Source organism: Abramis brama, assembly GCF_963993115.1.
Source record: "Abramis brama genome assembly, chromosome: 14".
NCBI classification, from domain to species: domain Eukaryota; kingdom Metazoa; phylum Chordata; class Actinopteri; order Cypriniformes; family Leuciscidae; genus Abramis; species Abramis brama.
In genome coordinates this window covers 19,882,939-20,171,296 of record NC_139976.1, presented here as the reverse complement: position 1 = coordinate 20,171,296, position 288,358 = coordinate 19,882,939, and the positions used below count along the sequence as shown (strand labels likewise).

At 39.7% G+C, this 288,358-nt stretch overlaps 7 protein-coding genes and 4 long non-coding RNA genes across 16 annotated transcripts; 7 read left to right on the top strand and 4 right to left on the bottom strand.

Moving 5' to 3' along the window:
• Nucleotides 1-40,160: 40,160 nt before the first annotated feature.
• LOC311095903 lies at nucleotides 40,161-40,693 on the bottom strand. The gene is made up of 3 exons (XR_014608920.1): nucleotides 40,633-40,693; nucleotides 40,396-40,485; nucleotides 40,161-40,205 (listed from the first exon to the last, which is right to left on the bottom strand). It is a non-coding gene; the product is annotated as an uncharacterized lncRNA (long non-coding RNA).
• A 28,400-nt stretch (nucleotides 40,694-69,093) lies between these two features.
• On the top strand, nucleotides 69,094-75,626 carry LOC311096598 (uncharacterized protein). Its single transcript, XM_084135856.1, has 17 exons — nucleotides 69,094-69,296; nucleotides 69,463-69,592; nucleotides 69,722-69,787; nucleotides 69,869-69,922; nucleotides 70,017-70,400; nucleotides 70,515-70,616; nucleotides 70,706-70,938; nucleotides 71,037-71,209; nucleotides 71,318-71,411; nucleotides 71,730-72,077; nucleotides 72,211-72,328; nucleotides 72,564-72,655; nucleotides 72,908-73,025; nucleotides 73,181-73,285; nucleotides 73,549-73,716; nucleotides 74,106-74,279; nucleotides 74,507-75,626. The coding sequence occupies exons 1-17, from the start codon at nucleotides 69,156-69,158 to the stop codon at nucleotides 74,746-74,748; spliced, it is 2,742 nt and encodes a 913-aa protein (XP_083991982.1). The 5' UTR covers nucleotides 69,094-69,155; the 3' UTR covers nucleotides 74,749-75,626.
• Nucleotides 75,627-78,273: 2,647 nt separating this feature from the next.
• LOC311096474 (uncharacterized protein) lies at nucleotides 78,274-156,753 on the bottom strand. 3 transcript variants are annotated; one of them, XM_084135647.1, is made up of 9 exons: nucleotides 155,500-156,753; nucleotides 83,991-84,748; nucleotides 83,668-83,824; nucleotides 81,506-81,610; nucleotides 81,247-81,399; nucleotides 81,090-81,167; nucleotides 80,490-80,981; nucleotides 79,927-79,970; nucleotides 78,274-78,493 (listed from the first exon to the last, which is right to left on the bottom strand). In XM_084135647.1, the coding sequence occupies exons 2-9, from the start codon at nucleotides 84,192-84,194 to the stop codon at nucleotides 78,365-78,367; spliced, it is 1,362 nt and encodes a 453-aa protein (XP_083991773.1). In that variant the 5' UTR covers nucleotides 84,195-84,748; nucleotides 155,500-156,753; the 3' UTR covers nucleotides 78,274-78,364. The 3 variants fall into 3 exon arrangements, with proteins under 3 accessions (XP_083991773.1, XP_083991774.1, XP_083991775.1); XM_084135648.1 differs by lacking the exon at nucleotides 83,991-84,748; XM_084135649.1 differs by lacking the exons at nucleotides 83,991-84,748; nucleotides 155,500-156,753 and adding an exon at nucleotides 91,813-91,968.
• On the bottom strand, nucleotides 98,868-109,738 carry LOC311095892 (uncharacterized protein). The gene is made up of 3 exons (XM_084134742.1): nucleotides 108,314-109,738; nucleotides 107,713-107,787; nucleotides 98,868-107,622 (listed from the first exon to the last, which is right to left on the bottom strand). The coding sequence occupies exon 3, from the start codon at nucleotides 106,248-106,250 to the stop codon at nucleotides 100,614-100,616; it is 5,637 nt and encodes a 1,878-aa protein (XP_083990868.1). The 5' UTR covers nucleotides 106,251-107,622; nucleotides 107,713-107,787; nucleotides 108,314-109,738; the 3' UTR covers nucleotides 98,868-100,613.
• LOC311095780 lies at nucleotides 119,897-123,637 on the top strand. The gene is made up of 3 exons (XR_014608908.1): nucleotides 119,897-122,768; nucleotides 122,899-122,990; nucleotides 123,083-123,637. It is a non-coding gene; the product is annotated as an uncharacterized lncRNA (long non-coding RNA).
• Nucleotides 156,754-157,395: 642 nt separating the features above from the next.
• Nucleotides 157,396-177,870, bottom strand: kcnj19b (potassium inwardly rectifying channel subfamily J member 19b; the record flags this gene model as incomplete). Of its 3 annotated transcripts, XM_084135682.1 has the most annotated exons (3): nucleotides 176,891-177,870; nucleotides 168,557-168,773; nucleotides 157,396-158,330 (listed from the first exon to the last, which is right to left on the bottom strand). In XM_084135682.1, the coding sequence occupies exons 1-3, from the start codon at nucleotides 177,554-177,556 to the stop codon at nucleotides 157,693-157,695; spliced, it is 1,521 nt and encodes a 506-aa protein (XP_083991808.1). In that variant the 5' UTR covers nucleotides 177,557-177,870. The 3 variants fall into 3 exon arrangements, with proteins under 3 accessions (XP_083991808.1, XP_083991810.1, XP_083991809.1); XM_084135684.1 differs by lacking the exon at nucleotides 168,557-168,773 and having other exon boundaries at nucleotides 158,262-158,330; XM_084135683.1 differs by lacking the exon at nucleotides 157,396-158,330 and having other exon boundaries at nucleotides 168,552-168,773.
• On the top strand, nucleotides 165,293-167,359 carry LOC311096492. Its single transcript, XR_014609045.1, has 3 exons — nucleotides 165,293-165,415; nucleotides 166,176-166,210; nucleotides 166,517-167,359. It is a non-coding gene; the product is annotated as an uncharacterized lncRNA (long non-coding RNA).
• LOC311096493 lies at nucleotides 173,926-174,652 on the top strand. The gene is made up of 3 exons (XR_014609046.1): nucleotides 173,926-173,994; nucleotides 174,344-174,395; nucleotides 174,588-174,652. It is a non-coding gene; the product is annotated as an uncharacterized lncRNA (long non-coding RNA).
• A 1,694-nt stretch (nucleotides 177,871-179,564) lies between the features above and the next one.
• On the top strand, nucleotides 179,565-191,773 carry znf281b (zinc finger protein 281b). 2 transcript variants are annotated; one of them, XM_084134852.1, is made up of 7 exons: nucleotides 179,565-179,925; nucleotides 182,031-182,443; nucleotides 182,551-182,664; nucleotides 185,321-185,444; nucleotides 185,570-185,653; nucleotides 185,736-185,854; nucleotides 187,475-191,773. In XM_084134852.1, exons 2-7 carry the CDS (start codon nucleotides 182,072-182,074, stop codon nucleotides 189,176-189,178), a joined length of 2,517 nt encoding a protein of 838 aa, XP_083990978.1. In that variant the 5' UTR covers nucleotides 179,565-179,925; nucleotides 182,031-182,071; the 3' UTR covers nucleotides 189,179-191,773. The 2 variants fall into 2 exon arrangements, with proteins under 2 accessions (XP_083990978.1, XP_083990977.1); XM_084134851.1 differs by having other exon boundaries at nucleotides 179,566-179,925; nucleotides 182,548-182,664; nucleotides 187,475-191,772.
• Nucleotides 191,774-194,394: 2,621 nt separating this feature from the next.
• On the top strand, nucleotides 194,395-205,068 carry muc13b (mucin 13b, cell surface associated). Its single transcript, XM_084135717.1, has 13 exons — nucleotides 194,395-194,574; nucleotides 196,047-196,169; nucleotides 197,740-197,838; nucleotides 201,410-201,526; nucleotides 201,787-201,893; nucleotides 202,064-202,122; nucleotides 202,383-202,510; nucleotides 202,636-202,767; nucleotides 202,860-202,902; nucleotides 203,302-203,339; nucleotides 203,450-203,537; nucleotides 203,634-203,829; nucleotides 203,927-205,068. The coding sequence occupies exons 1-13, from the start codon at nucleotides 194,511-194,513 to the stop codon at nucleotides 204,065-204,067; spliced, it is 1,335 nt and encodes a 444-aa protein (XP_083991843.1). The 5' UTR covers nucleotides 194,395-194,510; the 3' UTR covers nucleotides 204,068-205,068.
• A 5,699-nt stretch (nucleotides 205,069-210,767) lies between these two features.
• lrp2b (low density lipoprotein receptor-related protein 2b) lies at nucleotides 210,768-274,279 on the top strand (the record flags this gene model as incomplete). Its single annotated transcript, XM_084135734.1, has 79 exons — nucleotides 210,768-210,837; nucleotides 218,368-218,478; nucleotides 218,618-218,740; nucleotides 218,836-218,952; nucleotides 220,393-220,503; nucleotides 220,611-220,724; nucleotides 221,020-221,136; nucleotides 221,256-221,399; nucleotides 223,066-223,182; nucleotides 223,903-224,031; nucleotides 224,372-224,541; nucleotides 224,632-224,855; nucleotides 224,953-225,159; nucleotides 226,001-226,203; nucleotides 226,306-226,446; nucleotides 226,572-226,781; nucleotides 227,141-227,336; nucleotides 227,494-227,619; nucleotides 227,808-227,938; nucleotides 228,085-228,222; nucleotides 229,577-229,855; nucleotides 229,941-230,180; nucleotides 230,374-230,496; nucleotides 232,071-232,187; nucleotides 232,734-233,111; nucleotides 233,216-233,464; nucleotides 233,768-233,976; nucleotides 234,106-234,290; nucleotides 243,185-243,413; nucleotides 243,530-243,707; nucleotides 243,800-243,928; nucleotides 244,027-244,193; nucleotides 244,367-244,510; nucleotides 245,041-245,150; nucleotides 245,238-245,415; nucleotides 245,511-245,724; nucleotides 246,063-246,299; nucleotides 246,904-247,092; nucleotides 247,195-248,115; nucleotides 248,210-248,375; nucleotides 249,349-249,507; nucleotides 249,607-249,896; nucleotides 250,294-250,497; nucleotides 250,584-250,826; nucleotides 253,062-253,187; nucleotides 253,335-253,454; nucleotides 253,534-253,665; nucleotides 253,750-253,951; nucleotides 254,051-254,346; nucleotides 255,370-255,886; nucleotides 255,982-256,134; nucleotides 256,220-256,390; nucleotides 256,630-256,853; nucleotides 256,934-257,111; nucleotides 257,235-257,431; nucleotides 259,184-259,429; nucleotides 259,518-259,646; nucleotides 260,211-260,330; nucleotides 260,425-260,541; nucleotides 260,882-260,998; nucleotides 261,100-261,237; nucleotides 261,438-261,560; nucleotides 263,323-263,451; nucleotides 263,535-263,666; nucleotides 263,866-263,991; nucleotides 264,066-264,209; nucleotides 264,590-264,755; nucleotides 265,976-266,104; nucleotides 266,329-266,549; nucleotides 267,419-267,601; nucleotides 267,790-267,909; nucleotides 268,128-268,215; nucleotides 268,317-268,381; nucleotides 268,508-268,655; nucleotides 269,521-269,590; nucleotides 270,447-270,581; nucleotides 271,485-271,619; nucleotides 272,751-272,813; nucleotides 274,039-274,279. The coding sequence occupies 79 exons, from the start codon at nucleotides 210,768-210,770 to the stop codon at nucleotides 274,078-274,080; spliced, it is 13,839 nt and encodes a 4,612-aa protein (XP_083991860.1). The 3' UTR covers nucleotides 274,081-274,279.
• Between the last annotated feature and the right edge of the window lie 14,079 nt (nucleotides 274,280-288,358).

The following is a 288,358-nucleotide window of genomic DNA, read 5'->3' as shown; positions in this document are numbered from 1 at the left end:
TTCTGGGGTCTTCTCGGCCAGAAGAGCACCAGATGATGAAGAGTTTCCATTCAAGGCATCGGCATGCTGCACGGACAATGCACTCTAGCGGAAGTGATGGTAGCCACCACCCGAGGGTGCCAGAGGGTGCCCCATCTCTGAGAAAGGAGGTTCTTTCTCAGAGGAATTGGCCAGGGAGGGGCTGTCACGAGGAGTACTAGTTCAGAGAACCAGGTCCGGGTGGGCCAATGAGGCGCAACCAATATGACCTGGTCCTCGTCCTCCCTGATCTTGCAAAGGTCCTGTGCAAGAAGGCTCACTGGGGGAAACGCATATTTGTGGAGGCCCCGCGGCCAGCTGTACGCCAGTGCGTCCGTGCCGAGCATGCCCTCGGTCAGGGAGTAAAACAGGCTGCAATGGGAAGAGTCGTGGGAGGCAAACAGAACTACCTGTGCCAAGGGTACCGCCAGCAACTTGAGGAAATTGACATTGCCAAAGGCACTGGGGTCCTGTCCAGGAGCCCGCGGCAGCTTGTCCATTGCACATGGCACCCCAGCCCGTGGTGGAGGCATCTGTTGATACAACAACATGCCTGGAAACTCATTCTAAGGGCACTCAGGCCCGTAGAAAGCAGAGGTTCGTCCATGGAGTGAAGGTCTGACGGCAGTGTGCCTAGTTGCCATGCCCACCTCGGGACTCGATCGCGAAGCCAGAGCTGAAGCGGTCTCATATGAAGCAACCCGAGCGGCGTAGCTGCGGCTGCGGATGCCATATGCCCCAGGAGTCTTTGAAATAACTTCAGTGGAACCGCACTCTTGCCCTTGAACTGTCTCAGGCAAGTCAGCAGTGACTGCGCGTGCTCGCTCGTAAGCTGCGTGCACATGACGACCGAGTCGATTTCCATATCGAGAAAAGAGATCCTCTGCACGGGGGAGAGTTTGTTTTTTTCCCAGTTGACCCGAAGGCCCAGGCGGGCTAGGTGCGGAGCACTAGGTCCCTGTGTTCGCAAAGGTCTAACCAAGCTCCCAAGAACTGTACCAGCGGGGTCATGCGAACCACAGACGTACCCTCAATGGGACAGCGAGACGGAATGACTGGCCCGGATGTGAGAGGCATAACGTCCCGGTGTGGGGGCATGGTCATTTGCTGCGTCCTGACAGAGGAGGCCAGGGAAGGACCAGCGTTCCACGGGGGCCTGCTCTGCCAGGGGTCTGGCGACAGGGGGACGAGAGTGACGAAGCTCGTGAGTGGCGCGCACTGTCATCCGAGACCTCTGGTGGCTCAGAGATGGGTGTGTCAGTTCTTTCTTTAACCACATTAAGGTGCTGCAGAGCGCCGGGGGGCGAGCAGCGGGGGGTGGAGAACAAAAGACCGGGGGAAGGAGTGGCCCTGCTACCATCTCCTGTGAAGAACTGATCGTCATCTCTGAGCAGCCCGTCTCATGGGCGCCGCTTAGCCTGGTGTTTAGCGGGGCGCGGGGCCCGGAGCGGGTTGGGACACCTTCCTGCGACCACCTCCCGGCGCGGCTCGGGTGAAGGCTGGTGCTGGGGCCGGGGGGGAGGGGCGGGAGCTGCAGTAGGGCGCCCTCGGTGGCAAGCAGGTTGAGGATTCTGTGCCGACGACTGGGTGGTGGCCGCAGCAGGCCGTCGGGGCAGAATGTGTTTAATAGCCTCAGTCTGCTTCTGGGCGGTCGAGAACTGTTGGTCGTCGAACTGTTAGTCCTTGACCGTGCCGCTGAAGAGGCCAGCCTGGGATATGGGAGTGTCGAGGAAACGAGTTCGCTCGGCATCTCTCATATCGGCCAGGTTGAGCCACAGGTGTCTCTCCTGGACCATGTTAGTGGACATCACCTGGCCCAGGGAGCGTGCGGTCACCTTCGAGCGAGGTCGGTGGCGGCACACAGCTCATCAAAGAGCCCTGGGTCAGTCCTGCCCTCGTGCATTTCCCTGAGCCTCTGTGCCTGATAAACCTGCAGGATGGCCATGGCATGCAAAGAGGAAGTATCGTCGGCACTTTGTTCCACACCGTCACCCTCAGGTCACCCTGTCCACCAGTCAAAGTACCACCTTTAGGGGTAGATCGGGGTGTGGATGAGGGGACTCTCGCTCTAGTGAGGTCATTGAGTCTCGACCGCAGTGTCGCGATGGTCATGTTCCCGCAATGAGAACATGAGTCATCCACAAAGGCTGCCTTAGCGTGATCTAAGCCCAAACACGCAAGGCAGCGATTGTGCCCATCAAACTGAGAAACAGTCCAACTGCAACTAGAAGTGCACGGGCGAGACATCTTTAAAAAGACGTGCCATGTGCAAGCTCATTTGTGAGAGGGAAAAACAGAGTGTTGAAGCGACCAGGGAGAACACACGACTGGCAGATCACTGCACAGATCAGCAGGCAACGTGAACTCACTGGAGATCGCCGTCACACCAACACCTGGAGAGTAGCTCGTCTCGAAGAGTGAAGAGAGAAGATATCAGAATGGCTTGTGGAGTGAAGAATGCTCTTGGCTCCGAAGCGAAAACATAACTGCATGTTGCCAGCGTACTTCCTTATATATCCATGAGGTGGGGCGGAGTTACGCAATGCAAATTCTGCAGACCTATGGCATTTTCTTGCCATTGGCTCATTTTGTATTCTCGAAGGTGAGAGGCTTTCTAAGTGAAACCCCATTCGTTGTCACGACGTAACTCGTAGTGACCACAAACGGGAACAAGAGTTCTGTGCTCTTTCATTTGAGCCTCATAAAAACGTTGATGGAGTGAAAGACAACCCAGGTTAGGGCTTCTTAATTAGGACTGGGTCAGAGATGAGCACTCACAGAGGTTGAGATTTGAGTTTAGTTTCTCTCAGAGTTAGAATGTTGGGCATGACACAGTTTAAATTATAAATGCTTTTTATTAAAAGAATGCTACAACTAAAGCAAAGTCAATTTTTTTCTGATATTGTAGAGCCCCAATCTGCAGGACTGAGGATTTTTTGCTACAAATACGGTCCATGTTCTAGAATGTAGAATCTAGAATCTATATAATGGCATTATCAGCATACTATATCGTAAATGGCAGAAAAAAAGTGCTTAATGAAAAAATATAGATTTAATTTGAAACCTTCCTGTCTGCTCTTAATTTACTAACATTATGCTTAGATGCATGAACACATGATCACGTGGGACTACATGATAAATGGCCATGTCCCCTTTAGCTGATTCATAACAGCTCTAAAAAACAGTTCACTTTCATTAACCTCCTCCCACTCAGTATTAGATCAAATGTTCTGAAAACATGCATTATTAGTTCACTGAGATGGACCACCAGCTTGTGCCTCTATGAGGTCTCGCAAGGTTTCTCATGTAACTGATTGGTTTTAAGATTTCATACACTACTGGCCAAAAGGATCATGGCTAAATGATCATCAGAAAACAATTAAATATTCAAATCAGTGCTTGTTTTTTGACTCACAGTTCTCATTAATGAATCTGTAATGAGCACAGTTTATGACATGTCATATCTATTGTGAAGACATTTCAATGCTAGGATGCTAATCAGCAGTTTAAGTCAGGTCATGCATATTCAGTTGACAATCACAAGCTAAATGATAATGTAATTAACAATTACTATAAAAACTATTATTATAACAGTTACATTCCTTACATTTTATTTTCAGTCTGTATATTAGTGGAAGGGATTTTACAGCCACTCTTTCTGCAAGCTACATCGTAACGCCAGTAGGTGGCGACAAGTGGCAGGTTTTTATGAGCAAGTAATTAAATCGTTCATTCAACTACTTCTTTTAGAACACTGATTTGTTCAGGAAGTGCTTTGCTAAACAGTTTTGTTGCTATTGAGGAGGGATATGGTTTAAGGAAAGATTTTGTGGTATGGTTAGTCTAAAGGCTGGATTAAGGGGTAGGAGCAACAGAGAATGAATGAATGAATGAATGAATGAATAGAATGAATGTTTAATCACATTGTGTAACTACAAAAATTAGATCACATTATAGATATGATTGTATCTGTAAAATTCAACTAAAAATACAATGTAAAACCTGTATGTACACAATAAGTGCATTGTATCAAATTATTAATCTGCCACAGAGTGGCTGTGATGAAGCACACAATGAGGGAGGATTCAATACTCAGTCTTTAATAACAAATTTAACAGGCAGAAAAATTCAGGACATATATAACACAACCACATTTAACATTGACGACACGGAACAATGAACAGAGAAGCAGAACAGGGAACAGAATGAAATGAAACCAAAACAGAACAAGACAGTTATGGCGCTTTTCCACTGAATGGTACGGTACGGCTCGGTTCGGTACAGTAGCTCCCCCTCCTAAACTATAGGAGATGATAGAAAACCAGGGCAGTGATGATGGTGGGAGCAGCCAGGAAGGAGACGAGAGCTGGAGGAGTCAGGTGGGGACCCAGAAAACAGCCAGGACCAGGACCAAGGCCTAAGGTGGAGTAGAGAGATGGAGAAGCCATGGTGGAGACTTGGTAGGTAGACCCAGGGGGACGACAGACTTGGATGGATTCGATGGAGGTGGAGACCCCCAATGGTGCTGAAGCGTCAATGAGCTCAATTGACACTGATGGATCTGGAGACTGAGGCCGAGCCGGTGGGACTGAGGACCAAGGCAGAGCTGGAGGGATGGTGGACCCTAATAAAGCTGAAGTGGCGGAGGGACAATGCGCAGGTTAAGGCCTGGAAGTTCATGGCGCAGGCAGAGCAACATCTGACCAAGGCAGAGCTGGAGGGACGAGGGAGCCTGTCTGAGCCATAAGGACGACAGCCCCAGGTGGAGCTGAGGGAGGGAGGAGCCAAGGTTTGGCTGACTTGTCGATGAGCCGAGGTGGAGTGAATTGTTCAGCAGCAGGAGGCAGAGCCAGTGGATCCCCTTGCCAAAGCGAAGCTGGAGACCGGAAGACCCGAGGCAGATTCAAGTAACTGGTTGGAGCCAACTGTGGAGGAGCCAAGGGACTGAACCAGCGGAGGGGGGGCCGGAGGGCTGGCTTGCTTTTGTAGTTGAGGTGGGAGAGGGAGGTTGGGTGGGATCAAAGGAGACGCAGGAGAATCGGAGCTGGGCGGAACCAGCAGATACACAGGAGACTTGGGAGCTGGTTGGGACCAGCGGAGACCAAATCCTAGTTTGCAGAGGCCAGCTGCAGCTCACCCTCATTGACGGGAGTATGGGGGGGGGCTCCATTCCATCCCCTCAAACTCCGCAAGCACACTCACTGGCACAGTATTGTTACGTCCACCTGGCTCAAGGTGAAGCAACATAATAACGGGGAGGCCACACACTCAATTTAACAATGTTACGTCCAAAGACGTATATTTTTGTGAGCTACATGGTACTGTGGTATGTTTCTTCTTTTGTTTTGTTTTTTGTGTGTGTCTCTTGCTATCCTTTGGCTCCTCCCACTCTTTCCCTCTGGCAGGTAGCTGATTGTGTCCCCAGCTGCACCTGCTTACCATCCAGGAGGGAAGCAGCATAAAATCCAGCAGAACTCTCAATCATTGAGAACTCTTCTCCAGAGCATGGTCTGTGTCCTGCCCGGTCCTGTTGTTTGGAGTTGTTGTGCCCTTGTTGTGGATCTGTGCTGTAGCCTGCTCATTGTTGAATGCTGTTGCTTCATTGTGAGACGCCCCAGTCTAGAACCTTTAAATTGTAAAGCCACCTTGTGATTTGCTTTTCCTTTTAAAGTTGTTATTCTCCTGATTGTTCGTTGTTACTTTTTTTTTTTTTTTTTTTTGTTACTTGGGAACTGTAGGGAGGTGGGCACCATTTTATTTTGTAACCCCCTTTTTCTCCTGTTTTGTGGCTAGGTAGGGAGTGAGCATAGATTTCTGTTATTTATTTGTCATATTCTTTAAGCTTATTAAGAATTTAACTACGAGGTAGATCTGGCTTTTGTTTATTATTTTGGCATTGCCCCCTTCCGAAGCCTTTGTTTCCTCCCTAAAGCTTTACTTTCTGAGTAAATTGTTATATGTTAAGAGCCTTCGAATAAAAGAGTTAAAAAGAATCTTGTTGTGGTGCTGTGGCAGGGCCCAGACAAATGCTCTTTAAAATCGTAAAATATGTTACGTTCTGTTAAAAAAAAAAACCTAGTGTAACGATGAGGCAGGAATGAAGCGGAGAGAGAATCCACATGCAAGCACTACTTTAATAAAACAAACATGTAATACAGGGCAAACAACAGAACTCAGGACAGGAACATGAAATAGGAAACAGCTACAAGCTACAACGACCGACAAACAACAACTGAAGCACAGAGGTTTAAATACACAGGCAAACAAGCTAAACAAGATAACAAGGGGGTGTGGTTAATCAGAAACACCTGGGGAGACTAATAAACAAGAAAAACTACAAAGGACTACAAAACATGGCACAGAACAGGAAATAACAAAAGTGCACACAAGACAAGGGGAACACAAGACAGGAATCATGACACCTACACACTCATAGGACGTAACAACAAATAAGCATTTAATAGAAAAATATGTCAAATCAATAATACAACAACTCAAGAAATAAAGAAAAAAGAAGGGAAAACAAGCTGGAACTGAAGAGGAAAGATGAACGGCCTCAGTCCAACTCCATCATTCCTTTTGTACTCACTGTCTCTTGACGCAAGCGCAATCACCGGTAACTCACCACACCTCTTTCCTGAAACTCATTCTAGAACACAGAACAACGCCACCTGGTGGAAAAACATTGTAAGCCGTAACAATATCTATATATCCATTTATTTCTTGGTTCCAAAAAAGTGCATGTGAGTGTAGACCAATACATTTGTGATAGTTATTACTACATAAATGAATACACTATAAACTCTGCTTCTTTGGAATGTAAGGCACAGTTTTTTTTTTTATTAGGACAACAGACATGATAGATAAGAAATCTATTGGCTAACAAATGTATAGGCTAAACAATAATTATCTTTGATTGTGAAAAACAGTATGAAAGGCTCCGGTGCAGAGCGGCACAAAAGTGATCATGCACATTCTGGGCACATGATGATGTGCTTTAAAGTAACATATATTTTTGAGTGACCTAGTCACTGAAATTATTCAATGGTTTACTGAGTTTTCATCATCAGGTTTTTAAATTCTAGTTATTATGCATGTGAATGACGAGATTAATTCATTCCCACTCCGGTGATCTCATAATGCTGCCCATAAAATACAATACAAATTTCAAAGTTGTTGGAATGCTGTTCTTTTCACACTACAGAACTGTCAGTTGTTGACGTTGTCAGTTCCAGTCAAAACACATTTCACACTACAGGACTTGGATTGCAGACAGGTCTAGATATTTTAACCTGCTGAATATCTCTCGCGATGCATCAGAATTTCGCTCAGCTTGCGTCCTTGAGAATTCAAACACAGTGATTGTCACTCATGTGAATGAGCACTCATTTGCCCCAGATTTTGGGCTTTTGCAATGGTCTCCATTAACTGCCTGTGAGTGTAAAGTCAGGGCTAAAATCATGTAGTGTGTGGGTGGCATAACAGACTCCCGATAGCGAGTAACACACCATTCAGAATCACCAATAAACTCCAACAAAATACAATCAAAAGCACATAACTTAATGTTCATATTATGCATTCTAATGGTGCGTTCACACCGGACGCGAATAGCGCGTCAGGCGCGAGTGATTTCAATGTTAAGTCAATGCAAAGATGCATTACGTGCGTAAAAAATTCCTGTGGCGCGAATGGGGCGTAGAGCGCGGCGCGGTAGACGCGAATACGCCCCATTCGCGCGTCAAGTTCGCGCGAATGGCGCAAATTGAGCGTCTGGCGCGTTAAGCGCTTTACGCGCGAATGATTTTATTAGTGCTTTTTGTGCATTCACGCGTTTGACACGAATTCGCGTCTGCTGCCCGAGTTGAAAAATCTGAACTTCTGCGTCAATTCGCGCCGCGTTAACCAATCAGGAGCCTGCTTGCTGCTGTCACGTGGTGAACTGACAGTTTATAATGTTATTTTATGTTTGGCCTCAATATTTTGTAATATGACTAAAATGCACAACAAAGCAAATCTTTCACATAAAAAACTCGATTTCAATATGAGAGATACTCATTTTGTATTGAATGCTATTTATTCCATATCTATTCTAGATTATATGGAACTTTATTAATTTAATGTAAAGACAACAAACACAATTTAGTGTATAAAAACTTTTAAAAAAAAATCACAGGACAGGTTTCACTTTTGGAGGCTGGCTCCATTTATTATCAAAACAAAAATAAATGACAGATTACGTGTGGGCGAGGGTGAACCTCGCGCCGGGCTGTACAGCGCGGGCTCGTCATGCAGCGACCACTCGAGGCCGAGGCCTTATACGGCCTACGCTGTCCTCGTCAGCGTCCTCACCGTTAGGTCCACCAAACCTACCTCCTGGAGCAAATTGTGAAACTCCTGAAACCCTCCGGAGGGTTTGGTGGACCCGAGTACAGCGACGATGTCCCCTACGCAGCTGTTTCTGCTCTCCAGAGCATATACGAGCGGTGACTCTCTCGATTAATGCTAATGCTAATGCTCGATAAACATCTAAAAAAGATGGCCGCCAACAGGTTTCGAAACTTTCGCCTCCGACGCGCGTGATGCGCGTAAATTTCGCTTCAAACTTTTGATTTTACGCGCGTCAATTTCGCTCTTGATGCGCGAATGCACACAAAGTGGTCACGCGTATAACTAGACGCGGCAGGCGCGAATTTAGACGCATATTCGCGTTTGGTGTGAACGCACAGTAATGGTAACATTGGAACATCTTGAAGACAGTTTTACCATGTAACCGAATGTGAAATGCTCTTCGAATGCTGAATGGAGAATGAAATGACTGTAGCGGAGGGAAGATATTCTGTGATCTTTAACAACCTAATATACTGTCTGTTCCTCAAATAAAGCTATCAAATGACATGGAACATAGTTATGGTGCTTTTATAATAGCCTACTTTTATACAAATTTTTTTAGATTAACAGTAACAACCATAATGCACAGTACCGATACCTGATCCTAAAAAGGTCCGTAATGGTCTGGATACTGATTATCGGTTCCCTTTCAGTCGAGAACGTCATATGTAGTCGACGTCGACTGAATGGGGATCACGCTTGGGGATCACGCTTAGGGAGCCTGTCTTCTTCGTACTACTATTTTAATCAAGCCAATTCAACATTGGCGTGCGTGATTACACGCTCCGCCCCACAGCGCGGGTATAAACACGGAAGCGGACGCACGCACAAGTTGCCTTTCGCTTCAGAGCTGATCGGATGTCTCTGAAGAGTACTATTGTTTACACAACAAGCGAGTGTGTCGGTGTTCTTGCTGGAAGACCTCCCAGTGTTGGTGTTTCTACAGCGTGAGTGCAGCGGTGATCGCAAGCTTCTCAAGCTCTCAACTGCTGTTTTAACAGCATCAAATTTCTATTTGTTTGTGTGTTTGACGGTTGGTTAGAGAGCTTCACTGTTTCAGTTCGCTGATTCAGTGTTGCCGCGGTCATTCCCTGTGTGCTCCGGCACTGGTGACAGTCACATTTCCTAAAAGAGCAACACGGGTGCATTTGCGTCTTTAAAAAAAAACAATTGTCATTCCGCCCGTGCGTTTCTGGATGCATTTGTTCCCTGTTTGTTCACAATTGTTGCATCACGTGTTTGGGCTTACAGCACGCTGATGCAGCTTTTGTGGACAGTTCATATTCCCATTGCGGGAATATGACTATCGCGGTGTTGAGGTCAAGACTTGCCTTGGTCCGCGAAGCGCGAGTCCCCATTACCACACCCGCCTTCGGGTGCCGCGTGGGGTGGGTGATAGGAGGATTCCCTGTGGGCTCCTCACTCCTCCCTTCCACCGCAGCCGGTGGAGTCCCCCGTGGAGCGTGCTGGTCCATCTGTAATGGGTAGACAGGCAGTTTCATCCGGGGCTCCCCCAGAGGACAGGACGCCGATTGCAGCATCGGAGGGTGAGCTGGCCTCTGGAGATGATGACTCAACTGCGTTATCTCCCTCTGGGAGCGTAACGTTGTCCGAGCCGGATCCAAAACTGTCAGCTATGCTGAATTGAGTGGAACCCTCCACCGTGTCCCGCTCAGTCTCGGTTGGATGATTGGTATCTCGGGGTGATACCAATCAACCAGTGCTCTTCTTTCCCGAAGTGTATGGAGAGCTTACTAGGTCGTGGACGGCACCTTTTACTGCTGAAAACTGCCTGAGTGGTTCTTCCCCCCTCGCTACCCTTGAGGGAGGAGCAGTGAAGTGTTAATAGGCTATCCCTCCAGTGGAGCGGTCTGTTGCGACACACCTGTGTCCAACAGCCGCTGCATCTGCGGGATCCTTGTCTCCCCTCGCAGGCCTGTGAGCTTGCGTCAGGTTTGACGGTCAGAGCCTACAAAGCTTGCGGCCAAGCCGCCTCCTCTTTGCATACCATGGCGTTGTTCCAGGTCTGTCAGGCCAAGACACTCATGGACATGCACGAGGGTAGTCTAGACCGTGCACTCATGAGTGAGATCCGCACTGTTGCTGACCTCGCCCTCACGGGCACGAGCGTTGCATCGTCCGTGATCGGTCTAGCGATGTCCACCCTAGTGGTCCAGGAGTGGTCCAGGAGTGGTCCAGGAGCGCCATCGTTGGCTCAGCCTGGTTGAGATGGCGGATGCGGACAAGGTTCGGTTCCTGGACTCCCCAATTTCCCAGGTTGGGTTGTTTGGCTACGAGGCGCCCACAGCTCTCCGCCACCCAGGCGCAGGCGGAGGCCACCCGACACATCCTGCCCCGGCAGTCCGCTGTTGCCTCCACCCCCCGCTGGTGGCAGTTCCTCCACCTGCTCGTCGCCGAGGGCATCCCCCGCAGCAGCCTCCACCCAGGCCCCAGCGTAGAGCCAGCAGCAGGAAGGCCACCCGGTCTGTCTCAGGCACTGCCAAGCCAGGGGGCAAGTGTCAAATGTAGCGTCCCTGAGACAGGCCACCCAGGGATGGGGGGACGAGCTCTTAAGATGGTTACGGTTCCGCCACTGGCTCCCCGGAGTCCAGTGGTACCTGAATTGTTAAGAGAGCAAATTCCTCCATTCCTGGGTCCCAGGAGGGCGAGGCTGGCGGTGTGTGACCCTGTAGGACTGCCTTGCCCCCCTCAGCCCCCTCTTGTTCGCCAGCCGGCAGCATGGTGCGTTCGAGGACCCGGTCATCCGCCTTCTCACGCATCACCTGTTTCCCCGTGGAGACAGGTAAGTATTCACCGCACACTCAGACCCCGCTTCGGGCCGCCCCCCGGGCCTTCCGAGCCAGGTCCCTGTCCTCCACCTGGCTGCCCTACCTCGGGTACGTCTGTGGTCTTCTGGGCCTGGTTCGTAGAAGTGGAAAGAGCTACCCAACTGGTCCGGACCAGACTGTGACCATCACACTCGACTATGCGATTCATTATCGCTCGGCGCCCGCTCAAGTTCAGTGATAATCACCACACTAGGTGTTGAGCAGAAATGCTCCTGAAAGCTCAGTGATATTCATCGTGATATAGCCGCTCCCTCCAGCCGATGTGAAGGCCAGTTTTTATAAACTCGTTCTTCATGTACCTAGTATGTGGTGGGTCGTGACCATCTTGGCCATGTGTCACTTGAAACGGGCCCTTTTTCAAAAGCCTCCGTCCAAGTTGCTACACAGAGAGGCATTTTTCAGAATGCCCCACCCCCAAGCTTGGTCTGCAGCGTTTGACCTGAATGACATGTACTTCAGATCTCTAGCCTTCCGCTCCACAGGCTATCCTGCGTGTTGCGTTTGAGGGCTCGAAGTATCAGTACAGAGTCCTACCTCCATAGCCAGTTGGGTCTTCAGGTCAACTGGGAGAGAGTAATCTCGCCCACGGGCTGAGTATCTCTTTTCTGGTATGGAGATGGACTAACATGCCTCTTTAAGAAGAGAGTGTGTCCGGTTGGTGTTATACAGAAGTGAGAAAGGGTCCCACTGAAAGAACTTTCAGAGGCTCCCGGGGAATATGGCAGACGCAGCCATATGGCTTCCTCCATATGAAGACCGCTTCAGAACTGGCTTCATGGTCGAGTCCCGAGGTGACCGTGGCAGAGTGGCATGCCCTGTGTGACAACAGATCACCCTGGCCTGCCGCCAAACCCTCAGCCCGTGATCAGACCTTTCGTTTCTCCGAGCCAACAGCTCCTAGAACGAGGTCCACTAACACAGACCGAGGAGCCATGTACAAAGGGCATTCTTTAACAGAGGCCTGGGCGACCTCCGACTGCATTGGCATTCATTGCCTCCAGTTGTTGCAGTTCACCTCGCTTTGAGCCACCGCTGCTCAGCGAGCTGGTACTGGTCTGAAAAGACATCACCGCGACCATTGGGCTAAGCTTCCCTCGCATGTCACAACTCGCCCCTCACCTCCTCCTTGGAGTCAGAAGCTTCTGAGGTCGCTTCATTCCACTATTTCTTCCGGCCTGCTCAATCGTGCTGCAGACGAGGCTCACAACAGCCAATGGCCAGGGAGAGTGGAGACTCCATCCCCAGGCGGTCCAGCTGGGCAGGGACCACTTCAGGGCTGCACAGTTACATCTGTTTGCCTCTCCGGATTCGTTCCTCTGCCAGTTGTGTTATTTCTGTCCGAGCGGACAACCCTTGGACAGACACTGGCTCTCAGCTGGCCCTGGGGCCCCGCAGAAATGCGTTCTGCGTTCGCAGAAATGAACCAGTGAGCCTTCTAAAAAAGCAGCAATGTGATTCATTGTCACTTGGCACCTGCTGAAGTTCAGTGAATTATATCACACTCAGCTGTTGAGTAGAGATGCTCCTGAAGCTCAGTGAATTTCATCACACTCAGGTGTTGAGCAGAGATGCTCCTGAAGCTCAGTGATTTTCTTTACACCTAGTGTTGAGCAGTGCTCCTGTCTTGTGCGCGCATGTCGCTTGCACGTACTGTGCTAGGTCAGGAGTGGAGCAGGTCTTGATAGTTGCCCCTTATTGGCTCAACCAGACCTAGTTCCCCTCGACAGCCCTTCCTGACTTTCCCCTCAATACATTCTCAGGGACAGGGCATGAAGGCACCCGCATTCAGACCCCTGGAGAATTTCCAGGCCACCGCAGGATTATGTGGTAGTCACCATCACTTCTGTGAATGCACCCCTAAGAGGAAGTGTTGCTTACGCCAAATAGAAGTGGAACCTATTCGTTGAGTGAGTCTTCTCTCTGTGAGGAGATCCTGAAGGTGTTCGGTCATTTCAGTGCTCTCTTTCTTGCAAGATGGGTTGGAGTGAGGGCTGTATCCTCCACCCTCAAAATTATGTTGCCTCTATTTTTTCATGATGCAGCAGCATGGGAAGCACGTCCTGATCGTCAGGTTCCTGAGGGAGCAAGAAAAGCCTTGCGCCCCTCTTTATCCTCTTGGGCCTAATCTCTGGTGCTACTGCACTGTAGAGACCACCCCTGAGCCACTGCAGGCAGTGAGTTAAAAATTCTGTTTTTAAAGAAACAGTTCTCCTGCTTGCGTGGTCTCTACTAGAGAGTAGGGACTTGCTTGCTTTCAGTCAACGAGTTGTGCCTGGAATTCGGGCCAGCTAACTCTCACTACCTGAGACCCCGGCCTGGATATGTGCCCAAGGTTCCTACCTCTCCCTAAAGGTGGGACCAGGTGGTGAGCCTGCAAGCACTGCCCCGGAGGCGGCAGACCCAACCCTGGCTTTCTCTGTCCGTCCGCTTCATTGCGGTTATACGTGCACAAGAACGCAAGCCTTAGGACCTCAGACCAGCTCTTGTCTGTTAAGGAAATCCGCAGAAAGGGAAGGCTGTTTCCAAGCGAGTCTGGCCTACTGAATGGTGGCTGCCTTCATCTTGGTGAAAATCCCGAGATGCACGTGTCCACTTAGGTGGTGAGCTCCTCTGAAGTGAGTGTGTGCTCCCGCCTAGGCGTTGACACAGAGTGCTTTGCTGACAGATATTCTAGATTTGGGGGCTGGGCGACACCTATAGACAAACCGCTGCTTTTTGTGGGCTCCCTTCTCATGAAGCCAGTTTCACTTGAGCCCGGTTCGAAGTGTCGGCTTGCTGCGCCATTCCCCTCCTATGGACTGGATACGTCCCAACTGGACTGGAGCGCCCAAAGCCAGGCCTACCACTCGTATGCACTGGTGGAACTTGTGCTAGGCTGGGTCCATATGTTGTGTATTCTTCCACGACACGGCTCCCTACGGCGAGCCTGTGTCTTCCCTTGGCAGAGCTTTCTGCCGTCACTGTCTGGTGAGTAGCTCCCCCCGTTTATAGGCTGGAGCCTCCCCAGTGACATTCAATATGTTGTACTGCCCGTCAATTCGCCCAGTCCATATTTACCTCCCTGTGAGCAGGATGTGGCTTCCGCAGCGTCCCTTCCTTCCATGTACAGGGAACAATTTTCCAGTGGTCCTGTAGGAACAGCAGTGACTTCCCTGGCCTAAAGCCCTGTCCCTTCTCCGCCTTAAATCGCAGGGGGATCAGGAGGCTTCTTTCTAGGCACTGGAAGGTGGCAGCGCTAGTGGCGTTTTCAATAGATCCCCATTCAGTCGACGTCGACTACGTCTGACGTTCTCGACTGAAAGGGAACGTCCTGGTTCCGTATGCAACCCACCGTTCCTTGAAGGAGGGAACGGAGGACGTGGTCCCCTCGCCACTACTGCTGGACCGCTGACTCTGGGGGCCGCTTGGCTCCTCAGCGAAAAAGCAACTGGTGCGTGCGTCCACTTCCGTGTTTATACCCGCACTGCGGGGTGGAGTGTGTAATCAGGCACGCCAATGTTGAATTGGCTTGATTAAATAGTAGTACGAAGAAGACAGGCTCCCTAACCGTGATCCCTATTCAGTCGACGTCGACTACATCCTCGGTTCCCTCCTTCAGGGAACGGTGGGTTGCAAATGCAACCAGGATGATCAGTGTGTCACTACTCAATATTATCTTCTTGATTATTGAATCATATTACAAAATAAACTATTCACTAACGTGTTGTTGATCTGTATTTGAACACGGCTGTGAATCAGCTACGTATATGCATGAGGCCATCATTTATTTATATAATATAATATAAATATATTATATTATTTATATAATTATATAATCACTGATGTCATATTTATGTAGTAGAAAAAAATACTATTTTATAGAACTGTCTTTAAAGTCAGCATAAAATGAAAATTCACCATATTTTAAATGTGCGTTATAGATCTTATTGTCAACAATTCATCTGTGCATGTTTCTTTTTTCTTTTATTTTCTTTCTTTTTTCTTTAATTTGTTTGTAATTATTTTAAATGTTTAATCAAAATATAAAACTGGACCTTCAGGTGAAATTGACAGACTTCTCTCAGAGGTGACATATGTGATATCTTGCTTTGTCTGCGAGAGCTGAAAAGTGGCGTACTATTGGGTCAGTCAGGATGAAATAGTACAGAGTCTAATCCATCTGCTCCATCTTCCCCTGTGATTCCACCCATGAAAGGGCTCTAAATCACCCAACAAACAGAGTGAGACTGAATGCATGCAAGATTCATAGATTTATGTTTACAGATTCATAGAACATGTCTGTTTTAAATTTAAATGACTCCTAGGATGTCAATTCTTAAAAGGATAGTTCATCCAAAAAAGAAAATTACCATACTTTTCAAAATGTCAAACCACAGAAGATAGAAAGTCAGTCAGGTTTGAAATGACCTGATGGTTGATCTTTACTGGGGGTTAACATTTTCTTATAGATCTTATGCGCCAGATAAACAAGGGCGCCGCCATCTTTAGAATATTGTCTTTGAACTTCCGTTTTTGCGGTCGCTCTGTATATTTCTATGGCATTGCTGTCCAGGAGTAATTAGCTTTTGAGGTAGATTTACTTAATGTAAAGTTAATGAAAATTATCATGAGGACTGTAATGTTTAAAGCAGATGTCTTAACAAATGTCAGTTGACCAGGAAGGTTTTAAAACAAGCCATTCATTCATAAATAGAAGATCGCTGTGAAAATACAAACCGGAAGTCAAAAGACAACGAGCGCAGCACTGAAAAGGGGTGGGGCTACATAAAGGTCTATAGGATTGGTAAGAGTTTGGAAATATCCATTGCTGTTGTGTTGAATATTGAGAGTGGGAAAAATACAATTTCAGTTCCTCAATATGGTTTAAAGAGACAATTCACACCCAAATGAAAATTATGTCATCATTTACTCACCCTCATGTACTGTATGGAGCACAAAAGAAGATATTTTAAAGAATGTTGGTAACCAAACAGTTTTGATGCAAATTGATTTCCACAGCATGCAAAGTGTATGAATTCAGCTTCTGCAAAGATATGGATGTGGTAATGGATGTATGAAATTTTGAATAATAGATGTATGAATTATTGACATAGTTCTCTCTGTCTGTAATGAGGGTGCCTAATCAGCTGCCAGAACTTTCATTAAACTACTTCGGGTCATTACAGACATGTCCTTGAAAGAAACTTTTAATTTTATCTAAATGAGGGTAAGGGACAGGACTCGGAGCCATAGTTTAATGATAATGCAAAACCTAATTAGGATTTTAGATAAACTGGGGTAGAGATTTTATAGTTGGGACTAAAAATGAGGTCTTTTGGCATTTTATATTTGTCTTTTATCACATACAAAGCTTTTTTCTAATCAGTGCTACTTTTTTCTCACTATAATTGTTAGTTGCATAAGGAACATTTAGGATTCAGAATTCTTAAAGATTCAGTAAAATGTTATCAGCTTGTTGAATAAGACATTATGTTGTGTTTAAATATGTACAATTATAATAAAACAACACTACCCAAAAATCCCAGCTGCAACCTGATGTGAAAGTTGACGTGCTCTCTCCATCCATAAGCAACATAAAGCTTTCCGCTGTCCTTCATGAATACAGATAAGCGAAGGAGGAGCTGGCATCTGTCCTCGTCCCTCCAATCCTCTCTCTCGCTATCTTTTTCTGCTGTGACAAGTGTATAGCTCAAAATATGCTTCAACCTTCCATTCACTGATTGGATTCTGAGTCAGAACAGACACACATTCCTGCAATTTCTTCAGTCATTGTGGGTTGCAGTTGTTCGCCCATGTCCTGTTTTTTGATTGATCAGTTCATACAGCGGTCAGCCTGGGAGGCTTAATTATAGTGAAGATTGTGTAATGGTCATTTTGGAGGTTTATATTGGTTCTGATGATGCTTTGACAGGATTTGAATGAAAAGAAGGTTCTATTGTGCGTTTAAAAATAACTACTTTAAGCCTTAATATTCACTATACACTAATATTCAAAAGATTTTTTTTTAAAGAAATAATAACTTTTATTCAGCAAAGATTAAATTGATCAAATGCGACAGTAAAGGTATTTTTAATATTACAAAAAAAGTGTATATAGGCCTACCAAATAAATGCTATTCTTTTGAACTTTTTATTCATAAAAGAATCTTGAATTTTTTTTATCATGGTTTACACAAAAATATTAAGCACCACAACTCTTTGTTTAACATTGATAATAATAATTATTAAAAAAAAAATTCTTGAGCATCAATATGAGTGGTGCTGGTATCACGTCACTTTGTAGGCCAACCGGCAGTTACCATCACATGGTCCCCTCGACAAAAACCCAATAGGATTCTTCCATAGGCTTTTGGATTATCGCAAAAGAATAAAAGCTCTGTGATCAACAAAAATGTATGATACTAACACGTTTTGTCCATCAAGGTAATTTTCACAGATGAACACAACTTTTATGAATTTTGAAGCCTAAATGCAGTTGCCAGAAGTAAAAAGCTAAAGATAGGCTATAAAACGAACCACACCATGGTCCCACAACGTCAACGTCACAACCACTAAGCTTCCGACAACTCTTTCAGTCTTTATTTAAAAAAAACTTTTCCAGAAAGTTTGAATAGTTTATGAGCACAATAATAAGCATAACAAGGCAGTAAAATTGGACTGAGCTTACCTGTTCAGCATGATGACTATCAATGTCCCCGACAGACTCTGTAGTGCCATATAGCCACTTATTAGCAATCGCCTTTTTCAAGACACGTAACAGCTTAAAAAATCACAAGTGGTGGTAATACTGATGTATTTTATGTTGTAGAATAAAACACGAAAGTGTCTTGAGCTTGAGTTCCCACAGACCGTATTTCAAGCATTTAGCCAAAAACCCATTCAAAAAATCTGTTGACTTCAGAATACTGGAACCGGAAGTGTTAAAATGCTAACTTGTTTCCGCGTTTTGGCCTACAAAGTGATGTCATACCTGCACCACTCTATTAGAATGATTTTTGAAGAATCATGTAAAACTGGCAATCAGTGCAACCAAATAATTGCATAATTGCATGGTTACATGCAACCAAATAATCCTTTCAAATAATCCGATCGGATTGAAAGGGGTGGTTTATTCCCCTTCTTATCCGATTGAGAGAACATGTAAACACTTGATTGGATTGAAAACCGAAACTGAAAGGACTGCACATGTGCAATGACGTAGAAATAGTGTAATGACGGATTCTCATCCACACCCAGAGGAAAATGTATTGCTCAGTGGTTGCGTTTCCCAAGCTCACGAGACTTAGTTGTGATTCTCATATATCCATCATTTTAGTATCATTTTTAATTCCTTAAGAGAAATGAGGCTAGAAACAGCTGAGAAATTAGAATAATATCTGAGAGAAAACTGAGAATGTGGTGGACATAGAACATCTCTTTATTGTCTTGCCGCAGTCTCTTTCAAGACTCCATTATAAGAATATTTTATTGCTCAGGGGTTGCTCTTTTTAAGCTCAGTAAACTTAGTTGTTATTCTCAAATATCTATCATTGTAAGGAGAAATAAAAGTAGACACAACTGAGACATGAGAAAGTTCTGAGAGAAAGGAGTCCAAAATGAGAAACGAGAAATATGGGAGATCTCTTTATTGTCTTGCTGTAATCTCTTTCAAGACTCCATTATAAAAATATTTTCAGAGGTTGCTTTTTTTCATGACATTGGAGTTTTTCAACTTTATTGGACAGGATTGTAGGACAAGAAGGGAACAGGAGCAGGAAAGCACCTTTAGCTGGGACTCGAAGTTGTGCTGTCCGAGGCGCTGCTGTGACTCAATGTCGATGTGCTGCCCACAATGCTATGGCTCTGACAGAGGTTTCTCTAAGATCAGGATACTAAGGGCTGATTATTCTCTTATAGTCAAGTTAAGTCACCTTCATTTATATAGCGCTTTTAAAGATCCCGTATTATGCCCCTTTTCACAAGATGTAAAATAAGTCTCTGATGTCCCCAGAGTGTGTATGTGAAGTTTCAGCTCAAAATACCCAACAGATCATTTTTTACAGCATGTTTAAATTGTCATTTTTTGGGGCACAGAAAAACGCGCTGTTTTAGTGTGTGCCCTTTAAATGCAAATAAGCTGCTGCTGGACGACCCAGGGGGCGGAGCTTCATGAGCTCGCGCTCAGTCTCTCAGGACAATTTCATCTCACGGAATGATGATAATATCAGAAACTCTGATAACAGTGTTCATTTCGAGTCGGACAATAATGCCTACAGAGTCAGAGTGCTGTATAGAGATGAAACAGGTATAGTTTAGTAGTTTAATTACGGTTATTATAACGTATTTGTCATCTGCTTGTATGTATCCATTATTTATTATATATATATATACTGATGAGTTTAATAAAGTTTATTGTACATCACACAAAAGATGAAGCGTCAGTTTTACTTCAGAAAATCACCGTAAGAGCTGAGTAAACACAGTAAGTTATAAGAAGTGCGCAAGTACATAAACGAATTTCGGTAGAGTTGAGGGAGCATTCCTGTGGGCGGAGGTTAGTCAAAAAACGGTTCTAGTGAGGTCATTAAAGAAGGAAGTAGAGGGATGTAGTCCAAACGGGCCGTTCGATGTAGGCGACTTCTGTTAAATAAAATATCTCGCTTGGCATTGAACTTTGAGCTTTATAATTTTACAGATATTATTTATGCTCTAACAGCAACATTACACACTAGCTAAAGTTTGAAACATGGGATCACGAAGAACGGGACCTTTAACAATATGGATTGTTTCAAAGCAGCTTTACAGAGATAATAGGAAATTACCGTAACAGATTGTTTAGGCTTCACAACAGCTCTATGATAAAGTTATTGTCCAGCTAAAGTTTTAATTGATTGATTCAATTCCGTTGTGAAGATCATTAGTTATTAACTATGGGGCCGCTAACACAACACCGTTCTAACAGGAAAACCTTAATGTGCTCCTGCCGCCCATCCTCGAGAACGCACTCCCTGAAATAGGTTAGAAGATGCAAACGATTATCCATTATCTCTGTGCAAACCTCAAAAACGCAAACCCGCGAAAACACAGACATTGCGCGCATGCGCATTACGTGTTCAGTCCAAAGGTAAGCGCGTTTGAATATATATGTGTGCAGGCGTGTAGTCCTTCTGTACACATCAACCCTCAATAAACTACTTGTGTGGCCTTAAAAATTTATAATACAGAAATGTTTTATACGTCTCCTTTAGGTATCATCTTTGTCTTCTGCCAGTTGCTTAAACTTAGCATAGTTGCATAGTAACTTAAAAACTAGTTTGACTAAGTATCAGTTAACCAAAGGGCAATCAGTCTTACTTTTTAAATTCAAATTAAACAGATCTAACTTTTTATGTAAATTACTTTAATTTAAGAAATTATTACCATACTTAAGGAAAAACATTTAGAGGACTAACTTTTAAAACATTTGTAAAAAAAACCTTTTTAAAATTTTTTTTGTAGGAGAAACATGTCCAATTTTACATTTTATTAATATTATAAATACTGAAACATCATTTAAATAGCATATTGGGCAACTACAAATTGAAGAAGTCGACAGCTTCATCTATCTGGGAAGTGGCGTGGCCAGCGATGGGGATGCAGAACGCGATGTGGTCTCTCGAACTGGAAAGGGTTTCGCAGTTTATCAGCAGCTCCGCCCCATCAAGACTTGGAAAATGACAGCAAGTTTTAAACGTCGACTCAACGTTTTTCACCAACGCTGTCTTTGCTGCATCCTACGAATATCATACCACAATCACATAACGAATGGTGAAGTTTACTGCAGATCATCATCACGGCCCCTCAACAGACATAGTTACAGAACGCCATACGGCGCTGGAGGAACTAAGAATACATTTCAGAATATCAAGGGTTTCTAGTTTAAATTTATCTTCAGTGTCCTGCATTGTATATGCAGCACATATTCCAAACAAGGGATTAGACAAGTGTAAGATGTTTAGTCTAAGATAAATACATTATTTTTTAACAAATGTAATACTAGTGCTCAGATTTTTTTCTCCACAGCTAGAGTTTCCGAATCTCTCACATTTGTCTCCTACAAAGTTTCAGAAGAGATCTCAGTAACATCACACATTGTGCTCAGATTTGTTTCCTTAGCTAGAGACTCTGGAACTCTCAGATGTGTCTCCTTTAAAGTTTTAAAAGATATCTCAACAACATCACACACTGTGCTCAGATTTTTCTCCTTGGCTGAAGACTTTGAAGCTCTAATATTTGTCTCCTCGAAAGTTTAGATGAGATCTCCACAACTTAAAAAAAAAAAGAAAAAAAGAAAAAAAAAAGAAATCTGGCTTATCCTTGACTAATTTGATTATATCATATTATATGGTAGGAATGTTTGAGTTCACATTGAGACATTTGACTTGGTATACACTTTGCAAAGTTGTTTAGATCACTTCTAAACTTTAGAGGAGACAAATGTGAGACCACTGGAGTTGGTGGGCCCAGACATCTTCGTGACATGGCTGTTGTAGTTGTCTGTGGCCAGACTGTCTGTCATGTCCAGCGTGGTGGTTAGCTGGAAGGACATTAGAGGGACAGTAAAGATGGCTGAAACCTATTGAGAGGTCCGGCCTGCTGTCCTGCCATTCCTCAGGCAGGTGGGATGCCCTGGGCCAAGCTGTTTTGTTGGCACAGGCAAGTGCTCGGTCAAAACCCTAATGGCTATTTATATCCTTTTCCCTGTCGTAATGGAAAAAGGACATGGAAAAGGGACATTATAAGGTCAATTTGCCTTTCAGCAGATTTTCTGAACAGTTGCTGTCTTTCTAAAACATAACAGAACACCCTTCCTTGGTCTAGGTTTCATAATCAATATAAATATTTTTTTATGAAAATAAAGGGAACAGTTTATAGCTTTTTTTTTTCATTTACATAATATATAATATACCTCATGTATTTGGTTTTAAATGGTTTAATATAATTAATGTTTCAAATGAGAAATGTCAGAAAATATGTTTTATAGTTCACCCTCTTCCCAGCATGCACATGAATAATTAATATCAACCTCTGCACACACATTGGCAATTTTTTTTCTTTTTTTTTTCATCAGACCTTTGACACTCAGCTGGCATCTTGAGTTGTCTCAAGTTTTTACTTGTATATTCTTTTTCATTTATTTTAATTTAATTTAATTCAGATATCATAATTAATTATTAATTTGCAAGGTTTTAAACAGTGTTTTTTTTTTTTGTTTTTTTTTTTAGCTTGTTCAATAAACCATAAACAAAAATATTGCACATGCACCTGTGGAGCAGTCCTTAAGACACTAACAGTTTACAGGCAGCAGACATTTAAGGTTTAACAAATTGGCTCAAAGAGGAACTATGAATAATAACTTGTTATGATTAATTATGAATATTTGGATCAGTTGATCTGATTAACTTGATGTAGCTAAATTAATATTACAATCTATTAATCAGTTCGTCAAGCGAACACTTTTGATTATTCATTAATTCTAAGAAAAGGGTATTTTACATGGCTACAGAAAAATATTTTCTTAGAATTTTCTTACAGCGTGTAACAAGACCAGAAATCGTTAAATTGACTTTTCTGCAAGCAGAGAATCAGAACCAAATACACAAGTGCACAAGTTTTATTAACTAAATCACGAACACAACTAATCTAAACAAACACATACACACAATCACACTGTGGCAAGGGGGGTGTGGTTCAGCGAGGTCTGTGATGGGAGGGAGAGAAAGGAGACGAGTGGCGCGTAAGTGGGTCAAGGGCATATGACAAACACCTGTGTTTCGTTTCAGTAATTGGCATGAAGAGACCGGATAAAAGCCACCTGGGAGATGTGAAGCGACAGAGAGGGACTGGCTGAGACTCGTGAACCAAACTAGTGGGAAGAGTTGGACCGTCTGCAAAGCTCGGAAGAGCGCTGGTGGAAAGAGTTATAAACCGAGTTATGAGAAGCACCCACAGCACGGATTTATGTTATTGTGTGATATACTGTTTCTGAAATAAAGTCACGAGTCTCAGACAAGCCGACCCCATCTTCTTCCTTCACCTTTTATCTGAATCTTACTACAGTGGTGCCGAAACCCGGGAAGGAAGAAGCAGCCGCCGCCATGCAATCTCCGTCAGGGACGCCACTTGCGGATGTCATCCTATCCCTCATGGTCATCCATCAAGAACAGCACCAGGCCTTACTGGATCTGAGGACCGATCAGGAACGTCGTTCCAGGCCATTGTCCAGGCCCAACAGGAGGGCCGCGAGAGGTCCCGGAGCTGGATGGACCGGGAGGTTCAGGCAGAAGCCATGGCACGCCACACCACTCCCACCCACCTGCCGTTTAATAAGATGGGGTCTCAGGACGAGCCCGAGGTCTTCTTAGACCTCTTTGAGAAGACTGCGGAGGCAGGTGGGTGGCCACGGGACCAATGGCCTGTGTGCCTCATCCCCCTTCTGTCTGGCGAGGTGCAAGTAGCTGCTCAACAACTGCCTGTCCAGAACCTCCTGGTCTTCGACGACCTGAAATGGGCCATCTTACAGCGGGTTGGCCGGAGCCCAGAGCAACATTGCCAGTGGTTCCGTTCCCTGGGTCTGGGCGAAAGTGGCCGACCCTTCGTGATGGCCCAACAGCTCTGGGACTCCTGCCGCAAATGGCTCCTGGCTGAGGGAAGCGACGTTGAGGGAATCATCGACCGAGTGGTACTGGAACAATTCATAACTCGCCTGCCCAGGAAGACTGCAGAGTGGGTCCAGTGCCACTGCCCGACGTCGCTGGACTCAGGCATCCAGCTGGCGGAGGATCATATGGTGGCGTGCCCAGGGGTCGGCGAACCCCTCCCAGCAGTCTCTCTCTCTCCTTCTACTCTTTTTTCCCTCTTCCCCTACCTCTTCCCCTCGACCCATTTCTCTCCCCAGGTCTCGTCCTCCAGGCCCGCCGAGAGTTCCACCCCAAGGACGGGGTGGCTCCAGCCTGGACTACGCTGGTGGCCTGCGAGCTCCGACCAATGCCGCTTCATCTCCCCCGTTCTCCTCACGCCAATCGCTTGAGCCACTTCCTACCACTAGAGTGGAGGGTAGGTCTGGGCCCGGCCTATTGGCGTTGCGGGCCACAGGCTGCCCCCGGTCAGGCTGACTAGTACTGTTGGAGAATTTCCCTTGTCTCATGTAAAAGTCTGAATGCAGTAATACCAAGCAGAAAATAGGTCACAAGGATAAGAGAATGGAAAAGTACCCAAAAACCTGTAGGAGGGATGCAGGTGTTGGGAGGCACTGGAAGAAAAATGTGTTATATAAGATGTTTTGAGATGTTCCACCAATAGAAGAAGGTCTAGGGGAAGATGTTTTTAATGGTGGCAAGAAGTGGCAAAAAAGAAGATATAGATATGAGGGTGCCCATTGAGCACCTAGCGATAAGAAAAAGGTATAAGACATGAGGACTGGGAATGGTAACTTTAGATGTCCAGATGGCCAGCTGGCATCTCACTTTGTTGTTTGTACAATAAAGTTAATTCTTTTGACCTGGAACTTCGACTCTGAGAGCTTTTTTGAGACCTGAACCAAAGAGGACTTTGAATTTGCCACAACAGTACCAAATACCTGTGAGTATTAAGGGGGGGGGGGGACCTATCTGGCTCTGGTGGATTCAGAATGTAACCAAACCTCGATCCATCAGAGCCTGATTCAGCCCGAGGCATTGAGCCGCATGGTTCAGGTACGGTGTGTGCACGGGGACGTGGTGAAATATGCTGTAGTGACCGCTGTTATCCATTTTAGGGAACAAAAGCATAATGTAGAGGTGTCAGTTAACAGCACCTCCGACTTCTGCTAATTCTGGATACAAATTGGCCTGCTTTTAGTGAATTACTGAGGTATTTATGTGTACATGTCTCTTGTGGAGATAAAAAGCAGGAAAGGGGTGTGGCAGTGCAGCTTGGAGAGGCGGAGCCGGGACCACTGAGAGAGTGATGACTTTCCCCTGGAGCAGTTGCAGGATGAGTCATTAAAACATGCGTTTGAACAGGTCCGTTCTATCGACGGTCAACCCCTCCAGCCTGCTCGTCTGCTCTCCTATCCATATTTTGCTATTTTAAAGGATCGGTTGTATCGAGTGACAAAAGATGCTCAGACCAAACAAAGTGCAACCCAGTTATTAGTACCAAAAAGCCGTAGGGAAATGCTTTTCCAGGCAGCTCATGGTAATCCCATGGCAGGACACTTAGGACAAACAATATAAAATCGTCTCCTGGCTCGTTTTTTTTTTGGCCGGGCATTCACGAGAATGTACGCAGATGGTGCGCATCTTGTCGTGAATGTCAGCTGGTAAATCCGCCGGCCTCCCCAAAAGCGCCTTTGCACCTCCTTCCGTTAATGCAGGTCCCCTTCGAAAGAATTGGCATGGACCTCATCGAACAATCCGCATGGGGGCATCGCTTTGCATTAGTGATAGTGGACTATGCAACCTGATACCCAGAAGAGTGTCGCGGACGCACTATTTCACTTGATCTCCCGAGTGGGGATCCCGAAAGAGATCCTCATTGATCAAGGCACGGCGTTTATGTCACGTATGTTACACAAACTGTATGAATTATTGGGCATTAAATTGATTCGAACCAGTATTTATCACCCACAAACAGACGGCCTGGTGGAACGATTTAATCGCACATTAAAGACCATGATTCGTAAGTTTGTTCACGAAGACGGCAAAAATTGGGATAAGTGGTTGGAACCCCTCTTGTTTGCTGTACGCGAGGTCCCACAAGACTCCACGGGGTTATTCCCCTTCAAGCTACTTTATGGACGTCAGCCCCGTAGGGTGCTAGATGTCCTGAAGGAAACTTTGGAGGAAGGACCTTTGGAAAGTCGAAATTAAATTCAGTATGTCCTGGACCTGAGAACAAAACTCCACACATTGGGGTGGCTCTCGAGCGAAAATTTGTTACAGGCCCAGGAGATCATCTGTCGCCGTCCCAGATCACAGATGTAGCCAGGTTGTAAGCAGAATTTGCTGATGTGTTCTCGCCCCTACCTGGTTGAACAAATCTCATTCAGCACTATATTGAGACTGAGCCGGGTGTGGTGTTGCGCAGCCAGCCGTATAGGTTACCGGAACACACAAAAAAGTGGTTCAGACTGAATTAGAGGTGATGCTCAAGATGGGGGTAATAGAAGAATCCAACAGTGATTGGGCCAGCCCAATAGTTTCAGCACCTAAAACCGACGGCTCGGTTTGTTTCTGTGTGGATTACCGCAAAGTTAATGCTGTGTCGAAATTCGATGCGTATCCAATGCCGTGGGTTGACGAACTGCTTGATCGGCTAGGCACCGCTCATTTTTATTCGACACTGGATTTAACTAAAGGTTACTGGCAGATCCCCTTATCGCCTCTATCCAAAGAAAAGACAGCCTTTACTACGCCGTTGGATTACACCAATTCGTAACGCTTCCTTTCGGGTTGTTCGGGGCTCCAGACACGTTTCAGTACCTCATGGACCCAATTCCCCGGCCGCATGCTGCATATGCCACTGCCTACCTAGATGACATCGTCATTTATAGTAATGACAGGCAGCGTCATATGGAGCATGTGCGCGCTGTCCTGAGAGCGCTGAGACTGGTTGGGCTGACGGCCAACCCAAAGAAGTGTGCGGTTGGGCGCGTGGAGGTCAGGTATCTGGGTTTCCACTTGGGTCAGGGGCAGGTGCATCCCCAAACTGATAAGACCACAGCAGTTGCAACGTGCCCGAGACCCAAGACCAAAAAGGAGGTGAGACAGTTCCTGGGGCTGGCGGGATATTATAGAAGGTCTGTAGGCAGAGGACAGAGAAACAGGGAATTAAGCTATGGAAAAGATTAATTCAATTATGAAAAGAACCATCAGCTTAAAATTTTCAAAGCCTTGTAAAAGGGTTCACAGCTTATTACTAAACCTCTGTTTAGTTACTTAAATGTACGATACTTGTATTGCCATTTGAAGACTAAATTTTTTTTATCATTTAATATTGTTTTTAGTATTATTATTATTTTGTATTAATATTCATAATCAGAAGCTGGAATGAAGACCTTTGTTTGGTCCATTGTGTTATGTCTTATATAAAAATAAATAAATAAGATATCTCTTGACAGAATAACTGGTGTTCTGTTTCCATGAAATTAAACAACAGGGGAAAAGCAAGATTTTTAAACAATTTGGCATCACGGAACAGGATTGCATATCCAGGCATTTGTCTCAATCATTTCAGGTAAGACTTTTTTTTCTTATAAAATAGTTATAAGTTATATAATAGTTATAGTTATATAATAGTTATAATAAGTCTGCCTGATGATTAGAGACAGTGTCTGAAACTGCTGAAAAGAACTGTGTTGTTTAAAGCAGTGGTTTTCAAACTGTGGGTCGCGACCCACTTGTGGGTCACACAGTGAGAAAAGGTGGGTCGCACAAAGGCACTTAGCTGCAGATAAATTTACGTTACGATGAGTGAAACGAAACCAGTCCGATTAATGACCAAACGACTCTTAAGCACTAGCGGCGCCAGGATTTTGATTGTAGGTGGGCCTCCAGAAAACTGGATGGGCCAGTTAAAATAAGCCAAAAAAAAATAAATAAAAACGGGTTCCCCTTCATCTCCGTTTCAGCGCTTTTCTGCCCCACTGAGGACAGCGACTCAGTAGCCTACCTGAATTTAATGCGTAATTAGCATAGGTAAAAAAATAAAATAAAATAAAAACTTAAACAGGAATTTTTTGTTGCTTTTTTTAATACAATTACAATTCCATTTAATTTATTGTTTAATAAAATTATAGGCCAATTATTTTTAGTTTATTAACAGCAACAACAGCTGTAAAGATGAAGTTGATGATCGCCATCTCCGTAGTGAACGCGCCTATAGAGAGAAATGCACATCATGGATTACATAATCAGAGAGTAGCCTATTTCTTTTCGTTTTCGTATGTCTGTGAGGCATACGCTGATTTTCGTTAAGTTAGGATGAGATGCGCTCCAGTTCACGAGCAATGCAACGCCTCCATGATTATATCTTCTGCTATATTTGCTTGGCAATTGGTTGATTAAAAAAAATATTAAAATTAAGATACAATTTATACAAAACGAAATTCACTTAAAAAAAGGCTTTCTGCAAAACAAAACTTAATTAAGTGGTCAAAATCATGTCTGACCCACTCTATGTCTCTCGATATATTGCGCATCCTATCTTACTCCTGCGGTTCACTTTTTATAATCAACATAGATGAAAAAATAACATTATAATATTTTAACAAATATGAAACTAAATGAGCTTATTTAATGGCTACAACACGTATAGTAGGCCTACAGACTCTCTATTTGTACAAATTGCTGCACATTCATTTTATTCTGAATTTTGCACACATAAGTTGAAAGGCATTTGTTTGTGGATGCATAGTAAAACATATCTGCAACATTTATCAAGTTCACTGATAATTATGCTTGCATTTATTAATTATTATCTTAATGAATAATGTAAGGACGAAGCATGTAAACTGCGTTGTTTGTTTAGAATGGAATGGATCGCAAATAGATCCGAATGAAGAAACGTACAAAACCATAGTAGAAAATGGGTGGGCCCGGACCTAAAATGCCCACCCGGACCCAATGGTAGCGCCGCGGCTGCTCTTAAGTGACGATTTTTTTAAGGATTTTTTTTTTTTTAAAACACACACATACATACATAAGAATCAGAAATCTCAATCAACATAGCATTCATTGAATGACTCACTGAATAAATCGTCTGATTCATTTGAGTTGAACTGTCACGTGTCTCTAGGCCTACATCAGTACAAATAACGTTACAGCATTCAATGACCATGCACTCCGCGTAGCGTATGTAAAAAAATGGAAAAGGTTTTAAAACTAAAGGCATCACAGACCTGTGAGAAGTCGTAAGAAACAAAAAAAATCTAAAAAGGAGCCACGGAGAAAATATGACCAGTCCTACCTTGATCTTGGTTTTATTGCCTGCGGAGGTCCAGACGGTGAGGAAGTCCCTCAATGTCTTTTATGCTTAGAAAGGTTGGCCAGTGCTAGCATGAAACCCTCAAAACTTAAACGGCACCTCACAACAAAACACTCTGCATAAGCCAACAAGGGGCGATCGTATATTCTTCTAAAAAAAGAAGAGTATCTTCGTCAGCAAAAACTGATTAAAGGTACAGCCAGCATCCCTGAAAAAGCAATGCGAGCCTCATTTTTAGCTGCATATAGAATCGCAAAATCCAAAAGGCCACACACCATAGGAGAGGAGCTTCTGCTGCCAGCCTGCATAGACATCGTTGAGGAAATGCTGGGCAAAGAAGCTGCAGGAAAGATCGCTAAAGTTCCACTTTCTGATAACACAGTACAACGGCATATTGAGGAAATGTCCTCTGATTTACACGAACAGACAAGTGACAAAATCCGGAGTAGTGTTGCATTTGCTCTACAACTGGACGAAAGCACAGATGTTGCCAAATGTGCACAGTTACTGGCTTATGTCAGGTAGGCTACGTTGACTCCACTGACATCGTTGAGGACTTCTTATTTTGTGAAGAACTGAAAGAACGAACGACAGGGGCAGATATTTTTGACTGCTTAAATGGATTCATAACGTCCGAGGGCTTCCAGTGGGAAAACTGTGTGGGCCTCTGCACGGACAGTGCGGCTGCAATGACAGGCAAGAAAAGTGGTCTTGTTGCTCGAGTAAGGGAGCTGGCTCCATTAGCTACTTTTACCCACTGTTTTTTACATCGAGAAGCCCTTGCCAGTAAGAAACTGCACCCGGAGTTAAACGATGTGTTGCAGACTGCCATCAAAATAGTAAATGCTATCAAGGCCGGGGCACTCTCCTCACGACTTTTTACATCGCTATGCACTGAAATGGGCTCCGAACATCAGCACCTCCTGCTTCACGCCGAGGTCAGGTGGCTATCACGGGGTAAGGTGTTAACTCGTCTGCTTGAGCTGCGAGAAGAGGTCTCGCAGTTTTTAGCAAATGTTAATTCTCCTCTTGCTGTACATCTGTCAGATGAAGAATGGTGCGCGAAGCCTGTCGGACATATTCACTCATATAAATGTACTGAATGAAAGCATGCAAGGTCCATCATCATCCATCCTGACCTATATGGACAAGATCACAGCTTTCACCAGCAAGCTGAAATTGTGGAGATCCCGAGTGGAAAAAGGAGTGTAGGACATGTTTCCATCACTGTGCGAGGTGTGCGCCAATGACGGTGAACGCATCCGAGACGCTGTACATTCTCACCTCGGCGCACTCATTCAGAAATTCCACGAGTATTTTCCTGATATTAGAGGTAAGATATATATTTTTGGTTCTATTATTATTATTATTATTATTATTGTTTTATACATGTTAAACAGAAACACTCTTATCAGTTGAATTCATTGTAATAGTAATTTTATCTTTTTCTATCAAATCAATCATCTGTAGATATGACAGAATGGGACTGGATACGGGATCCTTATTGTAGTGAGGCAAGAGAGCACTGTGTCCTAACAGGAAGAGCTGATAGATGTGGCTTCAGACAGGAGCCTTCAACTGCTTTTCAGAGAGTCAAAGAGTCTTGGACAGTTCTGGGTGTTTGTTTCCAAGGAATACCCCACATTAGGAGCTGCTGCACTCAAAGTTTTGGTACCCTTTTCTACCACTTACCTATGTGAGAGTGGATTTTCTGCTCTGACTGCAATGAAAACAAAATACAGATCAAAAACTGTTCTAGTGACGTCATTAAAGAAGGAAGTAGAGGGATGTAGTCCAAACGGGCCGTTCGATGTAGGCGACTTCTGTTAAATAAAATATCTCGCTTGGCATTGAACTTTGAGCTTTATAATTTTACAGATATTATTTATGCTCTAACAGCAACATTACACACTAACTAAAGTTTGAAACATGGGATCACGAAGAACGGGACCTTTAACAATGCACTAATTTTAAGATTGCACCCCTGTGTTCATATTTTTCATAAGTACCCTTTTCTGAAAAAAAAAAAAACTTAAATAAAACTTAAATAAAAAAATACAAAGTAAGAAAGTTAATACACACATGTTTGCTGAAATGTATTGTGCTGTTGTTGTTAACAAGCCATGGTTAATTTGCTCTGCCTTAGGATTGAACAAATTTGTCCTGGGACAGGTGAGGGTGTGAGTGGGAAGCCCACTGATGAAATTTGGCCCTGATTTGTCCTCATGGATGAGGTGTTGCACTGCATGAAAAGTGGGATTTTCGTCAGTAAGCGGCACTGTAGATTGTCGTGGAAGTTCAGGTTTACGACTGCACACGGCAATTTGCAGGCAACACCGAAAACTGACGTGAATTGTCGGAAATTGACGTGGACCTTGCTTGGCAGTTGTCCCCCCATGACCCCCCTCCCCCTAATTCAAGGGGAGGCTTTAACATGTAAATGAAAATGCTGTGAGCTATACAAATGCAAATCAGGGCAGGGGGAGTTTTACCCCAGGTAACATTTTTCTAAACCGTATTTACTTCATTCTAAGAAAATCTCTGGTATAAATAGATCAGGCTCAGTATAGCCTAATTATAGACTCTTCAATTTTAGCTTAAATTGATATATTTAATGAAAGTAGCTAGATTAGTTACTGTGTCATTAGCAATGGCCAATGTTATGTAAAAAAGACACAAAACAATTTATTTCAACAATTAATTTCAATCAGGCTTTGCCACAAAGGTAAAATGTGCATTCCATGCAAACAGCATCACAATCTCCTAGAGCTCAACCACTGTGCATAATACAACTGTTCACGAACAGAGGATTGTATTTGACTCATACTGCATACACATACGCAATGGCAATTATGCTTACTGTACATATAGAGTTACAACTACGATTAGAGTTGTTTGCATAAAATTTACTGTGAACATTCACATGTTTGCCCTGTGATAGGCTACAATTTATCTCTATAAATACTATTTTCTCAATTCTGCGCATATATTTTTACTTACTTAGATCAATTGCTATGTCTGCAAGTCCAGATTTACATGATGCTGATAATGACGACATTGTGTGTAAGTAACTTTTTTACTATTGTGGCCAAGTAGTGTAAATATACCTCGTTTCTATTTTGCATTAAAAAATGTTTGTGGCCCCTTTAAGAAATCCCTCTCTTCTCGCGATACTATTCACTTGTGCTGGACGCGTGCGCGCGACCAGAGAAGCCATTTTTCACTGCTCAGGAGAGCTCCATGTGGTTGTGCGTACATTGATCGGATTTACATACGTTCTTCTTTCTTGGTAAGTATTACTCCAATATCTTTAATATGCACAAATAAGTTGTGAAGCGAAGTTAAAAGAACATTTGATGTGTACATTTTTGTTTATAGATTTATTTGGAGCGCATGTGTAACGAGTGAACCTCGTGGTGATCGGTAAAGGATTGTACGTTTCATGGTTTATGGGGTAAAATACTGATGCCATGTTTATTTGATAAATCTGTTAATGAGTTTAATCTATATTCTGTGATTATACAGTATAACTGTATGGTTTAATGCATATTTCTGGTTCAGCATGATTAATATGTGAAACGTGGGTTGTGGCTTTGTTAAAGTGCTTTTATTTCTCTTGTAACTTAGGCCTACCTCAGCCACTGCCGTATTCCAGTTTGTGTTATCGTATTTAATTGTAACATATTTTGGTTTGGAGAAATCGATTTAAATCTGACCTGTTGCAGTGCATTACACTGTAACATTATTTCATTTTGAATTGAGTTAAGTATTCTGTGGATTTGGGCATTGATCCACTGGTTAAACTTTTTGTGACTTTTGATTATATTTCATCTTCAAATTTACTGTAAACTGTTTCTACAATTTCTTTTTTGTGTGTTTTTTTTTTTTTAACTAGTGAAATCTAATTTTTTTCTTGTGAAATCTCTTCGAACAAGGCAAACTTTTTTCTTAATCATACTTTTATCTGTTTAATTGTGCTTCCATTGACCGCTGTCACTTATTTTAAACAGCAGTCAGAATAAAACCCCAATTTCAAAAAGCATAGTTTGCTTCCGGTGTGTATTTCTCAATTTCACCCGGTTGCATTTTTTCTGCTTTATTGTTTAATTTTACTGTGACTTATGTTGTTCTTATTAATATCACTCTCATTTAATTTTTTTCTAGCTGCCTTTAAGACATATTACGCGACAGTGCGTAGGAGCTTCAGGTACAAACAACCAGATCTTGCATTGCAGGTGTAAGCTGTGAAGAATTCAGCTCGGAGTCGAGCGAGAAGAAAGAGGGTAAGATTTATTAGATTAGATTTGTTTTTGGTCAATGTGACTATTTTTCAGGTGCATTAATAGATGTGTTGTGTCCATACGCAGTGCATTGCGCAGTACTGATTGTCTTTATTGTTTTTTACTGCTGGTAGAAGCGAGACATAGTGTGCTAGCTGAGGATGAGGTGGGCCTTTGGAAGTGCGCTACCATAGACCTGATGTCTGATGAGGAAGACGGCATCGTCGGCGGGGTGTCTGGATGGATTGTGCAACCTCCGTCCTTTCTCAGCCAGGAGCTCACCGAGCTCTGTGCCACGCTGCAGTCGAGATTAGAGGCGACTCCAAAGTACAGGGCAACGCACCACAGACGTCTGCAAAATGGACCGAATTCAGACAGAATGCCGCTAGTTACCTACAGCTTCGAAGCAGAAAACAGACACTTCACAGTGCTGTAGGATTTTGTGCTTCTCGTGAGCTTCTCATTTGTTGTGTGGGCAAATCTCCTATGCTTTGTACATATATGATACACTTGTGTGTTTGTGTTTGTGCTAATAAAGCTCTTTCTTTGAATAAACAGCACGTCCCTGGCAAATTTTCCTGTCCTCAATAAATTCATTAATTTCCTTGATGATGGTAATAGTGTAGTCCATAGGATAACGATGACATGAATATACAACATAATATCATATATATATATATATATATATATATATATATATATACATACAAATAATTTTATATATTAATTTTATATTTATATATAATTATTATATTTTTGGGGTGGGGGTTAAATTTATAATGACCCAGGGTGACCAATAGTAACATCTGCCAACCAATCACGAGTGATTTTTCTTGTTTAAATGTAGTGGTTTCAACCAATACTGAGTGAGGAAATTCAAGCCATTCTCTGGCAAGGCGCGGGCGCTGCTATTCATATGCTAATTAGAGCCATTATCACCTCCGCGAGCTCTCCACATACGTCATGGTTCGTTTCCGTCAATATGTGGCACAGACGAACGCGACGTTCACAGGCTGTAAATTGTCGTTAACTGCCGAAATTTATGGAGATTTACGGCCGTTTACGGGGACGAAAATCCCACTTTTCATGCAGTGTTGGGAGAGAGGTATTGCACCAAGCCCCCCTGTCCTCATTGCCTCATGGTCGAGGAAGTTGCACATGGTTTGAAGTGTTAGGCCTGCCGGCCCGCAACTGCGTGGTCGGACTAGGTTTCCGGTCCACACGTGCACAGCAACCAGCAGAAGCAGGAAGAGAGGGAGGTCACTGTGAAGTTGGCTTTTAAGTTCCACAGAGGTCACACCTCTGGAGTTTTGGCTTGACTAATGGGAAAGGTGCAATTTCCAAGTGGGAAAATTCCTCTGTTGGGAGGTTTTATGGCTCTCTGTCTCAAGTGTGGTTAGGAATGGGCCTGGCAGTTTGTGTCCTTTTATACCTAATATACCAAACACTTCATTCTATGAGGAGGTGATGTACACTAAAGTGTAAGTCATTAAATGAGTATTAATTCAATAGGAGACACGGTACAGGAGGGGTTACATTAACTAGTAGTTCCATCACAAAACATACATAAAACAAGATACCATACAAGAGACACTACACAAGACAGTAATAATCATACACACAATTGTTTGCTTATTATAACACATGTAATGTGGAACTGCACCACTAGGGGCTCTAGTGGTGAATTGTAATGAAATGAGTAATGAAAAATAAGAAGAATAAAGTTGGAGTGTTGGTTGTACACCGCATGGAGTGTGTTCTGTGAAAGAGTGAAAATACCACAAATTGGCGACAAGGATGAGCGCTTCAAGTGCAGAGCCCACCCCCGTTTCTTTCTGCTAGTGGGGAATCACCAATTCCGTTTGAAACATGGCAGAAAATCTTTCACAATTACATGATAGTAATCCAGGCAACCGGAGATGCATGGCCGGAGACGAATGGTCTTGTTCAGACAACGTGTGCAAAGAGCGGTGAAAGAAGGGTGCACGCTCAACTAAGCAGTTACAGGCTGCTCAGAGACGATCAGAGGATCGAAAACAAACAGTGACCGGTCAGCAACATTGACAGTGCTTCAGATGTGGATTGGACAAACATCTGTTAAATTATAAAAACTGCCCTGCTGCTAAAGTAACATGCAGATACTGAAAAAAAGGTCACTTTGCTAGAGTGTGTAAAGCACCCGTGAGTGAAGTAAGAGAGGTGGTAGTGCCAGACGTGACTGTACTCTGCGTGGATAATATTAAACAATCTGCTACTGCCAATGAAAAGATCACCTGTGAAGTGAATATTGAAGCACCAGGTGGTAATAAACACAATTTACAACTGGTTGTAGATACGGGCGCATCAGTTTCCATGCTCCCAGAAGCTGTGTATAAGAAACAATTTTCACAATGCACACTGAGTAAGCTTAAAATCAAACTTGTCACTTACGCAAAAGAGAACCTACCAGTTATTGGCTGCTTATCAGCATTAGTGGGTATATCAACAAATGACAACATAGTCCCAGCTATTTTTTATGTAGTGACTGCAGGATTTCCCTTGCTTGGGTTAGATTTAATTAGACTGCTGAACCTGGACATTGTAAGCGGAAAAGTAAAGCACATGGACAATGATAGTGAAATTTCACCTGCAGCTCTTCATACGACTGAGCATTCCACATGTCCTGTGTACACAGTGTTACCTGTATCTGCTACTCACCTTGGATGTGTGAAAGGATTCATCCACAAAGTGCAAGTTAATTCAACAGTGACACCAGTACGTCAAAAAATGAGACGCTTACCTCTCAGCATCCGCAAGGAGGTGTTCACTGAGCTTAATCGTCTCCTTACTGCAGGCATAATTGAACCAGTTGATGCTTCTGAATGGGTTAGTCCGTTGGTGGTGGTACAAAAGCGTGATGGACACATTAGACTGTGTGTAGACCTCCGTGAACCCAATAAGAGTGTGATTATGGATTGCTACCCATTACCTCACATGGAGGATTTGTTTACAGAACTTGCAGGTGCTTCACATTACAGCCAAATTGATCTGAGTTCTCCATACCACCAGCTGCCTCTCCATCCTGACAGTCGTAATCTAACTGCGTTCATAATGCACAAAGGTCTTTTCCGTTTCACTCGGGTTCCATTTGGACTGGCTTCAGGGCCATCAGTCTTCCAAAAAAAATTATGCAAACGGTCCTAAGGGAGCTGGAAGGTCATTATAGTGTCTGGTAATTCTCAGGAGGCCCATGATAAGCACTTTCAAGCTGTTCGTCAAAGGCTAAGGAGTTAATTCTTTAGGATCTCTGGCATCTTCAGAAACTGTTGTTATAGGTCGGTCGTTGAGAATGGCCTCAATTTCACAAAGCCTTCATCATCTAGAGTTTGTTGTCTTGTGATTGAATAGAGAGACTTTTTAATGAGACGAATGAGTCTTTCCCACGCACCGCCTTGATGAGAACCATACGGAGGATTAAATGTACACTTGATCCTCCGTCTAGCATCACATTCTGAATCTTGCTGGTATTAAGATGAGCAAGCGCTCTTTTTAGCTCTCGTTCTGCTCCTATGAAACTTGTTCCATTGTCAGAGACTATTTCTTTGACTTGTCCTCTTCTACAGATAAATCGTCTTAGAGCTGAGATGCAAGAATCCGTATCCAGTGAATAAACAACTTCAAGATGTACGGCTCTAGATATAAGGCAGATAAAAAGAGCCTCATATCTTTTTGCTAGACTCCGTCCTCTTTTCACTTCTATGGGTCCAAAATAGTCTAGGCCGTGAGTGAAAGGAGGCAAATCCGGTGTAATACGACATACTGGGAGATCTCCCATCTTCTGTTGCATTGCAGAAGAATTCCATCGTCAGCACAGAAGACATTCACGAATGATCCGTCTTGCTGCTGAATTGGCCTTAACCCTCTGGGGTCTGAGGGGTTTTCTGGGCCCTGGAGGTGTTCTGACATGCTCTGACATTTGTTTTGTTTTTCAGTTATTTATAAACATGTTAATGACAAAGGTGTAAATTCACTCTATATAGCACAAACAGGGCTACCATAATATCTGATCAACATGCTTGTAAATCTTTGTATTTTTAAGAGAATAATGTTTATGCGTGGTTATTTGAAAAAATAAAAATGAAAGTTGCTGAAATAAGACCACAAAACACATACTAAATATGTGTCCACAAGACTTTTGTATGTTGTCGCTTCGAGTTCTGGCTTCAAAATGATGTGAAAATCATCCTGCCTAATCGTTCTCATAAAACAATACATTTATTTAAACTTTCTAAAACAGTTTTTTTGTCAGAAGAGATTTATGCATGGGAGGTAGCCTGGGAAAACCCAGACTACTTCCGGCGAATTTTAATTATCTCTCCAGGATAGTCTGGAGAAGAGCCCATTCAAACTCATTTCTGTGCCGCCGAAATCGCGGCACCAATCAGAAACGTTGGGGGAGGGATTTACATGATGACGACAGCGCAGCGACGCTGAAGGAGATTTCATTACAAAGATGGATGCCGCCGTGGAACATCACTCGTTCGAATCAGTTATCGCGTCTGTTTTGAGTGATTTAAACTTACCGTTTTCGTTAAAACCGGAGCAAAGAACAACAGATGTTTCTCCGTCGCTCTGCATACGTCATCTCCTTCATCGATCTGATTGGTTTTAAGACTATCCAATTGCGCCCAGAGGAATTTGAGCTACGTCGGTTGGTGACGCCCCTTTGGAAATGATTTGTCTACATAGCTTCGCCAGACCCTACACTCAGTTTCAACTGAGAAGGGTCTGGTTTTAACCAGGCTACATGGGAGGGGTAATGGCCCATCAATATTAATGAGATTCAGACCAGGGGTGTGACATAGACACTCCCCCAATGGCTAATGGGCCATCAAGTGAGGCAGCCTGAACAAAGAAGTAGAGGAGATTCAAAGGTTTTGTTTTTCAATCTGTTTTATTGTAATTCCTCTATGTGGAGGAACTAAATGTTCTAAATTTGCAGGTATCTCACAGTAAATGCTTATACCCCGTTGATGCGGGCTCTAAGCAAAATAAAGCAAATTAATGCAAAATGAGCAAAATAAACTAAAATAAAGGCAGATAGAATATAGTTACATGTCTTGGTGCCATTTTTGAAAACAGTTCCTGTTCAACTGAAGACACAAGTGAACATTACATGACTGGCATTTCCAAGCTGTGTCCTGCCTTTTACCAAGCTGTCCTTTGCAAAGCACACAGATCTTGTGACCAACTGTGCAAATGTTTTTTGCATCTGAGCCCAGCTCAGCTCCTGGAACCGGCACATGGTCACTACTGGTTTGTTTTGGTGCTACTTTCTGTGACACACCACAGAGCTCTGCAATAAGCTGTTCCATGAACTGTTTATGGGTCATGTTACCACATAGCTCTTTGTGGATAAGGAAAGCATTGGTGGCAGCAATGTCCAAGAAGTGTAGAAAGATCTTTCTTTACCACTTCATTGTTTTGTGTTGTGCAGTGTAGTACTGTAAGAGCTGATCGGACAGGTCCACACCTCCCATGTGTTTGTTGTATGCAGTCACAGGTGCAGGACATGGAATTGTCTTTGTCCTCCATGCATCTTGTGTTTTCACCCTCCTCTGCACAGTCTCACCAGTATAAGCAGATTGAATGGTGGAACAGACAGACACCTCTCGTGTGTCCATCCACTTCACAAATACAAGAGGGCCATCCCAAATCCACCTGATGGATCCTCTGGCCTTTTGGAGAGTGAATTAGTTGCATCACGTGGGCAATCCTTCCTGTTATCCCTGTAAGTCCCACATGCACCAAACTTCTTTGCAAACAGGTCTTTGAGGAGCTTTGGGCTTGTGTAGAAATTGTCCATGTACACATGGTACCCAGAGCCTAAAACTTTACAGTCCAAAAGAGATGTTACAGCACCATGTGACAGTCCATGGCCTGAAGGAAAGTTGTTATTTCCTGTGTACACAGAAAAGTCCAAAGTGTATCCATTTGATGAGTCTGCAAGAACAAACAACTTAAAACCCCATCTGGTTGGTTTGGCTTTCATGTACTGCGTCATACCTGTGTGTGCTTTGCATGCCACCATTCTCTCATCGACAGCTAAGTTTATTTTAGGATGATAGATGGCTTTACAAGCATGACGGATAGTGTCCATGAGAGGTTTGACCCTGAAAAGCCGGTCATGTTCAGGTGTGCCCCTCTTTCTGTCATTCTCCTTATCTGCATCTGGGTGACTCATGTGCACATTCCATGAAATGGTGCGGTATCTGTCCCGGGACATGATTGTGGCAGGAAAAGGCAAAGAGAAAAGACTGTCTTGCCGCCAGTAGTCGCTGATGGAGCTGATCTTCACCATAGCCATGTAAAAAAGCAGCCCAATGTAGCGGTACATCTCACTGATGCTGACATCAGTCCATTTATATTTGCAGCTTTTTGCAATTGCACCAGCAGCTTGAGCATTGGTGTTGTGGCACAGAGTTGACACTGCATTCTCAGAAAAAAACATTTTGAAGAGACTCAGAGGAGTGTGTGCGTCAGCAGGACTCAGCTGTGGGCCAGGTTTCCGTGCAGGCAGGAATCTCAGAGTCTGTGGAACCATATCAATGTCAGTCTCTGTTTTCCATGACTGCTTGTTGCTTGTCTGAATGTTTGTCTTGGCCCTCTTTGCAACAGGTGTCTGATGATCACCATCACCTTTATAGCTGTAAAACAAACAAACAACTGTGAGCATGTTATTACACAAAATATAACAACTGCATTTCAATCATTAAAAGTAACATTGGCCAGATACAAAGCCATACAGACACATAATGTTTGTATGGACTATGTAAAACCAGAATATGTAAACAGAATTATACTAATATCTGAAAGAAAGGGAATAAGTGTACTTACTTTTCAGTTGTTCTCAAAACTGAACGACACCTGTCGCGTGCCCTCCCAGTGCGAGTTGCAGGTGAGGCTGAGAGTGATGCTACCACATTCCTATAAAAATAAAAATAATAATATTAATATTAATAAAGGTTGAACAAAGTACTATGCCAGCACATGCATAACTGATGGACAGTCAGCATGTTGATAAAACAACATCAGGTCTAACATCTGTAAAATAGTGGGTAAATATGTACTTACTCTTTCTGATTTCTGTCTATGTTGCTGCGTGCCCTCTTAGTGCGAGTTGCAGAACCTACATCATTCCTTTCAAAAAAAAGTTGAAAACTATTATTATCATATATTTTAGAGTACTATTCCAGCACATGCACAACTGATGGGCATTAGCATGCTGATAAGATAACACAAAGAAAAAATATGTAACATTATCAACCAACCTCCAAAAATAAATAAAGTCATACAGGCTCATATTGTAATAAGTATATAAACAAAATTTAACGAACATGGGTAAATATGTACTTACTCTTTCTGATGTTCGACTGTGTTGCTGCGCGCCCTCCGAGTTGCAGATGAAGGTGATGCAGCTACATTCCTTTTTTTTAAAGCTGAAAACTATTTTAACATAAATATTTCAAAGTATATTACCATTAGTCTATATGAATAACTGATGCGAATAATTGTAGACACGTGCTGTAGGCATATATTGCGTGTCAATGGGCCATTACGGAGATAGCACAACACAAACATTAAAACATTTGCAATTCATCAGCTGGGCATATTTACACATTTCAGCACATACACACATTTGCAATAGATATTTGCAAGCACTCTTCGTTGATGATAATGAGGCAGCATAAACACTAGTCAAAATATAATCTAAACATACATAATATTTTCTAAATTAATTTCAAAATTCTAACTTTCATACAGGCCTATGATCTAAACATATCATTGTACATATTATACAGCATGTCTAGGCTATGCTGTATAAAGTCTTCTGAAGGCACGCGCCAAAACGCGTTTGTGCAAATACGTTTATTTATGCATGAAGCCTCTCTCCTACTTTATACAGCATAGCCTAGACCATTTAAATATAAATTACTCTGAATGACAAGTATGGAAATGGTCCAACCAGTAAAATATGTAGCCTACGTTTATATAAAATAGCTTGTCAACTAATGCAAGTAAATTTAAAAAGACTTACTCATCCGAAATATTATCCACGGCTGGATCAAGTCGCTCTTCAAAATACAAACGTTCGTCGTCAGAGTCCCGCTCTTCTTCTGAGGAAAATGTGAACTCTTCATCACTATCCAGGACTAGCTGAAGGGCTTCCTCACCAGTGAATCGTGTCATCTTCCAACGGCGCAGGAAAGTGAATGAATGAAACTTGCTGGTTTTAAGGCATTTCAGGGGGCGTTTACCTTATTTTGCATAGATCACCTCAGCACATTATCTTATGAATAGCGCGCTCTGCGAGTGGGTGTGAACTCATTACAGATAATTAGATGAGACGGGAGAAACTGTACTTCTCTTTAGTTTCATACAGATTACATTGCAGGAGAATATTTGTTTTGAATGTGAATTGTTTTATTTAAAAGTAGAAATTTAAAGCTTTCTTTAGACGCATGTTTCATGGTTGTGTGATAAGTATTAGCTGAGTTTCAGTTCATTTTCCAGACTTGTTTCAGAAAGATTTTTGCGGAGACAGAGTGAGCTGAAAGCGCACCCCGTTTATTTTATTTATTTAAAAATAAAAACAAGGTTTTAATGTTAATGTGAGTGTACACAAAAAAAGAAGACCCTCTATAGTTTATAATCATGTATTTATTTTATTTATATGACCATAAATGACGGATTTTTTTTACGTTTATGTTGCTGCTATGTGAAAAAAATCCAGCAAAACACGCCGGCGCGTTTGCCGACCTCAGAGGGTTAATGATCCAGTATTTCTTTCTGAGCATAGATAAAATTTGGTTCCATACACAATGACCTACCTTGGAGTGAATGTGATTCAATAGTAGTTTTGACAGATAACAATCATTAGAGAGAATGGCAGGATGTATTATCTCATCAGGCATTGCAAGCTTGCTTATTCTTCCTCCGACTCTTAAGACACCATCCTTGAAGACTGGGTCCAACTTGTAGATTTAACTGCTCTTCTTAACATTGCTTCCTCTTTTTAGTGATGCTATTTCATCACAGAAAGAGTTCTGTTGGGCGTGAATCACAAGTGCTTTCTCTGCATATTCAAGATCCTCTAGGGAGAGGGTTTGGGGACCAAGCTGTTTTTTTTTTATTTGTCATTAGATAATCTGTCTGCTGCTTGTGATTAGGATCTTGTAAAGAGATTGATGACATGATTTATTTTCTTCTTTTATTCAGAAGTCTAAGAATAGACTTGAACTTCAAAATCCATGCTGCCATCTTTCTCAGGCGATCCCAGGATGAGAATCTCTTAATAAAATGGGTGAGTGGATTTTCATTCTGTGTAACAGCTGCAGTAAATGTGACAGCTGTTTTCTTGAGCTCTGGATCATTATCTACTAGAGTAAAAGGTTCATGAGGAAAATCTGGCCAGTTTGTTTCAGGCTGTCTGAGAAAATCTGGGCCCTTAAACCATTGCTCTCTGTTGAGAAAATAATGGACTACCAGTCCTCGTGATGCATCATCTGCGGGATTCAAAGTTGTCTGCACATATTTCCATTGGAATTTTTGTGAGAGGTCTCGAATAATGCTTACTTGATTTGCTACATAGGTCTGAAACCTTCTGTTGTCATTAAATATACTTTGCACAGAACAGCACAGAAGTACTGTCCATCCAAAAAACTGAATTTTGTACTGGTAGCTCAAGTTCCTGTTTCAGCATTCTGTCAATACGAGCTGCTAGAACAGCAGCTGCAAGTTCCAACCTTGGAATCCTGTTGGAGGTGGCATACAATCGACCACCATTCATGTTTGTGCTCAAAGGACCATTAATAAGCCATCCTAGGCATGTTTGGACTGCGTAAGGTCCATCTCCTTGGATGTTAATAACTTTTAGAGGCTCCATTGCCTTTCGTCTGAATTTGCTGATTTTGTGAAAACACAGGGAATAAAGCACCAGTGTTTATCACCCTCAGGCTAATGGTACCATTGAACGGTTCAACAGGGTGCTTAAAGAATGTCTTCAGGCAGCTGAGATGGCTCGTAAACCCTGGAAATCTGCAGTTTGACCATGCTGAAGAGCTATCGAGCAACTCCCCATGCTACAACAGGTGAGACCCCTTTTCTGCTTTTAAGGGGCCGACCTATGAGAACAAAGCTACATGTTCTTCTGCCTGAGAATAGCCCTGACCAATTTGCTCAGGTCAGACCTCGTGTGACACAAAGACAGAACAAAAGTAAACAATACATTGATCGTAAGAGAGGAGCTAGATTTCCTAAAATTGCGGGTGGAGATAAGGTGAGAGTGAGGAAGCCATTTCATGTGAAAAAAGGAGAAGCCCGGTTCACTGATCCATTGTCAGTACAACAACAAACAGGGCCGAATACTTTCATCTTAAGTGATGGGAAAAGATGGATTTCAGCATGTCTTTCACTATACCCAGACAGAGAAGAAAACTGCACAGGATGAAATGCCTGAAAGAGGCTGTACAACAGAGAAGCCTGCTTTGAGTCTGAATAGGGGCTTAAGACAGAGATGCTCACCTGTGTGGACTCAAGACTATGTGATGGAGTAATGTGTCTGAAGAGAAAGAAAAAAGTCAAGCAAAGATACAGTATGTAAAGGGTGCAGATGGATCTCTGCCCTATCAAAAAAAAAAAAAAAAAAAAAAAACAATGTACACTGAATCCTGAAATGTTTGATGAATGTGACCCTGCCTGTGAAAACCCAGCTAAAGTCATTTTTTTGTGATTCAGTGTTTTTTACATAAAATCATCCTACACAATGTAAAGAACATTCTGTGAAAATATAACCTTGATATCTTTAAAATTGACTGAGTAAGGCCATGTCAAAGATTTGCTCAAATTCGGCCTCAGAAAATCATATTTTTGAGAAATTCCAATTTAAAGATAAGTTATTTTTTAAAACTGCAACACATTTGATCCATAGTTATCCTGCATATGTGACTTATAACACATTAAAGCTGAGATTCTCCCCTTTTTAGTGATATATGACACATCAGTGGAAAAATTCTTAAAGTTTTGTAAAACAGATCTATTTATTATGATGTACATGTCCAAAAAGCTAAAAGCATAAAAACATTGAAAACGAATGGGGGTACCACAAGAGCTTGATCGTAGCAACAATTACCATGTCAATTCAGTGGAATGATTTGTATAACTTTATTAGTAAAATGAAATATCAGTCAAATGTCAATAATATATCAATTAAATAACATACCATTTCTCATTCTCTGAAATTATCATTCTCTTACTGGCCCACGGTGTAACATTGAGTAAATCTGGAGTAAAAAATAAATAAATAAATAAAATTTCAAGGGATAGTTTACCCAAAAACTACAATTCTGTCATCATTTACTCACCCTGATGTTGTTCCAAACCTGTATGAGTTTCTTTCTTCTGCTGAACAAAAAATAAGGTATTTTAAAGAATGTTTGTAACCAGACAGTTGACAGCACCCATTGACTTCCATAGGTGCGCCAACTGTCTGGTTACCAACATTCTTTAAAATATCTTATTTTTTGTTAAACAGAAGCAAGAAACTTATACAGGATTGGAATAACATGAGGGTGAGTATGAGTATGAGTAAATCATTTTTGGGTGAACTATCCCTTTAACAGGTCAGTCTCAAACTTTGTACACATTCTAAAATTGTCTAGATGCAAAATAAAATCCTGAGTGACAGCAACTCTCCCTCCTTGAAAAATAAAGAACACTTTTCCCCATTGAAATACTTGCAGTTGCAAGAGAAACTGATTTTCAGTTTCACATCTGGACTTCCAGCATTCGAAGCAAATTCTTCTTGCTGGTGTTCCCTCTTCATGTTCGCCAGACAAATAGCTTGGGGTTCAATCACCAAAACTGGCTTGTCCTCCTCATCATGTTGGTCACTGCCTGAAAAAGCAAAGATAATTTTTTTTCAATTCAAAGCAAGATACCTAAAAACATGATTGTGTAACATGCAAGAATGGGAAGTGGGTTTAATTCCACATTTAAAATTGATAACAAAGCATTTTATATGAAAATATCAGAAAATATTTTTTTCAGTTTAGTCAGACTGGATCTGATTAATTGAGGGGAGGGCATAGGAACAAGAAACAGCCAATAGGTGGTAAGCACGCAGACTTCAATTCAGAGTGTAATGAAACAAATAAACATCATGCCATAAACGTAATTAATTTAAACTGACTAAATCCCAATCAACAAATGTAATAAACATTTAAATCCACTATTTTTGCATCACAGATATGTGTTAGCATTACATTGGCTGGACACTGACAGTATACATTTACATATTTAGCATTAAAAAAAATAATAACAAAAACTTACCGTCAAATTCCTCGTCAGTTTCGTCAAAGAAGTGTCCTGTTCATCATCACAATCATCCTCCAGAAAATAATCCGCAATAAAACCGGTTAAATCATAATTTTGGGCAATTCCACCGAGATTAATATCAAGCTAAGTTAGCTGTTTAAGCAAGCAGCTATTTTCCGTTCCTGCTCATACTTCGGTGTCGCCGGCGAAGCCATGGCCATGTCAGATGTCAAAACAACGCATTAACGTTACCATCATCCAGCAAATAACACGTAGCAGGCCAAAAATGTCCTTAAAATAAGTTTAATATTATTGGCAGAATACTAAGCTACAAAACAAATAAGCAGTTCTTAAAATATTGGCCGATTGAACCGATTGATATACAAATCAGCAGTGTTGTTGCGCGAAATAAACCCAGAGACGACTGAAATCAATGTTTAGGAAGCCCACGTCCGTTTTTTTTTTTGCGCAAAAGTATAACGTAGTGTCAATAAAATCATTAATTTCAGTATTTATCATGTTATAAATGAAAATGTAAGTATTGCATCTCAAAACCATTGGTATAATCTATCATTTACAGCAATAAACACACATGGACTATTTTTGTCATTTTTATGGCTATGATTACTTTGACGCTCGTTAACTCATAATTCGATTCTGCGACTTTAGCCGGGGTTTCACAGGCGGGGTCACAATGTGTTTTGTTAAAAGTATAAAATTGTGCTAGAAGATTTCATTATGCTCCTTTGAAATGCCTTTTTGAAATAGACTGTTGCTTGAATGCATAAGAGTTCGTTTGAATATGCTTATTTGAGATAAGTTGTTGTTTAAGTAAATAAGACTTGAATAAGGTAATGATCTTATAAGAGAAGCAATTCTGTTTGAGTAGCAGGGGATGTTGTGTTGAGAAGTATACAATACGTGATGTTCAATTCATAATAATTGCTTACTATAACACATGTAATGTGGAACTGCACCACTAGGGACTCTAGTGGTAAATTGTTGAGTAATGAAAAAAGAAGAAGAATTAAGCTGGAGTGTTAGTTGTACACCACATGGAGTGTGCATTTATTGATCAGTTAATCTATAAATTAATGCAGGAAAGTCTGTTTTAAGGGCAGTGGGTCTTTCCAATGACCCGATTCAAATGTCTTTGGAGGTCTGCATTCTTTTAAAGGGTTAGTTCACCCAAAAATGAAAATTTTGTCAGTAATTACTCACCCTCATGTTGTTCCAACCCCATAAGACTTTCGTTCATCTTCGGAACAGAAATTAAGATATTTTTGATGTGTAATTACTGACAGCATTTTCATTTTTGGGTGAACTAACCCTTGTGATGGATTTTTTAACTAACATTTGTTTTTTCTCGCAGACACAACATTCATATGCTTTTAAATGTATGTTCCCCTTTGACGAAAACTTGTGACTTTGGTTGTGTGAGTAGAAATAACAAATATGGGAAATGAAACTAGATAGATGACTAGGTTTGAAACCTTGTGATTATGAAGAAATCATTAAAACAGAACTTGCTCCTACCTAGTAACAGAAGGGTTTGTCTATGAAAACCAATCAAATTGTAGGGAATTTATATAATGCATCATGTCATTTTCGCCCATTCTCCTATTCTATAAAAACTGTTGTATTTGTGTTCCCTGGTGGGATTCTCAATGGAATTTGTCTGAGATTCTCCAGCCGTGCTTCTTCTTGGGGGAGATTCTCTGAGAACTGTTAGGGATCTCTCCCGGCCGTGATTAAAGCATTTAAAGGACATCTGCTGAAGTCTATCTGTTTATTATTGCTGCAGCAAGCTAGTTAGGGGAACAAGTTAGGGTTAGGTGACTCGGTCGACGTCGACTGTAGACGCGCTAGAGTATAAATATACTAAACATCGACTGTAGACGTTAGGGGACGTCGATTGTAGACGAGACACAGATAGACTAAACGTCGACTGTAGACGTTAGGGGACGTTGATTGTAGACGAGACCCAGGTACGTAGTTAGGTTTAGGGAAAAATCTACCACACCCTTTAAGTCATTAAAACACAGCAACCAGAGGCCTGGTTTCTATTACTTTGGGGGTTTCACTGATACCTTGTTTTGTAGTTGGGGAGGGGTTTAAAAGATTATTTGTTAAATATAACAAATACTTGTGTCTGATTTGTCTCAGTCGTTACAAAGGTCACAGTTACAATAACTTGGCACACCAAAGAGACTTTTCTACTGACTCTGAAAAACACCAGAAGAAAGATGCCCAGGGTCCCTGCTCACCTGCATGAGCATGCCATAGTCTGGCTGCATGAAGGCATGAGGACTGCAGATGTGGCCAGAGCAATAAACTGCAATGTACATAAGGTAAGACACCTAGACAATGCTACAGGAAGACAGGAAAAGCAGCTGATCATCCTTGCAGTGTAACCATCTGTTCCCCCATCTGTTTGAGAAATTGCAAGTGCCTTGATGGAAGAGTGAGGTCACATCTCACAGCAAGACCTGGCAAATCTGGTGCAGTCCATGAGAATGTGAATTGGGATTATATTGGTGGTTTGCGGTGGTGTTTTACAATGTGAAGGCAAAGTCCTCACATTTTTATTTGTATACATATCAAATGTAAATGTATGTCTCTAGCCGCGTTTCCATTACCCTTCAAATTGCGCAAATTGAAATTGCGAATTGAAAATACGCTCAATGGAAACACGTCAATTTCGCAAAAACTCCCATTTATCGCAAAAAAGTTTTTACGCTCACATGAGGTGGTTTTTCAGGCAATTCGAAAAAGAAATATTTCGCAAAACTGCAATGGAAACAGTTTTTGCGCATTTACAGGTCACCTGACTTAGAAGGCGCTGTGTGTTTGGACAGAATACGAGACGGAGTTCTTTATTGCATTCATAAAAGACAAAAGAATGACCGAAATACTGGATTCTAAATCTCAAAGAAATGCCACAATCAAGACCTCGGAGCAGAAATGAGTGAGAAAAACCCAGAAACACTTCATATGTGCCGCTCACAGACACAGTATAAGGGTCTTTCCTTGCCATTAATGCTTGGATAACACGCCTATGTTTTCTTCCATTAATAATAATAAATCACAGCCACGTACCGCACTAGACATAGTGCGGTACGTGGCTGTGATATATAAACCTACCAATGTCCGTTGCCATGATTTTTGGAATGATTTATCGCGAGAGGAAAAAATGACGTTTTAGTCGCATAACATCGGTTAATGGAAACGCCGTCATTTCGCAATAGTTTTCTATCGATATTTAAAAAAAAAAAAAAAAAAAAATCTTTAATGGAAACGCGCCTCCTGTTACACTTAATTTTCCTGGTTAAATAAACATTACATAAAAAGAGAGACCAAATACAATTATATTTTAACTATATAATAACTATGCAAGTGTCAGGGTGCGGTGCTAGCAGAAGAAGATGAGTCGTCAAAAGTTCCAATGCAAAACATTAACAGGTACAGATAGGCAGAAGGTTCACACACACCAAATACAACGGAGAACGGACAAAGACTGACTGAACAGAAGGAACTTAAATACTAACACAGATGAACACTGAGTAACAGAACACAGGTGATGTAGAAGAAGATGATGATGATGATGATAATGATGATAATTAACTAAACCCAGGTGATACAGATTAACTGATAATGATGATGACACGTGACATGAAGACAGACAGACAAGTCCAATGAAAACAAACTAAATAGAACACAACTGTGACAGCAAGGTTCTATTTATTGAAACCAAGTATAAATTTCATCAAGTTAGTGTTTTTACAAATTTTTACATTTATTCCAAAATATAAAACTAAAGGCAGTAACAATTTAAACAATATATATTATTTGTGAACTAATGTTCAGCTTTTCTTTTTAATAGTCAACTTATTTTCAGCAGTAATAAAGCTTGTAGTCTACACACTGGTCACAAATATAGAAACGAAGATGTACTTTTATTTTCTCCAAGCTGATTGCTCACTAAAAAAACCCCACAGTCATTGTGTTTTTAGGCCATGTCAAGTTTGATTTTGACATGTCATAAAGCGTTGATATCTAAATGGCTCAATTGGTTACTTACTTTTTAATTAAACTTCCCATTAACACCACCATTGTCTTCATTCAGGCCGATTCGAGAAAGTGCATGAAAACAAGAGACGGGATTTATCGCACGAACCAATCATATCCAGTCACAACCGATCATATCTAATCTTTTTTTATTTTTTTAAGGAGACACTGCCTCTCTTCCCTGGGTTGTATAATCATATTTTCTCTACCTGGTAAGAACTTTCGCAACTGTAGCTTGTTTGAGAATGCAGGACAACCACCTAGTAATGTGTTGCAGTAATCCAGAAACAGATAACATGTTCCATAGCGTAGCGATGTTTCTGAGGTGGAAGAAGGTTATTTTTGTAACATATGAAATATGATTTTCACAATTTGCTGTCTAATGTAACACCCAGGTCTTTAACTGTAGATGATGAAGTAACAGTACATCCTTTTAGATGCAAATTGTATTCTAAGAGATTCTGTGTACAGATTTTTGGTCACTAAGTTTAATAGAAGAAAATTAACACACTCTGTCAACTTGGATAGTTTAGAGATTTCCTCTGGTATCATCAGCATAACAGTGGAAACTAATTCCATGTTTTCCAATAATATTACCACAGGGCAGCATGAATATTGAAAATAGCTGATGGCCTAAAACAGTCCCTTGTGGCACTTAATTTATAGCTGTAGCAACTGAGACAGATCAGACACAATTATTTGTTATATTTAACAAATAATCCATAATATCCCTCACCCAACAAGAAAACCATGCAGTTAACTGCAACTAACACACAGGCAGAACCAGGTGTCTGGTTACAGGACACATGAAGACTGATAAGACTGTTTATGAACCAAAAGAATTAGAGGTTTGACTCTCACTTATTTCTTGTTGAAAAGGACAAATACACCCGAGTAAACCTATATATTCTATATACCATATTGTTCCGAATGTAAGACTTTTTTTTTTCTTGGAAATACATCTGAAAAAATGGGGTCGTCTTATATTCAGTGTCTAAACATTTACATGTCAATAATACACCCGCAAGAATAGGGAGCGCCAAATACGAGTAAAACGAGTGTTCCGCCCAGGACTGATAAACGCGGCAGAGTCATCAAACAACTCTCATTAAGCAGCTAAGAAGCTGACACACTGTGTCAGAGTGTAATGTTAGAAGATGGCGAGCCCAAAAAGACAGTCTTAAAAATGCTAACAGTCAAAGTCAAGTCAAGTCACCTTTATTTATATAGCACTTTTTACAATACAAATTGCATCAAAGCAGCTTCACAGTGATAACATGAAAATAATACAACAAAGTTTGTTTCTAGAAGAAAATTGCATCATCGTCCACCCTAAGTAAAGCAGATCAATAATATTGTTGGATATTAAATGTTCCCAACTAAGCAAGCCAAAGAAAAGCTTATCGCGGTAAAATTGTGTCAGTAAGTAGCCGAAAAAAATAAATGAGAGGCTGCCCATAACCAGAGCCGTCATCCAGCTGAAGGCACTGGATATCACCAAAAAGCTGAACTTACCCACCATCGAGGCCCATAATTTCTTATTTCGGCTACTTACTGACACACTTGTCAATATCCTAGAAACGGCCGCTTTGATTAGGCATAAGAATGATGTGACGTAATGGAATAGCGCTTGCCCTCCGACTTCAGGTAGAAACTACTGTCTTTTCAGCGCTATGTGGTAGGCCCAAGGAAAAAAACATTCATATCCCCCCTGGATGAGATAGGTAATGCTGATCTTCTGTCAATGTACATAAAAAGGTGAGAAATCAGTCATAGTGAAATCTACTGGAAATTAGTATTTCAGGTCATTTTTATGGTATCTGTGCTTTAAAGTGTTTATTTCTGGATGTGATTGTTGTTGGTACATTTTACCAGTATTTACTTACACTGAACAAAACCCTCCACATCCAGCATCTTCACCTCCAAGATCGTCTGAGACCAGCCACCTGGACAGCTTCTGCAACAATCGGTTTGCATAACCAAAGAATTTCTGCACAAACTGTCAGAAACCATCTCAGGGAAGCTCATCTGCATGCTCGGCGTCCTCATCAGGGTCTCGACCTGACTGCAGTTCGTCGTCATAACCGACTTGAGTGGGCAAATGCTCACATTCGATGGTATCTGGCACTTTGGAGAGGTGTTCTTCACGGATGAATCCCGGTTTTCGCTGTACAAGGCAGATGGAAGACAGCGTGTATGGCGTCGTGTGGGTGAGTGGTTTGCTGATGTCAACGTTGTGGATCGAGTGGCCCATGGTGGCGGTGGGGTTATAGTATGGGCAGGCGTATGTTATGGACAACGAACACAGGTGCATTTTATTGATGGCATTTTGAATGCACAGAGATACTGTGATGAGATCCTGAGGCCCATTGTTGTGCCATTTATCCACGACCATCACCTCATGTTGCAGCATGATAATGCATGGCCTCATGTTGCAAGGATCTGTACACAATTCCTGGAAGCTGAAAACATCACAGTTCTTGCATGGCCAGCATACTCACCGGACATGTCACCCATTGAGCATGTTTGGGATGCTCTGGATCGTCGTATACGACAGCGTGTTCACCGATCGCACACAGCGCCTTCACCGTATCTCAGTACAGCATAAAAAAAAAGTCACTCAAATCAGTAGTTCTCTTTGTCTCCGTCTCTCAGTCCGTGTGCACGAGTTCCCAGGTCTCTCTCTCCCAAACACTCTCAATCACTGCAATCAGACACAGGTGTTCATCATTTGCACTTGACCCACTTACGATCCGCTCGTTTCCTACCTCTCTCTCTCGCTGCAGCACCTGCTGGACAACGCCCCCCTTGCCACATACCCCCCACGCCACATAGAGCAGCCTTTACTTGGGTGAAAGCCTGCTGGCACTGCTCCGTCCACTGGACCGGATCTGGTGCCTCCTTTTTAGTGAGGTTAGTCAGCGGGCTGGTGAGGTCCAAATAATTAGGCACAAACCTTCTATAATATCCCGCCAGCCCCAGGAACTGCCTCACCTCCTTTTTGGTCTTGGGGCTCGGACAGGTCGCAATGCCGCTGTCTTGTCAATTTGGGGATGCACCTGCCCGTGTCCCAAGTGGAAGCCCAGATACCTGACCTCCACCCGCCCAACCGCACACTTCTTCGGGTTGGCTGTCAGCCCCGCCCCTCTCAGCGACCTGAGGACCGCCCGCAGATGCTGCATATGGCGCTGCCAGTCATTACTATAGATCCACGGTTGTCAAACTGGGGTACGCGTACCCCCAGGGGTACGTGGACTGATTTCAGGGGATACGCGATAAAAGATCTAAGTCATATGCCTTTTCAAACGTTTTCTCTGTCCCACGGTGGTAACTTCTTAAGCCATCCTTAAAAATATTTTGGTTTGCCGTAACAGCCAAAAAAAAAAAAAAAAAAGGATCGGTAGGTCGGACTATATTTTTTTTTCAAGATTCAATGTAAAAAAAAAAGTACAATTTTGGTCATGGTGATTACGTAGGTATGAATTTAAACAAATTTGCATATCGGGGCTTCACTGACAGAATTTCGTGCCAAGTTAAAGAGGTGTCGAGAAAAAAAAAAGAGAGATTTTGATAAAAAAAACAAAAACAAAAAAAACATTTATATTTATATATTAAATAACAATTAGAAAACCTGTATAAACTGAACACCAAAGAATAATATTAACTATTGACCGGTGGGGACGCGTTCATGTGTAAGGGTGGCGCTGCCAATAATGCACCTAAAAGCTGTCACAAAGAACTGGGAAAAGTAATGATTATTAATATGTCAAATATATCAAGGAGACATTTCAATTGTTTACAAGTGTATAATTGAATAAATAAACAAATAAACAAGTGTTTTCTGTGTCAAAGATGAAGTTGACTATGCTGACTCGCGATCTTCGCAGCAGTGAACGCGCCAGAGAGAGATGCACATTTCATAGCCTACGGATTACATAAGCAGAGAGCAGTCTGTTTTCTTTCGTTTTGTTACACATGTTTAAGTACACATTTCATGCTTTCTATATATATATCTCTCAGGTCTGTGAGGCAAGTAGCTTATACGCTGAGTTTCGGTTCATTTAAGAGACGATCTCCAGTTCACACGCCGGCGACTCCGTGTCCTGATTTATTGCCTGCTAGGCTGTAATTGGTTGATGAAACATTGATTAAAATTAAGATACAATTAATACAAAACGAAATTCACTTTAAAGAAAGGTTTTCTACAAAAACAAACTCAATGAAGCGGTCAAAATCATGTCTGCCCACTCCATTTGTCTCTCGATATTTTCGGGATCAACTTATTCATGCTTTTCACTTTTCATATAATCAACATAAAATAAAATAAATATATATTATTTTATTTAAACATGAATATGAAACTAAATCGTTTTTTAATGACTGGGCTACAACGCCTACAGGCCACAGAGAAATTTAATGTCGGAGCGTCTTACCGGTGAGCATGTGGGGGGAGAGATACGATTTTCGATCAATCATCGAATATTATTTTGCTTGATATTCCAATTCTTAATATTTGGTGTATTAAATGCCTGTTTGAGATCTCTGTGAAAGTTTTAAAGCAATCTTGTAGTGCCGCTTTCAGAGCGGTCACGTCCGTATAGCTATTGTTTGTTCCTCATAAATGCGAACAAAATAAAATGAATATATTATGTTCTGTGGAGAGCCAACCCTTCTTCATCCGGTGGGTATATTACTTTAGGTTTGCCAGTGTAATTCATAGAATTACTACTAAAACATATTCCACCACCTAAAAGTTAAAGATTTTTTGTGTCAAGTCCGGCCCGTAACGCAAGTGTTCCCTCTTCTCATATTAAATATAAAACGCATGTGTATACTGATATTTTTCTAACGTCTGGACTCCTTTATTAAGGGAGTATTCAAACAGACGTTTCAATATATTAGTATTAAACGCATTTTCTGATGAACGCATTTCGCATATAGGCCTATCCTACAACCCTTATAATCATAGATGACGCCACAGGTTTTTTTTTTTTTTTTTAAAAAGAGCCTAGCCTATGTTTGTATGTAGGAGTATGGGCAATTTATATTGACAATACTTACTAAAATATAATTAATATCATTTTATTGCATTTGTATTAGTTGTTTGAAGAGTAAAAAAAAAAAAAAATCATTATATTCAGCACATTTGTATCATATGTTGACTTTTGATGAGATTTGTATCATATGTTTATGATTCTATTCACTATTCTCGACAAAATTGATAAAAATAAATATTAATAAAATAAAAAAAATTGTTAACAATTGGTGGTGTTGGGGGTACTCCAAAGATGTATAATGTCTCAGGGGGTACATGCCTGTTAAAAGTTTGGGAACCACTGCTATAGATGATAATGTCATCCAAGTAAGCAGCGGCATATGCAGCATGGGGCTGGAGGATCCGGTCCATGAGCCGCTGAAAAGTGGCCAGAGCTCCAAACAACCCGAAAGGAAGAGTGACAAATTGGTGCAATCCAAACGCGTGGTGAAAGCTGTTTTTTCTTTGGATAGAGGAGATAAGGGGATCTACCAATATCCTTTAGTTAAATCCAGTGTCGAATAAAATCAAGCAGTACCCAGCCGATCAAGCAATTCGTCAATCCGTGGCATTGGATATGCGTCAAATTTCGACACAGCATTCACCTTGCGGTAATCCACACAGAATCGGACGGAGCCGTCCGTTTTGGGTACCAAAACTATCTGGCTCGCCCAATCACTGTTGGATTCCTCTATCACTCCCATCTCTAGCATTGCCTCTAATTCAGACTGAACAACCTTTTTTTTTGTGCTCAGGTAATCTATATGGCCGGCTGCGCACTACAACACCTGGCTCTGTCTTAATGTGGTGCTGAATGAGGTCCGTTCGACCAGGCAGGGGTGCGAACACATCCGCAAATTCTGCTTGCAACTTGGCTACATCAGTGAGCTGGGACGGCGAGAGGTGATCTCCTCCCAAAACCAGAGCCAAAGATTGAGGTTTTGTGCATGCTTCTGGCCCGAGATCTTCCTGATGTGCCCCACCCCGGTCTGTGCGAACCACCTCATAATTGAGATTTCCGACTTGCCGTGTGACCTAAAAGGGTCCTTGCCACTTTGAGAGTAATTTCGAGCTAAAAGTGGGAAGTAATACGAGTACTTTCTCTCCCGGTGCGAATTCGCGTAATCTAGTTCCCCTGTTGTATAGCCGGCTTTGTTTGTCCTGAGCCTGTAACAAATTCTCCATGGAGAGCCGCCCCAAAGTGTGGAGTTTTGTTCTCAGTTCCAGGACATACTGAATTTCATTTTTACTGTTCGAAGGTCTGTCCTCCCAAGCTTCTCGCAGGACATCTAACACCCCGCGGGGCTGGCGTCCATAGAGAAGCTCGAACGGGGAAAACCCAGTGGAGGCTTGCGGGACCTCGCGCACAGCAAACAAGAGGGGTTCCAGCCATTTATCCCAATTTTTGGCGGCTTCGTGAACGAACTTACAAATCATGGTTTTCAAAGTGCGATTAAATCGTTCCACCAGTCCGTCTGTTTGTGGGTGGTAGACGCTGGTGCGAATCGATTTAATGCCCAATAATTCGTACAGCTCGTGGAGAGTCCGTGACATAAACGCCGTGCCTTGGTCGGTGAGAATTTCCTTTGGGATTCCCACCCGGGAGATGAAATGAAACGGGGTGTCTGCCACACTCTTCATAGAGATGCTGCGGAGTGCCACTGCCTCTGGATATCGTGTTGCATAATCCACTAAGACTAATGCAAAGCGATGCCCACGTGCAGACCGTTCTAATGGCCCGATGAGGTCCATACCAATTCTCTCGAAGGGGACCTGCATCAAGGGGAGAGGGCACAAAGGTGCTTTTGGAGCGACCAGTGGGTTTACCAACTGACATTCACTAAGCACACTACCGGCGTACATGCTCGTGAATGTCCGGCCAGAAAAATCGAGTCATTAGACAGTTGTCTAAAATGACCAGCCATTGGATTACAGTGAGCCGCCTGGAAAAGCATTTCCAGACGGCTTTTTGGTACCAATAATTGGGTTGTATCCTGCTTAAGGCGAGACACTACAGGTGAATAGGGTAAAATTGTTAACTTACAGATATCACCATCAAACTTTACCAGTTGATTACTCACATGAATAGGAGAAAAAAAATGCATTGAAAGTTTTCTGTAATTTTATTTTTAAATATGCTAATGAGGCTATATCTAATTAAATATGCGCTAATTTGCATATATTTTGAAGTGACGAATCTGACCATTGAAAAAAAACAAGGTTCAAAATTATTTTTGCATTTTGTTGATATATTCAATGAAAAGACATTTTCAGAGGGGATTATGAATATCCCCTTTTGTTACCCTGTAAATCAGAAAATACTGGCAATAGCCTTAAAAAATTGATTTCCGCCCTCTTTTTAGGCATAAAATGTCATATAAATCATGCCAAGAATGATATATCAACAAATCCCTCTGAACAAATCTTCACAATATAGTTAGGAATACGACTGTAAAGTTTGGTGTATGTAGGTGCTACAGAAGTGGAAAATCGTCACTAGGAGTGCAAGAAAAAACTCATTTTGAGAAAACGGAGAAAATTTTTATGGCAAAATTCCACTAATTTCTATTGAAAGCCATGAATTACAGACAAAATATGCTTTAGGTCCAAGTCAAATCCATGTATCACACTTTTTAATATCCAAAACTCATTATTGCTTCATCCATCACTGATCATAACATCCAAATCAACAGTCCATCACACAGGTGGAATGGAAAAACTAAATACTGGTATATCACAGTCCCTCAGGCAGATACATATTTAGCTGTCAGTGGAGCTGATACCCTCTCCTTGGAGAACTTCCAGCTTCTTTTCTGGTGCTAACTTTGGGAAGTTTTATTCTTTTGGCTATTTGTCCAAGGTGTAAATCACTTAGTGAAGATACTTTTTCCAAGTGGAGGAGGAAGTGCATCTCTGTCTGACCCAGTTGGTAGTCACTGAGCCTGTATTTAGTCAGGATCCGTCTCTTCTTCTCCGACAGTGTGCAGATACTTAGTGAAGATACTTTTTCCCAGTGGAGGAGGAAGTGCATCTCTGTCTGACCCAGTTGGTGGTCACTGAGCCTGTATTTAGTCAGGATCCGTCTCTTCTTCTCTGACAGTGTGCAGATACTCTGTCAAATATCAATTTAGTCTACTTTGTTTGCTTTCTCCAATGTTCTAAATATTGATATTTTGAATGATTCATAATCAGTTTTGTTCTGTTGAGTTGTTTTGAACCAGTGCTGAAGGGAGCCTGGTTGGTTAGCTTCACCATCAGCTGACTGAGGGGACTGTTTTCAGGATTTGGCTTGTGGGTTTTAAGTGCTTTGAAATGTAATGTGTCTTTTTGACTTACATTTAGATGTGTTCAAAATGTTACAGCTTGTTCGTAACGCATCGACGCACTATGGTTACTCATTGCACGGCTTGCGAGCCTCGTGCGGCCCGCCAAGCTTTAATTTGTGGCTCGCATGGCTGTAAAAAATACGGCGATATCATGCAGCCAGTCACTACAGATATTTCTTAAAAACATTAAAAATAAGTAGGGCTATAACATAACCCATTACAAACTCAAAGTGTCAGCTATATTACAAATAATTTTGATCGGATTGAAAGAGGTGGTTTATAGAGAGAACATGTAAACACTTGGTCGATTGAGAACCGAAACTGAAAGGACGACGTATGGCTCTCCTACTGACTTGTCCTATCAGTGCGGCTCTCATGAAAAAAATTGTGAAGACCCATATGGCATTTCATCATCTTTTGTCTTTGTTGGTAATCCCTTGTGTCTTCTAGCTAATGACAACTGTTTTCGACTTCTCTGAGAGAATTTTACACGCATATCTTTCGACATTTTGAACTACTGCGGAAATGTCAGAGCGCGTCACGTGACGATTCTGGACGAATCACGTTGTCAGAAATAGGCATCAGCCAATGAGATTGTGCATTTCGAGTTAAATCACCTGTTTTACTTTCATGATTGGTTGCTGATAGACAGGAAATGACCATATTTGGATCCAACAGCATTGTACAGAAGAAAGAGAGCTTTCCAACAGTATATGAGATGAAGGGGTACAGAGAGCGATCGCGGAGCAGCGGGATGATTTAGAACGCCAACTTTTGATGAATTTAGGCGAAATCTGCACACTCAAACAGACAAAGTGTAGTAAAATAAAGACCTAAATGTGTATTTTGGACTTTTTTTCAGCACAAATCTGAAAGAATACATGTTATTGAAGACAAATAACCCAAAATCTCAAAATTGACCAGTGAAAAAAAAAAACGATGTTTTTGCCTGTCGTGTCTCGCCTTAAGCTGAGTGTCTTGGGTCACTCGAAACAACCGAAACTCGAAACAAGCAAAATAAGTATAGAAGAGCAGTCGATCCGGTTGGAGCAGATGACCATCGATAGAATGGATCTGTTCAAAAGCATTTTTGAGCGTTTCATCCTGGGACTGTTCCAGAGGAAAATCATTGTGCTCCGTGAGAATGGTTCTCTCAATAGCACTCCGTTCCCCTGAATCAGTAACCAGTGGTCCTGGTTCAGCCTATCCCACCTGAGCGACCGCCCCCCTTCCCTGCTCTCTATTTTCCCAAGAGACATCCGCACCTAAATATCCCAATAATACAATAAATATCCCCTAAAACCCGGCCAATTAGTTCCCAAAATGAGCAGATGTCGGAGGTGCGGGCTAACCGCCACCTCCACACTATGTTTTTGTCCCCGAAATTGAATATCCACTGGTACTATAGGATAACTTACCACATCCCCGTGCACACACCGTACCTTAACCATGCGGCTCGTATCCAATGCCCCCGATTGAATCAGGCTTTGATGTATTGAGGTTTGGTTGCAGCCCGAATCCACCAAAGCCTGATAAGTACCCCCCTTAATACTCACAGGTATTTGGTACAGGCCAGCTTGATCGGGGGCAGCCTGTGGAGTGTCTGGGACCCGGACCAATGTCCCCACCTCCATCTCCGGACAATGGTCAATAAAATGCCCCGGGTCCCCACACCACCAACAGACCGGCCCAGGCCTACCCGCCGCCCTAGTGGCAGGAAGTGGGTCAGGGGATTGGCGTGGAGAGAGAGGAGGAGGAGAGCCGGACATAGAAAATCCGCCGGGTGGTCCTGAGCCCCTCGGCGGTGCGCGCTGGCCAGCCGATAGTCCTGCTGGTGATCCACTTCTCCAGCGGGGCATGGGACGCGGCAGGGCGTCTGGCCAGGACAAAAGGGTAAAGGGATAGGTTTAGAGGGGAGAGAGAGACAGATGGGAGGGGTCCGCCAATCCCGGGGCACGCCACCATCGGCAGTTTCCCTTGGCAGACAGGTGACGAGCTGCCCCAGTACTACCAGGTCGAGGATGTGATCGACGTCGCTCCCCTCGGCCATCAGCCATCTGCGGCAGACGTCCCGGAGCTGTTGCGCCATCACGAAGGGCCGACCGTTTTCCCCCAGCTCCACAGACCGGCACACAGCGCCTTCACCGTATCTCAGACCAGCATAAAATAAAGTCACTCAAATCAATAGTTCTCTTTGTCTCCGTCTCTCAGTCCGTGTGCACGAGTTCCCTGGTCTCTCTCTCCCAAACACTCTCCGTGGATCCTATTTATCCTGTCTCTCCACACCAATCACTGCAATCAGACACAGGTGTTCATCATTTGCACTTGACCCACTTACGATCCGCTCGTTTCCTACCTCTCTCTCTCGCTGCAGCACCTGCTGGACCATGCCCCCCTTGCCACACACATGTGTAGCATGTTTGGTATCAATGAACTCCAGTTTTCGTTCTCTATTTGTTAATTTACATGACATTTTGCTAACTCTGTGACACATTATAAGAATCTTGAAGGTTCTTCTCTTAAACACCCAATCAAATTACATATGTAAATGTGCAAATGCCCTGCTAGAACACAAAGAGTTGTACATTTTCCCTCCAAAGGAACAATTTCTTATTGGCTCACACTACTCCAGAAGGTGTGACATCTTCACATTTTAAAAGATCGCTGATCACAAGATCATGCCCCGGTTCTGAGAAATTCTGATGTTAATATGATGCTGAGCTAGAAGTCTTCTAAGGGCCCCTAAGTTTGTGCCAACTTGCGGCCTTGTCTTTCCATTCCCCTGACTCAAACTGGTTCTGTCTCATTAAGACAGCATCAGCAAAGATCAACTGGAGCCTCAACAAATTGCATCAGGACTGTTTTATTCAAATGGGTCGAGACATGCAAGTATCAAACTTAGTCTCATTATTTGATACATTAAGTATCCCTACCCCTTTTAAGAAGGGCGTGTTAGAACTAAAGACTGATGGTTTGCTCAAGGCTGTCGAACTGCTGAATTTCAAACAATGCTATAACTTATTGCTTTCCTTTATTCTGCCTCAGCTCTCTCTCCATTGCTAAGCTGTATGCATGTATGTGTGTATGTTAGATTAGTCTAAGTGTTTAGTTAGTTAATAAAGTCTTGTTCGTGTCACATGTAAAGTTGTTTGTGGTTCATGCTCAAATACTGGAGTCCCTAATCATGCAGATTTTGAAAACAATTGATTCTGGTATTAATTCTGCTACATTAAGATAATTCTATTAACTGATCCAGATAGGTTCGGTTCTTCGATTCAGTTCTAAACGAATTCTCGTCCAACGTGCGATGAGTGGGGGCAATACTTCCTGTGCATCAATCTGCACTTTGGATTCTGACCGGAAATAGTAGACCATCCAGGTATCTTTGGAACACTCATTTCAACATACTACGATTTGAGATGTTGTAGCTCACACGTTCCACAGCCTAAGCATAAACCACTTTTTAATGTATTGGACCAGATCAGAAGACTACATTCAAGACAAGGGAAATAACCACAGAGACAGGTATAGTTGAAAAGGTAAGTATTTTTTCTTTTATACTTCTTTGAATGAATTTGTTTCAGTTTGAGGAGAAAAAAAAAAAAAAGAAGTTAACAGCTTCAATGAAACAATTCACAAAACCATTTAAATGAACTTCTCTTGTGCTCAATAGTTCTGTAGTTAACTCTTTTGTTAGTCTGTTAGTTTATTTTTACTTAGTTCTGAGATTCCTTGTTTATTTGGTTTAACTAAATTAGTGCGTAGCTTGTTTTAGTTATAGCCTAGCTATTTACTCTTAATTTCCTTAGGTTCTTTCCTTTTCATGTAAATGATATACCCAGTTCACACTCACAACCCAAATTACAATTATTTAACTCAGTAACCTCTGTATTCACCTCTTTTCAGGAAAATTTCAATAAAAGATGGAAAATAAAAATAAAAAAACAACAATGGGGACAATCAATTTCAGATAAAATGTCCAATGACACACCAAATCGGAGTCAGGATCAGAAATGACTCAAGCGAGTTTAACTCAGTTCAATGTCCTTTGCACCAGTTTCAGTGTTTCAGTTATAAAATGCAGATATGCAAACTCCGAGATTGACGAGTGAGAGGAAAAAAAATACTTCTTGTTCACAGATGCAATAATGTCCAGGGAAGAAAAAATGTATACGTGTGGTCCTACCACTTCGATGAAACATGAAATGTTGTCCGAGTTCAGGAAAAAACAGGTTGGCCCGCCAGTTTCCACCAATGTTGAGCACTCCTCGTTGATGGCAGATACAGTTCTAACTCAGAACTCCTTGTTCACTTTCAAAGAGAAATATCAAGGACGGGAACAGACAAAATAGAGAGAAGAAAAAAAAAAAAAACCTTGCAAAGACAAGGCAGAAAAATAACAATTAATTACAATTAATTCTCTGTAAACAATGTTAATACTTCAAATGATGATTTTTATCACAACAAATCCTTCAAAATGAATATATACATTTACCAGTGCTTATTATCATTTTAACCCTAATAGAAACACAACTATTGGCTAAAAATGAAGAAAATGACTTCTTAAATTGACATGCATTCAATTAGCTAATAGCTCGTACCACATGGCTAGCAAAACTTGAGCTGAGCTGCATTACACACACATGAAGTCAACAAAATGTGCATTAACACTTTTAAGCAGTAAATTAATTCTTAATTTATCACTTCAATCACATTTTCTAAATATGTATCTCAAAAATTATAGAGCACAGTATCATTTAGGACCACAAAAGACTGAACAATACACAAATTATAACTAATTAAGGTAGTTTATGAACTCACTTACCAAGAATAAAGTGCTAATGACTAGAAATGATCTCAGATGAATCAGGAAAATCTGTCCGAACGCAGTTTTTGTCAGATGAATCAGCTCAACTTCTCATTTAATCGTTCTTACAGGACAATTCTGGTGAAAAATGAACCTAGGGGTAATTAACACATGGTTACCGAGTCGATCGTTCCCTGGGATGCGTTTTCATGAAAATCGAATGTAAAGAGTTTTATCTCTAAAAACAGATTAGCTTATAACGCTAGTATATGGGAATTGTCCTTTAACTTTACAACTGCAAATGACGTGCGTCACTGCTCCAGCGGCCATTTCACTTTTCTCCGTGACGAGAGACTCTCACTTCTCTAACCCGCGCTAGTAATGACGCAAGCCACTGAGGGCGGAGCTAATCCGAATTGTTCAAATTATTTATTTTTCTAGTTTGTTACATTTACTGTTATTTCTTCAGCAATATTTAATATCTTAAACATTAAAATAAAGTAATAAAATATGTATATGTAAATCTTACTTTTGTCTTTTTTTTTTCATAGGTTTGATATGAGCATTAGTAACTTGGTTACACTCTCCCCTCTGGAATATATGCACGTCCCGTTGCATCTACACGTGAATTACAAGGGCAACAACTGACTCTTCTAAAGAAGAACTAAAAGCTTCATTTAGACCAGGGGTGCCCAATCCTGCTCCTGGCGATCGACTGTCCTGCACAGTTCATCTCCAACCCTAATCAAACACACCTGAAGCAACCAATTAAGGTCTTCAGAGCACGACAGGATCACTTGAAAATTAAAGGCAGGTGTGTTTGATTAGGGTTGGAGATGAACTGTGCAGGACAGTCGATCGCCAGGAGCAGGATTGGGCACCCCTGATTTAGACCCTGCAACAAGGACTGAATCACTAAGGTAAGTGGATTTCCTAACTGGGGATATTCAAACTTTTTAGGGGGACGTCTCTCTCTCTCTCTGTGAACGTCTGGGGGCAACATTGTCCTCAGGCTCAGTTCTCCTTTCTTCATTTTGAGTGTCTTCAACACAACTCCTTTCATTTGAGATCAGATATCTTTCTCCACTCCCTAACTCAGAACTGATTGCCACTGTCTCAACCAATTGAGTAGGGTACTCATTCAGGGGCTTAGAGGATTGCTCTGGTTCTGGTATTTGTTCCACTGAGACATCTGGTTCAGTACAACGTGATTCTGGCTCATCCGCACGTTTCTTCTCCTACAGGCTCATCCGATTCTCCCTCCACAGGTTTCCATTCATGTAAGTACTCCCTTGCAGGTTCTTCAGTGTTACTCTCCACAAGTTCCTGAACAGGTAAGTTCTTCCTAATAGGATCAAGGACAGGTAAGTCAGATGCAACTTCTTGAACACAAGGTAGGTGCTCAGGGCCTGTAATAATTTGAGTTTCAGAGCCCAATGTTCTTCCAGGTACATAACAGGGAATTTGCTCATCCTCAGACTCTGAGCATTCACTCCTTTATCCCTTCATCATCAGGACAAGCTCTGGTTCAAGGCCTTCGAACTTCTTTCTGCTTTGGTTATTCCTCAGAGTTGCTTGGCCGCAAAAACCCACAGGGAAGCAATAAATCTCGGTGCAACGTCCAGAGAGGACCACATTTTCTCTCTGGTTGGACAGTATATACTGGCAGATCACGAACTTTTCTGACAACCACATGAACATCTTGTTCCCATTTATCAGCCAGCGTATGCTTTCCTCTCAATCGCACATTTCTTACAAGAACTCGGTCACCCTCCTCCAATGTTGAAGCAACCACACGCTTATCAAATCTTCTTTTATTACGCTCGGCTACCTTCCCAGCATTTTTAGTAGCCACCTCGTAACTCTCATGTAACCGATTCTTAAGATCTCGCACGTATTGAGAGTGGGACTTGATGGGAGTGTCTGCTGGCAATCCGAAAGCCAGATCAACAGGTAGGCGGGGTTGTCGCCCAAACATGAGTTCATAAGGAGTGTACCCAGTAGTGTCATTGCGGGTGCAGTTATAGGCATGCACTAAGGGCTTTACGAACTCCTTCCACCGAGACTTCTTTTCATTTTAACTTAAGTCGCCTCTCTTCGACTTTGGAAGGATTTGGAGCGTTCTCGCAATTGATAGCCAGGTGCCCATCCTCTCCGCACCGGAAACAGTACCAGGGTCGTGGTCTGTTAACTCTCAGCTGGCCCATCCTGGGACTTCTGTCCGTTTCTGTGTCAAGCGGTCTCTGAGTGTTAGAAGCTCGAGGCATCTTACGAGTGACACTTTGAGTTTGAGCTCCGCAATCTGACGTTGGAGCCTAGAAATATCTAACTCTTCTGCGTTGTTTTGTTTCAGTCCCTGGGTGACCGATGCTTTTACCGCAGCTACTTGGGTGCATAATTCTTCCACCATCTTCTTTAAAGCGGTCAACTCAGCCTTTTCGGAATGACTCTTTGGATTCTTCCGATCAGGAGACTGCTTTAAGGCAGTAACTTGGGCTTGGATTTCTGCAACTTGTTTCATTAGAAGACTGGTTTCAGAGCCATCAGAGTTGGGCACATCACATGAACAGGCTGATACTTGGTTAGAGACTGCCCGTGACTTTGGGTAGGCATTAGGGGGCTTTGTCATCCCAAGATGCTTTCTCATCCGTTCCTCAGAGGTGTGTTTGTCTTCCTGGGTTCGAATAAGCACTGCTATTTCGGCAAAAGTGGGTGGTTGGACTTCTCTTTTGTCAAGCTGAAGGTCGGCAATGAGATGATTGTCCCAACACCCTCTGCAGAATTGTTTTAGAAGGTAACGGTCATGTTCACCTTCTGCTATGCCACCTCGTCTGATTGCAGCACTCAGAATAACTTGTAAACGGTGAAGGTAGTCTGACGGTTTCTCACTCTGATTTTGTAGAGTGCCCATGAGTTTGGCCAACAACTCGTCTCCGTCCTCGACAGAACCATATACGGACTCTAACAGCTTAAGATACACAGCAGGTAGGGCTGAAGGGCGCACATGTTTTACAATGTCGGCAGCTGGAGGTAAGAGACTGTCAAGGATTTTTCGCGTTCTGTGCAAGTCAGAGATGGAAGGGTCATTTAACAAGAAGTCGACACTCGCACGCCAGGTGTCGAAATCTGGTTCATTGGGGGGGCGTGGGACTCTCCCTGAAAAAACCCTCATACGGATTGAGGTTTGCTGTGACAGGGTAGCTTCACTTGTTTTCACTATGTGTTCAACCACCATTCTCTGAACACTGGGTGGGTCCACAATATTTGTGGGGAACACAGGGCAGGTTGTCACAGTAATATCATCAGTGGTAGTTTCTGGAGAAGGGGGAGACACAAATGTTGTTGTATTCTTGGTTGGGTTTTTAGGTTCTGAGCTTTGAGTTGGTATCACTTTTGAATTAGTCAGGGGGCTACTTATTGACGATGGGGCAGTATCCTCTGTACTCTGGGAGTCACTGCTAGAACCATGACAGCTCGCTTGCTGAGATTCTGCTGGAGCTTGATTTTCAGAATGGGTTTCTCTGAGTTTCTCCAATTCCTCTTGAAGCACACTTTGGAAAGACCTTCCACTTTCTTTAGCAATAGCCTTCAATTCCTCAAGATAACCTTCAGTGGCAGTGCAGATAGAAGGTTGAGTGTAGACAGTGGCTAAGGCACGCACTCGGAAGGTAACACCTGGGTAAGAGAGACTCCCCAAAGTCAAGGGTAAGAAAGGGAGCAAATTTTGGATTGCTGAGTTATGATTATATTCTATGATGGCATTTTGGTGAAACACTGAAGCTGGGTCATCAATGATAATATTACGGCTAATTGAACCATATCTTTCTAGGTACATTTCCAGCTCATTGTCTGTTTCGGTTAACGTAAGACCTCCGACTATGAGCGCATTTGCTACGTCAACGTTTTCCCGCTTCACGATATCCATTATAACGGTTGAAAATGTCAATAACTCGTTTCTCTTGTTTTACTAATTTCCCTTCTCTGTTTCTTTAACAGTTACCCTCGCTGCAAGAACTGGCTCCTGGCTGGCTCACCAACTTTTATGTAGCGCACGCGTTCCACAGCCTAAGCATAAACCACTTTTTAATGTATTGGACCAGATCAGAAGACTACATTCGCTCTTGAGCCAGTGTTGCAGCAAGACAAGGGAAATAACAACCCTATCTCACGGTGAATTCGTACTAATTCGCACGATTTAACCAAGTGGCTAAATCGTACGAAATCATACGAGCTGGCTCGTACGAAATCGTACGATTTTGTTCATCGCATTTAATACACCCCTGTGTAACAGCGAATTCGTGCTAAATCGCACGAATGTATTAAATCGTACTTTATCATACGATTTTGATCATCGCATTCAAGAAGCGTGACCCAATTCTCGTTCTCACAACATCGCGTTATTTATCAACAGTTTACGCACGCGGCGGCACGCCACATCTCGGTGAGTAGGCTATACCAGACGGTGTTTCGATATAAAGTTCATTATATGTGCTTTATTAATCCATATCGGCTTCTAAATGTTCTCTGAATTGTATTGGAGCTGGCTCGTGCGAAATCGTACGATTGGTTCATCGCATTAACACATCCCAGTGTATCAGCGAATTCGTGCTAAATCATACGAATTGTTTAAATCGTACTATATCATACGATTTTGTTCATCGCATTCAAGAAGCGTGACCCAATTCTCGTTCGCACAAACATCGCGTTATTTATCAGCAGTTTACGCAGGCCGCACGCCACATCTCGGTGAGTATAGGCTACCAGACGGTGTTTCGATATAAAGTTCATTATATGTGCTTTATTAATCCATATCGGCTTCTAAATGTTCTCTGAATTGTATTGGAGCTGGCTCGTGCGAAATCGTACGATTGGTTCATCGCATTAACACATCCCAGTGTATCAGCGAATTCGTGCTAAATCATACGAATTGTTTAAATCGTACTATATCATACGATTTTGTTCATCGCATTCAAGAAGCGTGACCCAATTCTCGTTCGCACAAACATCGCGTTATTTATCAGCAGCTTACGCATACGCACGCGGCACGCCACATATCTCGGTGAGTATATACCAGGCGGTGTCTTTTTGTTCGATATAAAGTTCATTATATGTGCTTTATTAATCCAGATCGGCTTCTGAATGTTCTCTGAATTGTATTGGTCATCAATATTACATTATTTTTGTTCAAAATAAGTTCAACCCACCCAACATATTATCAATTAGCGGGTGACTGCTAGCATATCAGCATTAACTTAACGTGACAGATCTTCGATCATTTTATTATATTAATATTTTTTTGGAATTAATGGAAGTAGTAACTACCACTGTACTTCCACTGTGGTATTTGTGTTTGGTACACAAATCCTACCATGTTTTTACCGCAGTTAGCCCACTTCTACTGTAACGTTACTATTTTGTAGTAACTTACTTACAGTAACAGCAAACGTTACTTTGCTTTTACCACAGCCTTGTTATACATAGTAAAAACAGTTACAACAACACTTACCATGCTTTTAATACATTTGATGTACAATTCAGAAATCTTGAAACTTTCAGATCCTTCTTTTTTTTATCAGTTTTATTTTATTGCCATATTATTTATTTATTTATTTTAATATAGTCTTATGATTGTGGGGGGATCTCGGGATTTGTTGTAAATAGTTATACACACAAAATGTTTAATAAATAAAGATTCAGAAAATAATATCCTAAAGTTGTAACTCTTTTTTTTTTTTTTTTTTTGTCTTGCAGTTTCTTCACATACATCTCTTACTCCATCTACACGCGCTCTACATTTAAACCAACGGCTCTTTTAAGAGCCATCACTTGCATAACTTGCTCTCTCTCGCTATCTCACTCACTTACTTACTCACACACACAAACAGACACACACACACACACACACACACACACACACACACACACACACACTCCCAGACACCCCCCCCCCCTGTCTGTCTGTCTGTCTGTCTGTCTGTCTTTCTGTCTGTCTTTCAATTTTTCTTTGCCTATTTCTCTTTGCATTCTTTCTCTTCTTTTCTTCAATATGGCATCTTCAGGTTTTGACCAGTTATGTCAGGAAGCTGCAATTATTTCAAAGGATCTTAAAATGAAAGCTGACAATGCTGAACTTGAAGCGGCTACCAGGGAGGCTGAACAAATTCTACAAACGTTCAATCCTCCACTGGTAATGTTAATAACATTTCAGTTTTCTTCATTTAATTACTTATGTATTTACATTAAGTTGCTTTAATACATGTATATTGTTTTATCTGTCAATAGATTTCCAAGTCCTTACTTTCAATCACTTTTAGCAATTTCTTTCAACATGTTTATTTATTTATTTTTTTCAGCCGAAAAAGAAGACCAAACGAGCCAGTGGCACTCTTCTCAAGCCGGTCTGTTTTGTGGAGAGGGATGAGTATGGGCATCTTGTGCCTAAACGGAGAAGGCCAATATCTGCAAAGGCAAAAAAATTAAATGGTATGTCTTATATAATTTGCACAGTGTATTTTAGCACTTCATACCATTTTCTCCCTTTGATAATGTGTATCATCATCATTTGTCTGTACTGTATATTTCTAATAATCTCTAATAAATCTCTATTTGTAGCTACAAAGATCAACAATCCAGTCAGTACATCATCTTTGGAGTCTGGGCAAGGATACATTGATCATGGTGAGTAATAACACCAACAATTTTCACAAATCATGCAGAGGTTATAATTATTAATTATTTGTTATGTCTCATTGTTCACAGGTGAAAGGCCATCACTGTCTGCTCGCACTGTTTGGTCAGCTGTTGAAGATATAGGTGTGTATTATTGTGTCATTACTGCTTTGTAATGATCAATCTAACTAACTGGCATGTACTGTACACTATATTGTGTTAGTTTTTTATTTTACAGAAACTCTTCATCAAGAGGTAGAGGATCTGCTAGCTGATAGTGAAGACATTCAGTACACAGATCCGACTTCCTCAAACACTTGGTCTATTCGCATGGACCAGAGTAAGAAGAAGTGGGCAGCTTTGAGGCCAGAGATAGTGGAGTCGTTATTAACGGCAGAGTATACAGAGATCCAGCAGTGCCAGCACTGCAGACTAAAGCGATCTATTATCCGCTGTAAGGACTGCATTCCTAAACAGCTGTACTGTGCAGACTGTGATATACTGGCCCATGAAAGGAAACTTCACAACCGAGAGACAAATGTGAAAGGATTCTTTCAACCCCTATCCCCAACAACTTTGGTCAAGGTGGATATTGAAGGCCAATTCCAATTTGAAGAAAAAAGTATGTTATTTTTTTCCAGAATTATAAAACCTTAGAATCTATCATGTGAATTTCATGTAGTCAAAATAATAATGGAACAATGTTATTTACGGTAGCTTAATTTCTTTTTTCTAGATTGCCTTTTGCATCTTGAGGCTCCTGAGCAAATGTGCCAATGTGCCACTGATTCCATTGAGGTGTCAGAAGGTAAAAGGGCCATTCTCATAGGAATCGATGGTGAGTCCAGTATAAAACAAATATTTTAATTATTGTTTTTTTTTTTTATATATTGCAAATACATTATAAATACATTGTTATTTCAATAGGTCGCTACAATGTCAGCTTGCCACACTTCAAATGTCCGAAATGTCTTGTGAGCAGAAATACCAGCGTCCCGCAACTGATCAAATCTGGTTACTGGCCTGCCACAGCAAGCTGTGAAACATTATATAAAATAGATGTATTTGTTTCCTATGACCACATGAAACTGACTGCCCCTGGAATGTCTAGACAGTCCTTCACCAGTTTACTAGAACAGCGGACAGAGTTTTTTGGCAGAGTATGAATTGAATTAATTACCAAATAATTTATTTTCTTTTTTGGCAGTGAGCTATTTCTTATATTGTTTTTGACTTTTATATTGGTTTTGTTTTATAGAATGGAAAGATATGCGCAGATGCTTTTCAACGAAGTTTTTTCGAATGGAGATACTGCCAGTTCGAAATCGATCAGCTCTGTGGACTGAAAGTGTTTGACTGTCCAGCCTGTTCTCCATTTATGCTTGCTGTGGCAGTAGATGGTAACAGAAAAATGTATCGCTTCAAAAGAGGGTAGGAGAAGTTATATATCTGTCTTTCAAAAAGCATTTCAAAATAATATTTTATTCCAGTTAGTTTTTCATTAGATAATTAAATGAAGCCCTTCTAATTATCTTCAAGGGATGAAGATCATGGCTTGTTTAAGGGTGTCTTTGTCTGTGAGGATGACGATGTTTCCAAGTTTGTGGACTACATTAATGAGAAGACAAAGCATGTAAGTTGTTTTGTCTGTTTTGTCTTAATGATCATTGAAATTGTATCCTAAACAAAAAATAGGAATGCAAATTTTTACTTAACTACAATAGCAAAATTAAGAACAATGCATTGAATTGTAAAATCTTGCCATCTTGCATGGCTTGAATTTCCAGTAAAGCAAAAATTCACTTGTGGGAATTTGAAATGTGTAAAAAAAAAATGCTAACAGGCTGACATATCTTTACACATATTTATTTAGACATTTATCCTAAAGGAAATTTAATACTGTGTTAAATCATCACATTGTTTTTCTTTCACTTTATTGTCATCTTGATAGTCAGTTAGAAAAGGTGTCTGTGGAACGAGTCAGTGGACTGCAGCACGGGAGTCCGTCCCGAAGAAAGTCAACAAGTTGGATGAGGAGGGCATGGAGGTGGCTGTCTGTCGACATGGTGTGCTTCTGAGGAGTCTAAACATGATGAGGGGAGAAATATTTGCATATCCCATGTATCTACAAAAAGAGATGACTCCAAAGAATGTGCAGTTCATGTGCACTGATGTAATCTGCAAGTACTGGCCATACCTACAGAGAGTGGTTAATGATTGTCCAGAGCTCTCTCCTCTCCTGGACATGAAGCCATTCCTGTCAGTGATGCATGCAAAGGCCCACTCTTGGAAATGTGAGGTAAACTGTTTTACAGAAAATAAAGATAACAATTTGCGACTTCTTTATTTATTTTTCAGTAATTGCTACTTATATTCTAAAACACAATGTTGAGATTATTTTAACCCTGTTAAATATTTGATCCATGAACAAGATTAAGTGGGGAGGTCGAAACCAAGATGGAGCAGGCACCACCCTGGGTGAAGAGGTAGAACAAGTTAATAGCTTCTTGTCAAGAACTGCTATATGCAGCAAATACATGACCAAAGGAGGTAAGTGTAAGCTGCAAACATACAATACAATACAATACAAAGTTACCAAATATAAGTTAAAGCTACACATGAAATACAGAAGAATTAAACTTTTGCCTGATCCTGTATCCGTGCCAAGAGGTGTTAGCGCAAGTCCAAGACCATTTTTATATTTGCATTCTAAATAAATTGAAAATGAATAAAGTAACAATTGATTTTTTTTAACACTTGATTTGTTTTTCTCTGTATTGTTTAGCTAGAACAGACCTGATTACCATCCAGGCCATGGCATGGAACAAACGCAAGATTGAGAACCTCGCAAAAGTGCTGTCCCGAAGATTAATGAAGGTATATTTCTAAATTGCCCTTTTCTTTTACAGGTGAAGTTATTTTTTAGTTTTTAATTATGTCTGTCTCAGTTTGTAGTGCCAACAATTAGGTAAGTGGTATGTGGAAAAAACTTTAGAAAGTCAAAACTCAATTGCTACTTATAATTTTTTTATGCAGTTTTCCATGCCCATGTTTATGAATCATGTATGCATCTGTCAGTAGTTTTTATGTTTTAATAAATGCACTTAATGGTGTTTTGTTATTCATTAGACAAAAGCTAAAATTCAGGAGGAGTCCTTAAACCTTGATGCAATAAAGAGAGAGCTGACAGTAACAGACGATGAGCTTCAAGGGTGGATCAGTGAAGTCAAGCAGTGGGCTGATACAGGTAGTCATGTTTTAGATTACCTTATCAGTGTACTTAAAAGAAAACTTATTGTTTTTTATTTTTCACAGACTGTAGTGTCATGTATGATTTAAGCTTCATCCTTATACCTCTGATGTAATCATAGATGTACATTTTTATTTCTATCAATAATTAAGCAACAATTGAGGAGAGCGCAGACAGTCAACAGGGGCTGGAGAAGGTGATTGAGACGCTTTATGTGAGCATCAGGCAGAGGAAGCAAAACCTTTACCGTCAAACAGGCAAGAGCACTTTAAACATGAAATCATTTTAAAGCTTTTAACAATTTCAACATTAGGTTACATTGTTTTATAATAGTGAGACCCTGGATAGCACTAAATTTAAGATCTTTGGGCAAAAAAAAAGTTATGCCTTTCAAACATTCATTATAAGAAAGCAGTATGCAAAATGCATATTTAAATACATACTTTTCTTGTTTATATTTAACTTTTATTTTAGAAAAGTCTTAAATAGAACATATTATGGCATGCTTTTTTCTTTTTAGATGGAAACAAGAGAAGACATAAACTCCGCAGAAAAATTTTGGAGGAAAAAGCCAAACTTAGTGCAGCTGTAGAAGAATACAACAATGCAGCACCTGAAAAACTGCAGTCAGCTGATGCAATTCTGGCATCTGAGAGTTATGCATGGCCATGGCTACTGGATGAGCGTGGTATGTCTTGTTGTTACTCATTTAAATTCTGATATATTGACCTGCTTACAGTAGATATTGTGTATGCCTATTGTGCATCAGCATTTGTCTCAGCTATACCTAGTTATCACTTGCTCTGCAGCAGTGTAAGCATTTATAGTCCCCCAAGACCAAATGCAGTAACTTTTCCATCATAACTTGTATCTATAATATCAACTTCTATCAATATACTATAAACTTATTTTGAAAGTAGTCATTAATGAAATGTAATACATTCACTAAAACTCAATTGTAGCTATGCAATTGTCAAAATATATATTGGTTAATCTGTCATTTATATATTTAACAGACTTTGTACAAAGTATATTTATACACTATTCCTTGCATTATTTTTAAAAACATCTTCACAGATAATCTTATAACCAAAAAGAAGGCCTTTGACCAAGTTATGATCCTGAACCGGCTTACTGAAGAGGAGTGCATTGTCTTGAAGGAGATCAAAAATCATTGGAAAAGCCTCAAAAGAGAATATTCTGTTCTAAATGATCATTCAAGACACATTGATATTGAAATGAAAAAGAACAGTAAGTGCTACATAATTTCCTGTTTATCTTGTGTAAGCAATAATAACACCAATACAGTATATCCACAATATCATGCACTTTAACTGAATCAGTGGTATTTAGCCATAACTGCTGCTCTGTACTGGTAAATAAGTTAATTGATGCTGTAAATTCAGCAGAAAATTACAGCAGAGCAGTACTTCATTAAAATGACATAATTTATGTTGTGGTTTTTGTGTTGCTTGCAGAACAGGGCTGTGGATTTTCTGAAAGTGGAATTCTAGGACTTCACTCTCTACTTCTGAAAAGACTATCCTACCTCAAATGTCACATCTCCTCTGTTCGTCAGCTGTACAGTAGTGTACTTGACAATTGTGAGTTGAAAGAAGACGATTGCGCGGATGAGGAGGATATCCAGTATGGTGTGGAGGAGGAGGAGGAGGAGGAGGATGATGAAGACGAAGAGGATTTTTTCTCACAATCAGTATAAAAAGTAACCACTTTTTGTATAAAACTTCTTGACTTTTGGCAACTAGCGTCAACTTGTCCAGACTTCAAATCGACACACACATCTAGCCAAAAGTTGTATTGTGTATTCCAGCCTTTACTGTAGGTGTAGGTAGTGAAGGGTTACAAATTTTAAATCTATTTCAAATATGCTTCCATACATAACATCACGGTAAATAATATTGTATTTAGAGTTTAAGGTTGAGATAATGATTCTCCTCAGCAAAGATGCAATTCCTGTTTTCTCCTTATTGTCTTTAATGGCTCTTGGTGTCCCAGTTTCACTCGGAGCCACAGCCCAGACGTTGAATCGTTGAGCTGATTGGATTAGTACATATGCGTTGGAATGGTTATGCTGATTGGATTGAGACTGGTAACACGCTGGAGTCGGGCGGGTTCCTTAACCTGTTTACTTAATATGCTGGATGCTTTGTTCAACCTCAGTGTAAATCCCTCCCCCTAAATGTCTATAAGTTTGCAAGGCACCTGTGTTTCAGGTCAGACTTTGGAAGAACTGCAGCCATGTCAACGCGAAGTCTTCAAAGAATAACTTCTTGAACGTGATCCCAACATCTCCTGGCCTCTGCTTTGAAGAAGAAAAAGTTTCCTACAGTAGCAAAAACTTGTGCAAAGTTATCAAAGATCAAAAACTTTGCTGAATTTTTGGTTTTCTTTTTTTTCTTATGTTTTACCAGAATGTGGTTAACACATGATACCCTTAACACACCCTGAACATCAAGAATATACTGTCATTTCCATTAAAACTGTCTTTGTTACATGATGAAACACTGACAAGGTGTGCAAATATGTATTTGTACAGTTAAGTTCTTATGTTTGTATATTCAAATTCATAATTTACATTGTAAAACATTACTAAGATTACACACTATTGTTATTTTACTGAATTAAAAAGCTTTTTGATGTAAAAATTCATGACCCTCTGAACAATGTTTTACCAACTTGTCATTGTATATTCATATCTGCCACAAATAAAAACTTATTAATTTTTTTTTTTACTTTATGTTTAAAGTTTATTCTATTATTATCTAGTAATTCTAGTATTATCTCAACTCCTGATTAGTCCCATAGTATCAGTTATCTAGGTAGCCTTGTGTTGTCAGGTCAGATTTTAGGATTAAATTCTCATCTCGTTTAACACATACCAGCAAATCTATGAATATTGCTGCACCATTGTGAAACAGTAAATATCATTGTAAGTTAGGACTATAGATCAAATTCATGCTTACCTTCTAGCAGAATCTTGTCCTGGATACTTCGTTGAGTAGTGGTAATATAAGTTAAACAAAAATGCTCTTTATATTACTTATAGAACTGTCTTTGTAAGATGAAGTAAAAAATAAACAGTACTTTAAAAAAATAAATTGTATTTATACAAAACATAAAATACTGTTTACACAATGCAAAAATATTTGTAGCAAAATATTAAAAGGTTACAGGTTAAAATACTTCAGCTAATCCCATATCAACAGGGCAGTCCTGTCCTGTATGAATGGAAAATTACAAAGGCTATTTACCTTGTATGCAGTTCAAGCAATATGTAAAAAATTACTTGTCTTTGTCCTAATTATTCAAGTTATAATACAACAAAGCAATATAAGCAAAATGTATCTTAGTTAAAACTAAGCTGAAGAAGAAATAAATTCTCTCCAGGGAAGCACACAACATCAAAATGTGACAACAACACAATGAAAAGGAGTGGTGTATAAATAGGATCTCGGTTACATTTGTTCCTATGCAGAATCTTGTGGGTTTTTTTGTTTTTTTTCAGAGCATGTAAACCATGTGCCATCAGCCCTCCATTGTCTTACTGGTTTCCATATATGGACATCCCTTGCAGTTGCAGGACTGTTTAAGTGTGTGCATGATCCTATCAATAATGATCATATATGGATAAGGAAGTGTGGCAGCCCTGTTAAACTGAGTTAGGGTTAGGGTTAGGGTTAGGGTTAGCAATTGGCTGCCCAGCACCGGCATGACTCTCTCTGGTTGTATTGTCTATCATCCCCTTTTAAGAAGTGCTTCGTGTTCCTAAATACATTTGCTGTTATTATTACATCAATATTATCAAGGGCATAGATTTGGTTTAAATATTGGGGGGGGGGTTATCTCTCCCATATTTTATCTCTAACATATTTTGTTGATCCTGGATTAACATTCCTGCCCCAAAATTTAGTCCTAACCCTATTCCTACCCATAAGCCTAACCCTACCCAAACTTTTCCCTAAAATCTGAGGGAAATGACAGGCGAATAACACTGATGTTGAAGCACCTCACCCTGGTTTTAAGCCTAAACTTGACATAAAACTGTAAACTTGTTCCTCAAATCTGAAGTTGTTCCAGGATCAACAAAGATGTTGATCCAGGAACATGTGGTACTTGGTGAAATCACGTTCACGGTACAGTGATACGTTCTACACGTTCACGGTAGAGTGACCAAGCCCTTGGGTAAGGTAGTTTAGAATTTGTTGGGATTCAATTAAATAAACTATATCCTTTATAAAGAAATTATTTTCATATATATGTTAATTGGACAAACCTCTGTAAGATATATGAGAAGTATGCTGAAATTTAGTATTTTACTGTGCACACTTTTTAAAAAACATTTATACCACCTTTCCATACATGTCTGGCAACTGTGTCCAACATTATTTATCAAGTATAGTAGGCTATTAGTAGTTTTCCTCCCAAGTTTCTTTTAAATACACTTAGAATCTGATTTACAGCCAGTTAAGAAGTTAATTTCTTTGCCTGACAGACACCTGCTAGCTTAAATCATGAGCATATAGAGGGACATTTATAACCTAATTTTGTAAAAATGTATAGGCTACAGATAGATTATCTCTTTATATTTCTTTCTTTGTTTTCTTAAACATGGTAATGGGTGAACCTGCAATAACTTGTCATTATCCAATTCATATTTAACAGAAATAAAGCCTTTATTTTTATAGTGCTTTATACAATACAGATTGTTTCAAAGCAGTCACTCTCGCAGTAATAAACTAACAATACTGCAAAAATAACAGAATGATTCAGTTCAAATATGAGACAAATTTAAAATGTCATGTAAATCAGCTCTAACAATAAAAGTTTCATTATTCAGCTAAATTCATTTCAATAACTGATGTGTCAAATTCAGCAATTATGAACTGATTTCAAAGACCTAGTTTATAAAATGTCAACTCTCCATCTTCATCATTTGCTGGACATCAAAGTAAAATGTGTGTTGATTATTCAAGTTGTGCCAAAAGTGTAATTTTAAGCACCTTCCATTCATGAAACTGAAACTTAGCATATTTGCCACACCATATTTGCTATAAAATGTTGGTGCATTATTGTCCCAATTGTCATTATGACTATAAAAAAATGTCTCAAGTAAAAAAAAAAAAATAAATAAAAAAAATATATATATATATATATATATATTTTTTTTTTTTTTTTTTTTTTTAAGAAATCAATCAAGAAATGTATGTATGGTTTTATACTTCAATTCACAATATTCACCACACTACACTCCACAAACATAACTTTATTGTAGGATACACTTTATGATACACAAGTTGTTTAAATAATGCAAACAATTAGTACACATACTTTATTTCTTTATATGTATAGTCATACTTATGTATGAATTTAAACAGACAGTATTGCCCTACAGTAACTACTGCATAGCTTCCTCGGAGACCCAGGTACTCCTCCACTTCTTGCCACTATGGAGAAAAAAAAAAGACAGAAGTGATATTATCAAATAACCCTTTGACAAAAGGTGTGTCCACACAGTCTGTGTATGCTTCACCCTTATATTTTCCTATTTGGGAAGTAACAATGAGAAATTGTTTTTTACAATGGGAAAATTACAATTTGGCTTAATTTCTCAGTTTTTCTTTTTTTATACATATTGGTTTAAGACTTATTTCATTCTGACATGTAGGAGACATAATTACTCTTATCTTATTGGTCAAACTGCCCCATATTCTCTACAGCATGAATTATCTCGGGCAAATGGGAGATAATACGGTACTGCCAAGTCAAGTCATCTTTATTTGTGTAGCACTTTATACAATACAGATTGTTTCAAAGCATCTTCACAGTGAATAACATCAAAATAGCAGAATCAATTATGAAAACTCAATTACGAAGTTCAGAACAAGTCAGTGCCAATGTGTTTACACTTGACAATATTGTTGTGAACCACCACTTGCTGTTAACTACACTTTTTTAGAAAAAAAAGGAATATGTTGCCGGGCACATAGTGCTGCTGTGACTTGCCAAGCATTGCCTTCAAGTATGATGCACGAGACATCGCAAGCAAGAGGCTACAGTAGTATGTAGTAGGCTAGTTTTATATTTAGTAACATGTTATGATTTAAGTAGTTCAATGTTCAATGTGTTTCCACTGATAAATGCAATGAAAATAGTTCCTTGACATTGGATAAAAGTCAATGTTATTAACTATAAAAATAATACAAAACAATATACAAAACTCTGTCAGCATAGCGACATATATCTGGTGTGAATTTTTCGTGATGGCATGCATATGTATTTAACAGTGATTGGTAGTCCACTACAATATTTTATTAAATTGTAAGCATACTAGCAGGGCCATAACTACTCTTAGTGAAAATAAAGCTGTTTGACCAATCAGATGAAAGAAGCATTTTAGTTTATGGAAGCAGTTTAAAGAAGCAGTTTAAAAAACTGAGTTTTCTGAATAATTGTTTTCCATTTGTAAAACTAAACAAAAAAAGAAAATATACTTCTCATTGTTTACAAAAGATTTATTTTTTAAAGAGAGAAAGTGATAAACCTTTAGATCAAAATTACCCTAAGGATCATGAAAGGGGAGTTTCTTAGATGAATAATAAATTTTTTAATTATTAAAGGAATAGTTCACCTCAAAATTAAAATTGTGTCATCATTTACTCACCATCAAGTTGTTTCATACCTGTATTCTTTCTTCTGCTGAACATAAAGAAAGATATTTTGAAGAATGTTCTTCAAAATATCTTTCTTTGTGTTCAGCAGAAGAAAGAAATTCATACAGGTTTGAAACAACTTAAGGGTGAGTAAATGATGACACAATTTTAATTTTGAGGTGAACTATTCCTTTAAATTAAGCTACTAAAAATATGTGTATACTAACCAGGATGCGCAAGGCTGCCATCGGAAAAGAAATTCTTTTCTTCCCTTTAAAGAACAGAGAGACAACAATTTATCAATATCTGTTATATAATCAAATTTAAGCCCATTTTCAGGCTATACAGCATAAGGAATAAAAGGAACTGATTTATGATACTTATATTTGTCTACCTAACAATAATACAAAAATACAGATAATATCCTGGATTGGGATTTTCCTAATTACAATAATTTACTGAAACTGCTTCATTAGGAAAAGACATGTAATATTGTAATTATTTTGAGGGTTCTAAAGAGGAATAATCTATAGTAATGAAGTGGCTTTTTTCTTTTTTGATTCTGACCAACCTCCCTAACTCTCTCCCTCACAACCTCTCCATGGTACACATCCTGGCTGTTGTGTGAGCATTCTGCAATGCAACAATACACATCTGTAATTGCAACTGAATTAAAAAATAAGAATAATAATAATAAACTAACAAATAACATTGAAAAAACTTTAAACAAAAAAATGGGCTGAGTGTAGTTTAACAATTCGCAGCATTATAAAGATGGAAAAATAATTACCATTATTTGTTTGTCTACGCTTCCTTTGCTTTGGCATGTAGAACACATTGGCAGCAGAGGCGGAGTCATTGGCAGCAGAGGCGGAGTCATTGGCAGCGGAGGCGGAGTCAATGGCAGCAGAGGCAGAGTCATTGGCAGCAGAGGCGGAGTCATTGGCAGCAGAGGCGGAGTCATTGGCAGCAGAGGCAGAGTCATTGGCAGCAGAGGCGGAGTCATTGGCAGCAGAGGCGGAGTCATTGGCAGCGGAGGCGGAGTCATTGGCAGCGGAGGCGGAGTCAATGGCAGCAGAGGCAGAGTCATTGGCAGCAGAGGCGGAGTCATTGGCAGCAGAGGCGGAGTCATTGGCAGCGGAGGCAGAGTCATTGGCAGCAGAGGCGGAGTCATTGGCAGCAGAGGCGGAGTCATTGGCAGCGGAGGCGGAGTCATTGGCAGCGGAGGCGGATTCATTGGCAGCGGAGGCAGAGTCATTGGCAGCAGAGGCAGAATTGTTGGCTGTAGAGATTTAGGGAAAAAACGTTCTTAGAAAAATACTGTTTCATTTATAATTAAACCTATTATATTTAAATTTATTACAATTATAAATATTACAAAAATGTTTACAGTCCAGGCTGGTGGCGGCAGAGGAGTCGTCATTGGCCACAGAGACGGTCTCCACAAACGAAGAGGTGGAGCCATTGACTGTAGAGGTTTAGGAAAAAAAACATTCTTTAGAAAAAAAGGGTTCATTTTTTATGATTCACATCAAAAAATGTTTTACAGTCCGGGCAGGTGGCTGCAGAGGAGTCATCGGCCATAGAAGTAGAGTTGTTTGACATAGAGGCGGGGTCCACGATCACAGAGGAGTCGTCGTTGGAAGCTGAGGTGGAGGCCACAGAGACGGTCTCCACAAACGAAGAGGTGGAGCCATTGACTGTAGAGGTTTAGAATAAAAACATTAAGAAAAAAACGGTTAATTTTTTATAATTAAATATATTATATATTGATTTATTACAATTACAAATCACAAAATGTTTTACAGTCTGGGCTGGTGGCTGCAGAGGAGTCATCGGCCGTAGAAGTAGAGTTGTTTGCCATAGAGGCGGGGTCCACGATCACAGAGGAGTCGTCGTTGGCGGTAGAGGCTGAGTTGTTCCAGGGAGAAAATACATTCATCTTAGAAAATTATAAAAGCGCTATTAGATAAGATTAAGATTAAGATTATAAGATTGTTATCCTAGTGGTGATTTAATAGTTTCAAGCAACTTGGTGTCGGCTTAACTGAATACACAATGTTTACTAACCACAAAACATGCAATATACTATAGCTGAATATTCCTGCCATATGCCATACATTACTTTGACAATCACCCATGGCAGATAAAATAATATTTCCTAATTGCAACATAATTTGAAATGTGTATTGTGAAAAGTGCTATACAAATAAACCTGAATTAATGTATAATGAGAAATTATTTTTTTTACAGTAAGTTATATTGTTTAATAATACAAAAATAAAACATCTGGACTGACAGTAATTATGCTACTGCATGCACTCTGCAAAAATATATTGAGTGTGACATCATATAACAACAAACTTCTGGACAAGTCAGAGTAAATGAGTAGTTATGGAACCTTTTCCCATTTATGGGGTTCTCAGAAACGCAAATCGCCATAGTTGGGTAAATTGCAATATTGGTGAATGGAAACTACAACAAATATATTTTATTATATAATTATATAAATATATCTATCTATCATGAAAGCATTTCTATGACTTTGCTAATTTGCCACCTCTCCCTCAGCCGTTGTATTATAAATACTCACACAGCAGTGTTAACTTTAAAAAAAAATATATATTCCAAAGTAATATTACAAATATTACAGCTTATATACACCGATCAGGCATACCATTATGATCACTGACAGCTTAAGTGAATAACACTGATTATCTCTTCATCTTGGCACCTGTTAGTGGGTGGGATATAGCAAGTGAATATTTTGTCCTCAACATTGATCTGTTAGAAGCAGGAAAAATGGGCATGCGTTAGGATTTAAGTGAGTTTGACAAGGGCCAAATTGTGTTGGCTAGACGACTGAGTCAGAGCTTCTCCAAAACTGCAGCTCTTGTTGGGTGTTCTGGGTCTGCAGTGGTCAGTATCTATCAGTGGTCCAAGGAAGGAACGGAGGTGAATCAGTGACAGGGTCATGGGCGGCCAAGGCTCATTGATGCACGTGGGGAACGAAAGCTGGCCCGTATGATCCAACAGACGCGCTACTGTAGCTCAAATTGCTCAAGAAGTTAATGCTGGTTCTGATAGAAAGGTGTCAGAATACAGTGCATTGCAGTTTGTTGTGTATGGGGCTGCATAGCCGCAGACCAGTCAGGGTGCCCATGGTGACCCCTGTCCTCCGCAAAAAGTGCAAACAGTGGGCACGTGAGCATCTTGCCTTGCTTGCCTTCTTCCCATAGTGCATCCTGGTGCCATGCGTTTCCACGCACCCAGCCATCCACGTGATGTAAAAGAAAACGTGATTCATCAGACCAGACCACCTTCTTCCATTGCTCTGTGGACCAGTTCTGATGCTCACGTGCCCACTGTTGGTGCTTTCGGCGGTGGACAGGGGTCACCATGGGCACCCTAACTGGTCTGCGTCTGGTATCCTGACTGGCTATGCAGCCCCATACGCAACAAACTGTGATGCACTGTGCATTCTGACACCTTTCTATAAGAACCAGCATTAACTTCTTTTGCAATTTGAGCTAAAGGCAGTGTGATGCTTTGGGTAATGTTTTGCTGGGAGGTCTCAGAGGTCTAGTGGAGTCCATGCCTCGATGAGTCATGGCTGACTTAACAGCAAAAGGGGGACCAACACAATACTAGGAAGGTGGTCATACTGTTATGCCTGATCTGCATGTATGTATGTATATGTATGTATGTATGTATGTATGTATGTATATGTATGTATATGTATGTATGTATGTATATGTATGTATATGTATGTATGTATATGTATGTATATGTATGTATGTATGTATGTATGTATATGTATGTATGTATGTATGTATATATATATAAACTTTGTAAGATTAACCATGTTAATAACTGTGTAAATGCATCATCACTGTCTGTGAAAAAAGACCATTATAATAAGAAGAGCTTTTTAATTGGTAAATACACATACAAATAAACATACATACCTCTTACAACAGCCTCATAAAGTCTCTGCATGACTGGTACTGAGGGATGGCTCTGAACGTTGATGTTTTTAACAAACACTTTTGTGGAGCGATGCTGGCATCTCTGTGTTGTAATAAAGAGCATTGGTGAGAAGCCCAGTAATTCCAACTTATGAAGCTGAGAAGAGAGAACAAAATGTTTTAAGCAAGAGTACGCAGTCAAATGAAAAACTATGCTCTTATCCACTATCTACTCAAATAAAAATTAGTTTTTTGTTTGCTGAATTGTAGTCATAATTATAATAATAAAAATAAAAAAATTCATATGTTGAAATGAAACTTACAAGCAAGTCCACACAGTTCATAATTTTGTGAGAATTGCCATGTTTTTTCAATTTGGCTGCCCACTGATCATCAAATTTTTCTTTTTGGGCTTTCAAGTTTTTCTTTTGAATAATGTTTATTCCACAGTATTTGCAGGTTTTGGAGGCACTGCCGATTTCTTTGTAGCAAGCACTACACTGGCGTGTTGTGGATCCAGGTGCCATGTGTGTGAGAGAAAGAGAGAGAATGTGTACAAAAGAGAGAGAGTGAGAGAGGGTGAGTATATGTGTGTGTAAGAGAGAGAGAGAGAGAGAGAGAGAGAGAGGGGGTGAGTGTGTGAGAGCGAGAGAGAGTGTGTGTGTGAGAGAGCGGGTGAGTGTGTGTGAGAGCGAGAGAGAGAGTGTGTGAGAGCAAGAGAGAGAGAGAGTGTGTGAGAGCAAGAGAGAGAGAGAGAGAGAGAGTGTGTGAGAGCAAGAGAGAGAGTGTGTGAGAGCGAGAGAGAGTGTGTGTGAGCGAGAGAGAGTGTGTGAGAGCAAGAGAGTGTGTGAGAGCAAGAGAGTGTGTGAGAGCGAGAGAGAGAGAGTGTGTGTGTGAGAGCGAGAGAAGAGTGAGAGTGTGTGAGAGCGAGAGAGTGTGTGAGAGCGAGAGAGAGTGTGTGCAAGAGCGAGAGAGAGTGTGTGCGAGAGCGAGAGAGAGAGAGCAAGTGATGGCTCTTAAAAGAGCCGTTGGTTTAAATGTAGAGCGCGTGTAGATGGAGTAAGAGATGTATGTGAAGAAACTGCAAGACAAAAAAAAAAAAAAAAAAAGAGTTACAACTTTAGGATATTATTTTCTGAATCTTTATTTATTAAACATTTTGTGTGTATAACTATTTACAACAAATCCCGAGATCCCCCCACAATCATAAGACTATATTAAAATAAATAAATAAATAATATGGCAATAAAATAAAACTGATAAAAAAAAGAAGGATCTGAAAGTTTCAAGATTTCTGAATTGTACATCAAATGTATTAAAAGCATGGTAAGTGTTGTTGTAACTGTTTTTACCATGTATAACAAGGCTGTGGTAAAAGCAAAGTAACGTTTGCTGTTACTGTAAGTAAGTTACTACAAAATAGTAACGTTACAGTAGAAGTGGGCTAACTGCGGTAAAAACATGGTAGGATTTGTGTACCAAACACAAATACCACAGTGGAAGTACAGTGGTAGTTACTACTTCCATTAATTCCAAAAAAATATTAATATAATAAAATGATCGAAGATCTGTCACGTTAAGTTAATGCTGATATGCTAGCAGTCACCCGCTAATTGATAATATGTTGGGTGGGTTGAACTTATTTTGAACAAAAATAATGTAATATTGATGACCAATACAATTCAGAGAACATTCAGAAGCCGATCTGGATTAATAAAGCACATATAATGAACTTTATATCGAACAAAAAGACACCGCCTGGTATATACTCACCGAGATATGTGGCGTGCCGCGTGCGTATGCGTAAGCTGCTGATAAATAACGCGATGTTTGTGCGAACGAGAATTGGGTCACGCTTCTTGAATGCGATGAACAAAATCGTATGATATAGTACGATTTAAACAATTCGTATGATTTAGCACGAATTCGCTGATACACTGGGATGTGTTAATGCGATGAACCAATCGTACGATTTCGCACGAGCCAGCTCCAATACAATTCAGAGAACATTTAGAAGCCGATATGGATTAATAAAGCACATATAATGAACTTTATATCGAAACACCGTCTGGTAGCCTATACTCACCGAGATGTGGCGTGCGGCCTGCGTAAACTGCTGATAAATAACGCGATGTTTGTGCGAACGAGAATTGGGTCACGCTTCTTGAATGCGATGAACAAAATCGTATGATATAGTACGATTTAAACAATTCGTATGATTTAGCACGAATTCGCTGATACACTGGGATGTGTTAATGCGATGAACCAATCGTACGATTTCGCACGAGCCAGCTCCAATACAATTCAGAGAACATTTAGAAGCCGATATGGATTAATAAAGCACATATAATGAACTTTATATCGAAACACCGTCTGGTATAGCCTACTCACCGAGATGTGGCGTGCCGCCGCGTGCGTAAACTGTTGATAAATAACGCGATGTTGTGAGAACGAGAATTGGGTCACGCTTCTTGAATGCGATGATCAAAATCGTATGATAAAGTACGATTTAATACATTCGTGCGATTTAGCACGAATTCGCTGTTACACAGGGGTGTATTAAATGCGATGAACAAAATCGTACGATTTCGTACGAGCCAGCTCGTATGATTTCGTACGATTTAGCCACTTGGTTAAATCGTGCGAATTAGTACGAATTCACCGTGAGATAGGGTTGGAAATAACCACAGAGACAGGTATAGTTGAAAAGGTAAGTATTTTTTATTTTATACTTCATTTTACTTACTTCACTTTATTTTATACTTTATACTTATACTTTAGATGAATTTGTTTCAGTTTGAGGAGAAAAAAAACAAAAACAAAAAAAAGAAGTTAACAGCTTAAATGAAACAATTCACAAAACCATTTAAATGAACTTCTCTTGTGCTCAATAGTTCTGTAGTTAACTCTTTGGTTAGTCTGTTAGTTTTTTTTTACTTAGTTCTGATATTCCTTGTTTATTTGGTTTAACCCTCTAAGCGCCAAAGTCGCAAAATTGAGCTGTAGATCCTAATATGGTGTAATATCTCATTTGTATTCCCTACCACTAGATGGCAGACATGTAATACTTCGATTCAAGACCAAAATGACGTCATGTTCCTATTCAAAGTGTTGGAGGAAACAGCAGAGCAAGTGAGCGATCGTGTCATTGATGCGGAAGCAGTTCAGTTCAGAGCGTCTGAGTAAATTGTGAGATTTGTGAGAGAAAATCGTCAAATGGCTAATAAAAACTTGTACCATGAGGATGTGTTGCAAATGTTATTCGCTGATTCTGACTCTGAAGGGGAATATTTGCCTTTTGGAAATGACGATCGGTCGTCTAATGATCGCGCTTCTCCTGGTACATCTTTGCCGCACAATGGTGCCGCCCGCGCTTCTCCCGGTACATCTTTGCCGCGCAATGGTGCCACCGCGCTTCTCTCGGTACATCTTTGCTGCGCAATGGTGCCGCCCGCGTCTCTCCCGGTACAATTTTGCTGCGCAATGGTGCCGCCGTGCAAGGCGTGAGTGTTCACGAAGCACAAACAGATCATTTTGACCATTTGCCCAACGGGGATGGGGGTGGCAGGGGTGGACGTGGTCTTAGTGTACATAGGAGAGCTGTTGCTAGAGGTAAAGGCAGCAGGGGTAGAAGAAATAGGGCTCAGTCGTTTATGGTCCACTCAAGGAGCTTTCTCTGGATGAAATGACCATAGCATTCAAGGGAAAGTCCACCTTGAAACAATACAACCCTAAAAAACCTGACAAGTATGGCTACAAGGTGTATGTTTTGAGTGAGGCCAGCTCAGGTTATGTTTTGCAGTGGTCCATGTACACTGGCCAAAATGCTGATGCTGATGCTAATTTAGGTGCCACCCATCTAATTGTTCGTCAGCTGATGGCCCAATACGCAGGGAAAGAGCATGAGGTGTACATGGATAGTACTTTCTCCTATTTTATTGTTGGTTTCCTCATTTCCGATCATTTGGAATGAGGATAAAAAGACAAAAAAAAAGCATGTAAATAAATTCCAACACCAATTCAATATCTACTATTTCCTGAATATTTCAATTTATTTATTTAAATGGGACAGTGCATATTCATGAACGTACAATCAAAGTTGAACGTAAATACGCCGGATTTAGCACAATGCTAATTTCCATCCGTAGTCCCAAACATAAACAAATACAAACCAAAAAACAAACAGACAATATACATATCAACAAATATACATATATAGCTAAAAAAGTTCCTATACCTTATTGTACTTATTGTAATATTAATTTAAAGTGCATAAATGCCTGTACATAGACATCCCAAAGTGCTTATTATAAATATATAAATAAAACTACCTATCAAATTTTACCTGCATACTTAATGATTACATTTTTGATTATTATTCAGCCATCTTTTAAGATTTTTCTTAAATGAAACAAAAGTGGGGCTCTCTCTAATTACCGTTGGTATACTATTCCAATTTGTGCAGCCTTTAATAGAGAGGACATTTTGTGCAAACGAAGATTTTCTAAATAGTACTTCACAATCCCCCCGGGTAAATGATCTAGTCCTCATCTCGCTATTTCTCTTTTTGATAAAATCGCTCAGGGGTGGTGGGGCGATTCCATTCATAGATTTATAAATAAGACAGCTATTTTTAAAAATTTTAAGATTTTCAAAATTTAGTAGTTGATACTTCTCAAGAATTGGACAAAGGTGAAATGACTGTGGTTTCCTGTCAAATACCTTGACTGCTTTTTTATATAGTTGAACAATGGGTTTTAATGCAATAACTCCAGCAAAAGACCAAACTGTGAAGCAGTATTCAATGTGGGAAAAAATCATACAATGGAGATATGATTTAGCAGCCTCGGTTGTAATGTAGGATCTGATTTGTTTGTAATTTTGTAGATTAAATTTTATAGTATTGGATACCTTTTGTATGTGTTTTTTGAAAGTGAGGTTTGAATCTAGTATAACCCCAAGGTACTTGAACTGGGCTACCAACTCCAATTCCTCCCCTCCCAAAAACACAGAAGATCTACTTCTTGTTGGTAGTTGTTCAATGAGTGTATTACAGTCAGTTTTTAAAATATTTGGCTTCACAGGTTTTTTTTTTTTAAACATCAACACAACGGTCTTTTTAGTATTAAGAGTGAGACTAATTTGATTTAGCCAGTTTTGAACTTTAGTTAGTGAATTTGTAAGGTTTGTAGCTATTATCTTTTCATCTTTGCCATGTATAAAGATCACAGCGTCATCCGCATACATCTGCACATTACAGTCAGGACAAGCAGCTGGAAGATCATTAATGTACATTGAGAACAATAGAGGTCCGAGAATTGAGCCCTGCGGAACTCCAACATGATTGCTAATGGAAGGAGATTTAACACCATCTATATTAACACATTGTGTTCTGTTTGATAAATATGATTGAAACCATGATATAGCATCTGTAGAAAAGTTAAAATGTGTGAGTTTGGTCAGCAGTACTTGATGGTTAACTGTATCAAAAGCCTTTTTAAGGTCTAAAAATACAGCTCCTACACAAGGACTCTTATCCAATAAATACTTGATCTGTTCAATCAGAAAGCAATTCGCTGACTCAGTGGAATGATTGGGCCGGAAACCGAACTGCATACGATGCAGTGGGGTAAAACCTTTATCCAGATGTTCAATAAGTTGTTTTGCTATCCACTTTTCAGCCACTTTAGAAATGATTGGCAGGATGCTAATTGGCCGGTAGTTGGCGACCTGTGTTTTTGGTCCTGATTTAAAGATGGGTGTAATAATGGCCTCTTTCCAAGTTGCCGGAACTGCCCTTTGATTGATAAGAGTAATAGGTTGTACCAAGGCATCGTTATGAGTTTTTAAAAAGTTATTGTCAATACCATGGACATCCATAGCTTTGGAGTTCTTGAGCGCAGCAATGATCTTTATTACCTCTGCCTCTGTTATGTTTTGTATCTGAAAGATGGGCTGATCTTCATTTAATAGTCGAGGTAAAATATTAGAAGGAACAATGGACCTTGTTATTTCAGATATACTGTCTATAAAATAATTATTAAAAGTGTTTGCCACGATCGTAGGATCTCTAATCAGGGCATTATCCACGGCTAACTCAATGGCTTTAATTTCCTTTTTATTATGTTTACCTAATAATTTATTTAAAATTTGCCATGTTTTTTTCCCATTACCTCTTGTATTTTCTATAATGGAAACAAAAAAGTCTGCTTTAGCTTTTCTTAAAGTTTGTGTAACTTTATTACGTGCATGTGTGAATTTTTCCCTGTCAGTGGACAAACCAGATTTCAGATATTGTTTAAGCAGCACATCTCTAATTTTTAATACATTTTTACAGGTTTGATTTAACCATGGTAAATTATTTCTCTTCTTAGCCCCTCCACTCCCCCTACAGGTGAAGGAGGACATTACCTCTTTAAGCTTGTTGATAAAAGAGTTACAACTGCTTTCTATATTATTTGAGCATAATATTTCCTCCCAATCAACCACTTTCAAGGCTGTATTGAGATTCTGTGTTTGATTCTTAGGTATAAAATTTAATTTAACATCGGAGGAATGAAGAGCACTATTTAATTTTAGATGCCTCTTTTTTGAAAGCTTCCTAGAAAATAAAATCATGTTATGGTCTGATAAACCAGTAAAAAAATTAAAAGTCTTAATAATTCGGTTTGGCTTATTGCTGAACAGAAGGTCTATTCTTGTCTGGGAGTTATTTGTTATTCTAGTTGGCTTTTCAATAAGTTGTTCTAAGTTAAAATAGTCTGTGGATCGTTTGAGATTTTTCCTACCATGTTTATCATCCCAATTTATATTAAAATCACCTATGATTATAATCTCGTTGTTTTGGTCACAGGATTTCAGCACGTTTTTTAGCTGGTCATAAAAATCTACCTTCATGGATGGGTGTCGATATAGGCATATTAAAATAAAAGACATTTCATTTGATAGAGTGATTTCCACACCGACACAATCAAATGTAATATCAGTTGACCATTCTAGCTGTCTACAAGACCAGGTATTTCTAACATAAAGCAATACTCCGCCACCTTTGCCTTTCTCCCTGTCCTTTCTAAACACATGATACCCAGGCATAGCTACCAGGGCTTCAGCTGATGTTGGTTTCAACCAAGTTTCAGATAATCCTAAACAATCAATATTTGAATCACCTAGGATGTGCTCTAGTTGTTCACGCTTATTTCCGATGAACTGAACTTATACTACTGATGAACTGATCAAAAAGTAGGCTACTGTTCACATGCGTTTTACTACTATATAGTATAGTAATAATTTAGTACTTTCTCCTGCTATTGTTGGTTTCCTCTTTTCTCATCATTTTGAATGAGGATAAAAAAAATAAAAATAAAAATAAAACATGCAAATAAGTTCAAACATCAGTTCAATATCTACTATTTCCTTAATATTATGAAATTCAAGAAGGCCGCCCCCTGATGACGTCGTAATATGCAAATTAGATGAGTATATTTACACCCCACATAAACTTTCAGTCATCCCCAACATTTTTCTAATTTACAGTAGATACAGTAGTCTTTAAGCCCTTTCAAGCCACAAGCTTTTGAAATTTTGATGTCAAAATCCAGCATTTTTTCAAAAAAACCTTGGCGCCTAAAGGGTTAACTAAATTAGTGCGTAGCTTGTTTTAGTTATAGATAGAAGAAGAAAGAAAAAAAAACAACCTTGCAAAGACAAGGCATAAAAATAACAATTAATTACAATTAATTCTCTTTAAACAACGTTAATACTTCAAATGATGATTTTTATCACAACAAATCCTTCAAATGAATATATACACATTTACCAGTGCTTATTATCATTTTAACCCTAATAGAAACACAACTAAGGGCTAAAAATGAAGAAAATTACGTCTTAAAATGACGTGCATTCAATTAGCTAATAGCTCGTACCACATTGCTAGCAAAACTCCACATGAGCTGCATTACACACACATTTAGTCAACAAATGTGCATTAACACTTTTAAGCAGTAAATTAATTCTTAATTTATCACTTCAATCACATTTTCTAAATATATATCTCAAAAATTATACAGCACAGTATCATTTAGGACCACAAAAGACTGAACAATACACAAATTATAACTAATTAAGGTAGTTTATGAACTCACTTACCAAGAATAAAGTGCTAATGACTAGAAGTGATCTCAGATGAATCAGGAAAATCTGTAGTTTTTGTCAGATGAATCAGCTCAACTTCTCATTTAATGTTCTTAACTTTACAACTGCAAATGACGTGCGTCACTGCTCCAGCAGCCATTTCACTTTTCTCCGTGACGAGAGACTCTCACTTCTCTAACCGGACTTCCAGCCAAGATGGCGTACTATAGCAGCATATTTTAATCACCAGCAAAGTCTCAAAGTTTTATTTCTTATTTTTAGATTTTCCCAAACGGTTTAATAAAGGTTTATGTTTTCATCATCTAAAGATGACAAGTAGAGCACGTAACGCTGAAGTGAAGTCCGTGAGCAGTAACAGAAATGGTCATGATTATGTTGACGCGATGGAGGTTTCTGCTGAAACTAACAAGTGTATTTTGGAGGAATGTGCTGCTGAGAATCTACCTGTTACTCCCAGCAAAGTTCATATAATGAAGAAAGTGCGGCCTGATCAAACGGAAGATATCTCTAATGCTGATATACTTGAGGCAATTCACTCCCTCGGTAGAAGATTTGACAAGCAGAAAAAAAAGCTGGAGGAGCTGTCCAAAAAAATGGAAGAGAATTGTAACGCCATTTCTGAGGTTAAGGAAGAGATGAACGCTCACAAGGAGAAGGAAGCTATATTGGAGCTGGAACTTTCTGATCTTAAAAAAGAAAATAAAGAGCTGAGGTCAAGGGTAGGAGAATTGGATCGCTATAAAAGATGTTGGAATTTACGCATCAAAGGCTCGTCAGAGAAACAGAACGAGAACACCCGACTGGAGGTGATAACCCTGCTGGCCAAGATTGCTCCTGGTGTGCCCTGGGAAATGGAAGAGGCGGTTGACACGGTTAATCGTATTGGCAGAAGAGAAGGAAATCACACGCGCCAGATCATCATACAGTTTTCAAAGCGAATCTATAGAGATCAAATATGGACACTATCAAAGGGATCAATCGTGTGCAAGGAGGCAGGCATTCATTTCGCTGAGGACTTAAACAAAGAAGACCGAGAGGCTAGGGGAGTACTTTGGCCACGCATTAAACAAGCGCGAGCTGAAGGGAAAGTGGCATACTTTCGTGGTCCCTTCGCTTTCATTGAAGGGAAGCAAATTTTTGCCTGATGATGAAGTCTGGGAAATTGGGAAATGTTGTTTTTTGAGAGGCTTTTATTTGTAAGTGTTGCACTTTATTTTTCTAATCTCATTGTCAATAGCTTATTGACACTCTCGATCCGTTCACTGTGAGTTCCAGTGGGCGTATGTTCTCGTTGAAATCTCGTATATCTTTTTGTTCGTTAAATGCAAGGGGACTAAAGGACAATGTAAAACGCAAAGGTATATTTTTGTTTTGCAAGGGGCAGAAGTCACATTTTGTTTTTATACAAGAGACTCACTCTACTGAAGAAGATGCTGCTTTTTGGAAGATGCAGTGGGGAGAGACAATTTTGTTTAGTCATGGCTCTAATCGTTCAGCAGGTGTCGCCATATGCCTTAACGGCCCTGGGAAGGTTGTGACTTTTCAGTCTGATGCTCTTGGTCATTGGCTGGCTGCTGTGGTTAATAGTGAAGGTACTTTTTGTAACCGCACTGGCATTAGTAGTACATTTAACATTTAGCTCAAATGATCTATAGGGAATTTTAATAATTAATCATGAATATGATTAATATTTTGCATTTTACAGTTACATTAATTTATTCGAAGTTGAAAATAGATCGATTTGTATATATGAATAATCAATCACAACGAATTATAATTCATCATTCATATATCAAAAATCCTATTTCAGATCGATTATGAGATAACCCTTAATGGAAATTAATAATCATCAAACGGGAAAACTTTGTCCAGCAAAACGGCCGTAAGATTAACTTAACAATTTCCCAACAAAAATTATCTCTTTCTTATAATTTGAAGAAAGCTATTTTCTGGCCATGAAAACAACTCTCCTGTTCTTATAAGATTAGGTTACTTAAAGTAACAAATCAGCTTTGTAGCTTAAGATCGAAAACATCTCATTGACTTTAGTTAGGAGCAGGCAGACAGAATCAATCAAGTATGAATTTTAATAATTGGACTATACATGGAACTAATGAATACAGAAATACTACAGTTTACACGAGTAAATATGTATGTACCAGCCTAGGACACGTAAACAAAATACAAGACTAAACGAATAACGAAAATGAGGGAGAGAATGAAAGAGAGTTCTGACATTGAGAGAGTTGAGAGAAAGTGAAACTAAACATATGCGATCAAAGAAAGATCACAGTTAGGCAAAATCACAGGCAGTAACCTTGAGAGACAACAAGAAATCAGATTCATCAAATCACAAATCAAAATACTTGCGTATGGTTCTCTGTGTATTTGCTGAAGAAGAAGAGCTCCTTAAGAGCTGGGCGTGTTTCCTCGTGTCTTTGGGGCGAGCCCGACTCGCGCGAAGTTTAAAGGTTCACCGAACGTGAAGTTGCCAGAAGAGTTCATCTCCCTTTGTGGAGGGAGAACGAATATGAAAATAAAACTTAGTAAAGAAAATAAAACTGAGTTGATGATTCCCTAGCCATGGAGCCAGGAATTCTTTCAGTGCTCGTGCACGTCCTTGAGGATGAGGAGCGCGCGCCGCGGGAGATTCAAGTCTCTTTAAAGTTGAAGTTGTCGACTGAAGTCCGAAGACGAAACAAAACTAAAAGCCTGCAAGGAAAGGAAATTATAAACGGAGAAATGCTCCCTAGGGAGCCATGGATGGTCTCGCTGATGAGGAGGGTTCGTAAAAGTGCTCATAGAGATTTCCTGAGTTGGTCTTTTATGGAAAATATGGGTTGACGCCTCTGTTCGCACGAACAACCAATGAACGTCCAAAGATCTGAAGCGGGAAAAGGTTCTTTGTCTCTGGGGGGCGACACCCACTCGAGGGAGTTATGGTGTTGTCTTAATACTCTAGTAAGATGATTCATATAGTAATAATCATATCATTGCAATCTATTATCGAGATTCAACTCCGTTAAGTCTCAAGATTTAAAATGATATAAAACATGTCATATGAAAGATTATGGGAATACACAAAGTTACATACTTGTATGCATCTTACAAACATTTTAGTTTTGATTAATACACGATAACATTGCAGATACACAAATTTGATATGGGAAAATCAAATCCTTGTTTATACATTTCTTAAGTGGTTATACATAAATGTAGGATTAACACTTTATTCCTACTCCTCTCCTGGAATCTCAGTTTGCTTGACATTCCGTTAGAGCAATAAAAACCAAGTGGGGGGAAGGCAATTGCCAGACAATCTTGAATGCTGATTCCAGATTACGCATTAGAAAACTACACCTCTATTATAAAGCAAAACTAATCACACATGCATAATGGCATTGTACTTATATGAAAATTATATTTCTAAGTTCTAATACCAAAGGTGTGTGTGTGTGTGTAACATAGAAAGTTTCGTTATCTCTCTGTGGTCCAGAGAGGGGAAGGGGGTTTGGAATGTCTCTGAGGTGCAATTAGTGTCGTAAAAGTCCATTTGTCGCCGACTAGCTGGAGCTGAAGCATGATTTGCACTCACGAGTTCAAAGTGCACCAGCTTTTGTATTCAGGAAGAAATGTTTTTAGCAACACAGAGTATTTGAATTTGTTAATTCAAACCAACGACGAATGATTCGATAGCCAATGTTGTTACATTTTATTATTTTAGTTAATGTTTATGGTTATAATAGTAGTGCACTGTAAAAATAAAAGGTGCCTGGAGGAACCTTTTGGGGTTCTTCACTTTGCCACACCGCCGGAACCGTCTGTAGATCCTCTAGGCACCCTTTAAAAAGGGGCGGTTCTCTGAGGAACCACACAGGTTTCCTGAGGAACTCTTATATTAGGCACTGTTTGGAACCACTTTGGGTGCCTCCAGGAACCAATTTTTTTTTTTTTTTAAATATTTAATTTCATGTTGTTACTATGGTTACCTTTGACTTCTATTATAATAAACAAATTGAAACAAATACAAAATAAGAATTGTTTATTACATATTTTATATTCATTTTTATACATACACTTCCATGCACATGGGAAAAAAAGCTAACTATAGATTAATATAAATGAATACACAAACCTCACCAATAGTATAATACATAAGCAACATGAATAATCAAGCCTGTATATACAATAGGCTATACAAGAAAAGACATTTCAACAAAATGCATGGAAACACATGTTCCACAAAATAAATCAATGTAAAAAAATAACATTTTGACTAATTAAAAATGTCCATCTTCACTTAACTTTAAAACATTTGTGTTTCAGTCCGATGGTAAGTCTGACATCACTGTTTCCAAGTCCAAAAGCTCTATCAGATGCCAAAAACAAACAAACAGTGCTAATAGGCACTCATTGTGCTGTAATACAGGGACGTGCACAGGGGGGTTGCTCAGGTTGCCCGGGCAACTGCCCATATGCCCTTCTCGACTCACGTTGCCCTTCCAAGGGGGAAAAAATAAAATAAATAAAAAGTACAATGGATGCAGAATTTCACGTAGGCATAGATAATAAAAAAAAATCGCAAAGCCTCATTCAATTCCATTCGGGCACCGAAAGTGAAAGTCAGTAGGGGAAGGGCAAACTCTGTTTATGTGGCTGCAGCGCTGCACGCGACCGGCACCTGAGCTGAGCCTGCATTAGCGGCCCTAGAAGGAGATTATCGCGGTTGTCGGGTGAGACTCAACGTTGTCGGAAAAAGTGAGTTTGTGATGTATAACAAACGAACAATCATCATCAGGGTTCCAGACTGTGACCATTTTTTGAGAATGTGCGAGTTAAAAATTGTATGTGGTCGCATTTGTGCGAGTGCATGGTCATGTACTACTCAGTTTAATTCACGCATGAATTTTCCTGCATTGAACTTGTTTTAGCGCCCGCCAAAGTGAATTTTTGTCCCGCCAAAGTCTTATTTGATCGGTGAGTAATGTAGATGAACTGCTGCGCTTGTGACAGCGCATGTTTAACTGAAAGAACGAGCAGAGAGAGAGAGAGAGAGCGAGAGAGAGAGACCCGATTGCGCGCGCGCTCTCTCTTTCTTCGGAGCCAGGCGAAAGTGTAAACAAGACCGTCTCCAAACTAAGCGCTGTCTTGCTCTCTCTCTCCCTCGCACATATTAATCAAAATAAATCGACACGGTGGTAAAAGGTCGGGAGACCAAAAGTTTCATGTGGAGCATTCTGAGATTTTTTTTCTCTCCTGAATTACCGCTGGGTGTGAATTGTGCTAAATAAGTTGCCTTATCTTCTCTGAAAAGCGTTCCGGACATTCAGCTGACATAAAACAACACTTTAATCAAACGAAAAAAACTATCCAGTGATGAAATGTTTTCTGTGTTGACACAAATCTTGGATGTCCATGTCCTAACTGCTGGGATAATCACACAGCGCGCATGACACGTCCAATTCGCGAACTAATGACTCCTTTGAACCGATTCATTTTAATGAATGGTTAAAACAACTGCTCTTTCCAGCAGTGAACTCAGGAGACGTCTGAATCGGTGTATAACTAATCAGTAACACTTTACAATAAGGTTCTATTTATTACATAAATTACATAAAAAGTACAGTTTGCTTACTCAAGCTTAAGCTTTAAAATAAATAAAACCTCTTGTTTTTTTTAAAAAGCATATGACTGCATTTTTCCACACAGTGCTATCAAGAAGAATCGTTAAAGAATCGGATCGATAATCAGAATCGTCAGTGGTATTATTATTGATCAAATCTGTGTTATTAGTACTAGTTAAGGTGATTGAGTGCTGTATTTCAGTGTTTTACTTCTTTGCGTATATATACAGTATTTTAATAAAGACCCTGTAATTCTCAGTCCTTCATATAGCCCTTTTTTTTGGAGGTGGGGGGGGGGGGGGGGGGCTTTTTTCAGGTCAGAGCAACTGCCCCTCAAAATTCCTGTGCACGTCCCTGCTGTAATATTCCTGAAAATTATGATCCTAACCTTTATCTCTATACCTGTGTAGGGACCCCTTAAAATATGCCTTAGAAATACGCCTTATTTTGAAAATTTCAGAGTATTAAAATATATACTTTTGATATTTTGTTTTTGTTTATTTGATAATGTGATGTAACAATGTACCAACATTCTTTGTTTCTTTATCATTTGTACTGTTTGCCTTTACTTAAATGAGGTGTTCTGTTGAACTGAAGTGTATTAATGTTGACCAATCAGCATTGAGATTGTTTAAAAGTTTACGGACGCAAGTTGCGTAAAGTTACGTTATAGAGACAACATGGCGAAGAGACTGCAGCACATGTCCTCGTGTTACTGAAAGTGAGCGTCATTCTTGGAGACTTCATTACTTATAGTACAGGCCCAAAGTGACAGATAGGACTTTCATCTTCTCGATTGTGTTTGTTTCAAGTGTTATTTTTATTTTACTGTAGTATAATTTCAACCCATTCTGCCGTTGGGTTGCGTCATCTGCTTGGTGCATTAACTGTGAGATATTGTGACGGAGAAATTCGCATCAAGGACGGTAACTGAATCATCGGTGTCACAAGAAGCACTTTCAGACGACTCGTAATAGTGTCTGGGGGACGAGATTCATCGCGAGCTGCTTTGTCGTTGCGGTTGGACTGGACTTTCACCCCGCTCTGAGGCTGCGTGACTGCGTGAGTGTTCTGTTCGCGGCTTGTGCTGTAAGTGATCACTTTTCACTGCTTCGTCATTTCCCTGGATGGAATGTAAGTGAAATCGTTTCGACAAATTCTCTGGATGTACTGAGTTTTACTTGAATTCATTTCCCTTGAAAGTGCACCAACGATTGGGCCCCAACGGCTAGCCAAAAGAGTGTGTGTTTTTTTTCCATAAGAGACTGACGAAACTAATCTATTGTGTTGTTACTGAGTTAATTTTTGTGTTAATTCTGTGAAGTGTGTAAATCGATTCAAAGGAGTAATTGTGAGTTTTCAATAATTATCCGGTGTATTTTATTTAATTTATTTTTTTCACTTAAAATAAGAAGGGAGAGTGTATTGTTTTTTTTGTTTTTTGAGGGTGATAATTTAGAATACTCAGAGAGATTGAGGCTATTGAGTACCTAATGGTGTAAGGAGTGAAAAACTTTTATACAACTGAACAAAACAGATTTTTTCCATTTCTTATTTTACGCTTTGAAACACCAGTTGTCATTTTATTTTAATTTTATTTATTTTTTCAACAAAAAGTGTTTCATATTAGTGTTTAAATAATAAATCATTGTTATTCTTTTTCCCTTATTTGGAATTTCTGTATTGATTTATTATTTCAATTAATTGGGGAAAAATTAACAGGAATTTAAAATTCTGGGGAAGTAAATTATAAGTAAATTCATTTTTGCTTTATTATTCCCTGGTGGAGGCACCGTGCGCTTATTATTAATTTGAGAAGAGAAAAAAACTCCGGCCAATTCAACATTCAACTGCCGGGAATCCAGGGTTTTCTTGATTAGGGAAATTTTAAATTAAATTAGTTGAGAAAAGGGTTACACCGAAATCTCTGATGGTTAGTTATTCAGCTATTTTGAATCATAAAATGTTTAAGTCTGGCATGCCGTTAGACTGGAGACTGTAATGTACACTATGGCTTTTGAAAAGCTTGAATGTGTGACTTGAATCAACAGTGTTCATAAATGGTTGTTGAGTATTCTCATGAAACAAGATAGAGGAAGTAGAAGTAGAAGCTTCGACCCGGAAACAGTATTAAGGTGCAGTAAAATTATCTGTTGTTCTGTGAATGTTCACTGGTGAATTCCAGTCATTTCAATAAGAATCCACACGATCAGCAATTTCGTGTGTGGTCAAAAATGTAACTATGGGACCAAGGTGGTCACTGGAATTCGCTAGATTTGACCAACAGAAAGCTGCTTGAAAGTGACTCCTGTGTGAGCTGTGCTTCATACATTATGTTTGTTAAATAGTTAAATTAGGATTGTGCTCTGGGGTGGTTCCAAGGTCTCTAGCCTTCCTCTTGGTGTGTCGATCAGAACACAGGAATGGATCAGGACAGTCTGATTCGATCAAAGGGGTTTATTGAACACTGAGGATTCGTTTGTCTGTGTGAGGCATGTATGTGTGGTTCTACAATAAAACATAAAGAAATAATCAGCATAACATGACTTAACTGTTATATCAAAATAAATCACACTATACATCACATTGCATTACATTATACAATGTTATAATATACACAACTTTCCGTTGACCAATATAACGTAATTTGGCGCTGTTATTGTTTAAGTAAACATAATCAGCACGTTGAAACCGAAAGTGTCCATAAACTGACAATGAATATCACACAGCGCACTATACAGAACTCCCCAAATGAACTAACAAATAATTAAGTATAGTATTATAGTAACATGAATAAAAAGATACGGAACAGGCTGACGATATCATCAATTGTGATATTATATTGTAAACACAGCTCGTGAATGCGCTGATTTAGTTCTCACACTGTTCACTCTGACTACCTCTATAACAGCGGACAAATACCAAATTGCCTCAAAATAAAAATACATATATGATTAATAATGATTGTCTGCTGATCAAAACGGATACTCACAATCAGTCATAGACGCACACTTTAGCACACAAAATAAAGGTTATTTCTCCCGGTCCCGTGCGAGTCTCTCTTTAGCTTCATTTTACCTCAGGACGATGATTGACAGGTCCGCTAAGCTCCGCCTTTCCAACATTGCCGCCCCCAAATTTATTTGGAAATTTGCTCCGTTGGAAATTAATTCAGGTTCTATGTTGGTTGCTTTGACTTCCAGGATTCTCATCCCCTTCAGGGATTTCAGGAAGCACCATCAGACGAGCTATAGGCCGAGTATACGTTCTGCCTTTTATCTGTATCTCCACCGTTCTGACACGGCCATCGGCTCCTGGGAAGACTTTCAGAATTCTTCCTATTTGCCATAGGGACCGAGGTAGCTGGGGGTCAACTAACATGGCTACAGTGCCAGGCTCGATGTCAGGTGATGATCTTTGCCACTTTCCTCTCGTCTGCATTGCCGGTAGATAGTGCCTTATAAATGCAGTCCAGAATCTGTCAGCTAATACCTGGGAGTGTCTCCATCTCCGCTTCGTGAGAAGTTCAGACTCCGGATACACCACTTGGGGTAAGGAACCATCTGGCCGCCCCATCAGCAGGCAATTTGGAGTAACTGCGTCCAGATCCGCCAGATCTGCCGAAACATACCCTAAAGGCTTAGAATTTAGGATGGCTTCGATCTCGATCAAAACTGTCTGAAGCACTTCTTCGGACACCGTTTCTGAACCTAGGGTTGCACGAAGAGCAGCCTTTACAGACCGGATCTCCCTCTCCCATACACCTCCAAAGTGCGGAGAGGCCGGAGGATTGAAGTGGAAACTGATCCTTTGTTTGGCTAACAGCTGTTGTAAGTCTGGACGGAGTTGGCTGAAAGATTCCCGGAGTTCTGTCTCTCCACCTCGGAAGTTGGTACCCTGGTCGGAATACAGTTCTGCAGGCTGGCCACGTCGACCAATGAACCTTCTCAGTGCCATCAGGAAGGCATCGCTGTTCATTGAGGCCAACACTTCTATGTGGACAGCACGGGTGGTGAGACACTTGAATAGGAGACCCCACCTTTTCTCTGTCCGGCGTCCCAATTTCACCACCAATGGCCCAAAACAGTCCATTCCGGCTGAATAAAATGCCGGCTTAAACAATCTGAGTCTTGGCGGAGGGAGATCAGCCATCTGCTGTGTTGCTGGCTTTGACCTCCATTTGCAACAGTCGAGACATGCCCTTTGGTGCTTCCTAATTGCCTCCCTGCCCCTCAGAATCCACACTCTCCTGCGGAGCTCAGCAAACACTCGCTCAGGTCCTGGGTGGTGGAGTCGAGTGTCATAATCCTTAATCAGTAGCTGAGTGTTAGGATGATGAGAGTCGAGTACGATAGGGTGCACGGTAGCTGGGTCAAGGGCTTCCACTCTCCTCAGTCGTCCTCCGACTCTGATAAGTTGGTTTTCGGAGTCAAATTCCGGAGAAAGACATAGTAATCGACTATTGGATCGAACTGGCTTGTTGGATTTCAGCAGCTGAAAATCCTCAGGGAAACTATCTATCTGTATCTTTCTCAAGGCAACAGTCTCTGCCTCCCTGTAGGTACTTGCTGGAGGAGATTTATCCTGGGCAGCCGCCCCATGCAGCTCCTGTGCAACTGCTTCCACCAAATCTTTCCAGTGGTTGTATTTTCTTTCATTTAAAGTTAACGGCCCAGTGTTAGTGATCCCACAGAAGATTCCTCCTTTAAGTTCAGCTGCATCTTCAGAGTTTGGAAAGTGTGAGGTGGGGTGAGAGGGCCACTCCTCCTGAGTTTGCAGTAAGAACTTCGGACCTTGAAGCCATCTGTTGGGGCCGATAAAGTCTTGCAGTCTCTTGCCCCGAGTCAGGTCATCAGCAGGGTTCCCTTCGGAATTTATGTATCGCCACTCTGTCCGGTCGGTCAACTCCTGAATCTCCGCCACCCGGGTGCCCACAAAGACTTTGTACCGGCAGGACTCAGAAAGAAGCCAGTGGAGGACAATAGTGGAGTCAGTCCAATAGGTGACCTTGTCCCACTTCAGAGTGAGCTCAGTTGTGAGCAACTTTGCCAACTGGGCACCTACCAAGGCGGCGCAGAGCTCAAGCCTCTGTATTGACTGCCGCTTTCGTGGGGCCACTTTAGACCGAGCTAGAAGGAAAGCAAGGTGGAGTTCCCCCTGGCAACCTTCCGAACGCAGATAAGCAACAGCCCCATATGCCTTCTCAGAGGCATCACTGAAAACGTGAATCTCCCGGCGTACATCTGAGGTATCCATATAGGAGGGGTTATAGCACCTAGGGACTGTTACCTGCGATAAAAATTTAAGCTCCGCTTCCCAGTCTGTCCATGCTTGCCTGAGCTCACTTGGGAGCTGTGGATCATCCCAGTCCCGGTGATTTAGCCAAAGCTGCTGCACAATCACCTTGGCTCTGGTAGTATAGGGAAGGATGACGCCAAGGGGGTCGTACTGACTCGCCAGCACCCGGTAGATGCTCCGCATTGTCAAGGTATTGTATGGGACAGGTCGGTGTTTAAACCCAAGCTGGTCCAGCTCGCAGTGCCAGCTCAGGCCCAAGGTTGACTCTCGTGGGTCGGCTTTGTCTTGAGAAAGCCACAACTCCAGCTTAGGGGACCTGGCTTCTGGAGGTAGATGACTGACAACTTCCGCTGCATTACTGGCCCACTGCCGGATGTCAAAACCACCAGAAGATAAGAGTGCACGTAACTTATCCACCAACAGTCGTGCTTCTTGAACAGAACTCAAACTTTGTAGACAATTGTCCACATAGAAGCATCTGTCTACAGAGAATCTTACATCCTCGTCAGGCATACTGTGCAGTGCCACGTGTCGCTGCAGAGCGAAGGATGCACAGCAAGGGCTACACGTAGTCCCGAAAGGAAGTACTTGCCACTCATAGGTATCTGGAGGGTCATCCTTACGCAGGTCACGCCACAAAAAACGTAGGAGCGGTCTGTCCTCAGGCAGTAGCAGGACCTGATGAAACATCCCGCGTATATCCCCACTTATGGCCACACTATATTCCCTGAACCGCAGGAGAACACCCAGAAGAGAAGGGCTCAAAACTGGACCCGGTAGTAAGGAGGTATTAAGGTTTAGCCCCTCATACTCGAAAGAACAGTTGAACACTAGGCGGTTCTTACCATTGTGAGTGACCATATGGTGTGGGATATACCACTTCTCTCCTGTGGCTTCCTCTCCCTCATTCTGCAGTTTGATGGCAGCACCAGTCAACTCCAGCTTCTTTATCTCGGACTTATACACCTCCGCCTTCTCTGGTGACCGTACGAGCCGACGCTCCATGCCTCTGAGACTAGGCATCACTGCTTCCTTAGGAGCACAGAAGAAGGGGAAGTCCTTCCTGCGCAATAAAGGCGTCGCATAGCGGAGGATGCCGTTAACTTCAACCCGAGTCGTCTTACTCTCCAAGAGACTGATAGCCTCTTGGTCCTCTTTGGATCGGGTGGCCTGCTTCTCACAGCGGTAAGGTAAGACATCAATCTGCCACAGCCTTTCAACATCCTTCTTCAACTCTAATTCAGCAGGGGTGAGGGATAAGAAGAAGCACTGTTGTGGTGACAGCTGATCCTTGAGGAATCTTGCAGGTCCCTGCAAGGTCCATCCGAGCCTTGTCTGAACAGCTGCAGGTCCATCAGAGGGGCCCAGACGAACAGGTGATATGGGAGTAATGAGGTGCGTATTATCAGCTCCAATCAGTAATAGTGGGCGTACTCCATCGAAAGACTGCAGTGGAAGGTTCTTCAGATGCTGATACTTCTCCAGGACACTCAGAGGGTAAGAATGGTCCGCTAGACCAAGGCACTCGGCAGTGAAGGCAGCTGAGATTCGAAATACTTTCTGTGGCTGAGTCACTGGAGAAATCTGGAAGGAGACTACGGCACCATTGACAGTTTGAACATCCTGGCGGATAGTACGCAGTGCTAAGCTCTCCATGGGACCATGGATTCCGAGTTTGGTGGCTGCAGGGGATAGAAGAATCGTTCTCTCCGAACCATCATCCAGAACGGCATAAGTATCCAGAGTCTTGTCGTTGTGACGGAGTAGAACTCTAACAACCTTGAGGAGAACTTTCCTGCATCCTGTAGGTTTATCCAGATACAGGGTCTCAGTCGCTGAATTAACCAGACAAGATCCTTCAGTCACTGGTTTGGAATTCACTTCATGAAGGATTTGCAGATGTCTGCCTTTGCAAATACTACATGGCTTTTTGAGAGTACATTTAGCCGCTGGATGTGCACGCCCACAGCGCCAACAACGGTGATTTGTCTGGATCCAATCTTTGATCTGCTGTTTGTTGAAGGACTTGAAGGTATCACACTGACTGAGGTAATGGTCATTTTTGTCACAATACGGACAGAAGGATTTGGGCTGTGCTTTGGTGATCCCTGACCTGGTTATTGGAACCAGAGCTGGTCCGATAGGTAATTTGGCAGGGCTATCATCAGATCCATGAAGTACAGTAACTGAACGTCCGGCAGGGTTTGTCGCTCTCCCCCGGTCCATCTTCTGCTCTACCCTCTGTCGGTGATCCGAAGTTTGACTCTCACTGCTCTGACACCACGCTTCATACTGTAACCATTCAGAGAAGTCTAAGAGGTTGTACACCGCACCAGGACGACGAAACATGTGTCTTCTGAACTCCGACCTCATTTCAGGAGGTAATTTGCTTAGCAGCCTCTCCACATGCGAACCACACCTCAATTCCGCCTGACCTTCATGGCCTAAAGTCTCCAGCATACCGACAAGGGATCTGATTTGCAAGGCGAACTTGTCAAAGGCTGCTGTATCACCTCGCCGTATATCAGGAGCGTCCATCACTTTAGCTATCCTTCTGAGGGCTAGCTTGTAAGGTTGTCCGAACCTCTCAGTCAGAGCTGCCATGGTATCACTATACGGGAACGGTGAGTTCAAATAGGAGTCTGCTACCAGGCGGGCTTCATCTAATCTCAAATGATCCATCAAGATCTGATAGCGGAAGAGCTTAGTAGCATCAGGAGGTAAAAGGTTTTCCAGAGCAAGCTTTAGTCTGGTGAACTCACTAGGATCTCCCGTAATGAAGTCTGGAATGGTTGGTGTAGGCCCACGGTAGGTCTTCTCTCTCTCATCTGGATGCAAGGTGGAAGCTCTGGGCATAGGTGTCTGACACCTAGGTCTCCTTGGCTTGTAACTTTCATTAGGTTGAGGCAGGTAGGCAGCCCTAACAGGCTCAAACCTCTGCTCTGGATACCAACTTGGATCATGGTGGTAGGTACTGTACTCATTAAGTGGTGGAGGTAATCTGCGAGGAGTCGGTGAGACCGATTCATCTGGATAGCTGGCAGGAGTGAAGTCATAATAATTAGAGGGCCTAACTGACTGTGTGACTTCTTTTTTGGCAGGCAATCCAGTTTGTATATGATCTCTCATTACCTGAAGCTCACTAAGCATCTTACCCAGGAAATCTACCATCACATGTTCCCTTAATGGCTCCTCAGCATTCTTCTCTTGGTGATTAGACAGAACCGAACGATCTCTATAGTGTACTGTCTGCTTTGAGGTCGGAACTGAGCTGTAATTCCCTCTAAAGGCAGATGAATCTGAGTTTACTGGTGCAGCAACTGTGCTGGCCAACCGCATTGGCTGCCGGTTAGTAGATGAGTGGGAAAGTGGTGTTGGAAGAGACTCAGAGCGCAAGATGGGTTGCGAAGGCCTACGTGCTGTGTTAAAGACAGTTTGTGGAGATGACTGGACCTCAGTCTCTTCCCAAGGCCGATGAAATGGTGAAAACTGACCACTCGTCCACCACATTCCAGGAATACTGACTCACGGGACTAGAGGCTCTGTCCGAGAGGGAAGGAGAAATCCTGGCAGCATCTAATGAATCACTGATCTGTAGCTCCTCTGCAGCATAAGGCATCATTGGCTGACTGATCGGTCTACGTCGTGCAGCTGTGAGATCATAGTCCTCGAGATAGGCGGGAGGGCGAACATGGCGTTGAGGTCTGCCACCATCTGCATTTATCCCTTCTGGTTGCATATTAGAGCTGATAGATCCACTTTATCCAAGAGCAATGGCCAATCTCCGGCTCGAAGGACCAATTTTGTTAAATAGTTAAATTAGGATTGTGCTCTGGGGTGGTTCCAAGGTCTCTAGCCTTCCTCTTGGTGTGTCGATCAGAACACAGGAATGGATCAGGACAGTCTGATTCGATCAAAGGGGTTTATTGAACACTGAGGATTCGTTTGTCTGTGTGAGGCATGTATGTGTGGTTCTACAATAAAACATAAAGAAATAATCAGCATAACATGACTTAACTGTTATATCAAAATAAATCACACTATACATCACATTGCATTACATTATACAATGTTATAATATACACAACTTTCCGTTGACCAATATAACGTAATTTGGCGCTGTTATTGTTTAAGTAAACATAATCAGCACGTTGAAACCGAAAGTGTCCATAAACTGACAATGAATATCACACAGCGCACTATACAGAACTCCCCAAATGAACTAACAAATAATTAAGTATAGTATTATAGTAACATGAATAAAAAGATACGGAACAGGCTGACGATATCATCAATTGTGATATTATATTGTAAACACAGCTCGTGAATGCGCTGATTTAGTTCTCACACTGTTCACTCTGACTACCTCTATAACAGCGGACAAATACCAAATTGCCTCAAAATAAAAATACATATATGATTAATAATGATTGTCTGCTGATCAAAACGGATACTCACAATCAGTCATAGACGCACACTTTAGCACACAAAATAAAGGTTATTTCTCCCGGTCCCGTGCGAGTCTCTCTTTAGCTTCATTTTACCTCAGGACGATGATTGACAGGTCCGCTAAGCTCCGCCTTTCCAACAACGTTGCTACACTGCTGACAATGGTCAATGGACCTTTTTGCCTGTGTAATTTCACAAAATTCACAAATGTGACGCACCTTTACACACTGCAACATAAAATGCAATCAATAATAAAATCTTCACAAGGGACATGTGAGGTACTTAGAGTTAGAAAAGTGAAAAGGTACAGCAGATTCGTTTTCCGTTTGTTTTTCCTCTTTTCTGGTGGATGGTCCAGGCACTTCAGTGATTTTCAGGTCTACAGGAGGATTTTTATTCTTGTTCAAACTTGTATTTCAGCTTACCGAGATCCCTGCAAAGTACAAAATTTACTGTTAGTAAGGTTATTAAAGTGATAGTTGTGAAATTTAAATAATTTCCTCAGCCTTGTGATCTTCCAAACCTGTTTGACTTTCTGTCTGTGGAACCCAAAAGCAGATCTCAGGCATAATGCAACCCCAGTCACCGTTCAATTTCACTGCATGAAACACAAGCAGAACAAAATTGTAAATCATTGTGTAAATCATTCATGAAACCATTCTTATGTACACTTGTCTAGTTCAATTCAATGCAACAATTTATGTAAAAATGGTTAAGCTCCAAAAATGTCCCAGAAAAGATCCTAAAAATAATCAATGAGTCCACAACTCATGTGTTATGGGTTGTGTTATAAGTCTTCTGAAGCCATGTAATAGCTTTTTTCTTTCTTTTTTGTCGAAAAAGACTAAACTTGAAGTTATAATTCAGAGTTAAAATGTTGTATATTCAAATGCAAATGATAATAGATATAAGAAAAAATGCATAGCATTATTGGCGCCAAACCTGTGATATTATTTTTAACATTGATATTATATTATTAGTAACATGAATGAGATTTGAGAGCATGAGGGAAGATTTTCAGAGAATAACTGATTAAAAAACACAAGTACACAGTCAAACAATACAATTTCACACAGAGAAAGTTCATAGTAATAAAGTACTTGCATGTGGTGCAGGTAACTTACTGTAATTCAATGTTGCCACTGAAATGTTCAGATTATTTTAGAAATGTACTGGTCGTTCTGGGGAAACAAAAGAACAAAGCTGATTATTCACAACATAATATTTATTGACCAGTAAATGGCTTTAAAATGGTATTTGAGAGAATGAGGGCACCTGTAGTAAGTAAAGTTAGGCTAAACAAAAACAGACCAAACTATATTAACCTGCTTTTGTTATTCATAACAAACGCTAATGACGACAGCAGGAATCAGCTAAATTAGTTAGGCTACATCAGCAATTTGAAGACACAGTTGTACAGAATATGTTGAATTGACCCTTCGCTAAGCCCCGCCCTCCTTAGGTACTGTTGCTACGCCTGTCAAGCTTTTGCGCCTGGCACGTCTATTACAGTATGTATGCACTGGTTTCAGACATTCCTAAGGAGATAATTAGTCATTTTTAGCGGACAGGTGAAAATTTGAGAGAACAAGACTGCAGTATGCATTCGAGGGCTATATCCACGACATAATATGCAAACGATTAGAGAATAATTTCATCAAAATTGAAGCTAAAGTCTATAACGTTAGGTCTCAGCGCAAGCAGCAGCCGCCTCATACGCTGACCATTCAAATGGGAAACACACAAATTGAGGAACAGCTTTGTGCATGCACAGCAGGGTAAGTGAAATGTGAAAATATACTAATATTTATAAATCAAACAGCTTATCCATATGTATCGTGGAATAAACACAAGACATTAGCCTGACCACTTTGCAATGATAACATTCTCCCGCTTATATTTGTATTGCGCCAGGCTAACGTTACTGCTCACACGTCATGGGTCACATAGTGACTACTGTTATGAACTTATTAAGTTTGCATACCAACCTTTTCCTTGGAGATCTCCGGCAAGCCCCCTGATGTTCCCTCCTTTTACCTTTTACTTTTACTAGAACTAAGTTAACACCCGGAGAGTCGCGATCGGATTGGGGTAACGTTACTAGTTTGGCCGTCAATTAACAAAATGCTGAAATATATTTTTAAGTACCGTTAAATTATGTCAGTGAGCCTCCGTCTTGCCTTTAATCACACTGCTTGATCCACGAGCTGGACAATAACTTTATTCTAGAGCTGCTATAAAGCCAAAACACTTTACTTTTAATTTCCTATTATCAATGTAAAGCTGCTTTGGAACAATCTACATTGTTAAAAGCGCTATATAAATGAAGATGACGCCCGGTATTTCTCCCCTTGGGTTTTAGGTTTCGGGAAGGGAACAAAATCCACCACCCCGTCCAAAATTTTAGGATACCGGGTATCAGATTTGCACAATCCATACGCACAACGCGGCATGTTTCCCTCTCGCTCGAAAGCTTGCCAGACCTCCCGCGCCTAGTTACGGTTGCTAAGCCACGATTGGCCTGTGCCGGTTTTTGGGCGTGGCTTAGCGAAGGGTCAATTGAATGACTAAATCAATCTAAGACAATAAGTCAATAATTTCCATTTGTTCATTAGATCAACGTAGTTAGCATCGCGGCTAAAACCTTCATACCAGATACTGTGCAATAAACGAGTGGTAAACACTGTAAAAACGTAGTAATGTATAATAAATTTAGTTTATATATGTGTGTGTTTGAAATGATATATAGTGAGTAGACTCTGTATTTATATTTATTTGGAGAGTTTACAAACCTTGTAATGGAGAGTCGAACAAACTGTGGAAGCTGCGGCGGGCTTTGATGAGAGGAGCCGTTACTTTCAAAAACGATGATGACGATCAGCTGAGCTTTGTTGCGCGCGAGCAGCACTGAAGCGACGACAGCAGAGGAATAGCAGCAGTTTCGTGACAGAATAAAACTTTTCTCCTCCTGGTTCTTTTTCTTCATATTATTAATATTATTATTATTTAGTGTTGTTGTTTAAGGTTTAAATTAATCAATAAAATAGGCCTATAGGCTACTAAATAAATGTAAGATACCCAGGTGAAAAAGACGTAGGCTACTGTTAAATGTATTAAAAATGCATTAAAGTATATTTGTATTGTAGGCCTACTAAAAACACACTCAAGTACATTTTTAATACATTTACTAGTACGTCTTTTTCACCTGGGTATGTATACTGAATCAAACTTAAGTAGCCTATAATAATAATAATAGGATAATAATAATCTTATTCTGGCCTCACTGAACCATTGGGTTCCTCCAGATGCTGGCTTTATAAGAGATCTTCCAGGAACCACTTAAATATTAAAAGATCTTCCAATGACCCTTTTATTGCATTCAAGTTCTTCTATTTTCCCCCAAAGCACTTTGAGGTCTCATGGAAATGAAAAGGTGACTCCAGAACATCTGAACTAAATACAAAGTGCTTAAAGGATCCCATAAGTTCCAGCAAGAACCTCAAAGATTGTCAATGCTCCTCCAGTAACCCTACTATAGGAGAAAGAGCTTTGAGGCACTTAAATTACATTTTGAAGTTCCTTGAGTATCCGACAGGATATCTGAGGCTCCTTTAGTTTTTACAGTGTGGGCAAAACAAAATTTTATTTTCTAAAATTACAGATGTTGTTACACAGCTTAAATCGAAATTTCAAACAAATTTTGTACTGATTGGAGGTGATTTTAATCTAGCACCAGATGATTGGCTGGACAGATCTCCTTCTAGTTATACAAGTCACCATTTTAATAACATTATTCAGGAGTTTAGCCAGTCAAATTCCCTTAATGACATCTGGAGGTTAAAGCATCCTAATGAGTCTCAGTTTTCATGGGTCAAACCGAATGGATCCTCTAAGTCATGGATAGATTTTTGGCTTATTACTGAGGAACATTCTGAGTTTGCCACTAAAGTTTCCATTTCTGCCACACCATTGACAGATCATTGCCTTATTTCATTAATTTTGACACCAACAACAAAACATACCTTTAGAAAAGACTACTGGAAGTTTAATGCAGAACTTTTAAAGGATAAAGATTACTGCACTCAAATAAGAAAGTTGATTATTGAGATTCAAGATGACCTCACCTTAACTTCTAATGGGAATAAATGGGAGTATTTTAAATTCAAAACAAGGGAAGTTTCAATTAGATTTGGCAAACAAAAAAACAGAGAACAGAAGCAAAGAGAGTTAAGTTTAATTCAAGAAATTAACACCTGTTGTAATACACAGGAAATGACTCAAGAAGATCTTGATAAATTACTCTCTCTTCAAGCTAAATTAGATAATTTGTATTTAATGAAAGCACAAGGAGCTTTTGTACGGTCTCGTGCAAAATGGTTGGAGGAAGGAGAGAAGAATACAGCATATTTTTGTCAGTTAGAAAAGAGGACAGAAAAGCAATGCTGTGAATAGTTTGATTGTTAATGAGAAGGTAATCACAGACCCCAAATTAATATCCGAGGAAGTTTACTCATTTTATAGTGATATTTATTCTCCCTCATATTCTGTCAAAAATGGTCAAGAATTTCTAGAAAAGATAAAAGATTTTATTCCGCAGATTGATATTGAATTTAAAGAAAGCTGTGATGTAGACCTGAGATTGGAGGAAATCGATTTTGCTATTAAAAAAATGCCTTTAGGTAAATCTCCTGGTCAGGATGGTCTGACTACAAATTTTTACAAATTTTTCTGGGAAGATTTAAAAGATTTGTTGTTTAAAGCTTTAAAGGAATGTTTTGATTCTAACTCCTTACTCCCAACTATGAAGCAGGGGTTGATCATTCTCATCCAAAAGTCAGGTAAAGACAAAAGAGTTATTGATAATCTGAGACCGATTACCCTATTAAATGTTGATTATAAAATTCTTACATCTGCTATTGCAAACAGACTAAAATTGAGGTTGAGTCAAGTTATAAGTGAAACACAATCTGGCTTTATTAAAGGAAGGTTAATACACAACAATATTAGACTTATTTTGGATTTAATTGATTATGCACATTTGATTAAGGATGATGGGTTTATTTTGTTTCTTGATTTCTATAAGGCATTCGATACTGTAGAACATACATTCATTTTACATGCACTGAAGTTTTTTGGATTTGGTTACAAATTTGTTAAATTGATAGAGATGTTGTATAAAGACATTAATAGTTCAGTATCGCTTCCAGGTAGGACTTCTAAGCGTTTTAACATAAACAGAGGTATTAGACAAGGAGACCCGACAAGTCCGTATTTGTTTATTTTAATAGCTGAACTTTTGGCAATTTATGTGAAAAGTAGTAAAGATATTAAGCCGTTGAATGTTTTGGGCAGTCAGCTATTAATAAGTCAACTAGCAGACGATACTACTCTGTTTCTTAGGGATGCAGAGCAGATCCCAGCTGCCATCAATTTAGTGTCACATTTTTCCAAAGCTTCTGGTTTGAAATTAAAGTTGATGGCAGTGCATAATCGGACTGAATCTCAATTATTTAATATTCCATTAAAAAATGAGGTAAAATATTTAGGTATTGTTATTACTAAAGACGCTAAAACTAGAGAAAAAATGAATTTGGCTGACAATATAACAAAAAGTCAAAATATTTTAAATGTGTGGTTACAAAGGGATATTTCCATTTTTGGCAGAATTTTATTACAGAAAACTGAGGTACTTTCTAGGCTGATTTATCTTGCATATTCTTTAGGTATCTCTGACAGGTGGATTAAGGATATTAATCAAATTCAGTATAAATTTCTTTGGAAAAACAAATACCATTACATAAGAAAATCAGATGTAGTGAAGCCAATCAGTGAGGGAGGCTTGAATATTATTGATTTCGATGTTATGAATGGCACTCTTAAATTGAGATGGCTCCAAGCCTTCCTTAGGAATAAACATTCTGTTTGGTCTAGTTTTTCTTCAAAAATCTTTGATTCTTTTGGGGGCATTGATTTTCTTTTGAGGTGTGATTTTGAGCCATCAAAACTAAAGTGTATATTGTCGTCTTTTCATAGTCAGGTATTATTGTATTGGAAACTGATATACAAACACAATTTTTCTCCACATAGTTGTTCTTTGTGGAATAATAAGTGTATCCTTATTAATAGGAAATCAGTGTTCTTTCAGGACTGGATGGATAAAGGTATCTGGTCCATTGTACACATTATGGATGGAGAAGGAAATTTCCTTAGTTATGACAATTTTGTGAAAAATATAACATTATTTGCACTCAGAAATTATATGTGGCTTTATTAAAAGCTGTTCCTGGTGGTTTGGTTCAGATGGTTAAAGGTGCATTGTGTTATTCACCTGTGATTCCAAGATTGAAAAGTCTAAGCATTTCTGGTCTTAATTTTACAGAGGAGGGCTGTAAGATTAAAGTTTTAAGAACATTGGTAAATATGGAAACTTTTCCTTGTAAAGTTAAAAAGAGACCTCTTATATTTGATTTTCCGAAAGACAAAGTGGGGAAAATTAGAACAAGATTTCTCACTTTTCCACTTTTTCCAAAGGTAAAAGAGGTTCAGTTTAAAATTATTAATGATATTTATCCTTGTAATGATTTCCTCCGACACAGATTTAATATGGATTGTAATGAGTGCACTTTTTGTGAAGCAGACATAGAGTCGTTGGAACATTTATTTTATTTATGCAAATTTTCAAAGAAATTCTGGGATGACCTTTATACTTGGTTAAGCTTGAAATATGTAATGCCTGACTTTAACTTTAAAACTATAAAATATTTGTCTTTTTCTTTGAATTATGATCATGAATTTTTGGTGAACAATATTGTGCTGTTGGCCAATTACTTCATACAGAAATGCAGATTATTTAAGAACCCTCCCACTTTCTTACTTTTCCATAAAGATTTAATGATCTTCTTCAAGTCTTTAAGACTTGTATATAACAAAAAAGCCCTTAAATTGTATAATCTTCTTAAGGTATTTTTTGATGATAATCCCCTTGTGTAACATTTTCTTTTTATTTATTTTCTTTTTGTTCTTTACGTTTCTTTAGGTTTATGGTTTATTTATATTTTGTGCTGCTATTTGGACTTCTTTGTAATCTAATAAGATTTGTATCTTGAGCTTTGTTTGGTATTTTGTATGGTTTTTTTTGAGCAATAAAAAAAAAAAAAAACTTCTCTAACCCGCGCTAGTAATGACGCAACCCACTGAGGGCGGAGCTAATCCGAATCCGTGAAGATGAGTTGAAGTGGGGCAGAAAGCAGGTAAGCACTTTCACTTCAGATAAGTTGATGTCTAGTAATCTCAGTTCAGTAACCTTAGTCTCTTCTCTTTCAGATGCGGTTGGCAGTAAGCAGGTTCGGATGAAACACTGGACACACGAAGGAACATAGGATCTCAGACAGCATGGGATCGGACAGGAATTCTGAAGACGGCACAACAAGATATAGAGGTTAGTGTTTCAGGTATGTATACATTACTTCTTGCAGACTTGATGCATCAGCGGAAACAGAGACAACAGCATATGATCTGTTCCTGTTGGAGACTTGACAAAGACTGAAATCACAGTGAAGGTTTTATGCGTTGACTGATGAGGTAATTGATTATGAACAGGTGTGTGCGATTAATATTCTGGAGAGAGTGATCTTTGAATGGTGGATTGAAACGAGCATGATTGATCTCTGACATTACCCCCCCCTCCAGAGTCCGCGCCAGCGGACCTAGGACCCTGACGTCGTGGGGGTCTACCTCGAGGTCTCGGAGCAGGTCTTTCAGGATGTTGTACATGGAATTCAGGGAGTAGAATGGGGTCGAGGATGTCTCTACGAGGTATCCAACACCTCTCCTCTGGTCCATAATCCTCCCAGTCTACCAGGTATTCGAGTTGACCGCCTCGACGTCGGGAGTCCAAGATCTCCCTTACAGTATAGATGGGTTCGGCTTCAATGGGAGGTACTGGGGTATTGTCCTCATGAACTAGATCTGTAGAGGAACAGGAACAGGTGGATGATGGGACTTCAGAAGAGAGACATGAAATGAGGGGTGGATGCGATACTGGGCTGGTAGACGGAGCTGGTAAGTAACTGGGTTAATTTGTCTTACTATGGGAAATGGACCAATGTATCTTGGACTCAGTTTGCGACAAGGTAGTCTTAAACGAATGTCTCTGGTCGAAAGCCAAACCAGTTGTCCAGGCTGATATTCAGAAGCATTACGACGATGAACGTCTGCAAAGCGTTGTTGACGGTTCAGGGCTTGTTGGAGATGATGATGAGCTTGGTTCCATACCCTCTCACTTTCTTGGAACCAGGTGTTGACTGCAGGGACTTCTGATGGCTCACCGGACCATGGGAACAATGGTGGTTGGTAACCTAATACACATTGGAACGGCGTTAGATTTGTGGAGGTTTGTCGAAGAGAGTTTTGAGCGTATTCTGCCCACACGAGATATCGGCTGCAGAGATGTTGATTAGAATGGCAGAAGGTACGGAAGAAACGACTGACATTTTGAATTTTCCGTTCTGCCTGACCGTTTGATTTTGGGTGATAGCCTGAAGTTAAACTCACTGTTACATTCATTAAAGCAAAGAATGTTCTCCACACCTTGGAGATAAACTGCGGTCCCCTGTCTGACACAATATCCTCCGGGATGCCGAAGTTTCGGAAGACATGCCCCATAAGTAATTCTGCAGTTACAAATGCTGTAGGTAAGGTTTTCAGGGGAATTAATTTGCAAGCTTTAGAAAAGCGATCAATGGCTACCAGGATACACGTATTCTCGTCTGAGGGAGGAAGGTCTGTTACAAAGTCGACTCCAATGTGCGACCAGGGTCGTTGCGGCACAGGTAAAGGCATGAGTTTCCCAGTTGGTAAGTGACGAGGATTTTTGTTCATGGCACAAAGAATGCATCCCTGGATAAAGGTCTTAATATCTTGCAACATGCTGGGCCACCAGTAGCGAGTCTGGAGAGTGAAACAGGTCTTGTTTATTCCATGATGACCAGTGCCAACTGATGAATGTGCTGAGGAGATTAGGGAGGTACAAAACTCTTCAGGTACGTAAATCTTCCCGACTGGACACTCTGGAGGACTGGGTTGGTGTTGGGACAATTCAAATAGTTGTTCATTTAAATCCCACTGAATGGGATTGACAAACATCTTTTCAGGTAGGATATTCTCAGGTTCCTCGTGGGAAATTTCAGGGGCATGGAGACGAGACAAGGCATCCGCTCGGACGTTCTTCGAACCAGGGCGATAGGAAATCTGGAAGTGGAAGCGGGTAAAGAAGAGTGCCCATCTGGCTTGGCGTGGATTAAGTCTTTTTGCTTCTTTCAGGTACTGAAGGTTTTTATGGTCTGTGAGAACCATAAATGGATGTTTGGCTCCTTCTAACCAATGTCTCCACTCTTCTAGAGCAAGCTTAACCGCCAGGAGTTCTCGATTGCCAATGTCGTAGTTTACCTCTGCAGGAGATAACTTGCGTGAGAAGAATGCGCAAGGCATAGGCTTGGATGAAGCAACCTAATATTGTGATAGGACAGCTCCCACTCCCGTAGTAGAAGCATCAACTTCCACAATGAACATTTCTTCAGGATTTGGATGTTGGAGTAATGGAGCTGTGGTGAATGCTGTCTTAAGAGATTGAAAAGCATGTTCTGCCTCAGAGGTCCAGAGTAGTGTCTTTGGTTTTCCCTTGAGGAGAGAGGTCAGAGGAGCTGTTAGCATGCTGTATTGATGAATAAATCTTCGATAGAAATTTGCAAATCCAAGAAATCGTTGCAATTCCTTAACAGACTGCGGAGTGGTCCAGGAGGTAATGGCCTTGGTTTTACGATCATCCATCTCTACTCCTTTTTCACTGAGGTGATAACCGAGGAACTCAACTGAGGTTTGATGAAAAGAACACTTCTCTGCTTTCAGGAACAAGGAGAATTTGCGTAGCCGTTGGAGTACTTGAGAGACATGTCGCTGATGTTCCACTGGGTTTCTGGAGAAGATTAGGATATCGTCGATGTAGATTATTACAAATTGATTCAGGTAGTCTCGGAACACTTCATCCATAAAACTTTGGAAGACTGAAGGGGCGTTTACAAGGCCATATGGCATAACGAGGTACTCATAATGCCCTGCTGGTGTGATGAATGCGGTCTTCCACTCGTCGCCCTCTCGGATTCTGATGAGATTATATGCACTTCTCAAATCCAGCTTGGTGAATATCTTAGCTTCTCGAAGTTGCTCAAGAGAAGAGGGGACCAATGGGAGCGGATAACTGAATTTCACGGTTATCTTGTTTAAGGCTCTATAGTCTATACATGGACGTAGACCACCATCCTTCTTAGGGACAAAGAAAAAACTGGCAGCAGCAGGTGAAGTGGAGGACCGTATATAACCCTGTTTCAAAGCCTCTTCAACATATTGTTGCATGGCTTCTTGTTCAGGGATAGACAGAGTAGATTCGACCCTTGGGAATGGATTCTCCGGGAATCAGATTGATGGCACAATCCCAGGGTCGATGAGGTGGTAACTTGGCAGCCTCGACAGGGTTGAATACGTCGGAATATTGTGAGTAGCAAGAGGGAATGGACACCGACTGGTTTTCTATGGGACTTTCAATGGAAGTTGAATTCACTGGGATGGTGTCGGGTAAGTTAACGATGGACGAGACTGAGAGTTCACCATCCGTGGAAGAGCACATGCAACCCCATTTCAAAACCTTACCAGACTTCCAGTCGATGTTAGGTTGATGTCGTATAAGCCATGGATGGCCAAGGATAACATCAGTCTGGCTATTCTCAAGTACAAAAGGTTCAAACAGTTCATGATGCGTGTCTTCAATACAGAGTAGGATAGGTTTAATCTGAGATGTGACGTACCCCTTATTGATGATTTCACCAGTTACTGCGTGGATGGAGTATGGTTTGGCGGTGGTGGATTTCTGGAGCTGGAGCTTCTGACAGAGCTGTCCGGAGATGAAATCTCCTGCCGACCCGGAATCCACAATGGCTGTAGCAGAGACATGGAAATTCATAGATTTCAGAATCACTGGTATCGTTAGCGGAGCTGATACAGAGATGGACGTAAGAACAGAACTCACAAGCATTCTAGGAGGTCGTCTAGGGCATGAACGAAGAAAATGTCCTCCCATTCCACAGTACAGGCATAATTTTAACTCTCTACATCGAGAACGTTCAGCTTGAGACAGTCGATAGGTATCCACCTGAATCTTCTCTACAGTTGAGTCGGAGGAACATTTAGTGGAATACGGAGGAGGTATAAAAGTGGGTTGTTGAACTTCACGATAGCAGCCTTGAGATCTTTGATGTACACGAAGGGCTTGTTGTATGAATTTCTCAAGTCCCAGATTATCATCATAAATCGCTAGTTGGAGGCGAAGAGCAGGATTTAAGCCACGTCGGTAGACGGAGATGAGAGCCTTTTCATTCCACCCACTTGCAGCGGCCAGAGTGCGAAATTCCAGTGAATAATCAGAGACTGACTTTTTGCCTTGATGTAATTGTAAAAGTTTATCACTGACGGATGAATCTTCCACTGGACGCCCGAAAACTTCCTTGAAATGGTTTACAAATTCCTGTACCGAAGAAGTAACAGTAGATTCCTGCAGCCACAACGTTTCAGCCCATCTTAAAGCAGCTCCTGATAACTGTTGAATAATAAAAGCAACCTTCGATTTTTCAGTAGGATACAACTGGACTTGTTGTTCCAGAGCGAGTGAACACTGTAATAGGAACCCGTTGCAATCCTCCGCCCGGCCGGAGAACGGCGCTGGACGGGAAGTGGGATTTGCGAAGCAAACCAGAGAGGAAGCGGAGTTTGCGGAAGTACCGGGTGCTGGCTGACTGGGATTTACAGCGGCGGCTATGGGTTGTGCAGGATTATCAACACCAATGACAGATTCCATCGCGCTGTTTCTTCTTTTTGTAGGTCAAGTCTTCTGTCAGGATATAAACCAGGAGATCGGAGGTAAGTGAAACAAACAAAGCTTTATTTATAGATGACCAGAGTGCAAGGTGAGTATTCATTCAATTTAAGTGCAGATTCCGTGAAGATGAGTCGAAGTGGGGCAGAAAGCAGGTAAGCACTTTCACTTCAGATAAGTTGATGTCAAGTAATCTCAGTTCAGTAACCTTAGTCTCTTCTCTTTCAGATGCGGTTGGCAGTAAGCAGGTTCGGATGAAACACTGGACACACGAAGGAACATAGGATCTCAGACAGCATGGGATCGGACAGGAATTCTGAAGACGGCACAACAAAATATAGAGGTTAGTGTTTCAGGTATGTATACATTACTTCTTGCAGACTTGATGCATCAGCGGAAACAGAGACAACAGCATATGATCTGTTCCTGTTGGAGACTTGACAAAGACTGAAATCACAGTGAAGGTTTTATGCGTTGACTGATGAGGTAATTGATTATGAACAGGTGTGTGCGATTAATATTCTGGAGAGAGTGATCTTTGAATGGTGGATTGAAACGAGCTTGATTGATCTCTGACACTATGAGTGTACATTGTCTCAAATCGTCGTTAATGTATATACTGACTTCACTCTGTGCTGCAATATACATTCAGTTTTACATTCATTTACAGAAATCAGCTGCTTGAATGAAAATTGCTGATGTTATCAGATTTTCAGGTGATAGGCTATTCTCGATTCATTCAGTTAACGGACGCTCTGAGGTAAAGTGAATTCAGACTGCAGACTAAGCAACGATTGTATTTAATTGTACAGTACAATCATAACATAGTGCAGACATGATCTTAATTCCATAATTTCCTTAAACATAGCTATATTGCTGGCTAAAACTGACAGCGTCCGGTGTGCGATACCTCGAGTTGTCATAGACGCGACGCGGCGCTGCTCTTCTCATACGGTGTGACAGCCATGGGCTGAACAATACAAGTTACCGGTAATATCCATCGAGCCTATGAACTAGTTGCCAGAAACACATCAACAAGAAAGAATGAAGGCTACTCTGTAAAACAACTGCAATCATGTGATACAAAATGACCCTATTCATCACTATCATCATCACCGCGATCCTCAACTACAAGTTCATTGGCGAATTCCTCCTCCTCGTCGCTCTCCTCCACTTCTCCCTCTCTGGCCTCCGCTAACTCTGCCTGCCTTGCTTGCTCTAACAGCTCCCGCCCAGATGCGCTGGGCTCTCTTGCGTGCGCAATCTGCTCCATAGAACTGGCTTAAACAGATGATCTGACGGGTTTTAGAAGATTAAATACAACCCGAAACTAAAAAACAGACCGGGCCTCTATTTGAGACCGGCCTTTATTTATCCAAACCTGTAGCCACACCAGGCGTGTAAAAGAGACAGGCGTCTATTTGGGACTCGGCTATTATTTGAAGTTTTACGGTATGTGAATTGGGACACACCGTGGGTGTTTCCAGAGATTGGCTGCGTTCGAAACCGCATACTTCCCTACCATAGTACTATAGTAGGGGAAAAGCAGTAGGCGGGTGAAAAAGTATGTATGAATCCTTAGTATTCATAAAAGAGTAGGCGAGAATTACCTGGTTGACGGACTAATTCTCACGAGATTCGAACGTGTGTATGCTAGTGCGTTCGAATACGCCTACTTACCAACTATATAGTAGGACAAAACAGTACGTGAAAGGAGTAGTATGTTCGAAACATCGGTTGCATTTGAAACCGCATACTTCCCTACTATATAGTAGGGGAAAAGTAGTAGGCGAGCAAAAAAGTATGTACGAATCCTTAGTATTCATAAAAGAGTAGGTGAGAATTACCTGGGTGACATACTAATTCTCGCTAGATTCGGACATGCGTATACTTATAAGGCCCTATTTTAACGATCTGAAACGCAAGTATCAAGCGCGAAACGCAAATAACTTTGTGGGCGGGTCTTGGGCGCTGTTGCTATTATACCGGCAGGATAAATTACTCTTGCGCCCGACGCAAATCTAAAATGGGTTGGTCTGAAATAGCTTCATTATTCATAGGTGTGGTTTGGGTGTAACGTGAAATAAACCAATCAGAGCGTCATCTCACATTCCCTTTAAGAGCAGGCACGCTTGTTCTATGGCGGATTGCTATTATGATTATAACGGCGGATTTGCCAGGCACACGCCAGCAGCGGTTCACAGCCGAGGAGACCGACGTTCTCATCAGGGCCGTAAAACACAGAGAAATGACATTGGGGATGGAGAAACCCACCCAAATTAACTTCGGTTAAACAGGCGTATGATAATTTGGGTAAATGTGTAAGCTAGATTTATGCTTTTATAATAAACTGTCTATCTATCTATCTATCTATCTATCTAATGTAATAATGTATGATTTGCAAAAATGAAAACTGCTGCTTCTGTGTAGATGAGAGAATCAAAGTGTATGCGCGATGCACACGCTACATTGATTATGGCCAAGCATGCGCCCTTAAAATAGCATAAGAATATCATGCGCAACGCGCCACTGACTTTAGACTAGGTTTTTCCTGGTCAGTGGCAGAATTGTTTTCTAAACCTGCAAAATAGCACCAGGGAACGTTTGCGCCAGAACACGCCTCCTCTTTGTGCTGAACCGCCCCGGGCAGCACAAGTGTATTTCCTAGTTTACCGACGTGCGTCTGTGGAGGGAAAAGTCCGCTGTGCGCGGGTGCAAAATAGGAATGATACATGCGTCGGTGTACAAAGTCAATTGCGCTGGGTGCAAGGTAGGGCCCAGAGTGCGTTCGAATATGCCTACTTACCTACTATATGAGAAAACAGTACATGAAAGGAGTAGTATGTTCGAAACATTAGTATTCACAAAAGAGTAGGCGAGAAGTTCCCGGATGATCTACTGCTTCCGCCCAGATTTTCGAGTGCTCAACCGATAGATACTTTTCTATCCCAGGAGGCCTCGCGAGAGGATACGTCATAATCGAACATCGCGGAGATCAGCAACGCGGGTGCTTTCAAATGTGAGTAAACACGGTTCCTTGTGTTAAAATCGTGTTGAACTACTTGTAGAATAAACTGTTGAACTGTTGAAGGTGTAAAGACGTTAGACAGTATTAGATAGTATTATATAGTATAGTTGTGATTTTGCTGTAAAACACGTTTTATTACATATAGCTGTCAGGGGAGCTCCAGTAAACACACGTACATCTCCAAAGTGGATTAAACCATATACATCTTAAAGACGCTTACTTTAAATATCTATTTACATCTGACAGGAAAATATTCTATAACTATTGCAGATGAGCACATCACAACATGAAATAGACATCTGATTGAGTGATGTATGTGTGCTATTATGTAGAATTCACTGTTGTCAACACTGCTTACATTAGACAAATGTGCTGTAAGGTAAATAAACAAATCTGTATAATGTAACTAATCATAAGTTATATATTTTATTTGTCCATTAGTACTGTTGATAAATTGAGGAACATTTATGTTGGATAAAAAGTGAGTTAACACATCAGCAACAACCTCAACATGTAAATGTAGTGAGTACATAAATCACAGAAGTAACATGAATCTTGTCTGGATGTTACAGGGACAGATGAACAGATGTGTGTTTATCCGGTGGAAAGTGGCTCATGAAGGCTTTGAGTGAGTATACTACAGAAATGAATAGCAAAATCTATTTAAATCTTAAGTTGTAGTTTATTTAAATTTTTTGTCATTTCAAACCGAGTTATTACCACTTTTCTGATTCTTGATTTTTGTGCATTTTCTGCAGAGCTTTTGTGGTGGAGCAGGGCCTGCAAGGAAAGATGAAAGGCATTTGTGGGGGGAAAAAATGGTATTTTATGGATCTTACTTAAATATAAAGTAAGATCATTTTGTTACTTCTAATACAGAAATCAAATGACATTGTGCTGTTAAAATGACTACTTTTGTATAATGTTTGTGCATTTTTGTAGGATCTGAAATGTCTGCAGACTGTTGTGAGCACTGAAGATGGGGAGTCCAGAGCTGAATCCTGGAAATGGTGCCATGGATGAGACCCTCCATCACTCCTCCTTCCCTTATTGCCTCAGATTGTGAAGTACAGCGCAGCACGCAACAACCTCAGGCACGAAGGCACGGCTCATCTCTGGTGGTCAGCTGCTTCATCAGAATAAAGCTGCAGAATGGGAACTGCTGTGCTGAGATGGCAGTAGGATGTGGGGTTTAGCGCCTGTACATACATGATTGTAGTTTGAATAAAGCTTTGTTTCATGTGTTTGTTGACTTGTATATGCATTTGTTTATTGTGATGGTTACTTTTATTTGTTATTTTACTAATTTATTCATGTTTCTTATTGTTGTCAGTAAATAAAATATAATGACTTAATTAATTCATGCATTAATTCATTGCTTAACTGAAAATTGAGATGTGTTCCCTGCATTTATCTAGTGTGTATTCATGCATAGCTATGTCATATGACAAAACAAATTACATTTTGCTTGTTTTATTAAATTATATCATTTTCAGTAAAAAAAAAGAAAGAAAAAAAAAGTAATATAATTAAGTATGGGTCAGCATTTATCATTATTATTTTGTGTAAGTTTTGGGGTGGCCTAGCAATGCAATTCATTCTGAGGTCATTTTAATTTTTAAGGAGTGATTGCTTACATTTTTCGAGTATAAAATCAACAGTTTTTTCCAAAGGTGAGATCGAGCAGCTGTACAGCAACATCTCCTTTGTACAGACATTACAAACGCTGTGGAAAACCATTCTAGGTAAGGCTGTCGAGTTACTGATGTTATGAAGTGTTAGTGCACCTGTCGTTCGTATAATATTGTATTGCAGACCTTACCCAGACAGCATGGTAACATTGATTCAATATTGAGTTTTGATCCAAACCATCATTTTGGTTGACATCAAAATTTCAATGTTTAAAGTGTGTTGGATCAGCATTGAAATGTTGATGAAAGCAGAGGTGGAAGTAACGAATTACAACTACTCACGTTACTGTAATTAAGTCGTTTTTTTGGGTACTTGTACTTTTTTGAGTATATTTTTAAATCTGTAATTTTACTTGTACTCAAGTAGGCTACATATTAAACTAAGTAATCTACTTCGCTCCTTGTAAAATCACATTTCGTTACTGAGTACAATTTGAATTGGCCAATAAAAATATTCGATCGTAAACGGACCAATAAAACCCCTGATATTTGGACTGAATTAAAGCCGCCGCAGTCGCAGGTTTTGAAGAGCTGATCATAAGTGTAGGAGGCGAGGAGCTCAGAGTGATTAATGGCTGGACTGAAAGTTTGGAGAAACAACAATCTACATAGTAGTATTGTCAAAATATCTATATTTTGATACATATCAATACTGAAATATCTGTTAATACTCATTTTGGCCTATACACCGATACGATACCAGCTGCGCGTTCTCATTCTCTCATCTCAACGACAGCGAGTTTGACACACCCGCCTCCTCTCAGCGCGGGATTGCAGGTAGGCCTATTACGCATAATTTTATTAATACCGGCAAGTTTCTATGGCATATTTTAATGGCAAATGTCACGAGTGCAATATTATAACACGAGGGCACATTCATGTAATCGCAGAAAACTGGACGCGAGCTCTCAAATATACGAATGAACTGGACTCGGATATTGAGTGTGCGCTCTCGGACTGTGTCATATCATGTGCAATCGCGAATCTCTCCAAGTGGTTCTCACTGCAGACTCAAATGACGTCCAGCTCCAATCTCTCCATGCTCTTGAATTAAACGTTGTCAAAAGTTATGAAAAATCTAGTCTTTTTTACAAATTAAATTCAGCTTGAAATCAAGCTTCCTTGTGCTGTGTGTGAGCTATTGCAACAGTTAACGTTACCCTATTGTAAAGACAAATACACTGAGTAAATATTTAAGTAAGATTACTGTAAGGGTTATTGATCAATGTTTAAATATGTAAACAAAAGCCTAAATTAAAATCTCACCATATAAAGTGGAGGTGTCTCTTCAGAAGACTTGAATTAAAATTTTCCATTCAAATAGATTACTGTTACAATGAGTGTTGTGCTTTTCGATGCTTGAAAATAATGATTGCCTTGACAAAATGGATGGACAAAAATGTAGATATTAAAATATTTAGTATGTGGTAGTTTACCCGATGGTATTAAAAATGATAGGCTAGGCCTACTGAATACTGACATATTTCAAGGTGTCATATTGAAGTTAGAAATTCCAGTATCATGACCACTAATTAATGTCCTTCGACAATAAGGTAAAAACGTGTTAAAAGTAGCTATTTTCTACATAAATCTATGATTTGGTTGAATATTTATTGGTAATGCATTAACTATCGCCAGCTAAAAAGCAGGGACGTGCACAGGGGGGTTGCTCAGGTTGCCCGGGCAACTGCCCATATGCCCTTCTCGACTCACGTTGCCCTTCCAAGGGGGAAAAAAATAAATAAATAAAAAGTACAATGGATGCAGAATTTCACGTAGGCATAGATAATAAAAAAAAATCGCAAAGCCTCATTCAATTCCATTCGGGCACCGAAAGTGAAAGTCAGTAGGGGAAGGGCAAACTCTGTTTATGTGGCTGCAGCGCTGCACGCGACCGGCACCTGAGCTGAGCCTGCATTAGCGGCCCTAAGGAGATTATCGCGGTTGTCGGGTGAGACTCAACGTGTTCGGAAAAAGTGAGTTTGTGATGTATAACAAACGAACAATCATCATCAGGGTTCCAGACTGTGACCATTTTTTGAGAATGTGCGAGTTAAAAATTGTATGTGGTCGCATTTGTGCGAGTGCATGGTCATGTACTACTCAGTTTAATTCACGCATGAATTTTCCTGCATTGAACTTGTTTTAGCGCCCGCCAAAGTGAATTTTTGTCCCGCCAAAGTCTTATTTGATCGGTGAGTAATGTAGATGAACTGCTGCGCTTGTGACAGCGCATGTTTAACTGAAAGAACGAGCAGAGAGAGAGAGAGAGAGCGAGAGAGAGAGACCCGATTGCGCGCGCGCTCTCTCTTTCTTCGGAGCCAGGCGAAAGTGTAAAGACCGTCTCCAAACTAAGCGCTGTCTTGCTCTCTCTCTCCCTCGCACATATTAATCAAAATAAATCGACATGGTGGTAAAAGGTCGGGAGACCAAAAGTTTCATGTGGAGCATTCTGAGATTTTTTTTCTCTCCTGAATTACCGCTGGGTGTGAATTGTGCTAAATAAGTTGCCTTATCTTCTCTGAAAAGCGTTCCGGACATTCAGCTGACATAAAACAACACTTTAATCAAACGAAAAAAACTATCCAGTGATGAAATGTTTTCTGTGTTGACACAAATCTTGGATGTCCATGTCCTAACTGCTGGGATAATCACACAGCGCGCATGACACGTCCAATTCGCGAACTAATGACTCCTTTGAACCGATTCATTTTAATGAATGGTTAAAACAACTGCTCTTTCCAGCAGTGAACTCAGGAGACGTCTGAATCGGTGTATAACTAATCAGTAACACTTTACAATAAGGTTCTATTTATTACATAAATTACATAAAAAGTACAGTTTGCTTACTCAAGCTTAAGCTTTAAAATAAATAAAACCTCTTGTTTTTTTTAAAAAGCATATGACTGCATTTTTCCACACAGTGCTATCAAGAAGAATCGTTAAAGAATCGGATCGATAATCAGAATCGTCAGTGGTATTATTATTGATCAAATCTGTGTTATTAGTACTAGTTAAGGTGATTGAGTGCTGTATTTCAGTGTTTTACTTCTTTGCGTATATATACAGTATTTTAATAAAGACCCTGTAATTCTCAGTCCTTCATATAGCCCTTTTTTTTGGAGGTGGGGGGGGGGCTTTTTTCAGGTCAGAGCAACTGCCCCTCAAAATTCCTGTGCACGTCCCTGCTAAAAAGTAACTAGTAACTAGTACTCTGAGTAGTTTTTGAGAAGAGTAATTTGTACTTTTACTCAAGTACTTTTTTTACACCAGTACTTTTACTTGTAATTGAGTATTGTTTCAGCAATGTAACGGTACTTGTACTTGAGTACAAATTTTCAGTACTCTTTCCACCTCTGGATGAAAGTGAACAGCACACATGGGTGAAGACAGTGACATTGAACTAACAGTGAGTCTTAGTTTATGAGCACAATATCTTGCAGGCATGTATCTATGCAAAACACTACTGGGTTTCCCAATCAGTGGGGCGTTTCAGTTCATGATGGGCACTTTCAATGGTGTTACCTCAATTGCTCTAATACACTGGGGGTTTGGTTTAGGGGTGGGCCCTCATGATTTTAGCAAGTCTTTTGAAAAATGGTTGAAAAACACCAATGCTGAGTCCCAATTCGCATACTATCCGTCCTAAATAGTATGCGAAACTAGAATTAGTACGTCCCAAATCGTAGTATGTTGAAATGAGTATTCCAAAGATACCCGGATGGTCTACTATTTCCGGTGAGAATTCGAAGTGCAGATCAATGCACACTCTAACGGCTAATATTGCCCACAACCCATTGCGTGCGGGAGGGAGGAGCTTTGTGGTGATGGTGGTGATGTAAACATGGCAGTCGGATGCAGCAGCGGAGATGCGCCGTCAGTTTTTAAGTGCAAGAATTCAAATGTTTAACCCTAAATAAAGTTATATTTTATTGTCTCGTAATATTAATGGGTATATGTTGTGCCAAAAAAGTGCCGTGTTTATCTTGTAGGGTCCGATGAAGATACTGATCGCCTCATTGGGGTTATCAGGCTACAAAACAATAAATAAAAAGGCTCTAGGACAGTGTCATGAAAGTGTCTTTATTTATGTATTTCTTTTGATGTTTCTGTCTGACTTATTTGTAGTACTGTGGCTGTACAAATGTTAACTTTATCAGTCCAACCAAAGAAACATGAATTACTACACTTTTACTATAGTAAAAGCATGGTTCATTTTCATCGGGGTATTTTTAAGTATTATACATAAGTATAAGATTAAGTATAAAATACGTTAAACAATAGTTACACTATAAACTTTAAATATTTTAACTCAGAAAATAAGTAACGTTAGCTTTCGTTACACACATTTGCACATGAACGTCAGAACCATAGACAGTATAAGAGAACCAGCAGCCTCACAAACGACCTGCGTTTGGTTGATCTACGACGACGCCCTGCTTCACTCCTCAATTTGGTAAAACACATTGTAAATGTATTGTGGAAAAAAAGATGGGAATAGTAAATACAATTATATTGGATATATAAGAATGAATGAAATGTACATTTTTTGTTAACAGTCGAGGTGTGCGTAACTAGGCAACCACGTTCTCGTTTACGTTGCATGACATCATCGAAGTATGTCCCAGAACGTGCATACTTTTTTGCTACACACTCAAAAGTATGTACTTTTTCATCACAAAAAAGTACATACTTTTAGGTCGTAGTATAAGTAGGCGAATTGGGACTTAGCACAATTGTAGTTTGAAAATTGGCACTAACTGGTATACGCCCATTTTGGTTTTGCATGTGGGCTTCTCATTGATGCTTCCTTATTAGAGAGAAAACACAAGGTGCATCCTATACGGAAGTCTTGTGTGTTTGACATGCATGAACTCTCCGAGTTTCAAACAATGGTGCATATAATGTATTTCTGTTTTTAGCATGCTTTTTACTTGCATTTTATTTATTGTAACTAAATCTACTAACATACATTAATTTTCAAAGTAAGTAAAGTGTTGAAATAAATCGCACAGATAGCATGGGAACATTGATACAATGTTGAGTTTTGATCCAAACCATAATTTTGGTTGAGATTGACATTTCAGTGTTTAAAGTGTGTTGGATCAGCATTGAAATTTTAATGAAAACCAACAGCACACATGGGTGGAGACAGTGACATTGAACTAACAGTGATTTGTAGTTGATGAGCACAAGATCATTTAGGCATGTATCTCTGCAGAACACTAGTGGGTGTTTCTCTATCAGTGGGGCGTTTTCAAACCACAATGGGCATTTTCAACCGCTTTACCTGATTTGCTCTAATCCATTGGGGGCTTGGTTTAGGGGTGGGGTGGTTTAGCAAGTCTGTTGAAAAATGGTTGAAAAACATTTATTGTAGTTTGAAATTGGCCACTGATTGGTAAACGCCCATTTTGGTTTTGCATGCGCACTTCTCAGTAGTGTAACGCTTCCTCATTAGAGAGAAAACATAGGTGCATCCTATGCAGAAGTCTTGTTTGTTGAAGCACCTGACATACTTACATGACTTCTCTAGCACAGTTTCAAACAATGGTGCATCTACATACTTAAAAAATGCACATTGCTTTAGTAAAGTTTATTACGAATTTCCTGAATAAAGTTCTGGTAAATGGCCCATGTCTTGCATCCATCAGTCAGTGTTTGCATGCAGAGCACATTGCTCCTTTAGTAGGAATGAAGGCTGACGAAGATGGACAATGAAAAAAAAAAAAAGCACCCCCCTCTAGATAATGCTGACATTGATTATACACCGAGTTGTTGTCGACAGCATAATCACCTGACCTGGGACTTGATGATATCCTGTGCCTTATCACTGCTTAATCAGTTAATCATTCATATTCCTGAATCTGTATTAAATTTGAGAAATGTAACTGATTTCCAATCAGTTTAGCTTGTTTCCACTGAAACACAATAACAAAAAACATCTTGTGTTTATTAAGAAAGTGACTGACATGGCTATTTTGTTATATTTAAAGAGATTAAGGTCTACATAAGGTGAATCTGCAGCTTTAAAGGGATAGTTCAGCCCGAAATGAAAATTCTGTCATCATTTACTCACCCTCAAGTTGTTCCAAACCTGTATGAATTTCTTTCTTCTGCTGCACACAAAAGAAGATAGAGTGAAGAATGTTGGCATCCAGACAGTTGATGGTAGCCATTGACTTCCATGGTATTTATTTTCTACTATGGAAATCAATGGCCACCATCAACTTTCTGGTTACCAACATTCTTTAAAATATCTTATTTTGTGTTCAACAGAAGAAAGAAACTCATACAGGTTTGGAACAACTTGAGGGTGAGTAAATGATGACAGAATTTTCATTTCGGGCTGAACCATCCCTTTAAAGAAAGTTCTTTTATTCTACATGATAAACTTGTTACTTGAACGCTATGTAGTTTCACAGAAAATGAACTGAGATATAGTTAATGGCTATAGCTCATAAGTGTTTGTTCCTCTTCATGAAGTCATGAGTTTAGCTCCAACACCTGCATGGAAGTTTCCATTGATCCTAATGACCTTGATTAGCTTGATTAGCTGCTTCAGGTGTGTTTAATTAGGGCTGGAGATAAAATCGGACACCCCTGCCATAGTGATTTCTTTTGATATTGAAGCATTAATAGATTTTAGAAAAATAAATGAAATAATCAGAATTTAACGATACTTTAATCATAGTTAGAATATTTTGTGTTCAGCAACTTTTTTTAAAAAGTGAATTGTATTGTGTTTAGTATATTAACATTCTTGAATGTGGCAACTGAATTGACTTGTTCTCGAGTAACATCATGCTTTCTTTTTCAGATTTCAGAGAACCCAAAGGAAAAGAGGCAGTAGTCTGATGTATGACAGATTTTTAAAAACCTGAACCGTTGGACCACCTGTAGTTATGACATCAGACTTCTGAAGCCAATTTTATTTTTAAAGGTTGAAATGCTTTTGTCCTGTTTCTCCCCCTTTCTTTTTTAAAGAATGATCTTTTAATATATTTTTGTCATTGATTGATTGAATAAAATAAATTAACTCAACTGCTGGAAATGTGTCATTTATATTTTAAAAGGTTAATTTTAATATTTTAAAAGGACGCATCATTGAAGTGTAGTTGAAATATTAATGTTGTTTCAACATTAACTTAGTACATCAGATGGCAACATTGGTTGACATTCCTTTTCAGTTGTATTTTCTGTGTTTCAACCGAATCAACATCACATTGTAACATTGATCAAACCATATTACCAAAGATTATTTCTGTTAATTTCAGTGTTGATTCAACAGCAGTGATGTAGATTCAACATCATAGTGTAACGTTGATTCATCAATATTACCATCGATTTATTTTAGTTAATTTCAGTGTTGATTCAATAGCAGTGATGTAGATTCAACATCTTAGTGTAACGTTGATTCAATATTACCATTGATTATTTGTGTTAATTTCAGTATTGATTCAGCATCGGTGATGTAGAATCAATCATAGTGTAATGTTGATTCAGTAGCATTACTATTGATTTTTTGTTCAACAGTTTCAACATTAACTGAGGGTGCAAAAGTGATGTTGATAAAAAAATCACTTTGTAATGTTGAATCAATACTATTACCGTTGATTTTTGGTTGAAATCTCAACATTGCTTCAGCATTAACTGAGGGTGCAAGAGTGATGCAAAAACAACATCACTTTGTAATGTTGAAGCAATATTAACACCATTGATTTGTGATTGAAATCTGAACATTATTTCAATATTAACCGAGGGTGCAAAAGTGACATTGAAACAACATCACTTTGTAATGTTGAAGCAATATTAACACCATTGAATTGTGATTGAAATCTGAACATTATTTCAATATTAACCGAGGGTGCAAAAGTGACATTGAAACAACATCACTTTGTAATGTTGAAGCAATATTAACACCATTGATTTGTGGTTGAAATCTGAACATTATTTCAATATTAACTGAGGGTGCAAGAGTGATGGTAAAACGATACTGGTTACTAAACGTAACCTCGGTTCTCTCTAGAAGAGGGAACGAGTATTGCGTAAGCTAGCTTACGCTACGGGTAAAGTCATCTTTTCTCGAGATATGAAGCCAAAAAATTATCCTTAATTTTGTATTTATTGTCAACGCAGTGCAGCGGCTAGCAGAGCTAGAGTGGGCTATCTTGCGCGCTCATTGGCTGCCGCGCGGCAACTGCTTTAGCCTACCAGTGAGCCAGGCGTGACGCGTCACAGCCCGCCAGAAAGGGCGGTGGCAGAGCGTATAAAAGGAGGGCTCGGAGGCTAAATCTCTGGTTTCTGTCGACTGAAGCGACATGAGCTCGTGGCGCGAGCACGGCAGGTTACGCAATACTCGTTCCCTCTTCTAGAGAGAACCGAGGTTACGTTTAGTAACCAGTATCGTTCTCTTACGAGAGGTTCTCTCGTATTGCGTAAGCTAGCTTACGCTACGGGAACTCTTTGTCCACGCCGCGCGCGCCTAGCATCCACACATAACTCCCGGGGAAGCCCGGGGAGCACTGAAGGTGGGAAAAAAGGTGGCCAGTCGAGCGGGCCAACACATATTCATAAGCACACATAGGGGAATTAGAACGGCACTGCCGGTCTACACATCTACTGACACAACCCTTATTGGTGCAGCTCAACCAGGAGAGCTAAATCGAGTAACTAGCCCGCGCGCAGAAGTCTGAGCAGGGCATACACACGACTTAGACTGATAGAAGTTTAGCCTGCAGGGCGGGAACTTCCAGGTTATAGAACCTAACAAATGTAGAGGGGGAGGCCCAGCCCGCCGCCGTACAAATGTCATGAATGGAAATTCCACTGGACCACGCCCACGATGAGGCCATGCCTCTGGTGGAATGAGCCCGGATGCCCAAAGGGCACTGCAGGTTTTTGGACGCATAAGCTGCTGCAATAGCGTCCACTATCCATCTGGACAGACTGTGTTTCGAGGCGGCGAGACCCTTGGTGCACCCTCCAAACGAAACAAAAAGCTGCTCCGAGCGCCTGAAGGCGGCGGAGCGCGTGACGTAACACCTTAAAGCCCTAACGGGGCAAAGGAGGTTACTATCAGCCTCGCTGCCAGAAGTCGGCAGGGCTGAAAGGGAAATGACCTGTGATCTGAAAGGAGTGCCCAACACTTTGGGGACATAGCCGTGCTTCGGTTTGAGAATGACTAAGGAGTCATTAGGTCCAAACTCAAGACACGCTGCGCTAACTGATAGCGCGTGTAAGTCACCCACGCGTTTCACTGAAGCCAGAGCTATCAGAAACACGGTTTTGAACGTCAGGTATTTCAACCCCACAGAGTCCAAAGGTTCAAAGGGATGAGCTTTTAGGGCCTCTAGGACCAAAGACAGATCCCAGATAGGGACCGAGGGTGGCCACGGAGGATTCAATCTCCTGGCACCTCGGAGGAAGCGGGTAATGAGTTCATTCCTTCCTAATGCGCAGTCGCGCGCCGAGTCGGCGAACGCAGCAATAGCCGCAACATAAACTTTGAGCGTGGAGGGGGACCTGCCCGCGTCCAGAAGCTCTTGAAGGAAGCCCAAAACTCGTGGAACCCCACAAGACTGAGGGTTTAGACTCTTTCCCGCGCACCATTTGTTAAACACAGACCATTTAGACGCATAGAGCCGCCTCGTAGAGCTGCAGCGAATAGCCCCGTATTACAGTGTCCAGCACCCATTTCGACACGCCCGGGATAGCCTCCCATGCTTTTGCACTCATGGCTAGGGGTCAAATAGCCTCTAGGTCCCGCCCGCTGAACTGCGCGGGAAGGGGGACTCGAAGCGGCGAAAGCGCGGTGCGCGCGCTGTCGATGCTGGGGGACGGGGGCTCGCTGATAGCGACAACCGGCTGAACAGCGCTCAGAAACACGGTCCCTAGGGACTGAGAGCGTGCTGTCATGGGCAGCCCATGGCGCTAAGGCGGCGTGGGCATGAAAGTGTTTACAAGCGAGTGTGAGCGCTCGTAAGCGGGCACGGGACTCTTTTTCACAACACGGCCGGTGGCAGGGGGTTTTATGAGATCTGATCCCCGAATATGTGAGACAGAGCGGGCAGTGTGTAGGCGTGGGCACTGGGAAGTGGGCACATTTCCTACATTTAACACTCGAGCGGCGTAAGCACGCTTTATGTGAGTGTGCTCTGTGGGATACACAGGGGAGATCATGCTTGTGTGTAGAAATGAACACTGGGGTGTGGGCATGTTTACTACACTCATAACACTGTCGGCGCGAGCCGGATAACCAGACTTTATGCTCTTTTTGCGATTTATCTGGGTCGCCGTAAAAACGGCGTTTGAGTGCAGGCGAGCGAGTTGAGGCACTGGCTCGTTGGCTGCGGTGAACACTACTGCAATAGCCTTTTCTAAGGGGACTGGCAGAGGTAAACAGATGAGCTTTGACGGTGGTCCGGCCGCAGCGGGACTCAGCCGTCTTTTCCTCCCTGCGTGTGCTAGGAGGACTTCGCAGGCTCAGGTTTCAGCGAAACCTTAGGCCGGGGGCCCCGCGGGGGAAGCGGCCTGTGCTGGCTGGTTGAACGCGACCTGGGGCGGCCACGCTGACGCTGCTGCGAAGGCGGAGGACGAGACGAGCGCTGTGTAGAGCTGCGTGCAGGAGGCTGCACTCTTAGAAGAAAAGGTTCTATATAGAACCTTAAAAGGTTCTATCAGGTGCTACGTATTTGGAACCCCTAAAAGGTTCTATATAGAACCCTTTTTAAGGGTTCAATCAAAAGAACCCTTTAGGGTTCTTTGTAACCAGGAAAAAGGTTCTATATGGAATATACTTATATACTTTGTTCTATATACTTTGTCATTCATTATCATTTGTTTTGTCCTTTCCGGATTAAATATTTCATATTATTGACAAACATCAAGACCCTAAAATGTAAAAATGTAATTCACATGAAAAAGTCACCCATGAATACTGAAAAAAAGCACACCCAAAGTGCATAGAACTAGTAATTTATTTATATTAACAAAAATAATTACTATTACTGAAAGAATGCTACTGTAATTTCAAGTATTTTTAAATGTACAAATCAACATTAAAACATCAACCATTTAAAAAATATCTCATAAATAATGAAAATAGAGTTTCACCTACATCTACATATTACAAAATAAGTCCATAAAATGTACAAAATTATATTAATCTATCACTAATAAATAATGCAGATATACAGATTCATCTAAATTCCCATCAGTGTTAGAACAACATCAAGTCACTCAAAACTACAAATCCATATTAATATAACTCACAATGGAAATATACAGATATAGAAGTACTTCAAATCTACAAATTTACATTAATATCACTCATAAAGAATTGTAATTACAGATTCAAATTCAATCAGCATTTCAGAATAACATCAATCGCCTCATATTTACAAATTTACATTAGCACTATTCATGACATATCAAAGTATTATGATAATTGATTATACATTTTGAGCAGTGGGACAGACAGTTTTTTTTTTTTGGCTGCTGGAGAGTTTAAACAGGTAGTGCTCAACAAAATTCATTGTGTGAGTGATATGCTTGGGGTATTCCACACTGAATACGAAATAAGTAGCAAAGAGGCACTCCATTGCCTCCATCACTGGTTGATGGTTTGGAGCCATTTGCAGACATCATCTGTAATCCTGAAAAGGAAAACAGAAAGTTACTATTAATTTCACATCATGCACATGTCACTACTTTATTAACCTCTTAGTCTACCATGAAAAAAAGTAAAGTTGTATTCTGTAAATGTAAATATTAAAGTAAATATTAGTGGAATTTCTAAATAATTTATTGATTTTTCATATAAAATCGCCTAAAACTTTAAAATGAACAATCATGATGCGTATGTAAATTTCTCAAAAACAAATCTTCTACAAAAAGCATTAAACAAATTTGTATTTGAACAGGCAATTTAAAAATGTTGCTGAGGGAAAAAGGCTCCAGCCTCCCCACAACCCTAAAGAGGAAAAGTGATTTAGGGAATTAATGGATGAAGGGGGATAAGAACATGTGAATAGACCCTAATAGGCCTTTATCGCATCACAATAGAACGCCGGAAGTAGCCGCGAAAAATTGCTGAAGCAGTGTACTGCGTCTTCCGGTTATTGCGTTCACCATGGCTGCCTGTTAATTATCACTGGACTACTTCGCTCTCGCATCTCCCAAAAGTTTCTTTTTTTGTTTGTTTTCTTGATTCCATTTTAATGGTTTAATTAAATTGTTATAACCAATTATTTAAAATGTAATGATTTATCAAAACTTTCTTAAAAGGTTAAACCAAACTTTTATTTTGACGGGTTGCCGTGCCGTCTCTCTGTGTTTTATGATATGACGATAGTTTTTCTCAAATGAAGCTAAAATGCTGCTGAAGTGACTCTCAGAGCGGCTGTTTTGATGAAGTGCATTAATGTCCTCATATAACGTTAGGCTGAAAACATCGCGAGCGTCATGCGTGTCTCAGTGTGTGTGTGTGTGTGTGGTAAATAAAACAGCGCGTCTGTGCCATTCATTCACAGAGACACGCAGAACTGCTTGATTCCTATTTAAATAGTCTTTATGCGGTTTAATATTGACAGACAGTGGTCTATATCGCGATTTTATTTAAGTTTACTGACCTACTTTTCAGGTAGCTAAGTAACCACCGGAAGTGCGAGTACACTGCTTGGCGATTTCGAACGTTCCGAAACCAGGAAATGAGATAAAGGCCTAAGCTGTGTCTGAAATCGCTCCCTATCCACTATATAGTGCACTATTTAGGGTGTCGGCCATTTTGTAGTGGTGTCCGAATTCTGAGTGAACGACATCATTCCCTACATTCGTTCACTACTTTTACCCACAATCCTCTCTGAATTCGAGTGTACATCCGATGTACACTTGCTGAGACACTAGCTGTGTCTGAAACCGCTCACTCGTTCACTCATTCACTAATCCCTGCATAGTGAATGGCAGTTGAGTGCACTACATCAGCAAAGAGTGAACGAAAATGAGTGAGCGAATTCGGACGCTGACATAATTATCACACGCCAGAGAGCTCGGACAATTTCGTCATAAACATTACCTACCCATCTTTAATATTTCCTTTTTTGGCTGTATGAATTGTATGTAACAATTGTATGTATGTATTTTTCACGTTTATTGCGTTATTTGATAAAAAAAAAAGATAATAAAAACACTTATCATATTTATTTACTTTTTACATTTATATGTGAAAATAAAAGAGATCAAAACACTACACAGCACATTTGTTTATTCAAATATAGATATAACGGTATATATATAAATAAATAACCAGGCATCTGGTCTTATAAATGATTGTTTTCTATCTCGCGTGCGCCGTTGCCATGGTGACATTTTTGTTTATTTTTCATTCGCGCTCTATCGCCTTATCGTGTTGGATTGTGGGAAATAGTGTCTCAGCAAGTGTACATCGGATGTACACTCAAATTCAGAGAGGATTGTGGGTAAAAGTAGTGAACGAATGTAGGGAATGATGTCGTTCACTCAGAATTCGGACACCACTACAAAATGGCCGACACCCTAAATAGTGCACTATATAGTGGATAGGGAGCGATTTCAGACACAGCTTCTATTTCCCACAATCCAACACGATAAGGCGATAGAGCGCGAATGAAAAATAAATATGACTGACGGCAACAATGTCACCATGGCAACGGCGCACGCGAGATAGAAAACAATCATTTGAAGGACATTTAACTATCCTTTGACTGACTGGAAACCCCGCGAAAGTAATGAAAGTAATATTTAAATAACGGAGGGGTTTTTTTTGACAGTTTTATGTATGTATGTATTTATTTATATATATACCGTTATATCTATATTTGAATAAACAAATGTGTTGTGTAGTGTTTTGTTCTCTTTTATTTTCACATATAAATGTAAAAAGTAAATAAATATGACAAGCAAGTCTTTTTAAAAAAAATCAAATAACGCAATAAACGTGAAAAATATATACATACATACAATTCATTCAGCCAAAAAAAGGGATAGTTCACTTTAAAATGAAAATTCTGTCATCATTTACTCACCCTCAAGTTGTTTCAAACCTGTATGAATTTCTTTCTTCTGCTGAACACAAGGGAAGATATTTTGAAGAATGTCAGTAACCAAACAGTTAACTGGAACCATTGACTTTCATAGTATTTTTTTTTTCCTACTCTGGAAGTCAATGGTTCCAGTTAACTGTTTGGTTACTGACATTCTTCAAAATATCTTCCCTTGTGTTCAGCAGAAGAAAGAAATTCATACAGGTTTGAAACAACTTGAGGGTGAGTAAAGGATGACAGAATTTTCATTTTAAAGTGAACTATCCCTTTAAGCTGTGTGTGCTTTAGAAACAGCCGGACCCTGGCCTGCTTCCAGTTCCTCTTAGACACCACTTGACTAGAACATCAAATAATCATTCATAAAGTTTGAAAAGGTTGAAGTGAATCACAATAGTGTTCACATTGGGCTGTTTACAATTATCTAGCATCATAAAAGCATTCTGAGCCGAAGTGCGAGTACATTTAACCACTAGCTGCAGGGGCGGTTCTAGGATTTCACCTTTGGGGGGGTCGATCAGTAAACAAGAGAGAATGATAAACTTTACTGAAGAAGCAGCACTGGCCTGATCATTCAGATAGCTGATTATAGTTTTAGGGGGGCTGAGACTAAAAATATGGGGGTTGAAGCCCACCTAAAAAGGGTCTAGAACCGCCCCTAAGCTGAACGCACAAGCGCTCTGTTCTGTTCTGTAGGGCTGTTCTTCATGACCATTTGAGTGTGCGGTCAAAAACTAGCTTAGAGCACTATCTGCAGTTAAAAACTAACTTAAGCTTAGGATCAGAAAACACAAAATGTAACAGTTTGCAACAAGCACAACACAACTTACCGATGTAAGGCAACTTGTGACACTGTCGCGGTTCAGGCTCTTTCGTATTTTAGTGTAAATCCGCTGTAGAAACATTGACAACTTCATTACTAATGGGTTTAAAGCTTATAACAAGTAAATTACTTAAAAAAACGATGTATTTCTCTGACTTACCACAACAATATTTCCGTCAGACCGTCAATTTAAATTAGCAGACGGGGATCAGTCTCCTATCGACCGTTGGAATTCAAAAACGTGACGTGCACTGCACTCGCGAGACAGCGCTGCGTGAATATGCTCGTGCAAATGGAAACAAATTGTTTACTTTGTAAAATTAATGAAAATAATGAGTTTATTACTTCTTTTTGTTTATGTTTGCTGTTCAACAGATAAAAAATTTAAATCCATAATGCAAAATTGTTTAGTTGTGGTACAATAATTTCACATAAATGACAAAGAATGAAATGAAAGAGCAGCAAACAAGGCTAAGACAAGACGAAAGCCTATTCAGCTATAAATGGCTTAGAATGAGCCCTTATGTATGTTTTTGTACTGAGTAATTTCTTGTTATGATGATAATGATGATGATGATGATGACGATAAGGTCAATATAGGGGTGTGCGATATAGCTAAAACGTCTGCGATAATATCGTATTTTTTGTTTTAACGATGTGCGCTTTAACATTATCAAGTATATTTCAAAAACTAAACAAATCGTGCCTACAGAGTGCACACATCTAGGCTAATGTAAAGTTACATGATGAAGTCTAGTTATACTAGTGCGCGTGTGCATTTTGAGTGCGTTCTTTCACTGCATTATTCAGTGTATTCAAATGCATTTATGAATGCATGTGAATGATCACAAAATTCAAGATATGGGGGTTAGAAAATGTATATATTTATATAATTTTATGTAGTTAATCAATATCACATGAAGAGTGCCATTTCAGTTTTTCTCCTCCAAAAATCAGCATGATTAAAATGTGATATTAAGTAACTGCAACAGTTTAATAAACAATAATTTAATTACAACTACAAAATGTTGCAGAATAATGTAATATATGAATGAATAGCCTAAAGAACCTTTGTGCCAAAAGGGTTCTTTCTTGTCATTATATAACCTTTTTAGCATAAAAGGTTCTTTGGAGTTGAGTAAAGAACCCTATGGTTCTATATAGAACCCCAATGAACCCTTTTTTCTAAGAGTGTGTGTGTGAGAGCGGCCTGCAGCAGAACTCGAGCGATGAGGCAGGAAGAGATTCATGGCCTGCAATGCCTTCTGTACCTCCGAGAAACGATCCACGAGGCCACTCACTGCTGGGCCGAAGAGGCCAGTGGGGGAGAGAGGGGCGTTGAGAAAAACGGACCGCTCGGATTCACCCATGTCGGCGAGCGTTAGCCACAGGTGGCGCTCTGTAACCGTGAGCGAGGCCATGGAACGTCCGATAGCTTGTGCTGCTATCTTGGTAGCGCGAAGGGAGAGATCCGTCGCGCTGCGCAGGTCAGTCAAGGCGGTTTGACTCGGGCCCTTCTCGTCCAGCTGGCGGAGAAGATCAGCTTGGAGACACTGGAGAACCGCCATTGTGTGCAGGGCGGAAGCAGCTTGTCCAGCGGCGGAGAAGGCGCGGCTGACAAACGCTGAAGTAGTCCTGCAGGCTTTAGACGGGAGGGCAGACTTTGAGCGCCATCTCGCGGATAGGGGGCAAAGGTGCGCTGCAACCGCCTGTTCAACTGGAGGGATCTGGTTATATCCCTTCTCTGCGGCTCCGTCCACGTGTGAAAGAGTCGACGAGACCGGGGAGCGGAGTCTAGCGGAGACAGGAGCGTTCCACGACTTGGAAAGTTCAGCGTGGAGCTCGGGCAGAAAGGGTGCTGGCCTGGATGCTGGCGCTTGACGGCGGCTGGGCAGAAAGAACCCGTCGAGCCTATTCGGTGCGGGCACCTTAGGCGGGGACCATTCGAGGCCCAGGTGTTCGACAGCCATGGTGAGGAGGCGGAGAAGCTCGGCGTCCACACTGGCGTGGGTCCTGCCAGACTCCCGCGTCGAGGAAGAGGCGGAGCGGAGAGAACCGGACCACTCTTCGCTGTCTGACGCCAGTAGAGAACAGCTGTCCAGGATGGCGTCCTCATCCGCTTCATCCCCTGAGGCGACGGCATCGTGGGCGGAAGCCGGCGGCTGCGCGTCGGGAAGCGGGGGCGGAGAGGGAGAGAGCGAGGTTCGCGGGAGAGGCTCCGGCGAAAACCTGGCTTGAGTCTCGGGCTCCGGTGGTCTCTGAGAGCGGCGCTTCTTCTTACGCGGCCCAGAGACAGGAGGAGCGGTGTCTGCGTTGAACAAGGCGAGTCGAGCCCGCAGGGTCGACATCGGCAGCTCTTCGCAGAATTCGCAGCCACCCGAAGACATGGCGGTGGCTGCATGGTCACGTCCCAGGCAGAGAGCGCAGATCACGTGGCGGTCCCTGTCGCTGAGATGAGAGCGGCACAAGCCGCAGGAAACACGAGGCATTTTGCAACAAACGCCTCTGCTCTTTTAGTAAGTGTCGCGAAGCGAACACACACACAAACACACAAGAAGCAAAGTAAGGATATTGTCGCCGGATAGCGAAGCAGGCACGGCAGGCTGAAGGCGGCGAAGATTCGTCCGCCTTCCTCAGGTGCTGTCCTAAGCTTGCTGGGCGCTTGATTCGACGGCGGCGGCTTCTCTCAGAGTGCAGCGATGCGAAGAGCTTCGCTGAAGAGACAGAAATCAGAGATTTAGCCTCCGAGCCCTCCTTTTATACGCTCTGCCACCGCCCTTTCTGGTGGGCTGTGACGCGTGAGGGCGCGCGCGCCCTCATTGGGCGTGACGTCACGCCTGGCTCACTGGTAGGCTAAAGCAGTTGCCGCGCGGCAGCCAATGAGCGTGCAAGATAGCCCGCTCTAGCTCTGCTAGCCGCTGCACTGCGTTGACAATAAATACAAAATTAAGGATAATTTTTTGGCTTCATATCTCGAAAAAAGATGACTTTACCCGTAGCGTAAGCTAGCTTACGCAATACGAGAGAACCTCTCGTAAGAGAACAACATCACTTTCTAACGTCATTTCAATGTAATCAGCGTTGACGCATCAACACTGACTCAACATTGCTTCAACAAGAAAAAGAGGAAAACATAAAGGAGATTTAAGCAACGTTTGCTTGTGGGTGATTTTTTTATATATAAAATGAAGAAATTAAAGTGCCCCTATTATGGATTTTTGAAAATGACCTTTCAAGTAGTATGTAACATAGCTCTAAGTGAATGAACACATACTGCGAAGTTTTAAATCTGAAAGTGCATAGTATATAAAGTTATTGTCTTTAAAAAAATAAGAGTCGACTCTGAGTCAATGGAATTAATCGTTTTTCAATCGAGTCATAAGCCGTTTCGTTGTGACGTCAAGACGAAACATTAGCATATTGCCTGCCCACTTATAGCTTGCGCAGACACCAGGGAAAACTTGAACGCCCTCAAACTGGCAGCTGATTCCTGTGGATACTGGATTAACATCATGTTGAGAAGATGGCACTGTGCTCTACAATGTGAAGGTAAAGCCATTTATTTTTCACTGCCCAAGGACGAGTATGTGAAGAATCAGTGGTTAAAATTAATCTTTACCATGATACCACAGCAGTATAATCCTAAACTTTTGCTGTGTTCCCTTTATTTTACTGACGTCTTCTTGTCAAATCTCGGAGTTCAGTGCAGGATTCTCAAACCGCTTGCTCTTGAAATATGGTGTTCAAAAAACTTAGTTTTGAGTTTTATATAACTGTCTTGCTGAAATACTTAGCTAATCAGTTGTGGGCCACTATTACCTAAAACTGTGTCTATTAATGCAGATTGTCTGTCATTCTCACTACTTTGAGGAAAGATTAATCATGGAGCAAGATTTGTTTTACCAACGTTTATGTTACATCAGTCATTCACGCAAGAGCTCGGCTAATGTATGCACTGTTATTGATACAGTTTCCACATGTTCACCGCAATAAATTAGAAAAATACTTGGGAAATAAATAAGTACAAGTAAAAGAATCGGTTTGTTGATGGACATGTACTTGTTAATGCTTATGGTGAGGAATTAAAGTTGCAACATCTCAAACTGAGTAATGTATCACTGAGAAACGTCCTGCTCGAGTTGTCCTTGCGATGGAGGTTCGGGTTGAATGAATAGTTCTTCAAGTGTTTCATCATCGGACGCATGCTCGGATTGATATGGTAAAATCTACATCATTGTTCGTTACTTTGTTTAGTTTACGGTGTAGGAAGTCTCAGGACAAGCAGAGATGATGACGTTGTTATGGCAATGGGCGTTTTTGTTTTCGCCAAGCGCGCTGTACACGGTAAACCAACCACAATAAACTGAGCCGTCTGGCAAATCAGAGCAGAGTAGCTCGCAGAAAGGCGGGATTTAGAGAAATTGATTCATCTGACGAGTCGTTTGAGAATCATTGAAAATGTGGTGATGTGCAAATGTATTTTATGAGAAAATGAAACAGTTCTTTGACCTTTGATGCATGTAAACCTGTTGTAGGAGACTCCAAAACAACATTAGAAAATTTTAAAATAGCATAATAGGGGCACTTTAACAACATATTCAAGAGATGACGATTTTGGGTTTTCTTAATAAAAAATAATATCGTTAAGGAGAAAACTGTGGGTCACATTAGTAGGGTTTAAAATATAAGAACTTAAATCAACCCTAAATGTATTCACAAAATAAATGGGCAGCTGTTTCTTCAACTAGACAAAATGAGCAAGTTTCATCAATATCAAGATATTTACAGATAGATGAATTAAACATGTCACTCGTATCTTTTAAGTTGTTGCGCTTGTGATAACGCTTCGTAGGTCACATAACGTCAACATGGCAGATGTCCGGTTCACATTCATACTTAACGAGATCAGGCTATATAGTACTTACTCTTTTAGCACTTGTTAAGTAAGTACTTATTGAAAATAAGTACCTACTCAGTTAGTATGCGATTTCGAATGCAGCCAGAGATTCTGGTCTCTCAACTGAGGTTGTAGAGACCATACTTCACTCCTTAGCTCCATCCACGAGGAAACTATACGCCCTGAAGTGGAGAGTGTTTCCTTCTTGGTGTAGTTTATGACAATTGGATCCAGTTAATTGCCCTGTAGGTTCGATACTAGAGTTCCTTCAAGATCGCTTTTCGTCAGGGTTATCTCCTTCCACACTGAAGGTGTATGTTGCGGCCATAACAGCTTACCATTTCCCCTTGGGTGGATTATCCGTAGGGAGAGATCCTCTGATAACACATTTCCTTCGTGGTACCCTGAGGCTGAGGTCTGCAGTTCGTACCAGAGTTCCAGCCTGGGACCTGGCACTGGTTTTAGAAGGTTTATCTGAAGCTAGAAAAACTGACCGGGAAAAACTGAACCTCATCTGTCCAGTTTGAGCACTCAACACTTACGTCCACAGAGCAGCCCTGTTGAGGAAGTCTGATCAACTGTTTGGGTCACCTTAGAAAAGGGCTTCCTGCATCCAAACAGACTGTTAGCAAGTGGATAGTTAAGGCTATCTCTCTTGCCTACGAGTTTCAGGCCAACCTTCACCTTTGGCCATTAGAGCCCATTCTACGAGGAGTATGGCGGCTCCAAGGCCTTAATCTCGGGGGTTTCCGTTCAAGAAGTTTGCGATGTGGACGGCTGGTCCTCGCCACTCACATTTGTCAGGTTTTATGACTTGGACATGGGTGCCCCTGGGTCTCAAGTTCTATGTTGTAACTGCAGTATTCACACGACAGATTCTTGTTCGTATAGTGTTCGGGCATTCTCGTTCCTAGAGCGTCATCGACACAGCGTGAGTTCCCTCGATAAGGGAACGTCTCAGGTTACGACTGTAACCATAATTCCCTGAGAAGGGAACGAGACGCTGCGTCACTTTGCCATACTTCCTACATCCCTGTGATCGACTTGCTTCGGCTAAATCGAAACTAACGCCTGTCAGACCGGATATGCTTTTATCCTTTCCTGGTCGTGACGTCACCTGCCCGTGACATTCACTCTCGCTATTGGCAGAACATCGACGCAGCGTCTCGTTCCCTTCTCAGAGAACTAGGGTTACAGTCGTAACCTGAGATGTTTTTTAGCTTTTAGTATGAATATGTTAGCCTTAAGATTATGAATAAACTGGTATGTCCCAAAACAATGACAAAATTCCCATTTAAGAGATGCAAGCATTCAAAACTTAGTCTTTCACTTCCACTAAAATGGATCACGGATTTTTATGACATCACTGCAGACTTCAGCTTCTCATCACATCTTCTGTCCAATAAAATGCTCTCTAGAATCTATAAATACCACCTGGCCAAAGCGACACGTCACGGAGCAATGAGCAATGTCACGGAGCAATATGGATTGGAGATGTGTGTTCGGTTGCTCAAACGCTCAAGTTTTATTTGTATGTTGGTTAAGAATGAAATGGCTAGAATTTATTCACACCTCTACTATTGAATCCAACATATCATCAGCTTCCATGGTGGAATTCACTTCCATGGTGCTGTCAATATGTCCATGGTGCTTCAATATGTCCCGCCTTAGCTTCCTGTTTCAGTGGAAATTATCTCAATGCATCATACAAAGCTGTGCGTTCCAAGGCACTTCTGTGGGCCTTTAATATAATGTACAAGAGATTAAAATAAATTTTAATGTCATGTGATGGAGTAAACATAATAACCAGTACTGATTATCTAGTTTGTTTACACACACTGGGCCCTATCTTGCACCCAGCGCAATTGACTTTGTACACCGACGCATGTATCATTCCTATTTTGCACCCGCACACAGCGGACTTTTCCCTCCACAGTCGAACGTCGGTTAACTAAGAAATACACTTGCGCTCCCGGGGGCGTTTCAGCGCAAAGAGGAGGCATGTTCCGGCGCAAACGTTCCCTCATGCTATTTTGCAGTTTTAGAAAACAATTCCGCCACTAACCGAAAAAAAATAGTTTAAAGTCAGTGGTGCGTTGAGCATGTTATTCATATGCTATTTTAAGGGCGCATGCTTGGCCATAATCAATGTAGCGTGTGCACAACGCGCATACACTTTGATTCTCTCATCTACACAGAAGCAGCAGTTCTCATTTTTGCAAATCATACATTATTACGAACGATAGATAGATAGATAGATAGATAGACAGTTTATTATAAAAGCATACATCTAGCTTATACATTGTAACGGGGCTGTTCTAGGTGGGGATTGAACCCGGGTCTATTGTGTTCAAAGTCACTGAGTTAACGGATTGAGGTAACTCCCCACTAAATGAATCCAAGAGCAGGATCTTCAACAAAAGATAATCTTTACTGATAAAAAGTACAACAAAACAAGAGAAGCCGGGCTTCCAATAAACAGTACAAAGAAAAATAGACACAAGGGTCCAAAGACTTAAACTTTAACAGACTTAGCTGGCAACAGGTAACATAGGCTCAAGACTGAACAATAAGACATGGCACAAACACACTTAAATAGGGCAAGATACAGGTGTGATGCATCAGGCATAATGAGTGGTAGTGTTCAGCAGGAGTCTGGTGAGAGGCGCCACCTGCCGACCAGGAGGAAAATAGCAGTCCAGTTAAGGGTTCCTTACAGGAGTCCCCCCTCTAAGAACGGCTCCTGACGTTCACTTGGTGGAGTCTTTTGGTGCGGTGAAAATCCGTAATGAGAGTAGGGTCCAGAATGTCTCGAGCAGGCACCCATGAGCGCTCCTCTGGGCCGTAACCCTCCCAGTCGACCAAATACTGTACTTTTCCACGGACCTGACGGGAATCCACCAACCTACGCACAGTGTAAGCTGGTTGTCCGTCGACGATACGGGCAGCTGGGGCAGGCTTGCGAGCTGGGGACAGAGAAGAACAAACAATAGGCTTTAACCGAGAGACATGAAACGTTGGGTGAATCCTCATGGACCTGGGCAGATGTAGGCGGTAGGCTACTGGATTTATCTTCCTGAGGATCTTAAAAGGACCAATATAACGTGGAGCCAGTTTGCGAGATTCCACCCGCAGAGGCAGATCTCTGGTTGCGAGCCACACCCTCTGACCTGGACGAAGCATAGGTCCCAACCTCCGACGCCGGTTCGCCTGCCTCCGCTGTTGTTGAGTGGCTTTCAGTAAAGCTGCCCGGGCCTTCTTCCAAGCCCGTTGACAATGGCGAACCAGTTGAGCAGCAGCAGGAACACATACCTCTGGTTCCTGTCCAGGGAACAAAATGGGAGGGAAACCGTACTGGCACTCAAAAGGGGACATGCCTAGGGAAGAATGGTAGAGAGTATTATGTGCAAACTCTGCCCAGACTAATCGAGAGCTCCAAGTGGTCTGATTGTCTGCTGCCAAACATCTCAAAGTCTTCTCTATCTCCTGATTCACCCTCTCTGTCTGCCCATTAGACTGGGGGTGAAAGCCAGATGACAGACTGATGTCAGATCCAATGAGGTGGCCAAATGCCTTCCAGAAACGGGAGGTGAACTGAGAACCTCTATCGGAGACAATATCCTGGGGGAAGCCATGAATCCTGAACACATGCTGCATTAGGAACTCTGCAGTCTGGCTAGCTGTGGGAAGTTTGGGTAATGGCAGGAGGTGACAGGCTTTGGAAAATCTATCCACCACCACAAGAATGACTGTATTACCTTGGGATTCAGGCAGACCTGTGACATAGTCCAGAGATATGTGCGACCAAGGATGTTTAGGGATAGGTAGAGGATGCAGTAGTCCTTGAGGGTGGGTTCTGAGCTCCTTGTTCTGGGCACACACAGTGCAAGCGGCGACAAAATCCCGGACGTCTTTTTGCAACTTTGGCCACCAAAATCTCCTCTGGATGAGCTTGCAAGTTCTAGTGGCCCCAGGATGACCAGAGGGGAGGGGAGGCATGTGCCCACTGCAACACATCAGAATGTAATCGGTTAGGTACAAAAAGACGTCCTGGTGGACCATTACCTGGATCCGACTGCTGCCGTTGGGCCTTCTTAATGGCAGCCTCAATGCCCCACTGGATAGCTGCTATTATTCTGGAGGTGGGAAGGATGGGTTCCAGTCTGGCCTCCTCCTCTGGGGAGTCAAATTGCCTCGAAAGTGCGTCTGGTTTTGAATTCTTGGAACCTGGGCAGTAAGAAAGAACAAAGTCAAACCGATTAAAAAACAGTGCCCAGCGCGCTTGGTGGGAATTCAGTCTCTTGGCCTCCCGAATGTAGGTTAGGTTTCTGTGGTCTGTCTAGATGAGGAATGGATGCTTGGCCCCTTCCAACCAATGCCTCCACTGCTCCAATGCCACCTCCTTTACTGCCAACAGCTCTCGGTTTCCAATATCGTAATTCCTCTCTGCTGCTGTTAGTCGACGAGACAGATAAGCACATGGGTGAAGCCTGTTGTCGACACTGGCTCTTTGGGACAAGACTGCCCCTACCCCCACATCAGAAGCGTCAACCTCCACCACAAAGGGCAACTCTGGGTCTGGAAGGGTTAAGATAGGGGCAGACGTAAAGAGTCTTTTCAGCTTGTTAAAAGCTTGATTGGCCTTCTCAGTCCACATGAATGATCGGGCAGACTTCTTGGTGAGTGCGGAGAGAGGTTCTGCAACAGAGCTGAAGCTTCTTATAAACCTTCTATAAAAATTGGCAAACCCAAGAAAACGTTGTACCTGCTTCACAGAATTAGGCTGAGGCCATTCCTGAACTGCTCGCACCTTGCCAGGATCCATCTGGATGTTGCCCTTGGAAACGATGAAGCCAAGAAATGGGGTTGAAGACACATGAAATTCGCTCTTTTCCAGCTTGACAAAGAGGCTGTTTAAGTAACTGGGACAGGACCTGTCGAACATGTTGAATGTGTTCTTGGTAGTTGCATGAGAAAATGAGGATATCATCAAGGTAGACAAAAACGAACTTGTTCAGCATCTCTCGCAAGACATCATTGATCAACGCCTGGAAGACAGCTGGGGCATTGACCAGGCCAAAGGGCATTACCCTGTACTCATAGTGGCCTGTCGGGGTGTTGAAAGCTGTCTTCCACTCGTCACCTTCTCGAATCCTGACCAGATGGTAGGCATTTCGGAGATCTAATTTAGTGAATATGGTGGCACCTTGCAGGATCTCAAAAGCAGAGGTCATCAGGGGCAGGGGGTAGCGATTCTTAATGGTGATGCGGTTGAGACCCCTGTAGTCGATGCAAGGCCTGAGGTCACCATCCTTCTTCTCAACAAAGAAAAACCTCGCTCCAGCAGGTGAGGTCGAAGTACGAATAAAACCATTATCCAAGGCTTCCTTGAGGTACTTCTCCATAGCAGCCCTCTCAGGGGCAGAGAGAGAGTAAAGCCTACCCCGCGGTGGGCATGCTCCAGAAACCAAGTCTATGGCACAGTCATATGGCACAGTCATATGATCTGTGAGGAGGAAGGGAGGTGGCTCGGGACTTGCTGAAGACTTCCTTGAGATCAGCATACTCTGGAGGAACTCTGGACAGTTCAGGGAGAAACACAGGAGGCATAATACTCTGGGTCTTCGAAATGGGAAGCTGCAGTGCATCCGTGGCCTGGGGAACTTGAGACGACTCAGGATGAAATGCTGGGCACTTTGTGGTGGCAGATTTGAACTGAGATACAGGTAGCCCTTGAGTGTTAGACATGTCTGGATTGAGATTGGCAGGCCACCTGGATAGTGTCGACAATGGCCCTGGGTATACCTCCAGTATCTCAGTAGAACGGCAAAAAGAAAAAGCAGAAACACAACAGTTAGTTCCCCAACCTTTAACTACACCTCTTGACCAGTCAATATTTGGGTTGTGACAAGTTAGCCATGGAAATCCAAGAACTAAGGGGAGTTCTGGTAACTGGATGAGAAAAAACTGTATTAGTTCTTTGTGACCCCCAATTTCAAACTGAATAAACAAAGTGCAGTGACTAACCTGTCCCGACCCCAGAGGTCTGCCATCGAGAGCCGTGATGGTTAGAGGTTTCTGGAGGAGCACGGATGGAATGCCCAAACATCTGGCTACATCTAGATCCAAAAAGTTCCCAGCAGCCCCAGAGTCGATGAAAGCACCAAACTGGTGATTCTGGTTGTTGTGGAAGATGGTGGCTTGGATAGTAACTCCAGAGGTTGTAGGATGAGGGAAAATATCTACTCTCGTTCCAGTTCCCCCTTTCCTGGACGAGAACTGGCTTTTCCCGACAATTCAGGACAGTTGGATCAGAAATGGCCAGACTTTCCACAGTACAGACAGCGTCGCTCCCTCATCCGTCGATCCCTTTCTGTCTGGGTTAATCTGGTTCGACCCAGCTGTATGGGTTCCTCCAGATCACTGGGTTTCCCGAGTGGTTCAACAGTATTGGAAAATTCCTGAGGACGATACACACTGGTCTCCCGACGTCGTTCCTGTTGTTGTTCTCGGAGACAATGATCTACTCTGATAGCCACCTCAATTAGGGATTCCAAATCCGGGGAAGGGTCTCTAAAAGCTAACTCATCCTTGAGTTCCGGAGACAAGGCCTGGTGGAATGTGGCCCTTAAGGCTCGCTGGTCCCATCCACTCTCTGAAGCTAGGGTACGAAACTCAATGGCAAACTCCGCCACACTTTGAGAGCCTTGAGAGAGTCGAAGAAAACGGTAGTCCACATCACCTGTGCTGGCTGGATGGTGGAAGACTCTCTTCATTTCAGCAATGAAGCTGCCACTGTTTGCAGTAAGTGGTGCCTGTTGGTCCCACAAAGCCGAGGCCCAGTCAAAAGCCTTGCCAGTAAGAAGGGTAATGATGTAAGCAACCTTGCTGCTCTCTGTGGGGAAACTGCCAGGTTGTAACTGAAATACTAGGGTGCATTGAGTGACAAACCCACGACACTTCTCAGGACTGCCATCAAATCGTTCTGGTGCTGGTAATTTGGGTTCAGACAAGGAAGCTACCACTGCTTGAGAAGGATTACCATGTGACAGCTGAGGCTCTTGAGATGAAGTCTGAAGATTAAGGTTCAGTCTTGCTGTAACAGGGCTGTTCCAGGTGGGGATTGAACCCGGGTCTGTTGTGTTCAAAGTCACTGAGTTAAGGGACTTTGTTAACAACAAAACAAGAGAAGCCGGGCTTCCAATAAACAGTATTGGTTAACCAGTATTGGTTAGAAAAATAGACACAAGGGTCCAAAGACTTAAACTTAAACTTTAACAGACTTAGCTGGCAACAGGTAACATAGGCTCAAGACTGAACAATAAGACATGGCACAAACACACTTAAATAGGGCAAGATACAGGTGTGATGCATCAGGCATAATGAGTGGTAGTGTTCAGCAGGAGTCTGGTGAGAGGCGCCACCTGCCGACCAGGAGGAAAATAGCAGTCCAGTTAAGGGTTCCTTACATACATTTACCCAAATTATCATACACCTGTTTAACCGAAGCTAATTTGGGTGTGTTTCTCCATCCCCAACATCACTTCTCTGTGTTTTACGGCCCTGACGCGAACGTCGGTCTCCTCGGCTGTGAACCGCTCCTCGCTTGCGCCTGGCAAATCCGCCGTTATAATAGGAATCCGCTTTAGAACAAGCGCGCCTGCTCTTAAAGGGAATGTGAGATGACGCTCTGATTGGTTTATTTCACGTTACGCCCAAACCACACCTATGAATAATGAAGCTACTTCAGACCAACCCATTTTAGATTTGTGTCGGGCGCAAGAGTCATTTATCCCGCCGGTATAATAGCAACAGCGCCCAAGACCCGCCCACAAAGTTACTTGCGTTTCGCGCTTGATACTTGCGTTTCAGACCGTTAAAATAGGGCCCACTATCTCTTTCGAAGGTGAAAGCTAGGGTCATTAATATGTCAGTTCCTGATTGAGCGTGTGGAAAATAGCTGGTTGTTGTGTTTTAGGAAAGTGTTAGGCAAGGGAAGCTAATTAAGCTGCTACAGCAGATAAGAATAATAACAGGGCTGATAAAGTGGGTTTTAATGACTTTGGCACAGAAACCCTTCACTGTAGTGCATCATCACAGGAATCCTTCACCAAACCTGTAATGCACACAAACTCAGCCCACACCCAAAATTCTTAGTTCCTGTTTCATTGTAGCAAGCAATCAGACATTCTGTGACTGACTCAGTCTTTCAATAAAATAGGAGACCTTTGTCACACGGGCCAAACTGTATATCAGTAATTCGATTCAAGTCCAAATACGCAAATGTGTCATTTCTCTAGCAGTTTTGTATATTTGTCAACATGTAGTTCAAAATCCTCTTAAATATTTTTGTGAACTTCATCCTCCACCACATACAATTATTATATTAATAAATAAAATGTTTAGGTAAATACACACATACACTCAGACAAGAGTCAGCGATGTGTATTTAGGCCCACAATTTAATCAGTTCTGTGTTCTGTGTTGTCTATGTAATGTGGTTGTGTTTTCCCCTGAGCTTCTCCTGTGTTCATCTGTGGATTTATATGAAAGACTTTTCAATTTTGAGCCATTCGTCTTTGTATGCTATTTTAATACAGCCACTCGTGACAATTTGTTGGCTAAAATGGTTTGATGTTTTTGTGTTTGGGTAGGTTGGGGTAAGATGGGTTTGGTGTTTTTTGAATATGAATATCATTGTTTCTGACACTTAGTCAGTCAAATCAGTTTTGAGAATGATTGATCTAATTTTGTGTCTCTGGAAAATAGAGCATTGTATTATGTTGCATATCCAAGTTTTTGTGTCTATTTGTTAATTAGGGATTAGTTTTTATTTTGAAGTGAAAAAAGATAAAAATTAGACCCTTGGGGTAAGATACCTATTATGTTAGTTGAGTGAAATCATTCTCATCATAATTTGCATTCATAATGTTACTATTATGAAATATCTTCAATTAAAATTTAAAAGGCAATTAAATAAGAAAATATCCATATGCTTGTATATAAGTCATAGAATAATTTTACCTTTCAAATTAATCTCTTTTACTGGTATTCTGCTTTGTCTGTCAACTAAATTGTCGAAATACATTTTTAAATACAATAGTTTATTTCATATTTTACATGAATATATAATATATTAATATATATACATTAATAATATATTATATATATATTATATATATATATATATATATATGTATATGTATGTATATACAGTGGGGAGAACAAGTATTTGATGCACTGCCGATTTTGCAGGTTTTCCTACTTACAAAGCATGTAGAGGTCTGTAATTTTTATCATAGGTACACTTCAACTGTGAGAGACAGAATCTAAAACAAAAATCCAGAAAATCACATTGTATGATTTTTAAATAATTAATTTGCATTTTATTGCATGTCATAAGTATTTGATCACCTACCAACCAGTAAGAATTCCGGCTCTCACAGACCTGTTAGTTTTTCTTTAAGAAGCCCTCCTGTTCTCCACTCATTACCTGTATTAACTGCACCTGTTTGAACTCGTTACCTGTATAAAAGACACCTGTCCACACACTCAATCAAACAGACTCCAAACTTTCCACAATGGCCAAGACCAGAGAGCTGTGTAAGGACATCAGGGATAAAATTGTAGACCTGCACAAGGCTGGATGGGCTACAGGACAATAGGCAAGCAGCTTGGTGAGAAGGCAACAACTGTTGGCGCAATTATTAGAAAATGGAAGAAGTTCAAGATGACGGTCAATCTCCCTCGGTCTGGGGCACCATGCAAGATCTCACCTCGTGGGGCATCAATGATCATGAGGAAGGTGAGGAATCAGCCCTGAACTACTTGGCAGGACCTGGTCAATGACCTGAAGAGAGCTGGGACCACAGTCTCAAAGAAAACCATTAGTAACACACTACGCCGTCATGGATTAAAATCCTGCAGTGCACGCAAGGTCCCCCTGCTCAAGCCAGCGCATGTCCAGGCCCGTCTGAAGTTTGCCAATGACCATCTGGATGATCCAGAGGAGGAATGGGAGAAGGTCATGTGGTCTGATGAGACAAAAATAGAGCTTTTTGGTCTAAACTCCACTTGCCATGTTTGGAGGAAGAAGAAGGATGAGTACAACCCCAACCGTGAAGCATGGAGGTGGAAACATCATTCTTTGGGGATGCTTTTCTGCAAAGGGGACAGGACAACTGCACCGTATTGAGGGGAGGATGGATGGGGCCATGTATCGCGAGATCTTGGCCAACAACCTCCTTCCCTCAGTAAGAGGATTGAAGATGGGTCGTGGCTAGGTCTTCCAGCATGACAACGACCCGAAACACACAGCCAGGGCAACTAAGGAATGGCTCCGTAAGAAGCATCTCAAGGTCCTGGAGTGGCCTAGCCAGTCTCCAGACCTGAACCCAATGGAAAATCTTTGGAGGGAGCTGAAAGTCCGTATTGCCCAGAGACAGCCCCGAAACTTGAAGGATCTGGAGAAGGTCTGTATTGTTTAAATTTGAATTTAATAAGAATTATATCAAAGTCATTCTGTAAAAGTTTATCCAGGAGTGGCTTCTTATCCCAAGTAGGGTCTAACTTACTTTTGTCAGACAGATGTGTTTTCATAAAACAACAATGGGTTGTTGAGTTTATGAAGCACATGTGACAACAAACATGTTTTAATGATTGTTTTCTCTTTAATTAGGTTTTTTTCCCACAGTGTGGGGTCTGTCATTAAAGTTCAGCAGAATCTTAGGACTAATTTCTTCCTCATGTAAATGCACGAAACTTGATTAAAGTATTTTATTAGATCAGCATATTAACAAAGGAAAGGACTCAGGTTGTCTCCTGACCATATGGAAAGCAATGGAGTGTTTTCAGTCTTGCTGGATTTCTTCATAGTGCGGCAAATTCTCAAAAGTGAAGTTGTAACCCAAAGCATAGCAGTTTTCACTGATTTAGATTCAGGGCCATAGCTGAGCGTGCACTTTCTCCAGAACTCCAAAGGCCAAGCCTGCAGCGTAAATATGCCAGCGACAGCTCAGGGTTATTTCTATACCTTTTCCGAAGGGACCTCGATGTGAAATAGACTTGCAGACTTTTTGAACCACCTTGAAGGGCCATCAGAGAATTAATTTCAAACACATTAGAAATGAGAACTGGGCTGTTCAGGACCAGGTTAATTGAGAAATATGTTTTAAACTGTATGTAAGAAGGAATCAGTAGCCCAAATTTTAGACCTCATAAGACCTCATCCTCATAACATCTAAGTATGAATTAAGAGAAGAGCTGTTTGAATATTCATATTTCCCAGATACGCAGGATGCAAAAAATCAATGCATCAAATGAGAAGGATGTCTGAATACTCAGCATTTATGGTGATTCAGTCGGCTTTCTGAAAGTGTGTTACAGATACTAAGGAAGTCTGTACTTTTTTTCTCAACCAAGTCAATTTTGTTTGTGGTTGTTGTTAGTACATCATAGGTCGAAGAACATACTGGTCATAAAAAAAATAGCAGATCATCAGATGTAGTATATTCAGAATATTACATTCCTGCATACTTAAAATGATAGTTAAACCAAAAATGTATGTATGTATGTATGTATGTATGACTGACTTCTTCTAAGGAAAATTAAGTATTTTGAAGAAAGTTGGGAACCAAACAACAATGGGAGCCCATTGACTTTCAATGTATGAAAAAAAATAAAAATAATAATACTGAGATTTTTCTCAAAATATCTTATTTTATATTCCACAGATAAAAAAGAAAGAGGTTTGGAGCGACATGGGGGTGTGCATGATGACATCATGAAACTAGAGCATAAAAGTCCCTTAATTCAGATGCACTATTTTTCTCTGAAAGGCATTAAGATACTGTAAAGAAATTTACTCTTACCATCAATACCAGCTGCTGAGTTGAAGCTATTCCTCTGACTCAGGATATCAGACTTCTGTGATCATGATTCCCGTTTTCCCTGTTCCTTTCTGAGCACATTTCTATGCTTCTGTGCGGCTTCATCTCTAGAGAAGAGATTATTCAAATGTAACATTTGTCCAGAGTGATGTGATGGCGCCCATCGATCAATGTTTTGAGTCTCTTGGCACCCAGTCAAATGGAGGAAAATAACCTTTCCATCAGAGCGAGGGTCAGATACAGTCCTTCGTGATGGAAAAGCACTTTGTCTGGTCATCTGCTGCACAACCCTGGATAGGTAATTGGAGAATTTACTCCAGACCTCTCGGTTATTGAGTTTATAAAATAAACTTGTTGAATTAAGAAGGCATTTTCTTTCAAAATATGGAAATTTCATCATGTAAATTAAATTGATTTCCCAATGCTGAAATACGTTTTGCCAATCTCCATTCCCGGCAGATACAGTATATATACTGATTTATGAGGACACTGATTGAATTAGGAAATCTTTGCATTAGTCTGCTTGTTTTTTTGTTTTGTTTTTATGTATAATTCTTGTTTATGGTTTGCATTAATGGGGATTAAATGCATGCTCTTGATGCGTACCCCCCAGGATACGCTGTACTATTATTTCACATCTTCTCTGGCCACTGCTGTTCCCTTAAAAATGAATTGCATGGGTAATGAACAATTTGAGAGGAACTCTGTTCATTTAATTAAGAGTAATGGCAGGTTTATGGCATGGTCCATGTACACAGTTATTCTTTCTTGGAGGCAAATTGAATTACTTTGACTTCCTCCCACTGCCTGAGGTAAAGATCACAAGGTTTCCTAGGAGATGATAATTAGTGTTAAATGTGGAGGATGCACAGGTCTCTGGCCCTAAACATAGATGGGACCTAATGCAAATAGCATGATTGAAAGGTTCAATTACATGCTAAATGTTTCATGCTTTGGTTTGCCTGTCTGGGCTCTATAATTAACATACTTGTAGATGCCGGTCAGGAATACAAAAATTCAAAGTTATTGTACTCTGTTGTAGAAATGAATAATGCATTTATTAAAAGTCAGAATTGTTCATTTAACTGCACAATAATTGTCATACTGTATTTGCACCATCTCCCAATGAAACAATTTGAGAAATATTTAAAAATGTTATTTCAGTTCTCTCTTAACCTCAGTATTGATGGATGTAAATAATTCACATACCAAGATTTTCTTTTAACATTGGTGGCAATAAATATGCTTTTGAAAGTATATATATATATATATATATATATATATATATATATATTGCTGACAGAAATGACAAAAAGCCTTAAACATTTAAAGTCTGTACATACTGTATCAATAAACATTGCTAATAACTTATAAATAATATAACTTATAACAAATAAATTCTTGATAAATAACTTATAAATAAATACATGTGATATTTTGTGTTCATACTATAAAGGTGCATAATTATTTAAAAGTAGCTGAAGCTTTTTTGAGTTCAAATTGAATTCAGAATATCTACATTACTCATATTATTGAGGGCAAAGCAATGAGTTTGATTGTTGACCAAATGGATGCAGCTCTTCCATAAGCATGGAGAAGAGGAATCACAGTATACTGTAGGCCTTATTTAAATAAATATTATTCAATAATTAATGAGTTCGAGAATTATCTCTATTTCTACCTCCTAAAGCCAACCGTCGGCTTGGTGTTTCCTTTGCCCTTTATTATTAATTATTGAATAATATTTATTTAAATAAGGCCTACAGTATACTGTGATTCCTCTTCTCCATGCTTATGGAAGAGCTGCATCCATTTGGTCAACAATCAAACTCATTGCTTTGCCCTCAATAATATGAGTAATGTAGATATTCTGAATTCAATTTGAACTCAAAAAAGCTTCAGCTACTTTTAAGTTGCGCAACGTCAGGCCGTTTTTAAGCTTCGGCCAACTTAGTTTTTTCGGTGTGTTCCGCACCATTGGCTGTAGTTAAGGCGCCGTCTGTTTTTTTTGGGCCGATTCAACATGTAGAATCAGTGTTGGGCTGTCAGTGAGAGAGAGAACTCTGATTGGCTGTTCAGTTTGGCGACGCATCAGCGCTAGTTCTTTGCCGTCGGTTTGGTGTGTCCCTACCTTAGGACTCACTGTTCATCTCTGTGTGAAAGATAAAGACTCATTCAGTGGTCTGCATTCATTCTGCGTAATTTAGGGGGGAGGTTGTCCTCTGGTCGGCCACTGGAGGCAGGCAACAGGTTGAGGCTCGGGCCTGGGACCGGAGCAGGGATTGGAAACAGTCTGTGATGCTCCAGCTCTCCTGCCGACTGGGTGTGGGCCTCTGAACCCATCTTAAAAGCTTTGAGCTGGAGGTGATTTTCCACCTCCCCCTGACCCACCAGGGATCCGAGCCGCTGCACACTGAGGGGCAGGTCACCCGTGCTGGAGGCCTTTTCTGTTGGCTGCACACTTCCAGTTTTGAGGACCTCTTTTCCATTCTTGGAAGTCGTATGCTGGGGCTTGCTTGGTAATTTGGACTCGGGTTCTTCGGTGAGAGGAACCCCGTCAAAGGAGAAGATGCGCTCTCTGCGACTACGACCATCGAGCAACGTAGGGGAGAGAACAGGACCGGGGGAGGGCAAGGAGGACTTCTCATCCTGCTCCTTCACACTATATGGAGGAGTGGTAACCTCAAATGTGTTATGGAACTGAGAGTAGTCCACCCTGAAGAATCCCTCCTCCAGCGACATGACGGGTAGGAAGCGGTGACCCCACAGCACCTCATCCTCTGTGTAAGATGTTCGTGCCTGGCACGTCATGCCTGAAAGGGAAGCCATGGATTAATTTTACAATGGAGAGACATAAACTGAATAGATGAATATAAAACAAGCCATTGGTCATGAACCCTGAAAGCAATGTTTAAAAAGGCTTGATTCAGGTTTGGATTTTTATTTTATTTTTTGCATAAAATGGACCTCATTAAAAAAATAAAAATAAAAATAAAAATTGTATTTAGAGGTATGGTGGCTGGAGTCAATGGAAAGAAATTGAAAGGCTTTTCTGCTTTTTCTGACTTATTCTGCTAATGACAGAATGCTAAAAATTATTGGCTTGACATTATGGTATTTTAAATGTACAACTTAGACTTTTCCCATTTACCCCAATTTAAATCTGCATGTAAACTCTTTTACTGCTCATGTTGTCCCACATGGAAAGAACCTATATGAGGATATATGCGCATATATGAAACCTATATGCAGTTTATATGCACATACCTATGCTGCATATATACAGCATATATGCACATATATGATAATATATGCTGCATATATGTGTATATATGCCACATATAGGCAAAATTGAGGTGCATATATGTGCATATACAGGCCATATAGGTCTCCTGTATTGCTTCTTTATATCCACATATAAGCCCTATATGTACATACAAGATATGTCTCCTATGTAGCTCATGGCAGGATGGTCATTTTGTAGCTCATATCTCACTTTGGCAACTGTCATACATGATGCCTAGCTCAGATAGGCACATCTATCAATTCGAAGCTCACGGAGCTGAGAAGATCAAAAAGATAAATTGTTGTTTTTTTTCTGTTCAGTTTTTTGTCTTATTTTTGTTCTTGTACTATTTGATTGTTCTTAAGTAAATAAATAATGTAAATTTCTACATTTTGGGGTTTTATTTATGTTGCCTACACTGTAAAAAAAAGTGTAATTTTACAGGTAATGGTCTGTATTTTTTTTTACAGAATTTTACCGTTTTGTCATTACACGGTGAATGCCTGTTATTTTACAGATATTTGCTGTAATTTAAAGGTCCACTATTAAATTTACAGGTAATTGCTTGTATTTTGGTTTTACATCAATTTTATGTTTTTTAAAAGGAACTTGTCTGTATTTTTACAAAGTAATATTTTACAGATTTTTTCTGTGAAATTAGAAAACAAAGAAAAGAAGGTATAACTGCAGAAATCTGCATCTATTCAATATGTTGTCCTTACAGATTATTAAGCATGTGGGGGTTAAAGTGAGTTTTTTTAAGGTTAAATCAGAGGTGGAAAGAGTACTGAAAATTTGTACTCAAGTACAAGTACCGTTACATTGCTGAAACAATACTCAATTACAAGTAAAAGTACTGGTGTAAAAAAAGTACTTGAGTAAAAGTACAAATTACTCTTCTCAAAAACTACTCAGAGTACTAGTTACTAGTTACTTTTTTAGCTGGCGATAGTTAATGCATTACCAATAAATATTCAACCAAATCATAGATTTATGTAGAAAATAGCTACTTTTAACACGTTTTTACCTTATTGTCGAAGGACATTAATTAGTGGTCATGATACTGGAATTTCTAACTTCAATATGACACCTTGAAATATGTCAGTATTCAGTAGGCCTAGCCTATCATTTTTAATACCATCGGGTAAACTACCACATACTAAATATTTTAATATCTACATTTTTGTCCATCCATTTTGTCAAGGCAATCATTATTTTCAAGCATCGAAAAGCACAACACTCATTGTAACAGTAATCTATTTGAATGGAAAATTTTAATTCAAGTCTTCTGAAGAGACACCTCCACTTTATATGGTGAGATTTTAATTTAGGCTTTTGTTTACATATTTAAACATTGATCAATAACCCTTACAGTAATCTTACTTAAATATTTACTCAGTGTATTTGTCTTTACAATAGGGTAACGTTAACTGTTGCAATAGCTCACACACAGCACAAGGAAGCTTGATTTCAAGCTGAATTTAATTTGCAAAAAAGACTAGATTTTTCATAACTTTTGACAACGTTTAATTCAAGAGCATGGAGAGATTGGAGCTGGACGTCATTTGAGTCTGCAGTGAGAACCACTTGGAGAGATTCGCGATTGCACATGATATGACACAGTCCGAGAGCGCACACTCAATATCCGAGTCCAGTTCATTCGTATATTTGAGAGCTCGCGTCCAGTTTTCTGCGATTACATGAATGTGCCCTCGTGTTATAATATTGCACTCGTGACATTTGCCATTAAAATATGCCATAGAAACTTGCCGGTATTAATAAAATTATGCGTAATAATAGGCCTACCTGCAATCCCGCGCTGAGAGGAGGCGGGTGTGTCAAACTCGCTGTCGTTGAGATGAGAGAATGAGAACGCGCAGCTGGTATCGTATCGGTGTATAGGCCAAAATGAGTATTAACAGATATTTCAGTATTGATATGTATCAAAATATAGATATTTTGACAATACTACTATGTAGATTGTTGTTTCTCCAAACTTTCAGTCCAGCCATTAATCACTCTGAGCTCCTCGCCTCCTACACTTATGATCAGCTCTTCAAAACCTGCGACTGCGGCGGCTTTAATTCAGTCCAAATATCAGGGGTTTTATTGGTCCGTTTACGATCGAATATTTTTATTGGCCAATTCAAATTGTACTCAGTAACGAAATGTGATTTTACAAGGAGCGAAGTAGATTACTTAGTTTAATATGTAGCCTACTTGAGTACAAGTAAAATTACAGATTTAAAAATATACTCAAAAAAGTACAAGTACCCAAAAAAACGACTTAATTACAGTAACGTGAGTAGTTGTAATTCGTTACTTCCACCTCTGGGTTAAATAATAGTATTTGTACATACAGTAGCCTACCCTACATAGGCTACAGTAGACCTGTATTGAATTCTTTTTTATTGCATAGGCTATAGTCTTTTAATCTTGTCTTGCAAAATAGATGCTCATTTTGATCATTATTTCATTGTCTTATTCTCCCATAATTTCATGTATATTTTATTAATATTTTTCCAAATCTCCGTTGCTGCACATTCAGGGCTTTGTGTGTGTGTGTGTGTGTGTGTGTGTGTGCGCGCGCGCGCGAGAGAGTAGGGGGAGGCTGCAGACCTGGAGCCGGTAGATCTACGCCCCAGGCAGTTTTACCCAAGAAGTCCTCGCTGCAGCCTAGTAGCACGATGACGTAGTTGGATGATCCAATACGTATTGGATAGGAGGTTCGGATCATTTTGCTGACTCTCTTGTTCGATCTCGTTCATCAAAATGAATGAATCTTTTTTCGAGTCATTTCGTTCATTTAAGGGGCTTTAAATGTTATACTTTTAACTGGCAAATTCCCCGAACACATCCACCTACGCAATCTTGATCATATTCTGAATTAAGAAATCATTATAATGCAGTCAAAAATAATTTACAGGGAACATACATAATTTACTTTACCTTCCGAGTCTTTCGTTCATTTGTCACGTTCATGAACATAATTCGCATGCGCTGGTCTTAGGTGAGATGACGTTCTAACCTGTGTAGTAGCCTACTGATAAATAGTAATAATAAGTAATTATTGATGAATAAGTAATTATTTACATAAATGTGATGCTTTCCTCTCTCTCTACATACATGCAAAATAGTTAATTTTACAACATTTTAAATCACATGATTTTAAACCTAAATGTGATGGATTTATTGCGTGTATACAGAACATTTTAAAATAAAGCATTTTATTTTATTCAGGTCATTTGCTGTTGAGTGAAAGCAAGAAATAATAACAGCTAAACTAAATCTTGTCAGAAAAAAAAAGTTCTTAATGATATTTTTCCACAGTGCTCTGTACATAAGGTCCCTTAAAATACGGAATCGTCCCGTATTTACAAGTAAGATGATGCGTCCCGTATCAAATCAATAAGGGACGGGATTTGTCCCGTATTTTTCATTAGGCCCACACATAGTTGAATACAAACATAAGGATTTTGCAGTATGGATAATACTAATAGCAAATATAAAAATATCAATTTCACAATTAGTAGAGAAGCTCATTGCATGATTGCATTTTAGCGTCTTTGTTTCTATAGCGACGGAGTTTTATATACAAAAATAAAAAAAACCTGAATTTAAGTTTAATATACAAACTGATCACAGCAGTCAGATCACGCAGTTGTCACTCAAGTGATCATTTATATTTAACTTAAATTCAGGTTTTTTTATTTTTTTTATTTGTACAGACCAAAACGCACCATCGCGCATGCGCGTCCAGTACGTATTGAATCATCCAACTACGTCATCGTGCTACAGGCTGCAGCGAGGGGTGTCTCGTTTTACGCCCCAGCAGTTTTACGCCCCTGCTGTTCCAGATGCGTCCAGTAGGGGGAGCCTGTACAGCGACACGAATTGAAGTATATTAAATAATCTGCTAAAGTTATTGTTGTTTAGCAACATAGACTGTAAAAAAAAATTCATTTATTATTTATAAACGATTAGCTTGATAGAGCTAGGTAGATATCAATTCATTTCTATCAATGGATGGCCTATAATTTATTTCGAGAGACAAAAAGTTCTGGACAGTCAGGTTGATGTTCTGTCTGGCTTAAACTTAGCTAAGTAACCACGTGTAAGTTTAGCTGCCCCTAGTCTTCTCTACTCACTTTCAAAATTAACTTTCTTTTGAATTTTCTTTTGTTGCCTGTCTTTATCTTGCGTGAGATGGCCTCTTCTGGTAAGACTGTTTACTCCTTTCTGGTTTGAGTTTCTTATTGAAAATGAGATGATCTAACTATCTAATTTATATCTAAATATACATTTTTCTTAAAATAGCTTACTGATCTGGACTAAAATGTAGGCTGTGTGCACTTAATGCAGGATATATCATACTCTGTCTTTACCAAGTTCTCTTTAACTTGCATGCGTGTTTGCTTTTGCTACTTAAGGAAATGAAAATCTCCCTCTTTCTCTCTAAACTTGTATAAACTATAAACACCCATCTCTTTTTTTAACTGCATTCCAAACCAATAGCTTCTCTAGTAATTAAATGACTTACAGAGACATACATGGACATGTTTTTAATGTAATTTTCAATTTTCTCTACACAGTCCATCATCAGTGGCCAAAAGAAAAGTGTCTTGACACTTTTTCCAAAAGTGTTCCACCAACAAGTGCCTGTGCCGTTGTACTTTGAAGATCAGGAGCAAATTGATGCAATCCACACTGACCTGACATAAATTCTGGGCAGCACACCCACACACACTGTGACAAGATCAAATTCACCATGGATGTCCTTTTTACATTTTTTTAATGTTTAATTTTTTTATTATGAAATACACAGATATGTTACTCAAATTAAAAAGCCAGTTTGTGTTCTCGTAACACTTTCTTTTATGTGGTCTGTGACTCTTATAGGGGGTCTACAGTGATTCTGCAGGGTCTCCAATAAGTCTTATAGTTTATCTCAGTTGCTTTGGTGCATTTCTCAGATCACAACTGAAATCACATCATCTTGTCACTGGTGCACATCATAAAAGCAATTTCTCATTCTTTTATACTTTATACAAATTGCAAATGCTTTGGTACATTCATGCAAGAATTGATAATGTACAACTGTCTGCTGTTTCCTACATTATCAACTCTTTATGTCATGTTGATCAAAATATAGGCCTATTATACTATTTCTCTGTTGAATTGTCATAGTCCTCAAAACATAATAGGCATTAGTTCCTTGCATAAGTCATTAAATGCAAAATGGTTGAGTTGTCATAAACTGTTAAGCATGTTTTCAATACATTTCTATTATACTTTATTTTGTAAATGTGTCCTGAATTGATGAATTGCAGAGGTGTATTTAGAATTTCACTAATGGAAATAATGAATTGATAAATTAGGAAGCAGCAAGGCAATTCATAATCAATTGCATGAATTTACCAAAGCATTGGCAATTTGTTCAAAAGTAGTTATGAGAATTTCAGTAGTGATCTGAGAAATGTCCCAAAAAATGAAGGATTCAGGAATTTTATTCAAAATTTAACAGTGAGTCCTGCTGCTTGTGAATCTGACAAGACCAAATTCACCATGGATGTCCTTTTTACATTTTTTTCAATATTTAAATGTTTTTTATCAGTGAGCAGAAGCACTTTGACAGGAGGATAGAAAAAAAGTTAAAGAAGAGTGGCAAGCCATAGGGGAGTCATCTACAGGAGTCATCATAATTCATAAATGGTGTTGATAAATAATGTTTTTGTGAACAACAATATTGTCTCTTTCTTCTAAATGGCCCTCGGAATTTTAGAAAAGAGTTAAATTGTGTTTGTCTTCATAAAATGCTATAGGACACTGTTGTGTAGCTGTATGATGACCAATAGTAAATAGTACAGCAGATATTTAATCAAGGATCCATATGATTACACGGTGCTGTATGTCTAATGGGCTAAATATGGTTAATATCTAAATGTAACTTTATATAAATTCACAACAACATATTTCACTCAGTCTCCTGTATATAAAAACATACAGTGAATATTCTATATTCAATATTCAATTAACTATTCTACAGCAGGTCATATATAAATATTCTACAGTAGGTCATATATCATTACTTGTCATCTGATCCACCTGTGTGCATTATTAATTTTTTAATTCACAAAAATAGTCTTCTGTAGGCTGAATAAAACAAACAGTCATCTGTAGGCTGAGTGAAGCGAGTGAAGCCCAACTGAATATCTACAGATATTTTAATCCATAGTGCAGATCTACACTGTAACGTTTATATTTAAATTAACAAAAAACACAAAATTGGGCAAAGTCTATGAACGGGACGGTTATTAATGTGTAAGTTTTAAACGTCGATTTAATGGTGTTATTTCGCAGTATATCCCCCTACTGGACGCATATGGAACAGCAGGGGCGTAAAACTGCCATGGGGCGTAGATCTACCGGCTCCAAGTCTGCAGCCTCCCCATATAGGCGCGCAATGACGCAGATTCAAATTCGCCGCCATTACGTTTCCGTACGATCACTGATCTATATAATGTCATTGGTTTGGATTCTTCGGAAATAACACCCTTTTCAGTGAGCCTGGTTCATCACAGCGGACATCATCCCAACCGATCACCGGCTGAGGTAAGAGTCTGCATGTGAACGATATTTTATATTACATTTGTGTTAAGTTTACGTTACAGTTTTCAAGCTAACGTTAGCATTTTAAATGATGTTCAGTTAACTGGCAAGAGCTGGAGGCAAAACACTGAAAATGTAGCATGCATCTTTACATTTTCCATCTGTTTTAAGAAAGATCAGTTGAACCCACACCTCAAAAGACCTAAAACAAGCTTTCGTAGACTTGTTATACATAAAGTCCGTTTAATTGTGTATAAAATCTTTGTTAATACGCGATAGTATCTGTCAGTAAATCAATCTCTTAAATGGCGGGACATTTTGAAACACTAGTGTCTGGAAGCTGAAAACTCTTCTCTTAAAAAATAGTAACCACGTTTTTGGCGGATTTTTATTACCATTTTTAATAACCACAGTTATACTACAAATAGGCCTAATGTTACCAAGTTTGTTTTTTTGTTAAACCATAGTTAATTTTCATAAGGGTTAACGTGGCTATCAAGACCGTTAAGAAAACGAATTCAGAAAATACTGTACTTGTTGATGATACAGGAAAACACATGAGGCTAGAATATGAACACCACATGATAAATTGCATATTCTGGCTGCATGCTTGCCAACACGTAGCTATAGAATGCATACAGTATATGTGCATATATTAGGCTTATAAAGTCAGTTGAGGTTTTGCATTGTCCCAGTGGAACATATTCTGACGTGTAAATGTAATACTGAGTTGTAAAAAAAACATTTTTTTGTGTGATTTCAGGTCAAGTGGAAAGCAGAATGATCATGGCAAACAAGGTATGGGAAGAAGTAATTTAAAATATTGTAATGGCCGAGTCTTCTGATTCCATATGATTGCACTAAAAGTGGCAGAAAATTTAATTTGTTTTATACTATATTTTCCCATGTGAATATTCATTTGATCCTTGTGAGGCCACTGGAGCTCCACAAGGTTTGGTTTTGCTACAGTAAGACCACAATTGTGTTAGATTCCACCCATCTATTTTTTTTTATTTTTTTATTTTTATTGTAACTAGGCTCTGTCATTTAGAAACATGGCTTTTCCTATCACTTAATGACATATATCTCTACCTTTCATTCCAGCCAGAGGATCTGACGGTTGCTGCTCGCATCTCAGCCTACCTGATGGAAAATTCTTGCTGGATGAATGACCTTCACCTTCAATTCAACCTTGCCAAGACAAAACTGCTTATGGTTTCACTTTCAGCCAAACCATACTTGCTGCTGATTTGCCTTATACAACACCAGAAAGATCCGGCCCTTCCTATCGGAGCCACACAACTCCTTGTCTAAGCTCTTGTTCTATCCAGACTGGACTATTGTAATGCTCTCCTGGCAGGCCTTCCAGCATCAGTCAAACCTCTGCAACTGATCCAGATGCTGCAGCAAGACCTAAACTCACTGCTTCAGATCTATGTGTCTCCAGAAGCTTTTGTTCTGCAAGTGAACGGCGCCTTGTGGTGCCATCATCCCAAAGAGACACAAAATCACTTTCATTGACCTTTACCTGGACTGTTCCCTGCTGGTGGGATGACCTGCCCAACTCAACACATTTTCAAGAAACTGCTAAAGAAGATCCATCTTTTCATAAACACTTGACCCAATAATACTAAATCTTTGTTTTAATAATAAATAAGTAAACTTGTGTACTGTGCTACACTAACTGGGACTTGTCACTGCACTTGTTGCTTCTATTGTTCTCTTAATTTTTCACTTTGGATAAAGTTTAATTGTAAATGTGTAAAATAAGTTATATTAGAGTATAAAGGCATACAGCAATTGCCCTTTAATGTAGATATTTTTACATGTTCTAAATTATATACTAAGATTGTATTTCCTATCATTCACATATCTTGATGTTCAGTGTTTGTTTAATGAGTAATACTGTAAATGTGCAGGTATTCTGTACTTATACGTTTAATTAATTTAACAGAAATTGACTGTACATTTGCTATTATTAAGTATTTAATTAGAGGTTGGTCAAAGTTGTGAAATTGTAAATGCAAAAATTAAAACTGTAAATATACAAACTTTGTATTTGAATTTATGTACTTAATGCATTTTTATACATAAATTCATAGTTATTATACACAGAAAAACTATATATTAAAAGATAATTACTGTAGATAGACAGCATTATTATAAAATAACTTTATAAAACCCTAAATTTACAGTTTAACTTGAAAGTTAAATGTTTTTTTTAATGTAATTTGACATCATTTATCCGTTTTTCCACGGTTTAATAAGCCATTATCAACAGTAATGTACTGTAATTTAATTAATTTTGACTGTAAAGTCAATTCTGTATTTTCACGGTTTTTGCCTGTAATTTTGTGAAATGGTTATTTGCTGTAATTTAACGGAATCCGTCTGGAAACTTTGCTGCCAGAGATTTACCGTTTGTATACGGGATTTTTTTTTTTTACAGTGTAGGCCTAGTAGCTATGGATTTTAATAATTTTACTACTATATAGGTAAACATATAGGTGCATATATAGGTGAACATATAGGTGCATATATAGGTGAACATATAGGTGCATATAGGTGAACATATAGGTGCATATATAGGTGAACATATAGGTGCATATATAGGTGAACATATAGGTGCATATATGTACATATAATATAGGAAACCGGCCAATTTTATATATGTCACATATATTAAAAACCTATATCTAAACCTATATTAAAACATATATGTTTATATAGGTTATTTCCATGTGGGGTGCTCATGTCTGTGTTTTTGAGGTCAAAATTGGAGAAAACTTGAATTTGAAAAACTTTCAGATTTCATGAAAAGGCACTAAGGCAGTTTTCTTTGTCTGGATTTAGGAATAAACAGATTTTTGATAGTTACCAACGTATTGTTGTGCAAAAAAAAAAAAAAAAGGTGTACCATGCCGTGCCATCATGTAGTGTGACCAAGAAAAAGCCTTTCTATTGTATTGTATCATTTTATTCCCATCTTATATGCAACATCCACTTGCAAAGTGAAGAAAAATAGGCTTGTTACTCAGAGTAAACATGGCAAGTTAAACGGGTCAAGCTGAAAGTAAGATTGTATTTCTTTCTCAGAACACTTTTTTTTGAGAATGTATGATACTGATAATGTATGATACTAACCTGTAGTTTCCACAATGCCTTCTAGGATGACGACAATCTCAAACTGCTCGTTCATGAGGGAACGCTGAGACAGGTCGAAAAATGGGCTATTGGAATTGATCTCATGACATATTGTGAGGGGTGAGACAAGAAAGAGTTGGTCAGCACCCGTTCCAAATCCTACATCCAGTTCCCGCTGATCCAATGGAAGAAACTCTCCCTCAGGGGTTTGACGAGACTAAAGCAAACACAGGGTGAGATAAGCGGTTAGGACATTGACACATTCACAATTTCTCTTTCATATACTGTACTAGCATTTGTACTATTACATTTAATTTTGGCATTCACCTTTTTCACATTCATTGGCATTCACTCAGGATTTTTCAGATAAAGATCCCAGCCTGTGGTGCTCAGGGGTGAACTAAAAATTAATTGTGCCCGTTAATAGTGATGTTTATTTGCACATGCTGCCTGTGCTTTTGTAGCCCTGGATTCATTGAAGGAATTATACAAATCAGGTAACAGCACAAAGTCTAAACACAGTTTGCATGATGCAATTGCCCAAATATTGCGGGTTGATTCTCTTTGCTAGGTTGTGCAGGATGTAGTAAATTACCATGATCTGGTTTACTTTTCGGGGACTGTATAAACATTGTATAAATTTTAAAATATTGCTGATCACTTACAAAGCACTAAATGGTTTAGTTCCCCAGTACTTGAGCGAGCTCTTAACGCATTATAGTCCTTCACGTCTATTGCGATCTCAAAATTCCAGCCAGTTGACAATACATAGAATATCAAAATTGACTGCTGGCGGTAGATCCTTTTCCTATTTAGCACCAAAACTTTGGAACAATCTTCCTAACATTGTCCAGGAAGCAGACGCACTCTGTCAGTTCAAATCTATACTAAAAACACATCTCTTTGGCCTAGAGATGTGTTATACACATAACACATTATAGACTTCTATAATTCAATGTTAGGCTGCATAGTTTAGGTCAGCCGGAACCGGGAACACTCCCCATAAATCCTGATGTACTTGTTACATCATAAGAAGGATGGTGTCTACGCTAATATTATTCTCTCTGTTTATCCGAGGTTTATCGCAGTCCACCGGATCCAGGCCGTATCCAGATCTGATGAAGGACCTGTGCCTGGACACGATGACAACGTCAACCAGTCCCTCCCCTCTTTCCTGAAGTCAGCCAGATCCCGGCCGTATCCAGATCAGATGGTGGACCTGCACCTGGACTCATCCATGACGCATCCCTGAAGTGCCAGCCTCATCAGCCCTGTGAAGGCCTCATCGACACGACAGCCATCAGCACTGATCCTCAACAAACTCGTCCCCATACCGGCATGATGACTCCGACCTCCAACCAGATGGAACTGGATAAATATTCTGAATGTTCTGATCCAATCTGACTTCTGACCTGTAACGCTGCCTGGATCATAATCCTATACTGTTCGCTCATTGGCCAGAGGAGAACTGGCCCCCGACTGAGCCTGGGTTCTCCCAAGGTTTTAAAGGTGACTTGTCTGTATGATATCTGCAATCCAGGTACCTGAATCACTAATTCCTGTGTTAAAAAAAATCTGTTAAATCAGCCTAGGATGGTTTGCTGATATTAGCTGGTCTCTTAGCCTGGCCAGGCAGAGGTCTTGTGGATATTTTTCACCTGGTCAGGAGACCATCTGGCCAGCAAATGTCTTTTAAAGTTTAAATACAATTATTTAAATTAAATGTTAAATTAAATATCTTAAGACTACAAATATTCCATGTAGACACAGTTAATATGAGGTCTTAAAACTGAATGCGTAATATTGCAGTGCTGTTTAAAAGATTTTTTGTTTAAGTATAATATAATAGTGACAGCTGTGTCCTGTAGTGTGACATGTCAACACCAACTCGCAGACAAAGCTGTGCAAAATTACACGAAATGGACCACTGGTCTTTATTTCTAATATGGACAGATATCTAAATGCATAACAAAACCTTTTAAAGGGCATCTTCAGTCAACAACCACGGTTTGTTAATCTACCTTTACACATAGCCTTGTGTTTCCATATTAACATTAGAGATTGGCAGTGAAGTCAGCAGGGTTGGCTGCCTGTGCCGAAGGACACAGATGGTGAACAGACTGAGAGCTCCAATCCCAGGAAAAGAGTGTAAGCTTTCACAAGTATAGATGCAGTGCCAATGTCACACATGCGCGCGCACACACACACACACACACATGTTGTTGTTTTTTTTCTATGTTTTATGGGGACTTTCCATAGACATAATGATTTTTATACTGTACAAACTGTATATTCTATCCCCTTACACTAACCCTACCCCTTAACCTACCCATTACAGAAAACTTTCTGCATTTTTACATTTTCAAAAAAAACATCACTTTTTTTTATTTACATGCTGTTTTCCTTATGGGGACAAAATAAAATGTCATTTTGATGACATTTGACATAAAATTTTATCCCCATAATGTAGGGTTTAACCAGGCCACACCCACACACACATTCTTATTTTAAGCGAACTGTTAAACACAAGTACAAAACCAAAGAGGAACACAATGTTTCATCTGCTGGTGTGATAAAGGTAGCGGTGATAAATTATAAACATCTGCTGACAGTCCCTGACTGTTGCTGAAACTAGTGTGGATTGCACATCCCACATATGCAAACCAAAAACACACATCAGAATGTCATCATTTTATTTTTTAAGATCTTTTAATGTTTTTTTGTATGTTTGTTTTGTTTTTTGCAAATTCAATTTTGTGATAGATATTCTGTCCAAAAAAGATGAAAAGGTTTAACTTTAGAAGAATACCACACAAACTCATTGCCAAGACTAAAGCTACTGAAGTCTTGTGAAATTTCGCAGAAACAGAAAGAGTTCAAACAGAAAACAAAATTAGGCTACGGTAAGGCTACAACAAGACACTTTTAACATGCCTTTTTTAAAAGCGAGGCTGCCAAGGGAGGTAAGACAGCACCCTGGAGTTCAGGAGAAACTGAAGTTCAGGGGTAAGGAGCTATGAGACTAATATTCCCTTCCTGACAGTCCCTGGTGATATTTAATCACTCCTGTCAAATCCCTCTGCCTGAGTGAGATGCTATAAAGCCCCGCCATTCTAACCATGTAACTCTGGCGCAGTTTGATTTCACCATCGTCTTCGCATACAAAAGTTCACAGGATTTTCCTTCAAATATCCATAGAAAGAAACACATCAAAACTCACAGAGCACAGCATGCAGTTGCCAATTTAGACAGATGAGTGCAAGAGATGTTTTTGTGTGTTGCATGCACCTCAAATGAACTTCTTTGACCTGAGGGAAATCTTTAAATTTCAATGACTGTTTGAAAATACTTTCACGAGTTCACACTTATAGCCTACAATTAGGGGGAATAAAGTTTAATGCGTATTTGGCATGCTGTCTGGAGGGAGGGCTCCGAGCTCGAAGTTCGGCCCGAACCCAGAGTACCCCCCCGTATGTAAGTGGTTAGGACTAGAAGTGTGGAGAAGGGGTGGTGGAGGGATGCTGCTAAACTGTCAATGAATTGAGGTGAGACTGCTGAATATATATATATACACCTCTTATCATTGATTGCTGAGTGCTCTCCACTCTTGTTAATTATCTCAACATGCTCCTCCCGAACTTAGTTAATAAAACATAATTTAATTTCCATAAAGTTGTCATTAGAAATCATTATCTTCTTGAGGTGCTCTTAAGACATTCGTCTAGTTAATCTTCTCAGACATTAGCCATAGAAAACAGTAAAAGAAAAAAAAAGAGATTGTACATTTTAGAGGCGGGACAGAGTGCTTACACTGCAGGTCACTCTGAGAGTAATAGATGGGCTGCTGTTTTTTTTCCCCTAGCGTTCTGCATAGGACATTTACAGACAAAGGGCGGAACAGAAGGGAGGAAGGCTTATGAAGTCAACCATCCGTCATCCTGTGCTCACTGCATTGCGCCTGCTGTGGGGTGGTGAAAGCCATGTGTCAATCATGCTCTTCTTTAAGAACACAGCACAAAAGCCCTCCTCTACACTTCTACTCTGATCAGTCCCTTACAGTCTTACAGTCTTTCTTGTAACAATTCCATGAGCTCATATTTTCTTTGCCCTGTCCCCCATATGTTCACTAACTCTTATGTCATTCTCACTGAGGAAGTGCTGGTGAAATCTGTCATATGGAGATTATCCATATAGAAATATAGATGTATAGAAATAGAAAGACACAACATTTGCCAATAAGGTAACAAAATAAACAATTTAATTTTAGGGTAAAATAATTAAAGATATATTCTTTGAAAACAAGTTAATATTTGAATTTCCAATGGCATCAATTTTCTATGGCAAATAGTAGGCCTAGATTTTTTTACTGAAAAACAAAACTGAAATATACATTACAAATTTGTTTTATTTTGCATTGTCCAAATTCACAGATTCTTCAGTTTATTTTTATTTTTTTGTATTATGTGTTTTATATTGAAATCAATTCCAAATACAATTAAAGGATGACATATATGGCAAAAGATGGCAGTGACATAACTTTAATTGTTTTTTTTAAAAGTATTTGCTTAAGACGTGTGATTAGTGAGTGAGTGAGTGAGTGTGTGTGTGTGTGTGTGTGTGTGTGTGTGTGTGTGTGTGTGTGTGTGTGTGTGTTTTAAGCAACATAAGAACATCTCTGCCCTTTCAGTGTTCACGCAATGTGACCTTGGACCTTACAAAGTGTTACCGTGACATTTTATGCTGCATTTCAAAGATATACACCGTCAGTGATGCCGCGTTATATTTCTGACGTATGGTCGGTACTCCGAATTCAAGCGCTCGCGCTATTTCTGACAAGGGACAAACAGGTTGGCATTTTGCATTAATGGTCCGGTCGCTTCAATGTGTCTGATATAGACAGTCTCTGGCTGTTATAGCGTTGTAGACACGCAGTGTAAGGAAAAAAATAGGAAATAAAAAGCACGATGGAATGGTGCCAGAGAGGCCGTATCAAATACAGTAGGCTAGTATACAGCAAATTTAAAAAATACAGTAAGTCTCTGTATGTGGTGTACTTGACGAAAATTCCCATGATGCAATGGGAATCACAGTCATTTACTGTAAAGAGAAATAGCAGGATAATACTGGGTGATTTAAAGTAAATAACTGTAGAAATTACTGAAAAGTCTAACAGTGTATATATTTGAAATGTACAGCATAAAATGTCACGGTAACACTTTTTCAGCAAACTTATGTCAAAATATATTAGAACCCAGTGATATTACACTGGATGCTCCGGTGCGTCACAACAAATCTATCCACTGACATCTAGTCAGACATCTATCTGAGTGTCTGACTAGATGTGAGGACATCTATCCACTGTCTTGGATCGCGCCGTTCGTGTCTGGCCCGGGGTAGTGACGAAATTCACTTCACAGAGAAAGAGACCAGCAAGCAAGGTAAAAAACATTCTGTGTGTTTTGACAGGTTTGTGCACTTTACCATGGTAAACTGCGCTAACATTTCATTATACAGACTTTGTTAGATTATTGAATTGTCGAGTTAAAATACGCCAACGAGCAACGCTTAGTTTGCATTAACATTAAATTAACTAATGTGAAATTCTATGTTGGTTGTATCTAATGTTGGCCTACTGATGAGAAAATAACATTGTCTGTTAGCTAACAAGTTTTATGGCTAGCGGCCACCTTTCTAGTTTTAGCATTAGTTTGCAAACTATAACATATTATAGTTTTTTTTTAAATGGAATTTAATATTTACTGCAATTTTTGTAACCTGTGTTTAAAGGCAACTTCAACAAAGCGCCAATTCGCGCCAGTGACTTCTAGCAATTCCTGAGGTAGGCCTAGCTTTTTTTGATAGATTTTGACATAAGTTTGCTGAAATGATTAGCAATATGTGATAAGTGCTTTGGAGCCACTGGTGCAGACTAGGTAGCATACAATATCTTATAAAATCTCTATAAAATTGGCCAACTTTATATCAAATAAGTGACCTTTGCATCATGTCTAACATTATATTTATTACACAGCAAATGAACCAATCAGAAGATGGACCATTTTCTATGTTCAGTCTCACCAGATTAAACATATCCAGGTAAGCACTGCAGTAAAACTCTCACTAAATCATTCATACCAAATTTAGTATTCTAAACAACTTAAGTTCATATTTTTGCATTATTTTGATATTTTATTAGGCAGAAGACTCTCTACCATTGCAGTCCCACCTGACCAGGAAGGTCTAATATCAGCGCACAGGTGGGTTATCTACTGTAGGAAGCAAAATGATCATCACACAATGATTTCTTGCATGTGTCTTACAGTGTATTTGTCTCAAACAGGTACCCCCTCACTAAAGACAAGCTGAAATGGACTAAATCATCGATTTCAGTCTTTCTCTCTATGGATCTCAGCATTTTTAGACAGAATTTAGGATATGTAAGTATTAAAATTTAATCTGACATCATTTTAATTTAGTTCATCTGAAATGTTTGAAAATGCTATTGACAAAAATATGTTTACAAATATATATTCTTAAGTTATAGTAAAAATAATAATAAAAATGTAAAAAAAAGGAGGTTAAAAATAATTTGACACTAATATGGAATTTTCGCCTCCCTCTCTCTCTCTCTCTCTCTCTCTCTTTCTCTCTCTCTCTCTCTCTCTCTCTCTCTCTCTCTGTTTTATATAGTGTTGGAACCGGGATCTCCTCTGAAGGACTGAGTACATGATTTGTGTTTGTGGACAGACCAGGGAACATTCTGATGTTGTCAGTCAAGTTCTGAACAGGAACCAATCTTTGGAGAAGTTAATTTATTCGCAAAGGTGGACAAAAACATTGTGTTGGCTTTTTAAAGATTATTTTGATGATGACTTTTACTCCTATGCTGTGTAAAAGATGGAGAAGTAGACAGTCAGACTTTGATAATGATAAGAAATGTCTCCTGAGCATCAAAGAGACTTCTTTCAAAAACATTAAGACACTTAAATACTTCTTTTGGCCACCAGTGTACATAAATCCAACAAATTTTTGGAAATAAGTGAAATTATTTTGAAGGTGGGGTTATGTGTCATGTATTGTGAAAAGAACTGTGCTTTGTCCTGTGTTGGATATTTCCTTTTTGACTGCTTAAAAATGTATTTACATTCTTCAGTTTTATGAATGTAATGGTTGATATTCCATTATAATAATTGTATAAGCTAAACAACCAATGACTCTACATTCATTTTGTCAAATGCTAATGTTTTGTTTTGGATTTTATGTATGTTTTTTAACAATGTGTGCAGTGAAGGACAGCACATAATGTGTTAATTTAACACGTTTACACATCTTTGTGGTAACCTTTCTGACATATTTACTTTGTTAAAATCATTAACACAATGAAAGAGTTAAAATTAACACAAAAAAACATTGTCCCTAAACTCACCCATTAATGTGTGAAAATTACTGTAACATAATTTCCAGCATTGGCAGACTGTTTATTTTGTGATAGCCTATATGAAATGTTTTTTAAAAAAAAGAAGGTATTTTGTAATAATTGATTTGTATGTCAGTAGTTCTTATGTGGGATAAAAAATAAAATTAATCCTATATCAAAATTATGAAATCTAATTCATATAGTATAAATAAAAAATAATTACAGTGGTACTGATTAGCTTGGTTTTTACAGTAATGCACTGTATTACACAATTACAGTAGGCCTATACCATGTAGTTACGTAAAACTGAAATATGGTAATGGTACTGTAAATCTTAATTACTTTTAGTATTTACTGTTACAGTTACAACCCCTTGAAATGTCAGTGTTGCAATCTGCTCGTTAAAACCCAGGATCTAATAGCTGACTGACAGTTTACAGAGCAGAAGGAAATGTGCTTTGTCTCCAAGAAGCACTCTTACGCAAGGCTTCCTGTGGGAATCCATATAATCAGAAAGGGAATGTGTCCAATTAATGTATGCACGCCACAGCTCTTTGCTCTGAGAGCAAACACGATTTCTGATGAGATCGGATTGCATTACATTAGGGGTGCAAACAAGCAATGGCCAAATTTACAGTATGACGAGCTTTGCTTAAAATCGATGCGAGCTCCCCTCCCCATATGTCACGAGAAGCTTAAAAACATCCAATATTGCTCTTCCCAGAGAGGACCAGTGAGTTAACTAGGCTACATTCACCAGAACGCCAGTAACTAAATTTCTTGCCGGATATTTTCCCTACAGCATTGTTGCGAGATTCGACTTTGTGCTCTTAAAACCTGTGCGCAAACACACACATCACACCATCCACATGGGCTCTATTGATATTTCAGTAGGTATTTGCCACAGAAAGCACTACCTTGATGAGCTTGCACCTGATCTGCGCCGACACCATGTGGCTATTCCTGAGATTCCCGACCCTAAACATGAGGCAGAGCTTCCCGTCCCGTTGTGAGATGACCGCGTCCTGGCTGAACATGAGCGTCTCTGCGCGTTTCTTGGGCTGAGACATCTTAATGAACATACAGCCGATGAGAAACGCGTCCACGATCGAGCCCAGCAGTGACTGGAACAGGAAAAGTATGATGCCCTCTGGGCACTTCTCCGTTATATATCTGTACCCGTAGCCTATAGTCGCCTCAGTCTCGATGAAGAACAGAAAAGCGGAGGGAAAGTTGTAAACGTTGGCGACGCACGGGGTGTATGAGTCGTCGTGGCCGTGACCGAGGTCCCCACGGATGTACGCGATGATCCACCACATAGATGCCATGATGAGCCACGCGACCGTGTACGTTAAGAGGAAAATGAGCAGGTTCCAGCGCCACTTGAGGTCCACAAGCGTGGTGAAGAGGTCGGAGATGTACCTGCTGGTCTCCCCCCCAAGGTTACCGTGCTGGACGTTGCAGCGCCCGTTTTTCTCCACGAACCGCTGGCGCTTTCTTTTGGCCGGGGCAGAAAAGGACATGGTCCGGTTGGTGTTCACCACTTGATAATCTTCGCCGAATTTTCGTCTGATCGCAGACATGATGCTCGATCCACAACAGTTAGAATAAACACGCTAGAAGGGTGTCTTCCACACGTTCATCGCTCCACAGATCGACAACTTCACTTGCAGCCTTTCAGTTCAGATTATTTAACTGATATCCTCAAATTAATAAAATGTGTGGACGCGCAAAAAGTAGCTCAAAAACAGAGCAAGTGCTCCCGTGTCTTTCCCGCAACTTCTCTCAGTGTGGAGATGTATAGTGTATATGAACTGCGGCACTAAATCTGAACTGACGCGCGCTTCTTCTGCCTATACGCTGAGAGAGGGAGGCAGAGGTTGGGCAAATGCGCTCGTGTGTGTGTGTCAGTGTGTGTGGGTTCAAATCACTGAGCAGCAGTAGTATAGTGAGGAGAAAGGGGTCGTATATCTCTCGAGAGGGAGACTCGAGCGCGCTTTTGTCTGCTGTGGAATACTAGCATATAGTGCCATCTGCTGAGAACATATTGATCATAATATCCGCTCAAGGTCATCTAATAGGCTATAAGAGCTGTTTATCAAAATCTAATTTAAACCCAAAGTTACCAATTATCAAATACTCGAGGTAATTAAGCGATGTCAAAATATACATTAAAATAGGCCTATTCATGAAAAATTGTGAAAAGCTATTGGCTAGAAGTTTAGGGTAAATTAGGGCTCGACCACCGATGGTGAGAGGACCCTATTGTTTTTGCTCCGTTTCTTCTTCTTCTTCTTCTTCTTCTTCTTCTCCAAAGTGAATCGCTTTTTAGAGGGCCTTAACATGCTCGAAAACTCATGAAACTTTGCACACGCTTCAGAAGTGGTGAAAATTTACGTGTGATATGGTTTTCAAAATTGGGGGGGGGGGGGGGGGGGGGGGGGGGGGGGCAAATTCGGTAAATTATTGCCCCCACATTTTGCCCCGGCTCTAGGTTTCACGTACAGGTATGAAATTTGGTACATACATGTAATGACCCAATACCTACAAAAAAGTCTCTTGGAGCATAGCCCTAAACACAACAGGAAGTCATCTATTTTGAACTTCCTCCTAGATTTTGTGCATTTTTCGTAATTTCCTGATGTTGTACTTTAACAAACTCCTCCTACAGTTTTGATCTGATCCTCTTCAAATTTGGTGAGTGTAATCTTAAGGCCTTTACTAAAGGCGCCGGGTGGCGGTGGCAGGGGTGCGAGGGCCCTTTTCATCGCTGCTTGCAGCTTTAATTTTGTTTGTATTTCTGAACGATACGTCTTATTATGCTTGTTTCTGCAAAACACAATATACAAACACTTTCATGTTCTTATCCTGTACTTCTTAATTAATTATTTTTCTCAAAACTTTCAATTTTAGTCTATCCAAAAGAACAAAATAACTTAAAGGGGAAAAACAGATTTATAGAAGTAACTTATTAAATTAAAATAACTTTATTTTTAATAAATCTAAAATTATAATGGTCATTTATGTTTGGGTTTTGTACAATTTATGTTTTGATTAAGGAATTTTTATTTATCATCTCTCCAAAATGTATTTCACAACAGTAAAATTAGCCTACAATTGTCCATTTGTGTGAGTAGTATGTTAGTTTACAATTAACCATCAATCATTTTTTAAGAGAGAAAGTAACCAATAAAACAAAGCCTGAAGTGATTGAGAGTTTAAAAAAACACATCAATGGGCATCAATGAAGTTTGACATATTGATTACAAATATTTAACAAAACATATCTATAATTCTGAATTGCTTATTTTCATTTACTTCTTATTGTTTTCAGTAGGCTAAATCCAATTCATTCATACAAGATTGCTGCATGATTAAATTACATTTTGTCCCTTTTACATTTTTAAAAAATCTGAACAATAGATGCCCTTGCACATTTAACTAAACAAATGGCACAATGACATTGATTTATATAAGCCAGTTCAAGCAATAAGACAATGAATGACTAAAATTAGTTAAGTGAGTAGCCTATGAATATATATATCCTATAGATAGATAGATAGATAGATAGATAGATAGATAGATAGATAGATAGATAGATAGATAGATAGAGATCTGTATTATACACATGGCCTGATTTGAGGAAAAGGCAGGCTAAAAAAAAAAAAAAATGTGGCAGCTATTATGTAAAGAACTAATTCACACGCAGGACAAAGTCGCAGATGCTCAGGCACAATCTTCATTTGCATAGTGGCCCCCTACTTGACTAGTCCTGCCTGTATCCGTCTGTCTCCTCTCACGACCCGTCCGCTCAACCCATAATTCCCAGCGTCGGCACAACATGGAAGAGGCCAACAGCTGCAAGAGAACAATATTTTGGCTGTAAAATAACTCAAAGAATCGAGCGCCGGGATTAATTTGAACACTGCGAGTCGGCCGTGGTCATGAACAAGTAAGTGGGATTGCGTTTGTGCCATTTATTTGAGCCCGAGGTTGAAAAATGAGGGGTCGCGCACGACTGAAATCACAGCCGCTCAAGCGAGAGATGCATTTCAGCGCCGAGCATCATTGTTTCTGCTGCAATATACTGTGGCGATTAGCATACGCTTTAAGCATAAAAATTCGATCTACCTTTGCAGGCGTACATGCATACCAGTCTCTGCGTGCTCTTTACATCACATTTATCGCCGAATATTCTCGGCGGATTGTGTTACTGTGTGTGGCTATAATTAGTGATGGTGACGAATGGATGAATGGTCATTATATATCACACTCATGTACAGGACAAGAACGAGAGAGGCGGCATAATTACAACTCTAACATTATTATCAAAGAAAATGTACCCTGGAAGATCCCGATTCTCAGTGTATCAGGTTTCGTTTGTTGTAATGGTAGCGTAGTAAAGCGTGCGGTGTGGACATGGGCTGTTAGCAGTAGCTCTTTCATCTGCATGCTATTGCTGGCTAGCCCCGTTCATCACTTAGTTCAATAAAACGCTTCACTTTGGTTGTGCTTTTTAAGCTTTATCTTTAGTGTGTATTCCTGTGGAGAGGTATATGTACACACACGAGTTTATTTAAAATCTTGTGATATGAAGTTCTCACAATTCACTCGTTCGTGTTAGTTAGCCGTTAGCTGCTAATGGAGTCATTTAGACCGAGATGTGTTTGGTAATTGTGATGAACGACTAGATTAGCCGCATTTGATAAAAGATTACATTTTGACTCAGTTTAGCTCTGAAAAGTAGGAAGTAAACTTATAAACGATGTGAAACCAAAGCATCACTGCACCTAAACTTGCTTTAATTTATCATATCACATGTATTAAGAGACGGCCATATCAATAAGATTAAGTAGCTATCCATTAACGTTAGCTGATCACAATAGAGAACAATGCTGCGGCAATCCGCAGACTCGGAGCTTGGACCGTGTTTTATTTTCTGAAAAGATGATACATCTCATATTAAGGGTGTTTTAAGTATTTATTGAAACAATTTCCTGTGTGTTTCAGAATACAGAGTTTCATAGTCGTCCTTTTAAGCAAGTATCTCTGATCTAATGATGCTAAGGCTAACAGATTATCAAAAATGACTGATTTGGATCTTCACATGGGTTGTTTATATTTATTTCCTTGAACTTGTGCTTTTTTAACCCAATAATCAAAACTAAAGCTATTATTTTTAAATGATCACAATACTGTGAGTAATCTCCATCTTTTCCTTACTATTACATTTTAGACAGCCTTGACGAGACTGATTCTATAAATGTACCCCATTTTCACATTTAGACCATGCATATTATAAATAGCCCTGTCCATTTTGCAACAAAGAAATTAAATACAATATAAAACGCTTGCTAAGATTAAAAAAGATTAAGTTTTTTTTAAGTGATACAATGATAGTTGAAGTCATAGTCATTAGTGATATTGGTAAACACTAAATGGTGTTTTTTTAGCTTTCATCTCAACTGCTTCAGTCAGAAGCTCTGGAGTCTTTCTGACCTTTAAGAGGTCTTAAATTGTCAATGACCTGCAAATAAATTATAACCTTGATTTTAAATATATGATGTCTCTGGTGGTATAGCAAACCAAAGCAGCAGAGACTATGGCTGAATCCCAATTCTCTGTCTTACCCCTTCCCCTACCCCTACCCCTTCGTCTTACCCCTAGCCCTTCGCCTTACCCCTAGCCCTTGTCCCTCGAAAACTAAGGGGAAGGGGTAAGACAGAGAATTCGGATTCAGCCTATATCTGATTTTGCTTTGTCATAAAAAGCTGCATTACAATTACTATTGGTCTAGCCAAATCACATGACAGTATGTAATGCACATAATGTGCACAATTCCCTGAATCACCAGCCAGTGTAGTAACTGACATCAATTGTATTTATGGACCAGGGATAATTAAGAAAATGCATTGCATATTAAATACTACTAAACTTACTTTGACTATTCACTAGTGAATTTTTTTTCTATAAATAATTAATATACTACTCGGTAGTTTATGCATTAAGCTACTACGTTAATGTCCTAATCAGTCTCATATTTTCTTGTCTTCATAGCATATTTCATCAATGAACTTTGCCCTTTGGAAGACCCAAGCATGAGTATTATCCAGGACAAGCTAGGCAATGAGTTTTTACGGAACGGAGGCATGGACCCCAACTTCCCCCCCAGCATGATCATGTTCAGCCATTTACCTCCAGTGACCAGCTTCACACGCCTGACTTCACAAACCTCCATGGTGGATCTTCCCCAGGAGATGATCCTGAAGAAGGAGCGTGACTCTCCTGACCATGGTGGTGGCTTTCTCCACAGTATGGGTATCAAACAGGAGAAGCTCAGCGAGTTGGACTACCGCCTCCCCATGTATGCAACGGGAACCGGGACACCTGGAGGAAAAAGCACTGATATGCTGGACATGTCGCTTGGCAACCACCAGAATATACTTTTGCATGACCTAAGCCTTACCAATGTATGTCTAGATGATAAATGAGTTATCAATACATGGAGCACTCCATACTGTACTATACCGTCTATGTGGTTTTTATTTTAAGCTGTTTTCCTTTGCTTCATTAGCAGTTTTCTGGAAGACTGGGGAAAGACCCAAAAGAATCTGGACCTAGAAGAGGAAGAAGAGCAAATGGAGAAGGATCAGAGGGCAAAGCCAGAAGGAAACAAGGGGACTCTTCAAAGGTGTGTATGCCTTTTCATTAATCACTGTGTCATTTAAAGGGTCACAAAACTCTAAAACTGATTTTGACATGTTAACTGATATGAACAGGATGCACATCAATGAAAACAACAATAGCAGTCATTGTTTATTATTAAAGGTCCCCTATTATGCTAAATCCACTTGGACATAAATGTGTGTTGGCATCACCCAACAATAATAAAAATACACCCACTCATATTACTTATTATTTTATATATACTTATCATATTATTTTTTTAATCCCCAAGCAGTTTCATTAGACATGCTGTTTTGATTCTCTGAGCAGTGTGACATCATACTGCTCAGGCCCCGCCCCCACCGCTGACTGACAGAACTATATTACCATAGTGTCCATCCGTCTGCGAGTTATACTCTATCCGCCATTTTCTTTGTGCTCCAAGCAGCTGTAGCTACAAAAATGTCTCGTAAGCAATCCCGGTGTTCTGTGGTTGGATGTAAGAGTGAACATAAAGCCTTGTTTATACTTTCGCCTGGCTCCGCAGCGCGAGTCTCCGCAGACTGCGAGCGCACCTCCCCAAATGGACGAGGCATTTATACTCGACGTGCTCGCCGTTGTACTATTCTGTGAAACGACAGGGGGCGACTCAAGTAATTGCCCAGGCAGCAACATAGTGTCGGCCCACATCTGGGCCATGTGGAATCCACTTGTACCAGATGTGGGCCAAATCTTAACCATCAGGAATCAACGGTGAGAAGAAGAAAGTTCCACACGTGACAATGTTTATTTTAGAACATCACCACCAATACCACACTACAAAAAGAATCGTGTAAAATCCAGTAAACCCTGAGATTATTACTTGTGACATTAGAACAAAATGTGTGGATATAAAAACATGTATGTAGGTTATTATTATGCGCTGTTAGTTCACCTCTGCCTCTTTAGCTTTGCGTTTAGACACTTGTCATAAGTGTATGTTTCCTCAGTAAAGTAACACAAAAGTGTTGTTTGCATTTCCCCCATGATGCAGTCAGAGTTTGGGTTTGACTACCACCTGGAAAATATGGCTGCAACGATATTTAATATGTAACCACACATGCGGCGCATGTATGAGAGCAGTTTATGCACGGAACGAAGCGATGAGTTTAACAACTCTTGCAGCGCGGATCACAGTTTATTTCCGGACCGACCAGCGTGTTTAACTTATTATGGACATATTTCATTTACTCTAATGCTCCAAACATGAACCAGCATTGTGTATTCTATGCACACATATTTAATCATGTCTTCTTCAAATGAAATATATATGTGCAAATAAGGACACTGGTACAGCTACACGTCTAATCATGAACGCGATGACACAATGAATTATTCTGATACACAGAAGACAATGATGTAGACTGAAAATTCAACGAAGAATGGTCAAAAACATAACTATACCTTTATTCTTTCTGTTAAACTGATTAGTGTCATTTGTTCAGAGATTGTAGTGCTCTTAAAGGTGATAAATATTAGACCTTTTAAATGTTCTTCCTCCTTTTTCAGACCAGTAGCTCTACTATAATGCTGATTTGTTGATACTTCTAAGAATAATTTATCAAAACATATTTGATTTGTTCATGATAGATGTTAGTAGTCTTTAAAGAAAAGATTTGTGTAAGTTTGTTGTCATAAGGCTGTTTTGTTTTTCTACACATTTTAATATTCATTTGTCTGTATAATGAGTGTGTTGCAGGTATTTTATTGTATTTTATTGGTTGTTGTCTCCCCTCTTCCCACCCTATACACTCCCGCTTTACACTCCCATTTCTTGAGTCTTTGAGGTGTGAACGACCAGTGCTAAAACAGGGGTGTTTCATGACACTTTAAAGGTATAGTTCACCCAAAAACCCTCATGTCGTTCCAAACCCGTAAGACCTTCGTTCATCTTCGGAACACAAATGAAGATATTTTTGATGAAATCTGAGAGCTTTCTATCCCTCCATAGACAGCTACGCAACTGACACTTTGATGCTTCAAAAAGTTCATAAAGAGATTGATGACTGATGAACACATTGAATTTAGGCTTTATTTCATATATAAACATTGATCAGCCAACATAAAAGAAGCTCAACTGAACCTGCTTGACGCGCAAGAACAATCCTCTTTTGTGCTGCATAACAAACGAGAATGAACCTCATTGGTTCTCGCACGAACATGCTTGAGCTTCCGTTTACCAAAAATGATTGTGTGATTTGATGAATGTTTATAAGTGAATAAAAGCCTAAATTCAAAATGATTAAGAAAATGAAAATTGACTACTGAAGAAGTGTAAATTTATTTATCAACTTTTAACTCAACATTTACTTAAAACATAACAAATGCACCTATATCATGACCTTTCAAAAATAAAGTGGTGATTTAGGTAGTATTTACAATATATTTAATATAGGTATGTGTATATGTTATTTTATGTACAAACGTAACCCAGGTGCCAAGGTGGAGATTTTTTTTAATAGTGTCTGTGATTTAAATGTCATTCAAATCATGGTAGATAAATATTTCAGAAAAAATGAATAAATATCAAGATGCGTATTGAATGTATAACAAAAGGCTGAAAAAATGTAGTTTATTTTATTACACACAAAGTTAATACATTGAGAAGTTTTAATTTCTTTTTTGTCTACTTGCTGTTTTAGTCACTCATGCTGGATGGGGATTCTGGGCCCCTCTCTCCCAACTCTAAACCGCACATATGCGAGCACTGCAATGCAGCCTTCCGCAGTTCTTATCATCTGCGCAGACATGTGCTCATTCACACAGGTGAGCAGCTTATATTCCCAATTTCACTATCCTTTTCAGATTCAGACTCAAACAGCGTTCATGGGTTATTTTGGTGAACAACATTAATGGGAAAAAAATATTGATTTGTTTTTTTTATTGTACAGGTGAGAGGCCTTTCAGATGCAGTCAGTGTAATATGAGTTTCATACAGAAGTATCTGCTGCAGCGGCATGAGAAAATCCACAGTGGTGAGTCAGTCTACTTTTGTCTTATACTTGTCAAAAACAAATATTATGATAGTGCTGAGATTTATTTTTTCTTGCTCAACAGGGGAGAAACCGTTCAGCTGTGATCAGTGCAACATGCGCTTTATTCAGAAGTACCACATGGAGAGACACAAAAGAACACACAGTGGAGAAAAGCCATATAAATGTGATACCTGTCTACAGGTAAGTCCTAACAGAAAATGCTTTTTGACTTAATGAAAAATAATAATGTTCACAATAAAGGAAAGGAGAAAAAAAAGGCCACCTTATTTTTCAATGCAGAAGTAAGCTATTTCTTGGGAATGTTCAAACCTCCCATTCATTTTCCGCTATAGGTAAATTATAGGGTAAGCCAAAAGAATAACAAAGAGCAGTCAACAGTAAAACTATTGATAAATACCAGTTTGCAACATCAAGCAGCATAACGCACTGTTTTTGTTCAGCTAAAACAACTGGAAGTGTATTGACTTCCAAGAACATTGGTAAGCCTTGCATATTCATGTTACAAACGGCCACAACCAATTTTATGTTTAAAATAAGGTGGATACATGTTCTGGGTTCTTAAAAATGTATTCTTTACTTTCATGCTGGTTTCTCATGGTTTTGAGAACTTAATTACTTAAAAAACTACTTAATGTTTTATTTTCAAGAATTGTGAATTAGGGCTGTGCGATATAGCTAAAAACATTATCACGATATAATGTTTAAAAGTTTGAATTAAACCACTGTGTGGTCGCATCACCCAGCCCTAGTTTGAATTAACATTATGCTCATTATCGAAGATATGTATTCAACTCATTTTATGTATGAATTTTTTTTTTATGTATCCACATTAAGGCAAACAACAAATTATATTAGTTGTAGCAGTCAAAAATAAAATGTAAACAAAAATATCTTCTTTATCTTATATTCAGATAAAAAAGTAAGTGTTAAAGAAGCTCTTGAACTTAAACATAGAACAATCAAGGCAAACTTAGAGGTAGATCAACATCTGTAATAAGTAGGGGTGTAATGGTTCACAAAATTCACGGTTCGGTTTGATACGACACGGTGTCATGGTTCGGTACGTTTTTGATACAGCAAAAAGAAAGTCATGCCAAAGAAATTTCCTTGATTTAAAAAAACAAACAAATTTTAAGATAAGTTTAATGATAAAATGATTTTTAAATAAGTGTGAGTTTTCCTACATCTTTTAGTTTTATAAATGGGGATAATCTTTGTAGGATGAACAAATAATGGTTTGGCCATCACATTATAAATAACATTTATATATGGTAATTAATCATAAAAGATGTGACGTACTTGAAAGCATTTTACTATTCCTGCCAAACCTCCATAGTTACAGTTAGTGTTACTACATTAAATCCATGGTGAATATTGCTGATCTGTGGACTTAAAGCCTATAACTAGTTCATTCATGGCACAATGTTTCTCCAGGTTTCCACGTCAGCGCTGTTTGATCCGTTAATAACGGAGAAATTTGAATGCTTCTCATTAGATCTTGCAGCGATTGTTATTACTTCAGTGGCGAATTCAAATGCTTTCTTTACTAGATCTCTTAGCGCTGTGTAGTAACGGTGTCGCTTCATCAAGATCGGTTACCGACAATGGTGTACCGTCGATAAATGCCGATACCGTTTTATCACCCAGCACTAGTGTGAATTAACATATGCTCATCATCGAAGATATGTATTCAAGTCATTTTATGTATGAATTGCATTTTTTTTTTATGCACTTTTGAATAAGTTAATTGTTTTGGACAAAATAATGAGCATCAGGAACCCTTTCTTTCTTGCTCCATAGTATTTCTCAAGGACGGATCGATTACTGAAGCACAAGAGAACCTGTGGAGAAGCCATAAAGAAAGGTCTGGACCCAGGGATGTTGGACCTTGGAGACGAGGACGTGGGACAAGGCAGCTACTTACTCACTCAGGGAAACACCAGCGCCCAACCACGCAAGAGGGGCAAGTCCAAAAATGGCAATGACGGAGGAGAGCGGCGAAGGAAGAAAGGAGCAGCTGCGGGAGGAGGAGTGCAGATGGCACGAGGACTCAGCCCACATGACTACACTTTGGACATGCCCAGTGGGTCAGGGGCATCTTCTTCAGGGGCTCTGGCTGAGACGAGCATGGACCACCAGCATGGACGCACACCCAAGCTTGTCTTTAAGAAAGGTGGCCACAAGGGAATGGATAAGGGTCAGGTTTCTGTGGAGGAGGTCAACCATGAGCAGAAGCTGCTGGCGCAGAAGCAAGGCTCTATGGACCTGTCTGGAGCCGGAAGTATGGATGGTCTCAGCCTCCTCCAAACCTCCGGTGGCCCCAAACAAGGAGGTACCAGCAGCAACTACGACGATGCAATGCAGTTTTTGAAAAAAAGACGCTACCTGCATGCTGCAAACAGCAGTGCTGCAGCTGACTTCAGCTCTGTCCACCTTCCGCAGCCGACGGTCATCCAAGGCGGCATAGGAGAACCAACACTAGCCTTGCTTGACACCTCGCCTTTGGTAAGCGTTGACAAGCATGACAAATCAGGGATCCCAGATGAGGTGCTGCAGAGCCTGTTGGACCACTACAGCCACAAATCTGATGGCTCTCACCACGATGTGACATTTGATCTGCAAGATTCACACCATGTGGAATTGCAGCCTGCCTCCACCACTTCTGAACTGGGCCAGGATGAGGGATCTCCTGGCTCTGGAGACAAGAGTGGGGTGATGAACGAGTACTCCAAGTTCTTGCTCCAGACCCTGGAGAGAACCAGCCATAGCAGCAGTTTCATTTTGGGCCCGTCCGGACCCTTCCCAAACCTCCTATCATCTAGCAGCAGCCCTGTTAGCGCACTCTTCCCAGAAAAGAACATCTACACCACCTCGCCACTGGATTGTGGATTTGGACAGCCCGTTTCCTCCCCTCTTGCACCTTCCTCTTCAACTTCCCTAAGTAAGTCCCATTTTGGTATGCTGGTAGGTTCTCCATCACCCTCCCATGCCTCACCATCCTCCCAGCAGGCCTTTCATCTCAGCAGTCTGGAGCCAGTCCCTCACCAGCAGCTTACTCCATCTCAAGAGCTCACCGACCAGCTGGAGAAGCAGCATTCGCCACCGTACTCTCTCGCAACTCAGGAGCTGACCAATGGCAGCCAGAAAGACCAGCAGACCAAGGACGGCAGATCTTCGGTCAGTGGCAGCAACAACGGGAACGGCACCGTTGGCGGCTCATCTAATGGCTCTGTCTATCCTGACCTCGCTGCCCTGGATCCGTCTAAGGAAGTGGACATGCGTTCCACCTACCAGATAGAGAACTTCGCCCAAGCCTTTGGCTCTCAGTTCAAGTCTGGTTGCCGAACCCCACTAGGTTACGGCGGCGACCCGCGAGTGGGTGTCACAGAGGTCGACCACAGGATACAGCGGACTGAATTCTCAGGGTATACTAGTCTCTTAGCAGATGTCAACGAGCCGATTAGCTCAGGATCCAAAACCCCCACAAGCCAAAGCTACAGGTAAAGGTTAAGGGAGCTCACCTGACCCTGTTATGTGGGATGAGGACTGTCTCTAATGCTTCCCTCTCCTTGCTGAGTAAAACTTTAATTATTACACTGCCATTAAATGTCAATAGAAGACGTTACCAGGGAAGGTCTACAAGACCTCAGATGCAATTTTTCATGTTTTTTAATGTGTTTTAGTCTTTTTGTTTTATTAGTATAGTGGATGTAAGGCTAGAATTAAATGAAATTTCCAGCGATGTTAGAGGCTAGCGAAGGACTTTTTCAGAAACCTTGTATGTCTTAGCAATCATAGTCCAGTTATAAGATTAAGTTAATAATGGAAGATGATTTACAATAATAACAGATGTCAGGGAGTGGCCCAGTATTCAATGGCAAAAAAATGTATTGTCTGTTACAATGATCTAAAGTATTACTCAGGAAAAAGCAGTAACTTTTTTAAACAGGGTTTGCTAGCGCCCTTTTTTTTTACAGGTGTACTTTTTTAAATGACAGTGAAGCTTTTTGTTTTCGAAATTCCTTGAAGAAAAAGACAAAGCCAATCGGGAAACTGCGTGTTCAGTGGAATGACACTGGTGACCTTTCCACTTCTTGTGCATTTGTAAAGTTTATGGTACTTCTAATATCAATGTGAAAACACTTTCATCCCTAAGGGCCATGTTTAAAACAAAAACGTACTGGTAGTCAAGTAGGCAGATACAAACATTCTTGAGTATGTAGATATTTATTTGTAGCTACATGGAATTTGCATAACTAATGTCTCAGGGTGAGCAGTGATTCTTATCCCCTTCTTTAAACTTTACTTTTTGTCAGCTGACATCACTTTGATCTCTCAAGGAATCAAATAAGCACTTTTATAAACCACTGAAAGCAAGAATTCAGATTCAGGACACGTAAAACTATTATTTTTGATGAAGAAAGCTGTGATTTTTTTTTTTTTTTTTTTTTTTTTAAGTGGGGGAGGGAACGGCAGATTTGCTATGACAAAGGGCATTTTTGAATATTCATTGGAGGGTATAGGTGATATTTTGTTCCTTTAATTGAAAACACTGTTATTGGACGTGAATGCCACTTTTTTGTAGTTGTGGGCTACTCCGAAGCATTTTTGTGCTGAAGGTGTTCAGGTATCATGACTATTTGACTTGGGCTGAGCAGCATCATTTGGAGTTCTACCTCTTATAGTGTGGTTTTGAATTTAATGCCTGACACAATTGCAAGCTTCCCTTTTTAAATATTTGGAGGGAAGAGAAACCTAAGAAGAACCTAATGAATCGGAAGTAAAGGACCTAAACCTGTGGTGTTTTTGTTTTTAAATGAGCAGTGAATTAGGAAAAGACTTCATGTTGAGACGAGGTGTTTTTTTCCCAATGCAATTTTTGATGTCCTTTTGAAAGAGTGGTGGGCTGCTTTGTCTTCCTGGTTTTTGGCCCATGCAGTAAGACTGTGTCCCGCGTGAGGCCTTTCGGTGGTCTTGCCGTGTTTCCCTGCCTTTTACGTAAACCTGTCCCAGAGAAATGCCATGGGTGCGATGCTATCAAGAACAAAGTCTGAATGCTGCACTCCAAACTCGTTCCATGCTTTTATAGAATGAAATAAAAAAAAAAATAAGGAAAAAAGAGTGGCGTGAAGAATAGGATTGACCTTAATATACCTCATATCATTGTAAAAATGAGAAACCAGGGACATGTTTCATGTAGTGGAAATATTGTATTGTGTATAATCCTTTAATGCCACCTGTGTTTACAGTTAAAGCTGATTTCTTGGAATACAAATGTACTTTTTTTTTTTTTTTTCTGTTAAGCGGTGATGCCAAGCAGTGTTTCATTGTAGAATAATCCCTAGAATTTCATGAAATCTCTCGTTTCCCCCTTGTTTTTGTTACTTGCCATTTGTTCTTCTGATATGATTTCTAGAGAGACTTTGTTTACAATAATGTACAAAAACACTAAAAATGTTTTTGTTTTCTTTTTGTTTCTGATATGCATGATATGAAGTTGTTTTTATGGCTTTCTTCTGATCACTATTGCACCAAATGTTTGTAGCATATATGTCCCCGACTTCAGTCTCATTTGTCACAGGGCTGTACGTGTCAGATGACTTTATAAATGATTAGGTAAGCCAATAAAAACGTTTTGTTATTAAAAAAAAAATAAAAAAATTTATCATATTTGTCCAGATAAGGTTAGTGAAGTAACTTCATGACAGCTAATGTCAAGACAGGAAATGGGAATGAGTGTTTTCATGCTGGGATGTTTTCTTTGCTCTTAGTAATGTGGGAAAATGGAATGTGCAGGGTTTTTTTTACTGAGCTTATAGATAGAGGAAAAGGTGTGTAAGCATAAGGCCAATTAAAAAGATATTTGTGCTACAGTGAATATTAATGTAGATATTTTTCTAGTATACCACTGTTGGCCAAAAATTAAATGACATCAAGGTAAGAAATGAGGATAATAATTAGCTGATGACAACTTGTTAGAAGTGCTATGGAGAGTTGAATTCTTCTTAAAATCTAAATATTAAAACAAATATTTTGAATTAGATTGTATACATTATAGTATAAAATGTAGTTGCGTTACCATTTGCCAAACTTTTATTCTTAATTCACATACACATTATTTACTCAATTCAATTTCGATGGCAATTCACATACAGTTGCATAAAAATACAAATATTTGAGTTTACCAAAATATATTACATATAGAACAAAACATTTTCGTCTGTAGCTGTCAATGCAACAAACCATGGTAGACTGTTTAACATCCTTGCCATAAGGATATTTACTGAATCTTTATCTGTTCTGTACCACTAGGAGGCAGCAAAATAGCAGGTCTTTTATAAAGGCCCCTTGGCACAAATTATTTTGTTGCAGCAAAAAAGATATGCGTATCAGACCAAAACAAGTGATTTACCATTTATTTATCTGACAAGGAAAAACCATGTCCTGTTATTGGATGTTGTCAAATGTGATGATTTTTTAACATGAGTAAACATCAGTTCTTCTGGGCAAGGCTTTACTGGGGACCATAAATATTGATGGGAGTGTGTGAATTGACTTGACATTTATATCAGTTTAGGTCAACTTGGGTCAGATCTTTTTTGAACTGTAAATGTATCTGTTATGACACTATTGGTATAAAATGGACAGAGGACCATACTGGTAAACCTACAGAAAAATGAAACTTTATTCATGTTTTCATGATTGTAATCCTTAGTGGAAAAAAGTTATCAAACATAAAGTACAGTACAAAGGGCTTTGTTTTATGAGCTTGTACAAGGAGATTTCATGTTGTGGGAAACCGGAAATTTACTTAGTTTACTGATTGGACATAATTATTTTTCTTTGTGTGTGTGTGTGTACATTTCCTCTGTGAAGCTATCAAATGTATATTATAGTCTGAACCAGGTCGCCCATGTATCTCAATCAAAACAGACCAGGTGAATAATGGCTGTACTTAATTTGTTCTTTATTTGCCATCGGTAAAGAATGGGTTGGACTTCAGGTAAGTGAGTCAGTGACTTAGCAACAGGACAATTTCATTTTCCAGTAAGTCAGACTTCACTGTTATGATGCTTTGAACTTTGGTCAAAATTTACAATAGTCTATTTCATTATATTTTTAGCCTTTCATTATATGACCAATGGTTTCGTCAACAGCTATATTTAGTCTGTTACTACATTAAAAACATTATAATGCCTCTGATTCAGCTCTTGTTACCAAAAAGTAATATAAAAGTTAGGCTAAATAATAAATATGAAGTCTGTCACATGTTTTAATAGTGATTTAGCTGGACTGATCTGATACTAGCACATTACATCTCAGAAGCGGGACAAAGTTCATTAGGTGCTCTAGATTAATAAAACACTTAATTACAAACACTTGATTATGGGACTTTAATCTATGACTATGATTCAGTCTGATCTACCATTTGTCACAAACTGTCATATGGCATTTGAGCAGTGATGTTTTTGCAGGAAGTGTTAGGTACTTATTTTGTGTGTATTCACTTCATTATTCTGTATCTAATATTGGCACAATTTGGCATTGTATTATCACTCAGTGATATAACAATGTATTTTTTCAATAGAAGGTTATACCATTAATATATGTTATAGGTATAATTTCACTGTGCATCAGCAGCCTTTGTTCATTTTCTTATCAAAAGTTTGGTGTCAAAGGTCCCAAAATTAATCGGGTATATAAATCATTAGGTTAAAAAATAACTTACAGACATAAGCCTGATCAAGTAATAAGTTGTTGTAATTTTAGTTTAAGTTTTATTCTGATTAAGTGTGCATGTCATCAGTGCAATGATGCAGTTGGTTAAGTAAAGAAAAGTGAAATTAATAATATACTGTAATTTGTCTACGTTGAGGCATATCTCTTCGGAATTTAGGGACTGTTTCCAAAGAATTCGTATGTGTCAATAATCATAATGTATTGTTTAGCCTACGCTTAAGCCCTGTTTACACCTGGTATTAAAAAAACGTTTTCAGTGGTTTCAAGTGGACGACTCTACATACAGGTGTAAAATAGCTCTCTGACCCCTCATAGACAGCAATTTATTTGGCACTTTCAAGGCCCAGAAAGGTAGTAATGACATCGTTAAAATAGTCCATGTGACTACTGTGGTTCAACCTTAATTTTATGAAGTGACAAGAATACTTTTTGTGCGCAAAAAAACAAACAAAAATAACAAGTTAAATCAACAATTTCTTCTTGTCTGTAATTAAATGGCTGTCTAGCTCTCGGATTTTATCAAAAAATATCCTAATTTGTGTTCCGAAGATGAATGGTCTTACGGGTTTGGACAGACATGAGGGTGAGTAAATAATGAAAGAATTTTCATTTTGGGTGAACAAACCCTTTAATAAAAGGTGTTAAACAGGGCTTTATTTAAAAAACGTGCAAATGTAATTAAGTATATATTTTAATATTAATATTTAAACATCTTCAGTCAACTAACTTTAGTAGGTGTGTTCTATTTAAAGCTGCGCTGCGCAGACCGATCAGTGTATGAAATCAAAATCAAAGTACCGCGAGAGCAACTCAAAAGCGTAGAGAGCCATCTGCTCTCTAGTCGCTCTCGCGGTACAAGGGTAACTGCTTTACCCTTCCAGGAGGCGTGGCTTTGCCCGTCGACGTCAACGACCGTCATTATTCATCTTAGCGCTGCCCCTTGATCACGGCGTTTAAACTGGGCTTCCCAACACCTTCTAATCACTGAACTGAGGGCAGTGCCAGACAACCTGTCACAGGAAGATCTGCTTAATTCTTTACGGTGTCCTATTTCTTATCATACGTTTTGCACTGACACTGGGACTAAAATCTGAAAATGAATATAAAACTCAAGACACTTCTGATCTTCGGCTTACTGATTGCTCTGTCTACACAAGAAGGTGAGTGTTTTTCTTTCCTATAATAAATTGGAATAGAGAAATTTGGAAGGAATGTCATATTTAGTTTAAACAAAAAAGTAAAAGTTCCTTTAAGCTACTGTAGAATATTTTTTATGGACATCTATATTTTTGGATTGTTAAATCGTGATTACAAATTGGTTTACACATGTTTTAAAAGATGATTGTTGTAAATGTTGTCCTGTTGTTAATGATTTATGAATCGGACGTAAAATTTTACCTTCACTTCTTAGCTTAAGTTTATTACTTAATAATTCACTATTTTATGTGTTAACATGGAAGATTTGTCATTTCAGTGCAAGGATTTTGAGCTTAGATTTAATATTAATCTAAGTGGAATTATTAATAACCGGACAACTTTGAGAAAAATAATTCACAGTTTTGGATTGTTTGAAAGTTTTTGTTTAAAGGTGATCTACACATATAGCAATAGAATTACAGTTTAAACTTTTGTCATTGCAAGTAATTAATAATCCTAAATCAACACTGGGATTTTCTGTTATTTTTCTGCAGATAGGCTGGGCAGTTGGGTAAACCATTTATTAGAGTTTTCGATCAGTGTGTTTTAAACTGTAATTCTTTACTTTTCTAAACTTACTAAACTAAGTTATCAGTGAGGGGTAGGGTGTTGATGTGGTAGCCTATGTAAGGTTTTGTTTTGGGGGGTCTTGTCACACCATATCTAGTCATTTCAGTAGATAATCTTTGAAAAGCCAATAAAAAAAAAAAATGGTCAGGACTTTGAAAGCAATAAAATGTCAGCAGTTACTCAGACCTCATAAGGAATTAAGATAACAAAGTTCACATTGCCATTTACCAGCAAGGAAGTGCCAGCTCAAGGTTAACTACTACAAATTAGTTGAATGTCTTTTGCCCAAATAAAACAATCAAAAAGAATCCAAACTACACATTCACTACAAGCATAATATATCTAATAATGTTTTTCCACCCCTATAAATGTTTACAATAAATAAAACAGCAAATATATCTGAGGTTGCTCAACTAGTCAGATTATCAATTTGACCTCTTCAATAATCATTATATATTTGTTTCTTTTTGGGGGTTTTGTATCCAAGGAAATCTAGTTTCTAGTTTCTACAGCAAAGATGGATTTCACCTAAAATACAAATAATGAAAAAGAATAGTCTTTATGGATAAACAGAAAGGGCTGTGCTGAAGACTCATTAACAGCAGCCTGCTTAGCCCCCCTCACACCAAATGATATGGATGGATAAGCAGAGCATTATGCTAATGTTTTTCACTGTGTTTCCTGGTTTAAATATTTAATGTTCTTCTTCCAGTGTCTTGTTCTACAGTACATATACTTTTTGACTATACACAGGTTTTTTTAAACACGTTTTTTTTTTTTTGACAGTAGTTCTGGTATATTGTTTTGTCTTTGCACATGCATGGTCTTTCTGCTGCCTCCCATAATATTCAATCTTCCACCACAGAGGCTTTGGATAGTAGTGGATCAGTCACATCTGCCACTACAAATGCTCCTCCCAGCACAGCTCTTACCAGCACAAATGCTCCTACCAGCACAACTGCTGCAGTCCCAACCACCACATCAGCAGGTACGCTCATATCCATAATCAGAAACCCTACCAGCAGGCCTGCATAGTAACTTTTAATCCCCATAGTTCCCCTTTTAGGATATAGTTCACACAAAAATTAAAGTAGGCCTACTGTCTTTCTGTACAATTGTGTTGATGGTTAATATTTTTGAATATTTTTGAATATTTCTTAATATTCACCATCGACTTGTTCATGGCAACGGCAACGGCATATATCTCTTTTGCTATACTTACAAACGCAACTGGTGCCATCTTGCGTCTCAGTTACCAATACGGGTTATGTGGAACAAAATTCCGTATTCTGTAAAACAAGTTGTATCGCTCTCAGTACAAGGCTTCTGTATATGCTTTGTTACATCTTGAGCTGTTTGATTCAAGATGCCTTCAGAGGATCCACTAAAGATGAGCATAACCAATGTCCATCGCATATGCAGATTGATATCTAAAAGTTTATTTTTAAGTTTAACTGTAATATTGTTGTAGTGTTTCTTCTTGTTCTAGGCCAGTTGTTTTGTACATTGTAATTGACTATTTGTTTGAGCGGAAGCTGTAAGATAAAATACAGGTAAAGGTATATGATTATTTAAACTCAAATCATTATTTCTTTTCTATGTATTTATTGTTGAGTAGCTGTATATTATGTGGGATATTGTACCTACAGTCATCTGGTCATTATCACGAAACATACTTCATCAGGGTGATATAAGATTGATAACCCTTTTGGAGTTTATTGTGGTCTTTCAGCAACCTCCCCTAACATAAAACCTTTCCCCAAAGGTCCTACGAGTACTGGTACTTTTACCACAGCCACAACATTCAATTCTACAGACAATACTCCTGCCAACACAAAAACTGCTGCCGCCACAACTACTACAACACAAGGTAGCCTACTCCCATCTCCATAGTCCGAAGCCTACCAGCAGGCCCAAACATAACAGCTATTAATCATTAAGAAGAAGGCATCCTTAATCTGATCTTAGCTCTCTGGATCACTCCATTCGGATGGTTCCATCACATCATTCACTTGTCTGATATTTCTTAATATTCGCTGTCATCCATGGCAATGGTGTATAATAGTCTGCTTATTCGTGTAACTGAAATGGCGCTACTTTCATGTGTCGTATAATAAGTGGGACGGTTGCACTTTATTTTATAGTACGTGTACTTACAGTGTACTTACCTAAGAAAGTACTGGTCCATATAAGGTAACTACATGAGTTAAGGTTAGGTTTAGGGGTAGGTCCATGGTTAGTACCTAATTATTACCCAGTTATTGTAATAACTATAATAATTCATATTAGTATTAATATTAGTATGTACATGGGGAATAGGACTGTATAAAGTGCTACCAGTGGGACAATGTGCCTTTACAGTCATTTGGTCATTATCACAAAACAAACGCCTTCAGGGTGATATGAGTGATTATCCTTCGGAGCCCATATCCTCATGGGCAGCACTCCGAAATATAGCGAAACTGTGTGAGCTCAATTCAAAGCTCAAGGTTCTTACCCTGTTGGAGTTTATTGTGGTCTTTCAGCAACCTCCCCTAACATAAAACTTTTCCCTACAGCTCCTGCGGAGACGAGTAATGGTACTTTTACCACAGGCACAACATCCAATTCTACAGATGATACTCCTGCCACCACAACTACTATGTCTACAACACAAGGTACTCACACCTCCATAGTCCAAAATCCCACTAGCAGGCCCAAAGGCTACATAGCAACTTTTATTCATAAGAAGTGATCCCTTTAAGTTTCAAAAAGGACAAAAATCCTAGAAGTGTCATAAAGGGATCCATATGACTTTCTTTCAAAGTTGCACATCCGCTTATTATAAGCAAATTTGGCTTTGTGTTTTCTAGTTGCTCATATATTTGGACAGTCATGGATTGTGTTTCATTGGGCTTATTTCTAGAATACAAAATGTCTGACCGCTTTATCATTATTTAGTGTGTGATTATGTTTCTCTGTCTAGTAATGCCACTGCTAGTGTACTTTTCAACTGAAATGGTGCTGTTATTCGTGCTAAAGATGCATGCATTTAAAGACTGTTACTGAACCCACAAACTGACTGTAACTATTTTTCACATCTAAAGTAATTTGATTCAGCATCGAATGCCATTGCAAGCTGCAACAGTAAGACATTTCTTAAAGTGCCCCTATTATGCTATTTTAAAGTTTCCTAATGTTGTTTTGGAGACTCCTACGACAGGTTTACATGCATCAAAGGTCAAAAAACTGTTTCATTTTCTCATAATATACATTGCACATCACCACATTTTCAATGATTCTCAAACGACTCGTGAGATGAATCAAACTCTCTAAATCCCTCCTTTCCACAAGCTACTCTGCTCTGATTTGCCAGACAGCTCAGTCTGTTGTGATTGGTTTACTGCGTACAGCGCATGTCGAAAAAAAAAGCCCATTGCCATAACAATGTCTGCTGTCCTGAGGCTTCCTACACCGTAAACTAAAGACAGTAACAAACAATGACGCTGATTTTACCATATCAATCCGAGCGCGAGTCCGATGATGAAACACTGGAAGAACTAGTTATTCAACCCGAACCTCCATCACTAGGATGACTCGAGCACATGATGCTGGACTCGAGCAATCCTGATGGACCTGCAGCAACGCCATGGCGTGCACGGCAGAGGCGGCTTCCCCATAGGCCTTGTAAGCCTGGCCGGTTAGGTCTGACGAGTACTTACAGGCCCGGGAAGGGAGACACTGTTCTCCATGCCAAGTGGAGTTAGGGCACAGCTGCATAGCAACGGCCCACTCCACTGGCGGGATACGCGTGTATCCCTTAGCCTCCCTGCCATCAAGGGTCGTGAGGGAGGAGGAGCCGCCGGAACGGTTTCTGGCAGTAAAAGGTGCCGTCTACGTCCCCTACGTCCTCGTACACTTCCAGGAAGAAAGGCACTGGGGTGGGTTGCTGAGAACCAGCGCGCACCACACCGAGATACCAATCATCGAGGGCTCGGGACACGGTGGAGGGTTCCACACGAGCCCGATCCTGTTGGAGGCCCGGGAAAGCATGGCCATCATCTCCGTGTCCATCTCGGGCACCGTTGACACACCCGAAGGAGGCTCTCTCCTCACTGGTCATTTTTTAGGATTCTTTACCTAACCTAAGTCTCTGAGACCATGACAACTTGCACTTCTGGAGACTCCAGGTAGGTTGCAGTTCTGGAAAATGGTGGCGCTGGAGACTTAAGGGTTCCTGATGGTTTCACACTTAATTCTTCACCTTAATTCTTAATTATTTTGCAGTTAACATGTGTCTTTTCTTCTCCACCTGTTTTTGTCTGACCCTGCTGACCCAATGAGTATTTCACTTTCCAATGGTCATGCAATTGCAATTTCTAGTATTGCATCCTTCTCATGGGGATTTAATCATTTTTGACTTTTCAGTCAAGTTAAATCTTTTTCTTTGGCTTATTTTATCTGTAAAAGAAAACGTGCCTAATAATTATGCACACCTGAATATAAGGCGTTTTTCATTTCCAGCCTTCATGAACAATTATGTATTCAATTCAATTCAATTCAAATTTATTTGTATAGCGCTTTTCACAATACATATTGTCTCAAAGCAGCTTTACAGAAAGTGCATTTCAGAAATGTACATAGAAAAATACAGTTAGTTAATCATGTATTAATTTAGGGCATAATATATCGCCAGCATTGAGTCGTCTCTTCACAGGCGTCGAGTCGTCTCTTCACGGGTGTTGGGGCATCTGAAGGTTCCATGAGAGGCTGGATACAAATACTAGCGTCCCGAGATAACGACAGAAAAGCAGATGGGAAATAATTAGCATAGCTGCTGTTCATAATATTAATGCATTCGATATGGTTCAACTGTAGTATAAAAGGTAGTGTTATGCGAACGCTTGGCTAAAGTGATGCGTCTTTAATATAGTTTTAAACTGGGACAGCGAGTCTGAGCCTCGAACAATATCAGGAAGGCCATTCCACAGTTTAGGAGCTAAATGTGAAAACGCCTTCCCTCCTTTAGTGGACTTAGATTTATATATCACTTATAAATGATTAAATACAAAATGAATAGTAGTTATTACGAATAATATGGTTTGGAATTGGTCAAATGTGCCTGGAAAACAAATATGATCAGAAAATCAACGTGCCTAATAATTCTGCACGCACTGTATATTCCATATATTTAATATATATATATATATGCAAAAAACATATTTGTACAGTGATATAGTAACTGCAATGTAAATTACTATAAGGGTGGTTCTGGATTGACAAGCTTAATTATGTGTATGTCACAAAGTCTTCCAATTTACCTTGTCATTTTGGTGGCTGTTTTCAGCTAGCTTCAGCATAGAACCTTAATGTTTCTATGTCATACCAGTGTTTAACACAGAATTATGTGTCTAATTCAAATGGATCAAGGGAATGTAGAGCAGTTTGTCACTGCTCTGCTTTCGCACTGCTGCTGGCGGATTCACAGTTTAATTGGATAGTGCCATTTCGTTACAAATGCAATTGTGAAATATTTGCCTTTTGGAGTTTCCTATTTGCTCCAATAAAAACAGTGCCTAATATGGGGTAAGGGGGAAGGTCTCCCTCGTTTCACAGATTGGTCCACTCGACCGGCTCACCGGGAATGTCCCGTTGTTTCTGATGGCCAGTACATGCCTGCTGTGAACTACTCAATCATTTGTTAACTGGATCAACTGATTCATTTAAGACATTGCTACACAATGAACTTGCCAAGGTGACACTATAGGGCAGATGCCTAGATTTTCAGTGAATAATAACCTAAATTTCTGGTCTGTTCATTTAGCTTTGTAAAACTTGGAATATACCACATAGGTCATATGGACTACTTTTATGATACTGGTGCTTTGAGCCTCTTTTAAAGCTTGAAAACTTCAGTCCTGTTTGTTGTAATTTAATGGAAAAGAGCAATCAGTGTAATAGTTCAGAATTTCTCCTTTTATGTTACGTAAAAAACAAGGGTTCTACGAGCTAGGGTGACATGAGGGTGATGCTGACGATACAACCAAGTCTCCTGGTCTGCAGTCATCACGTCTAACTAAGGCAGTGTACATTGTAGTTTATGTAGTGAGAAGTGTCATTTTAGAATATAACTATATAATTTCCAGATAATAATTTAATATAATCTTTAAACTTCTGCTGGAGAAGATCATTTACTAGTTTCCGCGTTAAAAATGGCATTATGTTTTTTTTTTTTTTTTTTTTTTTTAGGTGCCTGTGCATCAAGTCCTTGTGTTGGAGACAGTATCTGTGAAGAACGGTTTAATGACTCGTTTGCTTGCATCTGCTGGCCTGGACTGGTTTATCTGACAACAGGGTGTAGTCAAGGTATGCTCAGTTTTGAATCATCAAAAAATAAGTGCAGATGTGTGACATAAATATGCATAAAACAGCCACCGAGCAGCCTGTTGTATAGAAATTAAGCTTAATTCTGAATCAAACTGCCATCATCTGCTTTCCAGTGATCTGAGAATATAACAATACAAACACAAAAACTTCAGGCACGACTGAGTATTATACCTTGCTTTTTTACCAATTTATCAATGAATATATTCACTTATGTTATACTCTTTTTTTAACAATTGCAGCTAAGATGTTCCCTGGTAATTTAACTTTGTACAAGACATTTCAACAAGGCATGGATGACAAAGCATCTGAACTGTTTCGAAAGCAAGCAGATCAGATTGAGAAAGCGGTAAGAGACTGAATTTCCTTTTGATTTGAGGAGAGATTCAGTCCTAACCGACACTGTATGGCAGCATCATGTCAGCTTAAAGATTTTCCATTCTTCCTATTGTGTAAAGGATGAGTGGTACAAATAAATGGTTAAAAATAAGTAACAGCTAATTTCAACCCAAAATACAGCTCAGAAACATTCTGAAAAATGAAAAAGGCTACATTGATTCCACTGTTTTGAGTCTAAGGTGAGTACCAGTTGTTATAATTTCTTTTAAACATTTAACTGAGGCTGAGCTTTTGGTTTTCTTTTTATAATTGTTATTTAACTGAGGCTGAGCTTTTAGTTTTTTAATCATTGTTCAAAGTAGAGGGTTTTAATTTGACCCCTAGATAAAATCTAAAACTTTTAACAGCATTTTGCTTCCCCACAGGAATTATTTCATATAAAATAAGTTTTGTTGCATGTGTGTTTTTCATCATAATTTCATTGTACCCATTCTTTCAGTTCTGGCAGTATAATTGCAGTTGTGCAGAATTTTTTTGTCTTGTCATCCAATGCCACATCTGAAAACGTTCAACAACTGATTAAGGAAGAAATGAAAAAAGAAATCGAAGAATTCGCTGGATTCGATCGTATGTTTCTACGGCTTCTTTTAACTGGTTTACCTTCAAGAATATTTAAATGTTTAACCATTTAAAAAAATTAGGAATGAAGCATACATTAGTCAATTTCTATAACTCATTTACTCAAATCACAGGGGAAAGTCTGTGTAAGCTTGCCATTTGTGACGACTCCACCACAATCTGTAGTGAAGAAGGGCTTGGTACTGCAACATGTACTTGCAAAGAAGAGTACATCAGCTCAGAATTCACACCCTATTCCTGCATATGTAAGTATTTTTGTTTCACTGTTATTTGCACAACTTTGAAACATTCAGACTGGTTCTGATAATTTTACTATTGTGCTCCCATCTTTTTACAGCTTGTCCGAATGGGGAAAAAGCAGTGAAAAACAAATGTGAAAAGTATGCACTTGCATCATTTCATTAGAGATTTTCATGATTCTATATGTAAATTTCATTATTATTTCATAAATAATTCTATTAAAGTTTTTCCAATGTCGACTAAGGACCTCTATAATATAACATACTCATTAGGCTCACCCATGAAAATGTTCAAGCCCATTGAATTTAAGTGATGGATCTGTAACTGGTTTTATTCAAATCAAATATTATTAATTATGATTGAATCAACCTGAATACATGAGATTACACTAATAACAGAAATAAACAGGAATAGCTCCGTAAAGAAACAGCTGCTTGTATTTAAATTTTACAGTGCCAAAACATAAATGTAATGTAATATATGTCATTATGGGTGTTGTGGTTGCACAGTATCACTTAAAGCTGTTTTGCTTATTTTAGGTGCTCATTTGGCTTTTCTGGATTTAATTGCAATGATCGTAAGTAATCATAATCGCCATCATCAGAATCAAGCTGCATCTTCTCTGGTATGCTCAGTTATTTTGAGGAACATTTATGCATCTCTGTGCAATGAAAATTCTCGTTACAGCATATCTTTTGGTTGTGGTCGTGGTGTCCACTGTATTGGGTGCATTGCTGATCATCTTTATTGTGGCCCTGATAGTTGTAAGCTGCAGGTGAGTGTCAAGGACACATTTTCTGTGTCTGTTTACACAAACGTTCTATAGATGCAACACATTCATTTTTGTCTGTGCATCCATTTACGATTGTAGGGATCAAAAGGAAAGCTCTTCACCCAAGGTAGACTTTAGCTCAAACTATGGCAATACGGAATTACACAAACCTACAGCAGTTCCCAGGATCCCTCGGGCCAACCCTGATGCCAGCTGGAAGTCTAACAATCTGGAGATGACCAATAGTGGGAGCAATCAGGCACTGGTGGCCAGAGATCGCCCAGAGAGCAAAGAGGTAAGAACGTTTCTAACAGTTTGATCTAAGTGATAAAATCTCCTTTATTATTAATAATAATCTGCAAGTGTTTATAATCATTATTTGTGTTTTATAGCACTACTCTGATTACGAGGAGGACGTGAGCTATAGGGGTCAAGTTCCCTCAGCGTACTTCGGTCACGGTGGGAGAGGAGTGGAAAATGGTGTCCAAAACCCATACTTCCGGCAAGATGATGACAGAACGCGCAGATATTAACATCTCTTGATCAGGACAAATCTCTGCAATTGGAGGATTTGGACTGAATTGTTTTTTTTTGTTTTTTTTCTGTGTTGACTAAAATTCAAAGGTTAATGAAATGAAATACAAATACTACAAACAGTTTTTGCATTTTTATATACCCCTTTCTTTAACCACAGGAACATAATTCAGACATCATTTGTATTTAAATTCCATGCTATTAGCAGCTAATGAAATTCAGCCCATGGGCTTCACTTGATCTAAGCTTTTGCTTTAAAAGTTTTTTTCTGTGTTGCAGGGACCTTAGCTTTTACAGCAGCTCCTATTCTACATTTCATTTTCTTAATTACCATCTCACAAAAATTGTTGTTGTTGGTTCCAACAAAACATTCTTTCAAAATATATCCATGCTTTTAAATCAGATATTTTCATGTTTGTCTTTGACATTTTGTGGTTTTATTTGGTTTTAGTGTTGTTAATGCTTGGGCTGGAACTCAGGTATACAAAATTAATCTAAACAAATCAAGATATTCAAGCAGTAATACACCCAATTTATTCAGAAAGATAAATTATGATTGTTAAAACTGTTCTAACTGTAACTATGAGATTTGATGTATTATGCCATGAATATGCCAATGTAATTTATTACTTATTATTTAAAATATATATATTTGTTGGTGGCCTAATGGTAAGAGAGTCTGGTAACCCGAAGATTGCAGGTTTGATTCTCAGGTTTTGATTCGCAGGAAATGACTGAGGTGCCCTTGAGCAAGGCACCTAACCCCCAATCACACCCTGGGCGCCACAGCAAAATGGATGCCCACTGCTCCGGGTGTTTTTGTCCACGGTTTGCAGTGTGTGTGTGTTCACTACTCACTGCTCCTAATATGTGTGCACTAACTTGGATGGGTTAAATGCAGAGGACAAGTTTCGAGTATGGGTTACTATACTTGGCCTTCACATGTCACTTTCACTTTTTTTTTTTTTAAATATTTAATAAAAGGTATAATTTTTTTATATTTATAACATTAATAAAGCATTTCATTTAAAAAATCTGGTCAAGGTATCTGTGTCTTCTTTTTCCATCCATTTTTTTCTCTATTAGTGTATGACATTAAAGTCCTATAATGCCCTTTTTTATATATATATATATATATTTTAATTTTTTGCATGAATAAACATGCCAGAATGAGAACATGAAAACACGGATGAAATCAACTACCCACCAAACCAATCCCTCCCTCCCCTCCCACCAATTTTGCAATTTAAATTTAAACTGCAATTTTTTGCTGTGTTTTGCACGCTGCAGTGTTTCAAATTTCAATCTGGGTTGCTTGCCATTCCAGATGAATTTATGAATTTTGGAATTAAGTTTGTGGCAAAAAAAATTTAGGTGCAGGTAATGGAATCATGGAACTGAGAAAATTGATTTGTGGCAAAACATTAATTTTAACACTCGCAATTCTGGCATGCAATGATAGTGGCAACGAGGTCCATTTTTGGAGATCTTGTTCAACCCTAGTTAGAATTTGTAGATAGCTGGCATCAGGTATACCATGGAGGGCATGAATGAACAACAATGCCTAAATAACTTATTGAAGTTTGTATGGAAATATTGCATGGTAGTCTAACCTTCTTAGCCATACTATTAAGTGGAAGCAAAGAGGATTTATCCCAATTAATTTTGTACCCAGAGAGCATACTGAAATTTTCAAATACCTTCAGTATCTGGGGAAATACATTGAACATACATTTTCTTGTCTTATCAGTTGGGCTAGGGGCTAGAGCTACATTGCAAATAGCATTGGGGATAAAGGGTACCCTTGTCTTGTGCCTCGTTGTAAATTAAAGGGTAGAGAATGTACTCCATTAGTCATAACAGAGGCAGTGGGGTTTCTATATAAGACTTTTATCATGTTTATGAAGCCTTTGCCAAGACCACAGACATCCAAAACAGACCAGAGGTAGTCCCACTCCAGCCTGTCAGTATAATGCCCTTTTCACAAGATGTAAAATAAGTCTCTGTTGTCCCCAGAGTGTGTATGTGAAGTTTTAGCTCAAAATACCCCACAGATATTTTTATAGCATGTTAAAATTGTCACTTTTTGAGGGTGAACACAGAAGGCGGAGCTTCAAGTGTTAGCAGCTCTGATTACCTCACACAGACACTGAAAATTTCAAAAACTTTTAGCCTTTTATGTTCAAACCAGAGTCTGACAGTGATGGAGAGACTCAAGAAGAAGTGACAAAATGTAGAGTGCAACAAGACATTTCTGAATGCTTATTTGAATTTATGTAGCTGATATGGAGTCAACTATCTTCTAGTCACTGATTAGCATATACTGTCATGACAATCTATAAATCGCGTTCCCGGGGGTGGGGTTTATGTAAATTTTAGGGATAGTGATGTCACTAACCCGTGAAGAAGCGCATTGTAGTCCCTATCAGCTATTTGTTGTAGTCCCTAAAAAAAAAAAAAATTCTGTGAAAGAAAATATCTCCCTTTGCTTTGAACTTTGAGTGTCGTAACTTTGCAGATGTTGTTTATGCTCGAACAGCAACATTACACACTAATTAAAGTTAAAAAAGTGAAATCATAATCTTCCACCCTTTAAACAGCTCTTCAAATATTAGACTTACAGGGAAACAAAAATAATAATAGATATTCCTATGAAACTTTGCTCTCATTTATACAAAGCACATTAATATGTGAATTAGACATAGGAACTAGAAATACAAGGATCACTAAAAGCTTGAACAACTTTTGCTTGTTTCTAGCATTCTGTGAGGAAATCAGAACGGATACAATTGCAAGTAAAAATGCGTTTATTGATATTGGTCAGAAACGCACAACACAGGTCGGGGAAAACAAACACTCAGATGACGGTTGTGGCACAGGGACTTTGATGGCATCCGGTGGTGGTGAAGTGATTGGCGTGCTCGGGAAACCAAGAACCAGTGGAACATCCAGACGAGGTGACGAACAACAACGAATCCACATGACGATAATCCACAGCAGGGAAACAGAGAGCCACACGGGAACAGGACACGACACCGGGGAAACCACAACGATCTGACAACATGAGATATGGGAATTACTGCACATATAAAGGGAACGGGGATTGATCACAGCTGGCGAATCAACACAATGAGTAACCACACTAATCAACACAATGAGTAACCACACCCACACATAGACACACACACACATCAGAAATGAGACAGCCGATTCATGAACCGTGACAGTACCCCCTCCCCTAGGAACGCCTCCTGGCGTTCCCAGACAACCTTACCTGTCGATTGTAATCATCGATAAGGGAGTGATCCAGGATGTCTCTAGCAGGTACCCAACTTCTCTCCTCCGGACCGTAACCTTCCCAGTCCACCAAGTACTGAAATCCGCGTCCCCTCCGTCTCGAGTCCAGAATACGACATACCGAATAAGTAAGTTCCCCATCTACGAGTCGCGGCGGGGGGGGGAACCGGGGCGGGCGGATTAATGCGAGAATAAAACACGGGCTTGATCTTAGATACGTGAAAGGCGGGGTGAATTCTCCTGTACGCTGGAGGAAGTTTGAGTCGGACTGTCACCGGACTAATAATCTTGGTGACAGGGAACGGGCCGATAAATTTGGGAGCTAACATGTTAGAAACGGAACGGAGCGGAATATTTCTGGTAGAAAGCCACACCTTTTGACCCACGACGTATACGGGAGGCCTTGACCAGTGGCGATCGGCCTTGGCCTTCATGCGCCCCCCTCGCTTGGAGTAGAGTCTCACGGGCTCTAGTCCAAGTGCGGCGGCACCTCTGGACGAAAGTGTGAGCGGAGGGGACCGCGACTTCGGATTCCAGACTCGGAAAAATTGGTGGCTGGTAACCTAAACTACACTTAAACGGAGAGAGGCCCGTGGATGACACTGGTAACGAGTTATGGGCGTACTCCACCATAGAAAGTTGTTGGCTCCAGGATGAAGGATTCTTGGCTACCAAACATCGCAACATTCTCTCAAGATCTTGGTTGGCCCGCTCAGACTGACCATTGCTCTGGGGATGATAACCCGAAGACAGACTGACCGTAGCCCCCAATAATTTACAGAACTCCTGCCAAAATTTGGACACAAATTGGGAACCCCTGTCAGAGACCACGTCCGTCGGGAGGCCATGTAACCGAAAGACGTGATCAATGACCGTGACCGCTGTCACCTTGGCTGAAGGTAATTTGGGCAAGGGAATGAAATGTGCCACCTTCGAGAACCGGTCCACTACGGTTAAAACAACCGTCATGCCAAAAAACAAAATCTAGCGCGATGTGGGACCAGGGTCTCGAAGGGACACTCCTCCAATGCTAACTTGACCAACAACTCTCTGTTACCAATGTCATAGTTACGTTCGGCAGGCGATAATCGATGAGAAATAAAACGCGCAGCGATGCATCTTGTCGTCTGAGGAAGCGCGTTGTGAAAGAACTGCTCCTACCCCCACCTCTGACGCGTTGACTTCCACCACGAACTGACGTGTGGGATCAGGGGTGACAAGAATGGGGGCCGAAACAAAGCGGCTCTTGAGGTTGACGAACACTGCCTCAGCAGTGTTCGACCACCTGAACGTCGTTCGGGGGGAGGTCAAGGCAGTCAGAGGTGCGGCTAGTTGGCTGAAGTTGCGGATAAACCGCCGATAGAAGTTGGCGAACCCCAGAAACCGCTGTAGGGCCTTACGGGAATCTGGGCTTGGCCAATCTACCACAGCCTTAACCTTGTCAGGATCCATGCGCACTCCCTCAGAAGAGATGATGTACCCTAGGAAGGGAACAGACTGTGCGTGAAAAGCGCATTTCTCCGCCTTGACAAAAAGCCCATTCTCTAACAATCTCTGGAATACTCGTCTGACGTGTTGAACGTGTTCCTGGAGAGACGAAGAAAAAAAAAAAATCAATATGTCATCCAGGTAAACATATATGAACTGATCTACCATGTCTCTCAACACGTCATTAACGAGTGCTTGGAAAACCGCTGGGGAGTTGAAAAGCCCGAAAGGCATAACCAAATATTCAAAGTGCCCCCTAGGGGTATTAAAAGCGGTTTTCCATTCATCCCCCTTCCTGATGCGAACCAAATGATAGGCGTTACGCAAGTCCAATTTTGTGAAAATGGATGCTCCCTGTAACCTCTCGAAAGCTGAAGACATCAACGGCAAAGGATAAGTATTCTTTACCGTGATGTTGTTCAGCTCTCGGTAATCAATACAAGGTCGCAGAGAACCATCCTTCTTCCCAACAAAAAAGAACCCCGCCCCCGCAGGAGAAGAGGAAGGCTGAATGAACCCAGAGGCTAGAGAATCCATGGCCTCCCTCTCCGGGACAGAAAGAGAGTAAAGTTTGCCTTTAGGCGGAGACTTACCTGGCAGTAAATCTATAGCACAGTCATAGGGACGATGCGGAGGAAGAGAAGCAGCACGAGACTTACTGAACAACTCCTTCAGGTCGAGGTACTCCGCGGGCACGTTAGACAAATCCGCTGCCTCACTCTGAAACACAGAACCAGACACAGAAGAACAAGCAGACACCAAACAGGACTCATGACAGTGGTTACTCCATGTGGAAATAGTGTTAGTGCACCAGTCGACACGAGGAGTGTGCCGAGTGAGCCACGGGTGTCCCAGAACCACTGGGGCAAGAGGTGAGTCCATGAATGATATGAGTTCAGTGTGATTGCCAGAAGTGATGAGTGTGATGGTTTCAGTAGAATGAGTAATCCGGGGAAGCTCCTGTCCATTGAGTGCGTTGACGGTTATCTTGTGCGGGAGGGGAGTGATGGGAATCTGAAGCTTGAGTGCAAGTTTGAAGTCCAGAAAATTACCTTCCGCTCCCGAGTCCAGTAGTGCTTGAGTGCTGTGTGTGGACGTTGGCCATCTCAGTCTTACCGGGAGGAGGGTCGATGATGGTGATGAGGTCTTCTCGGTGGAGATCCCACCCGATAGTAGCCTCATACTTACTATCGGGCTTGCTCTTTTACCGGACAAGAGTGGATAAAGTGACCAGCCCGGCCACAGTACAGGCAGAGTCCTTGGGATCTCCGCCTTTCCCTCTCCTCCAGGGAAAGCCGAGCTCTCCCTACCTGCATGGGCTCGTGGTCGAAAACAGGGCTGACCATGCTCACTCCACTGGGCTGGTGGTCCTTCGCGCCGTGCTGAGGACGATCGTGCTGGGGACGATTCGAACGTGCCAGTCTTGTCACACGATTCAGGCGGGAATCCACTCTCAACGCCAGTTCCACCAGTCCATTAAGTGTCTCAGGGAGGTCCAAAACGTAGATTTCCTTTTGAACGCGGTCAGCCAGCCCATGCACGAACATGTCCCACTGCGCCTCCTCGTTCCAATGGCACTCTGCGGCCAGGGTGCGGAACTGTGGGCGGCGCAGTGGGAGCTCGTAAAAGTTGTAACTGTTGGGTGAGCTCGGACACCTGCGCCACGAGTGCTTGAACCGCGCGACCTGTGCTAGAAATACTCTCTTCTTGTTGATCCATATGTGTGATACTGTGGGAAATGAAGTCGCTCAGACGAGTCGCGCTTGCTGTATCCATATTTGGTCAGATCGTTCTGTGAGGAAATCAGAACGGATACAATTGCAAGTAAAAATGCGTTTATTGATATTGGACAGAAACGCACAACACAGGTCGGGGAAAACAAACACTCATGACGGTTGTGGCGCAGGGACTTTGATGGCATCAGGTGGTGGTGAAGTGATCGGCGTGTTCGGGAAACCAGGAACCAGTGGAACATCCAGACGAGGTGACGAACAACAACGAATCCACACGACGATAATCCACAGCAGGGAAACAGAGAGCCACACGGGAACAGGACACAACATCGGGGAAACCACAACGATCTGACAACATGAGATGGGAATTACTGCACATATAAAGGGAACGGGATTGATCACAGCTGGCGACACTAATCAACACAATGAGTAACCACACACAGACACACACACACACATCAGAAATGAGACAGCCGATTCATGAACCGTGACACATTCCTATTAAAAATGTTCCTTCCTGCCATAATTTTTGCTATTTGATTCTGGAATACATTTCATCAATGTAAATATACTCTTCACAAGTCACTTACATTTACATTTACATTTAGTCATTTGGCAGACGCTTTTATCCAAAGCGACTTACAAAGCAGGACTAGATTAAGCGAATCATCATGAAGAGGCAAAAACCAAAGCTACGCAAGGAGTGCTCAAGATACAAAGTTCAGGCATTATTCAGAGTAGCATAAGCCCGATAAGTGAGGTTTTTAGAGGGAAAGGGGAGGGTTTTTTTTTTTTTTTTTTTTTTTTTTTTTTTTTTATGTGGTTAAGTGCTCACGGAAGAGATGGGTTTTCAGATGCTTTTTGAAGGTTGTCAGGGATTCAGCATTCCGGATGAGGGAGGGGAGAGTGTTCCACCAGCATGGAACTGTGAATGAGAATGTTCTGGAAAGTGATTTTGTGGCTCTCTGCGATGGAACCACGAGACGTCGCTCGTTGACTGATCGTAGGCGTCTGGTAGGGATGTAGACTCGTAGGAATGAGTTAAAGTAGGAGGGAGCTGAGCCTGTGATAGATCGGTAAGCAAGCGTCAATGCCTTGAACTTGATGCGAGCAGCGAGAGGTAGCCAGTGCAGAGAGATGAACAGAGGAGTGACGTGGGCCCTCTTGGGCTCGTTGAAGACAAGACGAGCTGCAGCATTCTGGATCATCTGTAGAGGTTTAGTTGCACTTGAAGGAAGACCGGCCAGAAGAGCATTGCAGTAGTCAAGCCTAGAAATGACCAGGGCCTGGACGAGAAGTTGTGTTGCATGCTCAGTTAGGAAAGGCCTGATCTTCCTGATGTTGTGCAGTGCAAACCTGCATGATCGAGCTGTCTTTGAAATGTGATCTGTGAAGGTCAGCTGGTCATCAAATGTTACTCCAAGATTTCTGACCGTCCTTGATGGGGTGATTGAAGATGAATCTAGCTGGATAGTGAAGTCGTGCTGTAGAGACGGATTGGCAGGGAGGACGAGAAGCTCAGTCTTTGGCAGGTTGAGCTGTAGGTGATGTTCCTTCATCCATGCCGAGATGTCCGCCAGACAGCTTGAGACCCGTGCAGCTACTGTGGGATCATCTGGTTGAAACGAGAGGAAGAGCTGTGTGTCATCAGCATAGCAGTGGTAGGAGAAGCCGTGCGCTTGTATGATGTGTCCCAGTGTTGTGGTGTAGATGGAGAAGAGGAGGGGTCCAAGAACTGAACCCTGGGGAACCCCTGTGGTCAGCTGATGCGATCTGGATACCTCGCCTCTCCATGCGACCTTGAAGGACCTACCTGTGAGATAGGACTCAAACCAGTGGAGTGAAGTACCTGTGATGCCCAGTGATGAGAGGCTGGACAGAAGGATCTGATGATTCACAGTGTCGAAGGCAGCAGACAGATCCAGGAGAATGAGGACTGAAGATTTGGAAGCAGCTTTTGCGATCCGTAGGGCTTCTGTGACTGATAGTAGTGCAGTCTCAGTAGAATGGCCTTTCTTGAAGCCGGATTGGTTGACATCCAGCTGGTTGTTTCGAGACAAGAAGGATGTTACTTGGTTGAAAACAGCTCTTTCAAGTGTCTTTGCAATAAATGGTAGGAGGGAGATGGGTCTGTAATTCTCTACAGTTGATGTGTTTAGTGTTGGTTTTTTAAGCAGTGGAGTAACCCGAGCTTGCTTGAATGCTGTAGGGAAGGTGCCAGTATGGAGGGATGAGTTTATGATGTGTGTGAGTGCTGGTAGAAGTGTCGGAGAGATGGCTTGTAGAAGGTGCGAGGGGATGGGGTCTAGGGGACAGGTGGTAGGATGACTGGAGAGGAGAAGTGTAGATACTTCTTCCTCGGTTAGCGGAGAAAAGGAGGACAGAGGGACATTGGCTGAGGAAGGGGTCGGTCTGGGTTCCTGTGTGTGTGGAGCCGAGAACTGACTGCTGATAGTTGTAGTTTTGTTGGTGAAGAAGAAGTTCGCAAAATCGTCAGCAGTTACGGAGGAGGTGGGTGGTGGTGGAGGTGGACAGAGGAGAGAGTTGAATGTCTTGAAAAGTACTCGTGTGTTGGAGGAGCTGTTGATCTTGTTGTGGAAGTATGAAGATTTTGCAGCATGAACATCTACAGAAAAGGAAGAGAGGAGAGATTGATACATACCCAGGTCAGATGCGTCTTTTGATTTGCGCCATTTCCTCTCCGCTGCCCTGAGTTCAGTCCGGTGTTCACGAAGAACCTCAGATAACCAGGGGTTGGAGGGAGTAGCGCGTGCTGGCCTGGAGGAGAGAGGGCAGATAGTGTCTAGAGAAGAGGTTAGAGTGGAGCATAAGGTATCCGTTGCGGTATTCACATCCAGAGATGAGAATTGTGAGGGTGGGGGAAGAGAAGATGACACGGCAGAGGAAAGGTGTGAGGGAGAGAGTGAGCGCAGGTTTCGCCTGAAAGTGACTGGAGGTGGGGTAAATACACTAGCCTATATTACGCACTGCACTGCCATTTAGTCATTTTTAATTCTATATAAGTTAATGATAAACTCATCTCATAACTTACTTAGCATCACCCTGTCCTATTTGCAAAAACGCCTCAGAGAAAGTGGGACAGAATAAAAAAGTTTCTGTTATAATAAATGAAATAAATTTCATTCTATTTTCTGGCACAATTCACATCATAAATTATGTAACTTATACCCAAACAAGATGCATCTCAGATTTCTGTCTTTATTTTTTAGATTTGCATGTGCCTTTCCCGTAGATTGTTGTGAACTGATGCCACAATATGTGACATCATCAATTTTGGAATCCCAAAAGCTTAGTGTTTACCTCCCAAAGAAAAATGACATTTAGCCATTAAAATGCACTATTCAAACTTAAATGGTTGTAATTCAAGAATGCTTTTGGGTATAGACCTAAGTTTGGTCTTGTTTTAAAGAAAACACTCAGCAAATTATTGCTGAAGTGAAAGCACTTAAAAAAAATGAAAGTATGAAAAAGTAATGGAAGTTTAAATTTCAATAAATCAAATATACTGTACTTCTTTTATATAAAATATCTATTTTACAAAATATTTTTTACTCTAAAATTAATATAATATCAAAGCCATATATCTAGCCATGTTGTGTTCCAAATTTGAAGTTGATATCACAAAACTTGAAGTTCCCATGAGATTTTGTTTAGGCGTAATACCAAAAATAGCCACCGGGTGACATACATTCCATTGAATTTAATTGTATGCATTCTGCCGTAACAAATTAATACATTTCTGTCCAAATATCACTTCTGTCACAAAATATTGAACCTTGAGACTCAGACCTTTCTGACAATATTTTGTCAAGATTAGAAAAGGTTTTGATCATAAATTATGAAACATGATTACGCCCAAAAGGGGTGGAGCCAGATAAAATAATTTAGACTACTGTTTCTATGGTAACGCAACGTCCAATTTCAAAACGGATTTCACAGGATGAATTCTGAGTTTGTAAGCTTTCAAATGATACCTAATTTATGATAACTACTAAAATATGTGATGTAATAAAAAAGGCGATAAAAAAGATAATATTATATTTTAGAGGATAATATATATATATTATACTTTTTAGAGGATAATATTATTTTATCATTTTTTATTGACAAATACTAGATTATGTTTTATTATTAACTTTTAGCATGAAAACCAAAGTTTCAATTATTAAAAGTGTGTGCATCGACTTTTTGTGACAAACGCCAGAACTCCTGTTATGATGTAGATTTTTTGAGGTGCACACTTGTCATAAATTCATCTATTACTGTTCCTACATAATTTGTAGCAAAAAACAGTGCTAGAATATCTATTTAGGAGTCTTAGACCTTTCCAATGATATATAGTTTGTCATGATTAGATTAGGATTTAATTGTAATATAGTGAATTAAAAACTCAAAATACAAAGATGGTCAAAACTTAATCCCTTTTTTATACCCTAAACAGGCAACGTGACTCAGGAGTCACATATATTTCAAAATGTGCTAAATAACAACATGAACAACATATTAATTAATTTTCTTCTTCAGCACCTTAAGACAATGTTCACAATTAATGTTAGCAGTATTATTATTTTTTTTCCAGAAGAAAAGTAAGTTTAATATATATTTACTTTCCTCAAAATCTGAATGTCCTACCGTAGCCATGTTGGATTTAGGTCAGGCTGACTAATTTATCACAAAAAACTTGAAGCAAATCATGTGACCAGCATACTCAAGACAGACCAGGCTGTGATAAATGATAAAAGGATTTGATGAAAAAATCGTTCTTATGCCCCAAAAAAGACAGTAAAAACTATGTGACTCCCAGGTCACGTTGCCTGTTTTAGGGTTAATGTCCATTCTCAAAAAGGGGGTGACAGTTAAGGGGTTAAAGTACCATTTTTTATATCCGATTTCAAAACAGTTTTCACAGGCTGAATCTTGAGTTCGTAAGCTTTCGAATGATATATAATTTGTCAACATTAGATCAGGAGAAGTATAGGATATAATTGTTTTAAACATGCAGTGGCAAGTGGGCCAGTTACAGTTAACAGATTAATGGCTTGGTCCTTTTTTTATACCCTAATCAGGCAACGTGACCTGGGAGTCACAACTCATAAAATCCAAAATATATCAAATATTTCAAAAATTATTTTGGATATGTTTCACTTAAGTCCAGATGATATAAAAAAATTACATGAAATGATTTTTTGCTTATCATTTTCCACTCTTGCCTGTTTAAGGGTTAAAGGAAATTCATATAATGACGTTCTAGCTTAATTTTGGACATATTCACTTTATAAGTTGAGAATTCCATTATTATAATTTTTTTGCCCAAGATTAAATACAAATTGTATAATCAAAGAAGTAAATATTATACAAACATATCTCTGCAATATATACACAGTATAGTGGAAAAATACGTGCTGGAAAAGTGGCCCAAAATAACTTACAGCTATCTTTAAATAAGCATTTGACAGTAACAACAAAATCTAACACAAACCACAAGGATTAGTATAAACAAATAATACAAGATATTACATTTAGTTTTTTTTTAGTTTTTTTTTTAAGTTAACTGTTTGACCTTTTTTATGCCTTTATTGGTTAGGACAGTATATCCTCCTGTTATACAAAAATGACATTGAAGATTTTTTTGCTGATGCTCACATGTTTAACTGGAAAAAGTTAATATTAGATTAAAGTCATAGAGTCAGGGTCATAAAGGGCTGCACCTTTGTTTCCTTCATCCAGTCTTTGCTTATTTTAAGAGAAAAGCTTATCAAGGACCTTTGTGGTCTGGAGACAAACTCACCTTGGATGGATACTGAGACAGTTACGGAGCTAGATGTGTAGAGTTCTTCTCATTCTATGGCCTGCTATCCTCAACTCTGAAAAGTTTTGACCAAACAAAACAATAATGGACATATTAGGTCTTTATGTTTTAGCAGTGCTATGTTTAATCCATGGACCCTCCATTGTGCAAGGTATGTTTAATACAATATTGAAATATTGAAAGATTTGCTTTCATAATTCTTAATCTGTATTCTGTATGTATATGTATATATATATATATATATTTGCTGTACAGTATTTGCACTTGAAATCCAGTGTGTTTGGATGATTTTTTTTTCAGTAATCCTTTTGTAGAATATATTTAACACTAGAATATGTAATAACATATCTTATATAAATGATTAGATTTTGATAATTATTCAACAAACAATACAAAGTAGAAGGATGCTGTGAAATCATACAATACTCTCATCTTTTTTTTAATTTTTTTTTTTTTTTTTTTTTTTTCAGTGTGAACAATTTGAGCAATGATTCAATGATTTATTGTCCATTTTGCCATTTTGGAGCACACATTAAACTTCATCCAAATGACAAAAAAAGAAAAAAAAAAGAAAGAAAAAAAAAAACATTTGGCATCCCTGACAGCAACATAGTTTCGCCCAGATCCGGCCCACATCTGGTACGAGTGGAATCCATATGTACCGGATGTGGCCCGGATCTGGGCAAAAACTATTTAGCTGTCTGGGATACATTAACATCCTGAGTTAAACTGATGAAACCACATTCTTTCAGGGAAAACTACTCTACAAACAAAATGTAGCTAACTTAATTGAAATGCTTAAGGGATCAATGTTGATATATATATATCCACTAAATCTATATTTATATCTAGATATATATCCAACTATCCAATAGGATTTATAATTCAAGTTAATTGTTGGCCAAACAAAAATTTTTTTTTTTTTTTTAAATGAATGAATAATTAGGATGACAGTATCACATTTGAAAAGGTGAGTTTACAAAAAAAAAAAAGAAAAAAAAAATTCCGCAGCCGAGTCGAAATAGTACATAGAACAGAGGCTCGAATTGGTGAATAATTTTTGGGAATCTCATTTGAACGTACCGATTCACTAATGACTGTATGGGGGCACGTTTAGGCTGAACCGATTCACTAGAATGAATCTAAATTGCCACGCCAACAAATGTGAGACAGTTTAGGTAAGTGCATAATTATATTTTATCCAAAATAAAAACAGTTATATAGCGTTTGTACGCGCTACAACGCTTCTCGTTGGATAAAGTACGTAGCTATTTATACTGGATGATCTACATTATCATTCTACTGTTAGGCCACTGAAAAAGTTAGCGCCGTTGCAACTTTAGTAACCCCACCAACAAAATGAGTAGGCTTAGGCTATAGGGCAATTCCACGCAAAACTGTCACATCCATAATGCCAACACAATGCCATTGTATTTAGTTGGCGTTATGGATGTGACAGTTTTGCGTGGAATTGCCCTATAGCAAATTTTACAAGACAATCGCATGAGGTTCAGATGTTCTACATAGCTCCTAAATCCATAAACAGAGTTACTCATTGAAAAGTTATTCCTTGCAAAAGTGATTTTTTTTTTCTAAATTGCCATAAAAACTTAAGTCAGGGTCATGGTCATTAAGATTTCATTTAGCACCAACCTGTAGTTTCGCGTCTAGCATTTTTCCTGACTCCAGAAATCTATGCTAATATGTAATATTAGACCTAGTATATTGTAAAGTTGGACCTGAGCAGTGACGCCCAACTATCAAACCAGCAACAACACTTTTTAAAATATTTTAAATAAACTTTTAATAAAATATTTATTTATTTAAACGTATTTTTGACTATATGGACACATAATAGATTGTCATATGTCCAATTGGCACACGTGCCAAGTGATGTTTTGTCAAATTAGATTGCTGGTCAGAGAAAATTAACCCACAATTCTCTGAGCAGGTCAGTGCACCAGCGGTCAGTTCCAGTGTAGTAATGGTCAATGTATAAATCAAAACTGGAGGTGTGATGGAACAAAGGATTGCACGGATGACTCTGATGAACTGAACTGTCGTGAGTATCTTTGGGTGAACACTGACTTGCTGGATTGACCCATGACAATGTCATGTCAAAGCATCTGCCAAATGCATGTAATGCACTTTATTATTATGCACAGGAAATATTTTCATACATCTTCTCATTGTATTTTCAGCTATATCAACTTGTAGCTCTGTTGAGTTCAAGTGCCTGACAGGAGGGGAGTGTATTCCTCAAGCGTTTGTATGTGATGGAGAGCCGGACTGCACCGATGGCTCCGATGAGCAAAGAGCCTGCAGTATGTCTACATGTGCCTTAAATGACTGAAATAATACAGTTAATTCAGCAATTAAAATGGGAGTATTAACATGAATCTACTGTTTGTTTTCTAAGGTGGTCAGACATGTAGCCCAAACCAGTTCACTTGTCGAGAAGGGCAGTGCATTCCCAAGCAATACAGATGTGACCATGTATCAGACTGTGTGGACAACTCGGATGAGAACAACTGCAGTAAGAATGTTTCTTTATACTGTAAAATAAAAAAAAAGTAATTTTGAAAAATCTGTCATCTGTCACATTCAGAATATTTATACACAAAAAAAGTAAATTAAAAATACTAAATTCTATATATAATATAAAATCGAATATATATGGTTCCGCTCAAAATATTACATAGCTCTTGCAGAATCTGCAAAATGTTTATTATTTTAACAGAATAAGAGGGATCATACAAAATTAATGTTATTTTTTATTTAGTACAGTCCTGAATAAGATGTTTTACATAAAATATGTTTACATAATATAGTCCACAAGACAAAATAATAGCTGAATTTATAAAAATGACCCTGTTCAAATGTTTACATATGCTTGTATGCATAAGAACGTTGGATAGTTGGACTGCTCAGGACAAACAAGGGACTCATGAACAACCATCACAAAACAAAAAAACAGCCGTGGTTCATCGAGGTAACGACACACAGTTTTAATAATCAAGGGTATGTAAACTTTTGAACAGGGTCATTTTGTCTTGTGGACTATATGTAAGTCAAGTCAAGTCACCTTTATTTATATAGCACATTTTACAATACAGATTGTTTCAAAGCAACTTTACTGTGATAACAGGAAAATAATGCAACAAAGTTTGTTTCTAGAAGAAAATAGCGTCATAGTCCAGCTTAAGTCCAGTTCAGTGATGGTTCATTTTTGTTGTAAAAAAAGTATATGTAAGTATCCTTTATGTAAAATATCTTATTCAGGACAGTACTAAATAAATAAAAGACATTTATTTTGAATGATCCCTCTTATTTTGTTAAAGTAATTAACATTTTGCAGATTCTGCATGTAAACTTTTGAACACAGTATTAGTCCTAAATTAAATAAAATGCAAATCGATCAATCAAAACGAAATGAGGCTCAAACATCTGTTTAGTAACAAATGTGCATGTTTATTTTAGCACTTCCATCATGGAAACAAAATAATGCAGCCTAGGCCTATAAAACATTTAAATAAATATGGTGGCAGTAAGAACATCTCTTTCTACTGTACAATGAAAATAAATTTGCCATTTACCATTCTTCAGTAGCACTCTTGCTGATCAATATATAGAAGCTTAAAAATTCTCATAAAGTTAGAAAATTAAAAGTATTATATATTTTTTAATAATCTAACATATATAACATATACTTGTTGATATTATTTAATCCAGAATTAACTTCAAAAACTAAAATTTATTGCAAACAGGCCTCTGATGAATGTTACAAAGGTCTTTAGCAATGTTATCTTTACAAGACAAAAGGCATATGACTACTTTTAATTGTCCAATACACATTAAATCTCAAGATAAATCAGTTACCATTTTAATATGGTATGCTGGTGGTGGGTAATGAAAAAAAATCATCAGATTTTGGAATGCCAATAAAATGCATCACATTTCCTCTTGTTGAATCCAGATTACCCCGCCTGCACAGAGAAGACATGCGCCAATGGTGCTTGCTATAACAACACTCAGCACTGTGATGGGACACTAGATTGTCGAGATGGATCAGATGAATCCAACTGCAGTGAGTGAGAGTGTACTATCAATCAAAGATGCCAGTGAAGCATGTTCAGATTAATGTTCAACATTTGACCATCCTTCCATATTCTTTGTCTTTCTTCCCTGAAACAGCGAGGCGTTGTCAGTCACATCAGTTTGAATGTGCCAGTGGATACTGCATCCCGATGCCCTTCGTCTGTGATCACTGGGATGACTGTGGCGACAACAGTGATGAGCAAAACTGTGGTGGGTCCCACAATTCACCTCACCTATTCTACCAAAGCTACTGGCATTAGAGAAAGTTAATGTATCAGGAAGTGAATACAGGAGTTTTTGGTTCTTAATATGTATTGTAATCAGTCAAAATATACATTAGGTCATTAATAAAAGTACCAAAATATTTTTGGTATGTGCTAATACCCTGATTTTTGGACATGGTAGTTCCATGTACTTTTGACTACCATGTAAGTACCATAGTACATAGCTAACTTATAGTTTTTTTCTGCCACATAAAGCACTGCTGTGTTATCTTCTTTGCCAGAGTATCGGACCTGTGCTGGTTCAGAGTTCGCCTGCAGTAATGGGCGCTGTATGCCTCAGCAGTGGGTGTGTGATGGCATCAACGACTGTGGAGACTTTAGCGATGAAAATGGATGTGGTGAGACTGACACCTCCTCTCCCCTGTCATTATGCAACAGATTCAATCACATCTATTATATAGTAAAAAACATATGATTAATTAGTTAAACCTAAATGCTGAGGATTTCATACCTTCAGACCCAGGTATCCGAGACTGTTACCCTGGTGAATGGCCCTGTCCTGGCTCTTCGATGTGTGTGCCCATAAACAAATTGTGTGACGAACACCCTGACTGCCCTGGTGGAACAGATGAGAGCAACACTACAGCACATCTGACCTGCGGTAAATACCTAAAAGACATTAAATGAAATTATTTTTTTTACATAATTATTATTAATAATAATAAGTATATTTAATTTAATATAATAGTTAATGTAGTAAGTATACTAATATCAGTGTACTAGTAGTATACTTGTAAGTGTACTATTTCAATACTACTTACTTGGGACACTTTTTAGTAAGTATACGTTTAAGTCTACTGTAAGTGTAACAGTAGTAAATTAAAGTGCACAACTAGTTCACTACGTTTCTCATTTGTACTGCATCTGTACTAGTGAACTAATAAGTATACTAGTAGTACATTTTTTAGTTTATGAAAGTACACTTTGAAGTGAATACTATTAGTTTAGTAGTTTTATACCACAAGTATACTTGTAAGTTTTCTTTAAGTGAACACAACATCATACTTAAAGTGCAAAAATAATATATAAATAGTAAACTATGTATACTACGTTTTTTTTATACTTGAAATATACCTTTAACTGTACTTTAACTCTTTGCATTTTAAAAACATTTTATTATAGTTTCGCGCTTGCTTTTTTAATCAACACTTGAATGTGGGTAAGTTTAATTTAAAAAAGGCAAAGTATTAAACAAAAAGCTGGGGAAAAAATCGCATTTTTATCAAAGACTACGTCCAGATCGGGATTTAGAATGATGATCAAAACACATGGCGTAAGTTAGATCGAGTCCATCAAAGCTTCACAGTTCTTGTGTTCGTCATTTCATTCAATAACGTTAGACAGTTTTGATTTATATGCTGTATGTTTGATGATCGCGCTGTTTTACATCTGCATAAGGAAATCCTCTATCACTTTTTTCTGCTTTTCTTCACCTGTGTTTTGATCCGGGGATTCGGTACTCTTTCAGAAGATGCGTAATAGCGCCCCCCTACCGTGTATAACAGTGAAAACATGGATAGCCAGGAAATTCAGTTAATGGAAAGAGTAAAGTAGATTTGAAGTAAATAGGACTAGCCTACTTAAAAATTCTGATACTCAGAATTAGGTGTTCACGTCTTGTGCAATGTACAAAAATATAGATTTTTTTTAGAAAAACATTAAAGATGCGTATTTTGCGACCCATATAAAATACTTACATTATTCCAACAGCCAAATAAGCCAATTATGCCATGCATAAGTTTCAGAAAACCGCTTCACAAATAACTGAAGTGCATCGAAGTTTGTATTACCTATTTAATTGTTGTGTGTTGGAAATACGAATAGCGGTCCAATCCAATAGATCATCGCCAAAACATGGCATGGATCACTTGGTTGAGGCGGCATTTCTTCCACTTCTTAGTACTTTTTTTAAAATACATTTAATGGATATAGCAAGTTAATTATAACATTATCATTATTTTACTTTATTTTCCTGATCATATGTACACAGGTCATAACATAAATATCTTTCAGTGGTGTATGAGATGGGGGATCCCTGATTACAGGACAATTTATAGTATTTTATTGAGTATTTATGTGTATTGAGTTTTTACTTCAGTCACATGTGTCTGGGTTAAAGTCACATTTTATTATAATACTCATGATGACCAGATGTTCTTTGATGTGTGTTTCATATGTTATCCATGTGACAGTCAGGCTGTGATCTCTCAGCTGCCCCAGATACTTACAGTAACTAACTACCTCTGATAACACTCTCTGTCCTGTAGGTTTAAACCAGTGTTCTGCTCTGAGCTGTGAGTACCGCTGTCATCCCAGCCCGCAGGGTGGAGCCTGCTACTGTCCCGATGGCTTCACTGTGGCCAATGACAGCCGCACCTGTGTGGGTCAGTGCATGAGACCCCTTTATTATCTGATTACAGATAATATTTCTATCTAAATCTGGATAATACCACATTATACTAGACAGAATAATCTCTGTGAGTTTATACAATCCAGTTTTTCAGAATAACCCTTAATTTATTGGATTAGCACTTTAAGATTATGAAAAGGAGAAATCCTTTAAAAATCTAGTTCAAAATGCAAGTGTCAAGTTCTCAGAAATTAAATTTTTGTGTTCAGATTGCTTTCATACATTTTTGATAGATATTTAGTGGTGTTAAAATAATACAATGTTACACCTTACAACTCAAATGCATGTGAGAATACATAATCATTGTTGTTGTTTTTTAAAATAGAAAGTATTTTAGGTATTATAGTTTTCATTTTACACGACAACAAAATGGCTTCTTGTCACATGACAATAAAATGGCTTTCTGCAGCTTGGTTTTGCAGCACTTTGATTTGATGGACAAAAGTTAAAATATTAATCATATTTTTAGACAGATTTACTGTTTTTTTAAAAGTGAAATTATATACAATCTCTGGACTTTTCCACCACCTAGACATGACTTTAATCCCAACAAAAATATCAAAATTACTTTTAATTCAGAAATGTAAAATGTATTCAAGTCATCGTATGTGTGAATGCATTTATGATTAACTTAATAAATCTGGACAAAAGAAATGAATTACATTATTGACCCATGTATGTGGTTCATCCTCAGACTATGATGACTGTAAAATTTGGGGTATCTGTGATCATTTCTGTGAGGATCGCCCAGGCACACATCATTGCAGCTGTGCTGATGGATATTTCCTGGAGCAGGGTCATGTCTGCAAGGCCAATATTTCAAGTGAGTGGAAAATAGACCTGAAAATGCTTTTAACATGCTAAAATGTGTCAAACATAATGCTTGCCTTAATGAATGGTATTTCTAAATTTAATTCTAATGTAACTGTTTGAGTTCGAAATTTTAATACAGGATCACAGCAGCCCTTCCCACAGTACTAGGAATCCAATAAATATGTAATTTAGTAATATAATGCAGATAAAATGGTATATTCATATATTCAAATGTTATAGTATTATAGTCAACAGTTATTTCACTTTTTAGGCTGCGCACAGCATTTTAGAATTGTATCTACATTTTCGATAGTATGTTGTAATGTCTCTTGTCTTCTTGGTCCTCACAGGGGGTTTACCACAGCTGATCTTCACAGATGGGCGTGATATCAAGATGGCAGATATACATGGGCGGTTTATCAGACTTCTAGTCCAATCAGATGGTAAAGGTTACGCTGTGGGTGTTGGTTACAACTGGCACACTCAAAGGATCTTCTGGACAGATACCAATTCTCAGAAGGTGTTTCATGGTTTATAGTGTGAAATTACAATGTACTGTAAATGTGAATACAGTTATGTTCCCAAAAAACAACAAAAAATTTTCTTTCAGGTTTACTCCATAAATTTTGATGGTAGTGATAAGATGGAGGTGCTATCTGTAGCAGTGCATAATGCCCAGAATGTGGCTGTGGACTGGATCAACTTCAAGCTCTACCTGGTTGAGGAACGTGTGGAGAGAATTGAAGCATGTGATTATGATGGGGGAAACCGTGTCACGCTGATCGCCGAAAACTTGGTGACTCCTCACGGGCTTGCTCTGGACCCAACTGTGGGGTAAGTAAGTTTGTGTGTGGATTTGATTCAGTGTGTTGTAAAGGAAACTTTAACTCATCTACCTTCTTGTCTGATTGCTCTATCCTGTCTCCTACAGATACATGTTCTTCACAGACACTGGCTATAACACAGATAATGTAAAATTGGAGCGGGCCTTCATGGATGGTAGTAACCGGTTTGAGTTGGTTAAGACCAGACTGGGTTCCCCTACTGGAATCACCTTGGATTTGGTTACCAAGAGAGTTTACTGGACAGACAGCCATTTTAACCTGGTAGAGACCGTCACATATAGTGGCTTGGACAGGTATTATACTCCGCAACTCGCTATTTTAAACATTTTAGGACCATGTAAATGAGTGGTTCTCAACCAGGTGGCCAGAGCCCACTAGGAGGCCTTAGCAAATATCCAATATCCTCAGTATGACCTAAAATGATTTAAAATAAGGCAAAACAATTACAAATCAGGATATTTGTTATTTTATTGCATCCCCTCAAAAATAGTTTTATATATTTATGAAACACACTTTGATGGGATTTGGCCAAATTCAGTGGATTTCATCCTATGTCAAAAGTGAGGAACAAATTGTGATTTATACAGAAAAAAACTGATTTGTAGATGTTCTTATGCGTACACCAACTGAAGAGCATGCGTACAAACTTTTTGTGCTCATTATATTCCAGTAATTAGAATAATCCAACATTGTTTATTAAAATGTAAAGACAAATAGACAATCAGGTTAGTAAAAAATAAGGTGGATACATATGACCATGATGATGAGATACTTCTTCTGAACCATAAAGTGGTAGGCCTATTTGTGGGCATTCTGTAGGTGGAGATGATGCGCTTGTTCACATTGCGCTCAAATTTAAAATGAAATGCGATTTATAAAGTGGGATGCATTTAGGAAAACATTTTGTGCTTATGGACATTTTATCGATCGTTCATAGGATCATTCAAGGATTTTTAAAATCCTTATCGAGTAAATTATGAAAAATTGATTGTTATGGGGTATTTTAAACATTGTTGTCGACAATGGGGGTCTTTGTAGACAAAAGGGTTGAGAACCACTGATATAGTGCATTTTTAAATAAAAAACTGATTGCTAAATTTATGTTTATATTTGTGTTCTCAAATGTGCCTCCAGGAAAACAGTGCTGAATGGAGGTCATCAGGTCCCCCATCCTTTCGGGATTTCGGTATTCGAGAACCATGCCTTTTTCACTGACTGGGTCAAGATGGGTGTGATTCGAACCAACCGCTTCAATGGCAGTGACCCGACTTTTCTCTACCGCTCCACTAACAGGCCTGGACAAATTGTGGTTTCCCATCCAGCTCTTCAGCCCTTCGGTGAGACAAAGTTGAATGTTTATAATACAAACTATAAAATACTCACAAAATTAACAAGGCCAATGCTAAGTATACATCATAATTGGCCTTTTCTGACCGCAGTGATAAACCCATGTGGCAGACACAATGGCGGGTGTCAGCAAATCTGCCTTCTGAGTCACCGCACTGACAACGATGGACTGGGTTACCGCTGCAAGTGTCGCCTAGGATACGACCTCCAGGATGACCGCCACACTTGCTTTAGTGAGTGACAGACAGAGCCTGCCCGGCAAATCATGAACCTCACTGTTTGTTTTGTTTGTTCACAGGCTTTATTTTCAGTTCAACTGCACCAGATCCTCTGAAACAAACATGTCTGTCTCTTTCAGAGATTAAAGATTATTTACTGGTGGCTACTGCACAAGCGGTCAGGGGGATTCCTCTTAACGTGTCTTCTCAGGAGGATGTCACCCTGCCACTCGCTGGCATGGCCGAAACCTTCTCTGGTTCTGGAGTGGAGTATGATGGCTCATTGGAGACCGTGTTCTACAATGATAGAATGCGGCAGCTCATTTACAAGTCACCCATCAATGGCACCAGTGAGTCACTGAAAAACACGCAGCTTTTTTGTTGTTGTTTTTTAACAATTGGATACTAAACTGTTCAGTGATTTTCAAACTTTTTTTATGCGAAGTAACATCTTTGATTAAATCCAAACAGCAATGTTAAAATTAATCTGATATAATAAATAAAACATGGAAAAAATAATTCCATAAATGTAGTATTTATTACTTTTTAAATTAATTTTAAATATTTATAAAAAAAATAATTAAAATAAATTGCAAATATTTATAAAATAAAATAAAATTGAATTCATATATAAAATTATTTAAAAAATCACCATTTTCATTAACATTTTAATAAAATATAAAATCATTATTTTGTGGTTATTTCTCAGATCATGAGATCCTGACAGGTTACAGAGTGGGCTCTGTGGAGTCAATGGCATATGACTGGACCTCTAAGATCCTCTTCTGGATATCCAGCACCTATCGCACCATCTCAGCTTTTAAAGTAACAGATGGATCAAGACGGGACATTGTTGTTAAAAACTTGAAATACCCCCGGGGGATTGCTGTGCACCCCAGTGCAGGGTATGAGACATCATGGGCAAGAATACATAATTCAGAATACCATTTTGTGCTAAATAAAACATCTTTATAATGTAGTGTAAATACAGAATAACTTAATTACATATAAGTCCTAAATAATCTTAATAATCTAAATAAAGCTCTATTTTGCGATTTTTAGATACCTCTTCTGGTCGGATTGGTATCGTCCAGCTGTGATCACCAGAGCATACACAGATGGAAGCAATGCTGTTCCTCTAATTAACACAACACTTGGCTGGCCTAACGGACTTGCTGTGGACTACCTGTAAGGAAGTCCTCTTAAAATAAACCATTTGATTTCTGAAAAAGTTTGTAAATGAGATTCGAGGTTTATGAGGATGAGAAATGAGGTTTATTCACTTTCCATTCATATTTCATTCCGACACAAAGATCAGTTTGGACAATTAAAAAAGAGGGCTAAAGGCTGTCTTAGATGTTTGTTTTGCTCCACAGGATGGATAGGCTATACTGGGTTGATGCGCAGCTGGACCGGATTGAGCATGTGAGCATTGATGGGCTTGACCGACAGGCCTTCTCCAGCATTGGACAAATCACTCACCCTTTCTCACTTACGATACACACAGGTTGTCACTTCTGTGTTTCTTTAGTCATCTCAAAGCCACATTGTGATGTTGATGTTGAGATGATTTTAAACTACAAAGACTGTTATCCAGCATTTTTTAGATTTGTTCCACTTGTCACTGACTGATCTGTCTCCTCCATTTGTTAGATCATTTGTTTGTGTCAGACTGGAGGACGAATTCTGTTTTCCGAATGAGGAAGAGGGATGGTGGGGAAAATATAGTTCTCCGAAAGGGCATCTCAGGCATAATGAATGTTAAGGCCTATTCAGCTGATCTCCAGGACTGTGAGTGACACAGATAAGCTCTTGCTTAATAAACTGCTATCTGTTTATGCAATTCACTGGAATTTCATCCATTTTTCTGCACTATTTAGACATGTTTCAACATGATGATGACTTTGGATCAATGAATAATAAGAGCAAACATGAAATAAAGTAGATCAAGAGAAAAAAATAATAATGTACTTTTTTCCATAATATCATTCTTTTAATTAAGTATTTTTTCTTCATTATGATGTCTGCAGTGCCGAATTCACTTCATATTGTGACAGGCAAAATAAGTTTTTGGGTCCCCCCCAATACCCTCACAACCTGTAGCTTATATACATACAGTATATCATCGCCACCACCACTACTACCAAAACCACTACTTTTCAGGAAATTATTATTATATATTTTCAAAAATAATTAAACACTGTGTTGTCACAGTTGATATTATTGATATTGTGGCTTTATATGGTCAGACACTTGCATGTACCATTATATTATTAACATTCCACCAAAATCAAACTCAAATGGAGTTTTTTTTGTGTGTGATTATTTATTTATTTATTGCAAGGTTGAACATGGTCCACATGTGCGACCACAAATAACTATATACAAGACTAGGGTTTAAAACCAGGGGTTAAAAAATAAAATGAAAATAATATATATATATATAGAGAGAGACAGAGAAAGAGAGAGTTACTTGAGTAAAGAAAACGTTGTACTTCTAGCAACCAGGTTTTTTTTATTTTTTTTTACCCTTGCTGCTGCAAATATGCAGAGATGGTCCAAACTGCGTGTGGCACTTCATTCACGATAGAGGCGGGTGTAGTTATGAGGTTTGACTGACAGTTTGAAGATCCAGTAGAGATACGAGATTTAGTCACAACTTTTTTTTGCAAAACCTACAGACAGAGGTAAATTGTGACCCTTAGTGACAAAATATGGAGATGCGAGGTTTCTGCCCGATATTTAAAATTTTGTTAATTTAAAAATTAATTGTCTTACCATTAGAGTGAAATAATAATATAATAATAATTAAAAAAAAAACTAAAACAATTTTTCCTCACTGTAATTGGGCCCCCCTGGACATGCGAGCATAGGCACGTGCCTAGAATGCCTATGCATAAATCTGGCTCTGGATGTTCGGCCACCCTGACATTTTAAAAATTTTCACCCCAAGAAAATTTATAATTTATTTTTTATTCGGAACTTAAATGCATTCCCATCAAAGAAGAGGTGTATTCATGTTTTTTTAAATAAACAAATAGATTGGACAAAAAAAATGATCCTTCTACTTGTTAGATGTAAAGTATTATTTGTCAAATGCAAAGTAAGTGATAATCAACTACTGTAATCTCATTGCTGTGTACAGTTTTCAAAAGCAGATGCAATCTGATTCCAAACGGCCGCTGCAGCCACTTCTGTTTCCCTACGCCTGCGTCCAGCCGTGTGTGTGGATGTCCCTACGGCATGAAGCTGCAGGACAACCAGAGAGACTGTGTGAAGGATGACTCTGAGCCCCCACCAGATGATAACTGTGGAGACTATGCTTTTCCCTGTGACGGGGGCCGATGTGTGCCAAATTCTTACCGTTGCGACGGTGTGAATGACTGCGTCGACAAAACAGATGAAGCCAACTGCACAGATCCAGGTGTGTATAAACATGTGAGTGTGCTTGAGCACCACCTGAAGACCTAGACATGTCTATGAACATCTCATTTCACCATTTTAATCAGGTACAACCTGCTCTCCATATGCCTTCACCTGTGGGAACAAGCACTGCATCCCTGCTAGATGGCGCTGTGATGGACATGATGATTGTGGTGATGGTACCGACGAAGATAACTGCCCCACACGTGGTCCAACCACCTGCCCATCCAACCTATTCGCTTGCACCAATGGAAACTGCATCCCAAAAGCGTGGGTGTGCGATGCCTTCAACGACTGTGGCGATGGTTCTGATGAGAGACAGTGCAGTGAGTATTGAAGAAGTTCAATGTAGGGGTGAATGTAGGGTCAGTGAATATGCATAAATGTTTATTGTCAAAGACATTTTGATAAAAAAAAATACACTCTGAAAAGCCCTAGCACTGCCCATGTACACAAATTTGACACAGCAATACATTAAGTTAATTATAACCACTGTCATTCTCCTCTGTCCTCTTCCAGATTCCACTATCACCACCTGCCAGCCTGGCTTCTTTCTGTGTCCAGATCACCGCTGTATCTATAACTCATATGTCTGTGATGGAGACCAGGACTGTTTGGATGGCTCTGATGAGAAGGACTGCGGTAAGACAGTGATTTGATTTTTAAGGCGAGTCACTACAGGCAAAAAGAGTGTTTTTTCAGACTAGTGGACAGAAAACATCCAAAATACACTTTTAACTGTGTCTTTTAGAGCACTTTATCTATTTGCATCTGTAGATATCAATTACAGTATATATCTTTGAAGGCCGTTTTCTCAAAATGAGTTTTTCTCCTACATTGAGCCAGAAAGCTCCACTTCAGTAACACTTACATACACCAAACTTACTTTACAGTTTTATTCTTATCTATATTCTGAAGGTTTTTACAGAGGGGTTTGTTCATATATAATTTTCCTGATTTTATACAACATTTTATTCTTTAAAAAATGGCGAAAATGTATTTATGTGATAAATGAGTAATAAATAGAGATATCCAAATTCCCCTCTGTAAAACCTTTGACTCTAATATATAAAAAAAATGAAACCAGAATTTTGAACCTGACTTTATCCAATGTTCAGATTTTTGTTCTAGAAATGTATGCAAATTAGTACATTTAGATAATGCCTCATTTGCATATTTAAACACAAAATTTCAGAAAACTTGTAATACAATTTTTTTTTTTGTGCAATTATTAATGTAATCAATCAACTGGTGAAGCATGGTGATATTTATTAAAAAAAATGTTTTACCCTATTCACCTGGGATGTCTCTCCTTAAGTAGGGGGTTAAACGGATCATTGTTTATCCGTGATCCGTACAGACCAGGCCCCACGGTTCGGCATGCATGTGATTCGTGGATTAATTACAAGTTTAACTACCATAGAGTGAAATTTTATAATTTGCACGCTTTTTGTCTTGCTAGTTTACACATTCAATAGATTTTAAACCATTCCAGTGCTAGAAGAGGCAAAAAAGAATTTAATGCAGTACTCGTACACTGTTATCTGTGCGCACAGCTGCACAGACCCAAAGCGCATGCACACACAGAGAGGCATGTTTCAGTTCCAAATTCAGTTCTCCGAATTGATTCCTCTTTCGCGTCTCCTTGCACTTGGATGGACAAATACACACAAAATTATGTCAAAATACCCATCTCGGCAATCATTCTCATAAACACTGTTGGTTATGTCTTAAGTGAACATAAACAGTTGAGAAAGATATTGAATGTGTATCATTATATTGGATTCATTAGGTCTTAAAGTGACAGCAGTATACATTTCTGCCATTGTCTAGTTCATTAATGTAAATCAAACAACAAAACACAATCTACATAAAATTTCTACAGTGAACATTTAATTACATTTAATTATCACATTTCTGTACCTGAAATAAATACAACAGTTAGACCTTACTTTATTTCTAACTGTTCACTTGCCTATTAAAATGTTTGAACTTTTTTAGTTAAGTAGTTTTTGCTGTGGTATCGGAGTACTTAAAGTGTCCTTTAAGTAATAAATGGAAAGCAAAGTCAAGTCCCCACCCTACATTTTTTCTTTGTTGATAATCTGTTACACTCGGATGTACATCACAATACGAAAGAAAAGATCTGTAACTAGTTCTGTTTCATAGTGACGTTAATTAACATGGATGACATGGATGTTTTGTGTTTTGGGTAGTGTACTCCTGTTCGATGTTCGAGTTTGCATGTGCCAGTGGAGATCAGTGTGTGAGTCAGAGCTATCGCTGTGATGGGGTTTATGACTGCAGGGATCACTCAGATGAGAGCAGCTGTCGTAAGTTATATGTGTTTAGAAGTCCTCTTTCAGCTTGGTTTTAGGGGATCATATGACATAAATTTGGTTATTTTAAGATTTTTTTGCTGTTAACTGTGACTCCATGTCTGTGAAAAAAAAAAAAAAAATTAGATTGATGTTCTTGGAAGTGAATCAGTTTTTACATATTTAATTTCATTGATATAAAGCACAACATAAAAGGTCTTGCAATTCTTTCATAATTATTTTTGTCAACCAGTATTTTAATCTCTATTAATTTTCCACAAGGTTTACAAATTTCACAAATATCTAAATACATTTTAAAACCTTGATTTCTGTCATATAAAATATATAAATAGAAAAAATAGAAATATTTATTTATTGTAATTGATGTTTAATTGTTGTTGAAAATAATTTATCTAACATATCTAATAGTTTTCATAACAGAAACATGGGTTTGTGCTATATGTGTCATCATCATCTTTATATGGATATAAGCTACTAAATGTGTATCTAGCAGTGTAAAATAATGCTAGTGATGACTAATAGCGGGTGTTTTATGTGCAGCCACACGTGGGCCAGGTCTGTGCCATGACGATGAGTTCCAGTGCCAGGTCGACGGATTTTGCATTCCGAAAGTGTGGGAATGTGATGGTCATCCAGACTGTGAGGATGGCTCTGATGAGCACAATGGCTGCCCGCGCCGTACCTGTAGTTCTGTACAGTTCCAATGTGCTAATGGAAACTGTGTGCCTCAGAGCTGGATTTGTGATGGGGAAAATGATTGCAGGGATATGAGCGATGAAACAAATTGTCCCACTCCACCATTCAGCTGCCCATCAGGTCAATGGTTGTGTCCCACAGACCAGGTGTGCATCACAGAGGCTCAGGTGTGTGATGGCCAGAGAGACTGCCCAAATGGAGCTGACGAGTCTCCCCTCTGTAGTGAGTACGGCTGCTGCTCGAGTAAAGCATGTGTTACATGTTGCTATATGTTGTTGATGAACTTCTCAGACTGTCTCTTTCTTTCTCATTATTGGTCTTATTAGATGAAAATGACTGTCAGGTAAATAACGGGGGCTGCAGTCATGGTTGTATTCAGGGTCCATTTGGAGCTCAGTGTACCTGTGACCCAGGATTCCAGCTGCTGAACGACTCAAAGACCTGCGACGACATAAATGAGTGTCTGATCCCTGGATTCTGCAGTCAAACCTGCTTCAATGAGCGTGGCTCCTTCCGATGCTACTGCCAAGATGGCTACCAGCTGGAGCCAGATGGACGTACATGCAAAGCCATCTGTAAGTAACATCTCGATCGTTTATACATCAAAGATGATTGAACTAAGACTTTATGTTGCTGAATTGCATTTCTTGTCAAATGGATAAGATCTCAATGGTTTTAAAGGGTTGAATTTCTGTCATTAATTACTCACTCAGTAATGACAAAATTTTCATTTTTGGGTGAACTAACCTTTAGGCTAGTTCACACTGCTCCAACTAACACCAAATCCAAAACATTTCTAGTAGTTTCAAAAATTGTTTGTACAGTAATATAAGAATAGTAAAACCTGAAATCTGTGGGAAATGTGTAATCTGCTCCAGCCCCAGGTGATGCCTTGCTTCTGGTGGCCAGGCGCAGTCAGATTGTCGCTAACCGCATCTACTTCAGACCACCCCTTGTCAATCCCATAGTCAGCGGCGTGAGCATCGTTGCTGTAGACTTTGATAATGTCAATAAAAGAGTCTACTGGGGTGATTCATCTGAGAAAATGATCTATAGTTCATTCCAGAATGGCACAGACAAAAAACAGGTAAGTAATAAGAAGAAATAAAGATTTGTTGTCTTATAGGGCTTATGAATTTCATTGTATGGATATATTGGATCTGTGTTAATCAATTACAGTTCAGGATTAATTAATTTGGTGATGTCGATATATTAGGTGTTCTCATCAGGCCTGATGGTGCCTGAGAGTATAGCAGTGGATTGGGTTGGTAGAAACATTTACTGGACCGACTACGTCATGGAAAACATTGAAGTAGCCACTCTGGATGGCCGCTTCCGGAAGATTCTGATTACCAAGAATGTCACCAGCCCTCGTGGACTGGCTCTAGACCCCCGCAGCCAGTATGCATATTGGACATACTTACTAATTTGTTGCTATTTAATGAATTTTGAGAGACTCTTGAAAATGAAAATTCTGTCATCATTTACTCACCATGTCATTCCAAACCAAACATTTTTTAAACAGAAATTGCATGATGCAGGAGAACAAACCTCATTGGTCCTTGTGGAAGCTCCAACGTGCTTGCATGACCCACGAGAACAAATCTCTTCAGTTCTCTCATGTTATGCAAGCACGTTTGATATTCCATTAACCATATTTGATGTGCTCTATGTATTTGTGTTAAAGGGGCGTGTTATAGGTATTATGCCCCTTTTTACAAGATGTAATATACGTCTCGGGTGTCCCCAGAATGTTTTTTTTTTTTTTTTTTTTTTTAGCTCAAGTTTCAGCTCAAAATACCCCACAGATTATTTATTATACCATGCCCATTTTTGAGTCAAAGGAAAAACATGCTGTTTTTTTGCATGTATCTTTAAATGCAAATGAGCTGCTGCTCACCACCCTGCTTTCCAGAAGAGGGCGGAGCCTTTATAGCTTGTGCCTTACATACTCTGCCAAAAACTAAAACATCTGTTTGGTTTTGATTATCATCTCTATTGCGGTTAATCTCACGTGACATTGTAGTTCTTTATCATCATGAAAGTTTATTATCTGCTTGCGGTTTTTTTAAGCCATATCAGTCTAAACTTCTGATAAATGGTTTTCTGAGCGCACACATCCGAAGCATGTGCACAGAAAGCTGGATGTCAGACAGCGCGTCCCGTGAGTGTGAAACTAAGTTCTCTTTCACATCTTATTGCACTTAAACTGTCAAATACACGCAAGGCTATGTAAAAAACACACAAAGTTCACATAAACACAGTCGGTTATGTCTGTGAACGTAAACCGCAGGAAAAGAAAGTGCATGTGTATATTAGATCTGTGTATTAAATTGAAAGCAGTATAAAATACAGTACCTACTGCTAAATATGTTGTTAATACGAATCAAACAACAAAAGAAAAAATACTCATTTACTCAAGAAAATAACTCACTGCTCTTGATTGAATTAATTTAGTAGCTTTAATAAGAATAAATTTCTTACTTGAATGCTGCTGTTAAATGCTCTGGTGTGGAGATAAACATGGCGGACTGTGTACAGCTCATTTAGGGGCGAGGTCTATGCTAATAGACATATTAGCAGCCATATCACCCTGTAGCCCAAGACTGGTTGCCCACTGAAGCTAAGCAGGGCTGAGCCTGGTTAGTATCTGGATGGGAGACCTCCTGAGAAAACCTTTGCTGCTGTAAGAGGTGTTAGTGAGGCCAGCAGGGGGTGCTCACTCTGTGGTCTGTGTGGGTCCTAACGCCCCAGTATAGTGACGGGGACACTATACTGTCAAAGAGCACCGTCCTTCGGATGAGACGTAAAACTGAGGTCATTAAAAATCCCATGGCACTTCTCGTAAAGAGTAGGGGTGTAACCCCGGTGTCCTGGCCACATTCCACCCATTGGCCCTTGCCAATCATGGCCACCTAATAATCCCCATCCACTGAACTGGCTCTATCACTCTCTCTCCTCTCCACCTATAGCTGGTGTGCTGTGAGCGCACTAGCGCCGTTGTACTGTGCCTGCCGTCACATCATCCAAGTGGATGCTGCACACTGGTGGTGGTTGAGGAGAGAATCCCTGATATGATTGTAAAGCGCTTTGGGTGAACAGTAGTACATATAAAAATCGCTATATAAGTGCCTCATTCATTTATTCATTCATTCATTCATTCATTCATTCATAATAGAGCAGAGTCCGTCAGCAGTCTTCGGCAATGTGACACCACATTGCTAGAATCTGCAAATGGCTTGTTCTGAGACATTGCTTTTGACTATAGATCACACAATACTCTTAGATCGACTACAAAATTATACTGGTGTTCAAGGACAAGCATTAAGCTGGTTTAGATCATACTTATCTGACCGCTACCATTTTGTCTATTTGAATGGAGAAAAATCGACCATAACTCCAGTAAACTATGGAGTGCCGCAGGGATCTGTGTTAGTCCCTCTATTATTCTCAATATATATGATGCCACTTGGAAATATTATAAGGAAACATGGAATTAGTTTCCATTGTTATGCTGATGACACTCAAATATATATTTCATCACGGCTGGATGAAAACGCTAAATTATCCAAATTGACAGAGTGTGTTAAAGATATAAAAGATTGGATGACGCGTAATTTTCTTTTATTAAATCCAGACAAGACAGAGGTAATACTTATCGGTTCAAAAAACCGCCCACAGAACCTCTCACAATACAACTTTGACATCGTAGGATGTCCTGTTACTTTATCCTCTACAGTAAAAGACCTGGGTGTTATACTCGATTGTAACCTGTCTTTTGAAAATCATATTTCGTATGTTACAAAAACAGCCTTTTTCCACCTTAGAAACATTGCTAAGCTACGTAATATGCTATCAGTTTCTGATGCAGAAAAGTTAGTTCATGCATTCATGACCTCGAGACTAGATTACTGTAATGCTTTATTAGCCGGTTGTCCTGCATCCTCAATAAACAAGCAACAGTTAGTCCAAAATGCAGCTGCTAGAGTTCTTACTAGATCAAGAAAATATGATCATATAACACCGATTTTATCATCACTGCATTGGTTACCTATAAAGTTCCGTATTAATTACAAGGTATTGCTACTAACTTATAAAGCCCTAAACGGCTTAGCTCCAGTCTATTTAACGGATCTTCTATCGCCCTATAATCCATCGCGCTCTTTAAGATCAATACATTTGAGGCTTTTGGTCATACCTAGGATATCCAGATCAACCAAAGGAGGGAGAGCATTTTCACATTTGGCTCCGAAACTCTGGAATAGTCTTCCTGATACTGTTCGTTGCTCGGACTCGCTCTCCCAGTTTAAAACTAGATTAAAGACGCATCTTTTCGGCCAGGCATTCATATAATATTTTTAATCTTACAGTTCAAACTACAATCCGGCCTCTAGTTCATAAATGCCAGAGGAGAACTGGCCCCGACTGAGCCTGGGTTCTCCCAAGGTTTTTTTTTTTTCTCCATTAGGTCACTTGATGGAGTTTTTTCGGTTCCTTGCCACTGTTGCCTTTGGCTTGCTCAGTTGGGGATATTTTGGGGATATTTAATTTTATTTTATCAATCAATAAATTCCACTAGAAACAAATCTTGTTGTATTATTTTATTTTAATTTAATACTGTGAAGCTGCTTTGATACAATCTGTATTGTGAAAAGCGCTATACAAATATACTTGATTTGATTTGATTTGACTTATGGGTATTAAAAAAGAGAAGTGGGTGGATTTTTAACATTATAGGGTGGTTGTGTACATACTGCTGACACACATTTATGTTCAAACACCATGTAAAAGTGAATTTTGCATAATAGGTCCACTTTAATCAATGTTTGTATGTGAATACAAGCCTAAATTAAATCTGTTTATCATAAAAAGTGATTGTGTCTCTTCATGTAAACTGCTTGATTCATATGGATTACGATTACTTTAAGATCTCGTTTTGGACTTTAAGTGTCAAGAATGAACTTTTGATAGGTGGAAAGAAATCTCTCAGGTTTTATTTATAATAACTTCATTTGTGTTTTGAAGATGAACAAAAGTATTATGGGTTTGAAATGACATGAGGATTAGTAAATGATGACAGAATTTTCATTTGTTTGTAAACTGTCCTTTTAAAGGTAGTGTAGGTAGGATTGTTATAAAAAACTTTTTTCCAAATTTGTTTAAACTTTTTATATATATCAAGGCATAATTAAAATGTAAGTACTCTGATAAAAAGAGTATAAAAATCGAGTGACTCTAGACCGTTTAATCTGTATTAAACACAGCTCATTATTTCCATTTGGGACGAAACAAAGGATTGGCTTAGGCGACTGTCACTCTCTCGCAACCATGGCAACCACCCTTTTGCCACACAGGATCTGCCCATATGCGCGCGCACCCGTTTGATTTGAGGAATTCAAGAGGCACGGAACCTAGGAATAGCAAAACAATGGCAGAGAAAGAGCAATCAAAAATTCACATTACCGGCATATGCAGTTAGCGAAGGCAAACAAGGCAAAAAAGGAAGACAGTACTAGAAAAGGTAATGAACAAAAAGTCTTTGAATAAAACGCGTGTCAATATCCTCGGACCCTAGTTGCACGGCCTCTTGCACGACCTCCTCTGCTTCGCCCTCGACCCCGGACCTGTCCTCGGGCTGACGATGCGGTACTTGTCTCTGGAGTATAGTCCTCATCAGAGTCAACAATGCTTTCATCATGGAAACTCTTACATGCAGAACACCATATATGTTATGAATCTTACACGAAATTCATCTTCATCACAGTGTAAATGATGGTAATGGAAAAACGTGTATCATGCAACCTGTTTTTAGCTTTGCCTTATAGATAACTAGCTCGTTAGCGAATCAAAAAATATATATTTTAAACTTTACCAATATCAATATGCTAGCTTGATAGTGAGTACTAAAATACATCTTATTTGTTTATCTTCATAATGATAAAGTTAGATTTTTTTTATTACATGTGATTCTGACATGATGTCACTACATGCACTGCGCTCCTTTCTCTCTATGGAGGACATTTTCTGCCAAATTTAAATAAATAAATTAAATGATTAAAATGAAAATTAAAACCAGATTAACGATTTCATTACAGAAAACAGTACGCAAAATATGTGACAAAATTGAGAATGAAATTAAATGATTTCATTTTCACAGCATTATTCCTGTCAAATTGAAAAATAAAATGCAATTGGTGATTTCACATTTCATTTTCACTACAGTCTCGAGGCAAGACTGGCAATATTAAAATGAAAAGCCAAACGTGAAAAAGAAAGTACAAATACAGTTTTTACAATGCTCTTTAGTAATGCTCACGCAATAATAGTGACACAATTCAAATACAAATGTAAATTTTCGTTTTCATTTTAATTCCTCTTTTATTTCACAGTTTTCATTTTCATTTTCAAAGACAACCTGCATGCAAATTCTATGTTAATGAGTGGGTGTGGCTTATTCTAGTAACGGCGCTAGAGGCACACCTTCTGTAAAGCGAAGTCGTCGACGTCCCGTGTGCATGAGTTGAATGTGTGAAACGAAATTATTTAAATAATATAGTAATCGAGACGACGAGATATGGCGAAATCTGTTAGTGAGCTTTTGCGGGAAGCTGCCGCAGCATTAGAACATGGAAACCACCAGCCTGACCATGTTAGTTATGATGTTAGACTCAGACTAGACCATAATCGACGATGAGGTTCATTCATGTATTAGGCTGTTTTGGAAATTCAACTATTTGGGTGTACAAAGGTCTTAGTAACACAATTTCTACAACAATTATAGCCAGACATTAATACCCACTGGCTTTAACCGAGAACCTCGGACAATGTTTCATATTCGCGTCGTGCCTAACAACGCCCTTCAGCCGTGACTTATTCAGATACAGCACTAGCCTGTATCTGTCCGCTGTTTAACTGTTAGGCTACGTGTCTTTTGGTTATTTTAAGTTTGTGTACAAAAATCACAATGCTGATTTTCATTTCCAGTAACAACTTCTGGATGAGACCGAGAAAGCGAGTGTACCTGCATTTACAGTAGGCTAGATATTTCCTTCAGGTCTATGAAGGACTAAAAATGACAGAACGAAAAATAAATAAATAAAAGTAGAAATAAATAAATAAATGCAGAAATAATAGTGAAAATAAATACATTTTGGTAATATAAATGGCTATTTCTGTATTTTTACATGTATTTATTTATTTATTTATGCATTTCTATATGTATTTATTTATGTATTTATACATTTATTTATATATTTATGTATTTATATATTTATTTATTTATATATTTATATATGTATTTATTTATACATTTATTTATTCCTACATTTATTTATTTCTGTATTTCTACATTTCTACATTTATTTATTTCTGTATTTCCACATTTCTACATTTATTTATTTCTGTATTTCCACATTTCTACATTTATTTTTCCCTGCGCATGTATGCTAATTGACCAATGGCTAAGCCACGCCCCCTCCACTCACTCGGACAAACAGTCAACATTCGGTAACAGGCGCTTTGGCAGCTGTCACAGTAGGAGACATTTCACAGGAGGCAATTGATGATTTTTTGGAGACAGAAAGATTATATATCATCTCGATGTCACCAAAAGGGCCTTAAATATGCATTGGAGGGTTATATTAATAATTTTATTGTTGAGAAGGTCGATAAGCTTCAGCTCCAGACAAAGATTTACAGTTCACAGTGTAAACGTTATAGTTTGGTGCTATTTCGCTTCAAACGCTCGCTTTATACGCGCGTCCTATTCGCTTTGGATTCAAAATGTTCAAGCGTCGAACTAGACGCGGATACGCGCGAATTTGACGCTCTATTCGCGTTTGGTGTGAGCGCAGAATAATGAACAGGCTGCGATGTCAAGATTGCATTGCTGGAATGTGTGTGTGTGTGTGTCAGAGAGCGGGCGCGATCGAACAGTGGAAACATAAAAACATACTCCATTTTGTTCATACAGGACATAATTAAAACTGCAAAGTGTTTAGCCTACTTATATTTGTGTAAAACACAACATTGTGCTTTTGTCAAACTGTAAACTCTTGTCAAAAAAACCCTACAACTGTCACCCAACCAAAATCACACACACACGCTGTTTAAAAGCCAAAATGACAAGAAAAAACATAAAAACGAATGAAAACTGATAACCGCAATGCATTGCAATGGACGAGGAAGCAGAGAATGTCCGAGTGTATTGGGTTAGCTATGCGTACTGTGATTGGCTCATCGCGTTTGGGGGCGTGGCTTAGCCATTGGTCAATTAGCATACATGCGCAGGGAAAAATAAATGTAGAAATGTGGAAATACAGAAATAAATAAATGTAGAAATGTGGAAATACAGAAATAAATAAATGTAGAAATGTGGAAATACAGAAATAAATAAATGTATAAATAAATAAATGTAGAAATAAATACATATATAAATATATAAATAAATAAATATATAAATACATAAATATATAAATAAATGTATAAATACATAAATAAATACATATAGAAATGCATAAATAAATAAATAAATACATGTAAAAATACAGAAATAGCCATTTATATTACCAAAATGTATTTATTTTCACTATTATTTCTGCATTTATTTATTTATTTCTACTTTTATTTATTTATTTATTTATTTTTCGTTCTGTCATTTTTAGTCCTTCATACAGGTCAGTCCTATATTCATAATAAAAAATCCGTTTGAATACCCGGTGTGATATCTTTTACTTTTAACAGTTAATAGGGGTTGTCTGTGCCTAGTCATGTCAGTTGCGTCTTTCTTCTCCGTGATCACAAGTTTGAGTCATTTCAAAAGTCTTCTCTACTGACTGACTGACTCACTCATTAAGACAGTCTTTGTCTCCATCTAATGGAGAAATAATGTAACTTCTTCTGTTGCAAATGGTCAGGGACTATTTTTTTTTCTCCAGCGGAAGGAATTGGCTTTTAGTGATTCATTTTACTTCATGAAAGATGCATATATACATATGTTTCGGGATTAATATTTGTATTGCGTGGTAACCGTTTTATAAAAGCAATAAGGTAGGCTACTCTAGGCTAGTGCTGTATCTGAATAAGTCACGGCTAAAGGGCGTTGTTAGGCACGACGCGAATGAAACATTGGCCGAGGTTCTCGGTTAAAGCCAGTGGGTATTAATGTCTGGCTATAATTGTTGTAGAAATTGTGTTACTAAGACTTCTGTACACCCAAATAGTTGAATTTCCAAAACAGCCTAATACATGAATGAACCTCATCGTCGATTATGGTCTAGCCTGAGTCTAACATCATAACTAACATGGTCAGGCTGGTTGTTTCCATGTTCTAATGCTGCGGCAGCTTCCCGCAAAAGCTCACTAACAGATTTCGCCATATCTCGTCGTCTCGATTACAATATAATCACATTTAAATAATTTTGTTTCACACATTAAACTCATGCGGGACGTCGATGACTTAGCTTTACAGAAGGCGTGTCTCAGCGCCGTTACTAGAATAAGCCACACCCACTCATTAACATAGAATTTGCATGCAGGTTGTCTTTGAAAATGAAAACGAAAATGAAAACTGTGAAATAAAAGAGGAATTAAAATGAAAACGAAAATTTACATTTGTATTTGAATTGTGTCACTATTATTGCGTGAGCGTTACTAAAGAGCATTGTAAAAACTGTATTTGTAGTTTCTTTTTCACGTTTGGCTTTTCATTTTAATATTGGCAGTCTTGCCTCGAGACTGTAGTGAAAATGAAATGTGAAATCACCAATTGCATTTTATTTTTCAATTTGACAGGGATAATGCTGTGAAAATGAAATCATTTAATTTCATTCTTAATTTTGTCACATATTTTGCGTACTGTTTTCTGTAATGAAATCGTTAATCTGGTTTTAATTTTCATTTTAATCATTTAATTTATTTATTTAAATTTGGCAGAAAATGCCCTCCATACCTCTCCGCTCGTCTCAGGTAAATAATGCGTCTTCAGCTCAGCGGTCGGCGTCGCGCGTTCATGTGTTTTGGGGGCGTGGCTTTGGAAGGAGCCCAGAAGGGAGGGGGTGGAGTGAATGGAAATAATGAGCTGTCTTTAAAACAGTCGTGAGAGGTCTACAGACACTCGATTTTTATACTTTCTTTTTCAGAGTACTTACATTTTAATTATGTTTTGATATATAAATAAAGTTTAAACAAATTTGGAAAAGAAGTTTTTTATAAAAATCCTACCTACAATACCTTTAAGATCACTTAAAGTGGAGTCTTTTTTTATCAAATCATAATTCCTTCTGTTTTCTTCTCAGTACCAATCTAATGTTCTGGTCAGACTGGGGTCAGAATCCTCGCATAGAACAGGCTAGTATGGATGGACTCGGAAGAAGAGCAATTGTGACTAGCAAGGTATACTGGCCCAATGGACTCACCCTGGATTACACAACTAGAAGACTATACTTCGTTGACGCCTACCTGAAATATATCGACTACTGTGACTATGACGGCAAAAACAGGCATCAAGTCTTCGCAAGTGACATGGTAGGAGTTAAAGTGCCTGGTTAAAATCCATCTATGTTTTACATGAAGTATAAGGGCACAGTCTGAGTTTATCTGGTGTCGTATTTTTCACTCATCACACATCTCTGTATCTGCAGGTTCTTCAGCAACCACATGGCATAACCATCTTCGAAGACAACATCTACTGGAGTGACCGCTACACAAGTCAAATCATGAGGACTAACAAATTTCATGGAGGAAACATCACCACCCTTCTGAGCAGTGTGTACCAGTGCATGGGTATCGTCATGGATCACCCTGTCAAGCAGCCTTTAGGTTAGGTTTTCATGCAGGTTATTTATGAAAGGATATCTGGCTGTTTTTTCTTTCTTTCACTTGACTAACATAGTCTTTTGGCTCCTATACAGCACTCAACCCCTGTGAGAACCATCCATGCAGTCAGCTGTGTCTTCTATCGACCTTAAGACCCCGATACTACATGTGTGACTGCCAGTCTGGCTGGACCCTTGCCAGCGATGGTCGTACTTGTACTAAAGGTCAGAGTCTTTACAAAATTACTGTGTGCCATTTGAGTTCTTGAGGTCTTATGGCCTTTTACTTGACTTAATTATGCTGTAATACTTATTTTTCCTAGATGACACACCCTTCTTGATGGTCGTCAGAGATACAGTGATTATGGGAATCCCTCTTAACCCCAATGACACGTCCAACAATGCCATGGCACCAATTTCAGGCATCACACAGGGTCGAGATATTGATTTTGATGACCGAGAGCAGTTTGTCTACTGGGTGCAAGCCACTGTCAGTAAATCAGTCAATATCTTGACTATTCCATAACATTGTTTTGGAATTAAAAATTACTGACACTATTTTTAACTATTAAACAATATTTTGAAATAGAAATATTTATAAAAAACGAAGAAGAAAAAAATAGTAATGTTTATCTTGAAACTAAGGTTGAATTTTTCCCCTAGGGTTCAATTTATAGAAGCAAGACAGATGGAGCAAATCGAACTCAGTTTGCACCAGCTGCTATCATTGGTTCCCCCTCTGGTCTTGCCTTTGATTGGATTACACGAATCATGTACTACACTAATCCCTCCGTTAAGGCCATTGAGGTGAACATCATAATGTCTTAAGATCAGTGACACACATCAGCATATTATATCATACATATCAATTTATTGAATTAAATTGTGTCCCACTTTATATTAGGTGTCTATAACTATTATGTACTAACATTTTAATTAATAATTTGATACAATGCACTTATTGTGTACATACACATTTTTACAATGTACTTGTATATTTTTTTAATACCTGCATGTAATTACAGCTGTAATTAATCTCTGTAGTTACATCTATAATTACTCTGTTGACCCTTCCATTAACACCTTAACCGACCCTTAAACCTACCCATACCACCAAACCTGTCCTAACCTTACCCATATTCCATCTCAATAGCAGCACAAGTGTTTTGCAATAAAACATCAACACAATAACTTCATTGTACTTATTTTTTATGTAAGTACATAGTAGTTAAGGACACCTAATATAAAGTGTGACCTTAACTTGTAATTTATTTAATTATTTTATGTATTATTATTATTATAATTTTTATTTTTTTTTGCTCTTCACCCCCCAAAAGGTAATCAGGGTTGATGGATCTCAACATTACAGGAAGACTATCATCACAAACACAGGGAAACCAGAAGGAGCTGGAGAGCCAATAGGAATAGCTCTTGATCCAGCCAGGGGGTAAACACTTTTTGTGACTAGTAGACATTTGTCCTGTTCTTAATCTTTAGTTATTAATGTACTGTCATCATCCTCTCACCCATGCAGGACACTGTTCTGGACAGACAGAGGTTCAGACAGTGGAGTTCCACCAAAGGTGGCAAGTGCAGACATGGATGGTGGGAACCTCAGAAACCTCTACACTGGTAACTTGGGCAACGTTGAGTTCATCGCTGCTGACATAGAGGCCAGGAAGATCTACTGGGGTGTCCCTCAAACTGGGATGGTGAGACATTACTTGCTCATGAATCCACATGCAGAAATAATTCATTATGCACTTGCATTATATTCCTGGTTTTGGTATTTCTCTGTGCTCGGCAGATTGAGTGTGGAACCATGGATGGTGCGAGCAGGGTGACTACCGTGAGTGGCCTGTCTCATCCCTGGGGCATCACTGTCTACCAAAATTACCTCTACTACACTGACCTTGACTATGAGGTCATTGAGAGAGTTGAAAAGAGCACAGGCGCAGACATGGTGGTGATGAGGAGCGGCATGGCAGGGGTGCGAGCACTGAAAGTGCATTCCAGAGACAGTGAGTGAAGCAATGCAATTTGCTCTTTATTTGAAGTAAAGGATAATAATACAATAACTTTTGTTGGTATGAAAAAAGAGCGACCCCGGAGTGATACAAGATAATTGAAAGTAGCAATATTGGACAGTGGTCCAATATTCAGTCTAGCATTTATTAAAAAATATTTAACATCTAAATCCCAGTATCGACCAATGAGAAACAAGTATTCTTTTCAAAAACAAAATAATACATTTAATAATGCAATATAAGACCAGCCAAAAGTGTAATCCTCTGGATTTTTTTTCCTTTTTTAAAAATCATTGATTGTATTCTGTTTACCCACAATCCATTAAATCCAGACTCTGCTGGCACTACCAATGCTTGCAGTACAAACAACGGAGGCTGTCCCCACCTGTGTCTGCCTAAACCTAATGAACAGAAGACATGCGCCTGCACCACAGGTTTTATCCCATCTCAGGAGGGGTCTCAATGCGAGCAGTATGACTCTTATGCTATAGTGTCCTCTTCCAAATTTATTAGAGGATTCCACATCAACAGCTCTGACCACTCTGAGGCCATGGTTCCTGTTGGAGCAGGTGAGTATTGGTTACAATATGCTAAGCAGTTTGATTCTGGTTAGAGAGGAAGTTTTGAAAACCCTGGCAACATAACTTAATGGTTAATGTTAATGTTAATATCTAAATAATTGTAAATAAATAAAGTACAATGAATAAAATAATAGTAATAGTAATACTAATAAATAATATTCAAATATAAATACATAAAAATGTGTTTTATTTTTATCAATCATTTTTCTAAATAGAATAATACTTAAATATAAATAATAAATAAAAAATATTTTATTTTATAAATAAAATAGATTTTTCTATAAGATATCTATACTTATACTAGATATCTATAGAAAGAGAGTGGCAATGAAAAACTTTCTAAATAAACTTTTTTTCATAAAACTATTCACAGATTTGGTTATGTCTTATTGTAAAAACATACTTAAAGCTTACTGAAAAGTTTGAGAGAAAAAAAATATTTTGAAAAAATGTATAAATAATAATAAATGGAATAAATTATATATAATAATAATTAATATTTAAATATATAATAAATATTAATAAAATATCCACCATAGTCCTATGGTGTAGTGTTGTGTACTACAAAATATAATGTGCTTTTATTCTGTAGGTACTTACTCAATTATTGACAAGCTGGACATGCACATCGCCTCTGGATTCCTGTACTGGACTGATAACAGCACCTACTCATCCTACAGAGGCATTTACAGGACTAAGACAGATGGCTCACGCTATTCTACTGTCATCAGTCAGTTGGGCACTGGAAGGATTCAGGGTTTGGCAGTAGATTGGATCGCAGGTAAATGACTGTGAAAATATAGTGACACCATGTATACTGTGAAAATAGCTTTATGTGTTTGTTTGTATATATCGGGCTGATCCTTGTTTTTATTTATGTCAGGAAACTTGTACTTCACTAATGCATTCACCTCTCAGACATACATTGAGGTGTTACGTCTGAACACAAGCGTTCAACTGATCCTGCTGAAGAGTTCAGTGGATCGTCCCGTAGATCTTGCCGTCAGCCCCAAATTGCGTCTCCTCTTCTGGACTGACGCTGGCCAGACACCTAAGATCGAGAGCGCGCTTTTGGATGGTACCAATCGGACAGTTCTTGCCTCTGAGAGCCTGTCATCCCCACGAGGCCTTACGATCGACTACACCAATGACTTCCTGTACTGGGTTGACGATACTCTGGATATGATATCTCGCATGGCAGCTGATGGTTCTCAGCGGCAGATTGTACGCTACGGTAGTCGCTACCCCGCGCCATACAGTGTCGCCATCTTTGGCGAGTACATGCTGTGGATCGATCGCAAGCTGGGCAAACTCTTTCAGGCTAGCAAGCTTCCTGGGAATACAGACACACCTGAGGTGATCCGAGATGGCATTGAGGATCTGACAGATGTTGGAGTGTTTGACTCGCATGTTCAGCCCACTTCTGCCAACCTGGTGGGCTTCAACCCATGCCATGAGGACAATGGGCGGTGCCAACAGTTTTGTTTTGCAATGCCTGAGCAGCAGCAGCCCAAATGTGGCTGTGCCCATGGCTCTTTGCTCAGCAATGGAGTCTCGTGTGGCTTTGGCCTGGATGAGTACCTGATCTTCACCACGGATTACACCGTGAACAGCATGAGGCTAGACCCAGAGGACCACAGCGCACCATTTCCTACCTTTAACCTGGGCTACGGTGTTTTAGCCACAGAGTTTGACTTCCAAGACAAGAGAGTGTTCTTCACCCAGTATGTGGGTTTAGGCAGGAGTAAAATAGGATACATCACAACCACCAGCAGCACTAGTCCACCGATCACCATAGCCAGTGGTACAGTCTGATGCTTTAACATTCTCCGAATGAATAAGCAGAAACCAGCCAATAACAATGTTAAAGAGTTCTCTGCTTTCTTCTCATCTGTTAGATCTGGATGATCCTGAAGGTCTGGCCTACGATTGGATCCACAAGCGTCTTTATTTCACAGATTATTACAATCGGAGTGTGCAGTCTATGGGAATAGATGGCCAAAATCGTTCCTTCATCGCACATGGCGACCGCCCCAGAGCTATCGTGGTGGATCCTTGCTATGGGTAAAAACATTTTAGGGCTTTTCACATTTAAAATCGTCATCTAAACCAAAATATACTTTAGTATTGACGCAAACGCTTAGCATATTATGCGTTTCATTCTTGCAAGTGTCTTAGCTATTTCTCTTCAGAAGGTATGACCAATGAATTTGTGCTTGTTTAAACTGGAGTTTCAGGTATCTCTTAATTGCCTCTCACATGCTTTCATCATCACAGGCATCTATTGTTTTTGCCATATTCAGGTTATTGTTGTTACATCTCATTCCTTTATTTTTCAACTGTGAAACAACGGGCCAGTGTAGTGTTGGTCACCTTCTGCACAAACTGACGAGTGTAAAAAAAATAAAAAAAATCAAGAAGCATGTATGATTTCAGCATAGAGAGTATCGGGCATGTGCATGGCTGATGATGAAATTTAGGTCACATGCACTGTGCACATACCCTAGTGTACACGTAAAAAAGTACACTTTGGCCTTTAATCCTGTACTCAATTTTCATGGTTTCACACTGTACATTTGTAAACTTGTTGACAGTTTTATTTGTATTTGTAATTTTATAATTCCTCATCTCACTCTTGCACATTAATTTGGTTTATATATTCGGTTTATGGTTATATGGTTAAATATATGGTTTATATGATCCAGCTTGTCCTGAATAGACATTTTGTACTTTAACTGTAGGAATAACCCATTTTTTACTTCAATTGTTGTGTTTTCCATGACTTTGACAATTTAGATTTTGCCCTTAAATGCTGAAATGAAAAACAGTCCATGAATATTTATGAATATTTAATGAGTTCAGTATGTAATTGGTTGTTTGTACCTTATACATTTGGAACCACAACGCAGTGTTAACCCCCTTTCAAAATGACAAGTGTGAAAGCCCCCAGGGTTAAAAGACTGGTTCAGATAGTTCCAGCCAGATTAGTTTTAAAAAATCTAAAATTCCTCAATGAAAACTGATTTTCGTCACGCAGATACCTGTACTGGACTGACTGGGGATCCCCTGCTAAAATTGAACGCGCCACACTTGGTGGAAACTTCCGGGTCTCTATCGTAAACACAAGTCTTTCTCAGCCTAATGCTCTATCTTTGGATTACGAGGAACGACTACTGTACTGGGCTGATGCAACACTGTGAGTTTATACTCACCTGCTAGTCATTTTACATCATATTTAGTGCAGACAGATGAGAAACATTCAACTGATAAAACTGTTTCACTATCTCACTCACAGGGATAAGATTGAGCGTGCCTCTTTGACTGGAGAAAACAGGGAGGTCATTCTTAGTCAGACACAGTACCCGTTTGCTGTAACAGTGTTCCAACAGGATATCTACTGGACTGACTGGAACACAAGGATTGTGTACCGCGCCAACAAGGACGACGGTTCTGGCCTGACTATAATTGCCACTGATCTCCAATATAGACCCAATGACATCCACGTCTTCTCGGCCAGTAGGCAGGAGAACTGCTTGAGTCCTTGCCAGCTGTTCAACGGAGGATGCAGCCATGTTTGTGTCCCAGGTCAGTCTGGCTTCCAAGAAACTGTTGAACATACATGCAGTGGGCATCAAAAGAGACTTAAATTGCAACCTTTAAATTAATGTAAATTAAATTAGTATTTAAATTAGAACTTAAAATAGAAACCTGGAAAATAAAAGAGAGGATTAGGATTTAAAAAAAAAATGAAACAATGAAATGTTATAACTGAAAATGAATTTTAAATATTTATATATAAGAAAATTTGTGACATTAATTTTTGTTCATACAATCAGACAATACCTATATGACTGCAACATGGAACTATTTTTATGTACTCACAGACTTTTGGACCCAAATTCTAGTGTGTTTGTTTATTTTTCTTTTTCCTCTTTTTTGAGAAGCTTATACATCTCATGTCTCTCGTTTATCACTTTCTCAGGTCCATCTGGTCCAGAGTGTCAGTGTCCCAGCACTGGTAACTGGTATCTGGCCAATGATGGGAAAGACTGCATCCCCGACAATGGGCAGCGGTGCCATGCGGATCAGTTCACCTGTCTGGACGGAAGCTGTTTGTTCCAGCGCTGGAAGTGTAATGGCTACAGGGACTGCTTGGATGGCTCAGATGAGCTTGAGAGAGTGTGTGGTAAGTGACCTTAGCAATAAAAAAATAGTTGAATTTATTTTTTTGTATAATTTTTTTTCTTTATACATGAATTCTACATTCTACAGCTTTCCACACCTGCTCACCTACGGAATTCACCTGTGATAACGGAGGCTGTGTGCCTCTGTACTATGTGTGCGACTACACAAATGACTGTGGAGATAACAGTGATGAGCATGGCTGTCCCTTCCCAACCTGTAACCCTACCACAGAGTTCACCTGTGGTAACGGACGCTGCATCAGTGCGGCTTTTGTGTGTGATGGATTCAATGACTGCCGAGACAACGGCACCACGGATGAAGTTAACTGCCGTGAGTGTGCTGTTATTTTAGTATTTTTTATATACTGTTATAGTATCTATTAATATTATGAATTAGCTTTTATTTTTATATTTTCAGTTTTCATTTTTATTTTTAGTAATTCCGTTATGTGCTTTTGTAATTTTTTTGTTACATGCTTTTGTCATAGTTTTTTAATGTCTTTTTAGCTTTAATTTATTTTAATTTTATTTTAGTTTAAGTAATTTGAGTAAATTTAGCCTAAACTCATTTTATTTAAGTTTTTCAAGTTTAACCCCCTGGGGTCGGCTATCGCGCCGGCGCGATAGGCTAGTTTTTTTCCGTATGAGTGCAAAAAAAAAATATCGATCCTGTTTAGTGTGTATTTTTTTTGTGTATGCTCATAATAAAAACAAAGTGTTGTGCTTTTCGCCAAATAAAGAAAAATAAACATGATGCGAGTTCTGCCTACTCTCCGTCAGTGAAGTCAATTCTGAAACGCGTCGGAAAATGAACTGTAACTCAGCGAATACTCAGTCAAACAGGCATACAGACACACAGGCATGAAGCTTGAATTCTCTTCTTTTAAATGAAGTAATTTTTATAAAAAACAAATATTCACAGTTTATATAATATGTATGTAAAGAGAGAGATGTCAGTCGTTCTCATCTCAGCTAATAAAGTTTTAATGTGACTCCGCCTACGGAGACCGCGCTATTCAAACGCAAATGTGAGGCGATCCATACAAACCTGTGAAACGCCCACATCCGCTGGATAAGGCCGGTGAAACACTGGATGCGTGGCGTAAGCGTCTCAGCTGCGTGGCGTGTCCGTTTTTATTTCGGCTCCCATGTTAACAGTTTAGAGTTTGTACACTGCCTGTGTGAGACGCGCGTCTCAGGCGCGGCACGAGCCGCGTGGAAAACGTGTGCATTCTAGAAATAGAACCGACGCCTATTTTTCATGCGACACGCAAGCGTCTTGGAAGCGTTTCCATGCAAAATTGAATAGGAAAATCTGTTTATTTGTCATTTTGACACGAATACATATTAATAAATGTCCTTTTGATGTTTAAAAGTGTCTAGGTTTTGACATAAATGCAAATATAAATGTAATTTACAAAATATGATCGATTTTCAAATACTGCTGTATTGAATGAACAGCTTTTAGCAAACTCTATTGCTATACTGAGATGAGGAATATATACTGTATGTGTTTTGTCAAAAATAAAGTCATCAACTAACTAATGAATGCTTTACTTTGAAATACGTATGATAAAATGTATACTTTAGTTTTGAAAGACGTTGACTAGTTTTGAAAAGATTATAAAGTATGTATGTGCATGCATATATATATATATATATATATATATATATATATATGTGTGTGTATATATGAAGAGTTCAGATGCAAAAGCCTATAAATGCCATCTGAAATTTTCTTCTAGAATGATCATTTTTATGAAGCTTGTATATTTAAGTTAGCTATAGGTGACACACCTGAATGAATGGCTCATTAAGTATGCAGGGACATTGTCTCACCAGGTGTGAACTACTAAATATGCATGATGCTGTTGGAGCGTTTATGCCCCATCCGCATATTGGCTTTCCAAACTAAAAGTGTTTCACAAAACTAAAATCAATGTATCGTTTTATGTGAATGATTAGGCAGGATGATTTTCACATCATTTTGAAGAAAAAACTCTAGGCGATGACATCCATTAGTCAAAAGTATTATTGCCACATATTTAGTATGTGTTTTGTGGCCTTATTTCAGAAACTTTAATTTTTTGTTTTTTCGATAACCTTGCATAAACATTATTCTCTCAAAAATGAAAACATGTACATACATGTGGTTCACATATTATGGAAGTCCTGTTTGTGCTATATAGAGTGAATTTACACCTTTGCCATTAATATGTTTATAAGCAACTGAAAAAAGCACAAATGTCAGGGCATGTCAGAACATCTCAAGGACCCCAAAAACACCCCAGACCCCAGAGGGTTAAACTTGCCATCTAATATTTATGTATTTTTTTAGTGAAAATGATTTTTAATAGTTGCAGATTTAGTTTGAGTTAATAATAACACTGGGTCATTGACACCAACATCTAGATTTGCATATAATTTTCAGCCTTTCTTCCCTTTTGAATTAAAACACTTGTTGATGTTAAGCCCTGCACGTGCTACTCTTTAACTGGTATGATATTAAATGTGAAGTGTGCAATTTCTGTTAACAAAGAACAATCATATTTATTTGATTTATTAGCTGACAGAACCTGTGCACCTGGCTTAGTAAAATGTGACACCACCAACATCTGCATTTCTTCGAGTAGCCTATGTGATGGTTTTAACAACTGTGGGGACAACAGTGATGAAAATCCACTCTTCTGTGGTGAGTTACAGGGTCTCAACTTTTAGATGTTGCCTGCAGATGCCCTTCATGACAGAAGTTTTATGTTTGAGTGAAATGTCCCTTTAATATAAAAAAATACTCTTGCATGTCCTCAAAGTCATGTCCTGTACCGCTTGTGGTCAATAGCTGGCCGGACCTGCTCTGCAGACGAGTTCCGCTGTGATAACGGGAAGTGTATTCCCCAGTCATGGGTGTGTGACCGCATCCCAGATTGTGTGGACGACACAGATGAGCCACCCACCTGCGGTACATGTCGAATCCCTCTTCTCTCTGCAAAGCAGAGCCTGGAATTACTATCTAATACTCTCTTTGTCTCTTTACACAGAGGATCAGGTTTATACATGTAACCCTCAGCAGTTCAGCTGTGCGAATGGAAACTGCATTCTGGAAAAGTGGGTATGTGATGGCAACAATGACTGTGGAGACAACAGTGATGAGGCACAGGAACTACAGTGCGGTAAGGCCTGTCATTCAAGATTTAATAAACCAGCAAGTCAGTGCCCTTGTAACTTGCTAGTCTGACTTGTATTTGGAATTTCAGGATCAAGGACTTGCAACCCGAGTGATTTCACATGCCCCACTTGGTACCAAGGCTCTCCTCGCTGTATTCCATTGAGTTATGTGTGTGATGGTGAGAAGGACTGTGCAGATGCTGCAGATGAGCTGCACAACTGCCCCAACCGCACGTGCCACATGAACGAGTTTGCTTGCGCCAATGGTCGCTGCATTCTGGTGCCCTTCCAGTGAGTTTTTACTCTCCGGCAGTACCCAACAATGCACATCAAATCAAATGCTACTCAAAATATTCATAAAATATATACTGTGTGTGTAAAACTCCTCAGCTGTGACCGTGTGAATGACTGTGGGGACAGCAGTGATGAGATCGGCTGCGTGTATGGCACTTGCTCCAGCCGGGAGTTCACCTGCCAGAATGGAGTGTGTATCCCATCAACGTATGCATGTGATGGTTATACAGACTGCCAGGATGGCTCTGATGAACTTGAGGGCTTGTGCAGGAGCCCAGAACCCACCTGTGTACCTGGACAATTCATCTGCAATTCTGGGGAGTGCATCGACATCCACAATGTCTGCAACCAGCAGAGGGACTGCTCTGACAACAGTGATGAGAAGGGCTGCGGTAAGACACCACTTCGTGTTTGGGAAAAGGCTCATTTTAGTGATGTGCCTGAAACAGTAAATAAATTATTTATGAATAATGAATTCTATTGAATAGTAGAAAAAATTTGTTTGACTGATTATTCAACAAACACAAGGTTAAAGCAAAATGTTAATGAGTATATCTAAAATTACACTGCAATGATGAGTCTTTAAAGCCAATATGTCTAAAATGTGAAAACCCTCCACCTCCCCCAGCTCCACCTGCCTAGATCTGCTATGGTTTTTATGTATGTCTATTTATGCAGCAGCATATCTTACATGCTCACAGCAGCGTGTCTATGTATCTATTGGCAGTAACAAGTCCAAATTTGCACTGCAGCAGCAGCAGCAGCAGCAGCAATAATTAACATCAGCAGCCAATTACATTAACATTGCCATATTCAATAACATGCTAAAACTATTTTGAGAGTTGTCATGATTGAAATGTGTATATATATACTTAAATACAATACCTTTCAAAAAACTGTGGTCGGAAAGATTTTTTTACATACAGTCAAACATTAAAATTTAAATAATATTATAATTTAAAATAACTGTTTTTTTATTTTAATACATTTTAAATTGTAATTTGTTCCTGTGATGGAAAAAGATGAATTTTCAGTAGCCATTACTCCAGTCTTCAGTGTCACATGATCCTTCCGAAATTATTCTAATATGCTGATTTGGTGCTCAGGAAACATTTATTATTATCAATGTTGAAAGCAGTTGTGCTGATTAATATTTTTGTGGAAACCATGATACATGTTTTTCAGGATTCTTTAATGAATAGAAAGTAAAAAAGAACAGTTGACTTGACTTTTATTTAGTTTTGACACATTTCTGATTTAAGCTCCGCCCCTACATGCACATACAGATCATATTGTCATTGCAAATATACAAACAAATTAATTACAATTAATTTGTAAATAGCACATTTACAATTACAATGAATCTAATTAACTGGATGAATTAGGTAATGATGTGCCTTTCTGTCCCTCCACAGGCATAAATGAGTGCAGTAACCCAGTCATTCACCAGTGTGCTCAGAACTGCACAGACACACTGACGGGTTACTACTGTTCCTGCAGGGACGGCTACAAACTCATGCCAGACGGCAAGGCCTGTGAGGACATGGACGAGTGCAAGGAAATACCGGGAGTGTGCAGTCAGGTGTGCGAGAATGCTGTGGGCTCCTTCTACTGCAAATGTGCTCCGGGATACCTGCGGGAGCCTGATGGACGCACCTGCCGTCAGAACAGTGGAATCGCACCGTACCTCCTCTACAGCAACCGCTACTACATCCGTAACCTGACCGTGGATGGTTCGTCCTTGTCGGTGGTGCTGCAGGGCCTGTCAAATGTTGTGGCTCTAGACTTTGATACCACTGAGAAGCGTTTATACTGGGTGGATGTTGGGACATTGCACATTGAGAGGATGTATTTAGACGGGACAGGAAGGGAGGTCATATTGCAGAATGACCTGGATGGAGCAGAAGGCCTGGCTGTGGACTGGGTGGGCCGGTAGGTTAAGGAGCAGCTTGATTCACTCATTTACTTGAAGTATATTCTAAAAACAACTGGGCAAGGTTAATGCATGGGTGGATTTTTCCTTGCAGAAAGTTGTACTGGGCAGATGGGACTATTGGAGCCATTCATGTCTCTGAACTTGACGGCCGTTACCGGAAAAAACTCCTCAAGGGTTGTGTTGATGCCAACTCTACGTACTGCTTTGCCAGTCCTCGGGCTGTCGCTGTTAACCCTAAATATGGGCGAGTTAAATATTTATTTTATTTGTTTAGTTGAACATCTGCTATTTTTATGTGTGTAAACATTCCCTTTTCTGTTCCTGGTCAGATGGCTATATTGGACAGACTGGGGGCGGACGGCTTTCATTGGCAGGGCTGGCATGGATGGAACCAACACATCAGCTATCATCACTACCAAGCTTGTGTGGCCTCATGCCCTGACCATCGACTACACCAACAACAAAATCTTTTTTGCTGATGCTCACCTAAATTTCCTTGAGTAAGTTGTGTCCTGTAATGTATCCAAACCAAATCTGATCTCCAGGCAGTAATAGATAGCCCTGCTAGCTGATTTTGGTCAATTTCATGCAAAATACTTATTTTAAGTTGTTTTAGTAACATTCACCACACGCTCAGATGTATTTTGAAACACAATAACAAAAGTATTAGGGATGCACTAACAAGCCAATATATTGTGCATCCCTAAAAACTACCTTTCTAATGTCTATTTTCCTACAGTTATGCCGATATGGATGGACAAAACAGACATAGAGCTATAACAGGTTCCATGCCCCATGCTTACGCTCTGACCCTGTTTGAGGATTTGGTGTACTGGACTGACTGGAACACCCACACCATAGAGAGAGCCCACAAGTACACTGGCGCTAACCGTGTAGTAATGGGCAACAACACACACCGCCCTAATGACATTCACATCTATCACCCTTACAGACAGCCACACAGTAAGACAATATATAAATTATTTCACCTTTCACTTTAATTGCATGATGGTTTTTTGAAAGTTTTATTAAAATTTTCTTAGCTGACAATCCCTGCAATGACCATCACCTGACCTGTAGTCACCTGTGTCTGATTGGCCCGGACGGGACAACGGCCAGATGTGAGTGTCCGGATCACTTCATTGGTCTGGCTGTTGGATTTAAGATCCAGTGCGTGGCTGACTGCTCCAGCACTCAATTCCGTTGTGGAGACAATGAGAGGTAAGTGAATCTGTTCTCTAATGGTGATACTTTAATGCAGATTTTTCAGCACACAGGATGATAATCTGATGATCTTGTGCTCTTCCTCTCTCACTTTTTTTTCTGTCTGGCTTTTGTCTCCAGGTGCATTCCCATATGGTGGAAGTGTGATGGTCAGTCAGACTGTGGGGACGGCTCCGATGAGCCTCAAACATGTCCTCCACGTTACTGCCCAATTGGACGGTTCCAGTGCCAGGATGGGAACTGCACCTATCCGTTTTTCCTGTGTGATGGCCACAATGATTGCCTTGATGGATCTGATGAAGATGCTGCACTCTGCAGTATGCAACTCTTATATTCTAGTTTATCTTAACCATGGCTGTTTCCGCATTAGCCCCTTTCACACATTAAACCTGGTAAATTTCCATACAAATAACCAGATTGATTTGTTCCGGTAAATACACAAATGTGCAGTTCACACACATCTTTTTACCGGTGAGATACCATTCACGCATAAGGACAAAAATACCGGTAAACTCTGTGAGGTCAATCATCAGAAATAACCTTTAAATGCTGCACCATTTTCTTTATCCACCCAGATGAGAAGCGCTTTAGTTTTTCAGTAAACATCATGATGGCATAAGCGAAAGATCACAAGGAACACAGTTTTGCTCTTAAAAACATGAGATGCATAACAGTTACTATAGTACTGCAATTACTATAGTACTTAAAAGTAACTACAGAGCCCGCAGTGCTTATGAATGGAAAAGAAGGCAGGGTCTCGAACGGAAGACACAGCACAACGTGCGTGTAGCATGTCTACATAGAAAAACAATTAAAAGCAGCTGAGCTTAATGTAAATAGCTCCAATAGAGCATTATGATTGCATCAGTACTCCCTGCCCTCGTACATGCTCATACAGGTAATCCTATTCTTTGTGCACACAAAGCATTATATTGGTAATTAATACTAGAAATAATAATAATAATACATTTATTTTTTATAGCGCTTTTCTAGACACTCAAAGATGCTTTACAGTTATTGGTTTACATCGATAAAACAAACAAACAAGGTATATAGACAGGGTTACATAACTAGCACAAGAAATGAAAACACATAGGTACATGGACAAGCAGAGGCAAAGCAAGACTGGGGCGATGAAAGGGATGAAGAACTGGGAAAGTCTGTTAACAGGAAAAAGCAAGCTCAAAGAGGTGAGTTTTGAGGGCCTGTTTGAAGGATGTTAAGGTGCTTCACTGTTTGATGTGGTCAGGGAGGGCGTTCCAGAGGGTTGGTGCAGCAGCTGAGAAGGCTCTGTCGCCCCAGGTCCGGCGCTTAGTCCTGATGGTCTTGAGTTTGTCAGCACCAATGGACCTGAGGAGGCGGCGTGAGTGTGGCGGGTTAGTAGGACGGAGAGGTATGGAGGGGCAAGGTTATTAAGTGCTTTGAATGTGAGAAGTATTTTGAAGTTGATCCTGTGTTTGACTGGTAGCCAATGTAGGTTGTAGAGGACAGGGGTGATATGATCGCGGTGGCGGGTGAAGGTGAGAAGGCGGGCAGCCGAGTTCTGGACATATTGAAGTTTATCGATGATTTTGTTTGGTAGTCCGTAAAGAATGCTGTTGCAATAGTCTAGTCTGGAGGTGATGAGGGCATGGATGAGTGTTTTAGCTGCAATGGTAGACAGAGAGGGACGGAGCCATGCAATGTTACGAAGGTGAAAGAAGGCAATTTTGGTGACGTGATTGACATGCGGTACAAAGGAGAGGGTAGGTTCGAAGATGGTAATGTTACAACTTCTCATACCATAAAATTGCTTTTGTTATTTTTTAAAAGATCCTGTTTCAAGTACGATCTCTAAATGGTAATTTACCAGTAATTTACTAGTAAAGACTGCATGTGTGAAAGGGGCTATTGTTATAATAGAACAATAAAATTAAGTTTTCTTAAGTTGGTCTCAAAAGAGCAGTTTTTGGTTGACTATTTTGGTTGATCTGGGAATTGAACGGCATAGCTGATTCCTGTTGTTAATTTTTACATTCATGTTTGACATCCCAGTTGATATTTTTTTTTAAATCCTCTTTGTAACCCAGGTGACCACCGTTGCTCCGAGAACCAGTTCCAGTGTAAAAATAAGCACTGTATCCCAATATCCTGGCACTGTGATGGTGTGCAGGACTGTGCAGATGGTAGCGATGAGGAAGCCGACAGCTGTACAGAGAAGACCTGCAAACCTGGACAGTTTCAATGCAAAAACGGACGCTGCATACCACCAAGCTACGTGTGTGATGCACAGAATGACTGCGGAGATAACTCAGATGAGCCGTATGATGAGTGCAGTGAGTGTCCCTTTGGGAAAATTGGCTTTTCTTTAACAGCTTGGTGTTAACTGACCTTCTCTATTTGACATTGCATCTCTTTTTGTAGTGGGTCCTGATCACAAGTGTGATGCAGACACTGAGTTTTCCTGCAAGACAAACTATCGCTGTATACCTCTGTGGGCTGTGTGTGATGGTGCCAATGACTGTATAGACAACAGTGATGAGCAGGGCTGCCGTAAGTCCCATATAATGATTTAAAATATTTTCATGAGACAGGCTGACTCAAAACAAAAACATATTCTTTTAAAGGTAGGGTAGGCTATTTGTTTTATAAACACTTTTTGTTATACTGGTTGAAACTCTCTTCACATCCTGTAACCCAGGTGTCCAGGCCAAATTCCCTCTATTGGCCTTTATCAATCATGGCCTCCTAATAATAATCCCCTTGCTTTTTCAACCGGCTCTCTCTCTCACTCTCTCTCCTCTCCACATAGCTGGTGTGTAGACCCCCTGATATGATTATAAAGCACTTTGGGTGTACAGTAGTTCTTAGTAAAGCACTATAAATGCCTCATTATTAATATATATGATTTTTGCATAAGATCTTAAATATCAGATTTGAAATATAAACAATAACCAAACAGGCTAATATCAGAGCCTGTACTCTTTTGTCAAAGTTCCTTTATCATGATTCAACAAATAAACAATATTTATTTTGATGCATTACATAAAAGGGATTATAATTAAAATTTTTATATGAAATAAATGAAAATTAACTGGCACATTTTGCTTCATGCAGATGAGCTGACCTGTGACCCTGTGGGAGATTTACGCTGTGATAATCACCGCTGTGTGCCAATTCGCTGGCGCTGTGATGGGAACAATGACTGCGGAGATGGATCTGATGAGAGAAATTGTGGTGAGTAATGCATTGGCCATCCATTTACTTCTACACATGTAGGTCACCTAAACGTTGTCTTTGTAGCTCACAGTTTTTATTTATGTGCTCACAGAACCCAGACCTTGCTCTGAGAGTGAGTATCGCTGTGACAACCAGCAGTGCATTCCAGGATCTTGGGTTTGTGACCATGACAATGACTGTGGGGACAATTCTGACGAGCGGGACTGTGGTAAGTTGAAGTAAAAAAAAATTAACCCACTTTACTCTCTTAGCTCTTATCTCTTTATTGACTGTCGAAACTGGCACCCATTTTTCAGCCCCTCCCCTCCAACCACATGTTATTAAAGACCACTTTTCATGATCCAAACAATTCTTGATAGATAACATGAAGTCCCTCTTGCCATTTTTCTTCTTCTTATTGAATATAAAGTTTCGCTCTGAAATATGAAATAAGTAAATACTTCATATAAAGAAAATTTGCTTACAAAATGCTAAGATACATGGATTCCCCTTCACATCTTTTTTAGATTACAATGGGATTTATGGGAAAGTATTTTTTTTCTTCATAGAGCTGCGGACCTGTCGTCCTGGGACATTCCAGTGTACATCTGGACACTGCATCCCAGAAGCTCTGAAATGTGATGGTTATGCCGACTGCCTGGACTTCTCTGATGAGTCCACCTGCCGTGAGTATGCTGGGCTAAAAATATATGGACCTTTAAGTATTTTTCTTATTCCATATATTGGAAATATTGAAATAGTTATGTACTTTTTGTTTTCCCAACAGCAACTCGATATCCTGGAGGACGCTGGTGTCCATCACACCAGTTCCAGTGTAACAACAAGCTGTGTGTGAACCAGCAATGGGTGTGTGATGGCTTCAACGACTGTGGAGACCGCTCAGATGAGCAACTCAGCCTCTGCTGTAAGACATTATAGGAAACTGAAATTATACTATTTTTACAGATAACTTTTACCATTACAGTTATACATTTGTCTCTTTATGGTACATTACCAGCCCTTAGGTCTTACAACTTAAACCTGGAAATTCATGTTGGCTTAAGATGGTTATTTCAGCAGGAATATGATAACTCTGTCTTACTGTCACAATTGTTTTGTGATCAGGGAACATTACATGTGAAATGCCTGCCAAGTTTCGGTGTGACAATGGATACTGCGTTTATAGTGGTCTCATGTGCAACAAAAAAGACGACTGTGGGGATGGCAGTGACGAAAAGGAGGACCACTGTAAGAGATTCACCCATATCTTTTCAATACAACTTAAGTCAAACTCTTTTTTCCACAAATATTTATACACATAATGGGCCCTATTTTAACGATCTGAAACGCAAGTGTCAAAGCGCAAAGCGCAAGTAACTTTGTGGGTGGGTCTCGGCGCTGTTGCTATTATACCGGCGGGATAAATGACTCTTGCGCCAGGCGCAAATCTAAAATGGGTTGGTCTGAAGTAGCTTCATTATTCATAGGTGTGGTTTGGGCGTAACGTGAAATAAACCAATCAGAGCGACATCTCACATTCCCTTTAAGAGCAGACGCGCTTTTTCCTTGGCGTATTGCTATTATAACGGCGGATTTGCCAGGCGCGCGCCAGGAGTGGTTCACAGCCGAGGAGAGCAACGCTCTCGTCACGGCCGTAAAAGAGAGAGAAGTGACATTGGGGATGGAGAAACACACCCAAATTAGCTTCGGTTAAACAGGTATATAATAATGTGGGTAAATGTGTAAGCTAGATGTATGCTTTTATAATAAATTGTCTATCTATCTATCTATCTATCTATCTATCTATCTATCTATCTATCTATCTATCTATCTATCTATCTATCTATCTATCTATCTATCTATCTATCTATCGTTTGTAATAATATGATTTGCAAAAATGAAAACTGCTGCTTCTGTGTAGATTAGAGAATCAAAGTGTATGCACGTTGTGCACGCTATACATTATGGTCAAGCATGCGCCCTTAAAATAGCATAATGAACAACGCGCAACGTGCCACTGACTTTAGACTAAGTTTTTTCTGGCCAGTGGCGCAATTGTTTTATGGAACAGTAAAATAGCACCAGGGATTGTTTGCGCCGGAACACGCCTCCTTTTTTGCGCTGAACCGCCCAGGGAGCGCAAGTTCATTCCCTAGTTTAGCAACGTGCTTCTGTGGAGGGAAAAGCGCGCTTTGCGCGGGTGCAAAATAGGAATGAAACATGCGTCGGTGTACAAAGTCAATTGCGCTGGGTGCAAGATAGGGCCCAATAACTGTTTTCTATTCATAGAATATAAATATACAAATATCATTTTGTATTATTCCTGTGATGGCAAAGCTTAATTTTCAGCAGCCATTACTCCAGTCTTCAGTGCCACATGATCCTTTAGAAATCATTCTAGTATGATTTGGTGCTCAAGAAGCATTTATTATTATTATTAATTATTATTATTATGTGAGATAGTATATTAAATAATATCTAGAATAAAGTTTATTTTTTTTCACTCCGCTGTCTTTTTGTCCCTTGTTTTAAGCATAAACCTAAATGTTTTTTTTTTCCCTCAACAAGATAAAATACAATTTGCCAATAAAGAGACATTTTAGTAACTAGTTAACGTTAGTTAATGCATGAACTAACATTAACTAAGAGCTAGCAATACATCTGTTACAATATTTATTAATATTAGTTAACATTATTTAATAAAAATACAAATGATCATTGTTAGTTCATTTCAACTCTGGGCCACAAGTACAGCTTTTGATTTGAATAATATATTAGTATATGTTGTTATTACATTTTTAATTGTTAGTTCATGTTAGACAATGTAGTTAACTAATGTTTACAAATGTTACCACATTTTTAATAAAATAAACTTTATATTAGGTAGTTTATTTGGCTCCTGAAGTATAAGTATATTTTTACTGGAAAACAAAACAAATTTGTGATTAAGAAAAAAAACTGATTAAGAAAACGATCAGTGATGAGGGTAAGAATTGTGTTTTTCAATTAGGTCAGGAACCCACTCTCGCACCCTGCACGCCCAATGAGTTTAAATGCACCAATGGCCACTGTGTGGCTCTGCCTTACGTGTGTGACCACAACGACAACTGTGGAGACCTTACTGATGAACTGGGCTGCAGTAAGTCAACAGATATCACCATATATGATCAGTAACTTATACTTTGTAAGATTAGGTAATTGATGACGAGTGACTCTTTTTAGATTTTGGCCACGACCGCAACTGTGATGAGAAGTTATGCCAGCATGAGTGTACAAACCTGAATGGCACTGGCTTCATCTGCTCTTGTAGAAGCGGCTATGCCGTAGATCCGGATAACACCTTCCGCTGCAATGGTACACACAAAAACACATATTAAGCACCTTATCATAATTTTCTTCGCAGTGGATACAATTTTGGCAGGCAGTCTTACATTTTCTAAATGAATATCAGAGTCAGTAAATAGAAAGTTTTACCTGTGTATGCTGCCACACTTGCCTTGCTGTTTTTAAGTGCCTCATTTGACTTTAAGTCTGTGTCTCTTGCTCCCTGCAGATATAGACGAGTGTTTAGAGTATGGCACATGCCCGCAGGCCTGCAAGAACACTAAAGGAAGCTATGACTGTGAGTGTGTCCAGGGCTACAGGAAAGTGGGCACTGGCAATCAGTGTGAGGCTGAAGGTAGGACAGAAATCAGAAGGAACAAGACAGGAATTTCTGAGCATGTGTAGAATCTTAAAGCTTCTCCTTCTTAGGCCCTGAACCGCTGCTCCTGCTTCCGGAGAACATCCGCATCCGTCGTTACAACCTCCAGACAGAGGAGTACCATGACTTCTTGCAGGAAGAGGAGCGCATTGTGGCGCTGGACTACGACTGGGACCACAACAACACCAAACTTAGTATGTACTCAATTCGAGTGCTTCAGCCCCTCAAAAATTACACTACGCCCATGGTGTATTCTCTAGCCCATTCCCGCCGCATAAGAAAAACAATAATACTTTGGTAATTCATAATGAGACAAAAAGTTATAATTATGACATGTCAAAATTTCGAAATTGTCATAATTATGATATAAAAAGACAATTTTTTTTTTACTTTTTAGGTCATAATTTATTATGGTTTACCAAAGTATGTTACCAAAGTTCCTTTGCTGGAAATGGGCTTTCAATTGGGCTTCCTTTATCATTATTTATCTTTATCTTTCTAATCATATTTTATTACTTTCAGAGATACAATAATGCATTAATGGTTAGTGGTACATCTCTCTTGTGTATTTTAGGTATGGTGTACTTTACAGTAGAGGGGAGTGGTGCAGTGCCTGGTGCTATTAAAAGAGCTTATCTGCCAGCTGTGGATGATCATAATAATAACATTGCTGCTGCCATCGACCTGGACATAAAGTACATCACCAAGCCTTATGGAATTGCAGTAGACTGGGTCGGCAGGTAAAGCACTCACATTACATTTTACGGTCAAGTCAAGTCACCTTCAGTTATATAGCACTTTTTACAATACAGATTGTTTTAAAGCAGCTTTACAGTGATAATAGGAAATTAATGCAACAAAGATTGTTTTGGCTGTACAGCAGCTCTAGAAGAAAATCATTGTCCAGTTTAAGTAAGTTTTTGATTGATTCATTTCCGTTGTAAAAATCACTAATTATTAACTCAGGGGCCGCTTACATGACAACGTTTACAACTGAAAACAGAACACTTTTAATGTGTTCTGGCCATTCATTTACACAACAGTGGTGTTCTGGTGGCCAATGGGATTTCAAAGAACGCAAACTTTGAAGTCAAGTCAAGTCATCTTCATTTATATAGCGCTTTTAACAATGTAGATTGTTCCAAAGCAACTTTACATTGATAATAGGAAATTAAAGTAAAGTGTTTTGGCTTTATAGCAGCTCTAGAATAAAGTTATTGTCCAGGAAGAGTTGGAGTGGAAAAGTTAGTTTGATTGATTCACTTCCGTCGCAACGATCATTAGTTATTAACTTAGGGGCCGCTAATACACCACTGTTTTAACGGAAAACTCTTAAGTTCTTTCTGTGCAAACTTCAAAAACGCGAACCAGTGAGAACGCCGATGGCGTGCACATGCGTATTATGAGTTCAGTCTATAGGTATGTGCGTTTGAATATATGTGCGCAGGCGTGTAGTCCTTCCCTACAAATCAACCCTCAACATACTACTTGTCTGGCCTTAAAATTAATAAGGCCAAATAGGTTGAAATAGGTTTCAAAGTGCAAGTTTTTGAAAACGAGTTGTGAAAATGATACCATTATCATTTCCGTGTAAACTTCAAAAACGTGAATCTGTGAAAACAGTGACCGCATGCACATGCATATTACGTGTTTAGTCTATAGGCATGCGCGAATGCATATGTGTGCAGGCGCATAGTCTTTCTTTACAAAGTGACATTGCCAAATTGATAACAGGTAATTAGAATAATATAAGTACAATATAAAAACATTTATATACATAATAAGTGCATTGTATCAAATTATTCATTTAAATGTTCTTTACAATAATATTTGTTAAAATATTCTAAATATTCAAACTCTGCCCTGAAGCTGAATGAAATTGAACAATAACTAATAGCTTGGGCAACACCAGTTGATGAATCAGTCTGTAACAGCTCATGAGCTTTTAAAATTCTTGTAGGAATTTGTATTGGGCTGATGCACAGCTCAAACGTCTAGAGGTGGTCATGTTGGATGGGCGTTACAGGAAGCATCTGATTAAGACTGACCTGGAAGAACCCACTTCTGTGGCTGTGAACCCTCGTTTGGGGTGAGATTTGCTTCCTGTTTGCTTGTGGTCTGTTTAAAGGGACAGTAAACCCCACAGTAAAAATATTCTGTTATCATTTACTCACCCTCAAGTCCACATGCTGTTATTTTTTCTCTTCTTTATTTTATTCTTGTTAAATCTCCAAAACTACTTAACTACTACTTCTTCAAGCTCGTCATTTAAATGCCAATGTTTGAATTTTTTTTTGTCATGCTGTGGTGCAGCATGCTTTACTGGATTGACAATGGCAACATGGCCCATATCGAAGGCTCCTGGTTGGATGGTCAAGAGAGAAGGGTTCTGGTGGATAGTGCTTTGGGTTGGCCTACAGGCCTGTCTATCGACTTCACAAACAGTGACAGAATCTATTGGTCAGATGCAAAGGAGAGTCGCATTGAGTCCATCCTGCCAGATGGACAGAACAGACAAACTTCGGTTTTCATAGGTAAGGGTTTGACTGATTCAACAATCAACTGTCATAAGTAGAAACCGCTAGATATTAATAAACTCCTTGTGAAATAAAAGTACACTTAATTGTCTTAAATGTGCACTTGTAGCATACCTCAAATCTTAAAAGTACATTTTAAAAAACTGTACTTGCAGATAATATTATTCATATATAAGGACACTCAAGTGTACTTGAAGAGAGTACACTTTCATAACTGTTTCTTACCACACTTAAGTACAATTTTAAAAAGAGCACTTTGTAATGTCAAATTAAAAGTACATTTTAAATTGTTTTAATGATCTTTTTTCATGCTTTACACTTTACACTTTACGCTGACTGACATACTAAAGCACATGTAGCACAAGCACTTTCACTAAAATAATTTTAGCTGTAATCGATTTTACATTTAAAGTGAATATATTTTAAATGTAATCAATTGCACTTTCATCATTACAAATGTGTAATTATAAATATATTAAAATAAATGTCATTTCTATTGAAACTTAGATGTCATGTAATTTGTAATTTACATTTCATGTCATTTTAATTTACCATAAATGACTGTCAGTACATTCAGCAGTACACTTTTACCATTTAAGACAATAGAAGTAATTATGAAATTACATATAATGATATACTTTAGTGGGTGGAAAAAACCACTCTAAATTTGCATGTAATATCAATTCAAACTATATTTTAATTCAATTGCACTTTTATTAATTAACATGCAATTAAGTGTCAGAAAACATTAATTTCAGTTGAGTATATTATTTAAAGTTTAGCATACTCTTTTTAAAAGTATGCTAAGGTGTACTTCTTTTTTACAAGGGACATTCATGTCTCCTACCACGTTTCTTTCCTCTCAGATGTAAGAAACCCTTTCAGTGTGAATGTGTTTGAGGACCATGTGTACTGGAGCACACAGGAGAAGGGTGAAGTGTTCCGACAGGACAAATTTGGCAAAGGCACTAAAACCAGACTCCTAATAGCGGGACCTTGGCTCACCCAGGTCAATGTCTACCAGCAGCAGAAATACAACTCTATAACCCGTAAGTAACCTCAGTAAAGTGAGATTTGCATGATGATCTATTTATAAATCCAGTCTGTGGTTAAACTTTAGCTAACTTTTATTGCGCTGATAAAATAAGTTATAATGGTAATTTTGTTGGAAGTCACTTAAAGTGATGTTATAGATATAGAGAGGGTTGAATGTGTGTAAACTGTCTCACGTCCACAGTGAAGAACCCTTGTAAGGGCACATGCAGTCACCTGTGTCTGCTGAGGCCGGGAGGCTACACCTGCGCCTGCCCAGAGGGCACTAGCTTCTTCCCTGGCAGCAGTACTGACTGTGACGCAGGTGCCTTTTATACTCTTTATCTCTGTCTTTATAGTCACCTTAATGATGTGACCATAAATTAACTCATTGTAGCTGAACACTGTGTTGAAACCAACAGTGCTGACGTCAATCTCTGGTTTCCAGTAATAATAAAGTATATAAGAGGGCACTTCACTTTAAATATGTCATTCCCTCACATCCGATTGCGATTGTTTTTATTTTTTTGTGTGATTTGTTAGGGGTTGAGCCTGAACCCACCATGCCCCCTCCATGCCAGTGCAAGAATGGCGGAACCTGTTATTTTGATGACAATAAAGCGCTCTGCATGTAAGTTTGTGATCTATGACACAAATCTTTCATAGATATAAAAGCAGGGATTAATAAACTTATGGATGGGGTAATCCTGACTGTTAATTTGCCCCATACAGTTGCCCCTCTGAATGGAAAGGAGATTTATGTGAGACCAGTATTTATGGTGTAGTCACAACCTCAGGTAAAATTTATGGCAGTACATGATATCAGCTTTGAAGTTATTGTGCAACAACAATTCAAGCTGTCCTCTTATGCAAACAAACCACAATGACCCACATCCTTTCTGTCTCTCTCTGTCCATCCACAGTTGCTATTGCTCTTGGAGTTACAGCTGTTGTGGCTCTTTTCCTGGGTTGCTTGATATATTCTGCAAAAAAGAAGGAGAAAATAATGAACACGCTGCATAACATTAATCTGTCTATTAGTGTATCCAACTTCAGTAGGCCCAGCTTCTGGTGAGGATGAAAAAAAGTGTCTAAAGATAATTAATGCAGATATTACATATTTAAAGTGCCCCTATTATTCTTTTTCGAATATTACTTTTCATGACGTGTGTAATATAGCTGTTTGTTAATGTAAAAGGTCTGCAAAATGTTAAAGATCAATGTGCAAAACTGATAAAGTTATTGTCTCTTAAACGAAAAAATCGATTCTGAACTGTCGAAATTAGCCGTCAGCAATTCCAGTCTTACCTACATAATAATATAACAAATTTGCGTAATGCCAGCCTATAGTCTTCATTGGTCCTCTGTGAACAACGTCTACTTTGACCCGCTCTCAAACACTGTAGTTGTACCCGAGGCCCTAAATAGTTTGTTTCGTGTTAACAACATGTTGAGAATACACAGTTAACTTTGCATGCACTTCCAAATGATGAGGAAATACGTTGCGCTGGAATTGATATGGAAAAAGCAATGGTATCGTTATTGTTTGTATTACTGCGTATCAAGCTCTGAGGAAGCCTCCAGAGCTGAAATTCTGGTATGGTAATAGGTGTTTCGTTTTTTTCATGCGCTGTAAGCAGTAGACCAATCAAAAACAGACTGGGCCATCTGACCAATCAAAGCATAGTCTTATAGAAAGGAGGGGTTTAGAGAGACTAAATCTTCGAATGAACCCTTTTCAGACTCTTTGAGAAATGAGGTGATGTGCAATGTATGTATCATGAGAAAGGTGTTTTTTGACCTTTGGATGCATGTAAAAATTAGGAACTTTTAAAATAGCATAATAGGGGCACTTAATACAAACTTAATTCAGTTAAATAAAGTTGCAGTATTTAACACATTAAACCTTTGATTTGGTTTTACTTCACATAATTAGGGGTGGTAACTCTGAACATTTTAACAACCAACCGGAAAATGAAAATGACAGCAGTAACTTTCCTAAAGAGGTTTGTACTCGCCGTGTATTTTAAACATATCCAAAGCATGTATAGTTTAATATATGTATATATATGTATATACACTAACATTCAAAAGTTTGGGGTCAGTAAGATTTTTTGTATTAATACTTTTATCCAGCAAGGATGCTTTAAATTGATAAAGTGAGAGTAAAGACATTTATAATGTTACAATATATTTTTTTCAAATAAATTATATTATTTTGAGATTTCTATTCATCAAAGATTCCTGAAAAAAAAGTCGCTCACAGTTTACACAGAAATATTAAACAGCACAACTGTTTTCAACTTTGATAATAATAATAAAAGATTATTTTTGAATTTTGGAATGTTTTCTCAAGGATCATGACACTGAAGACTGGAGTAATGCCTGCTGAGAATTTTAATAATTAAAAATATTTAAATTTATTTTAAAATAATATTAAAATAGAAAACAGTTATTTTTTATTTTTTAAATTGCAATAATATTTCAGAATATTGCTTTTGTATTTTTGATCAAATAAATGCAGCCTTGGTTTAGGAGACTTATTTGAATAACATAAAATCCTACCAACTTTTGAACGGTAGTGTATTTTTAGATTTATATTATATCATTTTTTAATATTTCAATTATAGTTATCACAATATTTTTTTTACAAATCTGTTTCAACCACAACATATAATACATATAATTTATATGTATTATATGTTGTGGTTGAAACAGATTTGTAAAAAAAATATTGTGATAACTATAATTGAAATATTAAAAAATGGAAATAAAAATTGACAATCAAATGGGTTTATGCTAGTTTGAGTATACTAGGTTTGTTTGCCTTGTTAATATCTCTACTTTTGCCTTTGTCACCAGGAATCCAGCACATCAGTAGAAGTGGAGGGAACAGGAAGGAGTTTTGAAAACCCAGCATACAGTGATGATGACACACAGGGTTCTCCTGCTGCCCCTAAAGCTGTAGCCACTGCAGTCATGAATGAGCCTGCCAAAGTATGACCTCTTCTGGCTAAAGCAGATTACTGCATGCTATCTGTATTTAGAGCAGGGTTCCTCAAAGTCTAATGCCCTGCAGAGTTTAGCCCCCACCCTCATCAAAGACACCTGAGCAAGCTATAATCAAGGTCTTCAGGATCACTAGAAAATCACATGTAGGTGAGTTTGATCAATGGTGGCAGAGATATCTAAATATAAAAAACACCAGCAAATTAAGAAAACGTCATCAGTTTGGCAACGTGTATGTGTTGCAAATACTCAAACCACTACCAAATACAGAAACGCACTGCAAATAGCACGGAAATATTTCGAGGGGACCCCAAAAAGTGACAAACCTGACTGGGACCTCTTATTGTTCAATGTCTACTAGTCAGTGGTGTTGTTGATGACCAGAAAGGTGAGGTTTTTGTTTATTTTAACATCATGATTGTATATGTGTTGTGAGAATTTGTAGAATTTGTTTCTGTATTTGGGTGTGTTGTGAGTATTTACACCACATGTGTTGTCAAACTGATTAAGATTTTTTTGATTAAGTGTTTTCTTCAGTTGCAGCACGTTGAGCTCTCTCTAGACCACCGTATTGATCAGGGTTTGACAAACTCTGCAGGGCAGTGGCCCTCTAGCACCGGATTTGAGGAACCTTGATTTACAGGAATCAATTCGCCAATAATGGAAATTTGGTCATCACTTACTCACACTAATTTTGTTTTGTGGAATATAAAAGGAGCATTTACACGGCTCTTTTTTTTTCCTTTTTTTTTTCACATATATTTTTGATTAACTGTCCCCTTTTCACCCAGACTTTCGGGTGAACTATCCCTCAAATGTTGACTGAAATTGTGAATTAAATAATTCAGATGCTTTTTAGGCTCATTTTCCTTTTTTAATTCTGAGTTTCAGGAGAGTGTTGAAAACCCACTCTATGCTGCTGAGATGAGCGTTGTGACCCAGCCAATTGATGCTGCAACACCTGTCAGTGCAGATACCACACTTGTCAGTGCAGAAACCACACCAGTCAGCACTGAGCCTGATAAGGTTAGCCATGGTCACAGTAACCACATGATGCATGGAAATGATCTTGCTTTGTTTGGTTGTGTGATTTACTCTGACCTTTGAGAATCCAGCCGATCGGTCAGATAAAGACCATGAGCTCCTGCACTCATTTCGCTCTAGTAAATCTACTAAAGTTATACTTCGGTTCAGCAGTGATAAAAACAAAACATAAAATTTCTTCTATTTGTTTTTTCCAACAAACTATGTCTTAAAATAAAAACTGTCTGTTGGTACTGCGTCTAATGGCTGCAATACACACTTCTTACTGCAGTTTATGGTGCTGTTGTAAATGGTGGAAGACATTTTAAGTCCTTCCACTTTTAGATGCAATACATTTTAGAAAAATGCATATTTTAGTCAGAATTAATACGCATGCGCGTTCCGGCACTCGTTCAGTGAAGGATGAGCCTTTATGCAAAATGGAAATGCTTGAATTTCTAACATTTACAGATATAACCGTAATATGTAAGGAAAAAAGGTCTCAAATGTATTAAACAACACACAACTGACAAACGGACAAGCCACTTTAGTTTAGAGTTAGTTTGAAGCTCTTAATATAAAGCATGTCTCATGTTTAGGACAGTGTCTTTTTAAGTTGCGTTTGCAACATCAAAGTATACCGATATAAATGGAATAAAATTGTATACAAAGTATATCAATAATAAGCAATAAAACATTTTTGGTATAAATATGTGTACCGTACACCCCAAAAATAAATGGTGAAAAAGTTTTAAGAAGATTTGGTTTCAGCCTTGTTAAGGGGGGAAATTCTTGGGGTTTAAAACAAACTATATCCAAAATGTTTGAGGAATATCAATATAGTGCTGCCGTGCAAACACTGTAGCAAAAAAAATGCCCTAAACACACCCACACACCAGGAGTTATTCTGAAGATGTGACAGGAAGAAAGATAAAGAGTATGTGGGAGAAGAGGACACAGAGGAGTTAGAGAGACATCAATAAAAAAACAGCATAAACCCACAGGCGACCTTCATACCTCACAGCATGCTAGCGCAGATAGATCTGTGTTTTGGTCTAAACTGTTATTGCAGTCAGTTCTGAGCGTGTCTGTCATTTACGCTGTGTCTTTATTTCTTGTTCCTCCTTTACACAGGCTAATAATTCACAGTTACAGCACGAGGTGGATACGGATATGTTCGACAACCCCTTGTATATGGTGAGATAAATGTAAAGAGAGCTAAATACTGAATGTGTTCAATGAGGGAATGTGTACGGGTTGGAGGTAAATACTATGACTAGGTGTAATGTGGTTCTGGCTCACTGATGGAGGCACACGGCCCTGTTGACATCTTCTCTCTCCTTATGCTGCTAAAAGCAGGAAGCTGAATGCTGTAATACAGTGAAAGCTATAACAGTGGGGAGGGGCTCATTTTAACAGCTTGTGAAGGCATGTCAAGGCCTCTTGGGGAAGAAGAATTTCCCTCACTGGTGAAGACAGCAAATAAAGGAAGAGAAAGACCTTGAAAGTCTCCTTTTTGAAATGACTGAGTATGTCATGAGAGAGAGGCAATCTTCTATTCTGTGCTTAGGCACACTGTAGGCATAAAGGAAATTATCTTTCCTGAATAGAGCATAATAGGACATATTGCATTTAATAATCTGAAATTATGTATGTGCATATATAGTATAAATGTTGTATATTAGAATATTATATTAAAATTATTATAATTGTTATATTGTATTAAATATATAATAATAAATATATAATAATTTTGTGTAATTAATAAATATTTTATATTTATACCATATACAAAATATGATATTATTACATATATAATCTTAATATCATATATATTTTGTATATGGTATAAATATATATGAATTACAAAAAAAATTCATTAAAAAACATAATAGTAAATTAATTAATTATTTATCTAAATATGATACTTTTGGGTCATATTTTAACCGCTATCAGAGCATTCTCATTCTTATATTTTGTGGTATTTAAGTGTGAATATACTGTACCATATAGCGAGTGAGGCATGGACTGTCATTATCTCATCTCAAATTAGCTCAAAATACGTCATTTGAAATAGACTAATGAAAGGTCCTGGCCTGCCTCTCAGATGCTTAAAATATGGCTGTGACATAGATCTAGCTCTGATTTGCTCTGTCGAGGCCTGTGAGGAGATTGATTTCTGTAAATGCAGATTAATTTTCTTTATGCTCAGTTCCCACTCACTTATCATTCCCTTCATCTACCTTGACATTATTTCCCCACCTCAGCAGAAACGAAAGGCACCTAATGGCTTGGTAGATAATGATATATAGTGATTCAAGTATAAATTGAGACTACCTCTTCTAAATGTGCAGGACAAATTGACCAAAATTGTCTAAATTTGAAGAAAGGCACCTGATACACATTTCTTGTGTTTTGGCAGGATGTAACACTCAAACACATTCAGGGAGAATCTACAATCTGAAGACAATTTGAGATCATCTTACAGGATCGGCTCTCGGTCACTTCAGCAGCTAAGACATATGGCTGGTAAATCATGCTGTGGTGTACTATCCATCAATCAACATGCCGTAAACTGTGAATAGTTTTGTTGATTGTTCTTTTAAGTATATTTTTATGGATACTACAGATTTCTGTAAATTGGTGCAGTGATTCTCTTTAATTTAAATACTAACTCTTTAAATGGTTTCATGTAGTTTTCAGTGTGTGTATGATCAATTGTTATGCTGCTTGTTCTCACTTTAATAATAAAGTGTAATTATGTCTTGCAAAATGGATTTGGGTGAGTTTTTGTTTACTCCTAAATTTAATCCAAAAATAATCATTAAAAAAATCTAATTGTGCCTGGCAATTACACTGTGCCATTCAAAAGTTAGGGGTTGGTAAGATGTATTTGAAAGTCTCTTATTCTCACCAAGGCTGCATTTATTTGATCAAAAATACAGTAAAAACAATGATATTGTGAAATATTTGAATATAATTTAAAGTGCCATTTATTCCTGACAGCAAAGATCAATGCCATTACTCCAGTCTTTAGTGTCATTCAGAAATCATTCTAATATACTGAACTGGTGGTCAAGAAACATCTCTTGTTATTATCCATGTTGAAAACAGTTGTACTTTACAATACTTTTGTGTAAACAGTGATGCATCTTTTTTCAGGATTAATTGATGAATAGAAAGTTCAAAAGAACAGCATTAAACTATAAAACTTAACTATAGTTGAACTATAAAAATTAACAATGTAAAAGCCTGTACTGTCACTTTTAATCAAATTAGCAAATTGTCCTTGCTGAACATTTCTTACAAAAATGGCTTTGCTATTATCCATATCTAAATGCCAGATATGATCTAATAAAAAGACTGAGAAAGAAAGCTACGACCCAGATCCCCATGAGTCTAACAAATAATCCTCTTGACTTCCCATGTCAGGAAGAACATGCTAAATGTCTGTTTTTGTTGCTATTGTATCCTTTTGTCCATGTATACTGTGAGCACATGCTATTGAAAAGTTATGAGCAGTGGTGTACCTGTACCAAGTATCTGAGTAAATGTAATGTTACTGTACTTAAAGCCACACCGTATAACTTTTCAACCTTCATAATATATTTCCAAGACCCTTGTGATGGTACATCGACTTACAATAGGTTGAATGACACGTCTGCCAGAGCCTGACGGGGTCTGTATCGCTTTTACTGGCACTATGTAACTTCGGGGTTCGGGTAGTAACCAGAGCACAAAAAGAACTACAAAATTCGACTGCTTTACGGCATACGTCACTTCCCCCACCACTTCCTCAAATTCGGACGTGAGCGTTTATATACTATGGACGTGAGATGCCAACCAGCGTTTGTTTTCGGCTTTCGTGCGTATGTTTTTGTCATGGGGGGCTGTTGTGTTTAGACCTGGCCACTTCATGCGTTTTCTCATGAAAAGACCAGGTGTAAATGCCCTCCGAAACGCATTCAAGACGGATTTGAATCCGATCGCTCAAACCACTTCAGGAGGAGGTCTGAGACGCATTCCAGACGAAACTGGACACAGTGTTGTGCGTGAACGAGTTCAAAAGAACGCGTTCATTGAACACGCTCATTTTTTCGTGAACGTTGAACTGAACGCAACACATTTTTTAATAAAGAACTTGAACGTGAATTAGTTCACATTATGTGTCATGAACGGCAGACATCACTGTAAATGAACGTTGGAATTTGTTTTCCATTGAAAACTGAGTGACATCTGTTTTCTCTTTTGAAACGCAACGAGAGAAAGTTCCTCCCTCCTGTATTCTCGCTGGTGCCGCTTAAATCATGTATCACCAGACAGAAATGGTTTTGACATTGTGTGCGCAATGCATTGCGGGCAACGTAGTGTCCGGCTGAGAATAGTTGAATAGCATACTGGCTTCCGCACAACGTTACCCGTGATGAATTGCAGCAGAGCGGGCTAGGCATAGCAACGCCGCGTAGCAGGCAACGACGAGAGCGCGGAGGGCTAGAGGAGCGAGAGAGAGAGAGACAGACCAAAGACGAGAGTGAGAGAAAGCGCTGCAATTTAAAAAAAAATGGCTAGTGGAAGTGATGGCACGGAGACGGACACCGATTCTCCTTATGAACATTTAAAACAATTTTACACTCTTGCAAACCAAGACCCCGACGGCAAAAATCTTACCTTTCTGTGTAAGATATGTCCACCTGCGCAGCAAAAACAAGTTAGGACATCAACAACGTCCTTCTCGAATTTGAAACGGCACATTGAGTTAAAACATCCATCCAGTGTAAATGCATATATGCATGCCCTCGAGGGTCATAAGGGAGGAAAGGGAAAAAAGACCCCCTGCCAACCCCAAACGCAAATGACACTGCCAGCAGCCTTCAAGAGGTCCGTGGTGGTCTCACAGGAGCAGGTAGATAAACTGACTATCGACTACATTGTGGAAGATTTACAACCTCTAAGCAAAGTTGAGAAACCCTCGTTCATCAGACTAGTGACAGGTTTGCAACCAACCAGACATGTGCCTTCAAGAAAGCAAGTGCAGGGACTACTGAATAGAGAATTTAAGGAGGTTATCAATAAATTAAAAAGTGAACTTGCCGAGCTTGATTTTGTTTGCACAACAGCTGATTGCTGGTCAGCTGTCAACAAGGGATTCATGGGCATTACAGTTCATTGGCTTGACAAACATGATCCATCACTCAGGAAATCAGCTGCACTTGCATGCCGTCGTGTCAGGGGGTCACACACATATGATGTACTGGCAAAAGTACTGGCAGAGGTGTACAAGGAATTTAAAATCCAGAACAAAATTGTGTGCACAGTGACAGACAATGCCTCAAATTTTGTTAAGGCATTTAACTGTTTTGGAGAGGGTGTTGCTATTACAGCTGCGGCTGCAGCTGCTGATGAAACAGTGGAAGAGGCTTCTGTCCAGGCAATTGACAGTTTGGATGATGGTGATGGTGATGATGATGATGATGATGATGGGCTTGAGCCAGCACCCCTCTCAGCGTTAGAGGATCCCTGCCTCCCCCCTCACAGAAGGTGCATGGCCCACACCTTAAATCTTGTTGCTGCCGACACAAAGAATGTAACTGACAGGCAGTACAACACACTGGCGAGGCCTGTGTTTTCCAAAGCATGCGCTCTGTGGAACAGAGTTAAACGGAGCTCAAAAGCCTCAGATTTGGTTGAGGAAAAGCTAAAGATTGGCTTTGTCACTCCAAATAACACACGATGGAACTCAATGTTCCTCTCCATGCAGCGCCTGAGTCACATAGCCACATTGACTCCACAGGCCAGCGACCTGATAGCGCCAGGTGATCCAGCTCCTGAATATGACAGGCTGCTTCTGCACAACGTCTGTGATGAGTTCGGCCTTCGGCGGTTTTCCCCACAGGAGATTGATTTCATCCATAACTTTGTGAGTGTGATGCATCCCTTAGCCGCTGCACTAAACATTCTTCAAGGGGAGAAAAACACATTCCTTGGGTACCTGGTGCCTACAATTGTGCAGCTGAAAAATGACTTGAGAGGGCTGCTGGATGAGAGCTCAAAGCCTACAGCTACAGAAGGTCTGGCTGCATGTCGTCCTCTCATCCAAACCATGATTCAGGCAATCTGCAAAAGATTGGATGACAGGCTTGAAGAAAAAGAGAACATCCTGGCAGCTGTACTACTCCCAATGTTCAAGTTGGACTGGGTGTCGGATGACATTCAGCGCTTGCAGTACAGAGTGATGCTGAAGCAAGAAGTGCAATCTATCTCTGTGGTGGAGTCTGAACAAGCGCAAACCTCTGCAACAGAGAGAAAAAGCAGTGCTTCCTCCTTTTTTAAATTCAGTCGAAGCCCAGTAACAGTCACCAAGTCCGAGGTGGACATGTACCTGGATGCCCCAACTGCTGACAACTTCAATGAGTACACAGTCCTACCCAAGCTGAAAAATCTGTTTGTGAAGTACAACACAGCAATCCCGTCAAGTGCTCCAGTGGAGAGGCTGTTCAGCACTGGTGGCCAGATATTTAGGCCCAGGAGAAACCGATTGGGAGATGCCAACTTCGAAAAACAGTTGGTGTTGAATGCAAACAAAAAACTCTTTGGACTGACCTGAGGGGAGAAAGAAGTATCCAGGGGGTGGGGTTCAGTTTTCAGTTCGCACTAGTGTAACCATGTTCCTGTAGATCATGTCCCCAGCACTGAATTGAAAAGGTCACCAACTACTGTATGAAAGTTGAAGTTACCTACCTAAAGTTGCATAAAGTTCCATCTTACACAAAGTTACATCTTAAAAATCACTGTATCAACCATAAAGATACGCAGTTTCCTTAAAAATAAAGTTTTTTGTGCCTTTGAGTTTTGCCTTCATTACCTTCATTCAAGAGTTTTGCTCATTTCATACACACACATATGTATATATAATATCATATATATCAAATAATATATACATATTTCATATTATATATTCTTTTTTTAATTAAATGCTGGTAGATTTCATTGCACTAAGTATAGAACTGGTCTACCTTGTCTGTACTGCTGCAAGTTTCATCACCTGGTAAGAAACCCACAATTGCAGTGTCATGAGCAAATGTCTACAATGAGCAGCTTCAAAGAACGTATAGTGATTTCTAGCTCGTAGTGTGAAAAAAAGTATTTATTTGAATATCTCACGAAAAAAGTAAAATGAACTGAACTTTGAACTAGTTCAGAATTAAAATTGTGAACTTTGAACGTGAACTGTTCACTTTGAGCATGTATGAACTGAACTTGAACTAGTTCAGAAAAGCTGTGAACTGGCACAACACTGACTGGACAAGTGTGCATCTGGTTGTTGAAACCACATATGCAAATTGTACTCCTCCCAAAAATGCTATAAAAAAAATAATTTAAAAAAAAACGTGTGAGAGCGTGTTATAGGCTATGTTATAGCCAGATATGACGACGCGCTGGAACACGCATCACCGCAGATGAGAAGCTGAGCATCAAGCCAACGTGCAAACTATCGCAAATCAAAGTGAAAGTAAGGCGCAGATGCTTAACACACAATCATCATCATCATTAAAAGTAAAGAAATGAAATGATCTTGCCAGGGCTGTTACTGCTCTCTCTTATTGCGGTCTTTGATTTTCAAATTTTAGCTGATGATCAATAAAATGCAGCTCATATCTGTTGCTTTCGTGACGTGCACTCCATTAAATCTGCATATAGCGTGGGAATTGAAGATCGGATTTAAATCCGTTTCGCAAAAACACATTTATGTGACCAGGTGTAAATAGAATCGTTTTGATAAATCTGATAGCTATCTGATCTGAGAAAACGCATGAAGTGGCCAGTAAATAAATCTCTTATTTGTAAACTTGTTTGCATTCTATGTTGTATGTTGTTGCGCTTGCTTGTAGTATGTCATTTTTTTTACATGCTGTTCATTCATCCATTGCTGATAATTAGACCAGTCCAATAATTTCCACATGTCTAGCTAGCTTTCGATTATCAGAGCTGTTAACAGACAACAAACACTCGTTCTCTTACGTGTTTTTTGCGTTATGTTTTATTGCCTAGCTTGCCTCACAAACTAGTTTGCCAGCTGAACTCAGGTGTTGTGAGGTGTATTTATCACGTAGTCCTGAGGGATATCAGACAACGCTGTTGACGTTGATTCCTGCGATTATCATGAGAACAGTTTTCAATATCTCACATAAATATCAGGACATAAATAAGCCTAACGTAGAGGTTGTAAATAAACAAGCACAATTTGCAAACTATTATGATCAAATGCAATAATCATGTCTTCGGAGTCTATGTGTGTCTGTTCCATGCCCTACGCAGGTACCGGTGTACAGGGTGGGGGGGTGGAGGAGTATTTACGACAGTGCAAGTATTCCACAGCGACTCTAGGGGTCGCTGTTTGACAAAAACACAAATTCTCCACAGTGTGCCTTTAAGTATCTTTTTGGCTACTTTGTACTGTACTGAGAATCAAATGTATTAGCAACTTTCACTCTATACTTGACTACATTTTTGAATAAGTATTTTGTACTCTTTACTCCAATACATTCATGATGAGTAATGCAATTAATGGTTACATTTTGCATGTCACCTTACTTTTTCTGCAGCAGTTTATTTCTATATTTACATTTAATCATTTAGCAGACGCTTTTATCCAAAGCGACTTACAAATGAGGAGAGCAATAGAAGCAGTTAAACTAACAATAGGACAACAATATGTACTGTAAGTGCTGTGACCCTTCCCAGTTTAATCTAACGCAGTATATGTAAAATAAATATGTTTTTTTAAATAAATAGATATCGAGTAGAAGAGAAAATAAAGTGTTAGTATTATGTGTCTTCAGCCGTTCTTTCCAGGTCATTTCACCAGCATGGAGGTAAAGGTAAAGGTCAAGTCAGGTCAAGTCATCTTCATTTATATAGCGCTTTTAACAATGTAGATTGTTCCAAAGCAGCTTTACATTGATAATAGGAAAATAAAGTAACAGAGATTGTTTTGGCTTTATAGCAGCTCTAGAATAAAGTTATTGTCCAGCTAAAGTTAGTTTTGATTGATTCACTTCCGTCGCAACGATCATTAGTTATTAACTTGGGGGCCGCTAACTCGACACCGTTTTAACAGAAAACTCTTAAGTTCTTTCTGCGCAAACTTCAAAAACGCGAACCTGCGAGAATGCAGACGGTGTGCACGTGCACACCATGAGTTCAGTCCATAAGTATGCGCGTTTGAATATATGTGCACAGGCATGTAGTCCTTCCCTACATATCAACCCTCAACAAACCACCTGTCTGGCCTTAAAATTTATAATACAGAATTTGTATCGCTTACACGTAGCCACGCGAACCGGAATTATCCCGACAACGCTTTATCTGTAGAGTGGTAAAGGGAGGGAGGGAGGGAGGGAGGGGGGGGGGGGGGCCTTCACAGGGGAGAGATTAGTTGACACTTCAGGACTGCGTTGTCGTCACGTCCAGGCGCAGGTCCTTCATCAGATCTGGATACAGCCTGGATCCGGCGGACTGCGGTAAACCTCGGGTAAAACAGAGAGACTAATATTAGCGTAGACACCATTCTTCTTATCATGTAACGAGTACATCAGGATTTATTTATGGGAAGTGTTCCCGGTTCCGGCTGACCTAATCTATGCAGCCTATCATTGAATTATAGAAGTCTATAATGTGTTATGTGTATGCTAGGTCAAAGAGATGTGTTTTAGTCTAGCTTTGAACTGACAGAGTGTGTCTGCTTCCCGGACAATGTTAGGAAGATTGTTCCAAAGTTTTGGTGCTAAATAGGAAAAGGATCTACCGCCTGCAGTTGATTTTGATATTCTAGTTATTATCAACTGGCCGGAATTTTGAGATCGTAATAGATGTGAAGGACTATAATGCGTTAAGAGCTCACTCAAGTACTACGGAGATAAACCATTTAGTGCTTTGTAAGTAATCAGCAATATTTAAAAATGTATACAATGTTTAATAGGGAGCCAATGTGTCACGGTTCATCGATCCGTGTGTTCATTTTGTGTATCTGTTGGTTGTTGTGGGTGTGGGGTCTGAGTGTGTAGTGCTTGTTTGTTGCTTAGTAACCCGCTGATCACTTAATCAGCCCGCAGCTGCAGCTAGTTACTTCTGTTGTTAGCTGCCTAGCGGGAGTGATTATTGCTTGGTGTCGGTTCGTCACTCTTGTTTGTGCTCTCTTACCCAGTTCCGGTGCCTGAGTTTCCTTACGGAGTGATTTCCTCGATCTCGTCTGTGTTTCCAGACGTCTGGAGATTGTTTGGAGTTCTCCTCATCCAGTTCCAGTTTGGCATCTGCGCTGGGTTTATTCATATCACTCATCCTCTCCTGAGAATTTGTATCCTGGTCGCCCGCCTGCTATACGTGGTGTTTTGAGTATTATCCCTGTTTCAACCTGTCTTCAATAAACTGCTTGCTTGCATTTGGATCTACGACTCTCATTCTGACAGAATGCAGTGTTGAGAGAGCTGGGCTAATATGGTCATACTTTCTGGTTCTGATAAGAACTCGAACTGCTGCGTTTTGGACCAGTTGTAGTTTGTTTATTAAGCGTGCAGGGCAACCACCCATAATAGCATTACAATAATCTAGCCTTGATGTCATAAACGCATGAACTAATTGTTCCGCATTTGTCAATAAGAGCATATGACGTAATTTAGATATATTTTTAAGATGGAAAAATGCATTTTTACAGATACTAGAAACGTGACTTTTCAAATGAAAGATTGGTATCAAAGAGCACACCCAGGTTCCTAACCGACGACAAAGACTTGACAGAGCAGCCATCAAGTGTTAGACAGTATTCTAGATTATTACGTGAGGGATATTTTTGTCCAATAATTAGAATCTTTGTTTTTTCAGTTAAGTAGTAGGAAATTACTAGTCATCCAATTTTTTTATATCACCTATGCATTCTGTTAATTTTGTGAAATGTAAGCCTGGAGTAATACGTTTTAGGTAAAAAGGAGCAGAGCCAGTGGTTCTGTAGGCAAGCATCAGTGCCTTGAATTTGATGCGAGCGGCAATTGGCAACCAGTGCAATTTTGTGAGGAGAGGTGTGACGTATGCTCTCTTCGGCTTGTTAAAGACCACTCTAACTGCAGCATTCTGGATCAGTTGCAGAGGTTTAACAGTGCAAGCTGGAAGACCTGCCAACATAGAATTACAATAGTCCAGTCTGGATAGAACAAGCATGCTCTAATAGGAAGGGCCTGATCCTCATAATGTTGTATAAGGCAAATCTGCAGGACCGGGAGGTTCTAGCAATGTGGTCTGTGAAGTTCAATTGATCATCAATCACAACTCCAAGGTTCCTGGCTGACCTTGATGAAGTTATGGATGATGAACCTAGCTGAATGGACAAGTTGTGATGTAGTGTTGGGTTGGCCAGGACCACAAGCAGCTCTGTCTTCACAAGATTTAGTTGAAGGTGGTGGTCCTTCATCCAGCAAGAAATGTCTGTCAGGCAGGCTGAGATGCGAGCAGCTACCGACGGTTCCTCTGGTTGGAATGAGAGGTAGAGTTGTGTGTCGTCAGCATAACAGTGATAGGAAAAACAATGACATGTAGATGGAGAAGAGAAGTGGTCAAAGCACTGAGCCCTGAGACACCCCAGTAGCTAGATGTTGCGACTTAGACACCTCACCCCTCCACGACGCCCTGAAGGACTGGAGTGAGGGGGGAGTGAGCATAGGTTTCGCTGAAAGGTGACCTGTGGAGGAGTGTGTGTTGTGTTCTGAGGCAGGTTGAGGTTAAGAGTGAGGAGGAAGTGATCTGAGGTGTGCAGTGGAGTGACCATTTTGTGGTCAGTGGAGCAGTAGTGTGTGTAAAAAAGGTCCAATTGGTTACCTGATTTGTGAGTAGCCGCAGTAGATACTCATTTGAGGTCGAATGAGGCAAGCAGAGTGTGGAAATCAGCAGCCTGAGGCTTTTCTAGGTAGATGTTGAAGTCTCCAAGAACTATGAGAGGAGTACCATCCTCAGGGAAGGATGAGAGTAGCACATCCAACTCCTCCAAGAACTGCCAAGCAGTCCCTTTTAATAGGACTGGTGATAGTAATTGAATGCAATTCAAATGAGCTGTTGTCACACAGAGATGGTAATGGATAAAATTTCCAATCTTTGGAGATGAGCAGACCAGTACCTCCACCCCTTCGGGTCAGGTGAGAGGTGTGTGAGAAAGTGGAGTTAGTGGAGAGTGCAGCATGTGTGGCAGTTTTTATTTTTTAAGCCTTTTTTCACCTTTGTTGCCATTGGCTTTTGGCTTGGTTAGTTGGGGATTTCATTTAATATTCAACAATATTATTGATCTGCCAGCATTGACACCATTATATGAGAACTGAGAACTTTATATGAGAATGAACTTTCTACATTTCTGCAACTAAACAAGTGGCATCGCCATCTACAGGGCATTGAAGGTTCTACAGTGGGGGGAACAAGTATTTGATACACTGCCGATTTTGCAGGTTTTCCCACTTACAAAGCATGTAGAAGTCTGTAATTTTTATCATAGGTACTCTTGAACTGTGATTGACGGAATCTAAAACAAAAATCCAGAAAATCACATTGTATGATTTTTAAGTAATTCATTTGCATTTTATTGCATGACATAAGTATTTGATACATCAGAAAAGCAGAATTTAATATTTGGTACAGAAACCTTTGTTTGCAATTACAGAGATCATACGTTTCCTGTAGTTCATGACCAGGTTTGCACACACTGCAGCCCAGTAGAATGAAGTCAGACTCGGAGCCTGCAGCTACAGTCCCGCACCCAGAGTCCCGCATTCTCAGACCCCTCGTTTTTCAAGACAGCGCCTCCTATCAAATTGGATCGGATAAACATGTGAAGAACTTAAGCCGAAACGTGAGTATCGTCAATTTTATTTAGCGAATCATACTCATTCGATTTCTTTTTTAATCAAACTACTTTATAGCTCATCGATACACCAACATATGAATAGTCCATTTAATATTTGAAAAGATAGTTTGTAACAAAATTTGAGCCGTTAATGTATGTGTAACGGAGTTGAAAATGCACTTTGTTAATTCTAATTTCCAATTTACAGTGCTATGCATAAGTTTAGACACCCATGCTAAAGTTGACTAAAAAGAGGAATAAAAAATCATCTTTTGGAAATTGAACTTAATGCCTTAATTAAAAAAATTAGGAAAAATCCAACCTTTAAGGACACCAATTTTCGGTTTGGTTGAAAATGGTTTTATTTCAGTTAGCCTAATAGCTGGTTTGATTTGCATTGAGAGATGATCTTATGGAAAGTACTCCATGCCAATCTCTAGGTATGGTGAAGGCTATGTGATGATGTGGGGCTATTTTAATTCCAAAGGCCAACTTTATCAGGATGCATAGTATCCTGGATCCATGAAGTAACTGGCCTTTAAAAATAAAAATCTGCCTGCCTTTATGGGAATTTAACATAGGGGTGTCCAGACTTATGCACCCTGTATTTTAAGGAAGAACATTTATTTATTTACGATACATTATTCATTCACAAAGAAAATTGGTGTCTTTAAAGGTTGGATTTTTCCTAATTTTTTTAATTAAGGCATTAAGTTCAATTTCCAAAAGATGATTTTTTATTCCTCTTTTTAGTCAACTTTAGCATGGGTGTCTAAACTTATGCATAGCACTGTATGTTTAATTTAATTTTAACCATATTTTAATTATAATTTAATGATTTGTTAGGTATTTTTGAATTTTATCTTATTGAGTTTAATTTATTTATCATATTGCTACTGTTTCCTGCGGAAATGTCGTTGCTGTATTGCGCCTCTATTGTACCTCCTAGTTTCCGTCTCCTCCTCACAACAGTGTCTTGTGTTGCTGAGGTAGGTTGTGTGTAAAATGCTGCTGCGCTATTTTATTGTTTTCTTTGGAAATGGTGTTGTGACCCTTCAATATTTATTGCCTCAAAGTTAATACGATATTAACTATTAACTAACTGTGCCATTTTTACAGTTAAATATAAGTTTAAACGATACTTTGTTCAACTCTTTTTTTCTTTTCGCGCCATTTTCGCGCTGTTTCTGTGCAATGTAAATAACGTTCTGCAGTTCATGATGAGTGTGTAAATTCTATTATTCAATGTTTAGGAGCAGAGGTGCAGATAGAAAGAAACAGTAGATCAGAAGCCAATTAATGTGATATTGTCTTCTGCAGGTATGTGTATCTTTGTTAGACATTATATATATTTTTTTGTTATCTGTGCAGTCACCCAAACCCACGTACTGTTTGATTTTGCTCACTGAAACTGTTAGAGAGTATAAAAACGTTGTTCCTCATGTTTTTCACATATATTGTTATAATCTAAGGAGGGTTTTTCCAGTCTATTCTAATTGCTCCTTTGGCTAGCAATGTGCATAATAAGAGTTGAATGAGATACTATATTCTGATGTGATTTTTGTGTATGTATGGTAGAAAATGAGGTCTCCTCCAGTCAACAGTGTCTTGTGTTGCTGAGGAGCAGAGGTGCAGATAGAAAGAAACAGTAGATCAGAAGCCAATTAATGTGATATTGTCTTCTGCAGAACAAATAAATCTTGGAAAACCCGTCAGCTGGAGGTGTCTGTCTTCATACCCTGTCCACATTTGTTACATATGTTTTTTCGCCTTTTTTCCCCGAAAATATTTTGATAGCTAACGTTAGCCTTTAGCCTTTAACCTTGGACTTTTTGTAGACAAGCCATTGTAAAAATTTGATTAAAATTAGTTGACATTAAAGTAGACCAATTAAATACATTAAGTGTGTTAATATCAAAGAATGTCATCATTAATTATTTAATCAGATTTACCGTTTGACCTTTTTTTAATTACCGGACCTTTTCTCCTAAAACTATAAATTGAATTAATTAATGCCGGAGTAATTATTTTACTTTATATAATTTATGTAGACTACTTAAATTAGTTCTTATAAAACGTAAGTATTAAAATGAATCAATATTAATTTAACTGTGATATGAAGTTGTTGCCAGCCATTTACAACTCATACAATTGCCTAATAATCAAATTTACTATGCCTTCATGATGTATTAACCAGTCTATGGTATTAACATGTGAGCTAGAATGTGTCATTTGGCCTTTTGTTTTTGGGTTCCTTGTTTCAATTTGTATTGACTGAAATTTGACTGTATGGGCTCTGTGGGGTGGTCTTACAATTTGAATTTGAGTTTGACTCTCTCTTTCCTCTCTCTCTCGCCTACCAGAAAGTAATTATTTTACCTTATGCATTTACATTACATTTTACATTTATTCATTTATTCATTTATTCATTTAGCAGACGCTTTTATCCAAAGCGACTTGAAGACGAAAAGTCAAGTCACTAACACAATTCTTTCTTCCTTTTTTCTTTGCTTTGTCCTGTTTACAGCAAGATGATGTTTAGGTGATCGTTAAATAAAGTACAAAATTGTTTATTATTGGTGTTTTGTCTATTCTTATTTGAGTTTTGCTTCGCATTCAAAATATCAAAAAACATGTTTTGTAATGTTAGCATGGTATAATATTAATTAGACCATTATAGGTTGAACTGAAAGAAAAATTGGAATTTGAATTAAAAAAAACATTGTAGCAATATAAGATCACATAATATTTTTCAGAAGATTATTCAATCTGTAATTGTATCCCTTCCATCAGTAATTTTCTTTCAATTACACCCACGCTCAAAAAATAACTACTGGGTAATTTGTTAGTCAGAGAACACAATGAGTTTTTTTGGCACATGTATTAAGCAGGGAACGCAAATATTTATTTGGATAACTTTAAATAAAATGAGACAGTAATATTGCATCCTATTGTTTTCAATGGCATGTGAATAAGGGTGTTATACGATCTTCCGAACAGCAGGAGGCGCTGTCTCGAAAAACGAGGAGTCTGAGAATGCGGGACTCTGGGTGCGGGACTGTAGCTGCAGGCTCCGAGTCTGCAGCTTCATAATATTGGCACTTTTTGGCCCGCTCCTCCATACAGACCTTCTCCAGATCCTTCAGGTTTCGGGGCTGTTGCTGGGCAATACGGACTTTCAGCTCCCTCCAGAGATTTTCTATTGGGTTCAGGTCTGGAGACTGGCTAGACCACTCCAGGACCTTGAGATGCTTCTTACTGAGCCACTCCTTAGTTGCCCTGGCTGTGTGTTTCAGGTCGTTGTCATGCTGGAAGACCCAGCCATGACCCATGTTCAATGCTCTTACTGAGGGAAGGAGGTTGTTGGCCAAGATCTCGCGATACATGGCCCCATCCATCCTCCCCTCAATACGGTGCAGTCGTCCTGTCCCCTTTGCAGAAAAGCATCCCCAAAGAATGATGTTTCCACCTCCATGCTTCACGGTTGGGATGGTGTTCTTGGGGTTGTACTCATCCTTCTTCTTCCTCCAAACACGGCGAGTGGAGTTTAGACCAAAAAGCTCTATTTTTGTCTCATCAGACCACATGACCTTCTCCCATTCCTCCTCTGGATCATCCAGATGGTCATTGACAAACTTCAGACGGGCCTGGACATGCACTGGCTTGAGCAGGGGGACCTTGCGTGCGCTGCAGGATTTTAATCCATGACGGCGTAATGTGTTACTAATGGTTTTCTTTGAGACTGTGGTCCCAGCTCTCTTCAGGTCATTGACCAGGTCCTGCCGTGTAGTTCTGGGCTGATCCCTCACCTTCCTCATGATCATTGATGCCCCACGAGGTGAGATCTTGCATGGTCCCCCAGACC

Coding starts and splice junctions, on each gene's coding strand:
- znf281b (XM_084134851.1), top strand. CDS start 182,072: ATGAGTATTATCCAGGACAAGCTAGGCAATGAGTTTTTACGGAACGGA. Junction 185,654..185,735: donor GCATGAGAAAATCCACAGTG/GTGAGTCAGTCT, acceptor CTTGCTCAACAG/GGGAGAAACCGTTCAGCTGT. Junction 185,855..187,474: donor AATGTGATACCTGTCTACAG/GTAAGTCCTAAC, acceptor CTTGCTCCATAG/TATTTCTCAAGGACGGATCG.
- LOC311096474 (XM_084135647.1), bottom strand. CDS start 84,194: ATGGCACCTGGATCCACAACACGCCAGTGTAGTGCTTGCTACAAAGAA. Junction 83,825..83,990: donor TGAACTGTGTGGACTTGCTT/GTAAGTTTCATT, acceptor CTCTCTTCTCAG/CTTCATAAGTTGGAATTACT. Junction 81,611..83,667: donor TTATGAGGCTGTTGTAAGAG/GTATGTATGTTT, acceptor GGAACAACTCAG/CCTCTACCGCCAACGACGAC.
- LOC311096598 (XM_084135856.1), top strand. CDS start 69,156: ATGGCATCTTCAGGTTTTGACCAGTTATGTCAGGAAGCTGCAATTATT. Junction 69,593..69,721: donor AAAGGCAAAAAAATTAAATG/GTATGTCTTATA, acceptor CTCTATTTGTAG/CTACAAAGATCAACAATCCA. Junction 70,939..71,036: donor GGACAGAGTTTTTTGGCAGA/GTATGAATTGAA, acceptor TTTGTTTTATAG/AATGGAAAGATATGCGCAGA.
- LOC311095892 (XM_084134742.1), bottom strand. CDS start 106,250: ATGTGGTGGACGAGTGGTCAGTTTTCACCATTTCATCGGCCTTGGGAA.
- muc13b (XM_084135717.1), top strand. CDS start 194,511: ATGAATATAAAACTCAAGACACTTCTGATCTTCGGCTTACTGATTGCT. Junction 201,894..202,063: donor CAGATCAGATTGAGAAAGCG/GTAAGAGACTGA, acceptor CCCAAAATACAG/CTCAGAAACATTCTGAAAAA. Junction 203,340..203,449: donor TGGATTTAATTGCAATGATC/GTAAGTAATCAT, acceptor TTCTCGTTACAG/CATATCTTTTGGTTGTGGTC.